Source organism: Trachypithecus francoisi, unplaced genomic scaffold (assembly GCF_009764315.1).
Source record: "Trachypithecus francoisi isolate TF-2019V2 unplaced genomic scaffold, Tfra_2.0 Lachesis_group11, whole genome shotgun sequence".
In the NCBI taxonomy this organism is placed as follows: Eukaryota; Metazoa; Chordata; class Mammalia; order Primates; family Cercopithecidae; genus Trachypithecus; species Trachypithecus francoisi.
Window position 1 is genome coordinate 116,604,719 of NW_022681456.1, and position 213,539 is coordinate 116,818,257.

At 39.4% G+C, this 213,539-nt stretch overlaps 7 protein-coding genes and 3 long non-coding RNA genes across 12 annotated transcripts; 6 read left to right on the plus strand and 4 right to left on the minus strand.

The window, feature by feature from the left end:
- The first annotated feature begins 27,206 nt into the window (after positions 1–27,206).
- MGP (matrix Gla protein) lies at positions 27,207–31,186 on the plus strand. Its single transcript, XM_033222783.1, has 4 exons — positions 27,207–27,396; positions 28,853–28,885; positions 30,039–30,114; positions 30,799–31,186. The coding sequence occupies exons 1-4, from the start codon at positions 27,336–27,338 to the stop codon at positions 30,938–30,940; spliced, it is 312 nt and encodes a 103-aa protein (XP_033078674.1). The 5' UTR covers positions 27,207–27,335; the 3' UTR covers positions 30,941–31,186.
- LOC117090461 lies at positions 30,971–39,340 on the minus strand. Its single transcript, XR_004440018.1, has 3 exons — positions 39,130–39,340; positions 38,336–38,388; positions 30,971–31,513 (listed from the first exon to the last, which is right to left on the minus strand). It is a non-coding gene; the product is annotated as an uncharacterized LOC117090461 (long non-coding RNA).
- A 21,859-nt stretch (positions 39,341–61,199) lies between these two features.
- LOC117090462 lies at positions 61,200–65,447 on the minus strand. The gene is made up of 3 exons (XR_004440019.1): positions 65,357–65,447; positions 62,573–62,694; positions 61,200–61,488 (listed from the first exon to the last, which is right to left on the minus strand). It is a non-coding gene; the product is annotated as an uncharacterized LOC117090462 (long non-coding RNA).
- A 1,293-nt stretch (positions 65,448–66,740) lies between these two features.
- ART4 (ADP-ribosyltransferase 4 (Dombrock blood group)) lies at positions 66,741–84,823 on the plus strand. The gene is made up of 3 exons (XM_033222787.1): positions 66,741–67,328; positions 69,142–69,853; positions 80,920–84,823. The coding sequence occupies exons 1-3, from the start codon at positions 67,140–67,142 to the stop codon at positions 81,009–81,011; spliced, it is 993 nt and encodes a 330-aa protein (XP_033078678.1). The 5' UTR covers positions 66,741–67,139; the 3' UTR covers positions 81,012–84,823.
- A 1,794-nt stretch (positions 84,824–86,617) lies between these two features.
- CUNH12orf60 (chromosome unknown C12orf60 homolog) lies at positions 86,618–112,461 on the minus strand. Its single transcript, XM_033222788.1, is given in 4 exon segments — positions 86,618–87,451; positions 87,454–87,558; positions 105,555–105,635; positions 112,027–112,461. Coding segments are annotated over 2 exon segments (732 nt in total). The 5' UTR covers positions 87,535–87,558; positions 105,555–105,635; positions 112,027–112,461; the 3' UTR covers positions 86,618–86,800.
- On the plus strand, positions 102,697–111,510 carry SMCO3 (single-pass membrane protein with coiled-coil domains 3). Its single transcript, XM_033222789.1, has 2 exons — positions 102,697–102,785; positions 109,624–111,510. Exon 2 carries the CDS (start codon positions 109,640–109,642, stop codon positions 110,315–110,317), a length of 678 nt encoding a protein of 225 aa, XP_033078680.1. The 5' UTR covers positions 102,697–102,785; positions 109,624–109,639; the 3' UTR covers positions 110,318–111,510.
- Positions 112,462–112,816: 355 nt separating the features above from the next.
- On the plus strand, positions 112,817–131,280 carry WBP11 (WW domain binding protein 11). 2 transcript variants are annotated; one of them, XM_033222785.1, is made up of 12 exons: positions 112,817–112,995; positions 114,875–114,983; positions 115,520–115,551; positions 116,595–116,688; positions 119,481–119,677; positions 121,327–121,460; positions 121,687–121,886; positions 122,488–122,679; positions 126,080–126,181; positions 126,603–126,896; positions 128,598–128,780; positions 130,196–131,280. In XM_033222785.1, the coding sequence occupies exons 2-12, from the start codon at positions 114,920–114,922 to the stop codon at positions 130,627–130,629; spliced, it is 1,926 nt and encodes a 641-aa protein (XP_033078676.1). In that variant the 5' UTR covers positions 112,817–112,995; positions 114,875–114,919; the 3' UTR covers positions 130,630–131,280. The 2 variants fall into 2 exon arrangements, with proteins under 2 accessions (XP_033078676.1, XP_033078677.1); XM_033222786.1 differs by lacking the exons at positions 112,817–112,995; positions 114,875–114,983 and having other exon boundaries at positions 115,547–115,617.
- An 8,554-nt stretch (positions 131,281–139,834) lies between these two features.
- LOC117090467 (histone H2A.J) lies at positions 139,835–143,593 on the minus strand. The gene is made up of 2 exons (XM_033222790.1): positions 143,088–143,593; positions 139,835–142,619 (listed from the first exon to the last, which is right to left on the minus strand). Exons 1-2 carry the CDS (start codon positions 143,452–143,454, stop codon positions 142,519–142,521), a joined length of 468 nt encoding a protein of 155 aa, XP_033078681.1. The 5' UTR covers positions 143,455–143,593; the 3' UTR covers positions 139,835–142,518.
- Positions 143,594–147,413: 3,820 nt separating this feature from the next.
- LOC117090469 (histone H4) lies at positions 147,414–149,190 on the plus strand. The gene has a single exon (XM_033222791.1). The coding sequence runs from the start codon at positions 147,492–147,494 to the stop codon at positions 147,801–147,803; it is 312 nt and encodes a 103-aa protein (XP_033078682.1). The 5' UTR covers positions 147,414–147,491; the 3' UTR covers positions 147,804–149,190.
- An 84-nt stretch (positions 149,191–149,274) lies between these two features.
- Positions 149,275–179,735, plus strand: LOC117090470. 2 transcript variants are annotated; one of them, XR_004440021.1, is made up of 3 exons: positions 149,275–149,648; positions 177,803–178,018; positions 178,988–179,735. It is a non-coding gene; the product is annotated as an uncharacterized LOC117090470 (long non-coding RNA). The 2 variants fall into 2 exon arrangements; XR_004440020.1 differs by having other exon boundaries at positions 177,803–179,735.
- The last annotated feature ends 33,804 nt before the right edge of the window (positions 179,736–213,539 follow it).

Here is a 213,539-nt window from a genome sequence, read left to right on the forward strand (position 1 = left end):
ATGGTTTATTATTCACAGTTCCCAAGAGGAGCAAGCATGCCATGCTGTGCAGGGTCACATGGGGAAGTAGAGGGTCAGTCAGAAGGCAGAAGGAGTAAGGGGGATATGACAAGGGCCTTTATTATGGTTTCCATTGGAAGAAATGGGAAAGGGTTAGGAGGGTAAGGGGGCTTAGGATTGGCTGGTTTTGATAATTTCAGCAGGCTCTGGGGCATAGGAGCTTCCCTTGTTGCCTGGAACCTGGCCCTGCGTTGAGGAGCTGGGTGGTAGCCCAGCATGTGAGAGCCCCGTGACAGTCCAGTAAGGAGATAGTTGGGGTATAGACTCTGGACTGGTTGGTTTGCATATAAAAGCTATACTAGCAGATGAGTTTATTACTATCTCTAGGAATTGGCTATCTCTAGGAGGGAGGGGCAATCTCTCCAAGGTAAGTAAAGCCCAAGATGTCAAAGCATTAGAAATACATAGACAGGGCCGGGCGCGGTGGCTCAAGCCTGTAATCCCAGCACTTTGGGAGGCCGAGACGGGCGGATCACGAGGTCAGGAGATCGAGACCATCCTGGCTAACACGGTGAAACCTCGTCTCTACTAAAAAAAATACAAAAAACTAGCCGGGCGAGGTGGCGGCGCCTGTAGTCCCAGCTACCTGGGAGGCTGAGGCAGGAGAATGGCGTGAACCCGGGAGGCGGAGCTTGCAGTGAGCTGAGATCCAGCCACTGCACTCCAGCCCGGGTGACAGAGCGAGACTCCGTCTCAAAAAAAAAAAAAAAAAAAAAAGAAATACATAGACAGTAAAATAGCTCCAACCTCCACTTGTCAGGGGGTTCCTCTCCTACTTCACCTATTGGGTCATGCCAGAGGGGAAGGCTGCCTTCATCAGGACCATCTTAATATACATATACCTTGAGCAGTCAGGGGTAGAATGAGGACTATGTAGCATATTGAGAGAGAGTAGTTTATTTATATACTCATTCATTCATTTAAATATTCATTAAACAACTATGAGTGTGCCAGGCAAAGCTGCCCTCTGAGAGAGAGAGAGAGCAGTTGGTGATGACTGGATGATGAGCTGTAGAACAGAGACATTTCAGTTGTAGTGACAACAGAAAACATGGAAGCCACCAGAATGGTTCTGGGTCATGGACAGAAAGCAGCCAAACAGGGAAAGCAGTACACAGGGAAAGAGGTATGTTGTGGAGAGAACTGGGCAGGAGGTTGGCCATGGGCTGAGGGGGCCCCAGAGCTGGGGGAGGAGGAGCCACAAAGGAAACAGTCCACAAGCTTCATGAGCAAACTTTATTTCACAATTGAATTTGGAACCAGTCCTATTTATTTCACCTTTCTGAAAATATCTGGTTTTCTAAACAGAGAAAAGTAAGACTGGAAGTGGTCTGGATCTGACCCATGGCTCCTAATTGCAGAAACCTTACATGGAGAGACCTAGAGAATAGGAAAAGGAGGAAGTTAAACACAAACACCTTTTGAGTGTTGAACCTTTGGAGAAAAGGTACTCTGGAAATCAAAGAAGCAAGTGAATTTTAAAATCATACCTATGTAAATTGGAAAGTGATTCACCCTCCTTCAAATCACTTCTAAGATAGGCCTCTCTTTTCTTTCTGTTCTGGAACAAGAAGTCATTGTTTTTGGGGGCTTGACAATGAAATATCTGAGTCATACTAGGGCTGGAAGGATATGGGTGAGTAAAGGATGAGAGTGTTAAGCCACTTCTATAGGTTATGAAAAGTTGTGTGGAATTCAGGCTTTAATGTTTAATTATCCAAACAATTGCAGTGCATCTTAATAGCAGGATTTAATTTCTACATTAGCCCACTGGTCTTAAAATGGTAATATGGGGTTAGCCTACACTTAAGGAAGTAAATATAGAGCATGTTTGACATAATTCAAGCTGTGGCGAAGTAACAATTTTTAAATTAACATTGTATTACAAGTCATGTTTTCCAAGAAGACTGCAACTAAACTCCATTGCAAGGAGTTTATTGGGGAGCGCATGGGGATCTGTGCAGAAGTAAAGAAAGTAAGGTTCCACAGAAATATGTTAGACTGTGATGCTGTCACAACAAAGGCTTAGATTGTCCCACATGGATATTTGGTGCTGAGGTTTCCTTGTAGTGTGCCCCGAATTGGAGAATGAGACCCAGGCCTCTATACCCCAACACTGAACATTTGATGAGGCCAGCTGCACATAGGAAAGGTGCATGCCAGTGGGCAAGATGGCTCATTTCAGCAGAGGGAGATTTCTGGGCTGGTTGGTGGGTGGGATTCAGCTAAGAGTTCTTAGCTGTCAGCATACTCAGAGCTGAGAGAAGCTAATGACTTTGGGGTGATCTGTGCAGCTCACCACAGCATGCCTAGAACAGTTATCTCCTTTTATACCATCATAGTTATTGCACCAATGCTATGCAAAAGAATAAGGAAGGCATGGGCCTGGTGCAGTGGCTCACACCTGTAATCCCAGCACTTTGGGAGGCCGAGACGGGTGGATCACAGGGTCAGGAGATCAAGACAATCCTGGCTAATGTGGTGAAACCCCCTCTCTACTAAAAGTACAAAAAATTAGCCGGGCATGGTGGCGGATGCCTGTAGTCCCAGCTACTCGGGAGGCTGAGGCAGGAGAATGGTGTGAACCCAGGAGGCAGAGGTTGCAATGAGCCAAGATTACGCCACTGCACTCCAGCCTGGGTGACAGAGCGAGACTCCGTCAAAAATAAATAAATAAATAAATAAAAATCAAGAATAAGGAAAAGATGGATTCATTTTTTCAAATAAAAAATGTAGCACCCTCATTAAGTTTGTGCTGGGGGAGAACATGTCTATGTTGTCTTCACTAAAAGGTAATCCTGCCAGGGGCAGTAAAAAGTATTCACTTTACAGTCATTCACTCATTCATTCCCTCACCAAGCATTTACTGAGTGCCTACTAAGAGATAAATATGTATCAGGAAATAGATCTGGCCAGGTGCAGTGGTTCACAACAGTAATCCTAACATTTTGGGAGGCTTAGGTGGAAGGATTACTTGAGGCCAAGAGTTCAAGTCTAGCCTGAGCAACGTAGTGAGACCCTGTCTCTACAAAAAATAAAAAATGACCAGGGTGTGGTGGCATGAACCTGTAGTCCCAGCTACTCAGGAGGCTAAGGTGGGAAGGTTCCTTGAGTCCAGGAGGTCAAGAAAATAGATCAGACTCACAAAGCATAACGTTGACTTCACATCTTCTCCTCTCCAGCCATCTGCTTCCTTAGTGTAAGATAACTATGAAGTTTACTGGGAACTTGAGGAATGGCCTGAATTTCTAATGTACTTAGTAGATAGTCAAATATTTTCATGATAATGATGATGATGATGTATACATAATATGTAACTTGGGAGTTATAGTAACTTGGGAGTAGCAACTTGTAAGTAATTTGGGAGTGAGCAAAAAATGATGTTAGATTTAACTCCAAATTCTGACCTTAATGCTTATTTATGCCAGCTAAATTTCATGGAGGTGATCTTGATCTTACTTGTTAAATATCCCTTGCCTTTATGTCCAGAGTTGATAGTGCCTTACCTTCCTGTCTTCATTTCCTGCTCCTCACTCCTACCACGTCCTCCTTTTTGCTAATAGTTTCCCACCCTGTGGTCCATCCTTTACTACTTTCCTACCAGTTAGTTCATGGCCTCTATCTCTACTTCTCCCTCCATCTCCATCTCTTCCAATAATGTTGCTGTAGGTCAGTACATGGGACAGAAGTTCAGCCAGGTTGAGTGATAACATGAGGGCTGAGCACAAAGGGGAATGATCAGGGAAGGAAGTCTCTGGAAGGAGGTGGATACATATTGAACAGTATGCTGAAAGTTCTGGCCCTGTCCTGCAGTCTCTACCCTGTATGCCATGACCATCAGAATCGTATTGGTTCCAAAGGGCACTCCTTTGCGACCTACATACCCTTTACTCCACCACACGTGTGACTACTTGTGATCTAACTCCTCAGACCTGCAGCCTCTCTTGGATTGACTCATTCTCTTCACTCTATACTCTTTTTTTCCCCATAACACCACCAATAATATACCAAGGCCGAAGAAGGGAAGAGGCTAAGTCAGCCAACAAGCGGTAATGTTAGGTGTTCATGGGAGGGCAGGGTGGTTTGTGGTAGGATATTTACATGATTGTGAAATACAAGAATGGTGGTGGGCGATAATATGATGTTGACTTGTAAGGTGAGTGCTGATCAGTCAGAGAATCACTGCTCTGTTGAAGCCAGCTGATGTGTAGGAAAGAATGGTAGCCAATATAGTTAAAGCTGCAGATAATTATGCAAGCCAGACAGTGTTAAAATGGCAATTTACTAAAGGCTATTTATAGTTTGAGAACTGTCTTATGACCCTCTAGTTCCTCCCCTTTCTCATTTTTCAATTTTCTAAGTTGCAAAATATTCAGGTTCCTCAGGGTTTCCTTAAGAAGATTCACCATTTCTGTCTGTGTGATTCTAATTACAACTTTGTATCTTAACTTAGCCGTTTCTGGAAAGCTCATGTCACAAAGCACAATTTCTACATGCCTCTCAAAATGTCTGATTTTAAGTTCAATGTTATCAAATTCTAAGCAGAGATGGAAATTTTAGGAAAGAACTTAAAAGGACTCTGTAACTTGATAACTAACAAATGAATGAGGAAAGCTGTGATAACCATCAAGCAGGCTCTTAAAAGAAATGTATTTGGAAGAGCCATTATTAGTTATGATTCTTAGTCATCAAAAACAGAATAGAACCCAAACCACAGCAAAGGCTATTTTGTTCATAGAGCTAATATTAATTTCTCATCCTCCTCTACAGATTTCTATGGTTCTGTAAAAGACACACCCCTTAAACAAAGATACTAAAAAATCCTTTGAGATAGTAGGTTTTATTTTATTTTATTTTTACTATAGAGAGATTGAGCCTCTAAGATCTGAACAAAGTGGTCACAGTTGTGTGAAAGGGAGGAAATTTCAAGGAAATGGAGAAATCTCCTAAGGATAGAGTCACTTTTCTAAGCAGCCGTTGTCTTCACCAATTACGGTGCTCAGCACTCAAAGGACTGTTAGTGTTTGGTTTAGTTGAAACATCCAGTCTTTTACCGTCTGCCATTGGAAAATGATTGTGCATTGGAAGAGTCAAGGAAGGAGTATCATTCATCATGAAGGGGCCCGTGAAAGAATCTGTCTCTTTAGGCATGAAGCGTTAAATTTTAAAACAATGAGTCTTAGAAATGAAGTGACTGTTCTGGTTTCAAATGTTATACAGCTCCAAAATTAGCCCAACATGTTGAAGTAAATGAACTAGAAGCACCCTTTGTGAAAATGAACATAGTATTAGTATTCATTTAGTGTACAACTTCACTACATTTCAGTATTCATTTACTGTACAACTTTCCATTGTACATTTCGGGATTCATTTACTGTTACAACTTCTCTAATTCCTATTAATGGAGGGGGTTGGTGGGAGATCATGGCCCACTCTAAAGAAAATTAGAGGAGGGATATTTGGGTTCTAATCCTGACTTCCCTGTGAAACTCAGTATGCCATTTTGGGAATATCACCATATTTCATTTTCTCCACAGGTCAAACAGAGTTCAAATTAATTTTCTTTTCTTTTTTTTTTACAATTTTTTTCACGAGATAGGGTCTCACTCTGTCACCCAAGGTGGGGTGCAGTGGTATGATCATAGCTGTAACCTTGAACTCCTGGGCTCAAGCAATCCTCCTGCTTCAACCTCCTGAGTAGCTGGGACAACAGGCACTTGCCACCACATCCAGCTCAAATTAATTTTTTGTCTCCTTAAAAGTATACTGTAGGGATTAAGTGAGATGAGGAATGGAAAGCATTCTGAAATGTAAAAATACACGTTGACTTTGGCTTGGACTCAGACATTCCTTAAACGCTGATTAAATACACACCTACCAGTCAGGCGCGGTGGCTCACACCTGTAATCCCAGCACTTTGGGAGGCTGAGGTGGGCGGATCACGAGGTCAGGAGATCGAGAGCATCCTGACTAACACGGTGAAACCCCGTCTCTACTAAAAATACAAAAAACAAATAGCCGGGTGTGGTGGCGGGCGCCTGTAGTCCCAGCTACTCAGGAGGCTGAGGCAGGAGAATGGTGTGAACCCAGGAGATGGAACTTGCAGTGAGCCGAGATGGCGCCACTGCACTCCAGCTTGGGTGACAGAGCGAGACTCCATCTCAAAAAAAAAAACAAAAAAACACACCTACCTGCATCTCAAAAAAAAAAAACAAAAAAACACACCTACCTGCATCTAAATGCTGAAGTGCTACCGAAGGCACCCTAAAATGGCTGAGAAGGAGAGGGGAGAAACTGGATCATCTCCAAACACAGAGTCTACCAATTACTAAAGAGTTGATTGTGGGCCGGGCACCATGGCTCATGCTTGTAATCCCAGCACTTTAGGAGGCCGAGGCAGGGGGATCACAAGGTCAGGAGTTCGAGACCAGCCTGGCCAATGTGGTGAAACCCTGTCTCTACTAAAAGTACAAAAATTAGCCAGGTGTGGTGGGAGGCACCTGTAGTCCCAGCTATTTGGGAGGCTGAGGCAGGAGAATCACTTGAACCCAGGAGGCGGAGGTTGCAGTAAGCCAAGATCATGACATTGCACTCCAGCCTGGGTGACAGAGACGACGTCTCAAAAAAAAAAAAAAAAAGAGATGATTGTGAATCTATGCTCAACTCTGTGCAAATTGAATTGTTGCCACATTTATGTTCCCAACACACAGGAGCCAAAACTAAATGTCCCCATTTGTAGGGACTGTCAGGTAATTTAGTGATACATTGCTTTAATCTATGGCTGTGAACGGGAAGGTGAAAACATGTAACTTCTCTGAGATTCAGTTTTCTCTACACAAAGTTATGGAGAAAATGCCATAAGGGTCCTTCCTAGCTCTAATCTCCTGAGTTTTGAAAACTGAAGGAAAAGAAGTTCAGAATTGATGGACTAACTAGTTCACGTCCCAGGCACCAGGCCAGACATTTTGCATCTCTATTGTCTCCTCATAATGAAAATAACTTCAGTTCAGTTAAGGCCAATGCAGCCTTAATCTACTGCTGGTTTGTAAATCCGTCACTCGCCCCAACTCAAGAGCAGCTGATTCTATTTCTGTCTGACTTTCTGTGCCAAAACTCAACCCCCAGTTTGTTTGGTTTTAATAAATTTATTCTGTTGTTACGGACATTGTGTAAAATGGAAAAAAACAAGTCTAGACTGGTTTTAGTTCAGGAAGTTAGGGCAGGGTCTCTTTATTAAAAATAAACATCCTCCTGCTTGCTTCCTTTTCACTTTTCTCACAAATCTGTTCCCAAAAGCCCTTGGAATCCGAGACTCCAACATACAATGATTGCCCCAGATCTCTGTACTACACCTGACCCCTTCCTGAAATATTTGAAGCCGAGAATACAGGAAGTTCTTAAAGGCAACAATACAGGTTGTATGTGACACAAAATTAATGACCTGATAACTACCCTGATAGGATCTTTTGGCTTCCTATAATAAAACTTGGCACAATCATCCCAGCAAATAAGACATATTTTCAGTCTGAATCTCCTTGTTTTTTGGCACTCTCTGCCTTTCTAATTAAACATGGCGGCCTGCAACACTTCCTGTCCCTTCGAAACAGGAAAAGTTTCCTTGTCCCGCTCGCAGGGTGTGCGATGGAAGTGCAGCTCGCTTCTTCATTGTCCCACTGCTCAAACCACTAGGGGAGCGTGAAGACAGGCAGGTTGTGGGGGTCTGGCCCCATGGCAGTGTCTGGGATGAATGTTTACAGCTCCTGAAGCCCCAGTGGGTGTGTGTTACAGGGTACTCTTTTAGTTTAGCCGTCCGTAGTCGGCTTGCGTTAGCTCAATTAGACCCTCTACCTTCTCGCAGACAGAGGGCTTTCTGCATCCTGGGTTCTTGCCTTGGTGTACCACAAGAATCAGATCACACTTAGGCTTGGAGAACGAATGCAAGGTCTTACTGAATGGGAGTAGCTCTCAGAAGATGGCGGAGCCAGAAGGGAGATGGTTTTCCCCTGGAGTCAGGCTGATCAGCGGCCTGGACTCTCCTCCAACTGTCCGAGCCAAATTTGTATCATTCTGCTTCTGCCAGTTGGTGGCCTGCAGGTGTGCCAGTGCCAGTCAGTGCATTCCTCTCGACGTCCAGCTGCCTCTGGTCTGCCTGCTAGGGTCTTGGGCATTTTTTATAGGCACAGGATGGGGGCGTGGCAGGCCAGGGTGATCTTGGGAAATGCAACAGTTGGGCAGGAAATGCCTGTCCTCACAAAGGTCTGTGGGCATGGAGCCCTAGGGAGGGACCACGCCCTCCTCTACCCAGCACTTGCATATCACCAATAGGGTGTAACTCAATTCAGAGTCGAGTTTGTTTTCAGCCCTTGTCTTTTCGCCTTTGGAGTTTTCCTTTTTTTGGTGGGCCTGCCTCTTTCTTTTCTCCTCAGGGGATTTTGTGAAGTGCCACTAAAATACAAAAGCTTTTGATTAGTGAAGGACACAAGTGGCCTGCAAGAAGAAATACATTAATAAATATTTATTGTTCTTCAGCAAACACTTGGAAGAGCATAACGTGGCAGTTTGGCACAAAGGCTCTGGGATAGAGAACCTGAGTATTTACCAACCGTGTGAACCTTCACAAGTCTCATTTCTCTGTGCTCCAGTTTCTGCAATGTAAAGTGCGAATAGTAACAGAACTAACCTTATAGGCTTATTGTGAAGATTTAAATAAACAATACAAGTTAAGCACTTGGAAGGTGACTTGGCACAGAGCAAGCCTCAGTTATTACACTTGAGGAACATCCCAAAGCGCTCAGAAGTCACATACATCTCAAGCTTTCTGTGTTTTTTCTGTTTCTGGTCTGTGCTAAGTCACTAGCTGTTCATTCTACCTAGAATACACTCCCCACCTTCCCTCGCTGGCAGCCTCTCATCAGTCATCAAATGGGTCTCTCTGGAAATTCTCCATGCTCCTGGGCTCCCCTAACACGTGGTGATACACCTGACTAATACAGAATTAATCACATCTTATTACTACCATTAATTTCTATATTTGTCTATTTTAAAAAAGCGTGTAACACATACTGGGAACTCAATATATAGTTTAAATATCTCTGGGGTACATCCAAACACTAGTTCCCCATAGCTTCTTTCTGCCACCCTGTTCATGCTGATGTGAAAATGTGTGAACACGTGACAGTGACCAGCCAGAAAGCACAGAGCTGTCTGGGGCATGAAGAAGGTCTTTGAGCACAGAGCTGGGGGACAGCAAGTGGGGACTTGAGCCTCAGGACCAGAACTGAGCAGTTCAAGAGATTCCACAGAGTTTATCTTTTCAGTTTCAAAACTTAGTTTACTTACTTTCATGAATGAATTTGTCATAACCTATTGGTTTTCTCCTCTAAGAAAGTGTGTGTGTGTATGTGTATGTGTGTGTGTGTGTGTGTGTGTTTGTGCATGTGTGTTTCCCTAGGAAGACCATACAAATTAGCCCCCTATGGGCCAAATAACGTTTTGGAATTTAGCTAGTTAACTAAAGAACCTTTGGGAATGGTAAGCTTAGGTTAGAACAAGGCATTTACTCACGTAAGTAAACAATATAAGAAAACAAAAGTTTTTTATAAATGAATGTTTTAATAGTGAATAAGAATATAATAATAAATAAGAAATGAATAAGGAACAGGACCAATAACTAAAAAGGCGAAAGAGAAGACAGATCAAAACAAAAGTAAACAAAGAAACTAAAGCTTTTTTCCCTTGTGAAATAACAAGGCACAAAATGTGGTTTCAATATCTCCCTCTCTCTCTATTTCTTTCCTCTCCTCTTACCGGCTCCTAGCTAGTGTGGCTCTGGGGACGGTCACAGAAGCCCTAGGAGGTAAAGGACATAAACTATGTAGCCAACAACTTAGATTAATCAAATCAACAAATATTTAAAGCAGTGTGGAGTCATGAAGAGAGCTCAGATCTGAGTTCTGATCATAACCCCAGCATGTATTGGTTCTACCTCTGAGCAGGTGAGACTTTCCAAGCCTAAAACGGAGGTAACACCCATACCTGGAAAGCTTTCTGTGAATACTAGAAATAGTATAGGTAAGGTAATTAGGCATTTAATAAATAATAGATATTCTCATTTTATTAGCCTAACCAAGTATATAAAGCAACGCAAATAAAACACGGTTCCTAACTTCAAGCAGGTTCACAGGTAATAAACATGTGATGCACTGTGTTTAAAAATAGGACTGAAACACCTCAGGTAACTGTTTCCTGAAAATCCATTAGAAATTTTTCAAAAGCAAAAGAAGAGAAAGATTCTTTAAACTTTCTCAGGGGAGGGGGCAAAATGCTTAAGACGTATAAAAGGTTGCAAAATTTGCCTCCTAAAACAAACATGCTATAATGACTTGGCATTTTGTTAGAAAATAGATTTTTACCCAAATATTTCTCAGGCTAATGAAATGCTGTGTCAGTGGTCACATGTCCACAGAAAACAGAATTGATACTGGCAGGCAAAGGCGGGAAAAGGCATTCCAAAAGAATGGAGTGGTGTACTGCAAAGGACCTGGGTGTCTGAAATGATCCTGAGCTTTTAATCACGTACCCCACAGCTACCCAGCCCCACTGGAAGAAACTCCTGACACTCTTGTTTATTCGGAGCTACCTTTCAGACTTTTTTCCATTTTCTTATAACCTTGCACTAGGCCTAGAAGCCTATTGCTGATCTCAGCTCTCGACTTCCTGCCCCATTTCCCATCTACAGTCTCACACTCTAAGATCCAACATATAACATAGTTTCCCTGGTTCTATTCCTTGGTCCTCTTCCTTGATAACAATTTTAACTTACCTCTTACATTGTATCTGTTTCTGGTCCCTCCAGAGGACTCAGCCTGATCCCTTGAGACTATTAGGACTAGAGTTCATGTTGAATCCTTAGTCCCTAAAGAGAGAATGGAAAAAGACATGGAAAATACAAGATATTTGTAAATTAATTTGCCCGAAGCAGAGTATTTGGGAAGTTGAGTGGTTAAAAACATTGGCAAAATTTTTTGCAAAATTACAGAGTTCTTTCCACATTGCCTCTCTCATAAAATGCTTCGTGTTTGCCAAATTATATTAGCTGAGAAGACCCATGGCCCACCAAAGGCACAGTGACAGCCTGAAGCTGTGGATCTGAGGTTATGCCAGGTCACTGAACTGCCTGTGTAGCCAAAGTCAGCCTCCAGGGTGAGAAGGATTTTCTGTTGTCTGCTTAAAGAGGAGTACAAAAGTATTTATGGCTACAGTCATGTTTCTGACAACAAACCCAATTATAAGCCAACATTAAGGAAGTGATTTAGCAATACTTTTAGTGTGTGTTGGTCAAACAACAAATATGTATTGATCGCCTACTCTGTACAAATCAACCCAATGGACTTACGTGGTTTAAACTCTCTCTATATAACTCAATTTTATTGATATTGTGCAATACATTGTTTGGTCTTATTACCGTTACTCGTGAAAGAGTCAAAAAAGAATAAGCAAAGGGAAATAATGGTCATTTGCTCCTAAAGGCTCATTTCTTTCATCTATCCCTGAGTACCAAATGGTTGGTTCTATGGTGGAAGATAGGTGGGACCCATTTAGGGAAAAGGGTATTGCCATTAATTTTGAAAAAATAAATCGAAGTGTTTTATTTGCATGGGATGATGACTCTCAAATTTGCATTTTCAACTAAGATTAAACACGGAACTCCTACTGCTTACTCTTTCTTTCTATCTAGATATCACAGAAATGTCTCAACTCTTTATACTGCTTATATGTCTCCCTGCAAACTGTGAACTGCTCTAGATTAGCATCAGTTGTGCAATCCAGAACAAAGGACCCGTGCTTGACGCCAGACCTTTACCCCTGCATTCGCTGGTTCACCACCACCTTCTAGAGAATTTCCATATCCCTCTTCTTCCTTCTTCCTCTTACACTTCATCTTGGTGTAAGTCATGATCACTTCTTACCTGAGCTGCTGCAATTCCCAACCCCTAGCTGATCTCCCTACATTAACTCTTACCACTCTCTAATCTATTCTCCGCAGTGCTTCCAGATTCATTTATAAAAAACACAATCTGTTTATGTCTCTCTTGTCCTTCTTAAAGTTCTTAATCATTTCCAATCACTTACAGATCTGTTTAAAAAATCAGTTCTTTTGCATTTTTACATGGACCTGCCTAAATCCCCTGCCTCATCATGTGTCTTTTAATACTTCGAGCCTTGTTCCACCTTACAGCTTACATGATTACTGTTCCTTCAGCCTGTAAGACTCTCTCTTTCTGGTCTTACTTCCCCCTTTATCCATTTAACTCTCATTTATACTTCAAATTGCAAATCAAACATACTTTTTAAGAGTTTTTTTTTCTAACCCCCTAAACTAAGTCTGGATCCTCTGTCATGTGCTTTCCTAACTCTCTATACTTTTCCTTCATTAACTTTATCAAATTTCATAATTGCACATTTTTATGATGATCTCATTCCACAAAACTGTGTGTCCCACCAGGGTAGTGATCTACTCATCTTGTTCATTAACACAGTACAGCACATAGATGAACATCTATTGGGGGTGGGTAGGGTAAGCTAATCCAGACACACATCCTAATAATAAGTGAACTGAAGATTATGTGAAATCGGTGCAGACCCTCAAAGTAATTCCTCTGATGCTTCTGTTTCCTTTTAGCATCTGCCACTACCTCATATAAAATTATTTACTTATTTTACTACTTTAGTGTTTGTCTCCTCTATCAAGCTGACCTCAGCTTTTTGAAACAGCATTAGAAGAAACCAGAAAATCGTGAAAAAGAATCTTCAAAGTATGAGGGAAACCAAGTTTCAAACTAAAATTGTATTTCTAACTAAACTATCATTGGAGAGGAAAGACAAAATAAGTCTATTTTTAGACAATTATCGTGATTGCTTACCACTCACAAACCCCTGTTGATAGAAGCTTTACTTCAGAAAATTGTACAATGATAGAAAAAATTGAATGCAAAGAGATTGTAAGCATGCATGTAAATCAAAGCACATGATGACTGTATAAAGTATTAAGGATAATTGTGAGTAATTACAGCAGTGCTTTAATTGTCATTAAAACATTTAAACTTTCTTGTATTGCTCAAGGGGTATATAGAAGTATTGATTAATTTTTATTGTGTTAAAAAATATAGATGTTAATAATTCAAAGAAACTGTCTTAAAAAATTGATAAGCTGGGAGTGGTGACATTCACCTGTGATCCCAGATACTCAGGAGGCTGAGGGGAGGATCCCTGGAGGCCAAGAGTGCAAAGCTGCAGTGAGCTATGATCACATCATTGTACTCCAGTCTAGACAGCTGGGCAAAACTTTGTCTCCAAAACAAACAAAGAAATAAAAATTTAGTGATTCCTCAAGGATCTAGAACCAGAAATACCATTTGACCCAGCCATCCCATTACTGGGGATATACCCAAAGGATTATAAGTCATGCTGCTATAAAGACACATGCACACGTATGTTTACTGCGGCACTATTCACAATAGCAAAGACCTGGAATCAACCCAAATGTCCATCAGTGACAGATTGGATTAAGAAAACGTGGCACATACACACCATGGAATACTACGCAGCCATAAAAAGGATGAGTTGGTGTCCTTTGTAGGAACATGGATGCAGCTGGAAACCATCATTCTCAGCAAACTATCACAAGAACAGAAAACCAAATACCGCATGTTCTCACTCATAGGTGGGAACTGAACAATGAGATCACTTGGACACAGGGAGGGGATCATCATACACCGGGTCCTATTGTGGGGAAGGGGGAAGGGATAGCGTTAGGAGATATACCCAATGTAAATGACGAGTTAATGGGTGCAGCACACCAACATGGCACATGTATACATATGTAACAAACCTGCACGTTGTGCACATGTAACCTAGAACTTAAAGTATAATAAAAAATAAATAAAAATTTAGATATTATATGTAAAATTTACAAATTAATAAAGGGATACAATTAAATAAAGAAGTCTCACATAAACCAATAGAAGTATGAAATTATTTTTTAAAAAATATGCATTAAAGGCTTAGCAAATAAAAGCACAAAATAATATCTTAGAAATAAACCAAAATATTATAATGACAATAAATGTAAATTACTTTGATTTTAAAATTCTATTGATAAGCATTAACAAGACAGATAAGATATAAGGATTTATAAAAATATAAACAAAAGCGTTAGAAAATAACAGCAACCAAATATTTAGCTAAGGAAAATTGTTAAAGTGAAATTTAATTAATATAAGTTACTATAAACTTTAGGGGAGAAAGCACTGTTACAGACAAGAGACACACTGAATGACAACTGAAGGAAAAATTAACAGGGAGTCCATAAAAATTCTCAACTTATATGTAGTACCTAAAAGCATATCCTCAAAATATATAAAGCAACATTGGAAAAATTGCAAGATTTGAAAAATCTATAATTAGAACTACAGATTTTAATCATTAATGAGCTAATCAAGCACACAAAAATAATTTAATAAACCAAGGAAGCTTTGAGTAACACAATTAATTAACAAGCTTGCCAAAAGCATTTATACAGTTTTGCATCCAATAACTAAAGAATAAACTTTTATGCAAATATGAAAACTTTATAAAAATTGACCATGTATTAGGCCATAAAAAGCCTTGAAAAATATCAAAGAATAAATTTAATAATCATCACATTCTCTAACTAATATGCAATAATTCTAGGAATCAATATCAAAATATTTTAAAACCTATGCATTTAGCAAGTTATAAACACTACTAAATAATTTGTAAGTCATAAAAGAAGCAATATTTAATATATTTTTTAAATTTAAAGATTTCTCTTTTATATAAACTGTACCAGAGAATAGAAAAAAGAAGAAAGTTTCTGCAACTGATATTATAAGGCTAGCATAATTTTTCTATCAAAATAGGCCAAGAATCGTATAATAAAAGAAATTTATTTCAAACCTTGCTGTAGCTTGTATCTTAAATGTTTCTCTTAGAGACCTCATATTAGGCCTCCCCACCTAAATGGTGAGTTTGGCCCATTTACATGAATTAGAATTGCCACTATATTAGGACTACTTTAGGACTACTTTCTGCAGTAAAATACTTTTTACATAATTGATGAAAGATTTTCCCATGTACTTATGATTATTTGTTTATAAGACTTTTTATCCCTCTATCAAGTGTAATTTTCTTGAGGAAAGATATCAACTCTAACAGTATTTGGCATACAATAGACAGTTTGTGTTTGTAGAATAGAGCAAATTACTGAAATATTATGATTATGCTCAGAAATTCCCATCATGGATACGTTAACTTGTTTATATAAATTCAGTTTAGCAAATAATTATTAAGTGCTTACTATTTGCCAGGCAACATAGCATGTGTTATATTGGAATACAATTATGAGTTGAACATAATCTTCACTCTTTAGATATCTATAATCTAATATAAACAATATATACACAAACACATAAATATGCACACAGAGAACTAGTCTAAGTCAAGTAAAGTCCAAGGCATGAAAGCCTCTAGTGTCCCTCTGGACAAAATCAGTTGACACCTCTAAGCCTCCATTTTCCCATAAGAACTTTATAAAAATAAATTATATTATTTATATCAAGGTAATACTTTAAACTATATTTTATAGTCATGTGCATGTGTGAATTTTTATTATAGATTTGCTCAGTTGTTTGCATACGTTTTATTCCTGGTCCTCTTCAAAGATGCCTATATGAGTAATAGAAATTGCCTTCTTTTATGCATGTATTTTATTTTTTAAATATCCGTGCATGCTGTTAGTAATAATTTTTTGCCTTAAAACATCTTTTAGGCCCTAGATAGTTTAAAATAATATGCTAAGGCCTATATAAATTTATTTAGAGAATCACTGAAGTGTTTTAATTTCCTTTTCTTTCTTGGTCTTTTCTTGCAGGACACTTGAAACACCTTAGGGTTCTTTAACTGCCATGTGTTTGAGCAATTAATTCTAATCTTACACCATATGGAAACCATTCCTACCAGTCAGCCTTGCCAAACCTATTCATGGCAGCTTATGCTGTTGCTATCTTTTTGTGCAACAGAAAGACACGCTGGCAAGATGAGCAGTGAGTCAGATATTTTACTTATCTTTAAACCTACACAGGAAAAATCCCAGCCAGATAAACTGTGTCTGGCCCTAGAAAGGGTGAGTCCAGCCACAAAGCATAATTTAGAGATCAAATGGAGGCACTGAGAAATCCAAACAAAATTGCCAGATTAGCTAAAGTCAAAACTGACCTCCAGTTGTTCCAGGAACATTTTTATTTTTGCACCATTGTCCATTTGATTTATTTCTGGCAACAAAATGCTAAGTGTTGAAACGCTGCTGTTCTCGAGAGTCCATGGTATAGAGATGAGCCAGTATTTGTATCGGAGTTCGTACTCCTTCCCAAGAATCCCTGGCTTTGAAACGCACATCCCCAGCAATCCTCTACCTCCCGCGCTGACCCTATGAGAAACATCATATGGCATCGTCATCTGAGGATCAGAAGAAAGTACTGAAATTTATTCCAACAAATACAGCACAACTTCTCGGAAAAGGAAAAGTGATACAAAATCCTCTTCCTTTCAGCTATTTGGTAAATGTTCTGCAAACACGCAAAATTTGCAGAGAGAAGTCTTGGGATAGCTATACTCTTTTTCACAAATCAACTTTTTGTTTATTACTTATAAATAATACATACATACTTTTCGTTTTCAAACTAAACATTGTGCTTTGTTTTAAGCAATCTGGCATAGATAAGAGGCTTGTTTTGATGGACCAGAACAAAAAGTGGAGAAAACAAAGAAATAAAACACTACTTAATAAGTATTAGCTATTCCTATTACTGTCATGAAAAAGTTATTAAATCAAGTAATTCTCTCCCTTGGCAGTCTTTCAAATATTCTTGTTTTCTTTTCATCGAACTTCTAATATTCATAGTGCTCTTCTCAGAATCGGCTTCTTTACACAATTTTATATGGCATACATACGTCCACTCCTGCTTAATATGTGAAAATACAGATGCAAAGAAAAACACGTAAGGGGAGACTTTATATCCACACACAGTAAGGGACTGTTTCTTATTTTACCCTTCCAGAGGAATTATTTCCATTCAAGTCGTTTCACTAAGATTTTTCTTTAAAAAGGGTGAATTTTTAGAGGTATTTTGTCATAATTTAATTTTATGACATTATCTGGAAGCTTCTCAGGAATATTGCTATTTCATAAAAAGGATAATCATTTAATTTAGTAGTTGGATTGCTGCAAAAGTCAAGGGTAAAAAATAATAGTGAAATAGCATTTTTCTTTTATTTGACATACAATGTAATGATTTAGCATTTCAAATTACAGCAATTTCCTATCTTCACAAAAGGCAGAGATGTTTCAGTTAAAGTTCTTAGACTGCTGTAGTGGGTTGTTAAGGGTAACTTCATTGAGCTTTTGTGGTGTTTAAACACTGCAGTGGGTTTGTAGGATCAGCTCAGTTCAAGAAACATAAATAAGCACTTACTGTGTGCCAGATGATGTGTAAGAAATAGAGAATACAAAGATGAAAAAGATACAATCCCTGACATCCCTTGTGGAGCTTAACATTCTGCATTGAAATCCAGTAAGATCAATGAAAAAGTATCATGACTAGGATGAGAAAACTGAGGCATCTAACTGAAAATGCAATTCAGCAAGAGAATTCTCTCTTCTTTCAGCAAGAAAGAAGTCTTTCTAGAGATGACAGTTTCCTAGATAATGAGTCAGAATCTTTTGGGTAAATGAGTATGGGGTGAGGAAGAAGAGGAGACAGGTGATTGTACCGTGAATAGCTGGGAGGAGTGTGTGCACAAGATGGGGCACAGAAATGCCTGTAATTCAAAAAAGAAAGTATGTGCCAGTAAAGAATAAAAAGTGCTAAGGGAGGCCGGGCATGGTGGCTCACGCCTGTAATCCCAGTACTTTGGGAGGCCGAAGCAGGTAGATCATGTGAGGTCAGGACCAGCCTGACCAATACGGTGAAACCCTGTCTCTACTAAAAACACAAAATTAGTCGGGCGTGGTGGCGCATGTCTGTAATCCCAGCTACTCAGGAGGCTGAGGCAGGAGAATTGCTTGAACCGGGGAGGTAGCGATTGCAATGAGCCGAGATCGCGCCATTGCACTCCAGCCTGGGCAACAGAGCAAAACTCCGTCAAATTAAAAAAAAAAAAAAAAAAAAAAGTGCTAAGGGATTTTTTGAAGGAAGGAGAAATAACACCTGGTTGAGAAGCTTATGTAAAACATCATGTAGCAGGTGATATTTGAGCTAAGCCTTAAAAGATATCCAACGTTCCTATAGACAGAGACAGGGAGGCAGAAAAAGAGGATACCAGAAAATGAGCAAACGTGTGATAGCAAACACTGAAGGGTGTGTCAGGAACAAGTTGCTCAGTTTGGCTAGAGGATGGGTGACATGAAGGGAAATCGTGAAAGAAATGAATGGGAAAGACAACTGGGAAGTAACAATTAATGAGCACCTACTACATCACAGACACCTGCTGGGTATTTTACAAAGACTTCCTCATTAAATCTTTACAACAATTTACAAAAGAATTATCGCTCACATGTTACAGTGGAAAAAATGACTTATTCAGGGTCATGTAATTAGTTATACACTGCATTAATAATAATAATAATAGCTACTTTCATGGAATGTTTACTATATGCCAACACTGGACTAGCCAGGCTCTCACATGAATTATCTCATTTAATCCTCATTACAACTCTGTGAGCTACTTTCCATTATCGCCCACATTTTATTAGATGAAGAAAATCAGGATTTGAGAGACAGCAGAGATCATTCAGTAACAAATGGAGTGGCATTCACATGTTCTTTTCCACTCTCTCATTATGGCACCAGAGAATTTAGGATGCATGTGAATTTGAGAAGGATGTCAGCTTAATTCTGTAAGCAATGAGAACTTGTTGTGTGTCTTCATAAAAGATGACTAGGAGCCAGAGGCTAAGCTCAAAGAACGTGCTGTCCAGTACAGGAGCAAGACAAACAAGCGTTCGTATCAGATTCTCATCCTTCCTAATCCCTCACCCCAGCCTGCATCCAGTCCCCTGCCCTCCTATTGCCATCCCAAAACAGGATAAGACCAAAAATTGCATCTTGTTCCCTTCAGCTTATTGTCTCTTCCTTTTGATTCTATTCTTTTTCCCACTGGTTTATGGCTGACCAAAAGACAAAGAACCCCAATGAAAACTCCCTTTATCCTCTCAACAAAATAAAAGTCTCTTTCAAAATTCCACAAATGGCATGAAAAAAATTAACATGGGATTATGAGAAAACAGGAAACACAGAGACTGATAGATTAGAAAAATTGGAGTCAGAGCAAGGCCCCCGAGATCCAGACGAACTCTGGTGACAGGACCGCTTAAACAAACGCCAGCAGGCGGAGCTGAAATAGATTTCCAGTCAGCCCAGCCAACATTTCACTGCATTTTTTTCCATCAGGGAGAAATCAGATGTGGAAACAGTCTCTTATTGCACAGCCTGTTCGCTTCTTAGCTTGGTCAGGAAAGGCATTCCCTGTGCTGTTCTCTCTCTCATGTTAACCTGGACATTTTTCCTTTGTGTCCTCTCTAAACTTCCTTTTGTGAATTTCATTTCCATGGTTTGCAATGACTAGGCGGGGAGACAAAGGAGAGGAGTTGCCGAGTTGCTGATCCCTTCCACGAGGGGGACAGTTTTCTCTCACTGACCAAATCCTGGCTGAAAAGATTGACTTTCTTCTCCTAAGTACTTCAAAGTATATCAGCATCCAACTCAAATGAATGAAGTTATTTGACTACAACTGGGAAACAACAGCAGACATGGCCTTTTGGCAGGTAGTTATTTGAATGCAGCTTTTAAAAGGCATCTTGCTAGTGGTTTGTTGGCTGAGGGCTGGACATCCAAACACCAATCAGCCCTAGAAACACTTGCAAAATTGCATTAAGAACAAAGTGTTCCTTCAAACGCCGAATTATATAATTTCTCTGTCGGGTTTATTCATTTCAAGGATGAAATAATTTAGAAACACAAAATTTACAGGTCTATTCCAGCTCTTCTGTTTAAAAAGGCAAATGCCAAAAAAAAAAAAAAAAAAAAAGAGGCAAATGGCTCGCTCAACAGGAACGCAGCCATTGGGTGGCCATATCAGAACTACGCTGAGCTTCAGCCAGTTCCACAGTTCCCACTGGACAAGGCCTTGCTGATTCAATCCCTCCCATGTTTTGCATTCTCTCCTCTGCTTTGGTTTTCAGCAATCTATTCCCTTGACACCGGGGGAAAGTGGAAGCAACACTAGACCAGTGGAGTTGAACCACACTATTGTGTGTGTGTACTCCATGGCATGACATGTATGTAGGCAATTAAGCTAGGAGCTCTGCAGGTATTGCCTTATTCAATTCATCTAACAGTCTTCTGAGTTAGAGTCCCCTAACATTTAGTGAGCACACCTACTATGTTGCAGACACTTATAATCCCTACCTGTGTCACCGAGGCTCAGGATCTTAAACAACATATCAAATGCCACACGCAGAATAAGCAGCAGAGGCCAGGCGCAGTGGCTCACGTCTGTAATCCCAGCACTTTGGGAGACCAAGGCAGGCGGATCACTTGAGGCCAGGAGTTTCAGACCAGCCTGGCCAACATGGTGAAACCCCGTCTCTACCAAAAAATACAAAAAATTAGCTGGGTGTGGTGGCACGTGCCTATAGTCCCAGCTACTAGGCAGGCTGAAGCAGGAGAATCACTTGAACCTGGGAGGTGGAGGTTGCAAGGAGCAGAGATTGTGCCACTGCACTCCAGCCTTGGCGACAGAGCAAGACTCCATCTCAAAAGAAAAAAAAGAAAAGAAAAGAAAAGAAAAGGCAACAGAGCTTGAAGTCAAATCCAGGCTTTCTTATCCTAAAAACTACATCCTTTGGCCAGCTTCTACAGAGCCTGTCTTTAGAGTCCTATCAAGATTATGTGATGATTATTTGTTAGAGTAGCTACCAAAAGTATGGAGAGAATACCCAGATGAAGGGAAGCTGGGGAATACTCACTCCCCTCCACCATCTGCTTTTTTGTTGTTGTTATTGTTTTTAGAGAGCAACAGAACAGATGAACTGGGTGCAGGCTGGAATATGGAAGGAACATGGCAGATTTGACTCATATGGCTACCAGATATTCTTCTAGTTAATTTATTACCTAAACTTAAAATCACCCTATGTAAGATTTAAATTTCCATTTCAAGGAAGTACCCTTAGGTTAGACATTCAGATACATACCTCTGACTAAAGGATTTCAAAGATAGCATATTTTCATTTCTCATGTCAGCGTTAAAAGTTATCATCGACTATTTTTAACTTCATTTGGTAACGAATGTTATGTTTACTTAACTTTTAAAAATTATTCTCTGTTGTTTAAAGCATTACTTCTATCTTCCCTAAAACTGCTTCTTATAACTCATACCAGTGGTATCAAGTTCTTGGGTACTGTGATTTGGTGAATTAAGCTATCATTCTCTGTATTCCCTTCATGTCTTCACATGTGGTAAACATAATCCCACTCTGCTTCCATCTCACTCCTAGAGACATCATGTCATTGTTCTCATATCCCCTCTCCTCACCAATCCTACCTTTAAGATCCTGTTTCTGCCAATAACCAATATCCCCTGCAATTCCTGCAAGTTACTTGATTCCATTTCTTGGGGTTGTAAATGTCCTGAATATAAAAAGGAGTATTTTTATTTTGGTGATTTGAAATAATGAAAGGAGATTATGAGGATATCCCAAAGTGTGGGATGATGGTAGAACAGATATAAAAGGGCGCCTTCCTTTCCAGCTGAGACCATGGTACTGCAGGAGAAATTCCTCGGACTTTGTCTTGATCGCACCTCATCCAGAAAAGGCAGCAAGAGTCTGATGAATAAATAGCCAGCCTTTAGTCAAGACATCTTCATCTTTAGTCAAGACAGGAGACATAGAACCTGCTCTCTATTTTGCTTTGAGTTGACAGAGCATTTTATAAATTAAGCCGAGATTTCCACTTTTCTGGGGTGGGGAGGGGAGAGTGGTCTAAGTAACTATAGAAATTGGCCTTGTGGGTACTGAAAGACGATATTCTTTATATGTCAAATACACCAAACCAGATGACAGCAAACATCGGCGTTCACAGACTGCGTGAGACTTGGTGATTCCTGAAGGAAGCTGAAAGGTTTTGGAAAGTACCATATTTGAGTTGCAGCTTGTTTGGGCAGATGTGTAGTGTGCAGTGTACTGGAGAGAGAAACAGGGGACTTAGGATCCAATACTAAACCTATCCCTGTCTCCGTTTTTATAAGTCACTTGACTTACTGGGCTTAAGTGTATGTAGATCTTTAATTCGTATTGCACTATTTTAAAGGATATTGACAAAAGTATCATTTTAAATGTGTATATCTTAATTTTGTGTAATTTTGTCTCTAGCTATGAAATTGGAAACTCAAGGGACCCTGTAAGATGCAATCACAAAATTATTTAAGCAGGTGTCAGAACCTGGAGGGATCTTGCATGGTTGTATTGTTATTAAAAACATATGATTTGACATCAAACAGTCCTGTGTTTTGATCCTGTCTTTGACATTTAGTTGTTGTGTGACCTTGGATAAACTATTTTACCTCTTTGAGCTTCTATTTTCTTATATATGAGATGTGGGTCATTATACTTAACTTATAGGATTATTATGAGAAGTAAATAACAAATAAAAAGTGATTATCAGAGCATCTAATATATAGCAAGCATTTGATATATGATAATAGCACTTGGATAGATGTATAATTTTTATTTAATATTTGCTACCTTATTTAAAAATTGAAGCTTTTCTTAAGAAGGAAAAGGTGGAGGAAATAATTGATAGGGGAGGGAAAAAAAAATCCCAGCCATTCCAAGCCAAAATCTCTCCACGTCTCAGACTTCTCCACCTTTATTTTGTTTAATAATCAGGCATCTCCAGCTTTCCCTGGAAGTTTCAGCCCGTAAGTCCCCAGATGCTCCTCCCATGCCTGAGTTTAACAAACATTTATTCTCACTTAGTTTAACTAAGACAAATTAAGGAAAGGAAAGAAGGATTCTGTCTGTGCCTAGGAAGTTACATCAGTTAAGGAATCTGACACACAGAATCCTCTCAAGGGGCTTCCCTTAAAAGAAAAGAACTAAGAGCATGGCACTGTCCCACGACATTGGCCGGGCTTCTGTCTCCCAGTTCATTGTCCTTTGATGTCCTAAAGAGTGATTTCTGTTTTTGTCTTCAGGGCTGCTTCTTCCTAACTCTTCTTTCATTTGTGTTTTTCCTTTAATGGCAAAGGCAAGGACTTTAGTGTCGCCAGTTCAAAAAAAAAAATTATAAAATCAAAATTCAGTAAATAAAGCTGAATTTCATGGAACAGCAAAAAAGAAAAAGAAATCTGACTGGAGCCAGGAAAATTCCTCAAAGAGACAAAATGCCTAGCCATCTGAAAAAGAGTTAGTTAAAGGATAAGCAAGGACAGAAAGAGAAGGAGGTAGAATTGATAGGGAAATATATTACACTTACTACCTCTGTGCCGTTATTTTAGTCACAGAAATACCATGTGACAGGGATAACTATTTTGGTATATTCTTGGGCAAATACACTTTTCTGAGAAGCTTCTCCCCACAGTAATTTTCAGCAGCTCTGCCAATGTTCCTCTCCTGCATTCCCTGCCTAAATTCAGAATTATCTGAGTTGGTCATTAGCACCTTTCTTGATGCTTTGGAAACAAAGATACTCCTGAGTGCCCATAAGAAAGGTCAACCCAGTGAGAAAGCTCATCACTAAGTGTCCTTTAAGGCCAGTTGGCTGCCTAACAATTTTTTAAATAAGAGGAGCCACTATTAAATTTGTGTTCAAAGAGCACACTTGATGCATGAGGACAGGGCCCATATCTGTATTTTTCTCTACTGTATTTCCAGCCTAGAGTTGACACGCAGTAGATGCTTAGTACACTTGTTGGCTAGACAGATAACTGGATGGATGGATGGATGGATGGATGGATGGATGGGAGAATTATGAAATCATGAAGCTCCTTCTGGCCCTGACAGGCATGGTCATTCTTCTCTTTTCTGCCTGAGAGTAGGTGGAATAGGAGATCTGTATTACTCCATGGCTTCTCTTGCTTCAGTTCCCACGTTGCCAACCCTCACATGAGGAGATTCCTATACATTTTTAAAAACTGGCAATCATATCACTGTCTCATATTTCTGTTATCACTTCTGGGAGTATCTTAAAATATTCTCTCCTCTGAATAACACTTCTTTTTGTTAAGGGAAAATGTCTATATAAGTGTTTTTCATAATTATCTAAACTCTAACTAGAATTTAGAGTTTCATGTGGTCTCATCTTGACAAGATATCCCAATTAAGAAAATGCAAACTAGCTGGCAAAATTAATTTGTTTAAATTTCAATATTTTCTGAAAATTTTCAGACAGTGTTCCGCAATCTCAAACGATGCTATTCCTAACCAAAGCAGCTTTTATGTCTCTGTTCCCATGTCTTGCTTTTAATATGTCTCACCTTCTCCAACTGCCTCCGTTTTTCTCTGTCACTCAGTCTCTACCTAAAACACACCCAGCAAACCAAATTGGTAAGGCTCTTCTCATTTCCCCTTCTCCGTTTTTTTTTTTTTCCTACCTCCATTCTTTTCTTCTGTCTTCTCTCAGATTAGTCTATCTTGGTCCTTTCTAATGCAAAGCTCCCATCCCTGCTTTATGAGTTAGTCCAAGTCCTCATCATAAAAACATATGACTGGAGTTGGCATTCACAAAGTTGTCTTTAAAATGGGGAGTAAGGTGACAGAAGAGAAAAAGAAGGGCTCTGGATTCTCACACATGTTAGTAATTTTTGCAGATCACATATAAATGGGATTTTGCAGAGAAGAACCCAGAAATAAATGGAGAGCAATGGACAGGAAAGGCAGATGAAGGACCGAAGAGACACAGCTCCCAAAAGAAAGTTAGCCTTACAAAAACCAAGACGATAAAGAGAAATGCTTAAGTTTAGGGAATCCAGTGGAAGCAGTGATTTCAGGTGAACAAAAAGTGAAGCTTAAGTTGAAATGAGAAGTGTACGATTTTCAAGTTTAGTTTCTGGGAGTGTAAAAATAACCTAACAATTGTGATGTCAGAGGCTGAAAGATTGTAGTTGCCATTTGACCTTGGGGATAGAGGAGTCATCTATACTTGGCTGGAAAAGACAGAGCTAATTTACATTGCAAAGCACATATTTATAGCAGGAAAATGGGAAGATTTCTCTTTAATTCTGGAGATGGAGTGGGGATGGGGAGAGTAGACTACTCACTTTAAGGGTGAAACATTGGAACTCAACTTGTTTGATGTTATATTAATTGGGGATTAATTACTAAGCTAAGTACATGCAAAACTTTTATCTATGGCTAGTTTGTTCCCCCAAAATCATGCAATGTAGTAAACTGGCTTTCGCACTTTAAATTATTCATTGATCATGTAATGATTCAGGTGATTCATCTTGCAAGACGGACACTGAAACTAACACTCAGGGTAGGTTGTGGTTTAAAGAGTGGAACAACTGCCAATCTCATTAGTGGAAATTGTGACGGTTGAATTTATCAAGGATGAACATATATGGTCTTCTTTCTGAGATTTTCTTTAAGATTTTCTCACAGAGAATCTATTTCTTAGGTTTTGGAGGGAAAACTTGAATTTTATTGATCCCTCAGAACTCAGTCTTTCAGATTTCAAAGGAGCTATTTCTTTTAATGCGGACTCTATTAATATTTATAAAAGCTCTTCACAGGACGGAGGGTGGGAGGGAAACTCCATCCCAATGAGACGAAAAGAATGAAGCATGAGGCTCCACCTAGTTCATCACTGCTCCTTGAAATACATCAGTATGGAAAGATACATCCACCCCACCCCCAACCCAGCCCTATTGCTGTTGCAGTCCAAGAGTCAGAGGTCCCGAAGCTGCAGCTCTTCTACTATCTGCTGCTCTGTGACTCAAGTCTGTTGTCTGCAAAGAAAACTGTTGGGTTCCCAAGCAACAGAGGCACATCTGGTAGGACAGATTTTGTGACTGCAAAAGAAGGGGAAAAAAAGGAAGAAAAAAAAAAGAGCTCTCTATACAAGATAACCAGCGGCATCAAACTGAAATCCTCCTGTGGGAAAATAAGCTAGTACTTCTGGGCCTGACAGTGTAGTGAAAACCTATGCTTGAGGATACATTATAGTGAACGAGCAAAGTGAATAGTAAGCAGCTATTACTTACCTCCTTAGGGAGGTGTCTTGTTTGTCTGTACATTCCCCACAACACCTAGCACATCTGCCACTCACTAAAAAGTCTATCAAGTTAGTTAATTATCAAGATAATGCCCTCAGGAATGAGAGAACAGTGCCCTCTTATCCTTGCTGCACTTTCCACCACTGATTCGCTGCCTAAGAGAGGACTAGGGTACAGGTTTGAACTAATGTCACAAAACTGGATGGGCAAGTTACCATGGTGTTGATTAAGGAAACAGAACTCATGGGTCATTGGCTATCTCCACCCTGCTGAACCCTTGGAAAAATGCCAGAGATGCATATCCCCAGTCGAATGCCTGATTAGTCTGGGATTGATAGACTGGTCTAGGATTCAGCCCTACTGGGAAGATGTCTAAATTATAATCAGCATAGAAAGTGAAGTCCTCCTAGAAGAAGAGGCAAAGGTTAAAAAGAAGAAAAGAAAAGAAAGTGAAGTCCTTTCTCCCCGCCAAAACCTCTCATCAATCAATCAGGGTAACAAACAGAACACTAGGGCTCTGTCTGTGGACCAAACCCAAAAGGCCTGGCCAGGAGGGTAGATCATGTGTTCGTGGTAACTCCCTCTGTGGGCTTTTGTCCAGGTCTGTCCCCAAGCATACGATGGCCACAACTTCTGCACCAGAGCAGCATCCTGCTGTAGCACAGTCAGGTCCAGGAGTGAGGGAAAACTGCCCACTCAGAGTAGATAATATCTGGAAGGAATGACTGTTTGGGAAAAGTTCCAATGCTAGTTCAGTGCCAACCCTTCCCCACCTTCTCCAGCCCTCTCCCACTGGTTCTTCCCCTCCCAACTGCTCTGGTTCTTATAAAAACCTCACAGCCTTCCACTAACATCCTGTAGGAGCCTCTCTCCCTACTGCTGCTACACAAGACCCTGAGACTGACCTGCAGGACGAGACCATGAAGAGCCTGGTCCTTCTCGCCATCCTGGCCACCTTAGCGGTGGTAACTTCGTGTTATGGTGAGAAACTTTTCTCTGTATTTACTTTTCTGTCTCTGACTTTGGCTTACTTCTATTTTTCCTCTCCCTCCTCCTCTTCTTCCCTCTTTCTCTGTTATAATCTTAAAGTACCATTACTTTCACATTTCCCAGTCTCCACGGAAACTGATCTGTTCTATTAAGTCTTTTTTTATATCCTAAATATCCAGAGTCTTGTGCAACTTAACAGGCAAACCCGTTCAGTGGTAAGTCTCTATATATCTAGAAACTCAGATATTTCAGAAAGAAGGTATCAAATTTCCCAGCGCCCTGCATCCTCGTTTTTAAGGATATTTATTTAGACTTTGGTATCAATGGGTTAAGGGTATTGTTTAAACCACTTGCCTTTGAGAAAATCAATTTTCATGTGAAGTATTAAGTACAACCCTTTCTAGGGACTGGACAAGATCATGAACTTACTATGTTGTTCAGTTGATTAATTTTTAAAATAAAGTTTTACATCAAAAGAATTTTAGAAAATAATCATTTTCATAACTTCTGTTATCAGAAAATAAATTTTGCCTGTTTTCTATATGTTGTTAAATATACCTGCATTTGTTCAAAGCTTATAAAAGGAAATCTGAAGCAAAGTTATTTACTTATTTCAGTCTTTTGCTTCAATTACGTGGATATTTTCACTGTTTTTAAATTTAAATCACATTAACAAACAAAGATTATGCTTCTCACTCTTGTATTCACAAATTTCCTATATCAGAGGATTTGATTTCTTCACCTCCTTTTTAACTTTTGAAGAAAATTCACTTGCTGGCAAATATTAATAGAAGCCTCTTATTCCAAAATTTACCTGCTGTGCTCAGGAGAGTGGCAGAAAGAAGAAAACTTCTGCTTTGATATCATTTCAGTTCTCCCTCTGAACTGGCATCATGTCCAGGGTGAGCTGTCAGCTGGAGCCAGTGGTTTCTGTGGCTGCCAATTTAACACAGGTTCTTAAGAGGCTTTCGGAACCCTCTTAGAAACCTGTCCTAGTAAGCCCAGCAGAGCAGCTGCCCTGTAGTTCTCTTGCCTGGAGAAACCTGGCTGTCTTCTGGATCCTTCTTAATCCTTTTTCACCCTGTTCTCAAACAGGCTCTGAATAATCCAGAGAAGAAGGTTCTCTGGAGACTTCTGTACAGCACTTAAAGTGTCTTATTTTGCTTGTCTGAAGACGTCATAGCCCTTGGGAAATTTTAGCTGAAAATGGCCAGTCCCTTCTTCAACATCAGAGAAACTAAAATATAGAGATATCCACAGCAAGGCCAGAGCTAGAGAAAAACCTCATAAATCCCAAATTCCTGAAATTTGTAATAACCACACTGCTAAATACATTCTTCACATTTTTACACTCTTTAATTTAAACTATTACAGTGTCTAAACTGATAAATAATGATATAAGGAATCATTGCTAAACGGTGATATATTGATTTTTTTTTAATTCCAGAATCGCATGAAAGCATGGAATCTTATGAACTTAGTAAGTGAATATTTAAATCTCTTACATTAAATAACCTCTCCCTAATTTTAAATAAACAAGATGGTAAGATATATAACAGGGAGGGAAAGGGGGGCCTCTTTTGAAAATCTAAAGTAAATTTTTAAATCTAATGACTATAAAAATTGCCAAAGGAGCAATTTTTTAAGCTTGAAGTAGTGCAATATGGGATTTAAGCTACAGGCAACATATTCAGAAGCCATAAAATCTCATTTGAAAATTTTAAATTGGCACCATGTCAACTGCACAGATGGAAAACGAGGAGTAATGACAAATGGTAAAGCACAGAGTTGGACGCCAAGTCAGCTGGGAGACCACAGGCGCCACGTTAAGCTGAGTGCTGTTTTGTTTTTTTGGGTTTTTGGCTTTTTTGTTTTTTTTTTTTTTGTTTTTGAGATGGCGTCTCACTCTGTCGCCCAGGCTGGAGTGCAGTGGCGTGATCTCGGCTCACTGCAAGCTCCACCTCCCAAGTTCAGGCAATTATCATGCCTTAGCCTCCCGAGTAGCTGGTGCATGACACCATGCCTGGCTAATTTTTGTATTTTTAGTAGAGACAGGGTTTCACCATGTTGTCCAGGCTGGTCTCGAACTCCTGACTTCAAGTGATCCACTCACCACAGCCTCCCAAAGTGCCGGGATTACAGGCGTGAGCCAGCATACTCAGCCAGCTGAATGTTATTGAATAGCTGGATTTATAACGACTGAACATGTGAGGAAATGGCACATCACTCTTGTTTTTAATTTATTCATTATTTTTATAGTGTTTAAACTGTTCATGTACCAGCAATCTAGAGTTATGCTTCATAAATCCTCAGGACAGAGAATTTCTCCTCAAAAGGAATTTAAAACCTACCAAGTAGAAATACGGAGATTAAGAAAAGCAAAGCGATCGTCCAAAGGCAAAACCAACAAAGTCCATATGACAAGTCTCTAAGACACATAGATTGATTACTGATTTCATTTGATCAGGAAGTTAATGAAATCTACTTTATATCCTCCTTTAATTTTTGCCAATCTCTGTTTATGAGTTGCAGAAGTTAAGGCACTTACAAATATATTTGGGTCGAGGAATATTCATGGAAATATTTTCAGCTATGTGTCACTAAAACTGCATTTATTTATTTTCTATTCCAAGATCCCTTCATTAACAGGAGAAATGCAAATACCTTCATATCCCCTCAGCAGAGATGGAGAGCTAAAGTCCAAGAGAGGTCAGTAAGAAACTTTATGAGGAGCGCTCATTTTTCCCAGTGTAGATCACAGATCTGAATTGGAGTGGAAAACAGGTTTTTCATCATATACATTATTCCTAATTGTACTTTAAAATAAAAAACTTAAAAATAATATTCAGAAAACAGCTAAATTATTAGAAAACTATTTGGGGAAAGATCTGGAAAGGAGAGGGAAGGAGGAGAGAAAGGAGGACAGAAAGAAAACTTCTATTGTCATTTAAAAAAAAAAAAAAATCCCCTGTTCTGCCTTCCCCCCTGGTTTTTTTGGTTGGTTGGTTTGTTTTTCTGAGACAGAGTCTCACTCTGTTGCCCAGGCTGGATTGTAGTGGCACTATCTCGTGCCTCAGCCTCCCAGGTAGCTGGGATTACAGGCACGTGCTACCATGTCCAGCTATTTTTGTATTTTTAGTAAAGACGGGGTTTTGTCATGTTGGCCGGGCTGGTCTTAAACTTCTGACCTCAAGCAATCCGCCTGCCTCAGCCTCCCAAAATGCTGGGATTACGGGCCTGAGCCACCACACTTGGCCTCTCCCTGTTCCTTAAATATCTCTTAATATAGGTGGGCATGGAGAGAAAGTCTCCCCAATATTTTCTTCTTCTTTTCCATTTTCTTATTTTTCCACTTTATGTTTCTCAATTTTGGCCTCTTTTTCCACTTTCTAGGATCCGAGAACGCTCTAAGCCTGTCCACGAGCTCAACAGGGAGGCCTGTGATGACTACAGACTTTGCGAACGCTATGCCATGGTTTATGGATACAATGCTGCCTATAATCGCTACTTCAGGGAGCGCCGAGGGGCCAAATGAGATTGGGGGAAGAAAAAATCTCCTTTTTTCTGGAGTCTGGCACCTGATTTTGTATCCCCTTGTAGCAGCATTACTGAAATACATAGACTCATATACAATGCTTGTTTCCTGTATATTCTCTTGTCTGGCTGCACCCCTTTTTCCCACCCCCACATTGATAAGTAATGAAAGTGCACTGCAGTGAGGGTCAAAGGAGAGTCAACATATGTGATTGTTCCATAATAAACTTCTGTTGTGATACTTTCACTTGCAAATCTGGTTTCTTTTGGGAAAATACTGAGATATTTAAATCATGGCCCACCTTACCCAAAACAGGAGATTCTATTCATCTCATATCTAGTATTGATTAGAAAAATAACTACATGAAAAGAAGGAAGTTTAGAAAGCACTCACTCAGCCATAAATTCTCTAAACCCTCTACTTTGGAATCCGTGAATGGAATCTGGTATGTTTTTTTCAGGACTTTCCTGTTTCCTATTTCACAATTTCAAATTGTGGCAAATACAGGGCTCACTTCATTTGTTTTTTCATCCTTATGCATCAAAGTCAAAAATGTTTCTGAATCAAGATAATCTAGAAGAAGAGAAAAAAGGAGGGAAAGGAAAAGAGAAAACAAAAGGGACAAATAAAAAACAATTGGCAAAAACTGTCAATAATAGTTTATAGACCTAACTATATCAATAATCACATTATATGTAAACAGTCTAAACAATCCAATTATTTTTTACTTCTACATATGTTATATTTTTACTTCTACGGTTTGTTATAGGTTCCACGCTACATGCTTATTATTCATGCTTTAAATAATTTTAATAATTTCTTTTAAAGTTTAGATAATAAGAAAATATCCCAGGCCAGGCACAGTGGCCCACACCTGTAATGTCAGTAGCCATGACCATACCAATGCACTCCAGCCTGGGAAACAGAGTGAGACTCTGTCTCTAGAGAAAAATAAAAAAGAAAAGAAAGAAAAGATCTCATATATTTACCCATGTAGTTTTCATTTCCTGGTTTCTTCATTCTTCTTTCCATGTGGTATCATTTCCTTTCTGCCTGAGAACTTCCTTTAACGTTTCTTACAGTTCAGGTCTGCAGGATTCTTTAAGTTTTGTATGCTTGTTTTTATTCTTGAAAGATATGTTCACTGTATATTGAATCCCAAGTTGCCACGTTTCTTTTAATTATTTTAAGACATTCCACTGAATTCTAGCTTGCACAGTTTTTTGATATAAAATTTGTTGTAATTCTTATCTTTGTTCCACTGTATATACTGCGTCTTTTATCTCTGGCAGCTTCTAACATTTTTCTCTTTGTTAGTGCTTTGGACCAAATTGATTCACACCTATCTTGATTTTTATTATTTTTCTTGTTCTTGAGGCTTATTGACCTTCTTGGATTGCATAAAATTAGAAAAATTTTCAGCCATTATTTTTTCAAATACTTCCATCCCTCACTCCTCCTCTCCTTTAGAGGCTCCAATGACATGCACATTTGACCACTTGAAGTAATCCAACTCTCTGATGTTATTTCAGTTTTTACAAAATGCTTTTCTCTGTGTGTTTTATTTTTGACACTTTCTATTAATGTGTCATCAGGTTCATTAACCTTTTCTTTGGCAATATCTAATCTACTATTAATTTCATCTAGTGTATTTTTCATCCCAGACATTGTGGTTTTAATCAGCAGAAGTTTGATCTGGATGTTTTCATATCTTCCATGCCTCTGCTTATCTTTTTAAATGTATTTGATACATTTAAATTGTTACAATAACTATTTTAACATAATGTCAGTTATGGGTTGATTTGACTGGTTGATTATTCTACTTATGAATCACAATTTTCTACTTTTCTGCATTCTTGCTTAATTTTATTTGATGCCAGACATTGTAAATTTTACCTTTTTGTGTACTGGATATTCTTCTATTTCTGTATGTGTTCCTGAGCTTTGTTTTGGGATTCAGTTAAATCATGTGGATAAAATTAATCAGTATTTAATCTAAGGCTAATTATTTCCCCACACTGAGGCAAGACCTTTCTGAGTACTGCGCCCAATGTCCCATGACAATAATCGTAGCCCTGAGTTAACAGCAGCCACTGTTTCCTCTATGTCTCTTAGATGGTAATCTCCCCACACACAAATGCCAATCAGTTCTCTATGTGTACACAAGAGTACCCTCCACTGACATCCAGGGATCCCTCTCACTCTCTCCTTTGCAGTATTTTGCCATGTGAAATATAGTCACTATGTTTTTCTAGAACTCTCAACTCCATCTCAACTCAAAATGTCCACTGGACTCCACCTTGGTTCCCTCTCCTTAAGCCATGGCCTAGAAACTCCCTTAAGGCAATAAGCTGGAGAAGTCATAGGACTTACTCTGTTTTCCATCTTATAGCAATCGCCATCTTTAATTGCCCCATGTCCAGGGTCTTGAAAGCCATTTTTTCATATGTATTGCCTGTGTCTTTAGTTGTTTCTGAAGAGAAGGTAAATCCCTCTTTCTTAGATGGAGCCTTAGTTCCTTAGACTCCATCTTAGCTAAAAGTCCATTAAAACAGGCAGGACTATTTAAATGGTGATCCCAGCCTCAGAGTTCACCAGTAAAATTGGCTCAGACATATACTGCAGTTACATCACAGTTCCAATGCTCACTCTGGCTAGTCCTACTTTCCTCACCCCTCTCATGTATTGTTCCCCAATAAACCACCCGCACACAAATCTCTAAATCTTAGAGTCTACTTCCTAGGGAACCAAATCTGTGACAGTCATTCAGGTGGTAAATAGTGAATAGTCAACCAGCATCTTCCAGCTCCAGAATCTTCTCGCTCCAGCTTGTTTTATTCATTATGTAACACCAGTTTTATAGTTTTTGAGTTGGCAAGAGGTTCAGCAATAATCTATTTAAATCCCCTAATTTTTCAACTGAAGAATTTGAGAGCTTAAAATCTAAGTGACTTAAGTGACTGTCCCAAGGGCAGGTAATTATATTTTCTTGAGCAATTTACTTGTACTGACCTCATAAAATCTAATTCTTTAAGCCAGTTTCTTAAAGAGTTGTGTACAAATAGCTCATATATTTTTACCAGCCTCCCATTGTATAGTTACACTTTCCAATCTGATGAAGATATTTTTAATGTAGTTTCTACCTTAGTCAAAATTTTATCTATCTACCATCTCAGCTCTATAATTTCTTTTTTTGATATATCCTTGTTTTTCAGAATTAAGACACACAAAATAACATGTTACAGGTCTTACTCTCTTCCCCTTTTCTCATCGTGGTAAGGTTTTTCCATAGATTAATTTAGCCTGAGAACCAAAGTGTTTAAACATAAGCAGATTACTCTGCCACCACCATAAAAGCAACTTGCATCTTAGAAGAGTGTCTAAGAATAAGTACTTTGTAGCTAGGTCTCCTAGTTTTTAATGCCAGCTCCACCACTGAGAATGTGTCAATCTTGGGCAAGTAAAGTAATCTCACTGGGCCTCAATTCCCTTACCTGTAAAATAAGATTATTCTAGTACCTATCTTAGAGTTGCTGTCAACATTAAACAAGTTTATATATGTAAAGTGCACAAAACACTGCCTGGCATGTAGTAAGTGCTCAATAGTTGTTAGCTATTTCTATTGTATTGTACTATTACTATGGTCTGGATATTAAAAACGGCAAGACAATGACTCTTTGGAGAGTCATACTTGTACCTCAAGTATCTATAATTGTCTGTGAAGAGCAATCTGCAGGATTCATAGCCAAACACTGTAAAGAGCACTGGCTAGTTTGTACTCATTTCACTCTTCCTGTCCTCCACAAGGCCATGGCTACCTACGTTGAGCAGTATGCAGTTTCAAAAAATACTAGAAAATTAATTATCTTCATTTTTGTACTCACCTGGGTTTGAAATTTTTGCAGCCAAAGTAATTCATACTAGAATGGAGCTAAACTTACATTCTTACATAGTAGTACTAGTAGTAGTAGTAGTAGTAGTAGCAGTAGTAGTAGTAGCAATAGTAGTAATAGTATATGCAAGCATCATGTACCCTTACCCTTTCAATGGAGGGACTCTGTAGGTAATCTGTTGCTATATGTACCTTAAGTTCTTGATGTCCTAATTATCCATCATTAGTAGCCTTCCCATCAGTTCTTCAATTTTAATGCTTCCTTGTCATAATACAGAACTCTAATGAGAGTGAATTCTATCCTAAATTCATGTTGATTTGGAACCCTGAAGCTTTGCCTCTATTGCCTCTGCTTTGCCTCTATTTGCCTCTATTTATGAACTAGGGTTCTATTTTATCCTAGATGGCCCTCCTCTGGAACCCAGACATTGCTACCTATCTGATTATTCCTAGATATACCTTCTGCCATGTCCCTTCCACCAGTAAGTATCCCTGGCCATTGATGTCAGTTCAGAACAAAACAGATTAATCTACTCTGCTTCACTTGCAAGAATGAGACACCATAATCCAGGATGTGTTACATACCCTAAACTACCAAGCATTGCATAGGGCTGTGTCCCCAATGGGTAGACTATATGTGTCCAACAATAATGTGTGGAGGCAGGAGTGACCTTACTTGTCACCATTTGTAAACCACATGAGGAATTTATATTTTAAATCCCTACAATTCTAACCTATAGGCCTGGAAATTGTGGTTTAGGAAGAGGAAATATTTTCACCATGGAACATAGGAAAAGTCTCATTTACGTTCTAAAGCTTCACAGTAACTTCAGGCTCTTCATGCCAGGTGGCAAATGAAGGAGTCATCTTCCTAACAGGGGTAATGGACTTTAGGAGAAGGTAGGGCTTCATAACAGGGGTAATTGATGTCGGGAGAAGGTCATTTCATCAGGAGAAGGTAGGGCTTCTGTTACACAATCTAAGGAGGGAAAGTGAATCTGATATCACTGAAACATCTCTTAATATGCCTGTGCCCCAGCAAAAGAAACTACCATCAGAGTGAACAGACAACCTACAGAATGGGAGAAAATTTTTGCAATCTACTCATCTGACAAAGGACTACTATCCAGAATCTACAAAGAACTCAAACAAATTTACAAGAAAAAAACAAACAACCCCATCAAAAAGTGGGCAAAGGATATGAACAGACATTTCTCAAAAGAAGACATGCATACAGCCAACAGACACATGAAAAAATGCTCATCATCACTGGCCATCAGAGAAATGCAAATCAAAACCACAACGAGATACCATCTCACACCAGTTAGAATGGCAATCATTAAAAAGTCAGGAAACAACAGGTGCTGGAGAGGATGTGGAGAAATAGGAACACTTTTACACTGTTGGTGGGATTGTAAACTAGTTCAACCATTATGGAAAACAGTATGGCGATTCCTCAAGGATCTAGAACTAGATGTACCATATGACCCAGCCATCCCACTACTGGGTATATACCCAAAGGATTATAAATCATGCTGCTATAAAGACACATGCACACGTATGTTTATTGTGGCACTATTCACAATAGCAAAGACTTGGAATCAACCCAAATGTCCATCTGTGACAGACTGGATTAAGAAAATGTGGCACATATACACCATGGAATACTATGCAGCCATAAAAAAGGATGAGTTTGCGTCCTTTGTAGGGACATGGATGCAGCTGGAAACCATCATTCTTAGCAAACTATCACAAGAACAGAAAACCAAACACCGCATGTTCTCACTCATAGGTGGGAACTGAACAATGACATCACTTGGACTCGGGAAGGGGAACATCACACATCGGGGCCCATCATGGGGAGGGGGGAGGGGAGAGGGATTGCACTGGGAGTTATACCTGATATAAATGACGAATTGATGGGTGCTGACGAGTTGATGGGTGCAGCACACCAACATGGCACAAGTATACATATGTAACAAACCTGCACGTTATGCACATGTACCCTAGAACTTAAAATATAATTTAAAAAAAGTGAAAAAAAAATATGCCTGTGCCCAATCATGATACTAAATGGACAGATGTATCAGCCATGGTCTAGAAGAGCATAGCGCAGGAGCTCCAACTCTCAAGAAAGGAGCTCTAACTCCCTTACCAGTTAGACATCAAGACCACCAGATATGCTATGAGTGAGTGAAATCTAGAATGGGTAGTTTTTAAGAGGGAAACAATGAGTATTAGCAGCGGCCTTGCAACTATCTGTACCAACACAGGCTGTAGTTAATCCCACTAACCTTCATACATGTTCTGGCTTGACCCTACAAGTGAATTAGACCTCAAACATGAGAATATACCAAAGGATCAATTATACAGCTGAGAAAGATGAGATAGTCAGCACACTAAAACTGGGAAATTCATTTGCATAAAACAACCACAGTATCCAGGAAAGTAGGACTAGAACCTCTCTATTAAACCAATCAGAATCTTGAAGAAGCTGTTCCTGGAACAGTTTGCATGAAGCAAGTTCAAGCATGATGGGTGGGTGTAATGAATGATGTGGTGCATTGCCCAGATCCCTTCAGGACTGAGGCACTCGTTTTCTCAGCTGCCTGAGTCTCTTTCCTAAAACTGCTCTTAGCTGAAGAAAGCCATCTTGCCCCAATTTGCATCTCTCTCCAGAAGCAGCCCATATCCAAAAACTGGTCAATGCAGGGATATAAACACCTAGCCCTCTTCCCCTGACACTGACATTTTTCAGTCTTATTATTGCATCTTTCTTATCTCCCCTTCCCCTGCCAGCTCCATGTTGAAAAGCCAGGATGTATCATGACTTAACTGCTCAGTTTATGACTTTACACATTCTGAGTAATGGGAAAGCAGAAGTAGGACATAGGAACCTGTCTTGGTGGTCTCTGAATTCATCCTAGGACTGAAATTGGCCCCAATATTTCTGAATTTAAAATGAAACCCCTGGTCCATCCTCAAGAATGTTAAAACCAGGGACTACATTATGAGATTCATCTGTTAATTCCTTTAAAGACATGAGCTGGGTGACCTGTTGAGGGATTTTTCCATCTCTAATTTTTCTGAATTCAGGCATTGAAAGCTAACCAACAATTAAGAAAGCCAGAAACGTAAGTCAGTTGGGGTTGTTCAAACATGAGGTTAAGCTTCGAAAAATACTGTTCAAGAAATGTGCTCTTTGCTCATTTGGTTAATACAGGAGACTTTTATGTTGTTTGCCTAGAAACCCTCTGACTCCTTCACTTTGGGTAGAGCAATACATGAAATTTGTCCCTACCCATTTCATCTAAGGATAATGACTACTCCTTGTGACCACAAACCTATAATAAATAAAGTAGGAAAATAATTTGCGTACATTGGTGTTTTTAAGCATTCTGAGAGAGAATTTTCCTCCTTATGAGGAGTCTTGGAAAAGCCTAAAAGATAATAATTTTGTATTATAAAAGTATTCCAAGAAAATCATAAATGTTGGTACTTACTCCTAGGAGTGAGACTTCAAACATGAGAGTATACCAAAGAAGAAATTATAGAGCTGAAAAAGAGGAGATAATTTTTTCATTATCCTGGTTAATACTTTTCTATAGAACAGCCACAGGATCCAGAAAGATGGGTCTAGAACTTACAAAGTTTACTAGAAGCATATGGGCAATCTGCACCCATCTCCTTGAAAACATAAAAGAGAATTGGCAAAAATATAAAGCAAATTTAGTTCAATGTTCCGCAAACAAGTATCCTAAGTGATAATACTCCAGTCAGTGTGCTGCCAAAATTGTTCTATGCCCAGACAAGTTCTATTGTCTTTATATATCTCCTCTTAGAAATACATATATAATATATGTTTAATATACTAAATGTAATATATGAAACCTCTGTGTGGTCCATCAGTAAAGGAATTTGTTTGAGTCTGTTGAGCACAGGGGTTTGCAAGACACTTTGACAATATAATGTTGTTTTCAGGGGGCATTGACCAAAATCTTGCAGAACACCATTTAGAACCATTAATCAAGCCCAGCCTCCCACTATTTCTTTCTACAGCATTCCTAGCATTCCACCTACATGTATGTAACATTTAACAAATATTTATCATATGCCTACTCTATGCCATATGATGTGGCCAATGTCGCAGATGGTCATTCAGTTTGTACTTGCAAACATGTGTTATGAAGCGCTCTAGGTCACATGATGTCCTAGTTTTTGCATACTGAATCAATTTAAACATTTTGGCCTTACTTCTTCTCTCTCAAAACAGAACGAGTCTATTCTACTCACTCACTTCTCTGTTCTTCTTTTCAGTCTTCCACATTGGATATGTTGCTCAGACACCTTCACACTCCCATGCATCTTTTTCTGATTATATCCTAATTTATCAGCGTCTGTCTTGCAGGACCCAATTGTGAAGCACAACACATTTCCTGATAGTCTCAGAGTGCAATTAATTGTGACTGTTCATGATCCAAATCTTGTTGCATCTAAGACTGTATTTGCTTTTCTCACAGTTGCTTCTCACCAATGGCTTTGTTAAAACCTTCAGGTGTTTTTAACATAAAGCGCTAGCAAGTCACATCTTTCCCCATGCTGTACTTGTGAGCACATTTTGTCATCTAAATGCACAGTGTATTTTATCACTATCTAACTGTCATCTTGTTAAATTCAATAGTTGAGATAATTTCATGATTCATTTTATTAGCTATCTGTTAGAGATATGAATCTCCTGAAAATCTGATGACAATACCTTTGTCTATGCGCCTTTGAATGAAATATGTTGACCAATAGGGATGAGAAACAGATACATCAACAAAAGAGCCAAAAGGGCAGGGTGAGGTAAGGCCTGGGAAGGTAGTGCCAGGGAGAAGTGCTTGGCACTAAAATTCACTTCAAAGTGAATTGTATTCACTGCTCTTTCACATGCATCCTCATTAGTCTGCTATATCAGAAATCTCAATGCAGATTTAGGAAGTCAATAAATTTGTCACATGCACTATGTATGGTCAGTCAATTGGCCCTACTAGCTCTGTTCCCTTATTCAAAATGCCTAACAACTTTCCAGGTGATGCAACATGATTAGTTAATATATTACCCAGTATAAAAGTATCTAACTGGACCAAAAGGACAGAAGGTAGAAGAAAGCTCATTAAAAGCTTACAGTGAATCAGATGCAGTGTCCTGTACGCAATGCCATTTATAGGACTTCCCAGGCCAGACTTCCTCACTCTTCCCCACCCCAGAGCTTTGAGTCCATGTTAGGCAGGTTCTATCATGAACTCTGGCATAGGGGGCCTGACATCAGGTCAGTCGGATATAGACTTATGACAACCAAAAATAAAAATAAAAAATCTTGTCTAATCATCCAGTCTTTCTCATTCTAGTAAAAACAACAACAACAACAACAAACCCAAAAACAAACAAACAAACAAAAACAACGTAGATACATTAAGTTTAGCAGAGTTTATTTGAGCAAAGAAACAGTTCATGAATTAGGCAGCATTCTGAAGCAGTAAAGGTTAAGAAAGCTCCACCCAGCAATATGAGCAAGCAGTATTTATAGACAGAAAAAGGAAGTGATGTGTAGAAATAGCCTGACTGGTGACAGCTCTGCATTTGCCTTATTTGGACATGTCTAAGCAGTTTACAGGCCCTGCTTGGCTGAAAGCTCAGCTGCTATGATTGGCCAAAACTCAATTAGTCATGCCAAGAATATACTAACTGCAAGTTACGTTGCAGTGTATTTACATATTAAGTTAGGTTACAGTTTGTTACATATGGAGGCAGCTTTAGGCCAAATTTCATTTAACACTAGTGTCTCTTTTTCTATCTACTCCCTCCCCACCTACAGACCAAAACAAGCTGCCTTGGTCTTCCCAAGGAAATGTCTGCTTTGTAAAAATGAAATTTGGAGAGAACCATGTTGACACAAAGAAATTGGTGTCAAATAGTGAACCTAAAGCTAGCCCAGCAAGCTCTGGAACAAGATTCTTTGGAGCATGGGCCTTCAAGTACCTTTCAAATCATATTATAAAGTAGCAACCTAGGCTACCAACTCATAAAGGGGTTCTATGCTGGCTGAACAGCAATCGAGGTTTCTCAAGCTATCAATCAAATGTAAGAGAAAAATAGACCCAGACCAACGTGGTTTCTGAGAGATTCCCCAAATGAAGAGAAGCTTGAAGTGTATGTGGACCCCTCAGAATTGCTAGTTCCTGGAGAACCTGCATTTGTCCAGGACTGGATTGAAGGAGAAGCACGCTAGGCCTAACCACTAGAATGTCAGCAGCAGACTTGGAACTAGAATAGAGACGAGGTGTACATGTGTGTTTGCAATGAGAGAAAGAGGAGACACAACGTCAGTGCAGTATAACCCTCCTCTGACCCAGCTCAGTAAACACCCAATTCTTCACACAGACTCTACTCTTAATTCTGCTCTAGCAGCCCCAGATATACACTGTTAATTTCTCATTTTTAAAAACGTATTTATTTTTAGTGCTGTCACATAGACACTTTATTTCCACAGGTTCTAACTGTATCTATGGGGAGTAGGAACAATATTGTCTGTAGTCAAGAGGTGTGGGAACAAAGTCAGGTAGGTTAAAGTCACTAAAAGCATAACAAGCACTGGAACTTAAATGTCAACACCTAAACACACCCTTTGCTACTTTTATAGGTAAGAAGCTTGGAAAGTCTTTTTGCAAAAGGAAGACCAGGGACACACAGTAATGTGTGCAAACTAACCAGACTTGAAATCATATAGAAAAGAGAAGATCCAACCCTAATGCTAGAAAATATGTTGAGAATGAAAGTCTCCTTTGCAGTCATCTTTCATTTTCTAATAAGACTTCTTTGGAAATTACAAAGTCAAAAGTCATAGAAGTAACATTAAGTTCTTTTTAGAATGAAATCGGTCTAAAAAGCATTTTTGAGTGGTAGAGAGTCAGCCTCTTGTCTAGAACAAATTAGTTCCCTTGGATAAAAGTAAATAATTCAATTTTAATTTTGCAAGAGGGAAAAATAAACCTGTGCTTCAAAAATATTTACAGGGTTTTTTTTATCCTTTGCACTCAGTGACCTGGAAGATGAAAAGAAGGTCCTGAGCCAAACCAAAATATGTCCATGGTTTTCCACAAGCTGGACTGGGTTTGTAAATGTTGCAGTGAGAAAACTTCAAAGTCATAATTTAGGTCTGTGCTGCTTGATATACACATACCTTGCAATTTTAAACAATGACATGATTTATTTCCTTCATGTTAAAAACATATTACTTGTAGAGGCTAAAAAAGATCTTGATATAATAAAGTGAGTTTTTAGGTATTCAAACTCTAGAATTGGCCCTACACAGTCTGCAGTGTTTTTCTAGTATCCATATTCATAAGCCTCTAGGTTTCCAGGATCTTTCATGAGAGGCCACCCCATAGCACCATTAGTGTATCTATCAAAGATGCTTTCCTGGCTTTGCTAATGCTGGTACACACAAACCTGGACTTTCAAAAAGAAGTGACAAACTGCCTTTCTTATGGCTTCAACTGCAAAAAGACCTGCAGAATAAGTTAGGAAAGGTGGATGCACTAAAATGAAGGCTTCTCAATGTTCCCCATTTGATGGTGACACTCTGCATTTTCTCCACAAATCATTGGCTGATGTTCCACTAAACATGCACTCTTTGAGAAGAATGTATTAGAAGGGTTACTCTTTCCTGAACGGGCATGAAATGTAAGTCACCTTCATCTCCACTTATACTTCTCTAAACCTAATCGGGACTGATTTTTAGTATCTCTTTTCTTGTCTTCTCCTTGTGCCCCAGTCACTGGAACCAAAGAGGGCCAAAATTGGAAGAGTAGAACCTTTCATTTGTTTAACACTTTCTCACACCATGATCTCATGTAACCCACTTCTCCCCTTTAGAAGCTTAGGTGCGTGTGTCTCTTAAGTTAGTATGGATATGTATATACATCCTGCTCATTTCATGGCTCCATTTTACAGAACGGAGACGGACTCTGGAGACCAGGGGCACTGACTGTATCTAGAGGAGAATAAATACAAAAATGAAAGGGGCTTAAAACTAAGCTCCATGACCAATGGTGAAAGAAATGAATACTATTTGATCTGGAGCAGAGAAGATATGTGTGCTGCAAGGTACAAACCTACAAAGGTCTAACATGTGGAAAGGAAAAAGATATACTACCCTAAGAGTAGAACTACGAACAAAGGATAAAAATTACAGAGAAGGATTTTGGTTCAACGAATGAAAAATCTAAGAGAGAAGTTCAATTTGAAAATGCCTACTGGAGTAAGCTTATCATCACAGGATGATGTTTAAATAAGGGGAAACACCACCTGACAGGGACAAAGAAAAGGGAATTCCTGGAGAGGATGGTCAGGCCAAATGAAACGTCAAACCTTAGAATCCTGTGATTCTTATCTATGCCTAAATAGGAGAAACACACAGAGCCGATACTTCTGTTCATAAAAACAGCTGTTAGTCCCTTCCACTCAGGACAGGGAGAGGGTTAGACAGTATGTTAAGATACAGAAATAGGCTGAAGGAATTTAGGCATTCCAGGAAAGATAGAATGAGCATGCGAGAGTAGGCAAATAAGATGATTATAATTATGTTAGATGGGTGAGTAGACATAGAAGTAACATTAAGTAAGTAGCAACTGTCTAGCATTTTAAGCCTCCATCCTGACTCTTCCTTAATTTGCACAGATAACATATATTTGAGGTAGGCATATTTAGGGCTTGGCTTTTTTTTGGATAACTGATTTAATTCTTTAGGTCTTATCGAAACCATAGCCCTGAGTTGTGAATTAACTGTGGTCAGAAGCAGATAGGTAACTAAGAGTTTGACAATAAAGGAAAGAAAGAAGGAGTTTCTATTATTTTCTAAGCGTCTCTGTGACTCATAATCTTAAGTGTAATTAAACTAATACAAGCACGTATTACAAATTTTATTTTGCTATGGTTTGTGTGACGTGCTAGAAATGAAACTGATGGGGACGGGGCAAAGATAGCCAATCAGAAGCAGCTGCAGTACCTGACTCTCACAGAGAGGAATGAAAGGAGCAAGTGAATACCACACCTTCAACTGAAATATCCAGGTACTCTCAATGAGGCTAATCAGGAAAACAGCTCGAACCATGGAGAACATAGAAAAGCAGGGTGGGGTGATAGCCCACCTGAGAGCAACACAGAGCCAACGGAACCTCCAACCCCAGCCACAGGAAGCGGTGAGTGAATGTGTGATCCCAGGAAATCAGACTTCTCCCACAGATCTTTGCAACTCTTGAATCAAGAGATTCCCTTGTGAGCCCACACCATAGGGCCTTGGGTCCGACACACAGAACTGTGTGGAGTCTCAGCAGAGCAGCTGCTCAGGCACATACAGCGACCCAGGAGCTTTACCTACTCTGGTTTTGGGATCCTCGTCAAGGCAGGAGACCCATATATACCTCTAGGAAGGGAGCTGAATCCAGAGGGCCAAACAGTGTCAGTCTGTGGACCCCATTTCCACGGCACCTCACAAGATAAGATCTACTGGCTTGGATTCCAGCCAGCTACTAGCAACAGGGTGGAGCCTGCCTGAGATGGGTCAGAGCCCCGGGGGACAGAGGCAGGCCACCATCTCTGCTATTTGGTCAGTTCAGCCATTCCAGCCTATGAGCTTTGGAGAATCCAAATGGTCCAGACAAAGAAAGATCCCCACAACACAGCATAGTTGCTTTGCCAGAATGTGGTCAGATTGCCTCTTTAAGCAGTGTCCCAAAACATTCCTCCTAACTGGGCAGGACCTCCCATCTGGAACCTTTGACCACTCCTGCCCATTTTCTATGGACAGAATTCTGATCTCTCCCTGGGGGAGAGGTATGGGCCACCATCTTGGTTGTTTGGACAACTAAGCCATTCCAGCCTGCTGGCTGTGGAGAGTACAAGTTGACCAGCACAGAGGTAGCCCCCAGCACAGCAGAGCTGTTTTGTCAAGGTGTAGCCAGACTACTTCTTCAAACAGGAACCCGATCCACTCCTCCTTGCAGGGCAGATCCTCCCAGTCAGGGTCTCTGGCTATCCTGCTCATATTCTGTGGACAGAGGTTGGATTTCTCCCTGGGATGGGTGCTCAGGGGGAGGAGCAGGTCACCATCTTTGCTGTTTGAGTGACTCAGCCATTCCAGCCTGCGGGCTTTGGTGAGTCCAAGCTGATAGGGCCAGAGATGGTTCCAAGGACTCCATGGCTTGTCTTAAGGTGTGGCCAGACTGCTTCTGTAAAAGGGAGCAGGATCCATTCCTCCTTGCTGGGCAGAGCCTCCCAGCTGGGGCCCCTGGCCATTCCTGCCCATGTTCTATGACTGACAGAGTTCTAATTTCTCCCCAGAATGGGAGTGCCCATGAGATGGGGCAGGCTGCCACCTTTGCTGTTTGGGCATCTCAGCTAGTCCACCCTGTAGGCCTTGGACTGGGGGCAGAAGGGATCCTCAGCACAGCACAGCTGCTCTACCAAAAAGCAGCCAGACTGATTCTTTAAGAAGGTCTCTGATCTTATTCCTAGTGACCCCAACCAGGGTCTCCAACCACCTTGTACAGGCACATTCAGGCCAGCAACAGATTAGTAGCCCCTAGGACAGAGCTCCCAGAAAGAGGGGCAGGCTGCCATCTTTGCTGTTTTGCAGTATTCACTGATGATACCTTCAGGTACTAGAAAAACCGAGGTGACTAGGGTCCGGAATGGACCCCAGCCAAACACAACAGCCCTACAGAACAGTGGCCAGGCTGTTAAAAGAAAAACAAACAAAGAAAAAACAACAATAACAACAACAACAGAAAACACAAAAGAACCCATCCAAAGGTGAGCAACCTTAAGGTCAAAAGTACATAAGCCCTCAAAGATGAGAAAGTATCAATGCAAAAACACTGAAAACTCAAAAAGCCAGAGTGCCCCCTTTCCTCCAAATGACCGCAACACCTCTCCAGCAAGCGTTCAGAACTGGGCTGAGGCTGAGATGGCTGAAATGACAAAAGTAGTCTTCAGAATGTGGATGAAAACAAGCAAACTTTGCTGAACTAAAGGAGCATGTTGTAACCCAATGCAAAGAAGCTAAGAAACATGATAAAACAATGCAGGAGTAGACAGCCAAAATAACCAGTACAGAGAGGAACATAATTGACATTATAGAGCTGAAAAACACACTACAAGAACTTCACAATGCAATTCCAAGTGTTAATAGCAGAATAAACCAAGCAGAGGAAAGAATCTCAGAGATTAAAGACTGTCTTTCTGAAATTACAGACAGACAAGAACAGAGAAAAAGGAATGAACAAAACTTCCAATATGGGATTATGTAAAGAGACTAAATCTATGACTGATTTGGGTACTGAAAAGAGATGGAGAGGCTGGAATCAATTAGGAAAACATATTTCAGGGTATCATCCCAGAGAACTTCTGCAATCTAGCTACACAGGCCAACATTCAAATTCAGGAAATGCAGATAACCCCAGTATGATACTTAACAAGAGAATCCCCAAGACACATAATCATCAGATTCTCCTAGGTCAAAATGAAAGAAAAAAATGTTAAGGGCAGCCAGATAGAAAGGCTAGGTCACCTAACGAAAGGAAGCCCATCAGACTAACAGCAGACCTCTCAGTAGAAACCCTACAAGCCAGAAGAGATTAGAGGCCAATATTGAACATTATTAAAGAAAAGAATTTCCGGATTCCATTTCAAAATGGCCGAATAGGAACAGCTCCAGTCTGCAGCTCCCAGCGTGATCAATGCAGAAGATGGGTGATTCCTGCATTTCCAACTGAGGTATCTGGTTCATCTCACTGGGACTGGTTGGACAGTGGGTGCAGCCCACAGAGGGTGAGATGAAGCAGGGTGGGTCATCACCTCACCTGGGAAGTGCAAGGGGTCAGGGAATTTCCCTTTCCCAGCCAAGGGAAACCATGACAGATGGTACGTGGAAAAACGGGACACTTCCGCCCAAATACTGTGCTTTTCTAATGGTCTTAGCAAATGGCATACCAGATTATATCCCATGCCTGGCTCAGAGGGTCCCACGCCCATGAAGCCTTGCTCACTGCTAGTGCAGCAGTCTGAGATTGACCTGCGAGGCAGGAGCCCGGCAGGGGGAGAGGTGTCCGCCATTGCTGAGGCTTGAGTAGATAAACAAAGTGGCCAGGGGAAGCTCGAACTGGGCGGAGCCCTCTGCAGCTCAGCAAGGTAGACTCCACCATGGGGGCAGGGCATAGCTGACCAAAAGGCAGCAGATACTTCTGCAGAATTAAACATCCCTGTCTGACAGCTCTGAAGAGAGCAGTGGTTCTCCCAGCACAGTGTTTGAGCTCAGAGAATGGACAGGCTGCCTCCTCAAGTGGGTCCCTGACCCCTGTGTAGCCTAACTGGGAGACACCTCCCAGTAGGGGCCGATTGACACCTCATACAGGCAGGTGCCCCTCTGGGACGAAGCTTCCAGAGGAAGGATCAGGCAGCAGTATTTGCTGTTCTGCAATATTTGCTGTTCTACAGCCTCCACTGGTGATTCCCAGGCAAACAGGGTCTGGAGTGGACCTCCAGCAAACTCCAACAGACCTGCAGCTGAGGGGCCTGACTGTTAGAAGGAAAATTAACAAATATAAAGGAACAGCATCAACATCAACAAAAAGGACATCCACACCAAAACCCCATCTGTAGGTCACGAACTTCAAAGACCAAAAGTGGATAAAATCACAAAGATGGGGAGAAACCAGAGCAGAAAAGCTGAAAATTCTAAAAACTGGAGTGCCTCTTCTCCTCCAAAGGATCGCAGCTCCTAACCACCAATGGAACAAAGCTGGATGGAGAATGAGTTTGATGAGCTGACAGATGTAGGCTTCAGAAGGTCAGTAATAAAAACTTCTTCAAGTTAAAGGAGGATCCCATCACAAGGAAGCTAAAAATCTTGAAAAAAGATTAGATGAATGGCTAGCTAGAATTAACAGTGCCGAGAAGACCTTAAATGATGAGATGGAGCTGAAAACCATGGCACAAGAACTACGCGACACATGCACAAGCTTCAATAGCCAATTCGATCAAGTGGAAGAAAGGGTATCAGTGACTGAAGATCAAATTAATGAAATAAAGCAAGAAGAGAAGTTTAGAGAAAAAAAAGTAAAAGGAAATAAACAAAGCCTCCAAGAAATATGGGACTATGTGAAAAGACCACATCTACGTTTGACTGGTGTACCTGAATGTGAGGGGCAGAATGGAACCAAGTTGGAAAACACTCTTCAGGGTATTATTCAGGAGAATTTCCTCAACCTAGCAAGGAAGGCCAACATTCAAATTCAGGAAACACAGAGAACACCACAAAGATACTCCACGAGAAGAGCAACCCCAACACACATAATTGTCAGATTCACCAAGGTTGAAATGAAGGAAAAAAATGTTAAGGGCAGTCAGAGAGAAAGATCGGGTTACCCACAAAGGGAAGCCCATCAGACTAATAGCAGATCTCTTGGCAGAATATCTACAAACCAGAAGAGAGTGGGGGCCAATATTCTACATTCTAAAAGAAAAGAATTTTCAACCCAGAATTTCATATCCAGCTAAAGTAAGCTTCATAAATGAAGGAGAAATAAAACCCCTTACAGACAAGCAAATGCTGAGAGATTTTGTCACCACCAGTCCTGCCCTACAAGAGCTCCTGAAGGAAGCACTAAACATGGAAAGGAACAACTGGTAGCAGCCACTGCAAAACCATGCCAAATTGTAAAGACCATCAATGATAGGAAGGAACTGCATCAACTAATGGGCAAAATAACCAGCTAATATCATAATGACAGGATCAAATTCACACATAACAATATTAACCTTAAATGTAAATGGGCTAAATGCCCCAATTAAAAGACACAGACTGGCAAATTGGATGAAGAGTCAAGGCCCATCAGTGTGCTGTATTCAGGAAACCCATCTCATGTACAGAGATACACATAGGCTCAAAATAAAGGGATGGAGGAAGATCTACCAAACAAATGGAAAGCAAAAAAAAGCAGAGGTTGCAATCCTAGTCTCTGATAAAACAGACTTTATATCAACAAAGATCAAAAGAGACAAGGTCATTATATAATGGTAAAGGGATCAACTCAACAAGAAGAACTAACTACCCTAAATGTATATGCACCCAATAGAGGAGCATCCAGATTCATAAAGCAAGTCTTTAGAGACCTACAAAGAGACTTAGACTCCCACACAATAATAATGGGAGTCTTTAACACCCCACTGTCAATATTAGACAGATCAATGAGACAGAAGGTTAACAAGGATATGCAGGTCCAGGACTTGAACTCAGCTCTGCACCAAGTATACCTAATAGACATCTACAGAACTCTACATTCTAAATCAACAGAATATGCATTCTTCTTAGCACCACATCTCACTTATTCCAAAATTGACCACATAGTTGGAAGTAAAGCCCTCTTCAGCAAATGTAAAAGAACAGAAATCACAACAAACTGTCTCTCAGACCACAGAGCAATGAAATTAGAACTCACGATTAAGAAACTCACTCAAAACTGCATAACTACATGGAAACTGAACAACCTGCTCCTGAATGACTACTGGGTAAATAACGAAATGAAGGCAGAAATAAAGATGTTCTTTGAAACCAATGAAAATAAAGACACAACGTACCAGAATCTCTGGGATACATTGAAAGCAGTGTGTAGAGGGAAATTTATAGCACTAAATGACCACAAGACAAAGCAGGAAAAATCTAAAATTGACACCCTAACATCACAATTAAAAGAACTAGAGAAGCAAGAGCAAAGAAATTCAAAAGCTAACAGAAGGCAAGAAATAACTAAGATCAGAGCAGAACTGAAGGACACAGAGACACAAAAAACCCTTCAAAAAAATCAGTGAATCCAGGAACTGTTTTTTTTGAAAAGATCAACAAAATTGATAGACCACTAGCAAGACTAATAAAGAAGAAAAGAAGAATCAAATAGATACAATAAAAAAGGATAAAGGGGATATCACCACTGATCCTACAGAAATACAAACTACCATCAGAGAACACTGTGAACACCTCTATGCAAATAAACTAGAAAATCTGGAAGAAACAGATAAATTCCTGGACACATACACCCTCCCAAGACCAAACCAGGAAGAAGTTGAATCTCTGAATAGACCAATAACAGGCTCTGAAATTGAGGCAATATTTAATAGCCTACCAACCAAAACAAGTCCAGGACCAGATGGATTTACAGCCGAATTCTACCAGAGGTACAAAGAGGAGCTGGTACCATTCCTTCTGAAAGTATTCCAATCAATAGAAAAAGAGGGAATCCTCCCCAACTCACTGTACGAGGCCGGCATCATCCTGACACCAAAGCCTCGCAGAGACACAACAAAAAAAGAGAATTTTAAACCAATATCCCTGATGAACATTGATGCGAAAGTCTTCAATAAAATACTGGCAAACTGAACACAGCAGCACATCAAAACTACCACGATCAAATCAGTTTCATCCCTGGGATGCAAGACTGGTTCAACATACGCAAATCAATAAACATAATCCATCACATAAACAGAACCAATGACAAAAACCACATGATGATCTCAATAGATGTAGAAAAGGCCTTTGACAAAATTTAACAGCCCTTCAAGCTAAAAACTCTCAATAAACTAGGAATTGATGGAACATCTCTCAAAACAATAAGAGGTATTTATGACAAACCCACAGCCAGTATCATTTACTGAATGGGCAAAAAGTGGAAGCATTCCCTTTGAAAACTAGCACAAGACAGGGATGCCCTCTCTCACCACTCCTATTCAACATAGTGTTGGAAGTTCCGGCCGGAACAATCAGGCAAGAGAAATAAATAAAATGTATTCAATTAGGAAAAGAGGAAGTCAAATTGTCCCTGTTTGCAGATGACATGATTGTATATTTAGAAAACCCCATCGTATCAGCCCCAAATCTCCTTAAGCTGATAAGCAACTTCAGCAGAGTCTCAGGATACAAAATCAATGTGCAAAAATTATAAACATTCCTATACACCAATAATAGACAAACAGAGAGCCAAATCATGAGTGAACTCCCATTCACAATTGCTTCAAAGAGAATAAAATACCTAGGAATCCAACTTACAAGGGATGTGAAGGACTTCTTCAAGGAGAACTACAAACCACTGCTCAACGAAATAAAACAGGACACAAACAAATGGAAGAACATTCTATGCTCATGAATAGGAAGAATCAACATCATGAAAATGGCCACACTTCCCAAGGTAATTGATAGATTCAATGCCATCTGCATCAAGCTACCAATGACTTTCTTCACAGAACTGGAAAAAACTACTTTAAAGTTCATATGGGACCAAAACAGAGCCAACATTGCCAAGACAATTCTAAGCAAAAAGAACAAAGCTGTAGGCATCATGCTACCTGACTTCAAACTACACTACAAGGCTACAGTAACCAAAACAGCATGGTACTTGTACCAAAACAGATATATAGACCAATGGAACAGAACAGAGGCCTCAGAAATAATACTCTACAACCATCTGATCTTTGACAAACCTGACAAAAACAAGAAACAGGGAAAGGATTCCCTATTTAATAAATGGTGCTGGGAAAACTGGCTAGCCATATGTAGAAAGCTGAAACTGAATCCCTTCCTTACAACTTACAGAAAAATTAATTCAAGATGGATTAAAGACTTAAATGTTAGGCCTAAAAGCATAAAAGCCCTAGAAGAAAACCTAGGCAATACCATTCAGGACATAGGCATGGGCAAAGACTTCATGACTAAAACACCAAAAGCAATGGTAACAAAATAGACCAATGGGATCTAATTAAACTAAAGAACTTCTGCACAGCAAAAGAAACTACCATCAGAGTGAACAGGCAACCTACAGAATGGAAGAAAACTTTTCCAATCTATTCATCTGACAAAGGGCTAATATCCAGAATCTACAAAGAACTTAAACAAATTTAGAAGAAAAAAACAAGCAACCCCATCAAAAAGTGGGAAATGGATATGAACAGATACTTCTCAAAAGAAGACATTTATGCAGCCAACAGACATATGAAAAAATGCTCATCATCACTGCTCATCAGAGAAATGCAAATCAAAACCACAATGAGATATCATCTCATGCCAGTTAGAACTGCGATCATTAAAAAGTCAGGGAACAACAGATGCTGGAGAGGATGTGGAGAAATAGGAATGCTTTTACACTGTTGGTGGGAGTGTAAACTAGTTCAACCATTGTGGAAGACAGTGTGGCAGTTCCTCAGGGATGTAGAACTAGAAATACCATTTGACCCAGCAATCCCATTACTAGGTATATACCCAAAGGATTATAAATCATGCTACTATAAAGACACATGCACACATATGTTTATTGTGGCACTATTCACAATAGCAAAGACTTGGAACCAACCCAAATGTCCATCAATGATAGACTGGATTAAGAAAATGTGGTACAGGCCGGGCGCAGTGGCTCAAGCCTGTAATCCCAGCACTTTGGGAGGCCGAGACGGGTGGATCACGAGGTCAGGAGATCGAGACCATCCTGGCTAACATGGTGAAACCCCGTCTCTACTAAAAAAATACAAAAAATTAGCCAGGCGATGTGGCGGGCGCCTGTAGTCCCAGCTACTCAGGAGGCTGAGGCGAGAGAATGGCATAAACCTGGGAGGCGGAGCTTGCAGTGAGCTGAGATCCGGCCACTGCACTCCAGCCTGGGCGACAGAGCGAGACTCCGTCTCAAAAAAAAAAAAAAAAAGAAAATGTGGTATATATACACCACAGAATACTATGCAGCCATAAAAAAGGATGAGTTCGGCCAGGCGTGATGCCTCACACCTGTAATCACAGCACTTTGGGAGGCCAAGGCGGGTGGATCATGAGGTCAGGAGATCGAGACCTTCCTGGCTAACATGGTGAAACCCCGTCTCTACTAAAGATACAAAAAATTAGCCAGTCATGGTGGGCAGGCGCCTGTAGTCCCAGCTACTCAGGAGGCTGAGGCAGGACAATGGCATGAACCAAGGAGGCAGAGCTTGCAGTGTGCCGAGATGGCACCGCTGCACTCCAGCCTGGGCAACAGAGCAAGACTCTGTCTTAAAAAAACAACAACAACAACAACAACAACAAAAAAAGGATGAATTCATGTCCTTTGCAGGGACATGGATGCAGCTGGAAACCATCATTCTGAGCAAACTATCACAAGAACAGAAAACCAAACACCGCATGTTCTCACTCATAGGTGGGAACTGAACAATGAGATCACCTGGACTCGGGAAGGGGAACATCACACACTGGGGCCTATCATGGTGAGGGGGGAGGGGGGAGGGATTGCATTGGGAGTTATACCTGATATAAATGACGAGTTGATGGGTGCAGCACACCAACATGGCACAAGTATACATATGTAACAAACCTGCACGTTATGCACATGTACCCTAGAACTTAAAGTATAATAAAAAAATTAAAAAAAGAAAAAAAAAGATAATGTGGTACGCATACACCATGGAATACTATGCAGCCATAAAAAGGAATGACATCGTGTCTTTTGGATGTCCTGGATGGAGTTAGAGGCCTTTATCCTTAGCAAACTAACATAGGAACAGAAAACCAAACACTGCATGTTCTCACTTATAAGTGGGAGCCAAATAATGAGAACATGTGGACACATGGAAGGAACAACACACAATAGAGCCTGTCAAAGGGCAGGGGATGGAAGAAGGGAGAGGATCAGGAAGAATAGCTAATAGATGCTGGACTTAATAGCTGGGTGTTAAACCCAGGTATTAAGATGGGATGATCTGTGCCACAGATCACCATGGCACATGTTTACCTATGTAATAAACCTGCACATCCTGCACAGATACCCCTGAACTTAAAATAAAAGTTGGAGATTAAAAAAAAAAAAGAAAGAAAGAAAGAAACTGGGCTTAAAGACACTAGACAGTAGATGTAAGTCTTACACATAGTCCTAACACATACTAGTCATGTGTTTCTTAACAAAGTCACTTAGCTGGCCAGGCACAGCTCACGCCTGTAATCCCAGGACTTTCGGAGGCCAAGGCAGGAGGATTGCTTGAGCCCAGGAGTTTGAGATCCGTCTGGGCAACCTGGTGAAATCCCAACTCTACAAAAAAATAAAAAATAGCTGGACATGGTGGCACACACCTGTAGTCCCAGCTACTCAGGAAGCTGAGGTGGAGGAATTGCTTGAGCCTGGGAGGAGGGTGCAGTGAGCTATGATCATGCCATTGCTCTCCATCCTAGGTGACGGAGAGAGACCCTGCCTCAAAACAAAAAAAAACAAAACAAGGTCACTTAGCCTATTTGCCCTCAATTTCCTTGCCTGGAAAATAGGGCAAATACTGTCTATTCTAATTACTTTTTAGGTTACTATGAAGATTAAATTGAAAAACGAGAATTTTTAAACTGCGAAGTGTATATTTAGTATATACAGAAATATATAGAAAAAAGAAAATATGTATAAAAAGGAGCTAGGTTAGATATTTTTATCTACACTATTACATACTTCTTGTTATAGAACTTATAAAAATATACACATCGACCACTTGTTAGCAGAATATAAATCATTTCCTTTTTTGTTGTTTTAACTTCTAACACCAGTCTTTAAAGTAGAAGTTTCTTATATGTAATACACAGAAATGTGAAAAATGTATTAATTTCTGTATCTCCATATTTTCTAAAAATTCAACACTTTTAAACTAAATGTGAGAATGGGAAACTTTTCATTATACAAATAAGTAATTTAAGGTAAAATACTAAAATAGGTTTGTTTTCCTAGTGTCTCTCATTTCCCTTTTCTTTGCTCTTCCTTTCACCACCATCCATTACTTGCAGGTATAAAGTAACCTTGTGTCAGCCCCTTTGACTTATACCCCAGTAAAAAGTCTCCTTCGGGAGTAATCTGCAGTCATGTGCACCCTGATAACAGGAAAGTCCATGTATGACTTTTTCCATAGATAATTGCTTTGTAAGATTCCTCTCTAGCTATACCCTGAAAGCCTAGCCCCTGTTTGGTTTAGGGGACGTCAGGCATGAGTGAGCAAGTAGAGAAGATCGTGTGCTTAGCTGCCCAGCTCTTCTGCCCCTACTGGCTCTGGAAACTTGCAATTCAAATTATTGACAGAACTATAGTAAACTGTTCCGCTAGGCCAATATGTAAACAATGCTGTTTTCCTGGCCATTAGTCACAAAATGTCAATGTTTATGTAACTATGGTCAAGATCCAGAAGCAGCAGCTTGACCAAAATTTTCCTTTCTCAATATTACAGTACAGTTCTGCTTTTGTACACAACTCACACGAATGTAGAACCGTGTGGTTATATTAAGTTGGCCAGCAAATTATGTTTTCCTTGACAGCAATTAAAGTTTTACCCAAAGATCTCCCAGTCTGAAACATCTAAAGGCATAATTTTTTAATTAAGGAAATAAAGATGTAAATGATGCAGTAAAACCCTACACCAAGTCCAGAAAATTTACATTATATTTCAGCTAAAATACCTTTCTAACTCTTCTCTACATTTGGACAATAACATGTTGCCTTTCAACTAACATTTTTATCATTAAATATGTTAAACATCCATTGAATTTACAAACCATCAACTTGAGAAACGTACAAAAGCTCTTATAGGTATTTTCTTCTATTAAAAAACTTAATTCTTAATATCCGTGCTTGCCTAAAACAGGAAAAATGAACATAAAAAATGGTAAGCAGCCCAGTACAGGGTTCATGCCTGTAATCACAGCACTTTGGGAGGCTGAGGCAACACAGCAAGACCCCATCTTTGCAAGACAATGGAAAAATTAGCTGGGCGTGGTGTGTGCCTGTTGTCCCAGCTACTTTGGCAGCTGAGGAGGGAAGACGTCTTGAGAATTCAGGGCTGCAGTTAGCTACAATCATGCTGCTACACTAAAGCCTGGGCAACAGAGACCCTGTCTCTAAAAATAAATAAACGAGACAAAAAAAAAAAAAATCCAAAACACGAGCTGTTGCAACTAAAAAGAATTACATAATTTAAATTTTTTTTAAAAAAAGGACCTTTATTTAAATTTGAAAAAAAAAAAATCCTAAAGGCTTCTCATCTGATACTTAAATCTTTCCCATCTACCCACTCCCCAAAGTCTTTGCTAGGCAGCCACTCAACTAATTAAATTCAACTGAAAACATGGATATGTGAAAAGTGAGGTATATTTGTCAAGAAACTGTTGTGCATTTAGATGATTGTGACTGATTTGATTAACTTACTGGACTATAAGGCTAAGAACACTGAATGTATCAATTTGGGTCTAGCCAACCTCCTTCTAAAGAATAATAATCATAGTATTAAAAACAATAATAATAACTGCCATATTTAGTGAGCACTCGCTAGGTAGTAATAGACACTGTCCTAAACACTTTACGAACTTTATTCATTCAGTTCTAATGACCATTTGAGACAGATAATGTTATCTCCATTTTCCAAAGTGTAAGCTGAGACTTAGAGATGTTAAATAATATGCTCAAAGTAGTTGGACTAGAAAAAGTAGAATCAGGATTGAAGCCTGAATCTGCCCATCTCCTAAACAACTGTGTCCTTTGATCATGCAGGGACTTGAAAAATATAATTTTATTGAGGATCAAGACTATAGGGCTCACCAAGAGATGCTAAAACCATGTCCGGAATTCATCTAGACTGGAGCAGAGAATCATAAACATGCACATGAGGGCCTATAACTTGAGCTATCGAATTCAGAAAAGTAAACTTAATCAGAAAAGAGCCACTAGGTCCAACAGTTTATGTGAAAAAGAACCAAACACAGAAAAGTCGGCCAGCTAGAAAAGAAACAAGCCTGTATCACCACTTCTGGAAAATAAATTTCAGAGCATGTGGGCTCATCAACGCAGGTCAGGGGAGTGAGGACAAAAGGGACAAATAGCTCCCCACTCACCTCACCCCAACAACGGATATGGAAAACAAGAGACAACAGAGACAGGGTAAGAAGGCTGAAAGTTATTTTAGTTGCTTTAATCCTCAGTTCATCAGCAGTTAGAGTATTGATTATACTATTTAAAAAAGGGTGGTTGGGGAATTGAATGAGATAAAACATGTGCAGTATTTAGCACAATATCTGACATAAATATCAATAGCAGTAAATATTAGCTGCAGTTAGTATTGTTCTAGAGAATCACCTACAGCTAACTATAGTGTAGTTTTATGCAAATAATCATTGACTGCAGTCAAAAGACCCGGTCTGGGCCCGATGCAGTGGCTCACCCCTGTAATCCCAGTAGTTTGGGGGGCTGAGGTGGGAGGATCACTTGAGCCCAGGAGCTCAAGACCAGGCTGGACAACAGAGTGAGACTCCACCTCTACAAAAAATTTAAAAATCAGCTGGGCATAGTGACATGTTCCTGTAGTCCTAGCTACTTGGGAGGCTGAGGTGAGGGGATTACTTGAGCCCCAGAGTTCGAGGCTGCAGTGAGCTGTGAGCACATCTTTGCACTCCAGCCTGGGTGACAAAACAAGACCCTATCTCAAAAAAAAGGAGGAGGAGGAGGAGAGGGAGTGGGGAGGGGGAAGGGGAGAAGGAGTGTGTGGGGGAAGGGGAGGGGGAGTGTGTGGGGGAGGGGGAGGGGGAGTGGGAGAAGGAGAAGGAAAAGGAGAAGGAGAATAAGAAGGGGAGAAGACCTGGTCTGAATCTTTTGTTTGCTTTGTGTTACCTGGAGAATTAAGCAAACATAATGGTTTAGCATGAAGAAATTTAAGTTAATAGATATTATAGACCAGTTTCTAATGAAGTAGACTCCAAGAAGTTAAAAAAAAATGGCCAGAACTACAGATACCGATTCTTAAAATGTCAACTGCTTTAGGAAAATTAGGATATGTTAAGTCTAGATTTTAGGAAAGCATTTGACAAACTTTCATGATGACTTTAACCCATCAATCATAGTCATTTTAAAGTCCCTGTCTAATGTCTCCAGTCTGGACGGTCTCTGAGTGTGGTTCTGTGGATTGCTTTATCTCTTGACAATGGATTGTTTCTCTTGTTTTTGTATGAGTGTCATCATTTTTTCTTTTTTTGAGATAGGGTCTTACTCTGTCACTCAGGTTGGAGTGCAGTGGTGTGATCATAGCTCACTGCAGCCTTGACTTCTTGAGCTCAAGGGATCCTCTTGCCTTGGCCTCTCAAGTAGCTGGGACCACAGGTGCATGCCACCAAGCCTGAATAATTTTTAATTTTATTGCAAAGATGGAATCTCACTATGTTATTCAAGCTGATCTCCAGCCATCCTCCTGTCTCAGCCTTCAAAAGTGCTGGGATTATAGGCATGAGCTATAACTCCCGGCCCATAATTCATTATTAAATGTTGCATGCTGTGGATAGAAAAACAATAAAGACTGAGGTAAGTTGCATCTATACCCTGAAACAGACACATATCTTCTTCTTTCAGGCAATTAGTATGGGAGTTGAGTCAATCTAGTCAGTAGTTGGGCTGGGTTTCGGTTTTGTTTGGCTCTAGTTGCTTTCAGTGCACCACAACTTCAAACTTCTCCAGCTGCGGGTTGCTTTTACCTTGTGTCTATTATGGAGTCTGAGACACCTGAGGGCTTTCCTCTGTTTCTGTTCTGTGTTCAGCTTGCAGCAGGCCCAGCATGCCTCTCCACAGGCATACACCTCCCTTTGCAGTAGTCTAGTGTTGCCTGCTTGTTACTTGCTGTCAGGCTCGTTGTAAGACAGGGCAAGGGGTTTCCCTGGTATAGCCTCAAACTAAGGAAGGACTCTTATGCCTGGGCCATGGCCTGGGGCTTTCTCAGTACTCCTCCCCCTCCTCCATCGTCCCTTCTCAACCCCACAACAAACTCCACCTTGTGTCTAAGAAAGGTCGTGCATGGAGAGTTTCTGCTCTGCCCTGGTGGCAGCTGACCTCTCTGCTTTGTTTGATTGCAGGTTGCTGAACCAGACAAGCGCCCTTGGCCCTCCCCCAGGGCACATGGCTTTTGCTTCAAATAACAGCAGAGACAGAGAATAGTGAAGGCTTTGTACCTGCTTTCATCTCAGAAAACGAATTTCTCAGGTCTCCTGCCTGTCTCCAATCTTTCTTGTGAATTCCCCATGGAGCCTTATGGAAAAGGATTTGAGAATGAGTGTCTATTCTTCTTGAGTCTAGATCTCTCTAGATCTCTAGAAGATTCTGAACTGTCTCACTAGCCTACACCGGACCTTTAAGAATTTGTTAAAATTTTAGCTGCTTATTTTTTACCCACTCTTAAGACAGCTACCTCTTTCTCAACTTCCACAAAGATGTAGCAATTCATGTGCCCCATCTCTCCTCAGAGTGCCTGTTGCCCTTTGAAATTCAGTTAACCTGGTTGTCTTGTGACCTCAGCTTTTTCAAAGATTCAAGAAAATTTGTGATTTTATAAGTTATATAGCTTTTCCTCTCATTTTTAGGCTAGGAGTGACATGCTTTAAAGGTTTCTATATTCTAAGTGGAATGATTCGGATAGGGCTGGCACACTCAAATGCCTACAAAGTCCAGGTGGAGAATACACGTGATCAAACTAGTCTAAGGGTGAAAGGTGTGAATTATGAGTAAATGAAGAATGCTTGACTATCTGAGGGCATACAAATATTTTTTAAATTATGCATGCTAAACCAAAAATGTCTTTAGAATTCAACTGACAAGTTGAATTTCCTAATTAAGATATTAGCAGAATTATGTGTTCAAACCTCGTTAAGCAGAACTGGTTGATCGATAACTAAAAAGAGCTTTAAAATGCATCATTTTTGACCTAAAAGGAAATTCTTATTGTCATGGCCAGAAATCTCTACTTAGTCCTGTGCTGATTTTAATATTTTAAGGTTTGGAATGAAGATATAAAAAGAAGAGTATTCTGGTTTTCTTTCATGAAATTAAACCAAGAGTTATTGCTAATATACTTCGTATTAAGATTCATGAGGTGCTTGACAGGTTAAAATAAAGAGACTTAATATGCATAAATGTAAGGTTCTAAAATTGGGTTTGACAAATCTACTTCAAATTTACAGGTGCATAGAATTGGTGAGAGCTGACTTACTAATAGAAGTTCATATGGTAATGACTGATGATTTCTATCAGGTGCAAATTCAGTGAGTCAAATGATGACATAATTGCCCCCAAATAAGCTGCTCTGCCTTAGGTTATAATAACATTAGTGGAAGCAAAGTGTTCAGAACAAAGGAAGCCTTTAGTCCCACAGATGAGACACATGTGGAGTGTCTTGTTGCTGTATTTTACAAGGGTCATTGGCTTACTGGAATTCAGAAAGAGAAAGATGGCCAGGATGATAGTCTGGAAACTGTGCCCTCTGAGGAAAAGTTGAGTCAGAATGTTGAGTCTGGAAAGGGAAAACTTGGAAGAACAGAATAGCATCTTCAAACGTCAGAAAAGAGCAACGAGAGAGACACGGACCCCGCAGACCAGAAACATTCTAAATAACAGTGAATGAATTTGGATTCAATGAAACTGATGTAGTAAGTGTTATTTGATATGTTATTACTTTTGGGGTAAGGTGGACTGAAACATTTGCCCCTCCAGTCAGTGCAAACAAAAAAGTAGTGATTAGAGAAATGTGATTTATGTTTGTACCATTAATTATTAGTGAATGCAAGAAGATTGTGACATGTCTCGGAACAAGGGAGGAGCAAAATCTCTGTTAGCAGGAAGCCAGGGTTATGAATTTTATAAGAATATGATCAATTTTATGTTTATGAATGTAATATTAATTTCTCAAGTAGACAAGAGCTTTTTAAAGAAAATCAATCTTTAAACTGGTAGAATGGATTTAACTTCAGATACTCATGGAACCTCAGAGGAAAACAGCTATAGTACAAATTTAGAACCCACTGTATCCATAAAAGGGTAGCTCACTCTTCCCACCTCCCCAGGAACAGTAACAGACATTGAAGCCACGCTGTGTCTTCCTTCCTTCACAAAGAAGCTATAGCTAGATAGAAAAACCATCAATTTCTAGTAGTGAACAGAAGCTACAAATTGTTCAAGATACAGTCAGGACAAAGATGCTAAAAGTTAACTTTATTTCTAGGGAGTAGCTTGTGATCCCAGGAAAATAGGGAATGGGGCAAGAGCTATTAAGTTTGGCAGGATAATAAGTTAGAAAACCTTCAAAAGGCAGACTTCTGAGCCACACGAAGCATTTACTTACCATAATCTATCCAGAGAAAAACGAGGTCCATCCTCCCCGAATTGTGCCCCTCTGTCCAGTATGGTAGAGACACATGGAAATAAAAGAAGGGGTTTGACTACACAGGGTGCAGATAAAAAACCTGGTAAAAAGACCTTCAGTTCATTGCCTCTTAGTGAACAAAATAGAAATGTATAAACAAAGGATTATTTAATATAAAGCCATTATACCCGAAGAGAGGTAGCTTAATTTCTAATTAAGTCTGGGCGCTAACATAAGTGTAGAAGTAAATTTACAACCACTAATCCATGGAACACAGAGAATTGCTGCTGCTGCTGCTGCTGCTGGTGGTGGTGGCGGGAAACCTTGGTCTGCTCAGCAAGCTCAACATACATGAGAAACAACCAAGGATTCCACCAAAACAAATGCCAAAGTGGAGGAGATGCTGAAAATAGAAAACACAATGTAATAGAAACTCCAGATTTTGAAGCAATACTTGCCCCCCAAAGACTATATTGTCACACATACATGTGCACGCACACACCCACACACACACAGATTTTTTTTTAAAAAATAGAAATGTAGGAAAATTAACTAGAAGGAGATTGCAGGGGTGCTCATGTCATCATGCTGCTCTTCCCTTGCTTAATCTCCCGTTTCTGCCATCTTGTTTCCCAAAGACGGACCCACTCATTCCACCTCTAAAAGCTCAGTCCTGCCCTGTGTGCAGACGGCCTCACATGCAGCCTCACATGCCCTCAAGCCTCAGCAGGAGCTGGGCCCAGTGCCTGGGCATTGGATGCTGGGTCCTCTCAGTCACTGCTCTTTTCATTGAGGAACGTGATCCCAGACTTATCTGGCATCACAGCTCCTCCCTAGAAATGTAAGTAATTTCCAGTTCTCTTAGTCCTGACTATGCCTCGAAAATTTTAGAGCTTCTACTCTCCACGAAAAATGGATGATTTGGAAATTAAGACCCCATTTCTAATCCCCATTCTCCAGCAAATTAATGTGACTAGTACTCTCTTTTTTTAAATTCCCTTTGGGAAATGGAATGTTTTGCCAGAATCTCCTCCTAACTGCTAGGCCCTGTTACCATGAGCTGACCTTCAAAATTGCACAGATCTAAGTTCCTAGAGAGCTGGGACCATATCTGGTTGGTTATGGCTGAATCCCCAGAGCTTCAGGCACAGCTCATGCTCAGCAAATATATTGTTTTCAAATGTGTGAAAGGATGGCTACTCCCTTGCCTTGTATTCCCAATCACTCTGTTCTACCCAAGTGCTGAGACGGTCCCTGAGTCAAGTAAGATCTTCTGCTGCCCATTGTGTCCCCAGGATTTGGACAGACTCAGGCATAGTCCTTGGGCAAATGTCTTTTCTGTGAGCCTGGGCCTCCGAACCTCTTATGCACCACTAGGAATTCTGCTCTATCTCTCCCAGAATAAATGGCCTTCTTGGCAATGGTACCCAAACTACTGAAATTTGGAAGCATTTATTCATTCACTCATTCATTCAACAAACACTTACAAAATGCTAGCTGTTGTGAGGGCACGTGCAGCAGAAGTTCCTCTGTCAATAAGGAGGAGATTCACAGAGGAGTGGTGGGGGGGAAGATAAGGAAAACAAAGCTCTTTCCTGATGCTAAGATCCTGTGTTTTTAAAGAAAAAAGTGAGGAAAAGGAAGGGTAAATAACATGATCTGATGATCAATATAAAACCAAGCAACCAGATACTATCATAAAGCAATTGCTTTCATAATTATTATTGCAAAATGTATGAAAACAATAGATGCAAATGTCTCCTGAGAATGGTAAAACATCTCCCTGTGATTTCCCTGCCAGAACTGAATAATCTGAATCTAATTACCAGGAAATAATGTGCAAGCCCCAATTAGCAGACATTCCACAAAACAACTGACCGATGCTTTTCAAATCTGCCAAGGTCAAAAGGCAAAATAAACACTGAGGAAGTATTGCCGCTTAAAGAGACTACAGAGACTTGACAACTAAGTGCAAATTGTGATCCTGGGAAGAGCCATAAAGGATGTTATAGGAACAGTTAATAAATTTGACTATGAACTATGGATTAGACAACAATATTATATAAATGATATTTGTAATTAACTGTGGTTATATAGGAGAATGTCCTTGTTTTATGAAATAAATGCTGAGGTATTTAAAGGTAAAAGAGCATGATGTCTGCAACTGATTCTCAAGTTGTTTAGATAAAAGAATGATAGAGCAATTGGGGTAAAATATTAACTGATTAATTTGGATGGTGTATCAGAATTCCTTCTAATCTTGCACCTTTTGTGTAGGCATGAAATGTTATCTAAATAAAAAGTTATAAAAGTGTGAAATCACTCAGGGAGCTTTGCTCACTTCTCTAAGAGTGTTAAGAGTTAAGGAAGGACTGATAAGCTAAAATGTAGATAACTCAAACCCATTCCGCCTACCAAATCATGGGGTCACTATCAAACAACTGTCCTGTGAATTACAAGTATTTCTGGCAATAAAACACTCCTATTAAATTTAGACACAGATCTGAAGGAGCTCAACAAGATCCAAACAGGAACTACTAAAGGTCATTGCCAAACCTTAAGGCTGGTAGCAGAAAGTAAGTTTCTTCCCCGGGCAAGGCCGTCTAGTGAGTACTGCAACCCATTCTCTGATAGAAGGTTTAGAAAACTAGGCTAGAATGTCTAGAATTTATTCCAGAAAACAGATCTGGAAAATTAGCAAAACCTCTTCTTAAACAGTTACTTTAAAAAAATTAAAATTAACTTTCACTGTGTTGGACACCCTATGAGTTGCTGGTCTTTCATATCATTGTCAACAGAGCCCTGCAAGACTGGTGTTACCCTCTCTACTTTTACATATGAAGAAAATGCAACTTGAGAATTAGTGTAATTCGTTCCAACTCACAAAGGTAGGAAGTGATGGAAGTAAAATTCCGACACAAGGTCTGTGCTACTTCAAAACCCAACCCATCAAAACAGCACAAATAGACTGCATTTTGAAGAATCGAGTATCATTAAATGATAACTGAATGCACCCCAAACTCTAAATTAACTAAAATTATTACATGAGGATCTTAATAAGACAGCCCTTAAGGCAAAAGATGACTTTTTTTTTTTTTTGAGACGGAGTCTCGCTCTGTCGCCCAAACTGGAGTGCAGTGGCCGGATCTCAGCTCACTTTGCAAGCTCCGCCTCCCGGGTTCACGCCATTCTCCCGCCTCAGCCTCCCAAGTAGCTGGGACTACAGGCGCCCGCCCCCTCGCCCGGCTAATATTTTTTTTTTTTTCTTTTTTGTATTTTTAGTAGAGACGGGGTTTCACCGTGTTAGCCAGGATGGTCTCCATCTCCTGACCTCGTGATCCACCCTTCTCCGCCTCCCAAAGTGCTGGGATTACAGGCGTGAGCCACCGCGCCCGGCCAAAAGATGACTTTTTATTGACTCCAAACATTGTCAGAAAACTTTTCTTTTCATTTTAATTCAAATATGTTCACATGTACACCAGACCTTGGGCTTTTCCCTACCCTAGTTGTTTTCACTGATGGTTCCCTCTCTCTCTCTGTCTCTCTCTCTCAATCTCTCTCTCCCGCTTCTCTCTCTCCCTCCCTCTGTCCCTCCCTCTCTCCCCCACCCCCATCTTTCTCCCTCTCTCTCTTTCTCTCTCTCTCTCTTTCTCGCCCCCTCCCTGCTCCCTGCCCCATTTCCTTTTCTTTTCTCCCTCTTTTAGACTGAGTGGTATAAAGAGTTACAAAGTTTTCTGCTGCCCTCCAGTGGTCTTATCCTGGAAGTGGCAGCCACGATAGGAAAAATAGCAAAACCTTTATAGAAGATAATAATAAAATGACACTCATACTCTTTTAGTGTTTTAAGATCGTGGGCTTCAGAGGACAGCACCTGTGATTACTGAAAAGTTATTTAACTTCACAGGGCCTCAACAACCACATTTATAAAGGAAAAGTTCAAATATCTCCTCATGGTTGTCCCATGGGTTGAGATAACATGCAAAAAGGTTTTGAAGTACAGTACTTGCTCAATAAAAGAAAAGTTTTACCTTATTTAAGCCTGACAACTTTATATAAGGTTAAGGAAACTGAGGCTAAGCATAAATTACTTGTTTTTTAAAGTCACTTCAGCCAACATTGTGGGTAGAACTAGACCTATAATTCAAATTTTCATATTCTAATTCTAGTTCTCTTCATGACATCTCAATATTCCAAAGTAACAGTTGCTAATAAGGAATCTTAAGAATTTTTAAAGTCTTAAAGGGATATTTTCACACACTGCTAGTGCTTACCATTAAATCTGAAAAACATGCATTCCATTGATCAGTAGTCACATCTCTAGAACTGCATCTTAAAAATTGTGAGAAACACAGAAAGATTTATGTAGTTGAAAACAAGCTAAATATAAGATATTTATTAAATAAACTTTGGTGCAAATAATAACAATTGGTTTTATTTATTGGAAAATTTCTAGGTGCCAGATTCTAAGGGTTATAAATATATCAACACTAAAATGAAGTTGGTACTATTATTATCTCCATTCAACACATGAGGAAACAGAGAGACAGCGAGGTTAAGTAGCTTGTCCAAGATCACACATTTAGGAAGAGGGAGTACCAGGAATTGAACTGAGATGTCTTATTCAAGAGTCCATGTTCTAGTCACTTATCAATCTTTTTCTGAGACTGTACAGTCCGTGGATCCACCCATGCTATTCTATTGTGTGGCAGCACCTATATAATGGAATATAGTGAACCTTTTTTTAAAAATATGTTTCAATAGGTATTAAATTATATAGGGACATGCTTACAATAAAATATTAAGGGGAATAAACAGTATGCAAAACTGCATACTATATTATTTCAGTTCTAGAAACGTGTGTGTGTGTATGTCTAAGGGTGTATAAATCAAACTCCAGACCTAATTAGTGGCTTTCTCTAAGTGATGGGTTATGTGTAATTTTTTCTCCTTTGTGCTTTCTAAATATTCTGAATATCTGTTAATGAGGCAGAACTGCTATGATCATCAGAAAATTTAGATTAAAAAATATTTAGGTTGCCAAAAAATACTAGAATACTTAAGAACAGCATTTAGTTTACCTTAAAAGTTAAAAATGGAATCCAGAAGTAAATATTTGCAAGAAAAACAATCATCAAGGATTGCTAACTTTTAGTTTCTTAAGTAATGAATCCAGAGTATAAATACAAAATATCTGCAAGAAAATATAATTTTATCAAGGGTTAGGAAGAGAGGAAGGATGTTCAGACTAGAAAGGGTAGTACCTAAAAGAGAATGCTTAATAGAACTCTGCTGGATTAAGTTTGCACAGTGGACCCTATTTTGACTTATGTCAGCTCTACATAAACAGTCTCCTGACAGTCATCATTAGGATTCGCTGGAGACTGGGATTGTGTGGACAGACGGCCTGGTATCTTCAGAAGTGAAAATGGGGGAAGAGCTTTGAACCCAGAGGTACAATCTCTGGATTGGAGAGTTTCAAAGGTGCCAGGGAAAAGCAGTTCAAAGAGCCTTCTTTTTGACAATAACCCTAAAACACACTTAGCTCTGTGACAGCCCGTCCTGGGCAGGGCCTATCAGCAGTGCCAGATGAGCCTATAGACACCCATCTTGAGGTGGCGCATTCCCAGCTGCCCTGCGCGTGCCAATCTTATCAGCTTTGATGGAAGCCTGGGGCTCCAGATAATGCTACTTGGCCCCAAACGCTGGACAGAGCATGCTTTTTCCTGTTTGGCTGGGAAAGGGAAGGCTGAACTGCTGAGTCTGACACTTAACAGGACTTCGGCATTCCCCTGAAAACAGACTAGATCAGAGATTTTTTTTTTTTTAATTGAAAAGTAACTTGGGTTCTCTTCAGAAACCCTTATTTGGTGCGCACATCTGGCTATTTCACAGAGATTTCAGTTTTGCAAAGAAGTTGGAGTTGATTTCTTCCCTCAGACAAGCTATTGGTTGTTGGTGGGCAACAGAAGTTGCTCAGCATAGACAGGAGCAAAAAAGGTTCCTGCTGAGACTGAACGAAAACCTCAAAAGAGAACGCTAAGAATTCGTCTCAGGATGAAGATGCAAGGGCAAAGGAGAAGTACTTGTGACACAAGCAAATGGGGTCCACTGATCAACAGATGCAAGAAGATTCTTCTCCCAACTACTGCAGCTCCTACAGTGATAAGAATCTGGCTCCTTGGAGGCCTGCTGCCATTCCTGCTGCTCCTCTCTGGCCTGCAGAGACCCACAGAGGGTTCTGAGGTAGGGGGACAATTGAGGAGGTGATCTCTTTATGATCAGTGCTCCAACAGAGCATTCACCTGGCCACAGCCTTTAAATGGCCCAGACCTTAGGCATTCAGTTTCTAGTTTCATTCTGATATTTTAACAAATCATGTTAGTAAAGAGTGTTGAAAACAATTATTAAAATTGTAGAATCCTTCATTGTTTGTACACTTGACATTATGGACGCTAGTGGCATAAAGTTATTTTCTTGATCCACTGTAAAAATTAAGTAAAATATTGCTTTCATAGTACAAACAATGCAAAATGAACCAAGTCTATTTGGCTTTAAACTCTATCATACAGATTGACTTAAGTTTTAAGTATTCTAATAAAGATCTGTGTAACAAAAAAACAACCTAATGTTAAGAGATGACAGAGTGCATATTTGAGATCTAGTAACATATTAACAAAGTTTCAGAGTTCCTCATGACAGCTGACAGAACATTATATTATTGGTTTGGTTTGGTTTGGCTCGGCTTGGTTTAAACAGATACCGTAAACCTATTTTAATGCCTGTTGTGAAGAGTTATTGGTTAAAATCGTTTAATCAGTCTTAAAAATGTGTTCTAGTTTACAAACTAGCTGATGCCTCATCATAAATAACACAGTAAAAATACCAAATGGGATGTTCTTTAAGTTCCAGTTCCAACATCCTTAATATTGACTGGATGGAATGTGATCCTTTAACATGTCCCTTAATGAGCACTGTTTATTAGGAAAACACCATTGCTTTGCCAAGAAAGAAATGTTTTAGAATTTATATAATTTATATATGGCTCTAAATGATAGACCGATGATATTCTGTGGACTTCTATTCAAATCTGTCACTTCAGTTTAACATGCACTAGATGTCAATAAATAACATTCTGTTGGCCACCCATTAGAAAGGAATGTCCTTTTCCAGAAGGGGAGGGACTTTCCTAGGCACATTCCTGGCCACTGTCCAACCCTTGACTCACTCTGCTGTCCCCGAGGTGGACAAATGTACTCCACTGGCAACATGGGAAAAAACAACTGGGTGTGCTGAGTTTGGCTCTGCTCGTCTTCCTCCTGGGAGTTAGCCTGATGGCAAAGGGCATCAGTTCTCTGTTTCCCCATGACAAGAATCTTACCTGGGCAGGTCCCAGTTCAGTACTGCCTGCAAATGAGTTGGTCCCATTCTGGAATTTGCTCTTAACAAGCCACTTGCCATCAGACCTAACGATGTGACTGCTGTAGCATGCCTTTATTCAGTAAGAAAACAGATATTTTGGCTTTCGTATTTTGCTATTTTTATTATCAATGTTTTCAGAACCTGGGTAGACAAGAAGGTTGTTATTTACGAGAGCCCCCCCAGTACTATTCACAGCTTAAGGATAAAGTTCAAGGATTTAATATAGGTTTTGGGCATTCACAAAAGTGATATTTTTGAAAACACTACTGAGGGAATAGAAAGGGGGGAAAGCAGAGGAAACAGAAAGTATAATTAAGCTATAAGATTATGAATTTTTTCTTCAAAGTACTTAATATGCAAACATGCTGTGATTTTATTGATGTTAAAAGAGTTACTCCCTCTCTGGGGAGATGAGTTTTTCAAGTTTTCAGTAATTTATTTATCAAACCAAATTCAATCTCTAGCACAGGTCATTGACACAGGAAGGATTGGAACAGTGTAATGATTTTCAGTGAAACTTACTTCAGCAAATATTGGTTTCCAGGAGAAGACTTGGCCTTATACAGTACAGCAAATCTGCAACCACATTCACCATCTGATTTGAAAAATTAAACTCAAGATTTTTCTTTTCTTATAGGTTGCGATGAAAATCGACTTTGACTTCACACCAGGTTCCTTTGATGATCAGTACCAAGGCTGTAGCAAAGAGGTTATGGAGAAACTAACTCAAGGGGATTATTTCACAAAAGACATAGAAGCCCAGAAGAATTACTTTGGGATGTGGCAAAAAGCCCACAAAACCTGGCTTAACCAAGGAAAAGTTCTACCCCAGAACATGACTACCACGCATGCTGTGGCTATTTTGTTTTATACATTGAACAGCAATGTTCGTTCTAACTTTACTAGAGCCATGGCCTATGTTGCCAGGGCTCCACAGCAGTATGAACGTTCATTCCAATTCAAATATTTACACTACTACCTCACCACAGCAATCCAGCTGCTGAGGAAAGACAGCGTCATGAAGCATGGCACTCCTCTGTGCCATGAGGTGCATTATAGGATGAAGGATGTCCACTTCAGTGCCTACACAGGTGCCACCATTCGATTTGGCCAATTCCTCTCCACATCCCTCCTAAAAGAAGAGGCACAGGAGTTTGGGAACCAGACACTATTTACTATATTCACCTGCCTGGGTGCACCTGTACAATACTTTTCCCTCAAGAAGGAAGTCTTGATCCCTCCCTATGAGTTCTTTAAAGTTATAAATATGAGCTCCCACCCAAGAGGAAACTGGTTGCAGTTGAGGTCAACTGGGAACCTGAGCACATATAACTGTCAGCTGCTAAAAGGTATTCTTTATCTAAATTGAGGCCATTCGGGGTCACAGACCACTGCTCTTTTATAAAAGTTATTTTTTCTCAGTGGGCTTGAGGGGCAAGACCAAAAACATGAAAAGTGGCCTTCAGTAATGATGGAACTGACAGATTAGAGATAAGCCACTTTATTGGCTTCTCTTTTCTTCCTGCTCCATTACCTCTAGGACAATAAGTTTTGCAATGAAATTATTGTGTAGAAAATTGCAGACAGACAGAGTAAAGCTTGACTGGAAGGTGGAGCATAAAGATAGCACTTTTAACTTCTCCCTCAAACTCACTGTTTTTGTCATCGTCATTACATGGATAGGAGTTCTAAAAGTAAAGCAAGACGCAAGATATTTATTCATTAATTTTCTGTTCATTAACCATCTTCTATTGTGATAAATACAGAATAAATAAAGCAAAATACAGAATAAATAAAGCAAAATAATAACCTAGGAGGATTTTTAGTCTAATAAGAAATGGAAGTATGAACAAATGTATACACTCAGAAGTACTAAGTGATATACCAAATATTTAAGCAATAGCTGTGGCTGCTCAGTGCAGGGAGTTACTCATTCTCCCCAGGAACAGTGAGGAAGGCTTCATAATAGAGAGCCACAGGGGACTTATCGTGAGAATGGCAGTTTTCAATGAAAGAAAAGTCATTTCAAGCAGAGAATAGCTTGCTGTGGTTTGAATGTGTCTCCCAGTAAGTTCCTGTGTTGGAAGCTTAATCTCCAATGCAACAGTGTTATGAAATGGGCTCTAACAAGAGATGATTGGATCTTTCCTAATAAGAGATGATTGGATAAATGGATTAATGTTGTTATCATGTGAGCAGGTTAGTTATTGTGAGAGTGTGTTATTGTAAAGACAGTCTGATCACTGGTGCCTCTCTCTGTCTTGTATGCCCCCTTCTCTTCCACTATGTTATGGTATAACACAAAGGCCCTCACCAGATGCTGGAGCCATGCTCTTGGACTTCCCATCCTCCAGAACTGTGTGAAGTATATTTATTTTCTTTACAGATTACCCAGTCTGTGATACTCTGTTATTGCAACAGAAAACAGACTAAGGCACAGCATGTGTTAATCACAAGGATTTCAAACAGCCTGGTGTCTTCTGAAATTCTGGGTGGCTGGTATGTAGGATGTGTAGGATATGGGAAAAGAATAGGAGTAGGAAGGGAGGAGGGGATTTATCCAGGTGGGAGAATTCTGACAGGGCCTTATTATAAAAGGTCTTGTATTTCATGCTAAAGACCTTTTAATTTTATGCTGTAGGTAATAAGAAGTCATTAGAAGTTTTAAAGAGTAGAAATCAATTTGATCAACATCTTAGAAAGGGCTCTGATGATATTGTGAAAAATGAACTGAAGCAGGAAAAATTAGAGATATCAAAATACAAAAAAAAAATGTTAAACTTTTTTTAAGATAAACATGGCTGATTGAATTTTATGTTGCCACCTAGCCATTTCGTAGAGGGGTAGTTGTGTAGCAAATCCTGTGCTCTGTTAGATTCAGAAAAAAAAAAAAGACTGTCTTTATTAATATATAAATTTGTTCACACTCACAGTTAGCTGGAACCCAGTTGCAGGGTCTACCTTCAATATATCCCCAAATTTGTCTTCGCTCTATCATTATTGCTATGATTTATAATTCAGGCTCTCAGCATTTCTCAACATTTCGGGGTGGTAGTGTTACAAAGGTGTTCAAACTGGCATCTAGACTGAGGTCTAGAATCTGCTCACTCTGTCCTAGCTATAAATACAGATCAGGGAGAGGAGACCTATTAATACTGTCATCTCCTCACATTTCTCCTTGGAAGCATGGCAGCAAAACGAGTGAAATGAGTATCTGCCCCACAGACACAGGAGATTCGTGTTTGTAGAGGATGAAAAACTATAGTAGAATATGAAGAAAACAGTGAGATTTTGATAATAAACCAAAACATTCATAGCCAGGTTCCAGGATTCTTTTTTTTTTTTTTTTTTTTTTTTTTTTTTTTTTTTTTTTTTTTTGAGACGGAGTCTCGCTCTGTCGCCCAGGCTGGAGTGCAGTGGCCGGATCTCAGCTCACTGCAAGCTCCGCCTCCCGGGTTTACGCCATTCTCCTGCCTCAGCCTCCCGAGTAGCTGGGACTACAGGCGCCCACCACCTCGCCCGGCTAGGTTTTGTATTTTTAGTAGAGACGGGGTTTCACAGTGTTCGCCAGGATGGTCTCGATCTCCTGACCTCGTGATCCGCCCGTCTCGGCCTCCCAAAGTGCTGGGATTACAGGCTTGAGCCACCGCGCCCGGCCTCCAGGATTCTTTAGAACTACACCTGACTAGGATATGATTACTTCATTCTCATCATGAATTTGGGGCATATAATTCTTCACTAGGATAGTAAGCACAGTAAAATATATTCAATGAAAAATTACAGAAGATGTATATCAAGCATTGAGTGGGAAACTGTGGGAAAGGAGTATATAATATAAACTATTACTCACATTCTGCCACTCTATAAACCTCAAAGAAAAATATTTCAGGACACCCCCACCCAAATCAATGATCTTTGCTTTCCTATGGCAAAACTACTCAAATGCAACTTTAACTTAGTTTTGAGTTAAGGTTTAGCTGGGATAGCCACATATATCACTAAATTCTGAAAGTTGGGTTGGTCTTAATGAAGTATTTGGAATCACAAATCACACTTAAGGGAATCAATAATCTTGTATTGCTCTGTAAGCTCCCTATGGTCAGGAATTTGACCGCGTAGTATTTGAGAGCTAGGCAGGCAGGCAATTTGAGCCCAGACCCACTCTGTTTGAATTTATATCCCACTGTACCACTTTATTAGCTATGTGCTCTTGGTCAAGTTGCTTAAACTCCAAGTTTTTTCATCTACCTAATAATCATCATAACAGAACCTCAGAAGACTTTTGTGAAAATGCAATAAAATGTAAAATTATTGGCCAAGTGTGGTGGCTCACACCCATAATCCCAGCATTTTGGGAGGCCAAGGCGGGTGGATCAATTGAGGCCAGGAGTTTGAGACAAGCCTGGCCAACATGGTGAAACCTCATCTCTACAAAAAGATGCAAAAAGTAGCTGGATATCATGGCGCACACCTGTAGTCCCAGCTACTAGGGAGGCTGAGGTAGGAGAATCACTTGACCCCAGGAGGCAGAGGTTTCAGTGAGCTGAGATCATGCCACTGCACTCCAGCCTGGGTGATAGAGCGAGACTCCATCTTAAAAGAAAAATAAATAAATAAAATTATTTATATATTATATAGCATATAATAATAGTAAACTAGTGTTAGCTATTACTAACTTCAGTCCTCTGGCACATAGAAGTGCCCAGCCTATTTTGTTGAATGAGTGAATGGATAACGGTGAATGAAAGAAGCATTCCCTTTTACACCTCTAAGCAATCTAAGCCTTAGACCAGATTACCATATAACACAATTAATTAAAAACAGTTCCAATATTTGAAGAAGGGAAAATATTCTAGAAGCTTCAACCGCTAGTCAAAAGTAAGCTGTTGTCACAATGTAAATGATCAACATGCTCACTTGCACTGTGAGTTACCACAACTAAATTTTTCTCAGAAATTTATCAATTAGAAGCTTGTGTGGCCATGCGGCAAAGCTTGTAAATGGCAGAATAAAAAATACCACTGGTCATGGAGGATAATATTTTCTTTATAAATTGAAGCTAAGAGGGAAGAGATAGGTCAGAGGCATCATATAATCAGCCAAGAGCTGGAATTGGAGCATCTTCTCACCCTCCACAGCTATGAAACTATGAGAAGGTAAAAGAGGGAGAGGAATAAGCTCACATTGCAGGGATGCCTTTCTTCCTTTGACCCCAGACTCTAAGGGTTGCAGAGAAGGCTGGTCCATCCTCTGGTTCCACCTGACCTACCTAAGCCTCATCTGCCGTTGGCTAGTTGGCATCACAGTCATTTAGTTGAGGGCAAAAAATTGCAGTAGTGCCTCCTTACCTATGGTTTTGCTTTCTCTGGTTTCAGTTACCCATAGAACATATTAAATGGACAATTCCAAAGATAAATAATTCCTAAGTTTTAAGTTGTATGCCATTCTGAGGGGTGTGATGAAATCTTGTGCCTTCCCTCTTGGGATGTGAATCATCCCTTTGTTTGGGGGATCCACAGTCTACACTGTGAGTCACTGAGTAGCCGTCTCGGTGATAAGACCTGCTGTTTCAGTATTGCAGTGTCTGTTTTCAAGTGAGCCTCGTTTTATTTCATAATGGCCCCAAAGTGCAAGAATAGTGATCTTGGCGATTCAGATACACCCAAGAGAAAGTGCCTCCTTTGAAGGAAAAGTTTAAAGTTCTCGACTTAATAGAAAGAAAGAAAACATTGTATGCTGAGGTTGCTAAGATCTACGGTAAAAATGAATCTTCTACCTGTGGAATTGTGAAGAAGGAAAAAGAAATTCATGCTAGTTTTGCTGCCGCACTTCAAACTTTATCATTGGTGGTATATATACAGGAAAATAACATAGGGTTCAGTACCACCTGTAGTTTCAGGCATCCACTGGATGTCTTGGAATGTATCCACTAAGGATAAGGGGGCACTACTGAATACGGTACACAATATCTACCTCTTCTGATTTAAAAAATGGTTGATTGCCGGCCAGGTGCAGTGGCTCAAGCCTATAATCTCAGCACTTTGGGAGGCCGAGGCAGGTGGATCACAAGGTTAGGAGATTGAGACCAGCCTGACCAACACAGTGAAACTCCATCTCTACTAAAAATACACAAATTAGCCAGGCGTGGTGGCATGCACCTGTAATCCCAGCTACTCGGGAGGCTGAGACAGGAGAATCGATTGAACCCGGGAGGCAGAGGTTGCAGTGAGCCGAGATTGCGCCACTGCACTCCAGCCTGGGCAACAGAGCGAGCCTCCGTCTCAAAAAAAAAAAAAAAAAAAAGTTTGATTGCCTTCAGAATGTTTTCAGTGATTCGCTACAGTGTTGGTTGTTGTTTGTTTGTTTTTTTGTTCTTCTCTCAATCCATAAGCTAAGGAACATCAGAAAGTCATTTCTTGATAAGCAGTACTTACCCCAGCATTCTGGAGCAGTATCGGACTGATCCGTACATGATCAGTAGTGTGTCTACTTAAGGAGGTAGTGTGTCTTTCTTATCTGGGGTCCTTAACAGGGAGGAAGTAAGATCAGCAGACTCGCCCCAAACCCGACTTTCTAGATAGCTGCTGTTTCCCACTTCACTGCTCCACTAATCCCAGCTTAGGGAATTAACAGATGATGCTCTGGAGCACTGATATCTAACTCCTCACGAAACCGAAATCTTCTCTGGACACTGTTTCTCATTCTTTCAGCCTTATTTTGTTTCATGAGCAGGAGCCACAAGTTATTCTGTGTCCCCAGAAGTCCCTATAAGCCAAGTGAATTATGTTTTCTCTCCTGTTCCCTCTCGATCTGACAGACATGATACTGGAAAGACCACGTGAAGACCTTTACAATTACCCCAGCCAGCATACCGTAATTCTCCCAAAGAAGAGACAGTATATTAAAGAGCATAGCTTCCCCAGTCCTTCAATTTATGCTAAAATTGGTCCTGTTAACTCGTGACTCAAGTTTAAAGAGTTTCCAGGAATCTGTTGCTTTTAGAGAGACAAGAGATCAAATTAATAGCATTATACTACTGAAGGAAGTAAATTTGCAAAAGAAAAAATTGTCATTCTAAACTAACAGCTTTCGCTTTCCCCTCTAATTATTCTATCACCCCTCACATGACCTATACTCGTTGCCATAGAAACAGGTGTTTTCATGTCCATTGGAAGACTCAAAATATGTTAACAGAATGTTAGTTATTTGCCCTTAATCTTGCTTCTTTCAGCAAAATAACCTACGCCAAAAATCTGTAGACACACAAATACATGCTCTGTTCTATATCATTGGATTCACAAAGAACAGGGATTTATTTGTTAAAATGTTTCACATAATCAAAATTCTTAACGTGTTTCTAGAAAAATATAGGCAATTGTTTGCAGTCAGCCTGGTTTTACATGTAAACTTCACTTTTTAAAAACCTGTACGATTCTGGTGGGGAGAAAATGAATGAATGCATGTAAAATCTGTTAGAACAGTATCTGACAAATGTAAGTACTCAAAACTTTTGAGATACTATTACTATTACCATTATTATTATTTATTTTATTAGACTTCCATTTCTTCCCGTTTTCTTTTACTCTGGGCTTCAATTATCTAAAATTAGTTTACCCTATTTGTGGCATCACAACGACCTTGAAGTAGAGTGCCTGTCTCAGATAAATGGATGAAAGAATGAGTCATTGAATGAATCTGGGAGACCACATGGCATGGTGGAAAGTGAATACACTTTGGAGCCAGAAAGATTTGGGCGTATGTTAGCAGCTAGGTGGCCTTGTGCAAATGACTTAACTTCTGAGCCTGTTTCTTCATTTATAAAATGGAAGTGACACTCACCTTGTGGGAATGCTGTGATAGCATTGGTGTCTCTACATCCTCTCAAACACAACTGAAAAACTCTGGGAAAGTACTTTGCACATGGAAGTGGGATAATGGCTTAACGGCACAAACATGTGCTTCAGTGAAATTGATAGTAAGAAGAGAAACAAAGGAAGAGGCAGAAAGAATAATGCTTTTCATTTTCGGGTGCTAAGTTTTTGCTAGGTAATATTCTAAAATATTAACAGTCTTGCTCCTTGCATTTTGACAGAAAGAGGCTATAGATAGCATTTGCCTCAAACACTAGATTAACTTGATATAGTGCACGTCAGTTTTGCCTTTTTCTGTTTTTTAAGAGACTATTTACTTCTGAACAGTCTGATAAAATTCAGATTCAAATTCCATGAAACAGAAGTTATAATCATTATGTATTTCTTCCCGACTTTATACCCTAAGGGTGAGATGACCAAAATCAGGTTATAATACATTGATAAAATATTGGTTTAGCAGTTTAGTTTACAAAATGCTTTGACACCCGTTATCTGTTTAGGTTTTACAACCACCCTGTAAGTCAGGTTATTGACTCTGCTGTACTGATGTGAATGCTGAGATTCACAGAGCTTAAGTGATTTGCGTAAAATTATTCACAGTTTACAAACGACAAAAATAGGATCCTTCCCCATGTTTTCTAATAAGAATTCCAGGACAGTATTCTCCACAGACTGGTTTCAGGGGATTCATTCATTCTTCAGCAAATATAACTGAGAAACTGCCATTAGTTTTAAGCTTCTTGACTATGATTGTTTACATTGTAAGTCAGTTCACACACACATAAATATGCAAATACACACATATTCATAAAATACAACAGTTATCCTTTTCACAGGCAGTGTAATGCTAGTGTTTTCCATTCTAACCTATTTTATTACATTATTAAACAATGATGACTATGACCTCCTAAGCTGATGTCACAACCCGTCAATGGATCACATTCTCCAATTTTAAAAAAATACTGTAAAAAGGTAAAGAGAAAATTAAAATCTTTGAAGAGATAGTCAAATAGAAAACTAAAGACAACTACAAAAGTAAAAAAAAAATGTGACGTATCCTCAAATAAAACACTTTTCAGTTTGTAATTAATTTAATGCACAGCTGTCTTTCATTTATTTTCCTAAATACATGGTCCATGTAACAACAATAATGATAATAATACCAGGTAGAAATGATAATGGCCATACAAGAGATAAAGAAAAAGTATCAACAGTTACTTTAACTTGACATAAAATTAAAAGGAAGCTATTTTTAACATCCTAATTATTATAAAGAGGGCTTATGAATTTTGTTGAAGAATGAATATGATTACAAGACCGTAGTGTCTCTATGTTTGTCTCTTATTTGGGCATCTTCATAATAGCAGCTATCATTCATTCATTCAACAAATCATTATTTATTGGGCAGTGGCTATGTTCTAGGCACGATTCTAGGTGCAGGGAAGGAAATAGGTGAAAATCCCTGCCCTTGGGGATTTACATTCTATTGATGTGAGGCAGAAATAAACAAAATAAAGAAGTAAATTATGTCGTAGCTGGCAGGCATTAGGTACTAAGGTGAAAAATAAAGCAGAGTAAGGAGATAGGGAACACCATGGGAGGGAGTGACAATATTAAACTGGGTGATCAGGGAACACTTCACTGAGAGGGTGACATTTGAGCCAAGGTTGAAAGGAGATGAGACAGCCAGTCCCATGAATATCTGAGGAAAGAGCATTCCAGGAAGAGATCACAGCAAGTGCAAATGCCCCAAGTTAGAAGCAACACCAAGGACGCCAGTGTATGGGAATGAATGAGAGAAAAGTAGTAAAAAGTGAAGACAGAAGATGATGTAGATTTGATCATATAGGACCTTGAAGGCAGTTGTAAGGACTTTGACTTTTCCTCTTAGACAGGATACTACTGAGAGGTTTTGAGCAGAGAACATAGAAGATTGTGTCAAAACTGATCTAGCAGCCCAGTAGAGAATAAACTGTAATGAGGTCAGCAGAGAAACCAAGTAGGGGGCTATTTCGATCATTCAGATGACAGATGAAGGTGGTAGAGTGGAGGTAGTAAGGTTTGACCAGATTCAGAGCCAAGAGGAGGTCCTGACACACTGGAAGTGAAGAGTGAGGGAAAAAGAAGAGTGAAGGATGACTCCAAGGTTTGACTAGAGTAACTGAAAGGATGCAGGTGGCACTCACTGAGACGGAGAAGCCTGGGGATGGAGTAGATTTAAGAGCTGGAGTTTGGTATTTGACACGTTATATCTGAGCTGCGCAATAGTAACCCAAGCAGAAGTGTTGAGTGTACAGTTGGATGCATGAGTGTAGAAGTCCCGAGGAGTGACCCAGGATGGAAAGATAAATTTGAGGTCAGTGGGTGATCGGTGCTATTTAAAGCCATGAGACTGGATGAGCTCCCCACAAAAGTGTGTAAATAAAGGAGAGAAAACGTCCAAGGACCAAACGTCAGGACACTCCCATTTTAAAAGGTCAAGTACAAAGAAGATGGAGAGGCTGGATGTGTTGGCTCACACCTGTAATCCCAGCACTCTGGGAGGCTGAGGTCGGTAGATTGCTTGAACTCAGGAGTTCAAGACCAGCCTGGGCAAGATGGTAAAACCCTGTCTCTACCAAAAATACCAAAAAAAATAGCCAGGCATGGTGGCGTGCGCCTGTAGTCCCAGCTACTTGGGAGCCTGAGGTGGAAGAATCACTTGAGCCAGGGAGGCTGATGTTGCAGTTAGCAGAGATCGCACTGCTATACTCTAGCCTGGGCGACAGAGCAAGACGCATCTCAAAAAAAAACATGGAGAAGGAATGGCCAGTGAGGGAGGACAAAACCGATAGAGTTGGTGTCCTAAGAGCAAAGTGAAGAGTAAGCATCAAGGAAGATGGAGTGATTCACTATCATAAATATGGTTGATAGGTCAAATACAGTGAGGACTGAGAATTGACATTTACATTCCAGGAAGTTCAACATATAATCTCTTGAATCAGACTCTCTAGGTTAAATACTGGCTCTGTCGCTTACTGTGTGGCCTAAGAGAGACCCTTAAGCTCTCTAAATACTGGGAAAGGGTGGGACTGGAAATCCTTCTGATCTTTAGCCTCAATGAAGAGGAAAGAAAATTGTTTGAGAACCATTCTAATGACTGACCTGCTAAAGCGGTATCAATGCTTCCTAGGTCTCTGTAGGGATTCACATAATTTGATTTTAACACAAACTTTGACAAAAGTTTAGAAATATGTATGCTCTTAATTTTCCTTGCCAACTCTTACTGGTGAAAATGGAGGTCTTGAAAATTACTGTATCTACTCCAGCCTGGGTGACAGAGTGAGACCTCCATCTCAAAAAAAAGACAGAAATTACTATATATATATATATATATATATATACACACACACACACACACACAGAGTACATTTCTGTCTTTTCTGTCTTGAATTTCTACTTGTGTGTGTGTATATATATACACACACACACACACACATTCCTGTATAGAAATTCCAAAAAACTCAAAAAATATATATATAGTGTGAAAATAGTAGAAATGCATTTCTCTCTGGTTATCCTATCAAACAATATGAGCAAATATTGAGGCAATTAGAGTTGAATCTCTTCCTCCCAGAAACATCTTTTCTACCTTAAACAATCAGTGAAGACTGGCTGAAAAGAGAATCTAGTCTTTATTTAGACTATTCTTTACAACGTTTCCATCTCCCATCTCATTTCAGCCCCCATCCCATTGTATGGTCAATTATTAGTTATACCTGACAATTTTTTTTTCCAGTTTTGCTTCCACACCGAACTGACTGCTAACCTGTCCCACATTTCCTGTGAAAGGTGTATATGTGTACTTAGTACACACACATACACACACACACACTCGAAACTGGACTGTGTTAATATTTCTTGCTCACCTTGTAATGAAAAATTCTATGGATGGACATGTAATACACAAACAGTTTAGTGGTGAAGAATGCAGAATTGAGACAAACTGGCCAAATTTGAATGGTGCCTACACTACTTACGAGATGTGAGACACTGGCAAGTTTTATCACATCTCTGTGTCACAATCTCATCAACTAAAAACCAAGGATAATGACAATAAAAATCTCATAGGTTTGTTGTAAGGCTTAAGTAAGTTAATATATAGCAAGGGCTCAAAATAGATACTAGCACAAAAATCAGCATTCAGTTTGTGTTAACTTTCATAATGGTGATGAAGATGATGATAATTAAGATGGAGATAATGATAACAGTGATTATGCTGCTGGTGATGATAAAGATGGAAAATCAAATCTCTACCACCAGCTGGCTGGGTTACCTGGAAGTACATCTTTTAACCTCTTGGTGTCTGTTTCATCATCTACAAAATAAGCAAATTATGTTCAAAAAATCTAAAAGAATGTGTTTTAAGTAGCTAACTTCAAATGTTTTTATTAGGAATTTTCTAAGTTAAGAAAGTGGATCAATAAAGAAATGAGGTGGTTTAAAAAAAACAAAAAAAACTCTGCTACCTAAAATATCTCTAACTTTTGTTTTTTTTTTTACAGCTTCCAGCAAGAAATGCATCCCTGATCCTATAGCTATTGCATCTCTCTCCTTTTTGGCCAGTGTCATCATCTTTTCCAAAAGCCAAGTATAAAGGAATCTTGTGACTCCTTTTATTTAAAAAAAATTTTAAATAAAATCTTTTTTATTGGCCTTTCGGCTAGAAATGTAAATTTGTTTTCCAGGAAGGATGATCCCATAATAATTCTGCTGAAACCAGTACATGGCCTCCTCTTTGTTAATTCTCTTATGCCTTTCCTTGCACCCCTTTCCCTTATTTCAATCTGAGCACCCTAAGTACTCTTGGGGAAATCACTCTGCCCATCTAGCAACTGACGCAGAGCTGGCTCAGCCCACTGACTGTGATTGGCCTGTAACTCAGGCCTTAGCCAATCAGTATATTTCTTCTTCATGGACACAAAGATTCATGCTGGAATAGAAAATGATCCAATCAGAGCCTGTGAGATGCAATCAGGGTACTTGTTTGGAAATGCAATTGGAAATAGAATGGGAGCTTCTTTTCTGAATGGATATTAATGAAAGCAGGGTAGGAACTTATAGCTGCCAGTAGAGATCCTGCTACCAGGAGAGGAGACCCTACCTCCTTGAGAAAGGACCTAACACAACAAAGGAAGAGCTGATAAATGAAAAGAAACTGAGACCTGATGAGAGTGTATAAGCCTCTGGATCCAACTTTGCCTAAACCTGAATACTCCAAGATTTTTCATTATATAAATCAATAATTTACGGTTTTGCCTGCATAATTTGAATTAGATTTCCTATGTCAAGCATCAAGCAGTTGAAGGAGTTCCAATGAATACAAGGACTCTTCCTTTTTTTTTTTTAAATTTAGTTATTCCAAATAGGAAGAAATCAAAGAAGATCAAGTTAGAAAGCAAAGGACAAATTCTTCACCAAACGGAAAAGCTTTGAACCCCAGAGATTAACCAAGGTGTGAATTTTCTTCAGATATTTTTATGAGCATTCAAGATCAAGCTAGTATGGCCTCAGATGAGAAGACACATGGAAACTTGAGAAATAAAAGGGAAAGTTAATGAAAGATGTTAGTGAAATCTCATTCACCAGCACTAATGGGTGTTCATGCATGTTCCTAAGACATTACAAAAGTTAAAATTTAAACTCATATGTTAATTTATAGAGAACTTAATGGCAAATTTAAGTCTTCATAGCAAATATAAATATTAGGAAAACATAAGGGTATGTGTGAAGGTTAACAGAGATTATGAGAAGAAAAAAACACTGATTACAAACAAATATCAGCGATATAGTGAGGTCTCATTACATGTAAACTAGCAGATGCAGAGAAGTATAAATTGTTGAATTGCATAGCTGGAAATGTTCTCTAACGCTTCCCTCAGGTAGTAATTTAGGTAGGGACCTAAGGGATTATTTAACCTGATCATGATCACTTAAAGACCCTGGTATCAGGCTAAATGGAGTAAAGATGTGGGCTAACTCTAAAATTTTGGATTTTGAAAGTCCATGCTCCTTATCCCTTCTGAGATTCGGATAAGAAGCAGCAAAACTGAAAATCAGTCCATCTATTTACTCTCCATAGGACTTCCTGAATGGCCTGTGTCATGATCAAAGAAACAGAATGGGGAATAAGCTACATAAAATTAGCTGGCAGGGAATTCAGGCATCTCTGTACTATCCTTCTTTACACTGGGATTTGAAACTAACAGGGCCAAATCACCTCTGTCACCTAGTTGCAGTAGCCTCTACAGTCAATAAAGGAAAGAATTTCTGCCAGGCATGGTGGCTCACCCCTGTAATCCCAGCAGTTTGGGAGGCCGAGGAGGATGGATCACGAGGTCAGGAGTTCAAGACCAGCCTGGCCAGCATGGCGAAACCCCGTCTCTACTAAAAATACAAAAATTAGCCAGGCATGGTGGTGTGCGCCTGCAATCCCAGCTACTTGGGAGGAAAATTGTCTGAACCCAGGAGGTGGAGGTAGTGCAGTGAGCCAAGTTCACACCACTGCACTCCAGCCTGGGCAACAGAGTGAGGCTCAATCTCAAAAAAAGAAAAAAAGAAAGAATTTCTACAAACAGACAATTTATGTGACTTGCATAGGAGAGCATCTTTGGCAGTTTGTTGGCTACCTAGTAGAGAGTACTGGGGGCATGGCTCTGGGAGCAAGCTTTTCCAGTGAGCATTGATGAGTCAGTGATGACATGCTATGTTGGGAAAAGCCAACCAACATCTTAAGTACATTTTTCCTGTGCCATAGAAATGCATGTATTGAGCCATACTATGTACAAAGCACTTTGGGGATTAAAAGTTGAGAACACTAGGCCAGATCTCTCATGAGTTTACAATCTCTTGGGAGAAATTAAGAACACAAGCAAGCCACAAGTGAAAGGCCAAAAAAAAAAAAAAAGGCGAAAATCAAGTTTTCTGTTCAAAACAATTCAAAAGAAAGATTTCTTCCAACCTAGGCAAGAAGAGACAGTTGGAAGGCTTTATGTAAGAGGCCACATTTGAACCAGCCCTTAGGGCTCTAGCCTGGGAGAAGGGGTGAGCGGAAGGAGAAAAAAAGAAAGAGTATGTGCCAAGTGTGTAGTGCTCAAAACAAGGCCAAATATTAAATGCTTGGAGCTGAGACAAAAATGTGATTCCTCTGGCCTATGGTTAGATAAAGCTTTCTATCAGAGATGAGGTTTTATTTAGAGGAAAGTAGAAAATAGAAGTAGATACAGAATGATCGATGTATGTACAGCATAAGGTCAGGGAGCAGACAGGTCTGGCAGAGAGTGAGGGGTAATGTGGGCTGGACAGGCAATTTGAAGCCACTCAGTGAAGCTAAAAAGTCAGCCAAAAGCATTTGATTTCCATGAGAAGCCATAATTTTCTGAGTAAGACAATTCTCCTACTAAAGCGTTGACTCTCCAGGCACAAGCAGCAACACCATCCTTTAAGAACTCGTTAGAAATGTGAATTTTAGAGCCCGATCCCAGACTACAGAATCAGAAATTGAACAGTCTGTTTTAATAAGTCTTCTAGATGATTCTGCTATACACCAACATTTGAGAACACTGTGACTTACATGATTATGATCCTTAGGGGAATAGCCAAGTTTCTAAAAATGATAACTTAGTTCTAACTCCTGCTGCTGTTTTACAGATCAAATCTCTGGAGACAGAAACTATTCTCTTAAAATTATATAGATTCATGAGTTTGGTTAAGAATAAATGTACATGGTTCACATCCCCTCAGTCTCTCCCTATAGTCCAAAGTTTTTGAGCAAGGAGTCTGTAGAGTATTGATTTAAATTGATTCAAAGTCTAAGTTACATGTTTATGAAACTCTAAGAGACTAGTTTTAGAAATTCCACTGTAATTTCTGCTGGGATAAATTTATTAGGCTGGGATATCTTTCAAAGATAAAGTGGATGCTCAAATATGTGTAAATTCATGCAATTGTTAACAGAGACTGTGCTATAAGGAATACTTATGTCCTATAGTAATTTTATTAAAGAAATACATGCATCTCTCCTTTTGATGTGTACAGAAACATACTGTTTAACCTGAGGAAGCTAATTGAAACAGGAAAAATTAAAAAAGTAAAAACACTCAACCCATGTAATACTTTACTTTTATAACAAAGTGTTGTCTTTAATACGCTTATTAGATTATCCTGAAGTTCTCTATTTACTCTTTTTTAAAATAATCCAATGAAAGAAAATTTCAGTAGAGTTTGTTTTGCTGGAAGAATCAGGATTCTTGTGCTGAGTTGTCTAATGATATTAATCAAATTGATTTACACTGAATGAACTAGCTCTTGATTTGGTAAAATTCAACAAGCATTTATTGAATTAGGTGCTTTCAGAAATACCAAGATGCAGCAAACATTGGCAACTGATAAAGAAAAAAAATACAAGTAGAATAGGATTTCCTTTTTTATAATAGTAAAGGATCATGTGTTGTGTTCTGTTGTGTGGCAGTTCACTTTTTCCTCCCTATTTATGCTTCATTCAAACAGCTAGGCCATGCCATGTTCACAGCCTAGAGGAGGAATGAGACCAGGCGTAGCATAGAAACACATGAGTCCCCCCCACTTTGTTCTTCAAAAATCGAAGGATATTAGAGAAAATGAGAGGAACCCACAACCAAAGTATTTGAGAGACATTAAATGTGAGTAATAGGTTTGAGAAAAAATACAGCCTTTCCTCAGTATTTCCATAAGCCAAGAGGCAGTAGCAGACATGATGTCATTAGAGTGGTCAGACTGGTGGTACCCAGTAGTGGGAAAATGTGAAACACTGTAAATGACCACCAGCCTAACAACAGCCACCAGCACTTGAAGACCACTCATCTTTATTGAAGTGGGCACTTCCCATCTCTAACACCCTGATTGTCATTCCCACTGGCATCTGGCAAGGACTTCCTGTGAACTGCCACCAGCCATTCTTCCAGTCACTTCACAGAAGGACTCTGCACCAAGACTTTTCTTGGTCCTTGTCTCATTCACTTCCATATGAATCCCCCTAGCTGTTGCATCCAACATTCTGAAACATAATTCTAAGACTAAAAAGAGATTGAAACCCTAGGCACATATCTGTCTAGAAAAAGTAGCAAAGTGAGAGTCTTGTCTCCCTTCTCCTCTCTCTCACCCTGTGTGTGTGTGTGTGTGTGTTTATGTGTATGTGTGTGGGTATGTGTGTGTGTGTGTATATATATGTGTATATATATGTTTCTTCTGAGGTGGTGGCAGCAAATGAATCAATTTAACATCCTGTTCAAAATAATAGAGTTCTTAACAGAAACCTATTACAAATAAGCAAGATTTCAGCTTTGCTGTGGAGAGAAAATGAGAGTTAATGTATTGAAACTCATCCTTTTTCCAGGACCTCCCAGCTCTGGTAATGGTCAAAATCCACTTGACCCTCCCTACCAAACATTCTGAAATGCTTACCATTTGTCTGAGGATGGAGAAGGGATTCCTTATTTTAAATGACAATAGTAATTACAATGATGACTTTGGCTTGGAGTTGTCATTGCTTTTCCTATTCTCAACAGAGTTTCTATCAAGGTATCATGTGAAATAGTTAACTTCAAGGCCAATCTTAGGAGTACACACTCATTTACAATGCATGAGAACCAAAGACTTATGGTAGACAAAGAGACTGTCCTATCTCATCTCTTTAAATACAAGCACATCTCAGATATCCTACTTCTGCAAGTGTTTTCTTTGTGAAAATCTTTTCTTTGTGAAAGGCTAGAGTACCTCCATTTTTCCACCTCTAATCTCCTAATCATAAGACCTCGGAAGGAGACAAATGAGAAGGAACTATCTGCTCTAGTCTTACTCACATAAGCAGGAAAAGTCTACTATTGCTCATTCACTGTTCTTATTTACTTATGAATGAATCGTATCTAAAATATTTAGTGATGGCTTCTGATCGTCAAAGTACTGAAGTATATAGAAATTGGTATATGAGTGACAAAAATTGAGTTTATTTTGTTTCCCAGGCCTAGGTTGTCTATCTAATGACAACATTTACAGTTTACCTGGACTTCTCACTGGAAATAGAATAGTTAAGAGTGGGAACTACTTTAGGGTTGTTTTAATTATGCTTTAAGATGAAACATAATATTTAGAAACATCCTCAAATGTAATACCACTTTGTTTTTTTCAACAATATATTCTTCTTAGTGACTGACATTTCAAACAGGCTTTCTGAATTATTTATTTTTATTTTAATAAAGCAAAACTACAGGTAAATGTTCTGCCAGATGACTTTCATGTACTTATGTTCTAATATACCATGTTTGGCACCAAAAGATCTTAGAAACCACTATGAAAAACCGTAAGATTTGAATTAGTTTTCTGACAGAAATGAACAGTTCTGTTGCATCCCTACTTGTCACTGGCTTTCTTAAACACAGAAATATTCATTTCCATAGTCTTTATGGCTTTTTGGAGAATCTCTAAGATTGGTCCCATAGCCTTGACAATTTGTTCCAACAAATCTGCTGCTGACTCTATGGAATTTTTGGAATCCTCAGTTTTTAGTGCATCCTGCAGTTTTTTCAAGGTGTCTGTCATAGTGGTTTTGGAAGAATCTGGACTCCTGGTTCTCTCAGATGTGGTGACATCTGATTGCTCTTTGGTGTCTTCTGTATAGAAGTCACTTAATTGAAGATTCATGATGGGGAATTTCATCAAGTGTGAAAGAGAAGATTCCAAACTCCCAAGGATGTTACTGCTGTTTAGTGCAGAGATGATGACTGGTGTATGGGCACTTTTGAACACTTCTTTAGCTGACTGATGCAACTCCTCTACACTGGTACCCTTCTGAACCATAGAGCACATGGCCATTGCAACCTTGGAACCTAAAGACTCCTTTTGAATTTTGTCAAGTTTTGCATCCACTACAGATTGCATCTCAAAACTTTTGAGCATTTGCTCAAAAAAATCCTTAATGTTACTATTGTTTTTCACAGCCATCAAAAGGATTTGAGTGTTCATACTGCGATTAAACAACTCAGTCAGTGTGTTTGTGACAGAGTGGCAAAATCTTGTACATGAAAGAAGAACATTCTGGCAGCTTGAATCAGTCTCTCTTTATCCTTTTCTGACTCTGAAGACATTTCTTCAACAAAGAAGTTTCAGCACTGCAAAGCAAAGCAGTAATCCAAATGAAAACTAAAAGTCGATTTGGCAACCATAAAAAACTGAAAGTATAGTCTAAATATGAGGATAACTCCTGCCAAGGGCAGAAAAGCTATACAAACATTAAAACAAAAATGATACTTTGCTTCAATAAATAAATAAATAAATAAATAATTAAAACAGAGTAGAATAGGGTTGTATCACTGAATTTATACCACATATCAAATACTGTACGCTGGATCCCAAATATATGGATAGATTCACATACTGAATTACACTCCACTCAAGGATATTACCCTTGATAACTATTCAGTGTAGTGAAAAATATTGGATAAAGCATTACAAATTACATAGAGGGTCTCCGGTTCCAGTTAAGGTAGACTAAGTACACTCCATCCAATCTTTCCTACTGATTACAACTAAAAATCTGAACTGAATATATAAAATCCCTATCAGATAATGCTGAAAGCTAGATGACAAAAGGCCAAGGAAGTAGGGAGTACGGCATTGAAAGGACAACAAAGCAATGAAGCTCTCTTTTTGTTTGAGGGTGGGTGTTTTGTTGTCGTTGTTGTTTGTCTTTTCCTCCTTCCTATATATCCCACCTTGGGCTCTAGGGCCGCCTGGAATTAGAACTGTGAACATGCCCAAACAGGGAGAGCTCCAAAAAAAACCTACTCTGCCTAGCAAATCAGGAGCAGGGGCCTCTGCCGGTAGATCCCTTTTGATCTAGTTGCCGGCAACAAAATGGTAGCCCCCCCGCCCCCCACCGACCTAGCCCTCTGTCTGCCCTCAACTAGTCATGAGCAGGAGGCAGCCCCAAACACTTCTGATTTCAAGCGCTAGGAAGTAACAGCAGTGCCACCCACCCCCATCCCCTACTCCCCACCCCACCCACACACACATCTCACAAGCACAGCAGAGGTCAGTCAGTGCTTTGCCCCTGCCCCTGCCAACTGGCAGTGAAAAGGCTGTCCTTATGGGGTGGACCCCTTTTCACTCTTCCCACTCTACCCTGGGCAGAAGCAACTGTCGTGCAGGGATGTTGGTAGTGACCTTGCAGACTCCTTTCTCTCACTGCTTTGCCCCAAGATGAGAACCAGTTGCAATGGGAAGAGCTGAAACTGTTTTCCAGCCAGAACACCAGGAAAGGGGACCCCTGGGAATCAAACAGTGGGTGGCAGACCACAGAAAGAAGCAAAAATTATAACCAAAAAATAGCACTGTTGGGATTTTCAATGCATGTAGACTCAATGTATATGACAATTACATCATAAAGGAGAGAGGGTAAGGAGACTTATGTAGCTGAAAGACTTCGTGATTTCACTTGAAGTGATAAAATATTAATTCTAAGCAGATTGCATGAAGTGTGGAAGTATATTATAATCTCTAGAGTAGCCACTAAAAACAGAGCAGGAAACAATGGGGCCATGGAAGCAGAGATGGGGGTGATGTGGCCCCACATTCAGGGCTGATGATGGCCACCAGAGCTGGAAGAGGCAAGGAATGGATTCTCCCTCAGAGCCCCCAGAGGGAGCGAGGGCCTGCTTGACTTCAGCCTTCCAGCCTTGAGAACTCTGAGAGGGTACATTTCTGTTGTTTAAAATCACTAAGTTTGTGGTAATTTGTGACAGCAGCCCTAGATACTAATACAGATTTTGGTCAATAGGCAAATTAAAATGAAACTTCACAATTATTTAAGTAACTACTTATACTACTCAAAAGATGGTTTGAAAAGGAAAACAGAGAAATTTTAAAAACAGAACAGAAAAACAGAAAACTAATAATAAATGTTACACTTAATCGAAGCATATCAATAGTTACATTAAATATGCATTTCTAGAACTAATAACTAAGTTTCACAAGGTTGAAAAATACAAGACCAAATGTACAAAATCAATTGTATTTCCATATATTAGCAATAAAATAAAAATCAGAAATTAAAACTAAAACAATGACCTTTACAATATCATTAAAAATATGAAATATTTATAGATAAATCTGACAAGAGAGATGAAATATCTCTACACTTAGAACTGTAAAATATTGCTGAGAAAAATTAAGGAAGACCTAAATAAATAGAAAGATATATATTGTTAATGGACCAAAACACTCAATATTGCTAAGATGTGAGTATTCCTCAAATTAATTTATAAAAACAACACAATTCCAATAAAAAATTCCAGCAGCTTTCCTGATATATATAAAAGACAATAAATGTTCTCTTTTTTTTTTTTTTTCTTTTTTTTTTTTTTATTATACTTTAAGTTCTAGGGTACATGTGCATGACGTTTATATCATGTATAACTCCCCAATGCAATCCCTCCCTCCTCCCCCCTCCCCATGATAGGCCCCAGTGTGTGATGTTCCCCTTCCCCAGTCCAAGTGATCTCATTGTTCAGTTCCCACCTATGAGTGAGAACATGCGGTGTTTGGTTTTCTCTTCTTGTGATAGTTTGCTAAGAATGATGGTTTCCAGCTGCATCCATGTCCCTACAAAGGATGCAAACTCATCCTTTTTGATGGCTGCATAGTATTCCATGGTGTATATGTGCCACATTTTCTTAATCCAGTCTGTCACAGATGGACATTTGGGTTGATTCCAAGTCTTTGCTATTGTGAATAGTGCCGCAATAAACATACGTGTGCATGTGTCTTTGTAGTAGAGTAATTTATAATCCTTGGGTATATACCCAGTAGTGGGATGGCTGGGTCATATGGTACATCTAGTTCTAGATCCTTGAGGAATCGCCATACTGTTTTCCATAATGGTTGAACTAGTTTACAATCCCACCAACAGTGTAAAAGTGTTCCTATTTCTCCACATCCTCTCCAACACCTGTTGTTTCCTGACTTCTTAATGATTGCCATTCTAACTGGTGTGAGATGGTATCTCATTGTGGTTTTGATTTGCATTTCTCTGATGGCGAGTGATGATGAGCATTTTTTCATGTGTCTGTTGGCTGTATGGATGTCTTCTTTTGAGAAATGTCTGTTCATATCCTTTGCCCACTTTTTGATGGGGTTGTTTGTTTTTTTCTTGTATATTTGTTTGAGTTCTTTGTAGATTCTGGATATTAGCCCTTTGTCACATGAGTAGGTTGCAAAAATTTTTTCCCATTCTGTAGGTTGCCTGTTCACTCTGATGGTAGTTTCTTTAGCTGTGCAAAAGCTCTTTAGTTTAATTAGATCCCATGTGTCAATTTTTGCTTTTGCTGCCGTTGCTTTTGGTGTTTTAGACATGAAGTCCTTGCCCATGCCTATGTCCTGAATGGTACTACCTAGATTTTCTTCTAGGGTTTTTATGGTATTAGGTCTAACATTTAAGTCTCTAATCCATCTTGAATTAATTTTCGTATAAGGGGTAAGGAAAGGATCCAGTTTCAGCTTTCTACTTATGGCTAGCCAATTTTCCCAGCACCATTTATTAAATAGGGAATCCTTTCCCCATTTCTTGTTTCTCTCAGGTTTGTCAAAGATCAGATGGCTGTAGATGTGTGGTATTATTTCTGAGGACTCTGTTCTGTTCCATTGGTCTATATCTCTGTTGTGGTACCAGTACCATGCTGTTTTGGTTACTGTAGCCTTGTAGTATAGTTTGAAGTCAGGTAGCGTGACGCCTCCAGCTTTGTCCTTTTGACTTAGGATTGTCTTGGCAATGCGGGCTCTTTTTTGGTTCCATATGAACTTTAAAGCAGTTTTTTCCAATTCTGTGAAGAAAGTCATTGGTAGCTTGATGGGGATGGCATTGAATCTATAAATCACCTTGGGCAGTATGGCCATTTTCACGATATTGATTCTTCCTATCCATGAGCATGGTATGTTCTTCCATTTGTTTGTGTCCTCTTTGATTTCACTGAGCAGTGGTTTGTAGTTCTCCTTGAAGAGGTCCTTTACATCCCTTGTAAGCTGGATTCCTAGGTATTTTATTCTCTTTGAAGCAATTGTGAATGGAAGTTCATTCCTGATTTGGCTCTCTGCTTGTCTGTTACTGGTGTATAAGAATGCTTGTGATTTTTGCACATTAATTTTGTATCCTGAGACTTTGCTGAAGTTGCTTATCAGCTTAAGGAGATTTTGGGCTGAGACCATGGGGTTTTCTAAATATACAATCATGTCATCTGCAAACAGGGACAATTTGAATTCTTCTTTTCCTAACTGGATACCCTTGATTTCTTTCTCTTGCCTGATTGCCCTAGCCAGAACTTCCAACACTATGTTGAATAGGAGTGGTGAGAGAGGGCATCCCTGTCTTGTGCCAGTTTTCAAAGGGAATTTTTCCAGTTTTTGCCCATTCAGTATGATATTAGCTGTGGGTTTGTCATAAATAGCTCTTATTATTTTGAGGTACGTTCCATCAATACCGAATTTATTGAGCATTTTTAGCATAAAGAGCTGTTGAATTTTGTCAAAAGCCTTTTCTGCATCTATTGAGATAATCATGTGGTTCTTGTCTTTGGTTCTGTTTATATGCTGGATTACGTTTATTGATTTGCGAATGTTGAACCAGCCTTGCATCCCAGGGATGAAGCCCACTTGATCATGGTGGATAAGCTTTTTGATGTGCTGCTGAATCCGGTTTGCCAGTATTTTATTGAGGATTTTTGCATCGATGTTCATCAGGGATATTGGTCTAAAATTCTCTTTTTTTGTTGTGTCTCTGCCAGGCTTTGGTATCAGGATGATGTTGGCCTCATAAAAAGAGTTAGGGAGGATTCCCTCTTTTTCTATTGATTGAAATAGTTTCAGAAGGAATGGTACCAGCTCCTCCTTGTACCTCTGGTAGAATTCAGCTGTGAATCCATCTGGTCCTGGACTTTTTTTGGTGGGTAGGCTATTAATTGTTGCCTCAATTTCAGAGCCTGCTATTGGTCTATTCAGGGATTCAACTTCTTCCTGGTTTAGTCTTGGGAGAGTGTAAGTGTCCAGGAAATTATCCATTTCTTCTAGATTTTCTAGTTGATTTGCGTAGAGGCATTTATAGTATTCTCTGATGGTTGTTTGTATTTCTGTGGGGTCGGTGGTGATATCCCCTTTATCATTTTTTATTGCGTCTATTTGATTCTTCTCTCTTTTCTTCTTTATTAGTCTAGCTAGCGGTCTGTCAATTTTGTTGATCTTTTCAAAAAACCAACTCCTGGATTCATTGATTTTTTGGAGGGTTTTTTGTGTCTCTATCTCCTTCAGTTCTGCTCTGATCTTAGTTATTTCTTGCCTTCTGCTAGCTTTTGAATGTGTTTGCTCTTGCCTCTCTAGTTCTTTTAATTGTGATGTTAGAGTGTCAATTTTAGATCTCTCCTGCTTTCTCTTGTGGGCATTTAGTGCTATAAATTTCCCTCTACACACTGCTTTAAATGTGTCCCAGAGATTCTGGTATGTTGTATCTTTGTTCTCATTGGTTTCAAAGAACATCTTTATTTCTGCTTTCATTTCGTTATGTACCCAGTAGTCATTCAGGAGCAGGTTGTTCAGTTTCCATGTAGTTGAGCGGTTTTGATTGAGTTTCTTAGTCCTGAGTTCTAGTTTGATTGCACTGTGGTCTGAGAGACAGTTTGTTATAATTTCAGTTCTTGTACATTTGCTGAGGAGTGCTTTACTTCCAATTATGTGGTCAATTTTGGAATAAGTGCGATGTGGTGCTGAGAAGAATGTATATTCTGTTGATTTGGGGTGGAGAGTTCTATAGATGTCTATTAGGTCCGCTTGGTGCAGAGATGAGTTCAATTCCTGGATATCCTTGTTAACTTTCTGTCTCGTTGATCTGTCTAATGTTGACAGTGGAGTGTTGAAGTCTCCCATTATTATTGTATGGGAGTCTAAGTCTCTTTGTAGGTCTCTAAGGACTTGCTTTATGAATCTGGGTGCTCCTGTATTGGGTGCATAGATATTTAGGAGAGTTAGCTCTTCCTGTTGAATTGATCCCTTTACCATGATGTAATGGCCTTCTTTGTCTCTTTTGATCTTTGATGGTTTAAAGTCTGTTTTATCAGAGACTAGGATTGCAACCCCTGCTTTTTTTTGTTCTCCATTTGCTTGGTAGATCTTCCTCCATCCCTTTATTTTGAGCCTATGTATGTCTCTGCATGTGAGATGGGTCTCCTGAATACAGCAGACTGATGGGTCTTGACTCTTGATCCAGTTTGCCAGTCTGTGTCTTTTAATTGGAGCATTTAGTCCATTGACATTTAAGGTTAATATTGTTATGTGTGAACTTGATCCTGTCATTATGATATTAACTGGTTATTTTGCTCGTTAGTTGATGCAGTTTCTTCCTAGCTTCGATGGTCTTTACATTTTGGCATGTTTTTGCAATGGCTGGTACCGGTTGTTCCTTTCCATGTTTAGGGCTTCCTTCAGGGTCTCTTGTAAGGCAGGCCTGGTGGTGACAAAATCTCTAAGCATTTGCTTATCTGTAAAGAATTTTATTTCTCCTTCACTGATGAAGCTTAGTTTGGCTGGATATGAAATTCTGGGTTGAAAATTCTTTTCTTTAAGAACGTTGAATATTGGCCCCCACTCTCTTCTGGCTTGTAGAGTTTCTGCCGAGAGGTCTGCTGTTATTCTGATGGGCTTCCCTTTGTGGGTAACCCGACCTTTCTCTCTGGCTGCCCTTAAGATTTTTTCTTTCATTTCAACTTTGGTGAATCTGGCAATTATGTGTCTTGGAGTTGCTCTTCTGGAGGAGTATCTTCGTGGCGTTCTCTGTATTTCCTGAATTTGAATGTTGGCCTGCCCTACTAGGTTGGGGAAGTTCTCCTGGATGATATCCTGAAGAGTGTTTTCCAACTTGGTTCCATTTTCCCCCTCACTTTCAGGCACCCCAATCAGACGTAGATTTGGTCTTTTTACATAATCCCATACTTCTTGCAGGCTTTGTTCATTTCTTTTTCTTCTTTTTTCTTTTGGTTTCTCTTCTCGCTTCATTTCATTCATTTGATCCTCAATCGCTGATACTCTTTCTTCCAGTTGATCGAGTCGGTTACCGAAGCTTGTGCATTTGTCACGTATTTCTCGTGTCATGGTTTTCATCTCTGTCATTTCGTTTATGATCTTCTCTGCATTAATTAGTCTAGCTGTCAATTCTTCCACTTTTTTTTCAAGATTTTTAGTTTCTTTGCGCTGGGTACGTAATTCCTCCTTTAGCTCTGAGAGGTTTGATGGACTGAAGCCTTCTTCTCTCATCTCGTCAAAGTCATTCTCTGACCAGCTTTGATCCGTTGCTGGCGATGGGCTGCGCTCCTTTGCAGGGGGAGATGCGCTCTTATTTTTTGAATTTCCAGCTTTTCTGCCCTGCTTCTTCCCCATCTTTGTGGTTTTATCTGTCTCTGGACTTTGATGATGGTGACGTACTGATGGGGTTTTGGTATAGGTGTCCTTCCTGTTTGATAGTTTTCCGTCTGACAGTCAGAAGGAGTGTCTGTTGGTCTGTTAGAGATTGCTTGAGGTCCACTCCAGACCCTGTTTGCCTGGGTATCAGCAGCAGAGGTTGCCGAAGATAGAATATTGCTGAACAGCGAGTGTACCTGTCTGATTCTTTCTTTGGAAGTTTCCTCTCAGGGGTGATGCCACCCTGTGAGGTGTGGGGTATCAGACTGCCCCTAGTGGGGGATGTCTCCCAGCTAGGCTACTCAGGGGTCAGGGACCCACCTGAGCAGGCAGTCTGTCCGTTCTCAGATCTCAACCTCCGCGTTAGGAGATCCACGGCTCTCCCCAAAGCTGTCAGACAGAGTCGTTCGGGTCTGCAGCGGCCCCGCTCTTTCCCCTAATGGACTGCAGCTGTGCGCTGTCCGCAGAGGTAGAGTCTACAGAGACAGGCAGGCTTCCTTGAGCTGCTGTGAGCTCCACCCAGTTCGAGCTTCCCAGCGGCTTTGTTTACCTACTTAAGCCTCAGCAATGGCGGGCGCCCCTCCCCCAGCCTCGCTGCTGCCTTGCGGATAGATCGCCGCAGACGGCTGTGTTAGCAGTGAGGGAGGCTCCGTGGGCGTGGGACCCTCCCGGCCAGGTGTGGGATATATTCTCCTGGTGTGCCTGTTTCCTTAAAGCGCAGTATTGGGGTGGGAGTTACCCGATTTTCCAGGTGTTGTGTGTCTCAGTTCCCCTGGCTAGGAAAGGGATTTCCTTCCCCCTTGCGCTTCCAGGTGAGGCGATGCCTCGCCCTGCTTCAGCTCACGCTGGTCAGGCTGCAGCAGCTGACCAGCACCGATTGTCCGGCACTCCCTAGCGAGATGACCCCAGTACCTCAGTTGAAAATGCAGAAATCACCGGTCTTCTGTGTCGCTCGCGCTGGGAGTTGGAGACTGGAGCTGTTCCTATTCGGCCATCTTGCTCCGCCCCCTAAATGTTCTCTTAATAGAATTAAAATAGAAATCAACAAAGATACACGAAAAACTACAAAATATTATAAATTAACACACCCTTAAATAATCAAAAACGTCACAAAAATATAGAAAATATTTTGAACTGAATGAAAATGAAAATATATCAAAATCTGTGGGATGAAACTAAAGAAGTGCTTAGAGAGAAATCTGTAGATTAAGTGTTTATATTAGAAACGAAGATATAAAATGAATAATTTTAACTTTTATCTTAAGTTAGAAAAGAAGGAGCAAACATTCAAAGTAAGCAAAAGGAAAAAAATAATAAAGAGTAGAAATCAGTGAAATTCAAAACAGAAAAAATAGACAAAATCCAATAAAACTAAAAGGTGTTTCTTTGAAAAGAAAAACCAATAAAATTGTTAAACTTTAAGCCAGATTGACCAAAAAAAAGGAGAACACAAATTACCAACAAAAAGAATGAGATGTCACTACTGACCCTACAGACACAAAAAGGATAAAGAGAGAACACTATAAATAACTCTGTGTGCACAAATTCAACAATCTAAATGAAACAGTCCCATTCCTTCAAAGACATAAGCTATGAAAACTCACCCAAGTAGAAACAGAAAACTTGAATAAACCTATTTTTCTTAAAGAAATTGCATCTGTAGTTAAACACCTTCTAGAAGAGAAAATTCAAGACACAGATGGTTTCAGTGGTAAATTCAAACCATCATTTACAAAAGAATAACAATTCTACACAATATCCTCCAGAAAACAGAAAGGGAGAATATTTCATTTTGGTTTTTTTTTGAGATGGAGTCTCGCTCTGTCCCCCAGGCTGGAGTGCAGTGGCCTGATCCCGGCTCACTGCAAGCTCCGCCTCCCAGGTTCATGCCATTCTCCTGCCTCAGCCTCCCAAGCAGCTGGGACTATAGGCGCCCGCCACCATGCCTGGCTAATTTATTTTTGTATTTTTAGTAGAGACGGGGTTTCACTGTGTTAGCCAGGATGGTCTCAATCTCCTGACCTCGTGATCCAGCCACCTCAGCCTCCCAAAGTGCACAGGAGAATATTTCTCAACTCATTTTATAAGGCTACCATTGTAGAAAAATAAGAAAACTCTAGACCAATATTCCTTAAGAACATACACATAAAAATCCTCAACAAAATATTATCAAATCCAATCCAAAAATGTATAAAAAGAATAATACATTGCACCCAATTTAAGGTGTATCCCAAAAATGTAAGGTTGGTTCAACATTAAAAAATCAAACTAAACAAGAAAAATGACATGATCACATCAGTAGATGCAGAAAAGGCATTTTAAAATATTCAATATCCATTAATAATTAAAATTCTTAGCAAACTAGGAATATAAGAAAACTTCCTTAATCATAGAGGACTCTTACAAAGAACCACAGCTAACATAATAAGAGACTAATTGTTACCCCTCAGGACCGGGAATTAGTCAGATATGTCCACTTTCACCAGTTCTATTTAATATCATACTGGAAATCTTAGAAAGTGATGTAGGACAAGAAAAAAAAATATTCAAATTGAGAAAGAAGAAATAAAACTACCTCTGCTTGTAGACAACATGATATCTACATATAAAATCCCAAGGAATCTACACAAAAGTTCTTAGAGCTATTAGTAATTTTAGCAGATGCAAAGTCAGCATTCAAATATTCATTGTTTTCTATTAACTAGGAATGAACAATAGGGAATCAATCATTTTTATAAGTATCATTTATAACACTCAATAAAATCTTAAATATAAATCTAAAAATATATGTGCATAATCTGTGCACTAAGATTTTTTTTTAAATTCTGAAGTAAAAAAAAAAAAAAAATCAAAGAAAATGTAAATAAATGGAGAGACAAACTCTGTCCATGAATTGAAAGACACTATAAAGCAAAGATGTCAACTCAAACTCTGTCCACGGATTGGAAGACTTACATAGTTAAGATGTCAATTTTTCCCAAATTGCTCCACAGAATTAATGCAATCACAATAAAAATGCCATCAAGATTCTTTAGAGATATAGAACAGTGAATTCTAGAATATATATGTAAATGTAAAGGAGCAAGAATAGACAAAGATTTTTCTAAAGGAACAGTTAGAAGACTCACACAATCTAATATTAACATATACTACAGTAATTGAGACAGTATGGTATTGGTGATACGTAGATGAACCTAACAGAATAGAAAGTCTAAAAAAGACCCACACATGTGGTCAATTGATTTTTTTTTTTTTTTTTTTTTGAGATGGAGTCTTGCTCTGTCACCAGGCTGGAGTGCAGTGGCACGATCTCAGCTCACTGCAACCTCCACCCCTGCTCTCCCGGATTCAAGCGATTCCCCTGCCTCAGCCTCCCAAGTATCTGGGACTACAGGTACGCACCACCACACCTGGCTAATTTTTTTGTATTTTAGTAGAGATGGGCTTTCACCATGTTGGCCTGAATGGTCTCGATCTCCTGACCTCGTGATCTGCCCGCCTTGGCCTCCCAAAGTGCTGGGATTACAGGCATGAGCCACCATGCCTGGCCAGTCAGTTGATTTTTAACGAAGATGCAAAGGCAATTTAATATAGAACGTTTAGGTGTTTTCACCCTAGAAGAAAACGTAGGCAGTACCATTTAGGACATAGGTATGGGCAAAGGCTTCACGACAAAAATGCCAAAAACAATTGAAACAAAAGCCAAAATTGACACACAGGATCTAATTAAACTAAAGAGCTTCTGCACAGCAACAGAAATTATCATCAGAGTGAACAAGCAACTTACAGAATGGGAGAAATTTTTTGCAATCTACCTACCTGATAAAGGTCTAATATCCATAATTTACAGGGAACTTAAACAAATTTACAACCCCATCAAAAAGTGAGCAAACGATATGAACAGACACTTCTCAAAAGAAGACCTCTACAAGACCAACAAATGTATGAAAAAAAAAAAAGCTCAACATCACTGATCATCAGAGAAATACCAGTGAGATACCATCTCACGCCAGTCAGAATGGAGATTATTAAACAGTCAACAATAGATGCTGGCAAGGGTGTGGAGAAATAGGAATGCTTTTACCCTGTTAGTGGGAATGTAAATTAGTTCAACCATTGTGGAAGACAGTATAGCAATTCCTCAAAGATACAGAACCAGAAATACTATTTGACCCATCCGTCCCATTATTGGGTATATACCCAAAGGATTATAAATCACGTTACTATCAAGACACATACACATGTATGTTTACTGCAGCACTATTTACAATAGCAAAGACTTGGAACCAACCCAAATGCCCATCAATGATAGACTGGATAAAGAAAATGTGGCACATATACACCATGGAATACTATGCAGCCATAAAAAGGAATGAGATCATGTCCTTTGCAGGGACATGGATGAAGCTGGAAGCCATCATCCTCAGCAAACTAACACAGGAACAGAAAACCAAACACCGCATGTTCTCACTCATAAGTGCAAGTTGAGCAATGAGAACACATGAACACAGGGAGGGGAACACCACACACCAGGGCCAGTTGGGGAGTAGGGGGCGAGGGGAGGGAACTTAAAGGATGGGTCAACAGGTACAGCAAACCACCATGGCACATGCATACCTATGTAACAAACCTGCACGTTCTGCACATGTATCCTTTTTTTTTTTTTAGAAGAAATAAAGAAAAGCAAAACAAAAAAAGAAATAACAAAAAAAGAAAGTTTAGGGTTTTTCAACGAATGGTGCTGGAAAAGCCTGATACCCATATGCAAAGACATAAACCTTGATTTTATGTCATACCATATACATACATAAATTAACTCAAAATGGGACATGAATATAAAAACATAAAACCATAAAACAGAAGAAAATCTTGTAATTTTTGGTTAGCTGATTAGTCCTTTGATATGTATGATACCAAAAGCATATCCATTAAAGAAAAAATGATAAACTGGCCGGGTATGGTGGCTCATATATTGTTAGATTTATATTTAAGTATTTATATTTAAGTATTTTATTTTAGTGTAATCCCAACAATTTGGGAGACCAAGGCAAGCAGATCACTTAAGGCCAGGAGTTGGAGACCAGCCTGCCCAACATGGCAAAACTCCGTCTCTACTAAAAAATACAAAAATCAGCACACGTCTGTAATCCCAGCTACTTGGGAGGCTGAGACACGAGAATCGCTTGAACCTGGAAGGTGGAGGATGCAGTGAGCCAAGATGGCACCACTGCACTAGAGCCTGGGCAACAGAGTGAGACTCTGTATCAAAAAAGAAAAAAAGAAAAAAGAAAAGAAAAAGAAAATGTAAAGACCTGATCAGCAATTTCAAATGCCGCAAGTATGATAAACATTGTAAATTACTATGTTTACTCATTACAATGTCATTGGCAATGCTAGAAAAGCAATTTTGCAAGAGGCAGAAATATGTGCAGAAGCTAGATTATAAATACTGGAAAATTGATGAAGAAAATGAAGCAGAGGCAATACATGTACACTACCCAATTGGGAAGTCTAACTGTGAAAAGAGAGATAAAGGAGGCTATTGGGTCAAAAAGGTGATTATTTTTAGGTTTGCTTGATTTTTTTTTAAGTGCAACATTCATAAGTGCTGGCAAATTGTTGAAACAATCAAAACTGAATCAGGCAGGTTATTCAGGGTCATGGAATATATGGTTTTTGAGCAGTTTTTTTAGGAAAAGAAGGGAATGAGCTTTAGGATAAAGGGAAAAATAAAGCATTCTAAATAAAAGAAACTATCAAGTGAGAGCTACATGCAGACAAGTTTGGAGATATTATTGCTTTCACTCTCATTTCCCACCACTGTCGATCCAGCAGTGAAACTTGTCAAATCAGCCTTCCTGATTCCCTAAAACCACCCTGACTCCAAGATCTACACTAAGAAAATTTGCCTCCTTCCTACAGTTCAGCTCTGACTATTGATTTGATGTCAATACTGGCTTTAGTAGTCAAGAAAGATTTAAGAAGTTCAAGTTTTCAACCTGAGAAACTGATTGCAGAAAAAAGAAGTTCAAGTTGATTAGGGGGCTCCGTATGAAGTCAATATTGCTTCTAGTTTTTCTCTGATAATTCTTTTGCGTTGTTACTGTTTATCCCTAACTTTGGCAACTCCACTTAGGCTACTAGGGGTAAGAGAGAAAGGAGTGGATGAGTAGGCAATAAATGTTAAGAAGGGTAGAAATAGGAGAGAAACAAACACCTTAGGAACAAGTGGGTTAAATGGTACTCTTCAACAATAGCCTCTTCAGAAACAAAATGTAACTGTTTTAAGATAGGGTAAGAGACAGACATATTTTTTCTAGATACTGTAGGTAATGGGATTGGTGACTCATGCTTTATTGTCCATACTTGCTAATCAAGTTGACACAACGTACCCTTGCTGAAATCCAAACCTCCAAATATTACCCCATAATAAAAAGAATTTTTTAATGGTTCACTATTACCTACAGAATGAAATACAATTTCCTAGCATGACATTTAAGGCTATCTACAAACTGTTTTTAATTTTCCATGACTTACGGTCCCTTAACTGCTCCCACTTACACCCTGTATCACCAGCATGGAGGATTTTGTTCCCTGAAAATGTTCTACAATTTTGCTCTCAGTGTTCCCTCCATCTGTGTTATCTCCTTTATACCACCATCCTCCCCAAACATCTGTTAAAATCCTACTTAACATCCATACCTAGTTCAGATACACTGGCCACAGGTGGGGCCCTGGATACATCAAGGCAAGATGATCCACTGGGACAAAAGTAGAAAAGTGACCCCACTTAGCCCTTCTTTAGGAACACTGGGCAGCATTTTTAGATTTTAAAGTCTCCTGTCTGCCTGTCTGGCATTTTGATTCTGTATCCTGTATCCACCCATTCTCCTCTCCCCTCCACCAGGAGATACTGTTGTTAATATATGAAGAGCTACCATTTCATAAGATTTTGCCACATATCAGCCACTATGGCAATTACTTTATAAACGTTATCCCATTTAAACCTTCTGAAAATCCATAAATTATTAACTAATACTCATATTACACCAATGGGAAAACTTAGAGAGGCTAAGTGACTTTCTTAGGGTTACATGACCAGTAAGTGGTACTTGGAGTACACAAAACCAGGACTGTCTGAGGGTAAAGCCTGCTGTCTTTCACTAAGTTACACTGGGACTGAGTGATTTCCCTGTGACTCAGGTATCTTTGCTGCGGAGGAATTAACGGGTCTGAAGACAGAAGCCGGAAGAAGCAGCAGGGAAGACTCTGATCTGAGCTTTCGGAGAAAAGACTAGAGTTAGACTTTAAGATTTTTATATTGTCAAGACAATTCACCAACATAGGAAGGGAAAGAGTGATAAAGAGGAGAACTCCTAGCTGGAAAGAAAATTTAAAAAAATTGGATGCAAGTAACTGCATTTATATCTCTTGAGAATTTAAATAACCAGCAACAGTTAGAGGTACAAATGCAACAGAAGCTAACAGAAACTTAATATCTGGAATAGCTGACAAGATAAAACCCCAAAATCTGAGAGCTGCAATCACAGCCACCTTCTCTACTGAATTGAATTAGCTCAGTTATATAGCGCTTCTCAAAAATAAAAAGTCCATTAAAGAACAGAAATTTAAAAATAAGTTTTACACACTATTAGTCTTTCAATTTATATAACTTAATACTATATATACTAAGTTTTCATCAATAGGAGATAAAAGAATCCTGAGGTCCAAGCCATGTAGAAATTGTCTACAAACCAGACAGGCAGAGGGACCCAGCAGAGACTAGCAAAGTCTGTAAGTCATCACATTCCACCAGAAATATCCAGATGAAACCAGATGAAAAAGCACTTTAACAATACTCCTAAACAACTGCTGGGACCACAGAACTCAGAAACACAGCAAGGTAAGCAACGTGGATATTTCTATTGATATAATACTCTGTTTCTCAATAGTAGGAGGAATTTGAAACAGCCCGTCAGTCTTGAATCCTAACCATAAATAAAATAAAGTAAAAAAAGCAGCTTTGTTATAAGAGGATCCCATGACACGTTCCTTATGATTTGGAAGGAACCTTCCCTGGCCTTCTCTGAAGACAGCAGAGAAGGAAGAAAATTAACAATTTCTAGGACTAAGTCAGAGTGGACGAGAAGCAGTAAAGACATGAGTTTTAAGAAGGATTAAGGATAAAATGATACCTGTGTGAACGTGTGAAGTTTATATGGATAGTACCATTTCCTTCTATGCCATTAATATTAATATAGGCACTCAGTACCTATCTGCAAAAGAATGAATGTGGAATCTAATACTGGTTAATGTGTAGTACTTATACTGTTTCATAAATTATGTTCTATCTAAATATCTCTGAGCATTTGCTGTGTGTCTCCAAACAGGCTGTTACCATCTTGAGGGCAAGGGACACTGTCTTTTTCAAATGCCTCAAGGCATACAGTAGAGGCTTCACCAGTGAACACTTGATAAATGCTGATGCATGACTTTCACATTCTTCTTTCTGGTCAGAAACATTTTTTAAAAGAATTTAGATCAGAAAGTATATCATCACATCATGAGCAATTTTTGTTTTAATTAAAGGCCACAGTTTTTATTTGAATTAAAGGAGACTCAGAACTAGTTAGAAGCTGTTATTTTCTCCTGAAAAGCTCCTGATTTTACCTATACCCTATTTCCACACTCCCAAATAAGGGAACTGTGCATGATGGCAAAACTCCATTTGGACAGTGAAGAAAAGTGACAGCAAGAAGAAACGTAAAACCTCAGAGAGCACTAATGACTAAACATCAGAGGTTTAGACGGGGTCATGTTTTTCTTTCTTTCTTTTTTAATTGTTAGTATAAGAAAAGTTCAAACATACACAGAAGTAGAGACAATAACATAATAAACTCCCATGTACCCATAACTCAGCTTTAAAAATTATCAAAACAAGGCCAATCTTTTTTCCTCTATAACCCTATCCCACTATTCTTTCCACATGATTTGCGAGCAAATCTCAAAGACCATTTCATTTCATCTTAAACGTTTTCAGTTTGTATTTCCAAACAGGCAATACTTGTTATTTTATTAAATAACAAGTATTTATTTTTTCTTTTCGAAAAAAAAATTTCAAATTACTTCTCTTTTTGAAATTTAACCTTACACTTCGCAAACTAACAATATTTAAGCAGGACTATCTTTGACTTGGAAAGATATCAGCACTATGCTTAGTGTCTGGATGATGGGATCATTCACACCCTAAACCTCAGCAACACACAGCATAGTCAGGCAACAAACTTGCATATGAACCTCCTGAATTTAAAATAAAAATTGTAAAAAATTTATAGCAGGATACCCAGTATCCTACTATAAAAATTTATTTGGGGTAGCACGGTAAAAGCTTTTGGAATGCAGTTTACGATACATATCAAAAGTAATAAAAATTTAATTCCCATTACTTATGCCACTAATTATGTAATTCTTCTAGGTATTTATGCTGAAATAATCCAGATAATGGAGGGAAAAAAATATGTGGGTATCAAAATGCTCATTAGAACATTATTTGTGATAGTGAAACAATTTTGGATTTATTAAACTATGGTGAAGATAGGGAATAGTATATGCAACCAATAAAATATTTTTAAAACTATTAATAGGGTAAAGTGTTAAGTGAATTAAGATGAATTTTACTTATACTATTATAACTTTGAAAAGATATGCATATAAACAAATTTTGAAAAGGAATAACAAAAATCAAAAATAAAATGGAGGTTTATGGGTGTTTTTTCTCCTCTATTTAAAAAAGTTTATATATTACTGGTAATAAGTATATATTAAAAAATTATTTGTTTTACCAAACCATTCACTTTTAATTTCTCCATAATATACCATCTATCAAAGCACAAATCATATATTGCATTATCCATGAAGCTTTCTCTAACCATCTTGATATTAATTTCTAAGTTCACTAGCACTTGACAGTCAACACACTACTGTTATTCACGAAAGTATCCTAAAAAGTTTTATTTGAACATATGACGATCAATACATTTTCATTTTGTAAGGTGGTTCCTTTTCTGAAAAACTAAAACAACTGTATGGTGTCATTAAATAAACCTTAACTTTTAGATACAATTATCAGTATATTTCTACCATATCTCATATGCTCTTTAATTTTAAATGTTGACTTCTCAATTCAAAAATATTGACAAGGTTAGAGGCAGTAAGCATCCATCTCAAGCTAACCTTTGTCTCCATTTTCATTTCTTAAGGTGTGCTGATCAATGGCATCAGCACTTTCAGATGTTTTTGTCATTTTTTAATAAAATAACAAGTCAAAGTTTCCAGGCTTTGTTTTAGCAACAGAACTCTCTCATCAAATAAAATTTTACCCACCCAGATCCCAAATGTGTAGAGCAAGAGAAAGCACAGCTGCTCCAGGCTAGCAAAGGCCCAGGTGAAAAATGGGAGTCCCAGAGACCAAGAGCTCCACCTGCTGGCTAGCAGTTCCCCAGCAGTTGCTCCAGGGCACTACAGAACCCATTTAACGGATAACTACAATAAAATACTCAAATAATAGCATAAACTCTGTACAAAAGTGGATGGTAATTCCCCAAGTGGAATTTTTCACTGACAGAAAGTACCATCATGTGATAATTCAAATTATGTAAAAGTTCAAACTTACCATACAATGGGTGTAACCAGAGCTGGATTAAATATACCACTTGCTGCTGGTGCCACAATCTTTGAAAGTGACAGGTCGTCACTGAAAATGGAGTAAGATGGAGAAAGTATATGGCACAGAACTCCTCTCTGGCACAATATTATGGGTTGTTTGTAAAATATCACCTGAAGCTTGCATGAGTAACAATTCTGACCTTTAAGAAGGGTGACTCCAAATAATTGCAAGGCTTTTGTTTTGCTGAGTGGAGTTATCGCTTTGGGAGTCAGAACTAAATTGTTAAAGGCAATAATGAAAATATTGCACCCTGCCAACTATAGTTCTCCATGTGGTGCCCAACCTCTCCTCAACTGTCAAGCACATATTTAAGAATATCTACTTGAAAGGTTACAAATTGTTAACCTTACTAGACGACTAAATGTCTCCATATGGCCACAGTGCCAATATATTATATATTAAAGTATGGGTTGTTTAAAACAAATTTGCACCAGTCAAATACCAACTATACCTTTAATTTTGTATGATATATTACTTTCAACTTGACATTATAGTTATAAATCTGTCTTAACTTCCTAATTAGATTAGAAATTCCAAAAAAGCAAGGACCATGTCTTTTTCATCTTTGTATGGTTTGCAGAGTGGTGTTGGCATATGACCTTACACGTGGTAAGCACTAACCTATTAGATGAATTGTTAATGAATTAATAATTGCCTTCTTCACTAAGCTCTTCAAACTTCACCTATCCAAAACACAATTCAATGGTTTCACCTTCAATCCCCACCTCTCCTCTTCCTAATTGCCCAGTGCTCCTTATCTCATTTGGGGTGTAGAAATAACCTGGAGCTGTATTCAGAGCTGGAGCTCAGACATACCTGAGCAGGTATGGTGGCAGGCCTGCTGAAGATATGTTAGCACAAGAAAACCCTCCCCACTTCCTACCCTTAGGAAAAAAGCTAGGAAGGTAAGTCTGACTCAGAATAAAAGTCCTTTTTCATTATAAGGGAAACATAATTCTTAGCACATCATAACATTTCTTAGCCAAACTCGTTATTGGAACAAAGTCATGAACTGATATCTAGATCCTACGAAGAAGAGTGTAAGAGTGCAAGTGCAAGAGCATGACTACTTAAAAGGAAGAAAAACAGTAGTTGAAAACATACAGTGTCTTACACTTTGATTTCTAGTAAGACTGAACTTTTCCCACCATTTTATTAGACACTATTTTTTGTACTCTGTTCAGGGTTGTTTGCTCATTTATATATTAGATTGTCACTGCTTTTTAAAAATAATAACAGTACTTTTTTTGCATTTTCCCCAGCTTCTTTTCGGTTCTTTTTACATTGGCCAGCTTTATTAGTCAAATTTTTGCATGTGATTTTTTTTTCATTGGTTTTAGGCTTATAAAGTCCTCCTCCATACAGATATTTGAAAATTATCCATTTTCTTCTAGCTATTATTTTTCTACATGTATGACACTAACAATTTTGTTATTAATTTTTAACCCCAAAGTCTAGCCCATGACTCAAGACCATTTATGGAGTAATAATTTTGATTATTATTGATTTGAGATTCTACAATTTACTATTATTAAATGGATAGAAGAGTCTGCTTTGGGGACTAATTTGTTCCATTAATTCACTGAGTCTTGTTCCTGTACCATACTGTTTACTATTTTGTTTTTATGGTGTTTTAATACTGGGGGGAGAAGAGTTCTATTTTTTTTTCCTGAAAAAAATAAGGCTCACCTGTTCAGTCTTTCAGAAACATTCTACGGTTAATTTGTGAAGTTGTGCTAAAACAATGAGTTAACTGAAAAGGAGCCGACCACTTGGAAGCATTCTGCCTCCCATCCAGGAGGAAGGTTCATTTCTCCATTTGTTTATCTTGAGGTAGATAGAATCACCACCTTTTCTGGAAACTATGCCTTCATATAATGGCATATGATAGCTGCTAGAGATATTTTCAACTTTTTCAGGATAAGAAAACTCCTCTTGCCTAAGTGTCTGAAGAGAAATATAGCTAATTTTCTTCTGTCAGTCAGAAACTAGAGTTTTCACTTCATAATAAGATCTGAAAACTGAGAGTCAAAAAAGACAAACATTTAATGGAAAATTACCAGAAGAAAAAATAAAATTCAAAGTCCAAATCTGTGCTTATCAAATTACAGTTTGCAACCCATTGTGTGTTTAGAGAGTATTTACTGGATCCTCAACAAGCAATTTCTTTAAAAGGAATTGGATTAGAGATTTTCTAAGTATTGTTTTGCGGAAATGTGTGTCTGTTACACGTATGCCTGCCTGTATATATGTGCATGTGTGCTGGATTTGAATCAAGGATAAAAATGAATTTCTGACCATGGTAGTTTATTTTGCCAGGAGGTTCCAGTGCATTTTTCTAAATCTAACAACATACATGGTTATTTATGTTTCTAAACAATTTCAGAAAATTTTTCCCTTTTCCGTTTCTAAATTATATCCATATGATTTGGAGGATAGGTTATTTTCAGGTTTACTTTCTTGAAAGAAAAACATCTTCATTCCTTCATTCCATGCTTCTGAGGTTCCCCTTAAGCAGAATAAGAACTGTGGTGCTAGAAGACATAGGGTCCAAGTTAATTACGATGTTGTTTACTTAAAAAGAGACTGTGCCAGATTCCACATGGATATGGATAGAGAACTCCATTTTTTCTCTCTTTTCTCTCGAGTTTAATTTTTTTAAAAAGTGCCAGCCACATAGAAAAGCTACTCAAAGTATGCATATTGAGTAGCATCGTGCTCTTACTGGCTCAAATTTAGATTTTTCACCCAAATAAACACAGAAGAACATGACTGTTTTCTCTAAATGGTATTGTAGGCCAAAACAATAAACACTGAAGTCTCTTGTCATGTTATTTTATTCATTCTATGATGTACTCTCACTACTTTTTTTTTTTTTTTGAGACAGTCTCGCTGTGTTGCCCAGGCTGGAGTGCAGTGGCACCACCTTGGCTCCCCGCAACCTCCACCTCTGGTTCAAGTGATTCTCCTGCCTCAGTCTGCAGAGTAGCTGGGATTACAGGCGTGCACCACCATGCCCAACTAATTTTTGTATTTATAGTTCCTACCTTCTCCTCACATGAAATTTTAATCCAAAGAGTCTTGAATATATACTCTTATCACAAGAAAAAAAATTTTTAAAGATTCTAGCATGATATATATGTTGCCGTTGGATATCCCTTAGGTTTAGAAAACAAATAACTTGCCTGTAGAGAAATATAAAGTAATTTGAATATTTTAAGCGAAAATAACCAAGTATTGAAACACAAAAAAAAACAGCCCTGTAAATTCAGAGAAATCAGTCGGTAGGTGTGGTCAATGTGATGACTAGGGGTTGGAGAAACTAAGGAGCACTAGTAATCAAGAGCTAAGCATTTCAAATTGGGGTCTGTTTCAAATAAAAGTTATTAAATATTACCTAGAAATAATCATGCTTATTAATAAACAGATACTTGATAAACATGAATATTTCCCACCACCACAAAATCTAATACCTTAATTTATCCATCAAAGGGTTGTATTCTGTTGCCTATATTTTCCATACACTGATTCCAAATTTCATAACAATAACTGTTTTAAAGAACCTGCTGAGGCTGGGCACAGTGACTCATGCCTGTAATCCTAGCACTTTGGGAGGCCAAGGGGGTAGACTGCCTGAGCTCAGGAGTTGGTGACCAGCCTGGGCAACACGGTGAAACCCCGTTTCTACTAAAATACAAAAAACTAGCTGGGACATGGTGTTGTGTGCCTGTAATCCCAGCTACTTGGGAGGCTGAGGCAGGAGAACTGCTAGAACCTGGGAGGCAGAGGTTGCAGTGAGCTGAAATCGTGCCACTGCACTCCAGCCTGGGTAACAGAGTGAGACTCCATCTCTACAAAAAAAAAAAAAAAACTTGTTGAGTGTTCTGAGGAATTCTCCTTACACAGCATCTTGCTTCTTTGCTATGCATGAAGAAAAAGATTTCCTAGTCCCTTCTGCGCAGTTAGCAGACATTTTTTAAGACTTTCAGTAAAAATTAACCATTTTATTTTTCAGCGATCATATTTGAAATATGGCCCAAAGTGACTTCCTCTACCCAGATAACCCAAAGAGGCGGCAAGAAGTAAATCGTCTTCACCAACAGCTCCTTGATTGCTTATCTGACAGCTTCGATGTCACCAATAAGCTGACTGAGGTTCTAAATACACACTTGGGGTGCAGGCTGGCCTCCATTGAGATGAAAAGAGATGGGACCATCAAAGAAAACTGTGATATCATCATCCAAGCCATTAGGAAAATCCAAAAGGAATTGCAAAAGGTTGATGAAGCACTAAAAGACAAGCTAGAGCCAACCCTCTATAGAAAACTTCAGGATGTTAAGGAAAGGGAAACAGAGAAAATTGCAATAGTGCAAAAGGTTATTTCGGTCATCCTGGGAGAAGCTACATCTGCAGCCAGTGCAGTCGCTGTTAAACTTGTGGGCTCAAATATCACAACTGGCATAATTAACAAGTTGGTCACTGTGTTAGCTCAAATTGGTGCTTCTCTCCTTGGTAGTATTGGAGTTGCTGTTCTTGGCCTTGGCATAGATATGATTGTCCGTGCCATCCTGGGAGCAGTGGAAAAAACACAGCTTCAAGCAGCCATCAAAAGTTATGAGGAGCATCTGGTGGAATTCAAGTCAGCCTCAGAAAAATATAATCATGCCATTACTGAGATCACCAATACAGTGAAACACCAAATGAAATGAACAGCCATCTTATTTGCCACTGAAGTGTTTTTCTGCTTCCTTTTCAGTAACAGTGTTTGCTTCCTTGAACCTAATCAGGTTCATTTTCTATAGGCTTCCAATATGGACTTAAATAGGATAAACAATTTGGAGAGGGAAAATGGGGATGCCAAGACTAGATGACTAGATGAGTTTAAAGCCAATGCCTGGATGAGTTGGTACTAGACGCTATGAGGTAAAAAAATTACCTCCCTGGATGTTTTCACACCCTGCTCTACCAGATCAACATTGGGGTACATGCTATCATAGAGTAGCAAGTATAGAGGTTACTTTTTCCTTTTCTGATTTCATTAAAATTCTTAAATTTTACATTGACTGCAGAGACTTTCATTTCTACCACCAGCTTCAAACCGGCTTCAAACATCATTTAGTTATAAGGGGACATACTTAGTAACTTCTGCCTAGACACAAACCCTAGGCCTTCGAATGAGACAGAAATACTATCATATTTTTGACCATCAGAGTAAATCTGTTTTTCGTAAACTACAAGAGACTGAAAAATTATTTGTAACAATTTGCTTCAATTAGGACAGGAAGCAGATCTGTAAAAGTCTACTAATTACAAAATGTAAACCGGATGGATTTGAAAATGGTAAAAATCAAAACTAAAAACATCAAGGTCCTGTTTCTGTAACTGCAACCAACCCTGAACAACTGTGATGATTAAATATCGCTCAAGCGAATGTTCAAACACTGAAACATTTAAAAGATAAGCAAGCAAAACACAGCTACATATGAATAAAATGCATTTAGGATGCAGAATAGAAGGTCACTACTCTTAAAGCATTTGTCATTTAAAGGAAAGTCATAATTTATTATGTTTTCAGAAAAATCAATATAATTTCATTTTCAACACTAGCAAAAAGGAGGCAGCTGCCTTTGCTACATGATGCATTAGGTGGGCCATTTCACTCATTACTTGATTTTAGAAAACGCCAAAGGCTATGGAGGCCTATTAATGGTTCAGCTGAATCTCTGCAAATGTGTTTGTTTTCTAAATCCTTTGCCAGTAAGTAATTCCCATGAGGACTCTTTTAGTCTATACTGACAAAATTATTAATATGCTGTTGATGCCAGACTGCGTTTGTTATAGTTGATTCTCCCATCCAAGTACAAGAAATGTATTGAAATAAAAACTGCTCAGCCTATCTTAATAATATTAGCTACAGGAAAAATTTTAGCTACATGAAAGACTTTAATATTTCCAACATACAGTTTGTTTTCTCTTTCTCTTCTCGCATTGTTTTTCAAAACGAGTTGCAAAACTATGACCACTAATATGGTGTTAGGAAAGAAAAAAAAAAAAAACAAGTTGCAAAACATTACAACTTAGTTCATCCTCAAAATTCAAGATTATTTTCTTTTTTATGTATTACCTGGTTTATCAGCTTTAACCTACCAGATCTTGTCATTGCTTTCCGACACTCAAATTCAGTCTAAATTCAAATCAAGAATTTCCTAACACAAAGGTAAGTTTAGGTATAGGACCGATCTTATTACCTTCAAGGGCAGTTTAAAGATTCTGCCAAAAATTAGTATGTATCTCCAACAATATTTTGAAATATTTATAACTGGTGGTAAGAATGGCCTTCCTACAAGGGATAGTCAGGTTAGGATTAGAAAGAACCAACCGTATCCTCTAAGATAGTTTTTTAAATGTTTAAACTTACCTTTAAGGGAAATAAGTGGGGGCTGACTCAGGGAAAGAGGGTATAGAAGTTAAGGAAAGGGCGAAGGCTAGAGTTAAGTGAATAATCCCGTACGTAGAGTGACATCATAGAGGACTTTTGGTTGGTGAATAGACCAGTCGGGAATACAGCCAATATGTATCAACCTTGCCACTCATAAACTTAAAACCGACTGCATATGTATCCCCGTATTTCTTCTTCAGAACACTAATAAATAATAAATCACCGCCCGTATAAGCAATTTGCGACTCTAATACGGGTGCTGATTTATTTGTTCAGGTGGTCTACAAATGTTCTGTTCTGCGCGTCTATAAAATTTCCACACGTACCAGGCGCCCACAGGGGATAATCTGATGCTTACAAAGCGGATTAAACTCAGTAGCAAATGTTATCTGAGTATTCGTTTACAAACGGAGACACCCCTAAAGGATTGCACCTGCTTGCGTCATAAGAAACATAAAAATCCAAAAACTAACGTAATTCCAAGAGAAACAAAACGCAGAACGTTTCTGCATCTGCAGACTGTACCGTTCTCGGACAGCTCAACGCATTACGCCCGCAGCAACTAGGTCGGAATGCCTCCAACTCGAGAGACAGGACTGTCAGCCAATCAGATAGCAGCTATCTTCTTTCAATTTCTATTGTGCTAGATGAGCGCAATGAGGCGGGCTCTTAGCCGACAACCAACCAATGGAGTATTGTATGGGACCGGAAGAGACTCTGGTCCTGGAATTCTTGAGTATTCTCTATGGTTCTAGGGCCGAGCTGCGCTAAGAGACAGCCGGCCAGAGGAATGGGAAATGACGTAAGGATTGCGGAGGGGCGCGAGGTTTCAAGATGGCGGTAGCTGAGGGGTAGACCGAGAGGCCGAGTTGAAGGCCCTTACGAAGTGAAAGAGGCCGGGAATCGCCCCCTGCCCGCTTCTCGTAGTCCTGGGAGCACAGCAGAAGTGTGAGTGTATGGAGTTGCTCTACTACTCTTCCTCATCTCTTTAGTCCCCTCCACGGCCCGCGCAGTGGCTTGGGGGACACCCAGCCCCTTTGCCCCGCTCCTCCTCTCCCCGGCTGGGGTCTCCCGGTTGCGGACTGGGGTATTCCAGGGCCTGGGGTGGCGCGGGGAACAGTGGTTACGCGGTTGGCATCGCCCGGGGCGGTTGGGGCCGCTTCCTATGCACGTTGATTGGTAGCCTTAGGTTTGACGTCTTGTACCTCGAGTCATGGTCGGTCAACCGTCACTATGGTTTCGGCAGTTGCTGGTGTTGCCTCCTTTGATGGACCTGGATCCTATCCCATTGAAGCTTCTTTGGCTATTTACAGTTCCCCAACGGTTATTTGGCTTGATTTTCCAGTCGCCCCAGCTTGTAGACAAAAAACTAATCTTTGCAGACTTAAGCTCCGGTATCTTCCGTAAAATTCTCTGTAATTCGTATCCGTTGTGTTTCATTTGTGGGGGAGGAGATTCAGAACATGAGCCTGAGGACACTTGAGAAAGGAAAGCACGAAAAACGCAGGCAATCAAAGATGGGAGAGCTTGTATTTGTACGGATTTTGCATGTTTTCCCCCTTCCCTACCTCCTACTCCCTGCTGCTCTCCGACACCCCCACCCCCCAGTTTTTCTGAGAAGGAAACCACTTGACAGGGTGTATGGTAGCTAGGGCAGGAATATGGATCCATTATAAAGATTATAGTTAAATAGTGAGTCAAACATCGTAAGATATTTTATTTGTAATCCCGTTGTATCATCAGAGCTTTGTTATAAAGTAATTGATGTCCCCATTTTTTAGATGAGGAAGCTAAAAATCAGAGCCTTTGACACCGCCCGTCTTAAAATAATTGCCACCAAAACAGCTATGAAACATCTGACTTTCGGGGCAATTGGACACTTGGCGAAAGATACATTAACTGTAACAAACTGGTCTGAAAATCTTCCTTCTTACCTTTAAAAAGTGTCTACTTGCAAAAGGAAGCAAATTTGTCCACCTTTATTACTGGAAAGAATGCTTCAAAAAATTAAGCCTCATTCTTTTGGAATAAGAGGAAGAAGTCATGTAATAGGATACTGTGTTCATTAAAGTTTTAGCTTACAAAATATTTTTTCCTCAAGCAAGAATAAGTATTTCCTTTAGTTACCTTAAGAAATACATATTGGGAGTCAGATGTTAGAAAAATATGTGTCTTAATATTTAAATTTTGGGGAGCTCTCAGTATAGCACTGATTTCAAATACTTGCATTTTTAGTTGTGTTTTGAACTCTTGAGAGTCAAGCATTATATCTGAATTAAATATGCTTAAATGAATGAGTTTGTAGTGTCTTAGAAGTGTTGAGAATGTACAGCATACATGCCAAGAAAAACCATGGAGCAAGGCAAGGGTGAGGTATTTGTTTTGAGCCTAGATCCATTACCCCCATTCTGTTCGTATTCTTCTTTTAGAATTACGTGTTAATAAAGAGAGGTTATAGAAGAAGGACTAATGAATTCTGATGTTCATGGTTTGTGCCATATCGTTGAAGCATTTTCTAGTTGTTTTTTATCAGTTGAGAAAGTCAGTGCTGTGATCCATAAGAAAAAAGATAAACTGATGACTTGAGGATATTCAAAGTGGTCTTCACACTCATCACATTTCTAAAGAATGATAGAGATCTAAATTTTCGTGGTCAAGAAAGTTGATGCCATCTTTCTTGGACATTAAAGTCAAAACTAAGGAAAGAACAGTCTCACAGAATTTCTAATTAAAGGAATTTTTTTTTTTTCAGAGATTGGTGGGGACTAGAAAAAGGAAGAAATAAATTTAGGAGATACAAGCTATTTCTTTGTCTTCACCTTCACAGGTTTTTCTTTTTTTAATGAACAAGTAAACCATACAAATTGTCAACATGGGACGGAGATCTACATCATCCACCAAGAGTGGAAAATTTATGAACCCCACAGACCAAGCCCGTAAGTGTCCATTAGTGTGGAATGATGAAGTAGGAGAGTGTTAAAAATGGCAAATACTAGGGAATTTATTTCTCTGTGGCTTAATTACAAGACCAGCAGTGATAGGAGGAATAAATTGTATATTCAGTGTTTGGATGGGAACATTAAGACTTTAAACATGCAAAGAAATTAGCACCCATATTTTAGTTTTCAAATTTGATTGACTTGCAAAGTAGAATTGGCTGAAAGTTTTCTTTTTATATTTGAAATTTTGAGCAAATTAGTTTTGCGAGCCCTTGTTTCGCATTTTATGTTATCTTTTTCCTTCAGATTCATAGTTGTTTTTTATGAAACATTAAACAAAAATGTCTTGACATTTTTGGTTGTCATAATTAGAGGGATGCTCTTGGCATGTAGTGGATAGAGGCCAAAGATGCTGCTGTTTTACAGTGCATACTATAACTTCCCACAATAAAGAATTACCTGTATTAAATTGGAGGAAATGCTAATGTTCAAGATTCAAAAATTGTATTATATCTCCCTCTCTCCTTTTAAAGGAAAGGAAGCCCGGAAGAGAGAATTAAAGAAGGTATGATTTCAGAGGCATCTTACAAAACTTCAAGTACTGTTTGGCACATCTTGTGGTTTGGGATTGGTGGGTTTCAGAATAATATTTCTAATATTTTCTAGAAAAGATGCTTTATGCTTTTTATAAAAACTGTAAGATATACTAAGCCAAACTTTACTATATTTAGGAACTGAAGTAACTTTGCAGAGAAGCTCACTACAAGTTATAATGCTATTTTTGATTACTTTTCCAGTGAGTTAAAAAATACTTTCGAAAATAATTCTTTTTTGTTATTTATTAAAACATAACTTTTAAAGTCTACCAATGAGGGTGGAAATAAACATGATGCTGGATCCCTTTATCCATTTTCCTGATTAACTATTATGTATATTACATTAGCTTAAATATATATATTGGTTTATAATATTTATAAATATATTACCTTTCTTTTCCTGATTAGCATTTTCCTCTTAGCTGTTGAATTTGTGGCAAAGTACTTCAACAGAATAAGAAAGTTTTTGCTTTATAGTATTTTGCTTTAATACATTGAAGCAACAGAGATTTTAAATAATGTTCAGTTGTGTTTTCATGTTTAGCATTAACTCCTGCAAAATTTTTAAATATTCTTTATATAATTTTAGAATTTAGCTTCAACCTTTGCTTTTTTTTTTTTTTTTTTGAAAAAAAGCAAACAAACAAACAAACTTTGGACTTCAGGTAGCAGAGGTTTTAGAACAAGGGGCAGGAACAATCACCCAAGGTCTTCAAGAACGTAAGGGGTTTAAAAAAAGAAATTTAAAGTGTGTGTGTTTAAGTAACTGCTAAAGACCTCACAGAGCTCAAAGAAATACTTTACTAAGAAAACACATCTTAAAAATAGCATTTCTTTATCTTTTTGACAAGTGTAAACGTTTTTAAGGCAAAAAATTACATAGCTGTTTCTGGTGGTCGAAACAAGTGATCAGAAGCCAAGGAGTTGTTCTGTTCAGATTCTTAAAGCGAGTTGAAGTAAAACTCATGAGTGCCTGACTTCTTGACATCTGGCCGCCTTTTGTTTTTCTAAGAACAAAAAACAGCGCATGATGGTTCGAGCTGCAGTTTTAAAGATGAAGGATCCAAAACAGATAATCCGAGACATGGAGAAACTGGATGAAATGGGTAAGAATTTACAAACAGGCAGCTGTAACAGTCTGACACATACAGAGGCAGGCAGGTAATCAGTGAAGCAGCATAGGCATAAGTAAAACAGAACAGCGTGAAGGCATTTGATGCTTGGATTTAATGTTAGTTTCAGGGAGACAAAATGGAGTGCTAGAGGGCTGTTGCAAACTGGAGACCCCATATACCAGAATAAGAGGGAAGTGATTATTTGGCTTTCGGCTAATTGTTATTATGAGATAACAGAAGCAGTTTGGCCAGCTTGCTTTTCAGGAGAAGACTTAAATCTGGTTTATGGAATAACCTTGGGTTTTTTGTTTGTTGTCTTTTATTTAATGTTGGCAACTACCATGTAAATCTAAGTATTAGACCCCTGTAATTAAGGCAGTTTCCAATTTTTCCAGTCAGAAGATCCAAAAAGATACTTAACTGTTTAGTAAGGATATAGAAAAAAAATCATCAAATACCTAAAACCAAATATATAAAATACTATACCAGGATTCTCTGCCTTTTTCACATTTTATAGAATAAGTTTATTCACTCTTCATATGCATTTTAAGTATCGCTGCTTTGTTATAACTGGAATCACATGAAATAGCTGCATGTTATCTTTTTTTGCATCTAAGTTTGAAAATCATTGATGTTGCCACTGGAAATTTTATCCTAACCCACAAATATCCTTTCTGTTTAATACTAGAACATGTAGAATATTTTGGTTTTTTGATAGATGTTTTCAAACATGCAGCAAATAAAACAGTCTAGTTAACTTCCATGTGCTGTTCACCTGTCAAGTTTTTGCCACTTTGTCTTCTACCCTTTGCCACTTTTTTAAAATAGCATTTTAAAGTGATTGTTACAAGTTCCATGGTTTGCCCAAAAACAGAGTAGTAAGTAAAAGAGATGCAATGAAACTCCTCAGTGATACATTAAATGCAGTACAAGAAAAAATTCAGTCATGGCATTATGCTATTACAAGGTTTCTGAAATAATGTGGAAGAATCTGTGCAGCTAGCCTGAGTAAGAGTTCTGGGTCAGGCTTCAAGATCCCAGATCTTTCCCAGTTCAGCTGTAACTGATTTCACTTCTTGAATCTGGTCTAAATATCAGCAGGGATAATTACTTTCCTTGGGGAACCAGGGAACCCTTCATTAAATGACCCCAAATGTTATGTGTTGTTTTAAAAGGAGCTAATAGTAATAACTGAGGTTTCTTGAGTCGTTATCTTGCTATACACCTGTGCACCAGTTTTTTCCCACTAGTTTTCTAATCCTCACAATCTTTTATAGGTGCACTGTCCCTATTTTACAGGTAAGGAAACTCAGGCACAGAAAGATTACATAGCTTTCTCAAGATCACACTGCTATGTAGTGGCAAAGCTGAGATTAAAACTCAGGCATTCAGTGCTTTTACTAATCACACGAGGAATAGTATAGTGTAAGAATACACCCTTTAGATTTGAATAAATTACCAAGATTAATAATAGTTAATAGGATTTAAGGAAGAAGATAAACTTGTTATTCTTTTAAAAAAAAGGAAAGGGATGAAGAGAATACTATTCATCAGGAGTCTAGTTACAATTTATAAAACTCAATACAGACTAGTTAAGGCAGAAAAAAGCATGCATTGGCTCTCTTAATTAAGAAGTCTGAACATAAAAAAAGAGAAATCCCTGAAACTAACCTCAAAGTCCAATCTCATCATTAGTACTGTCCATCTGACTAGTCTGATCTCTGTTAGCCTCATTCAGCTTACTACTGATGAACTTCTTGGGATGGAAGGTGGAATCTATGTGTGTAATTACTGATGATTGGGAGACAAGGCCACAGGCAGCTCTAGATTTGTTTTATCTGTACATAACATGTCCAGAAAGAAAATCTGAGAGTTTCTGTCTCTCACATCTACATTTAAAATCTTAGGGAAGGTTCTGGCCCTAGTTTGGATCATGTGCTCATTGATCTCCGAGTCATTCACTAAAAAGGAAGATGGGGGATATGATTGACCAGACAGGCCTGGAGGTCTTATTCTTGGGATAGAGGACCTGCAGTTGAGCCCCATGTTGACACATGATTAGTTGGGGAGAAAAAGGATCGTATGGTAGCTAGGCCAGGAATACAGATCTGTTATAAAGATTATAGTTAAGTGGTGAGTCAAACACCACTGGATATTTTATTTGTAATCCCATTGTATCATCATAGCTTTGTTACAAAGTAGTTAATGTCTCCATTTTTTAGATGAGGAAGCAAAAAATCAGAGAGTTCAAGTAAAATGCCTAAGATCTCAAAAAAAATTTTTTTTTTTTGAGACGAGGTTTTGCTCTTGTTGCCCAGGCTGGAGTGCAGTGGTGCGATCTCGGCTCACTGCAACCTCTGCCTCCCAGATTCAAGCGATTCTTCTGCCTCAGCCTCCCAAATAGCTGGGACTACAGGCATGCGCCCCCACGCCCAGCTAATAGATCTCACAATTTGACAGGACTAATATAGTATGTAAACACAAATCTGACAGAATCTTCACCAGGTTTTCAGCACAGAGCAGTGAAAATTGATTTTTATTACAATGAAGATGAAAATCAATTAGGTGGCATTTCTGAGAAAGGTAAAATTAGTGGCCATCTAAAAAGCGTGGGGATTTTAGTAAATATTGTAGTTCTTCGAATAAAATTGAAAAGAGTATGTCTGAGTGTCTAGATCTCTTAAAAAAATTTTAGCATATATGGAGGTTTTTATTATGTAACCTATTGATACCTAATTGAAGTGGCCTCTTACATTTAATTTCATAATCTACTTTTCTCTTAGAGTTTAACCCAGTGCAACAGCCACAATTAAATGAGAAAGTACTGAAAGACAAGCGTAAAAAGCTGCGTGAAACCTTCGAACGTATTCTACGACTCTATGAAAAAGAGAATCCAGATATTTACAAAGAATTGAGAAAGCTAGAAGTAGAATATGAACAGAAGAGGGCTCAACTTAGCCAATATTTTGATGCTGTCAAGGTAATCAAGGTTTTCTTTTTAGAGATAAACTAAAATATTACACAGATTGAGTATCCCTTATGCAAAGTGCTTGGGACCAGAAGTGTTTCGGATTTTAGTGTTGTTTTTTATTTTGTTTTGTTTTTGCATATATTTGCATATATTTGGGGGATGGCACCCTAGTCTAAGCATGAAATTAACATAGCCTGAAGATAATTTTATAAATTCTGTGCATGAAACAAAACTACGCCCCATCACATTAGGTCAGGTGTGGATTTTTCCACCATGGCATCATGTGGGAGTCAGAAAAGTTTAGGATCTTGGAGCATTTCAGATTTTCAGATTAGGGATGCTCAACCTGTACTTAGATTTAAAAAGTTAATGGAAGAATTAGTCATGTTGAACCTCTTCCTCATAGCAGTTTCTTCTAAAACTAAGCATATACCTACCATGTGAACCAGCAAATCTAATCCTTTTTATTTAAACAGAAGAAATTAATTCAAAAACCAAGATCAGCCTAGGTGTTCACTAATAGGATAATGGATAATTAAACTGTAGCATATTTATACAATCAGATACTATTCAGCAATAAAAGGAATAATCTAATACTCAAAACAGCATGGAATAAAAAAAGAAAAATTATGAATAAATCTCAAAAACATGCTAAGTTTATTTCATTGTTATGATTTCATTTTTATGAAATTCTAGAATAGTCACAGCTAATCTGTGCAGGAAAAAAAGATACAGCCGTGGTTGCCTTTGGGGGATGATATTAGAGATGGATTGGGAAGGAGTATGAGGTATATGCATTTGTCAAAACTTACTGAATTTGTACATTTTGTTTACCTCAAAGATGGGAAAAAATCAAATGCTATAATTTCTGTAAAGGAGGTAATATGTCTCCCATTTTACAGATGAAGGCACAAGTTAACTTGCTTAGTTAAGCTAATACACAACAGAAATTCAACATAGGCAAGCTAATGAGCCCAACCTCCACCACTAGATATATACTATTTGTTAGTTGACATGTATTATTTTTCTTTTTGTTTGTTTTTTGTTTTTGAGACTGAGTCTCACTGTGTTGCCCAGGCTCACTGCAACTTCTGCCTCCCAGGTTCAAACAATTCTCCTCCCTCAGCCTCCTGAGTAGCTGGGACCACAGGCGCACGCCACCACAACCGGCTAATTTTTGTATTTTTATTAGAGATGGGCTTTCACCATATTGGCCAGGCTGGTCTCAAACTCCTGACCTCGTGATCCACCCGCCTCAGCCTCCCAAAGTGCTGGGATTACAGGCGTGAGCCACCGTGCCCGGCCTGACATGTATTTTTCTGTCACCCTGCATATTAAATAGGGTAGATCTGGTGCTAGATACTTGTAACAGTTGGGTTTCTCTAAACAACAGCTATTTCAAATCATATCCAAAAAGAATTACCTGATAAGAGGAGAAAAAAGCAGCTGGGTTTTAGCATTTTTAAAAGTAAAGATTTCTTTCAGTTCTTTGACAATCTGTAAGTATTGACGTGAGATGATTTTTGTGGGGGTTTTTGGTGATATTTATGTTAGTTGGAAAGCGTGTCCAAGTTACAAAACAGCTGACTTGTCAGTTTTAGTGTTGAGTTAGTGGGTGACTTTTTTATCGTACTGTTGAATGGTTCTCTCTCTTTCAGAATGCTCAGCATGTGGAAGTGGAGAGTATTCCTTTGCCGGATATGCCACATGCTCCTTCCAACATTTTGATCCAGGACATTCCACTTCCTGGTGCTCAGCCACCCTCTATACTAAAGAAAACCTCAGCCTATGGGTAAGGAAGCAGTGTCACAATCAGAGAGCATTTAGGAAAGGCACAAATTGAGTGTCCCGTGCCAAAATTAATGCAGGGGGAAATAAAGACAGTGTGGATGTAAACAGTGTGACATTTGATTAAATGTAAAATAAATCCCTTGAAAATTGTTTAGAAGAGAAAATAATCTCATTACTGTTAAGTGATTACTGTGGGAGTTTTTTTGTTTTTGTTTTTTTGTTAACAGACCTCCAACTCGGGCAGTTTCTATCCTTCCTCTTCTTGGACATGGTGTTCCACGTTTGCCCCCTGGTAGAAAACCTCCTGGCCCTCCCCCTGGTCCACCTCCTCCTCAAGTCGTGCAGATGTATGGCCGTAAAGTGGGTTTTGCCCTAGATCTTCCCCCTCGTAGGCGAGATGAAGACATGTTATATAGTCCTGAACTTGGTGAGAAGTGACTGTTCCTTTGCTCTTATAACTATCATTTTTTGTGTTAGGCCTGTTTAACATATTGTTCACCACCCTCAGAACTTAAGAAATAAATGAGAGGATATCATGTACATACTAATATACATACAGTTGGATAAATCATAGGATCTACTCAAGTAAAAGCATCATACATAAGTATAGAAATGTTTATTGTGTTTTAAGTTAGGCTTTCCTTGGAGATGTCACTCTTGCTACTAATCCCTTAAGACTTGTATATCTGGTTCCCTTTTAGCTTTATTGTCATCAGACTAGAGCATCGTTGTATACATTCACTGACTGTGTATGTGTATACAAACATGATTGCTGCTAAAGGAGGAAATGGGTTTTCAAATTAGAACCTCTTTTAAAAAAAATCTTAAATTACCAAAAAGAAGTGTTTAAAATTATTGGCAAATGAAAATATTGTTAGACTGTATGAATAGCTATATACAGGAATTTTTTTTGTAAGCATTAAATTGTTACAGTCTGAGTTAAATAGGATAATTTTCTGTATTTCTGGGTACCATGTCGTGGAGGGTCCAATCATACTACTTTTCCATGTTCCTTTCCCACTTTTCAGCCCAACGAGGTCATGATGATGATGTTTCTAGCACCAGTGAAGATGATGGCTATCCTGAGGACATGGATCAGGATAAGCATGATGACAGTACTGATGACAGTGACACTGACAAATCAGATGGAGAAAGTGACGGGGATGAATTTGTGCACCGTGATGATGGTGAGAGAGACAATAATGAAGAAAAGAAGTCAGGTATGTGCAGATGAAGGATTCATGGTATTGATCAATAAAGAGAAAACAAGCTGAAGGTCCTAATTTATTAGTGAATCTGTGAGAGTACTCTGAAATCTTTGGAAGTAGGAATCATAGCTGTATTCATCTTTATATATTAAAATTTTGAAAGTTTTTGACACAGTAAGTACTCAGTGGATGTTTATGAGGAAAAACAAACTGTGTAATAAAAATGTCTATGCAATAAAGTTCACTTTGGTGTAAAAGGTATAACTATTCAACAGCATAAACATGTATTATTATGGGTATGTTATAGGAAAGGAGAATAGCCATATTAAGAAAAACATTGATGTTGTATTTTATAAATCTGTTTAAATATCTACTTTTGAAGCCCTTTTATGGTATCTTACATGAACCAGGGTCATATTTATAACCCAGGTACACTCAAGAGTGGAATCATGAAACATATTGTATCTATAATGTATATGTTTATTTGATTATTAAAAAATTCAGGCCGGGCGTGGTGGCTCAAGTCTGTAATCCCAGCACTTTGGGAGGCCGAGATGGGCTAATCACAGAGTCAGGAGATCGAGACCATCCTGGCTAACCCAGTGAAACCCCGTCTCTACTAAAATACAAAAAAAAAACTAGCCGGGCGAGGTGGCAGGCGCCTGTAGTCCCAGCTACTCAGGAGGCTGAGGCAGGAGAATGGCGTAAACCCAGGAGGCGGAGCTTGCAGTGAGCCAAGATCACGCCACTGCACTACAGCCTGGACGACAGAGTGAGACTCTGTCTCAAAAAAAAAAAAAAAAAAAATTCAGGCCGGGCGCGGTGGCTCACGCCTGTAATCCCAGCACTTTGGGAGGCCGAAGCAGGCAGATCACGAGGTCAGGAGATCAAGATCATCTTGGCTAACAGGGTGAAACCCTGTCTCTACTAAAAATGCAAAAACTTAGCCAGGCATAGTGGCGGGCGCCTGTAATCCCAGCTGGGAGGCTGAGGCAGGAGAATGGCTTGAACCCAGGAGGCGGAGCTTGCAGTAAGCTGAGATCGTGCCACTGCACTCCAACCTGGGCAACAAGCGAGACTCCGTCTCAAAAAAAAAATTCGAATAGGACATTTGTCAAGAAAATTTTAAGCATCGTTAATAGGTTCTGACAGTGCAAAATGCACACCAATTCTGTCAAACCTCAGCAGTTTTGGAGCTTCTTAGAGATTGTTTTTGTAGCCTACAACAGAATATTTATATAATACTATGTAATACTAATGTTAATATTGATAATAACAAATTTTTCTTCTGCTGTGTCTTAAGAATCATGGTTGCAAAAACAAAAAAGCTAGTTAAAAATAATAAGAGCTGGTAATGAAAGATTATTATAGAGGACTGTTAGGTAGGAACTAGTACTGGAAAGTAGAAAGCCATTAGAGCCACGGCAGCTCCATTTTTTTTCTGGGACTGTGTGGTCTCTTGCCTTCTTTTCCTTTTATTCTGCTGACCGATTTTTTTTTCTTTTTTCTTTTATCTTTTTTTTTTTTTTTTGAGACAGTCTCACGCTTGTCGCCCAGGTTGGAGTGCAGTGGCACAATATCAGCTCACTGCAACCTTCATCTCTCGGGGTCAAGCGATTCTCCTGCCTCAGTCTCCCAAGTAGCTGGGATTAAAGGCACCCACCACCACGCCCGGCTAATTTTTGTATTTTTAGTAGAGACGGAGTTTGACCATGTTGACAAGGCTGGTTTCGAACTCCTGACCACAGGTGATCTGCCCACCTTGGCCTCCCAAAGTGCTGGGAATAGAGGCATGAGCCACAGCACCCAGCCACATATTTCTTGTATATTCTCATCAATACACATGTTCTGAAAATGGCCGTCCCAACTCTGAGTTGGTATTCACTCAGTTAATATTTATTGAGTTTTTACTATACACATGGCATTTTTTCTAGACACTAAGGATACAGGGTAAACAAAACTAAAGTCCTGTTCACATGGAACTATTCTCCTCCTAAAATGTTTACCAGCTAAAAATACTCCTCTCCAGCGTCTAATGGATAGCCTTTGTCAGTTAAGAAGTTCTTTTTAGGCCGGGCATGGTGGCTCATGCCTGTAATCCCAGCACTTTGGGAGGCCGAGGCGGGTGGATCACCTGAGGTCAGGAGTTCGAGACAGCCTGACCAACATGGAAAAACCCCGTCTCTACTAAAAATACAAAATTATCCGGGGGTGGTTGCACATGCCTGTAATCCCAGCTATTCCAGAGGCTGAGGCAGGAGAATCGCTTGAACCTGGGAGGCAGAGTTTGTGATGAGCTGAGATCGCACCAGCCTGGGCAACAAGAGCAAAAACTCCATCTCAAAAACAAAAAAGAACTTTTTATTCTTAGCTTGCTAAGATTTTTTTTTTTTTATTATAAGTATTTTTTATATATCTGTTGGGATGTAACTTTTTTTTGTTCTTTGTAAGTTCTTTATTGTAGTGAACTACATTGCTGGCTTTTAGAACACTTGGATTCAACTTGCTTATATATTTTTTTCCTTTTTGTAAATTTTAGTTTTGATAGTTTTTGGGGAACAGGTTGTGTTTGGTTACATGGGTAAGTTCTTTAATGGTGATTTCTGAGATTTTGATGCATCCCTCACCCAAGTAGTGTATACACTTTACGTAGTTCGTAGTCTCCTTTCCCTCACTCCCCTCCCACCCTTCCCCACTGAGTTCCCAAAGTCCATGGTATCACTCTTATGCTTTTGCATCATCATATCTTAGCTCCCACTTATAAGTGAGAGCATACAATATTTGCTTTTTCATTCCTGAATTACGTCACTTAGAATAATGGCCTCCAACTCCATTCAAGTTGCTATAAAGGCCGTTATTTTGTTCCATTTTATGGCTGAGTAGTATTCCATGGTGGATATATACCACATTTTCTTTAACCATTGGTTGGTTGATGACATTTAGATTGGTTTCATATTTTTGCAATTGCAAATTGTGCTGCTGTAAACATGTATAACTTGCTTATATTTTATGTTGGCCAGTAGATGAGTTTTGGTATCAAGTTTAAGCTAGTTTAATGAGTTGGGTAACATTTCATCTTTTCCTATGCTCTTTATCAGAAGATTTCTGTAACTTAATGTTTGGCTGAATTTCCTCCTAAAATTATTTGTAGCCTTTAAGGAGTAGATCTTCAACTACCATTTAAGTTTTGTATATTCTGGGCTTATCACCTCTTTGGCCAACTTTAATAATTTATGTTTTCTAGAACATTGTTTTTATCTGGATGTTCATATCATTAATATAGCTGTCTCATCCTACACCTCTGCCAAGTAGTGGGTAGCAGTCATATCTAGTACTTCATAGTGTTGCATAGTAAACATTTACTGAATTTTGTTGATCCCAATGTACTCCGCTCCCTCCTTTGTCCCCTTAGGTCTGAGTGTACGGTTTGCAGATATGCCTGGAAAATCAAGGAAGAAAAAGAAGAACATGAAGGAACTGACTCCTCTTCAAGCCATGATGCTTCGTATGGCAGGTAAAGCAGGGAAAAAATAGTGAATCACCTTGTGGTGTATCCTCACGCTAATTGCTTTACATACATTTTTCCATTTAGTATCTCAGCAACCTTCAAGTAAGTAATAAATCCTTGTTTTACAAAAATAAGATTTGGAACCATTATATAGGCTGCCTAAAGTTACATAGCAAGTAAATGGTTGGGCTGGCATTTAAATATTGGTCTGTCTTGTTTTAAAGCCTAAGTTCATTCCACTGTGCTACACTAATACAGATGAGTATAGAATAGTATTTCTTTCACATGTAAGTGTTTTATTGAAGAAGACTATTTGGTTTTTAATTTTAAGAACACATTTATTAACCATGTGTATTCAATCATTGCTGTTCTCCAAACTGTAAAAAAATGAATCAACTCCATTTACTGAGTTTAAAATTTCTTCCAGGTCAAGAAATCCCTGAGGAGGGACGGGAAGTAGAGGAATTTTCAGAGGACGATGATGAAGATGATTCCGATGACTCTGAAGCAGAAAAGCAGTCACAAAAACAGCATAAAGAGGAATCCCATTCTGATGGCGCATCCACTGCGTCTTCACAGCAGCAGGCTCCGCCGCAGTCTGTTCCTCCTTCTCAGATACAAGCACCTCCCATGCCAGGACCACCACCTCTTGGACCACCACCTGCTCCACCATTACGGCCTCCTGGGCCACCGACAGGCCTTCCTCCTGGTCCACCTCCAGGTAAACACTTATATCATGTGACTAAAGTTTAAATGAGGTTAGAATGAAGTCATTCCAAAAAATAGTATGTGTTATTAGCGTTCATGTTTTCTTGTTTCCTCCTAATGGGATTCTCTAAGATGTGAAAGATTCTCAAAGGACAAGTAAAGCTTGTTTATTCCTAAACCATTGTTTGCAACTTATAGTTCTACTGACAGCCACCTATTTTTCTCCAAAGCACTCTTATTTTCAAAGTTTTTCTGATTACAGCAGACAGAAACTTGAACACGTAATGGAGGCTTTCTTTAGTATTGCTTTTTAATATAATAGGTTGACCTAGCTCTAAATTGGCAGCAGGTGGGAGTAAGACACCGTTAATACTGTCTTGTGTTCTTAGGTTAAGAATGTTGAATGTCAGTGTAATCTGCATAGTTTTTTAGTTGTAGTTCTTTTTTAGAGGCAAAGGTGATTAGTCTGTTTATTAAGTGTTCAGCTCGAAAGTATAAAAAGATTATAAAATGAAGCAACAGAGAACTTTTCAGCTATTTGTGATTTTAGTTCTTCATCCTATTGTCAGCCAACTAAGTTTTCTTCAGTTAAGCTAATCATTTTCCGATTGGTGCAAAGGGAAGTTACATATTTTATGTCATTCTTAGTGGTCTTTATCTATATATTCATGAGTTTCGAGGGGTCTTTAAAGCATTGTTTTTTTTTTTGTTTTTTTTGTGGGGTTTTTTTGCTTGCCTTTTTTTTAATCATTATATTTTAAGTTCTAGAGTACAGGTGCATAACATGTTTGTTACATATGTATACATGTATACATGTGCCATGTTGGTGTGCTGCACCCATTAACTCGTGATTTATATTAGGTATTTCTCCTAATGCTGTCCCTCCTCCCTAAATCATGCTGCTATAAAGACACATGCACACGTATGTTTATTGTGGCACTATTCACAATAGCAAAGACTTGGAACCAACCCAAATGTCCATCAGGGATAGACTGGATTAAGAAAATGTGGCACATAAACACCATGGAATACTATGCAGCCATAAAAAGGGATGAGTTCATGTCCTTTGTAGGGACAAAGCATTGTGTTTTATATTCCATTTTCAGCTTATACTGGAACCATTTAAGAATTCTTATCACCTTTTTATATTTCCAGCATTGCAGAGCTGTGATTGAGTATGCTTTTTGTCAGTGTTGGGAAATAAAGTAAAAAGATCCACAACAAATCCAGTACCATTTTTCTGGTGCTCAGATATTTTTTTTTTAGACGAAGTGTCACTCTGTCGCCCATGCTGGAGTGCGGTAGTGTGATCTCGGCTCACTGCAACCTCCGCCTCCCAGGTTCAAGCAATCCTCCTGCCTCAGCCTCCCGAGTAGCAGGGATTATAGGCGCCTGCCACCATGCCCAGCTAATTTTTTTGTATTTTTAGTAGAGACAGGGTTTCACCATCTTGGCCAGGCTGGTCTTAAACTCGTGACCTCGTGATCCACCCGCCTCAGCCTCCCAAAATGCTGGGATTACAGGCGTGAGCCACCATGCCCGGCTGTACTGAGATATTTATCGAATGAATTCTGTTTCCATGTATGTTTCATTAAGTTTTTGAAGTTAATCTGATTTCAGGTTAAAGTCAAACCATATTTGAGTTACTTTTAAGCCATAGTTATTACTTAATGTACATTTGTGTGACATTAATTTATCATTTTTCCTTTTTCAGGAGCTCCTCCATTCCTGAGACCACCTGGAATGCCAGGACTCCGAGGGCCCTTACCCCGACTTTTACCTCCAGGACCACCACCAGGCCGACCCCCTGGCCCTCCCCCAGGTCCACCTCCAGGTCTGCCTCCTGGTCCCCCTCCTCGGGGACCCCCACCAAGGCTACCTCCCCCTGCACCTCCAGGTGACGCTTTCAATTTCTATAATAAAAACTTTGCCTACTGTTTATTTAATTTGCTGTAAGACATATGGTCACATTTCAGTATTCTGAAATCTGAGGTAATCTTACAGTTGGTGGTGTTTTTAAGTTGTTGTTGACCTGGTTTGAAGTAGAGTTCTTCCAGTGGGTATTTGCCCTTGGTTCGCTTGTGGGACTTCTAGCCAGAGAACATGGGATTAAATTCTGTATTTGATAATTTTTTGGTTTTAGTTGTAGTTATGAAGCCGTTTCATGCATCCACATGAGTACCAACTTAAAGTTTAAAATTACGGAGAGTGTTTTTTTTCCTTTCCTCTACCTAGTGTCAAGGTTAGACATGCAGATTTTCTTGTGGGCTTGTTTTATGTGGCAGATATATTTCTAGTTTACAACACTGAAATGTCCCACTTTCATATGAAGATCTGCTTTTAAGTACCCTGTCTGGGGCTTTTTTTTCTCTCTCTGTCTTAGTGGTACACAGAATAATGATGAGTTTATGCAATCAATAGGATCTTAGATTTGATAAAATATGGTACTTTAATTTAAAAGTGGCATTTGAAGAACTGAAATCTGCAGTTCTTGGTATATGAATATTGTGTATGTCTGACCATAGGACATGAGTTATTTTCCAGTAATGATGACAGATTGTGATTAGTTGCATTCTCTTACTCCATGTGCGCTTTTTTTTCTTCGAGACGGAGTTTCGCTCTTGTTGCCCAGGCTGGAGTGCAATGGTGCGATCTCAGCTCACTGCAGCCTCCGCCTTCTGGGTTCAAGCAGTTCTCCTGCCTCAGCCTCCCAAGTAGCTGGGATTCTTATTTTTAGTAGAGACACGGTTTCATCATGTTGGTCAGGCTGGTCTTGAATTCCTGACCTTAAATGATCCACACGCCTTGGCCTCCCAAAGTGCTGGGATTACAAGTGTGAGCCACCGTACTTGGCCTCCATGTGCATTTAATGACCAGGGTTAAAATTTTATTTCTTGCACATTGTTACTTTTTTGTGCAGGGGAAATGGTAATGGAAATATAATGCATGGGGATTGGTCTCCTGACCTTGTCCTTACTAATATCTGCTCTATGCAGCTGGAATAGAATCTTGGGATATGAGATTTGAGAGAGTAATTTGAAACCAGTTGATGTCACTTTATATTTTAAAGTCGAACATTATTTAGAGAAGAGAACATATTACTGTAAGTACAGGAATATAGGCTGAAGGTAAATACTGTTTTATAATAAAATATTCCTGAGTTTCACATTGCAACCAGTATGAGTTCAGCTTATTTTCTGTAAGTTATTATCCATTTTTTTAAAAGTTGGTAACCAATATTTAAATGTCCTTAATAGTAGTTAAATTGTATTAGTTCTTACAGTATTCATCCTGCCTATTTTATTCATTTAGGTATTCCTCCACCTCGTCCTGGCATGATGCGCCCACCTTTGGTGCCTCCCCTTGGACCTGCCCCCCCTGGGCTTTTCCCACCAGCTCCCTTGCCGAACCCTGGGGTTTTAAGTGCCCCACCCAACTTGATTCAGCGACCCAAGGCAGATGATACGAGTGCAGCCACCATTGAGAAGAAAGCCACAGCAACCATCAGTGCCAAGCCACAGATCACTAATCCCAAGGCAGAGATTACTCGATTTGTGCCCACTGCACTGAGAGTACGTCGCGAGAATAAAGGGTCTACTGCTGCTCCCCAAAGAAAGTCAGAGGATGATTCTGCTGTGCCTCTTGCCAAAGCAGCACCCAAATCTGGTCCTTCTGTTCCTGTCTCAGTACAAACTAAGGATGATGTCTATGAGGCTTTCATGAAAGAGATGGAAGGGCTACTGTGACAGCTTTTGATGCCAGAACAGGCTTCTGTTCACAACAGTGGCCCATGGAGAAAGAAGCTCTTATTAAACTTAGATGAAAGAGCTGCTTCCATTGTCAGGGTATTTTCTAATTTCAGTTCAAGGAATATCCTAAAATTTAGCCTTGTTCAGAATTTACTGCACATAAAAGAGGGTATTTCATCCAGAATAGATCAGTTATTGAAGCAGTGCTGCTAACATCCATTCCCTTTCACACCACCATTTTCATCCTGTTTCTTCCCCTCCTCCAGTTCTTTGGAAATTTGTGATCAGGGGATCTTAGTTGATTATTTGTTTTGACTCTCTTGTGTGCTGTGGGTACTGGAGTAGAGATTTTTGAAAAGAACAGTTTATTTCATCTTGCCTTTTGTGTTTGAGTTATTTTTAATATTTTCCTGTAAATATTTTGTAATATTTTACTTGTAATGAAATGGATCAGAATGTCATTTCCTAATACAAGGCAGGATATGTGGGAAGAAAATGTACAATTATTTGATTAAAATTATTTCCCACTGACCTAAACTTTCAGTGATTCGTGGGAAAAATAAATAAATGTTCTACACCAAGATACTGACTCTGTGTTACTGATAATGTATAAACATAATACCTAGTTTATGAACAGAAAAAAAAAAAGGTTAAGTATTTAAAACTTGGGTTTTTAAGGAACTGCCTTTCTGGTACAGAATGAGAATCTTACTGAAAACATGGTAGAAACTACATTTTAAATTTTCAGGGATAAAAAAGAGGAGTAATTATTTTCCTGTAAGGTTGTCATACTGGCTTTAGAGAAACTGAGAGGTGTTAGGAATAGTATGGTTTGGCTTTTGTTGTTTAAAAGATGTCTTACCTTCAGTGTTTACTTATTCTAGAGCTTCATGAACTGATACAAGTTGAATGGCAAAAGTCATTTTAAACCATTTTTAAGTTATTAAAGAATCAGAAAAGTTTAGCTTTTTTTCCTTTCTGAATTGGTGGGTTTTGTGAGCTTTTATATTATTCATTCATATTTTAATATATATAACATTAATTTGCATTTATACCATTTTCTTTACAAAATGCTTTAATGTAAACTCATGTACCAATGTAGACTAACTCTCAGTCTACTAAGTTTAATGTTAATTTCAGTTAATGTTAACTAACTGATCTACCAAGTAACCCTAATGACTTTTCTGGGTATTTTCCCCATTTTACACTAGAGAGTATTGAAACTTAAAAAGGACTTGTGATTTATTCAGTGATCCAAAGTGTGTATTTCATAAACACGTACACACAGTGTATGCATTGTTTAGTCATACGTCACTTTCCACAGTATCTCAAATGCCTTTCATGTAAATCCCATACTATCAAAAATTGGTGATAACCTAAAATGTAGTGCAATAATACAATAAGGCATTTATTTTCTTAGAGTTGATTTATTTGATGGATTTTTAGATTTTTATTCAAGATCTTTTGTTTGTTTTGACTTTGCTTGGAAGATACTGATTTATTCTTTCATATTAAAGCAAATCCTGCCAAAGCACTAAATAGACCGTTTTAGGTTGGTTTTTTAGTGTAATATTAATATAGGTCAGCAGGTGAATTGAGTCTGATTGTTTAGATGTAAGGATTGAACCTTATGTTATCAATCCTTGACACCATCCTTGATAGCCTTATGGATATCAAAGATCAAACCATATGGTATCAATATTGTAGTTACAGTTTCAGCATAAACAGAATTACTCCCCAATACTTGATCTGAAATATTTTTAATGATCTTACTTGAAACATACATTCTTTCTGGGAGCGATTTTTTTTTTATTATTTTTCCTTAGAGACAGGTGCTTGCTCTGTTGCCCAGGCTGCAGTGCAGTGATGTGATCATAGCTCACTGCAGCCTCAAACTCCTGGGTTCAAGTGATTCTCTGGCCTCAGCCTCCCAAGTAGTTGGAACTACAGATATGTGCCACCACAACCAGCTCATTTATTTTTTAGAGATGAGGTCTTGCTATGTTGCCCAGTCTGGTCTCCTAACCTCAAGTGATCTTCCCATATCAGCCTTGAGTTGGAGATTTCTGATTCATGTTAATATAAGAAAGCTGTTGATAATTTATCATAAAGGCATTTCCTAATAATGCTAGTATAATTTTCTGAAAATCAGTGGTAAGATGTGACACAATACATCAGCTGCATCCACAGGAAAGGGGAATTAATTAGCAGTTCTGATTCTGGGTACACTTGTTATGATCGTAATTTACATAATATTTTCACGAAAATGGTTAGACCACAGCTCTGAAATGTAAATGATAAAAATCTTTAATCAAGTATGTGGATAGACTTGTTACTATTTCCTTAGCAAAGTGTCACTTTAGGGACAGCAATTGCCCCTTTAACTTAAGGATCACCACAATAATACTCTGCCATGTCATGGAATCAGCATGCAGCCCAGATGCTATCCAAAAGTCTGTTTCAATTATCATTTTCTATATTCTCGTTTGTGCTCTTTATTAAAATACCTCCTTATGTATAGCTGGGGAGGGTTATAAGTATTTTAAAAATCATTTTTATTGCATTCAAGTAATTGTTCAGGCCGAGAAGATGGGACAATCACTATCCCTATAGAACTGAACAGTTTTATCCCTAACTCAAACTACAGCAGGTCTAACATCTGAAAATGTTCCTCAGCCAGTTGGGAAGACTGGCGTTATTTCAGGACTCCTGGGGCTCAAAGCTGTCACCAAGCAGAGCTACACATACTTTCTTCATATACAGATCCTAGAATCAGGAAGGTATTAATGAGTTGCTGGAAAACATTTTTACATTCTTAGAAATAAGAGCTTTTGGCAAAAGTCGGAACTAGAACTTCTGTGAAGCCAAAAGAACTGTCTCCCAACTTTTTTCTCTTAAGAAAGCCTTGTAGTTTAGGAAGGAAAGAGGACAGAAGGCAGGTGGCTATACTCTGGGTGAACGGAGGGATTTTAATTGGCAGACGTTTTGCTGAGGGGCGATAGCCAATAGGGAGAGGGTGGAGAATGATGGGGTAATTGATGGAATGACAGACTTGAGGATTTGGGGACATGAGAGTATGAAGTTTACTTATTCTATAGACAGTTACTGTCCAACAACTGAGCTAGGTGCTGGGAATACGGTGGTGAGCTAAATCAAGTAAGGTCCCTACCCTCATGGACCTTAGGGAAATTCAGGGAATAAACTTCATTGTCTTTATCTGTCTCAAACCTTGAGTACAATACTTACTAATGCTAAATTTTTAAAGCATCTTTTTTTAACAACAATTTGGGGGGGAAATCAGCTATACATGCCATGTACCAGTGAAGACATTCATTTTACATTTATAATTTTATATGTTAACTTTTTAAAAGTTTTTTTTTTTAAATTGAATATTTTCTCTGTAAGTTTAGAAATAGTAAATATACACTGTGGGTCTAATGGTGCTGCAACCAAATAGAGAAAGTATGTTTTTTAAAATAAATCAGAAGTCTGCAAGAGAAGACCATGGATCCCCAAACACATTTTTCCTTGACATGTTATTCCAGTCACAGAGTATTTCCCCTCCAGGCATATTAAGCTTAAAAATAAGCTGTGTTTTTTAAAATTGTAAAATACCACGATAAGTCCATTTTTAGTAAGAGTTACACCACTTTTGCAGGAGATAAATATATGCAGAATTAACACTCTAAAAATGCTGTAAGAAATGTAAAATAATGGCTTTTGTAACAGTATTTTGTGAAGAAAGAATAGCGTTTCTAGCCATAGAATCTCTAGAAAAATTTATAGTCCAAGGAAGAACAGAATGAACTGCACTGTTCATTATTACTGTCTATACCCAGCAATCTTGATCCCAATAAAATGGGGAGTGAGGCAAAGAAAAAAGGAAGATGATAGCCAAAGTTTAGGCAGGAAGAGGGGGAAACATACATCTCTGAAATCCTGTCTGATTTTATAAAACATACCACCCACAAATGAAAAAGCCATATTATTTTTATGAAGGCTGAACTTCTTTGTAAAAGCGAAAAAGGGCTTCAGCAACTTGTTGCAAAGAAAACCTTACCTTCAAAGAATGTTTGATGGCTTTCTTGATTGAAAAGGGAAGTAAAACCCAGGCCAAGTACAAATTCAACATCTCCCCCTAAGACTGTTCATACTGCATAATAACCCAGACCAAAGGAGGAGGTATTTTTAAATCCACACTTGTACCTCAAAGTTCATTTATAAAATACGTATTCATGGAAAAAAAACCAAAAAAACAAAAAAACCCTTGTATTTGACGAAATAATTTTAAGACAGATCGTTTTAAAATTTAAGGGTTAACCTTAAAAAGTATCTATTTGAAATAACTGATGTTGTTCTGCTAGTTTTTCTCCATAAAAATCTAGCAGAACAACATCAGTTATTTCAATAGATGCTTTGTGGTTTGGGGAGCTTCGTAGTTTTCATTTTTGTTTCCACAGATAGACTGGAACAGGGATCAGCAAACTTTGTCTAAAGGGCCAGATGGTGAGTATTTTGGGCTTTGTGAGCTACACAGTTTCTGTCACTACTCTGGTTTCCTAAGATGAAACCTGCACTGAAGGCAGGTAGCCTACCTTACTTAGTGTCCAAATGGAAATACGCCCTTTCTTACTGCAATGTTTCTCTACAGGGCCCTCTACTGAGAAAACTCAGAGCCGAATTTGAAGTTTGAATTTGGAGCTCAGAACCGATAAATTCATAACTGGCACACATGAATCCAAAGAAAACTCAGTGCTCTTTACTTCTACTATCACAACGTTTTAAAACAATTCTTAGCACAGGTTCCTTTGGCAAAAACAAATGGAATATTTCTCAAGCCCTTTTTGGCAGGGGCTACTAGCTAGTTCTGTTAGCTTATGTGTGCTAGCTAATATAACTGTGTGTGTCACTTTTCTTGAAAACTCTCAAAGGAACTTTAATTAACTGGCAAGCTCCACAACAGAACTATGTTAAATAGAACAAAGCTAAGAACTAGCAAGTAAGCAAAAATGCTCCAAGAAACTGGCAGAGACAATGGTACTCACCAAAATATTTCATCTTCTCTTCTATATTTCCTGAGCTTCTTTGCAGTTAGATTAAGCCTGAGCTAGTTCTAGTGGATAGGCTGAAGCAAAGAAGAGGGTGTGAGTTCTCTGTGCCCTTGTTCTCTGCTGGAAGAGACAAGAGATAGTTTTGTATGGCTGGTGAGTGGTATAAAGAATGGCAGAAGAACAGGCTAGAATCTGTAAAGCTATACATTTTATAGACTTCATTTAAGGACTACTCTTATGGAAGTTTTACAACAGAGATTTCATCTGGACTGTTTGCTCTTGCTAGAACACTCTGTATATCAAGGGTTTTGTGAGGAAATAACCTTTCTCATGTTGTAAAAGGTCCAGTGACACTCTTTACCCTGGCAATGGATGCATGCTCGTATTATATTTGGACAACAAAGAGGTCTGCCCTCCTAATGCTGTCTTTATACTTTTCCACCCTGTTGTATGCCTCCAGAAGGCTAAACTGTAGACAAGGCATCAATGGGCTTTCTTGTCTTTTGTCTTCCATTTGGGTTGGGCAATGGGAAACAGGATACTGGAAGAAGGGAGGAAAGTGAGGTCATGGTATTTACCTAATATATATGTTTAAATAAATATAAGTAATATACATATATAGATATAAAAAATTTAAAGCATGATTTATTATTAGGAACACCTGGAATACCATGTTCAAGAAACAAGGACATTCTTATCCTGTGTGAAGACATGGACAAAAAGATAAATTCAAGATAGAAAGTTACTTGATGAACATGAAAACGAGGATTTTGTTAGCAGATATGGATGCTTGAAATGTATAAATGTGTGACTGAACTACTTGAAGACAGTAGCTCCCTCTTTTGCATGACGCTTGGACACTGCCAACATTTGCCTTGAGATGTATTTGTCTACTTCCACCGCTGAGCAGCTATTCTTTCGTGTGTCACATTTTTTTAGCTAATGAGCAAGGGAAAAGCAGTCCATGACAGACAGCAACTGACCTGGACTATCAGCTAGGCTGTGCTGTTGCCAGGAGTTGGCCTGATCTGTTGAACATACACAATTCACAGAACACTAACACGAGACAAGGCCACTGAGTGGCTGTAAAAAGATCAAATAAAAAACAAGACCTTTCTGTAATCATGTCTGAACAGAAAGAAAAACACAAACATTGTCCAAACAACAAAAATGAACAAAAAACCCCTATCCTGGCTAATATGCATTAGCATATTTACCAATTACAGCTTTAGTTTCACTTCATTCTGCACTTTACAACATTCCTTGCACCCTACTTCCTGACGGCATGCAATTCTGAGCAAAGCCCCCAAATCAACTAACACAAACCCAAATCCTATAATACGCCCTAACAGCCTCTTACTGAGACACCCCACATTTCCCCATGGAATGTGTTCCCCCTTGCTGCAAAGAGGAATAATCCCAACTCGTTCAACTACAAATATGTTCCTGATGGTCTTCGGCTAGAGGGCATAGACAAAACTACAGGTTTAGCCAAAGCTCTCATTGCTTGCACCAGGACTCTCAACGCAGTGTGCACATCTGAGACCTCTTGTGACTTGATCTGTGTGAGGTGCCACTTGCTCATGGCTGGGAAATAAGTTCACATTGAACTGAGTTCCTGTATTTTGTTGAAGCACTTCAGTGTTGACTTTATGTGTTTCCCTAGGAAGACGATCTCTTGGAATTTTTTAAATTATCTAATCAGATTTATATTCTTTCAGCAAACCATGTTTAGTCTTCTATTCCTTGCTTCTACTGCTTGCTGAATATTTAGTGTTGTCCACAGGGAAAGTTATAAACATAGTTCTGATAAATCTGTTTGCAAGTGACTTCCAGGTGCTAATGAGTTCAGAAGGTCTCCAGACCAGAGATCTTAGGATAAATTTTGCTTGGGGTTACCATTTCCAGGTCTGATTAAGACGTCTTCCTCAGTCTTGTCTATGTGCCCCTGAGACCTGGACTATTTTGTTTTGTCTGCCTAGACTAATAGCTGGCCCATGGCCAAACTCTGGGGGTTAGAGGTTACACATCTTTACATACGACTGCATTTCTCCTAGTCTTCACAATTTAAAACTGCACTTCTTTCAGGCCAAACACACATTTTCTTCACGATGTCTTACTACAAAGCTAATCTGTACACTTCCGTCTCTAATGCAACAATTTCATCAGGGATATTTCGGAATTGTAGTGATCACTTGGGCTTTTGACATGAAAAAGACAGTTCATTTGAGAAGTGCTTGTTTTCTCCACAAGTGGAGGAAGGAAAGCTTACGTGTTGAAAATTGGATTTTAACATATACATACTTGAAGGAGAATGGTGACTTGTTTGGGCAATAACTTGGATCCATGTTATTTCATGGAGAAGTGCATGAAAAAGACAGTTCATTTGAAACAGAAAGCAAACTCTCATGCGCAGATTGCTTGTTTGTCTAAAAGAAAGATAATTTTGTTGAATATAGGGTTCGTCTCTCCTATGATTCCATACTTTGGGGTTAAGCAATGCTGGCTTTTTTATTTCATGGCTCGATAAAATGATCAAGGGTCTATGAGTGTGGTAACTCATGCCTATAATCCCAACACTTTGGGAGGCAGAGGCGGAAAGATCAGTGGAACTCGGGGGTTAGAGACAGCCTGGGCAACATGGTGAAACTCCATCTCTACAAAAATTATTAATAAAAAAATTACCCAGGTGTGATGGCACACAACTGTAGTCCCAACTACTCGGGAGGCTGAGGTAGGAGGATGGCTTGAGCCTAGAGGTGGAGGCTGCAGTGAGCTGTGATCACAACACTGCACTCCAACCTGGGCAACTGGGGGAGATCCTGTCTCAAAAAAAAGAAAAAAAAAAAAAAATCATGGATCCAAGTTATTGCCCAAACAAGTCACCATTCTCCTTCAAGTATGTATATGTTAAAATCCAATTTTCAACACGTAAGCTTTCCTTCCTCCACTTGTGGAGAAAATAAAATAAAGCTTTACAGTGATAATTTCATATCTGCCTGAAACCAGTTTCATTATTTCTTCCTCTGCTTCTTCTCTGTTCCTCTTACTCTCCATTTCTCTCTCAGAAAGCTAAACATTTATTGATTTTTTAAAAAGTTGCCTCGTCAGAGCCCAATTTCTCATGTTTTAATCATTCTAAAATGCCTACATTGGCTTTATGAGTAAGTTACCTCTTTTTAAAACTTCTTAAAAATTTATATGTAAAAAATTATATTCAACTAAAAAGAATGATGATAAAGGATATCGTTAAGGGATCTTTGCCAATATTCTTCTAGGTTTTTTTTTAGAAAAATGTTTTTGCTGTCGTGTATACCTTGAATTTCCATATGCGCAGTTTAAAAATGTAAAGGGTAAAAATGCATTTTGATTCCAATTCCATTAGTAACATGAGCCAGCTTGTCACCATTTCTTATGTGTGGAAAAAAGAAATAACTTTTAAAGACCATTTCTTTAAGTATAAGCAAGCAGGGAGTATGAACAAGCAAAACGATCCAATTGTGGAAAAATCTCTATTGACACTTTCTCTCTCCTCGTGTCCTTCCGGCCGCATCCGTTTCTCTCTTTAGTGATGCCTCTTCCTCTGCCAATTGATTAAATCTCACAGATCTTCTGTTCCTTGTGGCAATTTCTGATATCGGTCTATACTCTATACATGTATATGTTCTTTCTGGATGATTTGATCTACTCTGGCTATTTTTAGTCATGACTCCCAAATTCTTATCTCCAATCCAGACTTTTTTCCCCTAGATTCAGATCCAAATCCAGTTGCAGGAGTTACCTTTGACCCCCATGTCTTCATGCATGCTGCCTCTCAGCCCAGCTTACACCTCCCACCAGCCAGTGTGCCCACCTGGCTGAGTGACACAGGTACCCATATTCCTTGTTCCTGTTAACACCCTGAGCATCTCCTTCCCTCTACATGTACTCTGTTATTATCTTTCTTTTGAGTGTGTGTACCATGATAGTAAGTTTCTTGGCAGCTGGTTACCAATCACAGGTGTAAACACATAATATTGCTCAATAACTTATTGAACAAACGGGGTCCATTTTTAATGTGTGTGGGTGGACTTAACAAGCCATAAATTCTAAACTAGGTTGTCTTCAGGGGCAAAAACAAAAAACAAACACACAAAAAACAAAAATGCAAATTCAGGTTCACAAGTTTTAATCATTTATTACTTTCTTTTTTGTTATACATTGAATTGTGGATGTGCTTTAATAAAACAGTCACTAAAATTGTTTTTATGGTTGCTATCACAAAAGTCATAGGATTGCTAGAATGCTGTATGTTTACCTGTTTCAACAGCTCCCATCAACTACCGCTACTCACTTTACATAGAAATAAGAACAGCTACTATTCATTGAGCCTATTTCTATACGGGAATCTTAGTGTCCTCACTCACATTAATTCATTGAATCCTCCCCAAACTCTCTGAGGTAAACTATTACGCCCATTTTAGAGATGAAACAGGTTTAAAGAGATTAAGTTTCCAAAAATCAGATAACTAATGAGTAGAGTGAATCTGAATTTAAGTCTCATTGCAGAGAGCTTAAGTTCTTACACAGCATGGTATGCAACCTTTCAACCACTGGAAGGGGCATTGTGAAGTTTGCATGTAGTGCGCCAGTCATCACCAATTATGGAGCCTGACTAAACCTTTTGATTCCAGGCAGGCACAACTGAACAGACCAGTCCTCAGGGACACAAAGACAAGACTGGCCCCGCAGGAAAAACAAAGATCAAACAAATCCTGGCCAAGCCACAGCCACACTGAACGGCTTATCACTGCAGGAAACAGTGTGTGTGTGTGTAAATAAAACTATGGATTATAACTCTATTAAAAACTGGAATTCAATTCCCACCAGATTTTGTCTTAGGTCTTTTACCATATGGTCTTATGCTTAAAGAAATATTGGCCTTTTAAATTAACAATCACACATCAGCAAGAACTACTGTTTGTCCATCGTGGATCATGGACTGAGCTGATTTTGTAGGAGTATGCATTTTAAACTGCCAATAAACAATTCAGGTTTTAAAAAAACTCTCAAAAACAAAAATGGTGAGGAGATGATTGAATTTTGAGGCAGGCAAAGTATTTGAGGGGATGCTAAGAATCCTTAGGGTAGTGGTGGGAGAGGCAGGTGGAGATAGGGCAGTTACCATGCCTTTATCTTGTCTATGTTGCTCATCATGTAACAAGAGCTGGACAGACTCCTGTGAATCTTCCCAGGGAAAGGCAAAGGTGCTTTTTCTTATGAATGTCTTGATGTCCCTTGTCCTTATTTCTTCATCATTTTGGCAACAATCCCTCAGATGCCTCATCTCTTCAAGAAATTAGACTCAAATGTCAAAACCATATATGCATTTTGTTCCACTGACCCCAAGTGGTAACTGCAAGTATTAATTCTAACAATTAGGCATTTTTTAAAAGTCCTATTGATGTTTACCTATAATTGAACCTATAAGGATAAACCCATATCCCCATAGAACATCGTACATTTTTCCATTTGTTGTCTAATGTGGCACACAGTAAATGAACAAGCTCAATCCTTAAAACAGGTGTTATGACTTTTACATATGACAAAACCACAGGGAGTGAATAGCAGGACATCTGGAACCTGCCCAATAATTTGCCTGCTAACAGAGGTGTGTACGTCCTGACCTTTGTACACCTCAAAAGTGGCAACATGGGAGAAGTAATTCCATCATTCATCCACACACAGCAGAGAGGTACAAGTGCTAACAGAAGCTGATCTCTCATATTAACGTATGTATTTGTTCCTTGTCCCGTCTTCAGGAACCAATAAAAATAAAATGAGCTCCAAGAGAATGGAAATCTGGTTGGCCTCATTCACAGCTCTACTCCTATCACTTTGTACAGAGCCTGGCATAGACAGCTGTTCAATAAATACTGGGGACAAAATAAAGTCCAAGTGGGAAAATGGGCCAGCTGCTACTAAGGATGAAGACATAATATATATATATATATATATATATATATATATAAAAAATATATTATATAATTAATATATATTATATAATATGTACTATATAATAGATGATATATATTATATAATATATATTATTTTATATATATATATTTTTTGGGGGAAGACTTCAATTCCGACTCACAGGAAAGAGTCCAAAGATGTGAAATCTGTACTGGGATCTTTTTTGCGGGGTCTGTGGGCCAGGATGAAATTTGCTGAGAAGGATGAAATAAATGGGAGTGTCAACTAAGGGCAGAAGATGATTACTAGTGTTAACTCTTTAATGTGGATTCCTGGTCTGAAATGTGTTTCTCCCTGCACTTAAGTATTTGGCCCTATCTTTCCTCACATGTTTATTAAAGCAATATCGTGCCATTAGGCAATGCAACTCCCAAAGACATTACTGGAATAAGGTCATTGCTTCAGGCTAGTGGGAGAATATAAGAGATTTCAAACAGGTTATTTGTTGGGTTAAGAACCCCTAAAAGCAAGAGGTTTTTGCTTTGTTTTAAAGCAAAGTCAAACTGAGTCTCAAAGAGAATATAATATGAAGACAGGATCATTATGAAGCTAGAAACCTGAAAACATCACTTTAAAAGCTCAAGCATATGTAACTCACGACTAAAGGCGCTGCAATGCTATGCAATATGACTGTCCGGGGAACGAATTTCCAACCTCATGACTCAAATTGAACGTTTCCTTCATTTAAAAAAAATATGAACATAAGGTGCTATATAAAGATATCTGATATCCAAAGCATGAAAGCACAGCAGCTACTAGGCTAAGAAGAATCTCTTAAGTTAATATCGTGCCATCAGAACTACCCTTCCAAGATGGAAAGTTACTCCACTTTTTGAAAAATATGGCCGGAGACACTTCCTGCCTCGAGCCCAGCTCGATCCGACGGTCTCTTCCCAGAACTTGGTCCTGAGTGCCCCCAAACTGGAAGGAGAGCGAAGCCTCTGGGAAGTAAAAATAATTCCGGAAGAGGCCTCGCCGCACCGACTCTGCCTCCCCTTTGCCCTACTGAGAGCGAGGTGCGCTCCTACCCTGCCCACCTCCAAGCCACCCTCCCTTAACGCCTCGAGGGTGACCTGCGGACTAAAGCAGTCCAGAGTGGCTCAAGCCCACCCACCAGTAGCTGCTCCAGAGGTTTCCCAATTGTCCCCCTCCCCTGGGGTCATCCGGCAGGTCCCCACGACTATACAGCTCTCTCGACCAAATGATTTTCACCAACTTTATTGGCTCCCGCCGGGCCCCTCGCCGCCCACCTCCCCGCTAGATGTCACCGGCCCTCCATGACATCCAGCACATTCAAAAGCATTGCGGGACGACCATGAAAAGGGCCCTTGCGGGGGGAGCCAGCTCCCTGAGGGTGGCGTCAGGGTCACTTGCTCTTCGCCTTCTGACTCTCCGTCTTCTTGGGCAGCAGCACGGCCTGGATGTTGGGCAGGACGCCGCCCTGAGCGATGGTCACTTTGCCCAGCAGCTTGTTTAACTCCTCGTCGTTGCGGATGGCGAGCTGCAGGTGGCGGGGAATTATCCTGGTCTTCTTGTTGTCACGCGCGGCGTTGCCAGCCAGCTCCAGGATCTCCGCCGTCAGGTACTCCAGCACCGCTGCCAGATACACAGGCGCCCCGGCGCCCACTCGCTCCGCGTAGTTCCCTTTGCGCAGCAGTCTGTGCACTCGGCCCACCGGGAACTGCAGGCCCGCGCGGGAGGAGCGGGATTTGGCCTTTGCTCTTACTTTGCCGCCCTGTTTTCCGCGACCGGACATGATCACCTCTCGCCTACAACTCCAGAGACGGAGACAAACGGCGCTCGGCGTCCGGTACCGGAATGCAACGTACAGCCCCCGACTGCCTCTACAAACTCTTTGCGGCCGCGCGGCAGCCCCTTCCCATTGGCTCTGGTGACCAATGACAGGCAGGCTCCGCTCCCAACTAGCGCTCTGGAAGAGAGACCGCCTCCTCCAGCTCTGTCCAATCAATAGAGCAAGCTCCGAATCCTCATTTATATAGCCGCTCACATAAATACCGAGGCCAGCCCGCTCCGCATTTGGGGACCCAGATGAATTTAGCAGTTACGGGTTTTCCACGACCACGCTCGCTCCCAAGCAAATAAACTAGTAGGAAATAAGAAAACATGGTTGGAAACAGACAGCAATCCAGAAGAAGAGCTACAGGGGTTATCCGTAGACGTTGCTATGCTAAGTGGATGTTCTCATATAATACACCATACTAGTCAGGTAGGTTTCTGTCTCGGCAGCCCGTGCTGCTTAGGCAAAACAACAGCGTCTCTGCGGAATTCTGCCTGCCCAGGACAGGGTCTGTGGGCTGTTTCTTATACAAGAGCCTTGCCTGCAGCTACCCAACAGTGTAGAGACCACACTGGTCTCCCTGCTGGGTCCTGCGGCTCACAGCCAGCCAATCGTTCACTTCTAAGTCTGAAGCTAGTGATGACCAGACGTGAATGCTTCCTACGCTGACAGGAGGAACAAGCTCGCCTAGCCAAAATATCTTTTGTCTTTGAGGCTATGGGCCTGCAAAGAGCCACTAGGTTTTATTGGAGAGGCCTAAGTCTTGGCCTTGGCTTGCTCCGCGCAAGCAAGGGCGCCGCAGATCAGCGGATCGGGTCCTCTAGGAGAACGTGGAGGTCCCCCGGCTCTCTGTAAATGAGCCCAGAGACTAAAGTCAGAATGGCAGTTTATTCTTACATACCTGAATTGTGGACCCACGCTTTTTGAAACAAAAAAAGTGTTTTGTTTATTTTGTTTTATTTTAATTAGAAATTACTTTCTACTAATTCATCGAGGTCAATTCATTTTTACCTGAACATTTTCAGTAACACAGTTAACATCGATACGTGCTGTAATGTTGAACATTTGCTTTTTAAAATAAACATTTTATGTGGATTCATTTAAATTTAAAGTAAAACAAATTTACCTTCTCACTATCCGAATAAAGATTTGACTTCATTGAAATAACATTTTCAAGTGTTTATGTATATGTCATCACTGCCTAGAACAATGATTAATCCGTACTGGGGACTCAACAAATGTCTTCAGAGCTATTGTCATGCTTTATAAAGGCAGTCTTTCTGGAGCCAGACTGCCTCAGCCTAAATCCTGGCTTCACCACTAAGCAGTGATCTTGGATAAGTTACTTGACTCCTGTATCTGTATCAAAGTGTGTTGAAAATTAAATACGTTAGTAAGCATCCAATAACTCTTGGATATACCAAATAAATGGACATACAAATCTCTGATACAGTTTTTAAAGAGATGTTCCTGGAATGAGTTCTGTAAACTAGGTTAAATTTTCGCCTGGGGCCGGACGCGGTGGCTCAAGCCTGTCATCCCAGCACTTTGGGAGGCCGAGACGGGCGGATCACGAGGTCAGGAGATCGAGACCAACCTGGCTAACCCGGTGAAACCCCGTCTCTACTAAAAAATACAAAAAACTAGCCGGGCGAGGTGGCGGGCGCCTGTAGTCCCAGCTACTCGGGAGGCTGAGGCAGGAGAATGGTGTAAACCCAGGAGGCGGAGCTTGCAGTGAGCTGAGATGGGGCCACTGCACTCCAACCTGGGCGACAGAGCGAGACTCTGTCTCCAAAAAAAAAATTTTTTTCGCCTGTATCATGGATGGAATTTTCAAGAGGTTTTGAAACTATTATTATTTTGGACACGATTTTTTTCTTTTATTCTAATAAGCAAGAGATTTCTAATTTGAAAATATTCTAGCCTTGATTTCTTAGAAAGTGAGTATAAGTAAGTCAATCTATTTTACCATTTATATATATATATATATATATATATTTTTTTTTTTTTTTTTTTTTGAGACAGAGTCTCGCTCTGTCGCCCAGGCTGGAGTGCAGTGGCGAGATCTCGGCTCAGTGCAAGCTCCGCCACCCGAGTTCACGCCATTCTAGTGCCTTAGCCTCTCTAGCAGCTGGGACTACAGGCGCCCGCCACCACGCTCGGCTAATTTTTATGTATTTTTAGTAGACACGGGGTTTCACCATGTTAGCCAGGATGGTCTCGATCTCCTGACCTCGTGATCCGACCTCCCAAAGAGCTGGGATTACAGGTGTGAGCCACCGCGCCCAGCCCCATTACAATAATTCTTATCCCTTCAAGATCTGATAGACTTTTCCTCTTCCCTCTGAGTAAAGTATTAAAATAATGGAGTGAAGTTCGACCATGCAGGACTTTTTCCAGCCATTCAAGAAAGTGTTCCAACTCTTTTATCTTTAACAAAAAGTAAAAGAAAAAGAAATACCTTTTGGGTTATGAAGATGGGCAAGGATTGAAACAAATGTTAACTATAAGCATTTAGAAATATAATAAAAATTTACCATAAAGCCTTCCTGCTGTAAAGGCATATCTTCAAGACCAGGTACAAAGAGCCCCACTTACTAAAATACATTGCTCAGAATCTTAATTAAGTACCTGGGGAAAGACTTATGAATCATCCTCTAAATAACAGCTGCTTTTTAACACAGTCAAACCTTTAGAGAAGACAGGGTCCTGAGACCTTCGAAGACCGGTGACATCTCACAGAAACTTTCGTTTTTGTTCAGGGATTCTCTTCAGAAAGGAAGGGATTCAGAACCTCCTGAGGTGATTTGCAGTAGAAATCATTATTCCAAGTCATGATTGTGGCATCCATTATTTTACAAGAACTTTGAATTTTTAAGCGGAAAATGTGAGATGAGAACCTGAGATTTGAATGACATAAGACATTTACAATGTTTCAACTAAATAACCATAGGAAGTTACTTGGTTGAAAAGCACACAGGCTCTTGCAGGGCAGGAAAACCTGCAAATTGCGCAGAAGCAGCTGAAAGGGGAATGGCGGGGGTTGGGGGAGGTGGGGGTAGAGTGTAGGTGGGGGCCGGGAAGCTGGGCTTTTTTTTTTTTCAATTGAAACTATCTTATTCTCTGCAGGGCCGCAAAAGAGAGAACAAAAGTCCTCTCCCCCTACTATGGCTTTAAAAGACCCACATGTGAAAATTTTTAAGTAATTGCTTTGCAATCTCAGATGTAAAGCTTTTCGGGTTTTTTTTTTTTTTTTTTTTTTTTTTTTTTTTTTGAGACGGAGTCTTGCTCTGCCACCCAGGCTGGAGTACAGTGGCCGGATCTCAGCTCACTGCAAGCTCCGCCTCCCGGGTTTACGCCATTCTCCTGTCTCAGCCTCCGGAGTAGCTGGGACTACAGGCGCCCGCCACCTCGCCCGGCTAGTTTTTTGTATTTTTAGTAGAGACGGGGTTTCACTGTGTTAGCCAGGATGGTCTCGATCTCCTGACCTCGTGATCCGCCCGTCTCGGCCTCCCAAAGTGCTGGGATGACAGGCTTGAGCCACCGCGCCCGGCCTGCTTTTCAGGTTTTTATTGAGTTTCACAGTAAGTCAGGAATTCCGTTTGGAAAAACATGATTAGAAGGAGGGAGGGAGGGAGAGACAGAACAAGGAACGTGCGTAGGATCTGGCCTACTTTTATTTAAGGGTTGAAAAAAGGCAAAATAAATTCTATTAGCTCATACTGTTTTAACTTTAAAATGTATCACCATGAACCTTTCTCCAAATATCAGAAAAAGTTTTCCCAAAAGAACAAACAACAAAAAAATCAGGCTGGTTTCGCTAACTGCTTCCTGGATTTAACAATTATAGCGTGTCTCTAGAGGTGGGGCCTAGAGCTCCGCCCACTTTTTCATGTTTTCAAACAGGTCCGCATCGAGAGAATATAAGCCCTGGTCTGCACCAGACAATCAGTGGGCTGCCCGATTTTCTGCTAATCAGGAGCTGTGACTTCAGAATGTCTGGGCGCGGTAAAGGCGGCAAGGGGCTGGGTAAGGGAGGCGCCAAGCGCCACCGGAAGGTGTTGCGGGACAATATCCAAGGCATTACAAAGCCCGCGATTCGCCGTCTCGCCCGACGTGGGGGTGTCAAGCGCATCTCTGGTCTCATCTACGAGGAGACCCGCGGAGTTCTCAAAGTCTTCCTGGAGAACGTGATCCGCGACGCGGTGACTTACACAGAGCACGCCAAGCGCAAGACCGTCACGGCCATGGATGTGGTGTACGCGCTGAAACGCCAGGGTCGCACCCTCTATGGTTTCGGCGGCTGAGCTGTCCCCACAGCTTCTCTCCAGACTCCAAAAGGCCCTTTTCAGGGCCCCCAAACTGTCACAGAAAGAGCTGTTAATACTTCCTAGATAACCGGGTAAATATCAGCCCTTTGCCGCCTTTCGGATACCGGGAGTGGGACGTTCGCGACCCGATCATCTGCTCCGGATTAGGTTTGGCTGGAGCGGGGAGGACTAGACCTCATGGAGGGAACTCCGCCTGTGCTTAGGAACGACCCTGGGAGGTGCCGTGCAACGCAGTAGTGACCTCCCACTTCTGTGCACCTAAAATCCAGACTGCGGATTTTGTTTAGAATAGAGTTTCTACAAAGCCCCAGTGTTAGAACTGGTCATGGGCGTCTAAGCGGCCGAGTCGTTGGCCCTTAAGCACGTTACGGATGGCTTCCATGTAAATCAGGGCTTAGGTGACTTCCCGCCGACCTTTAGGGGTGAGCGTCAAGCGTCAGAGGGCGGTTCGTGCGTATGCAGGGCCTGCTGGATCGCAGGAAATGGGAGGACGCCGCTACCTGCAAACCTGAAAGCGCTAAATGCAGCCCTAGTGTGGCGCGTTGTAGTCTTACTGGGTACTATTTTAATTCATTGCTGACATTCTGAGTGAGAGGTGACCAAGCTCAGATGCTGAGAGTAAGACGGCCGGGAGAAACTCGCGGCACCCAGCCCTTCCGGTATCCAGCAGCGTAAAGTTGCCTAAGCCGAGCGGGTGGCGTCCTGCTCGGCCACCTGGCGGCGGGCGTGGAGTTGGCAGGCAGGCAGTAGGGGTCATGCCGGCATGAAAAGCCAGATCTCCACCTGCGGGTCGCCAAGTTGCCAGGAGTCCTCCGCTCCGGCCAGTGTCATTCCCATCAAAAATGACCCTGTCGCAGCCGAAAGATAAGCCCTGGCTTCCGAGTAAAGGCCCTGTTCAGAGCAGCCTGGGGGTCTAGAGGGGAAACGGGCGGCGGGTTAGGTTCTAGTCAGTTCAATGAGAAAGAGACAGCTGTGGGATTAGCAAGCCGCGTGGTCCCACCCAGTACTCCCGGGGTGTAGTGAGGGTACTGGAGAGAGGTGGGGCGCAGGGGCGACCAGTTAAGCACACTTTCCAGTAGGCAAGGGTAGAGGCTGAAGACCTGGTGATCAGCCTGCGTGCAGGCCGTAGGGACTGTCCCGGCCTCCGGTAAAGCTCCGCGTAACAGCCTCGCTCTATTAGCTCTGTCCTTCCTAACTTCTCATTAGCTTTAGCACCCCAGGATGCGGTGTGATCCATGCCGCGTTAAGCAATCTCCCCCTTCTCTAGCTTTTCTTTTTTCCTTTCTTTTTAAGACCAAGTCTCGCTCTGCCACCCAGGCTGGAGTGCAGTGGCATGATCTCGGCTCACTGCAGCCTCCGCCTCGCGGGTTCAAGTGATTCACCTGCCTCACCCTCCCTAGTAGCTGGGATTACAGGCCTGCGCCACCACGCCCGGCTAGTTTTTGTATTGTTTTAGTAGAGACGGGGTTTCACCATGTTGGCCAGGCTGGTCTTGAACTGCTGGCCCCAAGTGAGCCACCCGCCTCCGCCTCCCAAAGTGCTGGGATTACAGGCGTGAGCCACCACGCTTGTTCTCGCTCTAGCTTTTCTAAACATGGAGAAGTCATTTAGCTTCCGTGGTGTGGTGGACTGAAGTCACTCTAAGGGAGTTTCCCAGCCCCAGGGATTAAAGAACTGGAGCCAAGATTCGAACCCAGCTGGCGAAGGATTCTGCACCGCTAGATCTTGACATTGCCGCCTCTTCTGCCAGGAAGGCTCCCGGGTTCCTTTCTGCTGACACATCACTTCTAAGTACTTTCTCCTACTCCATAAAGACTTAAAGTGAGTACACAATACTGGTGTTAGTTTAATTTCTAGGACAGTGAGACACTCGCAGAAGCTCAGTGTTCTTTAATGCAAGTGAAAAATTGAGTTACTTAAAAGAAATAGAGTCTGGCATACTTCCGTACCCTTAATATTTGTTGCATGACCAAATGTGTGATTTTGGGTTTCACATAAATTAAGGATGAAGGTTAGGGCTCCGATGGAGGATAGAAATACTGTAGATATTTGTATGACAATTAAAACTCTTCCTTAAGTATTTAATTTATATGGAACTGTTTAAATATTTTATGGTTTTGGGTTTTGGTTTTTTGGGTTTTTTTTTTTTTAATTTTTGTAGTGGTCTCAATTCTTTGATTAAATAGAACTTATATTTTCCCTTGTAGCATAGTTATTTGTGTGTGTGTGTTCTGTTCTTTATAAAATATAATTATCTAAACCCAAGAAATATTTATTTTTGTCTGTGACTATGGGTTCTGTGGTATAGTAAGTACCCAGTCCTGACAATAACCATATCTTCCAAACCAAAACTGGGTCACATGGTTCAATAACTGGAACAGAATATCTCAAACTGAAAATGACCAAGATTTTCTGAAGTTTAATATTAATAATAAAATTGCTTACTAAAAATGTTAAAGAACTTGATTTAAAACGTTTTGTAATGCCTCACTTAAAATGTGAATGAGGGGGTCAGGGTGGGAGTGGCTGTAATCCCAGCACTTTGGGAAGGCTGAGGCAGTAGGATTGCTGGAGGCCAGGAGTTTGAGACAAGTATGGCCAACATAGTGAGACCCCATCTCTCCATAAAATAAGAATAATAAAATGTTTAAAGTGAATGGAATGCATTGAAATTTGATCCTGTAGCAAAGTCATCCCTTTTAAATTTTGAACATTTATTTCATGCCTCTTTTCCAAGCATATTTTGAATATTCAGAGATAAAATGAGCAAGTTACTGCCATCAAGAAGCTCCTATTTTTCTAGGAGAGAAAGGGGAAAGACATGTAGTTGTACACATGTGCTTTGCTCTAATAGAGTGGTATAAATCAAATGCTATTGGTATACAGAAGGACAAATTTTGTCAGCCAAGTGTATGGGGATCTTCAAAGAGCACAGGTGCCATCTGTTCTGAGCTAATGACCCACTGAAGAAGGCCACACCAAATTTGGGGAACAAACAGCATAAACAAATGCCAGAGTATTTTCCAGGCAGGGTGTATTTAGAGAATCTAATGTTGAATATTTAACTTGTCCTTTGCCCAAGAATAATGCAATGAACTAGGCAACTAGTTGAATAAAAATTGAAACCAAGTTCAAACAAGCCCATTGAAAAATGGGCAAAAGACTGGAAAAACATGGCCAATAAGCATAAGAAGAGATGTTCAGCTTGATTAGTCATCAAGAAACTACAAATCAAGACACTGAGGCTGGGCGTGGTGGCTCATGCCTGTAATCCCAGCACTTTGGGAGGCCGAAGTTGGCAAATAACTTAGACAGGAGTTCGAGACCTGCCTGGGCAACGTAGTGAAACCCTGTCTCTACTAAAAATACAAAAAGTTAGCTGGGCATGGTGGTGCATACCTGCAATCCCTGTTACTCGGGGGCTGAGGCATTAGAATCACTTGAACCCTGGAGAGAGAGGTTGCAGTGAGCAGAAATCAGCCACTGCACTCAAGACTCTCTCAAAGACCACAATGAAATACAACTTTGGACTCAGTAGATTGACAACAATTAACAAATGTTACACAGAAACTCTTATATTGCTGGTAGGAGTATAAATTGTTTCAACTATTTTTGAAACTAAGGGTTTGCATTATCTTGTGAAGTTTAAGATAGATTCACATTATATGCTCAAGCAGCAATTCCACTTCTGGATATTTACCTAAGGAAATGATAGCATGAATGCCCCAGGAGCCATCATTAAAGTTCTTAGTAGAACTGCTCACAATAGCAACAACAAAGAAACCAAATGTCCATTGACAAGAGAGTGGATGAATAAATTATGGTGAAATATTTTGCAGTCAAAATTAACAGATAAATCCAATATGACTTAACAGTGGTTTACAGCGAATGTTTTGTTTCTTTGCTGACACATATTAAGACTTGTGTCTTCCTGTTTGGCTGTTTTATTCTGAACTTATATGTGGTTGAAGGTCATCTGTGGGAGTCTGAGAAACTAAATTGAGCATGCTGCCTCATAATTAGCATTTGCTTGTCTTTTGGGTCACATACTGCTATGGACTGGGGCCACTTTAGTCCTGTTTGAGTATCCTAGGCTATTAGAAGAGTCAAGTTTTATTTCTTACAGCTTATTCCCAAGGCTTATTCTCCAGTGTAACCCTAGATTTATATATATATATATATATATTTAAGATTCAAGGGATACACATGCAGGTTTGTTACATGAGTATTTGCATAATGCAGAGGTTCAGGCTTCTGATGACCCCATCACCCAAGTAGCAAACATAGTACCCAATAGGTAATTTTTCAGTTTTTCAACCCTTGCCACACTCCCTCCCTTCGCATGAATCCCCAGTGTTAGAAATACTTGTTCCCCAGTGCTGTAAAGAAATAGTACTTGAACATAAATTTAATTTTTTCAGCAAGGCCATTTTCACTTTCTGCAGAAAGAGTACACTCGCTAGCAGTTTTGTCATGAGAGTGCACAGAACAAAGGAGACAGGGTCATTTATAACCTGATGCATCCACCCTACTGCTGTGTCTGGTTTCCATTGGCTGGAACGGGACCTCACGTTCTGTATTTGTCCCGATTGGCTAGCAACTTAGAACTTTTTAAAAGAGGCAAAGGCAGAGGAGAACAAAGGAAGAAGAAAGTAACTTGTGGATTGCTGCGAAAGGTAAAAACACCTTCAAATAAGGAAGAGGAACAGGCTATGACCTAATGCTTGCTTGGACCAGTATAAGCATGCCAGGGCAAATATTTAGGCTAAATTGTGGGAGCTAAGAACATAAAGTACATTGATTCCTTTATTACAGCTAGCAGATATTTAAGAATGTTAGCACAGGTCTTTGAATAAATTTTGCTTCTAAGGGAAGTTACTATTAATTCCTAATTAGATGGGGAAGAAAGTCTTTGAAGAGGAACCTCTACTTTTTACGTCAGTGTCTATTGTTTCCATCTTTGTGTCCATCTGTACACAATGTTGAGTTCCAACTTATGAGGACATGTAGTATTTGTTTTTGTTTCTGCATTAATTTGATTAGGCTAATGGCCTCCAGCTGCATCCATGTTGGTGCAAAGGATGTGATTTCATTCTTTTTAATGGCTGTGTAGTATTCCATGGTATGTATGTACCACATTTTCTTTATCCAGTCCACCACTGATGGGCACCTCGGTTGATTCCATGCCTTTGCTATCATGATTGGTGTTGTGCTAAACATACAAGTGCAGGTGTCTTTTTGGTAGAACGATTTATTTTCCTCTGAATATATACCCAGTATGGATTCATGGACCTCAAGAAAACTTGGTTGGTGTGCAGTTTAGTGTATTATGAGTAAGACTGGACCTGGTGTTAGAAAATCTGCATTTGAGGCTTTGTTCTGACAGTGTCTAGTGTAAATATGGGCAGACCACTTAAACCTCTCTTTAGTCTTCTCCTCTGTAGAGTGATAATATCATCTAATTAGCAGGATTGTTGTTTTATTCAATGAGACAGCATATGTAAAGAACTTAGTAAAATAAAAAGCAACGTGTTTATAATGGCCTAAGTTATCTTCTTCATGCTTTATTTATTATTAGTGAAAAGATTAAGTTCAAATCTCTTTTATGTGTCATTACTTTTTGCAACTCATACAGATACAGCTTTTCCACTTCCTTGTATTAAGATTTACTAGTGAAACTGACATTTTTTCCTTTGGTATAATCAGATTGAGTATTAAGTTTATCTTTCATGTCTATCATTATTCTAAGTTAGTTGAACATTGACTACTATATTCTATTTTTCAAGGTCTGTGAATAGTTAGAGCCACATTACAAAGTCAGTACAAGATGTAACTTACTCATGCAACCAAAGGTCAAACCAGGACTATTAAGGGTATTGCTGGAATTACAGTGACTTGATACAATTGTGGCAAATGGAAAACCAAGAGTTTGCAATCTGGTTTGGAGGTTCTTGGTAAAATTTCCAAGTGTGACAGATGTGTCCTTGACATTTCTCTCTTTCTGTACCTATTCTCTTCCATCCTTCAAGCACCCAACACTTTCACACTTGGTATTGGTCTGTTCTCATGCTGTTAATAAAGATATACCCAAGATTGGGTAATTTATAAAGAAAAGATGTTTAATAGACTCACAGTTCCACATGGCTGGGGAGACCTCACAATCATGGTGGAAGGTGAAAAAAGAGCAAAGTCACATCTTACACGGCAGCAGGCAAAGACAGCTTGTGTAGGGGAACTCCCATTTATAAAACCATCAAATCTCCTGAGACTTACTCACTACCATGACAACAGTAAGGGAGGAAACCGCTCCTGTGATTAAATAATCTCCCCCTGGCCTCAACCTTAACATGTGGAAATTATTACAATTCAGGGTGAGATTTGGGTGGGGACACAGCCAAACCATATCATTCCACCCCAGCCCTTCCCAAATCTCGTGTCCTCACATTTCAAAGGCAATCATGCCTTCCCAACAGTCCCCCAAAGTCTTAACTGATTTCACCATTAACTCAAAAGTCCACAGTCCAAAGTCTCATCTGAGACAAGGCAATTTCCTTCCACCTATAAGCCTGTAAAATCAAAAGCAAGTTAGTTATTTCCTAGATACAATGAGGGTACAGGCATTGGGTAAATATACCCATTCCAATGGGAGAAATTGTCCAAAACAAAAGGGCTACAGGCCCCATGCAAGTCCAAAACCCAGTGGGTGGTCAAATCTTAAAACTCCAAAATGATCTCCTTTGACTCCATGTCTCACATCCAGGTCATGTCGACGGAAAGGTGGTTTCCCATGGTCTTGGGCAGCTCTGCCCCTGTGGCTTTGCAGGGTACAGACCCCTTCCTGGCTGCTTTCCCATCTAGCATTTTCAAGTGTCTGCAGCTTTTCCAGGTGCATGGTGCAAGCTGTTGGCAGATCTACCATTCTGGGGTCTGGAGGATGGTGGCCCTCTTCTCATAGGTCCTCTAGGCAGTCCCCCAGTGGGGAGTCTGTGGGGGCTCCCACTCCACATTTCCCTTCTATACTCCCCTAGCAGAGGTTCTCCATGAGGGCTCTGCTGCTGCAGCTTGCCTCTCCCTGGACATTCAGGCATTTCCATACATCCTGTGAAAACTAGGCAGAGGTTCCCAAACCTCAATTCTTCTGTGCACCCTAGGCCCAACACCACATGTAAGCCTCCAAGACTTGGGACTTGCACCCTCTGAAGCAATGACCTGAGCAGTATGTTGGCCCCTTTTAGCCATGGCTGGGACACAGGGCACTACATCCTGAGAAAGGACAAAGCAGCAAGGCTCAGGGTCCAGCCCACAAAACCACTTTTTCCTCCTAGGCCTCCAGGCCTGTGATGGGAGAGGCTGCCTGAAGGCCTCTGACATGCCCTGGAAACATTTTCCCCATTGTCTTGGTGGTTAACATGTGGCTCCTCATTGCTTATGAAAATTTCTGCAGCTGGCTTGAATTTCTTCTTAGAAAATAGGTTTTTCTTTTCCATCACATTGTCAGGCTGCAAATTTTCTACTTTTATGCTCTGCTTCCTTTTGAAACATAAGTTCCTGTTACAAACCATATCTTTGTGAACACATAAAACTGAATGCTTTTAACAGGATTCAAATATACTCTTGAATGCTTCGCTGCTTAGAAATTTCTTCACTAGAAACCCTAAATCATCTCTCTCAAGTTCAGAGTTCCAGAGATCTCTAGGGCAGGGGCAAAATGCCACCAGTATCTTTGCTAAAGAATAACAAGAGTCACCTTTGCTCCAGTTCCCAAGTTCCTCATCTCCATCTGAGACCACCTCAGCCTGGACTTTATTGTCAATATCACTATCAGCATTTTGACCAAAGCTATTCTTCTGAGCCCTCCAAACTGTTCCAGCCTCTGCCTATTACCTAATTCCACATTTTCGGGTATCTTTATGCAGCACCCCTCTCCCAGTACAAATCTACTGTATTAATCTGTTCTCACACTGCTAATAAAGACATGTTCAACACTGGGTAATTTGCAAAGGAAAGAGGTTTAATTGACTCACTGTTCCACCTGACTGGGGAGGGCTTACAATTATCGCGGAAGGTGAAGGAGGAGCAAAGTCACGTCTTACATGGCAGCAGGCAAACAGAGTTTGTGCAGGGAAACTCCTATTTTTACAACCATTAAATCTCATGAGACTTATTCACTACCATGAGAACAGTATTGGGGAAACTGCCCCCATGATTCAATTATCTCCACCTGGCCCTGCCCTTGATACATGGGGATTATTACAAATCAAGGTGAGATTTGGGTAGGGACACAGACAAACCATATCACACTTCCTTCTGACAACTCAAAGCCTCTCATTACACACTTTATTTTAAATGTAGATTCAATGGTTTTCCTATCATTCCTTTGCAGCATTTACAAGCTGATGTTTTAATTACCCATAAGTAGTTTTTGTTTGTTTTTTTGAGACGGAATCTCGCTCTGTCACCCAGGCTGGAGTGCAGTGGCACAATCTCAGCTCACTGCAACCTCCACCTCCCAGGTTCAAGCAATTCTCTGCCTCAGCCTCCCAAGTAGCTGGGACTACAGGCACCCATCACCATGCCCAGCTAATTTTTGTATTTTTAATAGAGTCAGGGTTTCACCATCTTGGCCAGGCTGGTCTTGAACTCCTGACCTCATGATCCACCTGCCTCAGCCTCCCAAAGTGCTGGGATTTCTGGTGTGAACCACCACACCCAGTCCACCCAATAAGTATTTTTTTAATAACTGGCATTGAATTCATCATGATTATGATCATCGTCTGATAATACATTTGTTCATTATGAAATCTAAAATCCTTTGTACATATTTTTGTAATTATAAAATAATCTACCACTAAATTCCTCCCTACAAACTCAATCAAATCATAATACCCCAAAATACAAACAGCACCCTTGCAATCTTAAAAGTTATAATAGTGTGCTATGGTTTTAATGTTTGTCTCTTCCAAAACTCTTGTTGAAATTTAATAACTCCATAACTGTAAGAAATAAATTCCTAGGCCAGGTGCAGCGGCTCATGTCTGTAATTCCAGCACTTTGGGAGGCCTAGACAGGAGGATCACTTGAGGTCAGGAGTTCAAGGCCAGCCTGGCCAACATGGTGAAACCCCATCTCTACTAAAAATATAAAAATTAGCCAGGTGTGGTGGCAGGTGCCTGTAATCCTAGCCACTCGGGAGGCTGAGGCAGGAGAATTGCTTGAATCCGGGAGGCAGAGGTTGCAGTGAGCTGAGACTGCACCACTGCACTCCAGCCTGGGCGACAGAGTGAGACTTTGTCTCACAAAATTAAAAAGAAAAGAGATTTTTTTCTTTTCTTTTTTTTCACCCAGTTTCAGTTATTTGGTTATAATCAGCAGAGAACAGACTAAGACATAATGCATATCAGCATGTCATATTTTTCAGATAGATTTTCCCAGTTTCTCCTGACACTTTATTTTGGTTTTTGAACTAAACAGAAACTTGAAAATACTTATTAAATGACTTGAAGTTTTCCTAGTAAATAAAAGGAGCATTTAAAAATTTACATAGGTTTTAACTAAAAAGTTATAAAATCTGAAACATGATATTGAGTTATGTGAACATAGTAAAGCAAATATTGGTAAATGTTTTGAATTTATACTTCAGTAATATTTACTCCTCCAAATAGCAGGGTATGCGTCTTTGATTAGTGTGGGGGTAAGTAAGGTTTTTGAACATTTAATCTTCAGAAAAAAATAAAGCGAAAGGGAGAACATTTTCATGGGGGGTCACAACCAACTCTCACTTTTTCATTTGGCCACGTAATCCTGAAGAAAGATAGAGTATATGTGACTGAGAGGCAGGGAATGGAATGTTTCTATTTGCCTCGCCCATAGCATGTTGCACAGGTAACAATTTTTTGTAAACACCATGTTTGGATGCTCTTAGCTCTGTTTGTAAGCACTCTTCTTTGCTCTGTTTGCTTGCTCACCCCTTAAAATTGCCAGTGCTTATTTGTGGGGGATTCCATTCATCTCTACATCTGGATTTATCTGGTTTCACTGGATAATAAAATTCACAAATGCACCTTCTTTTTTCAAAGTGTTTTTGTTTTGTTTTGTTTTGTTTTTTGTTTTTCTTTGAGACAGGGTCTTACTCTGTTGCTCAGGCTGGAGTGCAGTGGCACGATCTCCACTCACTGCAACCTCTGCCTCCCAGGTTCAATCAATTTTCGTGTCTCAGCCTCCTGAGTAGCTGGGACTACAGGCACCCGCCACCACACTCGGCTTATTTTTGTATTTTTTGTAGAGGCAGAGTTTCACCATGTTGGTCAGGCTGGTCTCGAACTCCTGATCTCAAGTAATTCGCCCGCCTTGGCCTCCCAAAATGCTGAGATTACAGGCATGAGCCACCATGCCCAGCCTCCAAGTTTTTTTATTGATACACAATTGTACACACTTTATGTGGTACATGTGATCTGTTGGTATATGCATAGAATGTGTAATGATCACATCAAGGTATTTAGCATATCTATCACCTCAAACATTTATTATTTCTTTGTGTTGGGAACATTTCTTCAAAATCTTCACTACTAGCTATTTTGAAATATACAATACACTGTTGTTAACTATAGTCATCCTATTGTGCTAATCAAACATTAGAACTTATTCCTTCTATCTAAATGTATGCTTCTATATCATTCTACTCTCTCTCTACCTCCATGAGAACAACTTTCTTTTTTTTTTTTTTTCTTTGGATGGAGTCTCACTCTGTTGCCCAGGATGGAGTGCAGTAGCACAATCTCAGTTCACTGCAAACTCCGCCTCTTGGGTTCAAGTGATTTTCCTGCCTCAGTCTCCCAGGTAACTGGGATTACAGCCGGGTAGCTGGGGTGCATGTCACCACATCTGGCTAATTTTTTTTTTTTTTTCATAGAGACGGGAGTTCACCATGTTGGTCAGGCTGGTCTCGAACTCCTGACCTCAGGTGATCCACCCACCTCAGCGTCCCAAAGTGCTGGGATTACAGGCGTGAGCCACCATGCCCAGCTGAGACCAACTTTTTTTTGTTAACTCCCATATGTCCTTATGAAATGCACCTTCTTTCTAAATTAATTTATTTTCTTTTTCCTCCAAACTGCTCCTTATAACTGTAAATAATGTTTCTATTACAAAAATTTATAGAGATTTATAGATGCTGAACAAATCCCAAACTTTCAGAGGCATACTGCAATACAAGTTAATTTCTCACTAAAATAACAGTTCAATGAAGTTGGGTATTTGTAGTGAGAAAATAGTGTTCCTTCTGGATTTGATTCAAGTGTGCCTAACTGTTTTAATCAAGTGAAGCTATAAGAATATCATGAGTGTTCTTTAACACCGATCTTCTGTCTTCTACCTGGAACCACAGGTATGCCACCATGCCCAGCTATTTACAGGAAATCTTAAAAGATGTCACCCATGCTGGAGTCAGTGGAGGTGTGGTGTGTGGCCATACAATTGTGTTCAGGTGACTACACTAATGCCATAAAAGCTTCACACAGTCTGGGATAAGGGTGCTCAATACATCATAGTTTTTTGGGTTTTTTTTGTTTTTTTTGAGACGGAGTCTTGCTCTGCCACCCAGGCTGGAGTGCAGTGGCCCGATCTCAGCTCACTGCAAGCTCCGCCTCCCGGGTTTACACCATTCTCCTGCCTCAGCCTCCCGAGTAGCTGGGACTACAGGCGCCCGCCTCGTCGCCCGGCTAGTTTTTTGTATTTTTAAGTAGAGACAGGGTTTCACCGTATTAGCCAGGATGGTCTCGATCACCTGACCTCGTGATCCGCCCGTCTCAGCCTCCCAAAGTGCTGGGATTACAGGCTTGAGCCACCGCGCCCGGCCATCATAGTTTTGTTCTTTAAAGAAGATACATTCTCATGAAATAAAATCAAGATTTGCTTACCATTAGAGGCTTACAGAAAAAAAGGAAACCAGCAGGCATGATAAGAGTTCTATGACTGCTCTCCAATTTATTAAATTTGTATTCCACTAGGGAATTCGACACATCCAAGTATGTATGCTAAGTACAAATCTCAAGTGCTGCCTTAGAGGATACGGAAAAGAAGATGGGGCAAGAATTTCTTCAACGCATTATTATTTACCATAATCATACATGTTATATATGACAAGCATTTTCTTACACCCTAGTGAAACAAATCGTAGGCCTCAGGGTCTGTACAATTACATATAGTAAAAACAAGTATTTGCAAAACTGTTTTATAAGCGTAACACTAGAAATAAGGAAAAGAATGCGGGTATAAAAAGAACCAGTAAGAGTACTCTTTAAAGAGGAGTCAGGAAATTTATACCAGAATTTATGCACTACACCTCTGACCTAGTCTCTAATAGAGGAAAGGGAGAAATGGTGCCAGGGGCATAGGAAGTGACTATACCACTGTTAAGGAATTTAGATTTTCATCTGAATGAATGTGAAGTTATTTAAGAATAATCAGAGGAGTTGTATAAACCAAATTTCTGCTTTAGAAAGACCACTCTGCCTGAGCGCAGTGGCTCATGCCTATAATCTGAGCATTTGGGGAGGCCAAGACTGGCAGATCACTTGAGGTCGGGAGTTCAAGATCAGCCTGGCCAACATGGTGAAACCCCATGTCCACTAAAAAAATACAAAAATTACCTGGACGTGGTGGTGCACACCTGTAGTCCCAGCTACTCAGGAGGCTGAGGCAGGAGAATTGTTTGAACCCGGAGGGGGAGGTTGCAGTGAGCTGGGCTCGTGGCACTGTACTTCCACCTGGGCGACACAGCAACACTCAGTCTCAAAAAAAAAAAAAGAAAGAAAACAGCTAGGAATGGCAGCATGCATCTATAGTCCCAGCTACTCAGGAAACTGAGGACAGAGGGTCACTTGAGCCCCGGAGTCCAAGTCTAGCCTGAGCAACAAAGTGAGATCCCATTTCAAAAATAAGGAAAACAGAAAAATGAATTAATTTATAGAAAGAATAATGAAAGATAAAAATAAAAGAGATCAGTAAAATAAAAACATTAAGAAAACAAGCCAAAAAAAAGTTTTAAAAAAAGGAGAACCAAAGCTAAAAGCAAACTTTTTGTAAACAATAATAAATTAGAAAAAATGTCTGCTACGAGTAATTTTATTTTATTTTATATTTTAATTTATTTATTTAATTTTTGAGATGGAGTCTCTCTATTGCCCAGGCTGTAGTGCAGTGGCACCATCTCAGCCCACTGCAACCTCCGTCTCCCGGGTTCAAACTATTCTCGTGCCTCAGCCACCCGTGCAGCTGGGATTACAGGTATGTGCCACCACGCCCAGCTAATTGGTTTTCTTTCTTTTCTTTTTTTTTTTTTTTTTTTGTATTTTTAGTAGAGACAGAGTTTCACCGTGTTGGCCAGGCTGGTCTCAAACTCCTGACCTCAAATGATCCGCTCACCCTCCTAAAATGCTGGGATTACAGGCGTGACCACCATGCCCGGCCTGCTAAGAATAATTTTAAATAGCACACATATATAAAGAATATAAAAACAATTTAAGAAAACATTATGAGTAACTACAAGCTAAGTTTTTTTATAATCAATAGCTAGTTGCATTTACCAGTATTTTTTACTGACACCTGATTCACAGTTTCTTGCATCCTATTCCCTCTCCTGGACTCACTTGACATCTTTCTGAACCAGGTCCCTTTAGTATTTCTTTTAGCAAGAATGTGTAGGTTGCAAACTTTCTTTGTCTTTGTATGTTTGAAAATGGCTATATTTGGTCTTTATTTTTTAGTGATAGGTTAGCTATTTATGAAATTCTAGATCAAGAGAAATTTTCTCTCAGCACTTTAGAACTATTTAATTCTGGCAGCTGCTACTATAGCATGAAAAAGTAGCATGCTTTCCATTAGATTCTCAGTCTTTAAGGTGTTTTGCCTCGAGTACACTTAAAGATATGTGGGTTTGGCCAGGCACAGTAACTCACGGCTGTAATCCCAGCTCTTTGGGAGGCCAAGGCAGGTGGATCATGAGGTCAGGAGTTCAAAACCAGCCTGGCCAACATGGTGAAACCCTGTCTCTACTAAAAATACAAAAAAATTAGCCGGGCGTGGTGGCGGGCACCTGTAATCCCAGCTACTTGGGAGGCTGAGGCAGAGAATTGCTTGAACCCAGGAGGCAGAGGTTGCAGTGAGCCAAGATTGCACCACTGCACTCCAGCCTGGGCTACAGAGCGAGATTCCGTCTCAAAAAAAAAAAAAAAAAAAAAGATATGTGGATTTCAATTTGGGAAAATTCTCAGCCACTTTCTTTTTCAATATTGCTTGTTTTTAATTTTCTTCATTTTTTACTTGTGGAACTCATAAAATACTAATATAACAAAACAAGAATTATTAATAGTATAAATAGTATATATAAGTATACTTAGAGTTAATATTTTCTGAGTGCTTACTCTTTTTAAAGGGTGATTCACAAAAATTCTATGGAACAGGTGCTGTCTTTCCACCTGTTTTACGGATGAGAAAGCTAAGAACACTGGCTGATAAGTAAAACTGGCTAGCATCACACCGTCAGTAAACAATGGATTCAAGATTTAAATCATTATAACGTAGCTCCAGGGTCCGCACTATTAACCCCTTACCAAAGTACGTGGGTCAGTCACCCATGACCCAGCCACTTGGTTTTGCATCTTCTCTCTCTATGGTATTCTGGGTTGGGGCTCCATATACTCTTTAATTTTACTGTGTCTCTGATTATTTTAAGATTGTGCCCACATGACTGACTGGGCTTCTCAGCTCCATTCCAGGCTTAAATTGATAGCTTGTATTTAATGCTCTGTTGGCTATTGTGCACCTAGCAAAGGTTGGCATGGCCCTGGTCCTGGTATGCAGGCTGCCAGTCTTCTCTCTTCCCACTCTAAGCAGCAGCTTGACACAGGCCACCTCTCCCGCAGGGACTATAATTCGTTTTAAGCCATTCCTTCGGAGGTGAGAGGGCCCCCATGTAAGTTCCTAGTTTCTCCCCAGATGATAGGCATTTGGATCATGTTACCTGCCCATCCACCACACCGCGCCCTAAAATTTGAGTTTCTGGATCTTCAGTCTGTTTCTAGCAGAAAGGCTCATTCTCTCCTCATTCATTATTTGTCCTAAAATGAGTTCATTCAAATTAATGGATTAATTTACCACCTCGCTAAAGATGATGCTCGAATTTATGTTTCTTACCTAAACCTCCTTTGAAAGCATCAGACCCTTGTTTTCAATTACCGACATTTTCTGGCTATTTGGTTTTTAGTTCTTTGTAAATTGTTATTTATCTTTACTTTTATTTTTTGTTAGGAGTCTTGGAGATTAGTGGGAACATGTGAACTCAACATACTTTCACAAGAAATTCTCCATTTAATCTTAGCGTTTCTTTTTGTTTTTTTAATCAAAATAAAACACAGAAATCTTTTGCTGCACCTATCCCAACACCCAGTTTCTGCTCTCCAGATGTCAACTAGCTTTTTCTTCTGCTAATTATCTCTGTACTTCTAAAGAACATATAACAACTGCTACATCTAAACTTTTTAGTTTTGGGTTTCATCTATAAACTTCCTATCACGAAGGAGGAAAAATTACTCTTACATATCCCTCCCTTCTACCTACTCATGAACTTTTCCAACCCCCATCTGTCAAGTCTATTTCAAAGTTTTTGGTTAGATCAGTATTCAAGTATTTATATTATTATAACTACATGAATATTATTCATAACTGAGCCATATATTTTATGATTAAATTTCTTGTAAAAATTTTTGCTTTCCCTGGAGTTAAAAATTATCGATCATGGTTGATCCTTTAATTCCCCCTATAGAGAAGTGAAAAATGTTTAATTTTTTTTCTGAAGCCTTCTGATTCAGTCTGTATGGGTTGGTCTCTAGGTCTTTGAGAACTTGCATGTCTGAAATAATTTTTATTCTCCTCTTACAATTAACTGATACTTTGAGTATAAAACATCATTTTTCCTTTGAATTTGAAAACATTTTTCTATTGTCTGCTAGTGTGTTAGTCCATCTGCATCACTATAAAGCAATACTTGAGACTGGGTAATGTATAAAGAAAAGAGGTTTCATTGCCTCACGGTTTTACAGACTGTACAGGAAGCATAGCGTTGGTATCTGCTTCTGGTGAGGCCCTCAAGAAACTTTCAATCATGGCAGAAGGCAAAGGGAAGAAGGGACATCACAGGGGGAGAGAGAGCAAGAGAGACTGGGGACGTGCCACACCCTTTTAAACAACCAGATCTTACCTGAATTCATTACTGCAGGGAGGGCACCAAGCTCTTCATGAGGGATCCACCCACATGACCCAAACATCTCCCACCAGGCCCCACCTCCAACATGGGGATTACAATTCAACATGAGAATTGGAGGGGATAAAGGTCCAAACCATATCAGCTAGTTTCCATCAAGCTACTGAGAAATTTAAAGACATTCTGATTTCTAATCTTGTGTATTTGACTTTTTACGTCTTAAAAGCTTTTAGAATTGTATCTTTCTAGCTGTGTTTTGAAATTTCTTCATTGTGTTTGGTGTAGGTCTTCATTTACTGTGCAGGGTACTTGGTAGGCCTGTTATTTCTTATTATTTATTGATAATTTTCTCTTCTCTGTTTTCTTTCTTCCCTCTTAATAGAAATCTATTATTTATTATTATATTTTTATTCATTCTCTCTTTGCATTTTTTGCTGTACTATTGGAAGTTTCTTAAGCTTTATCTTTCATCCTAATGGAATTTTTTAATAGCTTTTTATTTCTTTGTGAGATGTTGCTTTGGTCTTTGAATGTTGCTTTTTACATAAACATATAGTTTTACTTGTTTCAGGGTTGTAATATTATCTCATATCTTTGGGGCTGCTTAGATTTTTTTTTTTTTTAATGCTTCATTGTTCTCCTTACACTTTTAATTTTTTGGAGTACTTTTTCGGGTTTTTTTTTTTTTTCTTGTCTATTTTATAATGGAGGCTTCCCTCTAAATGCCAGATAATATTTAAGCTTCCCATTCATATTTAATCGTGAGGCACTGGAAAGCTGATTGCAAGCTTTGTACTTAAATTCTACCGGTTGACCAATGACTTTCTCTGTTTGGTAACAGGTAGGGACTTATTTTTAAGTGAATCATTAGCTGCCAGTATCTTTGGATTTTTTTTTTTTTTTTTTTTTTTTTTTTTGCTGTATCAGTTTTCCATGAGGAGAATCTTCTGCCTGTAGAATAATAAGGCGACATGTAAACAAACCCAGAGCTGTGGAATGGAGCTTGGGGTCTCATTTTTCAGTGTGTAGGCTTCTAGTCCCTATCCTTTTCAGTTCAGCCTCCTCACCTTTCTGCTGTCCTGAGTGTGAAGGACAGCAGATGTCTATCCTTCACATTGAATCCTCTGATTCAGTGTCTCCAGAGAATAAACTTCCCGTCTCTGCTGAAGTAAGGGTGGGCCTCACAGGCTCTAACTGCTTCTCAAACCAACTTTAAACCAAACCTTCTCTTTTCAGCCCTATCTGCGCAACTACCTTCAGAGGCACCTTGCATTTTTAATTTGTGACACTTTTGGAGTTCCTCAATGCAAACGGAGGTTGCTTTTTTTTTGGCTCGCCCCTGAACTTGCGGAGTACATAGTTTTCATCTTTATTCAGTCTTCTAAGTGAATTTTCTCATGTCCATATTCTTTCCAATTTTTCCCAATTTTCTTGCTATCTCTGGTCTGCCATTATCTTCTCTTTTTTTCTCTTTTACAGTTTGTATTTTTTTTTAATCTATGCATTATCATTTTAGAGAAATAAAGAGAAGCAAAGGTAAGCATATACATTTAATTCACTGCACTTAACTAGGAGTTTGTATTTAATAATCCACTTTAATCAGATGTCTACCTGACATTTTATTGAATCTTTTCCGCCTCCTTGCTTTTCAGGTTTGTTTGTTTGTTTGTTTTTCTATTCTTGTATCTACCATGTAGGCTTGCCTATTATCTTAATTTAGCATCCTCAGGCAAAGCTATTTTTTATCATTGCCCTTTCATTGCACTGTGTACGACTCTGCTATCGCTGCCTTGATTACATATTGATGTAGTACAAATATGTGGATGGATGGCTCTCTTCTGTTTCTCTGGGTAGGGAATTTTTCTACACCCAGGGTCCAACATAGGACCCGCTACTGATTCATGTTCCTTAAACTTTATTGAATGAAAAAAAAATGCCTCAGGGAATTTAATGGGGAACTCAATGCGAAGACCTGCATGTCCATGGGCCAGTCAAGCTATATTCAGAATCAGGATTTAGAAGCTTCGGAGATCATCTATTTAAACTACTTTGTTTTACAAATGAGAAAACTAAAGCCTAAATGAGGAAAATAAAACTCATTATATGGTATATAGCAGGGACTTTAATTCACATTTTCTAAGATCCTCACCCACAGATCTTTCTTCCATACTCTATTTCTTTAAGCAATGACATTTTGATAAGCAGAAGTCAGCAAATTTATGGCCATACTGTAAACAATACATTTTGTTTTTGTTACTGAATCTAATTAACATTTGTGAAACATGATACAGATAGCTGTGTACAAAACAAACTGAGGTTAGGAAACTTTAGCAAACCAGATAAAAGGCTTATGTTTGAAACCATGTGAAGTGATACAGACCTGAACTAAGATGGCATATGGAGAAAAATATTGATGGGATGTATCAAAAAGCAGAAGAGAGAGATGCATTAAATAATAAGCAGGATAAGGAGGATGTTTGTACCATTTTCAACAATAGGGTGAGTGACAGAGCAGGAGTACCGTCATCTCAGACAAACACCGCCACTTTAAGTTCCAGCTCCCTTTCTAGCCTCATGCATTTCAAGGAAATCACTTCCCTTCTAACAAGAAGGAGCCAGAAAGAGCAGACAGTGAAACAAAGATAAGACAGCTCCAGTATAGGGGGAAGTGCGGGGGAAGTCTCTGCCAAACTTCACCTTCATACATTGGGCCCCAGTAAAACGGTGGGCCTTAAAAAGCACATTCCTTTCCCTTCAGGTGCACTAAGATAGGGAAGCTAAAAGCAGACTAGGGGGTATTCCTGCAGCTGCAGGAAGATGTATGGGAACAGACACAAAACTCTCCCTCCCAGATAAACACAACAAAGACACAGAAGCAGTCCAAGCCTCTGATAAACTCTCCCACCCTGAATCCTTAAAAACTCTTAGTCTGTAAGAGAGCGGGTTCTGACCTAACTTAGCCAGAAGCCCCTCTTAGGTTTGTTTTCTCTAAAACAAACCTGTCCTTGGCTGTCGAGCCACCTTTCATGTTTCTTTCCTCTTTCTTTAATTCTTATAGAGAGATTTTATATAAGATTATTGCAAAATAATTGGTCTTTTCTCCATGGAACCACATATACTGATTCGGAATTCATTCTATAACAAAAATAAAACAGTGCATAATAATGAAACTTCAGCACCATACTTAGTTAAAATGTTTCTCTAGAAGAAACAGCCTTGTTAGAAAGTATAAGCCCTGATTCCTCAGTGTGGACTCTTTGTGATACCACATTTTAACCTCTAACTAGTAATCTGGTTTCAAATCAGATGTGCTGCGGTCCCCACCTTGGGCTCATAAGACCACAGACTTTTCCATAAAAAGAGATGAAAGGGAGATATGTGGCCTTCACCACTTCCAGGTGTACAAAATGTTTAACTGTCTGCAAAGGTCAGTCTTCGGTAAAATGTTACCAGGTGGGGCACTTGTAGAGGTTCCTGATTCCTCTGCTTCCAGATTTTGGCAGGGACTTTAATTCAGGTTTTCTAAGATCTCACCCACAGATCTTTCTCCCACACCGTATTTCTTTATTTTAAGCAATGACATTTCGATAAGCAGAATTCAGCAAATTCATGGCCATATTGTAAACAATACATTTTGTTTCTGTTATTGAATCTAATTACATTTGTGAAAAGTGATACAGATATCTGTGTACAAAACAAACTGGGGTTAGGAGACTTTAGCAAACCAGATAAAAGGCTGCTAGGCTCATGAAACCATAGACTTTTCCATATCAAGGGATGAAAAGGAGATATGTGGCCATCACCACTTCCAGGTGTACAAAATGTTTAACTCTCTGCAGAGGTGAGTCTTCAATAAAATGTTACCAGGTAGTGAAAATTTTGGTGAGTGTATCTCTTAGATTTTTTCTTTTTTTTTTTTTTTTTTTTTTTGAGGCGGAGTCTTGCTCTGTCGCCCAGGCTGGAGTGCAGTGGCCGGATCTCAGCTCACTGCAAGCTCCGTCTCCCGGGTTCCCGCCATTCTCCTGCCTCAGCCTCCCGAGTAGCTGGGACTACAGGCGCCGCCACCTCGCCCGGCTAGTTTTTTGTATATTTAGTAGAGACGGGGTTTCACTGTGTTCGCCAGGATGGTCTCGATCTCCTGACCTTGTGATCCGCCCGTCTCGGCCTCCCAAAGTGCTGGGATTACAGGCTTGAGCCACCGCGCCCAGCCGAGATTTTTTCTTTTACATATTTGAGGGCACACTGAGAAATTCATCCTTTCTTGGTTTTCGTTATGTATCTTTTTTCTATTTTTCCTCCTACCTCCCAGGCTATTCCTCTTCAGTCTCTTCTCCAAGATCCTTGTCCTCTGCCCTCCTTTAATTTAATTTAATTGTTTTGTTTTGAGGTGGAGTCTCTCTCTGTCACCCAGGCTGGAGTTCAGTGCCGCAATCTTCGCTCACTGCAATGTCCGCCTCTCTGGCTCAAGCAATTCTCCTGCCTCGGCCTCCCAAGTAGCTGGGACTACAAGTACCTGCTGCCACACCTGGCTAATATTTTTGTATTTTTGATAGATATGGGCTTTCACCATGTTTGCAAGGCTGATCATGAACTCCTGACCCCAGGTGATCTGCCCACCTTGGCCTCCCAAAGTGGTAGTATTACAGTCTCTGCCTTCCTTTTACATGCCAGGGTGTCCTGATTATCTTTCTCAGTGAGTTGTCTCTTTATTATATTGTGTCTCAACACATTCCCTGGGTAATCTCACACCTTTCCATGGCTCCACCTTCTACCTCTTACCTATGGACTCCAAGTCTCTGTTGAGAATTCAGACCAATCTCCTTAGCTCCAAACCTGGATATCCTACCTAATATTATCTCCTCTAAAATTTCCACAGTCACCTCCTCCTCAACATATTTAAAACTGAATTAATAATTTCTCTCATAGATTTAATCTTCCTTTTTTGTTGCCTGAAAGGCAGAAACTTGGGAGTTTTCCTACTCTTATCCTGCCCTCTGTTACCCTCTGTTGTCCACCCTGACATCTAGCCTCCATTTGAACATTCTAAAAATCCATTCCTTCTTTTTATGATCACTTTTTAGTTTAGTTCCTCAATGATTTACAGTTTTATTCTTATTTTAAATTTATTTAGATTTGGAGTCTCATTCTGTCACCCAAGCTGGAATGCAATGGCATGATCATAGCTCACTGCACCCTTGAACTCCTGGGCTCAAGCGATCCTCCTGCCCTGGCCTCCAAAAGCACTATGATTACAGGCATGAGTAACCATGTCCAGCACTGATTTCCAGGTTTAGTCATTAACCACAGATGTGGGGCTAACTATGTACCCAGCACTGTGCTAAGTACATTATCTGCTTTACTTAGTTTGATCCTCATAACATTCCTATGAAATAAACTGATTGCCCTTATTTATACTGAAGATGTTAATAAACTTGACAAAAGACATAATGCTAATAAATAAAGGAGCCTCAGTTTGAAATTTATTATTTAGTTAGTTAGTTCCTCTTTGTAAAAAGAGAAAATTGGGCTTTCAAAAGAATCAACTATTAAATTGGACAACTGTCTTTTCAAAAGAGTTCATGTTTTGTGTGGAGCCAGCCATGAACTAATCTAGAACAGAGCTGCTCAATTGAAATGTAGTGCTATTATGTGAATCACATGTGTAATTTAAAACTTTCTAGTACCCATTTTAAAAAAAGAAATTGGTAAAATTAATTAATTTTAATTAATTAAATATGACAAAACCCCATCTCTACTAAAAACACAAAAATTAGCTGAGCATGGTGGCACTTGCCTGTAATTCTAGCTACTTGGGAGGCTGAGGCACGAGACTTGAACCCTGGAGGCAAAGGTTGCAGTGAGCTATGATTGCATCACTGCAGTCCAGCCTGGGTGACAGAGTGAGATGGTCACAAAAACAAAAACAGAAACAAATCTTTGAGGCATTATACATTATTTTATCGCACTAAGCTTTTGAAATCTAGTGTGTATTTTACACATACATCTCAATCAGGAGACTAGTTTTTCAATTTACTGTATTTCATAAAGTTTACAGTTGAAAATGTTTCACATATCCAAGTTTTTCAAACATACTTTAGAATGTTTCAATAGTTGAATCAAGTACCAAAAAGAGAAAAAATAAAACCATTTTATATTGACAAAACTTGTTTGTCATTTTAAAGAATTGATCTGGGGGGGCGGAGCAAGATGGCCGAATAGGAACAGCTCCAGTCTCCAACTCCCAGCGCGAGCGACACAGAAGACCGGTGATTTCTGCATTTTCAACTGAGGTACTGGGGTCATCTCTCTAGGGAGTGCTGGACAATCGGTGCTGGTCAGCTGCTGCAGCCTGACCAGCGTGAGCTGAAGCAGGGTGAGGCATCGCCTCACCTGGAAGCGCAAGGGGGAAGGGAATCCCTTTTCCTAGCCAGGGGAACTGAGACACACAACACCTGGAAAATCGGGTAACTCCCACCCCAATACTGCGCTTTAAGGAAACAGGCACACCAGGAGAATATATCCCACACCTGGCCGGGAGGGTCCCACGCCCACGGAGCCTCCCTCACTGCTAACACAGCCGTCTGCGGCGATCTATCCGCAAGGCAGCAGCGAGGCTGGGGGAGGGGCGCCCGCCATTGCTGAGGCTTAAGTAGGTAAACAAAGCCGCTGGGAAGCTCGAACTGGGTGGAGCTCACAGCAGCTCAAGGAAGCCTGCCTGTCTCTGTAGACTCTACCTCTGCGGACAGCGCACAGCTGCAGTCCAATAGGGGAAAGAGCGGGGGCCGGTGCAGACGCGAACGACTCTGTCTGACAGCTTTGGGGAGAGCCGTGGATCTCCTAACGCGGAGGTTGAGATCTGAGAACAGACAGACTGCCTGCTCAGGTGGGTCCCTGACCCCTGAGTAGCCTAGCTGGGAGACATCCCGCACTAGGGGCAGTCTGACACCCTACACCTCACAGGGTGGAGTCACCCCTGAGAGGAAACTTCCAAAGAAAGAATCAGACAGGTACACTCGCTGTTCAGCAATATTCTATCTTCGGCAACCTCTGCTGCTGATACCCAGGCAAACAGGGTCTGGAGTGGACCTCAAGCAATCTCCAACAGACCAACAGACAGTCCTTCTGACTGTCAGATGGAAAACTATCAAATAGGAAGGACACCTATACCAAAACCCCATCAGTTCGTCACCATCATCAAAGACCAGAGACAGATAAAACCACAAAGATGGGGAAGAAGCAGGGCAGAAAAGCTGGAAATTCAAAAAATAAGAGCGCATCTCCCCCTGCAAAGGAGCGCAGCCCATCGCCAGCAACGGATCAAAGCTGGTCAGAGAATGACTTTGACGAGATGAGAGAAGAAGGCTTCAGTCCATCAAACCTCTCAGAGCTAAAGGAGGAATTATGTACCCAGCGCAAAGAAACTAAAAATCTTGAAAAAAAAGTGGAAGAATTGACAGCTAGACTAATTAATGCAGAGAAGATCATAAACGAAATGACAGAGATGAAAACCATGACACGAGAAATACGTGACAAATGCACAAGCTTCAGTAACCAACTCGATCAACTGGAAGAAAGAGTATCAGCGATTGAGGATCAAATGAATGAAATGAAGCGAGAAGAGAAACCAAAAGAAAAAAGAAGAAAAAGAAATGAACAAAGCCTGCAAGAAGTATGGGATTATGTAAAAAGACCAAATCTACGTCTGATTGGGGTGCCTGAAAGTGAGGGGGAAAATGGAACCAAGTTGGAAAACACTCTTCAGGATATCATCCAGGAGAACTTCCCCAACCTAGTAGGGCAGGCCAACATTCAAATTCAGGAAATACAGAGAACACCACAAAGGTACTCCTCGAGAAGAGCAACTCCAAGACACATAATTGCCAGATTCACAAAAGTTGAAATGAAGGAAAAATCTTAAGGGCAGCCAGAGAGAAAGGTCGGTTACCCACAAAGGGAAGCCCATCAGAATAACAGCAGACCTCTCGGCAGAAACTCTACAAGCCAGAAGAGAGTGGGGGCCAATATTCAACGTTCTTAAAGAAAAGAATTTTCAACCCAGAATTTCATATCCAGCCAAACTAAGCTTCATCAGTGAAGGAGAAATAAAATCCTTTACAGATAAGCAAATGCTTAGAGATTTTGTCACCACCAGGCCTGCCTTACAAGAGACCCTGAAGGAAGCCCTAAACATGGAAAGGAACAACCGGTACCAGCCATTGCAAAACCATGCCAAAATGTAAAGACCATCGAGGCTAGGAAGAAACTGCATCAACTAATGAGCAAAATAACCAGTTAATATCATAATGACAGGATCAAGTTCACACATAACAATATTAACCTTAAATGTAAATGGACTAAATGCTCCAATAAAAGACACAGACTGGCAAACTGGATCAAGAGTCAAGACCCATCAGTCTGCTGTATTCAGGAGACCCATCTCACATTGCAGAGACATACATAGGCTCAAAATAAAGGGATGGAGGAAGATCTACAAGCAAACGGAGAACAAAAAAAAGCAGGGGTTGCAATCCTAGTCTCTGATAAAACAGACTTTAAACCATCAAAGATCAAAAGAGACAAAGAAGGCCATTACATAATGGTAAAGGGATCAATTCAACAGGAAGAGCTAACTCTCCTAAATATATATGCACCCAATACAGGAGCACCCAGATTCATAAAGCAAGTCCTTAGAGACCTACAAAGAGACTTAGACTCCCATACAATAATAATGGGAGACTTCAACACTCCACTGTCAACATTAGACAGATCAACGAGACAGAAAGTTAACAAGGATATCCAGGAATTGAACTCATCTCTGCACCAAGCGGACCTAATAGACATCTATAGAACTCTCCCCCAAATCAACAGAATATACATTCTTCTCAGCACCACATCGCACTTATTCCAAAATTGACCACATAATTGGAAGTAAAGCACTCCTCAGCAAATGTACAAGAACAGAAATTATAACAAACTGTCTCTCAGACCACAGTGCAATCAAACTAGAACTCAGGACTAAGAAACTCAATCAAAACCGCTCAACTACATGGAAACTGAACAACCTGCTCCTGAATGACTACTGGGTACATAATGAAATGAAAGCAGAAATAAAGATGTTCTTTGAAACCAATGAGAACAAAGATACAACATACCAGAATCTCTGGGACACATTTAAAGCAGTGTGTAGAGGGAAATTTATAGCACTAAATGCCCACAAGAGAAAGCAGGAAAGATCTAAAACTGACACTCTAACATCACAATTAAAAGAACTAGAGAGGCAAGAGCAAACACATTCAAAAGCTAGCAGAAGGCAAGAAATAACTAAGATCAGAGCAGAACTGAAGGAGATAGAGACACAAAAAACCCTCCAAAAAGTCAATGAATCCAGGAGTTGGTTTTTTGAAAAGATCAACAAAATTGACAGACCGCTAGCTAGACTAATAAAGAAGAAAAGAGAGAGGAATCAAATAGACGCAATAAAAAAGGATAAAGGGGATATCACCACCGACCCCACAGAAATACCAACAACCATCAGAGAATACTATAAATGCCTCTACGCAAATCAACTAGAAAATCTAGAAGAAATGGATAATTTCCTGGACACTTACACTCTCCCAAGACTAAACCAGGAAGAAGTTGAATCCCTGAATAGACCAATAACAGGCTCTGAAATTGAGGCAACAATTAATAGCCTACCCACCAAAAAAAGTCCAGGACCAGATGGATTCACAGCTGAATTCTACCAGAGGTACAAGGAGGAGCTGGTACCATTCCTTCTGAAACTATTCCAATCAATAGAAAAAGAGGGAATCCTCCCTAACTCATTTTATGAGGCCAACATCATCCTGATACCAAAGCCTGGCAGAGACACAACAAAAAAAGAGAATTTTAGACCAATATCCCTGATGAACATCGATGCAAAAATCCTCGATAAAATACTGGCAAACCGGATCCAGCAGCACATCAAAAAGCTTATCCACCATGATCAAGTGGGCTTCATCCCTGGGATGCAAGGCTGGTTCAACATTCGCAAATCAATAAACGTAATCCAGCATATAAACAGAACCAAAGACAAGAACCACATGATTATCTCAATAGATGCAGAAAAGGCTTTTGACAAAATTCAACAGCTCTTTATGCTAAAAATGCTCAATAAATTCGGTATTGATGGAACGTACCTCAAAATAATAAGAGCTATTTATGACAAACCCACAGCTAATATCATACTGAATGGGCAAAAACTGGAAAAATTCCCTTTGAAAACTGGCACAAGACAGGGATGCCCTCTCTCACCACTCCTATTCAACATAGTGTTGGAAGTTCTGGCTAGGGCAATCAGGCAAGAGAAAGAAATCAAGGGTATCCAGTTAGGAAAAGAAGAATTCAAATTGTCCCTGTTTGCAGATGACATGATTGTATATTTAGAAAACCCCATGGTCTCAGCCCAAAATCTCCTTAAGCTGATAAGCAACTTCAGCAAAGTCTCAGGATACAAAATTAATGTGCAAAAATCACAAGCATTCTTATACACCAGTAACAGACAAGCAGAGAGCCAAATCAGGAATGAACTTCCATTCACAATTGCTTCAAAGAGAATCAAATACCTAGGAATCCAGCTTACAAGGGATGTAAAGGACCTCTTCAAGGAGAACTACAAACCACTGCTCAGTGAAATCAAAGAGGACACAAACAAATGGAAGAACATACCATGCTCATGGATAGGAAGAATCAATATCGTGAAAATGGCCATACTGCCCAAGGTGATTTATAGATTCAATGCCATCCCCATCAAGCTACCAATGACTTTCTTCACAGAATTGGAAAAAACGGCTTTAAAGTTCATATGGAACCAAAAAAGAGCCCGCATTGCCAAGACAATCCTAAGTCAAAAGGACAAAGCTGGAGGCGTCACGCTACCTGACTTCAAACTATACTACAAGGCTACAGTAACCAAAACAGCATGGTACTGGTACCACAACAGAGATATAGACCAATGGAACAGAACAGAGTCCTCAGAAATAATACCACACATCTACAGCCATCTGATCTTTGACAAACCTGAGAGAAACAAGAAATGGGGAAAGGATTCCCTATTTAATAAATGGTGCTGGGAAAATTGGCTAGCCATAAGTAGAAAGCTGAAACCGGATCCTTTCCTTACCCCTTATATGAAAATAATTCAAGATGGATTAGAGACTTAAATGTTAGACCTAATACCATAAAAACCCTAGAAGAAAATCTAGGTAGTACCATTCAGGACATAGGCATGGGCAAGGACTTCATGTCTAAAACACCAAAAGCAACGGCAGCAAAAGCAAAAATTGACACATGGGATCTAATTAAACTAAAGAGCTTTTGCACAGCTAAAGAAACTACCATCAGAGTGAAGAGGCAACCTACAGAATGGGAGAAAATTTTTGCAACCTACTCATGTGACAAAGGGCTAATATCCAGAATCTACAAAGAACTCAAACAAATATACAAGAAAAAAACAAACAACCCCATCAAAAAGTGGGCAAAGGATATGAACAGACATTTCTCAAAAGAAGACATCCATACAGCCAACAGACACATGAAAAAATGCTCATCATCACTCGCCATCAGAGAAATGCAAATCAAAACCACAATGAGATACCATCTCACACCAGTTAGAATGGCAATCATTAAGAAGTCAGGAAACAACAGGTGTTGGAGAGGATGTGGAGAAATAGGAACACTTTTACACTGTTGGTGGGATTGTAAACTAGTTCAACCATTATGGAAAACAGTATGGCGATTCCTCAAGGATCTAGAACTAGATGTACCATATGACCCAGCCATCCCACTACTGGGTATATACCCAAAGGATTATAAATTACTCTACTACAAAGACACATGCACACGTATGTTTATTGCGGCACTATTCACAATAGCAAAGACTTGGAATCAACCCAAATGTCTATCTGTGACAGACTGGATTAAGAAAATGTGGCACATATACACCATGGAATACTATGCAGCCACAAAAAAGGATGAGTTTGCGTCCTTTGTAGGGACATGGATGCAGCTGGAAACCATCATTCTTAGCAAACTATCACAAGAACAGAAAACCAAACACCGCATGTTCTCACTCATAGGTGGGAACTGAACAATGAGATCACTTGGACTCGGGAAGGGGAACATCACACACTGGGGCCTATCATGGGGAGGGGGGAGGAGGGAGGGATTGCATTGGGGAGTTATACATGATATAAACGTCATGCACATGTACCCTAGAACTTAAAGTATAAAAAAAAAAAAAAAAAAAAAAAACAGCAACAACCATTGGAGCACTAAAGAAGCTAGATAAAATAAAACTTGATAATAGGATACACAAAATAAAATAAATAATTACATTTCCCTGAAAAAAAAAAAAAAAGAATTGATCTAACTTTAAAGTAAAAACATGTAAGATTCAAAATTAGGTCCATCCACATTAAGTAAATTCACTAACTGTTGTGTTAAATTAGTATTATTAACATTGAATTCAAAGGAGTATTGCATAAATTGAAAATCAACTTGAAATTTACCAGTATGAAAACAGGATTCTTCAAATTTTTCTTGCAGCTTTTATGGCCAATTTGCATAATGCTGTGACTGATTCACAAGCTTTATTTGATAAAAGCTTCTTTATACTTGTTTCGCAAGGTGTCAGAGCCCCGGCAATGGAAGGTGGTAGGCTTGGGGCAAAAAGAAGAATTTACCCACAGCAGTATAGGTTTGAAAGGGAAAGTTTTATTAGATAGAAATAACACTGCAGCAGAGTGCAGCGGGGCACTTCCGCAAGAGAGGACTGAGCATGCCACGGTGAATTTTTCCTTAGGGGCATTTATGGACCTTGAAGAGGGAGCTTAAGGGTACTTTGGGCCATATTACCTACCTAGGTCATAATAAATAATTGCATTTGTAGACATTTTGGTGTCTTGATGTCAGCAAGGGTTGCACAATGAGTTTCGATGTGTGCATTCCAGAGATGTATAGAAATTTTTGTTACCCTATAAATTTTGGGGAAAGAAGTCAGGTACTCGAAGCCAGCTTTAGATAAGAGGGACATCTAATTACTTCTAAATCTCTCAGAGAAGGAGTTTTGCCTCTGGATGGTCTGCTTAATGGCCACCACCAGGTGGTCCTTGCTCTCTTCATTTTTACCTAATAAATATCTTGGTCAAATCTTTGACCCTTTGTATACCCCCATGCTCATGTCTACCTGCTGCCTATTAGGGTCTCCAGAAAGGGAAAACAGCACAGTGAAGGGCAGCATCAAATCTGTCTGGCTACTTCTGTCGTGAAGGAAATGAAGGGTCATGAAAAATGTGTCCACGGGCCAGGGCAGAGGGAATGGCAGAGGACCAGATTCCATCAAGAGGCCCCATGTAAATGGAATTTGCTGTTGCAGGCTGGTATTGGGCTTGCAAGGTCATCTACAATCTGAAGATGTAAACTTGATGAGAGTGGTAGAAAGGCAGGGACCAAATAGTAAAAGGAGAATGATGAGGAATAAAGGTCCAAGGAATGGGAGAAGCCAAGTGATTTTTGGAAACCAACCAGTAAAGGTTTTGGCCCAGTTTTGGTTACTTTGAGAAAGTATATGCTAACTCACTTTGGCTATCACTTATTTTGGCATGTCATGTCCAATATAATCTCATGGGAAAACATCCACCCGGTCCAGTCTCTGTGATCCTTTGATATCTTCTTACAGAGCAAGTGATGGCTCTCTAGTGAGTGACTTTGATAAAGTCCTGTCTATTCAAACCCCAGAAGAAACTGAACATTGGTGGATGATGGATTTGGGTTCCAAATGGACTATGAATATTGTATCAGTCACCAACTGAAGAGATAATTTTCATGGACAAATAAAGACAGTTGCGATTTTAATTGGGAACTCACTTGCTCAGAGTGGCAAGACAAATTCCAGGTAAGGATTGAAATTTTAAGCATTAAAAATATCAAGTGAACAACTCATTAAGCTTTCATATCATTTTATGCTCGTGCAGCAGTAGTTCTTATTTCCACTTATAGTTTGGAGAATTAACTGCAGACAGGATACATCTAGCTATATGGAAATACCCTATTCTCAGTGAACATTTAATATATTCATCAAGTTGGTCTTTCAGCTTGCTAAAATGAAACTCATTTCTTGCAGGTAAAATGGGCATTTAATAACATTTACCAGTAATTTGCTTACAACAATTCATTCAGTCAAAATCGCCCAAGCAGTTGATACATGTTATTATATACTACATATTTTTCTAGAATTAAAAAATAAATGTGTAGTGCCAGCCCTAGATGTAAGTTACATATTTGATATATTCAACTCTATCCAATTTTATAACCATAAAATTTACCTTTTTTACATGCTTCTAACTCTAACAATGTGAGAAATGTAGATCATTGCAATTATCCCCACAAGGCAGATGGCTTCACACAGAATGGATAGTAGAATCTAGCTTCTTAGGCTAGTCACATGGTAGACATTTTTTCCTTTGTTTTTGCAAAATTGCAATATAAGTTGTATATTGTTGGAGTGAAAGATGTGAAGAACCCATAGAAGTGGTGATGAAGGCAATTTATATTTTCAACTTACGAAAGACCTAAAATTGCCTATATGGAGCAGAACTGAGGTAGGGAAACACTGTAAAAATTTTCTTCTATTTGATTTGGCACATATACTCACAGTCCTTTGTTAACTTCCTAAAAATATCTATTTGGAAAAACAATTTATAAATATGAGAGTAATGTAATAATTACCCAGAAGCATACAAAATTTCTTTTTTATTATTATCTGTAAACTGTTTGCAAGGTATTTTAACTTCCTGTTGGTCATTAATTATCTCTACAACTGCATAGTTAATATTTCAGTATTATCTCTAATGTTGTCTCACAGGAAACATACAACTCAGTCTATCACCTTCAATCAATCCAGATGACTTGAGAAAGCCATTGTGTTTGAAAACATTACATATATTCAAAAACCAATGAGAGGCAGATCCCTGGTATATGGTAGATTTGGGCTTTTTGGAAAAATTTGCCTCAGTCACCAACCAAAGAAATTGTTGCCAGGAATAAACAAATGAAGCTATAATTCTAGTTGGAGATTTATGTGAAAATGATACCATATTAAATCCCAGGCATGAATCCAAGTTTTGAGTTCTAGAAGGATCATGGTATGTTTATCCTTTTTGTTTTCACCAACCCTGACAGATGGTCTACATTCCAAGGTTAGAACATGAAGTTAGAGGGCTGCATTCTATGAGGCAGGGAGAATTAGACATGGAATTACAGAGCTTTTCTTTGCAATTTCCATGACTATTATTTATGTGAACTTACACAAGTCTAAGGATCACTCTGAGCCACAGTTTCTCCATCTCATTCTGAAATCTCTTTAAAGGACTTGAGTCCAAGCTCTCTCCCACACTGCAAGATCCCATTGCAGTGGTTCCTATACCTGCTGCCATGGCCTCCTCCAATCGAGTCAGCCTTACTGTCTTAAAAAAAGTAAATAAGTGCAGCTAACCACCATGACAAATGTATACCTATGTAACAAACCTGCATGTTCTGCACATGTATCCCAGAACTTGAAGGAAAATTAAAAAAAAAAAAGAAAAAAGAAATAAATAACATCTTTTTAAAAATAACTGTCTTTCCATTTTTGTACCACCACCAATTTAGTTACTGGGACTATACCAGCAGACACAATAGGTAAAAATCTCTGCTGTCATGGACATAACATTCAACTGGGAACAAACAGAAAAAAATTAGATATATATACACATATATGTATATTTATCTATATATATATATATGGGTGTGTGTGTGTGTGTGTGTGTGTGTGTGTGTATGCCAAATAGCTCTAAATACAGTGCAGTCAGGGCAGGGGAAAGGGTTGCAATTTTTTTTTTTTTTTTTTGAGATGGAGTTTCACTCTTGTTGCCCAGGCTAGAGTGCAATGGCGCAATCTCAGCTCACTGCAACCTCCGCCTTCTGGGTTCAAGTGATTCTCCTGCCTCAGCCTCCCGAGTAGCTGGGATTACAGGCATGCACCACCATGCCCGGCTAATTTTGTATTTTTAGTAGAGACAGGGTTTCACCATGTTGGTCAGGCTGGTCTCGAACTTCTGACCTCAGGGGATCCACCTGCCTCAGCGTCCCAAAGTGCTAGGATTACAGATGAGAGCCACCACGCCTGGCAGGGGTTGCAGTTTTTAATGGAGTGGTCAGAGAAGACTTTACTAAAGCAACATTGAGTAGAGCCTGAAGGAGGTGAGAAAATGAGCAATGAAGCATATGGGAGAATAGTATTCAAGGTAGGAGAGTGGCAAGTGCAAAAGCTATGAAATGGGACCATTCTGTATTACTTATTTCAGGCAGCCATAACAGGACACCATCAACTGGGTGGCTTAAACAACAGAAATTTATTTCTCACAGTTCTGAAAACTTGGAAGTCCAAGATCAAGGTGCTGGCATGATAGGTTTTATTCTGAGGCCTGGTCCCTTGGCTTATAGGTGGCTGTCATCTCAATGTGCTCACATAACCTTCTTAGTGCATGCATGCGGAGGACAGAAAGAGAAAGCAAGCTCTCTGGTATCTCCTCTTATAAAGGCACTAATCCCTTTATGAAAGTCACTCTTATGACCTCATCTAACCTTAGTTACCTCCCAAAGGCCTCATCTTTACCTATCATCACATTGGAGAAAGGGGCTTCAACATATTAATTTGGGGAGACACAAACATTCAGTTCATAACACATCCCTAGTATGTTGAAGAAATATCCAGAAGGCCAGTGAAGCTAAAGCAGACTTGGTGAAGGAAACAATGGTGGGACATGGGATCAGAGGGTCTGTTAGCTTAAGATATTGGGAACTACTGGAAGAGCATTGCCCTTATTGTAAATGAGATGGGAGCCACTGAAGGGTTTTGAACTAAGAGGTAATATAATCTGAATTATGATTTTAAAGGGCCATTTTATCTATTGTGAGGAGCGTAGCCTATAGGGGGCAAGAGATGATGGTCATTTGAACCAGAGTGGTAGCAACAGCAATGGTGAGAAGCAGTTGGATTCTGGATGTATTTTGAAGGTAAAGTCAACCTGTTGGAAATTAGAGAGGGATTAGATGTAGAGTATAAAAGGAAAAGAAGAGTTAACTGTAGCCTGAGAAACTAGAGTTGTGAAGGGATGTACTTGTCATTATTGATGTGAGGAAGACTAGGGGAGGAGCAGAATTAAGGAGGGGGCAGAGAAAAACAGGAGTGTGGTTTTGGACATGTTAAACTGAAAATTTGTATTAGACATCCAGGTGGAAATGTCAAGTAGGCAGTTGTATATAAAATTCTTGAGGTTAGGGGAAAGGTCAAAACTGGAAAAATATGTATGTCAGTGTCACCAGCATATAGATCGTATTTAAGGCTTTGAGCTCTATGAGATCATCAAGGAAGTAAGCATATCTAAAACATAGAAGAGGGCTAGGTATGAGCTGACCAGTGAAGGAAAAAAAAGAAAAAATAAAAATAAATAAATAGATGATCCCTGAGCCACTTCAACATCTAGAGAACATAAATGTAAAGAAAACATTTATAAGAAAAAATATTTCCACTGTGAACTGAGTATCAGTATGGGTGTTCATACACGTCATTGGCCACATTAGCAAGAGTAATTTTCAAGAAGTAGAGGGTCTGAAAGACTGGTCAGTGTGAGTTTAAAGAGAGTGCAAGTTGAGAAAAGGAAGGCAATAAATATAGGCAATGATTTAAAGAGTTCATAAAGCATAGAGAGGCATCTGGAGAGTATTTTGTTTATAATACGAAGCCATGGCAGCATGTCTATGCTGGTGGAATCATCAAGTACAGAGAGAAGAATTGATGCAGCAGAGAGAAGGAGCAATTGCAGGAGCAATGTGTTGAGTGGGAGCGAAGGGATGCCATTCAGATGCAGATGCAGGCATTAACCTTAAACAAGCAGGGATGGATCAACCACTGAAGCAAGAGGAAAGGAGAAGACAGAAGTATAGATCCACAAAGTAAGTAACTGGAATGTCTCAATAAAATGATTCTTGGACTGGGTGTAAAATCATCTGAAAATTTTGCTAACAACACAGATGCTTAGGCTCACTTTAAACTTACTAACAAGAATTCATGGGGATAGAGAGAACATGTCTCAAAAAGGGAAGGCCCAGGGGAAAGAAAGAGAAAAATCTCAGTGTGACTGAAGCAGAGAATTTGAGAATAGCGATCAGAGGTGCATTAAAGCAGGTAAGACTTTTATAACTTGGATATGGGGGAAGAAAGAACGTCTCTGGCTTGGCTAACACAGTGGATGGCAGAGCTATATATCCAAGAAAAAAAATGCTGAAGAAATAGCCGAATAAGGGATGAAAGTTGTTAAATTATGGACATGTTGAGTTTAGGCATCTGTGTGACCTCCATGAGCTGCTCATTTAGTTTTTTATAACATCGCTTTTGTACTTGGAGGATTACAATTCTCATTATTGGGTGGACTAGTCTAATAACAAATGGGCTAAATATCCTTTACTAGAACTTACCATCTACCCCGACACACATACACACACACACACACACACACACACACACACACGACAGTCATTGGACAGATCTACTGATTCTCAGCCAATCTACTGACTGGTTGATCTGACTGACTTGTTTCTTCTGACAAATGTTGTCTATGGACATCATCATTCTCTTTTCTACACATTTCTAGGGAATATTTTCTAAGATATGTCATGACCTACCTTTTCCATTTGTCCTTACACATTAAACTTAATTTCTTCTTCAGTATACTTTGTTTAGCACATTTAGATATTAAACTTTTATAAAATTCAAGATGGTAACATTATGAGACATTAAAAATTCTAAAAAACCTAAATGCCTGTACCGTGAGCAAATGAATATGATTAAAAGACTATGCTGGGGCTGGGTGTAATCCCAGCACTTTGGGAAGCCAAGGAGGGAGGATCACTTGAGGTCAGGAGTTTGAGACCAGCCTGGCCAACATGTGAAACCCCATCTCTACTAAAAATACAAAACTTGCTAGGTGTGGTGGTGCACGCCTGCAGTCCCAGCTACTTAGGAGGCTGAAGCAGGAGAATTGCTTGAAACCTGGAGGTGGAGGTTGCAGTGAACAGAGATCATGCCACTGCACTGCAGCCTGGGCAACAGAACAAGACTCCATCTGAAAAAAAAAAGAATATTCTGGGACCCTAGAATAAATATATTAACCATGGTATAAACTTCTTTCTTCCTATGTATGCATCTACTGGTAGTGTGAGAGCAGAGTGTTTAATTGAATTATTATGGGAATATAGAAAATCAAGATAAAATATATTAAGTTACATGGTTTAAACTTGATTCTACCGAGTATCACATGCCTAATGAATCCTCTTTGATTTGATTTGCAATGTCTTTCAAAATTATTTAAATAACTTCACACAAGATACTGTGCTATAAAATCAAAGCTTCCGTTACTTATCTTAATTTAATACTGGAAACACAGAATCTTAGGTACCTAAGTCTGAAATTGTCATATTTTTCTTTTTACCTTCTAGTTGTCACACCATTAATACAAAACTCATTTTGTATGTCAAATAAATTTTGTGTTATATATAAACTAGACTAAATAATATATTGACAAACTAAGAGTCTTACTTGCATTATTTACACTTTAAGTAATCTTCCATTGTTGTAGATAAGTCATACAGGTACATAATCTTTGCCCACTTTCCTTGTTACCTCCTTTCTTCTCTTTAACTCTCATATCCACAGATCAGCTTTGCACTTAGCCAGCAATGCCACTCACAGCTAACCTCCGTTCTTCCATCCTCCCAAAACTGGAAAACAGCTCCTGCAATCTCTGATCTTTAACTGTTTATTTATCAGTTAATTGAATGCCATAGAAAAATTGCTTGACCTCCCCACCTAAGCTATCTGCAAGCTAAGGATCTAGAAATGAAGTCATGGTGTAAAAGAAGAAAATTATAGCAAAATTCAATGATAGACTTCCACTTCCAGAAAAATAGAGTTTATGTATTTTTTCTTATTCCTCATGCTAAGTACACCAGAAACCTTGGATATTATGTATAAAACAAACATAAGAAGACTCTGAAAGATGGAGAGAAAAACACAGACCAATGAGGAGAATTAGAATGCAGTGAATTACATGGTGGTGAGTTTCCTGGGTCCTCCTCTGGCCTCATATATCCCAGACATGGAACTGCAGAAAGTGGCAGTCAGGAAACACTACAGGTGCAGACAAAACAATCCCCAACAAAAGCCTGCTATCTCTATCCAGAGGACTAGGACAGGGCAGCGTAGTAAGAAAAGTTTTAGATAAGAACTGCTGTATTCCAGCCAAATATCACAGAAAAAAATTTAGCTCTACCACCACCAGCAGCAGCAAAAGCTGAGTGAAATCCCAGATTTTCATCCTTGCCAGGATGTAAGAAGGTCCTCCAAAGGCCCATACCCCAGGATGGTATCAGAGAGGATCAAGTAGAGAGCCAGAAATTGTATCTTCACTGGGTGATAAGCACCCGCCCCCCCTGCCACAACACACACCCTCATCCATGTTGTTAGTGGAGACTACATGGGAACCTGAACTTTTACTCCCACATGACAGTAACTAGGCACCCCTACCACTACCCGCTCGGGTGGTGACAACAGAGCCCTACTGGAGAATAAGGACTTCCACAACCACCCAGTCAATAATAATAAAGCCATGTACATATACTCTCACCACGGTGTCAGGGGAGGTCACCCAGGGTGCAGGTACTCCAATTCCTCCCAGTTAAGGAGTTATCAGTGAAGACCTCATGGGCAGCTAGAATTTCCACTCTTATACAGCAGGAATGAGGAGCATCTACACTGGATGTCAGCAGAGGCTGAGTGGGAGACCACGATTTCTTCTTCTACCTGGTAGCAATGAAGCAGTGCTCCTCCCTTTCTGTGCCAGAGTGATGTTCAAGGACTAAAGAGAAGGTTAAAATAAAATCCACAGTCTCATTGCATAATACTCAAATGTTCAGATTTCAATAGAAAATCACAGTATGTCAAGAAGCATAAAGAACTCAAACTGAATGAAAAAGACAATCAATAGATGCCAACATTGAGTTGATGGAGATGTTAGAATGATCTTTTTCAAGCAGCTATCATAAAAATATTTCAATGAGAAATTATAAACACATTTGAAACAAAAAATTAAAAGTCTCTGCAAAACAATAGAAGATACAAAAAGCTTTATAGGGGATTTTTAGGGCAGTGAAATTATTCTATATGATATTATAATGGTAGATATATATCATGACACATTTTTCAAAACCCATGGAATGTACATCAAGAATGAGCCCTAATGTAAACTGTAGACATTGGTTGATAAAGATATGTTGATGTAGATTCATCAGTTGTAACAAATGTATGACTCTGGTGTGGAATATTGATAGTAGGGGAGGCTGTGCGTGTGTGGGAGAAAGAGATGTATGGGAATTCTCTGTATTTTCTGCTTAATTTTGCTGTGAACCCAAACAACTCTAAAAATAGTATCTATTTGAAAATAGAAAATTTACAACTAGAAAATAATTTTACTTAAAACTTTAAAAAATTGTGTATAGGTATAATGCAAAATGTAGAAGACAAAAGAAAAAAAATAGTGAACTTAAAAATAGAAAAATTACTCAATCTGAACAATAGACCACAAAAAGAAAATAGACCACAAAAAGTAAACAGTCTCAGGAACTCATGAGAATATAACAGAACATCTAACATTTTTGTCATTTGAATCCTGAAAGTAGAAAGAGAGTTGAAAAAGTACTCAAAGAAATAATACCCTGAAACTTCGCAAATTTGCCAAAATACATAAACCTATAGATTCAATAGGCTAAATGAACTCCAAAGAGGAAAACTCCACAAAAATTTACATCAAGACACATCAGAGTCAAACTTCTGAAAACTAAAGAGAAAGGAAAAGTCTTCATAGCAATGAGAGGTAAACACCTTATATAGAGGAGAAAACAATTCCAGGAAGAGTATATTTCTCATCAGAGACCATGAAAGCCAGAAAAATATGGCACAACAATTTTCTAGTGCTGAAAGAAAATAACTGACATCCCAGAATTCTATATACAGCAAAAATATTCTTTATGAATCAAGGGGAAATTGAGATATTCTCAAATCATGGAAAATGAGTATAATTTTTCCCAGTAGACCCCTCTAAGATAATGGCTCTAACCAGAAGGCAGAAACATTCTCTAACCAGAAAGACAGAAAAAAAAAAAAAAAGAGAAGTCATGAAACATTACAAAGGAAGAAAGAATGTGGTAAGCAAAAACATCAGTAATTACAATGCATTTTTCTTTTCCTGTTGAGTTTCCATAATTCTATTTGATGATTAAAACAAAAATTACAACACTATCTGATGTGGTTCTAAGTGTACACAGAGACAATTACTGGGAATGATAGTAACAGGAAAACAAATAATTTTTTGAAAAGACAATTATAAATTGGGGAGGATAAAGAAATATAAAAGGAAGTAAGATTTCTGTACTTTGCTTGAATTGGTAAAATGATGACTCCAGTAGACCATAATAACTTATGTATATATAATACCTAGAGCAATAATTTTAAAAACTATTACATAGGGATACACTACAAATACAATAGATAAACCGAAACAGAATTCTACAAAACTTTCAAGTAATCCACAGGAAGGCAAAACATAAAAATAAAAAACAAAACACAAAAATGAAAAACAGAACAAACAGAAAACAAAATAAAACAAGAAGGCAAACTTAAGCTCTAACATATTATTGATTACATTAAATGTAAATGGGCCAAATAAAATAATTAAAAGAAATCTTGGCAGAGTAGACTTGAAAACATGACCCAAATATATGATGTCTATAAGAAATTCATTTCAAGTATAAAGATAATAGGCAGGTAGAAAGTAAAAGGATGCAGAAATTTACATAATGCAAACATTAATCAAAGACAAATGCTGCATGATCTCACTTATATGTGGAATCTAAAAAAGTCAAACTCATAAAAACAGAGAGCAGAATAGTGACTGATGGGAGATGTCCATCAAAGGGTATGAAATTTCAGTTAGACAGGAGGATTTACATTCTGGATATCTATTGTACAGCATGGTGACTATAAAATTTATAATATAATGTATACTTGAAAATTTCTAAGAGAGTAGATCTTAAATTATTCTCATCATAAAAAGTGATAAGCATATGAAGTGATGGATATGTTAATTAGTTTGATTTAATTATTGCACAATGTATACATACAGTAAAACATTATGTTTCATGCCACAAATATATACTATCAATCCATAAATGTATACTATTAAGGTTTAGTTTGTTATTATAGGCTTTTAATTTGTCAATTAAACCTTAATACAGCTGAAAAAATAAAATAAAAATAATCGAAAAAAACTCTATCACATGCTTTTCCAACCATTCTCCCTTTCAATTCTAATTTCCAGTGCCTTGATATGGGTTTACATAAATCCCTGTTCTTCCTTTAAAACATACTGTGGGTCAGGCGTGGTGGCTCATGCCTGTAATGCTGGGACTTTGGGAGGCTGCAGTGGGCGGATCACAAGGTTAGGAGTTAAAGACCAGCCTGACCAACATGGTGAACTCTATCTCTACTAAAAATACAAAAATTAGCCAGGCATGGTGGCAGTTGCCTGTAATCACAGCTACTCGGGAGGCTGAGGCAGGAGAATCACTTTAACCCTGGATGCAGAGATTGCAGTGAGCTGAGATCGCACCACTGCACTCCAGCCTGGGTGACAGAACAAGATTCCGTTTCAAAAATAATATTAATAATTTAAAAATAAAGCATCTGTCTTTTCCAGTAAAACCTCTACATCTAGTAAAAGTATTATTTGCCAGTCACTAACATAGCAACTTAAACCCTATAGGCTTTTAACATATACTGTATTTGATAATTAATGAACAATTTTACTGGTTGATATAAGTGTATCTGTGTTCTTTCTCACATGCATATTTATTTTAAATGCTTGAGAATAAGTAAGGCAACTAAATGTAAAATTATTTCAGCACAATTTTGGAAACCATACAATAGCAAGCCATCAGGAAGGGCATTCCTTAATACCACACACCATACACCCCCTTGACATATTTCCCATTTATGTCATATGCTAAAGAATGAAAATGACAGACGAGCATAATCTGGCTTAGAAATGATAGATTCTAGGACATTTGAAGGTATTCGTTTATATCTTCGCACAAATATTCCAAGTTAATTAAATGTATTATAATAGTTTCTGTCCTCACACGAAAATTTCAATAAAGAGCCACCATGTTTCACTTTAAAAAAGAAGCGTCAGTGACTGTATTAATATCAGACAAAGTGGACTTCAGAGCATTAAAAAAAACAAAACCCAGAAACAGAGAGAGAGATAGAGAGGGACACTATGTAATGCTAAAGGTCAATCAACCAAGGAGACATATCTATCCTAAATGCGTATGTACCAAATAGCAAAGTTGAAAGATATGTGCAGCAAAGACAAATAGAAATAAAAGAAAAAATTGACAAATCCTCAACTGTAGTTGGAAATGTCAATTCCCCTCCTTCAATAATTGATAGAACTAGACAGAAAATCGGCAAGGTGATAGATGAATTCAACACCATCAACCAACAGAATTTTATCAATGTTTATAAAACACTCCATCCAACAACAGCAGAAAACACATTCTTTGCAAGTGCTCAAGAAATATGTAATAAGATAAATCACATCCCAGGCCATAAAACAAACCTCAAATTTTTTTTTTTAATTTAAATCATACAGAATGTGTTCTCTAACCACCAAGGAATTAAACTAACAATCAATAACAGAAAGATAACAGGAAAATCTCCAAACACTTGGAAACCAAACAACACATTTTACATTGTTCTCTTTCAAAGAAAAAGTTTCAAGGGCAATAAAAAATGCATTTAATTGGATGAAAACACAACATATCAAAATTTGTGGGCTAAAACCAAAGCATTGCTAAAAAGGAACTTTATACCATTAAATTACGTACATTAGAAAAGAGGAGTCTCAAAGTATTAATCTAAACTCTCTTCTCAGAAACACAGAAGAGAAAGAGCAAAGTAAACCCAAAGCTAGCAGATGGAAGAAAATAGTAAGGATGGGCTGGGAGCAGCGGCCCACATCTGTAATCTCAGTTGTTGCGGGGGCCAACGTGGGAAGATCACTTGAGACCAGAAGATCAAGACCAGTCCAGGTAACATAGCAAGACCCCACCTCTACAAAAAAGGTACCAAAAATTAGTTGGGAAGAGTGGTACAGGCTTGTAGTCCCAGCTACTTGGGAGGCTGAGGCAGGAGGATTGCTTGAGCCTAAGGGTTCAAGGTTGCAATGAGCCATGATTGTGCCACTATACTCCAGCCTGGGCAACACAGCAAGACCCTGTCTCAAAAAATAACAATAAATAAATAAAATGTATAATTTTTTCAAAAGAATAAGAATATGAGCAGAAATAAATGAAAACAGAAAGGCAATACAGAAAAATCAGTGTGACAATCATTCTTTGAAAAGGTCAATAAAATTGACAAACCTCTTGAAAAGTTGTTCTAAAAAAGAGAAAAGACACAAATTACCAATATCAAGAATAAAATAGGGGATAGTGCTTCAGACCTACACGCATTAAAAGCATAATAAGGAAACCAATCTATACACATAAATTTGGCAACTTAGATAAAATAGATAAATTTCTATTTTATTCTATTATATCTAAGATATAATTATCTTAGATATTAAAATTATCTCAGATATCTAAGATAAATTTATCTTAGATAAAATAGAACACAAACTACCACAACTCACCAAAATGAAATATGTGCTGATAGACAGATAAGTATTAAGCAAATTGACTTCAAATTTTTTAAAACTCTCCAAGAAGAAATCTCTTCAGGCTTAGATGGTTTCATTCAAGAATTCTACCAAACATTAAAGAAGAATTAATGCCAACTCTACACAATCTCTTCCAGAAAACAGAAAAGGAGAAAATATTTTCTCAATTAATTTTATAAATCTAGAATTATCTTGATATCCGTACCAGACAAAAACAGCACAAGAAAGCGAGAAATAAAAAAAGAAAGAATGAGGAAAAGATATTAATAACTACAGACCAATATTTCATGAACATAGATAAAAGATCTTTAACAAAATACTAGCAAGTAGAATTTAGCAACGTATAAAAAGAATTATAAACAACTGTCAAGTGGAGTTTATTTCAGGATACAAGGATGGTTCAATATTGAAAAATCAATATCATTTATCACATCAACAGAAAATTACACAATTTTTATCAATTGATGCAGAAAAACCATTTGTTAATATTCAACATTCATTAATGATAAAAATTCTCATAAAATGAGAAAGATGGGGGAAATGCTTTAACTTGACAATTATCATCTACAAAGAAACTACAGCTAACATGATATTTAATGGTGAAAGACTGAATCTTGTGAACCCCAAGATTGAAAATAATGTCTGCTCTGTTACGTGTATAACAGAGACAAGTCAGCAAAATGGTGTAATAGGAAGTCACCCACTCACATACTCTCACTATGTTAGTCAACATAGTCCTGGACATTACAGCCACTGAATAAGAAGAAAACTGAAAGGCATGTATTTCAGTGAACACAATATTAAACTGTCCTTACTTACAGATTAGATGATCATTTGTGTAGAAAATTTTAAAGCAGCCGGGCGCGGTGGCTCAAGCCTGTAATCCCAGCACTTTGGGAGGCTGAGACGGCGGATCACGAGGTCAGGAGATCGAGACCATCCTGGCTAACACGGTGAAACCCCGTCTCTACTAAAAAAAATACAAAAACGGGCGAGGTGGCGGGCGCCTGTAGTCCCAGCTCCTCGGGAGGCTGAGGCAGGAGAATGGCGTGAACCCGGGAGGCGGAGCTTGCAGTGAGCTGAGATCCGGCCACTGCACTCCAGTCCGGGCGACAGAGCGAGACTCCGCCTCAAAAAAAAAAAAAAAAAAAAAAAAAGAAAATTTTAAAGCATCTATAAAAAGGGTCTTGGAACTAATAAGTGAGTTCAGCATGGTCACTGACCCAAGATCCACCTATAACAATTAATTCTATTTCTGTATACCAGCAATAAATATGTGAACATCAAAATTTAAAATATCATTTATAATCACTCAAAAAATGAAATACTTAGGTATACATCTAAGAAAATATGTATATTATTTTAATGCTAAAAATTACAAAACAGTGATGAATAAAATCAAATAAAATCTAGAGACTGTCAGCCCTCTGAGCCCAAGCTAAGCCATCATAACCCCTGTGACCTGCACATATACATCCAGATGACCTGAAACAACTGAAGAACCACAAAAGAAGTGAAAATAGTCAGTTCCTGCCTTAACTGATGACATTCCACCATTGTGATTTGCTCCTGCACCACTCTAACTGATCAAATGACCTTGTGACATTCCTTCTCCTGGACAATGAATTTCAAGAGCTCCCCACTGAGCACCTTGTAACCCCCACCCCTGCCCGCAAGAGAAAACCCCCCGTTAACTGGAATTTTCCACTACCTATCCAAATCCTATAAAACTGCCCCACCCCTATCTCCCTTTGCTGACTCCTTTTTCAGACTCAGTCCGCCTGCACCAGAAGATTAAAAAGCTTTATTGCTCACACAAAGTCTGTTTGGTGGTCTCTTCACATGGACGTGTGTAACAGAGACAAGTCAGCAAAATGGTGTAATAGGAAGTCACCCACTCACATCCTCTCAAAACAAGAATTCTGCATTCATCCACAGACAAGTCTCTGCAGGATTCAGGTAGGAAGCTATGAATCCCTGGGGAGCCCAAGAGCTAGAAAGACTATTTTGAGAGTGCATACCAACAGCCAGGTGGCAGACCTGCTGATCGTGCCCCTGGGATTTAAATCTAGAAACAGCCTTGTTTCCCAAAAGGCTTAGGTACAGTCCTGTTTATCCTTGAACCAGAACAAGTTGCCAAGGGGTCCAGGAGGAATCATGCACATTAGTGCCTTGGCAGAAAGGCTTGTCTGTCCACTGACAATGGTCTTCGAAGTGAATTTGAAAGTTACCTTGTAACTGGGCCCTAGTCCTCCTCATCTGGGATCCCAGCTCATTACTGTTTGTGCAAGACTCAAGAGAAAGACTCACCAATATCTCACAGTCTAGGGATTACACATGTCAGTCATGTAAGCCTACATGATGGGAACATCAGCCTCCATCCCAAAGCAGTTCCTGAGGGGACCCAGTCAGCTCCAGCTCCTCAGTCTGGGAACTGTCCCATTTGTGCAGGAAATGACTGTGGGATGTGCACCCACCTGACCTACTGGGGTAGACTCACTGGCCTTCATGTTACAGTGAATTCTGAGGGGAACTAGTCTCAACTTCAGCATCTCCTGAGAACTGTTGGGATGCATGCATATATGGGCCACCAACCCCCATCCCACAGCAGGTACCGAGGTGGTCCAGGCTGAGCTCCATCCCCTCTTGTTGCAGTTGGGGAATTGGCCTGGAAACCTCGCCTGTCTGGGCCTATGGGACAGGCTTCCAGACTTGGATCCCTGGCCAATATTCTCACTCTACTTGGGTACATTCGTTGGATCTTCATCAGGTCCATCTCTGCCAGAGTGCATGCTAACCTTGGAACTTTTGTGAAACTCACAGCAAATATGGGCTTAGGGCACCCTCTAGTGTTGGAACAGCTGCAATGTTCACAGTCTTTCATAACAGTTGACTTGGATAACTGAACAGGTCCACTGAAGAAGGATGGGCACATGTAAAGCCAGACTGAAGATTAAAATAAATACCTAATTTTTCGATGTGCAGACATCAACATGCAGCCACAATCACCAAGTACAATCAGAATTATGACCTAACTAAACAGACAAAATAAGGGGCCAGTGACCATTCCCAAAGAGAAGATGTGTGACCTATTAGACAAGGAATTCAAAATAGCCGTGTTAAGAAAAAAAATTGAATGGAACCAAAAAAGACCATGAATAGCCAAAGCAGTCTCGAGCAAAAAAAAAAAAAAGAAAGAAAGAAAGAAAGCTGGAAACATCACAGTAGCTGACTTCAAAATATACTGCAAAACTATCACAACCAAAACAGCATGTCACCGGCATAAAAAAAAAAAAATCACAATGACCAGTGGAATAGAATAGAGAACATATAAATAAATGCACATGTTTACAGCCAACTAATTTTCAATAAAAGTGCCAAGAACACACATTGGGAAAAGGACAGTCTAATAAATGGTGCTTGAAAAACTGGATATATATGAAGAAGAATGAAACTAGATCCTTATCTCACCAAATGCAAAATCAACTCAAAATAGACTAAAGACTTAAATGTAGCCAGGTGGTGGTGCACATCCATAGACCCAGTTACTCAGGAGGCTGAGGCAGGAGGATCACTTGAGCCCAGGAGTTCAAGGCCAGCCTGGGCAATGTAGTGGACACAGTGAGTTCCTGTCTCTTAAAAAAAAAAAAAAAATTCCAAAACTACAAGAATAAAATATAGGGTAAATGGGCTGGGTGCAGTGACTCATGCCTGTAATCCCAGCACTCTGGGAGGCCGAGGTGGGTGGATCACTTGAGGTCAGGAGTTTGAGACCAGCCTGACCAACATGGCAAAACCCCATCTCTACTAAAAATACAAACATTAGCCAGGTGTGATGGCGTCTGCCTGTAATCCCAGATACATCCCAGAGGATGAGGCAGGAGAATCACTTGAACCCAGGAGGTGGAGGTTGCAGTGAGCCAAGATCATGCCACTGTACTCCAGCCTGGCAGACTCTGTCTCAAAACATTTATCTATCTATCTATCTGTCTATTTATCTATGGTAAATGGTTCATGGCATTTGTCTGGAGCAAGAATTTTTTTGATAAGACCTCAAAAACACAGGCAACAAAAGCAAAAACAGGTGAATGCAATTACATCAAGCAATTACATCTGCACAGCAAAGGAAATAGACCAAAGAGAAAGGCTATAGAACCAGAGAAAATACCTGAAACTATGCATCTGACAAGGAGTTAATATCTGGATTATACGAGGAACTCAAACAGCTCTACAGCATCCCAAAAAATCCAAAACCCAACTTAAAAATGGGCAAGAAGCCTGAGTAGACATTTCTCCAAAGAAGACATACAGATGGCCAAAGGGATATGGAAAATGCTCAGCATCACTAATTAGGGAAATGCAAATTAAAACCACAATGAGATATATTACCTCATCTCAGTTAAAATGGCTTTCATCAAAGAGACAAAAATAATAATAATAATAACAAATGCTGATGCTGATGAGGATGTGGAAAAAGGGGAACTTTAATACACTGTTGGTGGGAATGTAAATTAGTACCAGACATTAGGGAAAGCAGTATGGAGGTTTCTCAAAAAATGAAAAACAGAGCTGCGGGGCACAGTGGCTCACGCCTGTAATCCCAGGACTTTGGGAGGCCAAGGCGGGCAGATCACAAGGTCAGGAGATCGAGACCATCCTGGCTAACACAGTGAAACCCCATCTCAATTAAAAATACAAAAAATTAGCCGGGCATGGTGTCGGGCGCCTGTAGTCCCAGCTACTCGGGAGGCTGAGGCAGGAGAATGGCGTGAACCCAGGAGGCGAAGCTTGCAGTGAGCCGAGATCGTGCCACTGCACTCCAGCCTGGACGACAGAGCGAGATTCTGCCTCAAAAATAAATAAATAAATAAATACAGAGCTACCATATGATCTAACAGTACTACTACGGGGTATATATCCAAAAATTTAAAAAATAGAATTAGTATGAATTAGTGTGTCAAGGAGATACCTGCACCCCATGTTTACTGCAGCACTATTCACAGTAGTCAAGATATGGAATCAACCATCAACCTGAGTGTACATCAACAGATAAGTAAATTTTTTTTTTTTTTTTTTTTTTTGAGATGAATTCTTGCTCTGTAGCCCAGACTGGAGTGCAGTGTGCAATCTTGGCTCACTGCAGTCTCCGGCTATTTTTTTTATTTTTTATTTTTAGTAGAGACAGGGTTTCACCATGTTAGCCAGACTGGTCTTGAACTTCTAACCTCAAATGATCTGCCCACCTTGGCTTCCCAAAGTGTTGGGATTACAGGCATGAGCCACCACACCTAGCCTGATATATAGATTTTTTTAAATGTGATATATTTTTTATATATATATATAATATATACACACACACACACACACAGTGGTATACTACTTAACCATAAAAACAGTGAAATCCTATCATCTGTGGCAACATCATGAACCTAGAGGACATTATGTTAAGTGAAATAAACCAGGTACAGTAAAACAAATTCTCACTCATATGTGGAATATAAAAGAGATGAAATAGAGAGTAGAATAGTGGTTACCAGAGACTGGATAGGGTAGAGGACAGGAAAGAATGGGGAGAAGTTGATCAATGGGTAAAAAGGTACAGTTAGACAGGAGGAATCAGTTCTGGTGTTCTATTGCACAGTAGGGTAAAATTAGTTAACAGTAATGTATTGTACATTTCAAAATTGCTAGAAGAGAGAATTTTGAATGTTTTAACAACAATAAATAATAAATGTTTGAGGTGATATATATACTAATTACTAGATTTGGTCATTATAAATGTATACACAGATCAAAACATCACATGTACCCCATAAATATGAACAATTACTATTTGTCAATTTAAAAAAAAATTTAAAGATCTAAATAAATGGAGAGACATACCATGTTCATGAATTGGGAGATGAACTATAGTAATGATGTTAATTGTCCCCAAATTGTATAGGTTTAATGTAATGTCAGTCAAAATACCAGTGAGATTTTAAAAGGCATAGGCAATATTATTCTAGAATTAATGTGGAATGCCAAAAGACCTAGATTAGCTAAAACAATTGTGAAATATTGCATGTTCTCACTTATAAGTGGGAGCTAAACATTGAGTACATATGGACATAAAGATGGGAATAAGAGACACTGAGTACTACTAGAGTGGAAAGGATTGGAGGGGAAAGGGTTGAAAAACTGCCTATTGGGTACTATACTCACTACCTGTATGACAAGAGAGGTCACTTATACACCCAACCTCAGTGACATGCAATTTACCCATGTATCAAACCTGCACATGTATGCCCTGAACCTAAAATAAAAGTTGAGAATAAATATAGAGAATAAAGTGAGAAGGCATACCTCTGTCTAATAGAAGTTTCAAAAGGAAAGAATGGAGAGCATGAGAATGAGGCAATATTTGAAGAGCTAGTAGTTGAGAATATTCAGAAATGGTGAAAGAAACCAATCCTCATAATCAAAATTATCAGTGAATCACAAGTAGAATAAATAAAAATAAATATCCACCTAGAAACTCTGTGGTGGAACTGCAGAACCCAAGAGACAAAAATAAGTCTTTAAAAGCAGCTACAGAAAAAAGATAAAGTAATTATATAAGACAGATAACTTCTTAACAGGAATGATGGACGCCAGAGGACAGCAGAATATGTCTTTAAAGTGCAGTCACCCTAAAGTTGTATAGTTATTGAGAATTATTTAAACTTATAACAATTTTTTATTTTATTTTTAATTATTTTCTTTTAACCAACCAAACAAGCAGCATTAAGAAAAGATTCTTGATCTGTTAATAAGATAAATGTAATAGGAACACCACTGAAATATCATTTCTCACCTATTAAATAACTAAAAGTCAAAAATTTTAACAACAGATTCTGCATCAGAGGCTGTGAAGTTAATCCCAGCATTTTGGGAGGACAAAGTGGAAGGACTGTTTGAGCCCAGGAGTTCAACACCAGCCTGGGCAACATAGCAAGACCTCGTCTGTATGAATAATAATTTAAAAATGGCTGGGTGTGGTGGTGCATGCCCGTGGTCCCAGCTACTTGGGAAGCTGAGATGGAAGAATTGCTTGAGCTCAGGCAGTTGAGGCTGTGTGAGCAATGACTGCACCACTGCACTCCAGTCTGGGTGACAAAGTAAGACCCTGTCTCAAAAAAAAAAAAAAGAAAAAAAAAGAGGCTGTGAAGAGCCAGGTATTGTCACACACTACAGATTGGAATGTTAACATGAAAGGGCAAAATGAGTAATCTAGCAATATCTACTAAAACCAAAGCCTGCATTTACTCTTTGACCCAACTATCTCCCTTCTGAAAGTATTTCTGGGATACACTTATACAGCTATAAAATGACATGTGTATAAGGTAACTCATTGTAGCATATTGTAATAGCCAAAAATTGGGGAAAGTTCACATTCACAAAACAGGAGATTTCTTTAAAAACAGTAAGAAACCCACAAGATAAAAATACTATGCAGCTATTTAAAAAATAAGAATGAAGATCTGTATGTACCGATATGGAAATATCTCCAGGATTTTTGCCGTTAAGTCATGTCACTAGATATAAAAGGAGGTGAACCGTGAATACATATTGCTCTAAGCATTAAAAAAAACTATAATGATTAAAGTAAAAGTAATAAAAATTATTACCTACATTAGGTGGGTGAAACAGGAGAATGATTCAAATAAGATTATACAGATAACTTTTATATTCAATTGTTTTTTTATTAATTTGTAAACGTTTTATTATACACAATTATGCACATGGCAATTATTTCTTAGTTGTATTTTCATTCACTTTATAGTGCATTTGATGAATTTTTTTACCTCTTAATTCTAATGTAGGAAGAAAAAAATTAGCATTTCCTCTATGATTTGTACTTTTTTGTGTTTAAAAAATCATATCCTCCATACACATTCAAGAAAAGATGATTCCAACCTTACATAAACTCTTCCAAAGAACAGAAAAAGAAATAATGCTCATCAACTAATAGTATGAGGTTAGAACAACTTTGACACCAAAACCTGAAAAAGGCAGTTCTTTCGCATATGAGAAAGGCAAATTGTAGACCAATATCACTCAAGATACAGATGCAAAAATCCAAATAACATACTAGCAAACCAAACCTAGCAATATATAAATAAGAAAATAAATATATTTTGATCAAGTTGCATTTGTTTCAGGAATGCAACTATTCCATGAATAGTTCAACATGACAAAATATGCTCATATAATTTTCTTATTAAAAAATAAGTTGACTGGGTGCTGTGGCTCATGCCCATAATCCCAGCACTGTGGAAGGCCGAGAGCAGAAGGATCACTTGAGGCCAGGAGTTCAAGACCAGCCTGGCTAACATAGCAAAACCCCGTTTCTACTAAAAATACAAAAATAATCTGGGCGTGGTGATGCATACCTGTAGTCCCAGCTACTCAGGAGGCTGAGGCACAAGAATTACTTGAACCTGGGAGTCAGAGGTTTCGGTGAGCCAAGATCATGCCACTGCACTCCAGCCTGAGCAACAGAGCAAGATTCTTTCTCAAAAAAAAAAGTTTGAAAAAGCATTTTGATAATCTCAATAGATGCAGAAAAGTCAATATGAAGTTTAAATAATAAAGTTTTTATGATTAAAAACTTTAAAAACTAGGGATAGAAAAAAATCTCTCTATCCTGATAAAAAAAATCTAAAACTATAAAATAAAATAAAAGCTAAATGCCTACAGTAAATATCTTACTTGGTAGTAAAATGTTAAAAGCATTATCTTTAAAATCAGAAACATAACAAGATATAAACTGTTAGGTAAAACAGTAGATAAAATAAGAGGGGAAATAAGAATATAAAAACTGTCTTACCTCCCCACCTAGGCAAGCTAAGATGCAGAATCTCCCCACTCCTATTTGAAAGAGTATAATAAAGAGAGAAGAAAGGGAAAAGAATATTTAGCAGATGATATGTTTGCATATATAGAAAACTTCTTTTATCTAGAAATTACTAGAATGTAATGAAAGAGTTTAGCAAGGTTATCAGATACAAGATCAATATTTTGAAATTTAAGTTTCTACCCAGGAACTTATTTTTAAAATATACAACATATGATTTATAGTAAAACAAACATATATATACTAGTTATGAATACTTCTAATAAATAATACATAAAATAGTTGGGAAGATAAGTATAAAACTTCATTTAGATACATTAAGAAAGGTGTAAATAAAGGGGCAGATATACCATGTTCCTGAATAAGAAGATTCAATATACTAAAGATGTCAGTTTTCCCCAAATTGATCGTGTCCATAGTTTTTAACCTTTACGCTATCCTCTAAAGACACTAATGGAAGAAATCTTTTTTTTTTACATATAAGGAGGATTACATTGCTTTTTTTTTTTTTTTTTTTTTTTTTTTTTTTTTTTGAGACGGAGTCTCGCTGTTTCGCCCAGGCTGGAGTGCAGTGGCGCGATCTCGGCTCACTGCAAGCTCCGCCTCCCGGGTTCCCGCCAATCTCCCGCCTCAGCCTCCAAGTAGCTGGGACTACAGGCGCCCACCACCGCGCCCGGCTAGTTTTTTGTATTTTTAGTAGAGACGGGGTTTCACCGTGTTAGCCAGGAGGGTCTCGATCTCCTGACCTCGTGATCCACCCGCCTCGGCCTCCCAAAGTGCTGGGATTACAGGCTGGAGCCACCGCGCCCGGCCTCTCATTGCTATACCTTAAATATTTTGCACTTCACCTAAGTGTAATAATAGGAAGGAAAAATAAAAGAATACAAGTCCATATTGCTATATAGAGAATATTAAAATCTGACTATAATAACATTTAAAAAATGGAAAATAATCAGATCATAGTCATCAGGAGATTAATATTGAAAACTATAGCAAACAACTTTGTAAGGCTTTATATGCTTCAAATCACTGTCATATTCACCTTTTCTTTTTCATTCCTCAATGTCCTTTGAAAACCTATTTATTTAGTAAGTATTTATTGAATTTTGACTATACTGTTCTAAAAGATAGGGATACAGAAATGAACAAGATAGTTCAATTCCTTGAATTCAAAAAGTAAACTAATATCAAATGATAAAATTTTTTCTAGAAAATGAATAGGATAATGTAATAGGGAATGACTATGGGTAAGGGGTGTCTTTAAACTGGGTGATGTGTCTTTGCAAGGTGTCTTTGCAAAGTGTCTTTGCAAGGTGACATTTGAGCTGAGATCTGATAACAATAAGGACACCAGGGGGCAGAGTTTTCCGGGAACAGCTGATATAAATGTCCTTTAGTGGGTGGAACTTGGAGAGCAAAGCAGAGAGTGATAGGACATGAGACCTGCAAGGTGAGCAAGATAGTTATCATGCAGAGGAGTGGTTCTCAAAGTGTGGTTCATAGACACCTTGGGCGAGGGTCCCCAAGACACTTAAAGGGGTCAATGAGATCAATATCATAAGAACACTAAAATGTTATTTGCCTTTTTTCTATATTGACATTCATGTTAATAGTGTGAAAGGAAAATATCTTGAGCCCCAAAAATCACTAAGGAAAACGCAAGCTGGAAACTGTTTAGGGCAAACCTACCTCCCATTCTATTCAAAGTCACTCCACTGCTCAGGAGATAGATGAATATCTGATTGCCTTCTTTGGAAAGACTAATCAGAAACTCAAAAGAATGCAACTGTTTTTGTCTCACCTATCTGTGACTCGGAAGCTCCCTTCCCACTTTGAGTCTTCCTGCCTTTGCTTCAAGTTGTCCCACCTTTCCAGACCAAACCAATCTACTTCTTACATATATTGATTGATGTTTCATGTCTCCTTAAAATGTACAAAACCAAGCTGTGCCCTGACCACCTTGGGCACATGTGGTCAGAACTTCCTGAGGCTGTGTCATGGGTACATCCTCAACCTTGGCAAAATAAACTTTTTAAATTAACTGAGACCTGTCTCAGATTTCCGGGTTCACATAGTATTATACAAAAGCAATAATGGTAAAACCACTGTAACCTTGAGAGGAGGTGCCAGCTGGGCTTCCTGGGTTGAGTAGGGGCTCAGAAAACTGTGAAACTCACTCATTTCCTGCATCAGGACTTACTTGAGTCCTGGGTGAATAATATTGAAGATATATGCTTAAAATATTCCTAACACCAGGATTTGTGCATGTGTTTTCTTCCCCAAGAAAGCTATAAACAGCAAAAATTTTCCTGTAAGTTTCCCTGCGTCCTCTCTCCCTGTCTCCCTTCCTTCTCCCCCAAAACTAAAGTAAAAGAAATGTTAACTGCCCGTTTTTCTGTGATCAGCGGACCTTATGTATACTCCCAATTCCAATTCCTTGTAAACATATTTTGTAAAGTCCTGTAAGATCCTGTCTCCTTTGCCATGCCGCTGCAAAGTCATAAAGTAGATAAAACCTAAGTTGCAATTCCAGTTTTCCTCAAAATCTAAGACATGTCATAAAATAATTTACTGCCTTTGTTTCCCCCTCTGGTAACATCTTCCCGCCGCACATATCTCCCGCCTTAAAGAGTTCAAAAGGCAATCTCCCAAAACCAGCAGTGGCTACCTGTTCGGGACCCCTTCCACGCTGTGGAAGCTTTGTACTTTCACTCTGCTCAATAAAGCCTACAGCTTTTTCTCTCTCTCGGTCGGTGTCTCTACCACTCCCTGCAGTTAGCCGCCACACCAATTCTTTGACGTGGCTAGGCAAGAACCTTAGGCGTTACAACCTCAGCGCAGATCAAAGCAGTGGCACCAAACTCCACCAATGGTCATTATATTCTTCATCCACTACAACTTATTTGTATGACTGCTTGAGTCATAAGCTGAAATAGACACTGTTTTATGGAAATGATTTTTACTTGAAAGGCAAATTATGGTTATTCAGACTTGGGTGTTTGACAGATAATCTGAGTGGCAAGTTCCCAGTAGGTGCCCAATAAATGGCAGATGTTAATTCACAGCATTTGAGCTTTCTCCCACTTTCATTTCAGTGGCCTTTTTATGATTCCCTAAATTCTTATTAACAGGATTTATTAAGAAATTATTTTTAGGCAGCCAGAAAGGGTACAAGTTTTTGGTGAAATTTTCTTTTAATGAAAAGCAGCCCCAAATCATTTCTTCCCTAAAAGAAAGCAGCCTGAAAAGTCAGGCATAGACACGCAAACTAGGAGATTTTATATGTAAATGCCGGCAGCTGTACCTGGAAGCCAGGTACATTCAATATGGCAGCTCCCGCCCTCTTTCCCTTGTCACCACGTGTGCCACTGTTTTGGCAGCCTCTAGGTAAAACCATGTGTACAGGTATCATGGCAACCAGCCAGGTAGAAGCCATATTTGCATAATGAAAGACTAGGGTGGGAGGGCCAGTCTTTTGGGGCTGTGTAAATGGCACACCTGGTCGAATCAATCCCCTGGGCCGTATGTAAATCAATCACGGCTTCCTCAAGCCTCTGTACAAAATCGATTTCATTCCGCCACAAACCGGAGACCCTCTCTTTGGCAACCCACTTTCTCTGAATGAAGAAACCTTTTCTGTCTCTCTTCCTTTTTGGCTATTCAACTTTCCGCTCTTAAACCCACTCCTCATGTGTGCCGGTGTCGTGAATTCTTTCTCGACCGTGACAAAGAACCAGGGTATATACCTCAGACAACGGAGCCATTTCATTATCTTACAGCCCAATCATTTCTATTTTAAGTATAGATTTTTGTATGTTGTCTGCCTCACATGCAGACATTTAGCAAGCAAACACAAGCAGAGTCAGATGAAGTCAAACCCTCTGTTCGCTGGCAGGGCCTCATACTTTCCTGCATACTTTTCATACTTTCCTGCGTCGAACTTTCCTGAAGGTCCATTTTAGGTCCTCAGCCCTCTCCTCCTTCTCAGCAATCTTCTTCACCACGCTGTTTACATGTTTTGATTTGGGAATGACTTTTTCTTTATCTGAGCATACCATTTCCAGGAACCCTTCAACTTGAAGAGAGGGAATTTGAAATCTGCATCTCAACTGCTGTCATCGCTTCTTCCCTTTTTAGAGTTATGTTCGAAAGTTTTGAGCTGTAAAACTATTATGTGATTCTTAACAATCCTCCTTTTAAGAGCAAATGCCCAACTATTTTTTTGTCTCCAATTTTTCTGTGGGGATCATGTAAAAAGTCCACATGCCTTCTGCATGTCAGTTACACAACAAGAAGACGCAAGAAAAATTGCACCAGAAACTTCATGATCCAACTTCCTCCATGTTCTCGTGCTAAAAACCAGACCTCCTGTATCAGTTATCATTCTTGCTAACTTCATGTTTATGTTGCAACCTGCTCTTGCAAATTTCTAGATTTTTTCCAAGAATTCTCACTAGCCTCCACATTCACATTTTCTATATAATAGTATTTTCTTTCCCCACAAATTTACAGCTTTGTATTTGTTGACCCTTAGCTTCTGCTTCTCTTGCAAATGCCTTAATTTAAATACTCTCCCCTTTTATTTCACAAGGATGTTGTGGGCGCCGGCTGTAAATGGCCTTGGCTTCCCTCTGTTTATTTTCCATCCTTACTCATCAAGGTCACTTTATCACTGTCTTGGTCTCTGAGAGTTTTAAAAGCCTACAATGATGTTTGAGAGCTGGAGGAAAAAGTATTGGGTCCAAAGTACACAAATATAACTGTCACCGGTGGAGGGTGTCCAAGTTCCTGGCCTCTTGAACAAAGAATTGGACAAAATGCACAAACAAAGCAAGGAAGGAATGAAGGAATTTATAGAAAATGAAAATACACTCCACAGTGTGGGAGCCAGCCTGAGCATAGGGGCTCAAAGATCCCGTTACAGAGTTTTTGTGAGTTTAAATACCCTCTACTTGGGGTACGCCCTATGTAAATGAAGAGGATGAAGTAAAGTTACGAAGTCATTTACTCAGTGTATGCCCTATGGAAAGGATATTTCCTGTCATAGCTGAAGTGTGAATTGGCCTTATGTTCTCTGCCTCCAGACCCTATTTTCCTGCCACGTAACTACAAAATCAAAACTAATTTATTATCCCAACAGCAAAACTATACAACTCCTTTCTGTTTTTAACAGAAAAATAGTGTGTGTGGAATGTGACTGCATTTAATACATTTGATTTAATGAGTCTTTGGGCAGCTGGTTTTGCAATCTTGAAGGATTAAGAAGTATTTTCTCCTCCTTGATCTTCTTATCACTTTAAATCTGATTCTTTCCATCAGACATTTGGTCATCCTTTGAATAATTCTGCCAAGTTTTAAGCATTAGAGAAATTTTTTTTCCTAATCTCATGCATAACATGAAAAGGAGTATGTACCATTTTATATTTCTTAAATTCTGTTTTTTGTTTGAAATATGTTCTGCTGGTTTGCTGTAAACATATTTCATACAACAAATAGATAGATCTAAATAAATATAGTTTAAACCTCTGTTCCTGTGGTAGATTCTAAATATTTGTTTTAGAAATAATTTTTAAATCACATCTAGCCTATCATTTCTTGAATATCACTAAAATTTCTTCCCACTACCATTCTTTTCTAATATAATAAAATTGGCATATATTTTAAAATTCCAATTAAATTAGTTTCAATTAAATAAATTTTTAATTAATGTTAGAGAAGAAATATCTATAATGCACAATGATGATTATCAAAAAGAAAGGAGTAATCTATTCTGCTGTGTAGAGAAAGAATCGAAGAATAACAATAATTAACATTTGTTGAGCACCTATTCAGCTAGGTGCCAGGAACTTTATGAAACCATTTTCTGATGTAGTGAGCCCAAATTTCCCCACACTGGGATCTGCAAAGTTTATAGCAAGAGTAGTAACTGTCACACACGTCCCTGTGAAGAGACCACCAAACAGGCTTTGTGTGAGCAATAAAGCTGTTTATTTTACCTGGGTGCAGGCAGGCTGAGTCTGAAAAGAGAGTCAGTGAAGGGAAATGAGGTGAGGCCTTTTTATAGGATTTGGGTAGGTAGTGAAAAATTACAGTCAAAGGAGGTTGTTCTCTGGTGGGCCAGGGCAGGGGTCATAAGGTGCTCAGTGGGAGAGTTTCTGAGCCAGGAGAAGGAATTTCACAAGGTAATGTCATCACTTAAGGCAGGAATAGGCCATTTTCACTTCTTTTGTGATTCTTCACTTGCTTCAGGCCATCTGGATGTATACGTGAAGGCTTGGGCTCAGAGGCCTGACAGTAACTTATTTTCACTTGTTATTGCCCCTGTATTTCTAGAAGTTGCTGGGCATGTTTGAACATTGTCCAGTGTGCCTATGTGTGCTAGGTACTGCCAAGGACCTACTGAGCATGAGCATTCATCAGGTGGTGCTCAGGCCTAATGAACAGGGCCCAGGCCAGGAACAATAGCCTCCCCTTTATGTGATGGAGCCTTATAGAGGGGCCCTAAGCAATGATATCTATGTCTTAATATTCAACCAGTGTGCCATTGGATTGTTCTTCCAGTTTTTTATTCCAGGCCTTTTTCTCCCTTAAACTAAGGTATGAATTTATGGACTGAACTGCAGACAGATTTGAGTAATATGACAGCTAATCTCTACACGCCAATGCTTGCCTGCTTTTCTTAGAATGGATTACTTACTCTTCAGCCACAGGTATCTGGATTTTGTTTGAGCAGATCCCATCAATCGCCTGATGCACTTACCCATTTCCAAAATCCAACAAGGGTCATAGCTTAGGCTTAAGTTGGAAAATTGGTTAGGATAGAGAGTAAATTTCTTTTAGAAATGAGAAAACTGAGGATCAGCACATATAGGTAACCTGCCCAAAGTTCATATGCTTCGCAAAGAGTCAAAACAAGGCTCAAACCCAGCTCCAAGTTGTGTGTGTGTGTGTGTGTAAAACTATCTCCTAGAATTCAAAGAAGCTCCTCTTTATCTCAAGATATGCCATTCTGTATTTAAATGCTTTCCCTGCCTTTTTAACCACCAAGTAAGGATATGTCAATAAACAAAACTGACCATTTCTCTGTACACTTCAGAGAAATAATCAGTCTTTCTTTCTTCTTTTCCAAGCTATTTTAAACTTCATAAGGAAGTAATCTTTCAACTGCCCTAAAGGGCAAAAACAAGAGTGTTAGCTGGCTTTCCTATGGAAAATACAGTTTCTTTATAACTATTGAAATATCAGCCCAACTAACCATGCTTTGGCACCCTAGGGAGTGAACTGTGTCTGTTCCTTCTGTTGTGTTTGATTTAAGAGAAAACAGGAAGTGTTTCCAGCACACAGACAAGTTTATTATAGCTGAGACATATTGCTACTGTCTGCAAACACACTTTCCTTAGTATGTAAACACAACCACCTGGACAGAAGAGCCAATCCAAGAGGCAGAAGAAAATTTAACAGATTTTTCATCTATCCCTGACAAGTATAACAATCACCTGCCCCAGCCTTTCTGGAGCACAGAGAATACTGTACTTAAAAGGTTTGGGAAGGACGGAGAGGAAGACACCGCTCAAGCATTGAATAGAGTTGGAATGGGGGAGGGGAGAATCCAGGACACAGGTACACCAGGGAAAAGAAACAAGTCTGTCATCTTGAAGCATCCCAGACACTAGCACTAGGTTTAGATGCAAAGCACTAGTAATGATTTTGTGTCATTGGGTTCATCCCACCTTGTCATCTAGCTTTGAATCTCTTTTCATACTTGTAGAAGATCCAATAACCCTCCCCAGCTGATATAGTTTGGATGGTTTTCCCTTCCAAATATCACGTTGAAATGTCACCCCTCATATTGGAGGTGGGCCTAGTGGGAGGTGTTTGGGCCCTGGGGGAAGATCCTTCACGAATGGTCTCCCTATAGTAATGAGTGAGCTCTTGCTCTGTTAGTTCATGCGGAATCTGCTTGTTTAAAGGAACCTGGCACCTCCTACTACCCTCTCTTGCTTCCTGTCTTGCCATGTGACACACCTGCTTCCCTTTCACCTTCTGCCGTGAGTAAAAGCTTCCTGAGGCCTCCCCAGAAGCTGAGCAGATGCTGATGCCATGCTCGTACAGCCTGCAGAACTATGAGCCAAATGAACCTTTTTCCTTATAAATTACCCAGTCTCAGGTATTCCTTTACACCTGCAATGCAAAATGGACGAATACACCAATGTTTGATCAAGTCTCTGAAGTCTTGAATTACCCTGATCACCTTTCTTACTTTAAACTTCTGCTTCTGTGAATCATCTGGACATCCTGTTCCTGTTCTTATTGCAGCAGTCTAGACAAGGATCTGATCACCTTTCCATCATTCCCATAAATTAGGCAAGCTGCATATGGCACAGACTTGAAGGTTTGGGAAAAGTTAACTATATTGTCATGTTTTATCAGTTTTAAATTCCCACTAGAATACAATGATCACGAAGGCAGAAATTTGTTTGTGCCATAACTTTGATGCTGAGAACAATTAGAAGGCTCTCAATAAACATCTGCTGTGTGAATGAAGTAGGCATTATTCCTCTTGGAAAATAAAAGCAACTTTATGTGTATTTTAGACATCCTTGTTCTTTTTTTTTTTTGTTACTTGAGACAGAGTCTCCCTCTGTCGCCCAGGCTGGAGTGTGGTGGCACAATCTCGGCTCACTGCAAGCTCCGCCTCACATGTTCACACCATTCTCCTGCTTCAGCCTCCCAAGTAGCTGGGACTACAGGCGCCCGCTACCACACCCGGCTAATTCTTATGTATTTTTAATAGAGACGGGGTTTCATGTGTTAGCCAGGATGGTCTCCATCTCCTGACCTCGTGATCCACCCTCCTCGGCCTCCCAAAGTGCTGGGATTACAGGCGTAAGCCCCCACGCCTGGCCAACATCCTTGTTCTTAAAAATGTTCAACCCATATCCCATTATGTCTTTTTCACTGGCCATTTATTTCTTTGTAGCTCTTCACCTCTTGCCATTTTGTTGTTTTACCTCTTCCTTTTTCTTTGTCTTTCCTCTTCACCTCTTTCTTCTTGGATTGTTCCTGGAAACTTCAACTTTTTCTCATTTTATTATATTAAAAAATATTTATTTATGCCTAACTCAGAAAGTTTGCATACCTAAATCCATTTAGTCGCAAACTCCTTCCCTCAAGTGAACCTCCTGCCTTGGTCTGTGAAAATGCTGGTATTATAGGCATGAGCCACCGTATACCTATCCAAATCCATGTGGGGCCTCAGCAAAATCATGTATCCTTTTTGCTGCCTGACTTATCTGACATTATGTTACTTTAGGTGAAGAGGACCAGCCAAGTATTCCTTTCACAGGAAAACAATCTGTTAAAACAGGAATCATTAAAAATTATAAATTTATTCCTGAAAAGTTTTGTCTCAAAACATATTCATGTTCATTTATTCATCTATTGAAGTCAGGCCAACGAATTTTCTTTGAGCACGGATGCCCTGATTGGAGCTCTGAATCGGCTTTTGTAAGTAAACCACACATAGTACATCGTCTATTTCAGTGTTTGATGTTTTCTGTTGTTGTTTTTGTTTTTGTTTTTGAGACAGAGTTTGACTCTTGTTGCCCAGGCTGGAGTGCAATGGTGCAATCTTGGCTCACTGCAACCTCTGCCTCCTGGGTTCAAGTGATTCTCCTGCCTCAGCCTCCCAAGTAGCTGGAATTACAGGCACCCGCCACCATGCCCAGTTAATTTTTTGTATTTTTTTTTTTAGTAGAGATGGGGTTTCACAGTGTTGGCCAGGCTGGTCTCAAACTCCTAACCTCAGGTGATCCACCCACCTCAGCCTCCCAAATGCTGGGATTACAGGTGTGAGCCACCACCCCCGGCCTCAGTGTTTGATGTTTTAAAACAATTGACAAGCGCTCTAAGGACAGAACCTTTTTAGATTTTATATAGTATTTTCCAGCATTTTAGAAAGTCTTGTCACAGTAATTTTCTTAGTAATTTGACTTTGTTTAAGATTTCCAACAATTTATGTATGCATTTTATTAGATCACCATTTAATTATATTCATTAAGGACATGATGAAATAATAAATAAAATTGGCAAATTTGGGTGCAAACAGAAGGCAGTTTTAGTAAGCATACAACTTAACTGGACTAAGCAAAAGTGCATGTGTCCACTGACTGCAAGCATACCATGCCTATTTCTGTTAATCTGGTGAGTCTATTAAATCATCTGTTAAGAAATACTTTACCGCAGTCATTGTGATTTAATACATTTCGATCAGAATTTCTACCATTGTGTTTAGCACAGAATTTTCATGTTTTACTTCAATTAGTTTCTTGGTAAAATTCCTTTTGAAAAATCATCTTTGTTTCTCCAGTGAGATGAGGCAACAAGGGAGAACTAGGATTGCTATAGGCAGAGGAGATGCATGTGTTCCCACAGGCCAAAGGGAGGGAAGGGCACTGTAATGGAAAGGATACAAAAGAGACCCAAACTGTTTTTAGAAACTAAAGAGTGGCAAACACAGGTGACTTGCTTAGCTGCCCCTTCCCATCTGGAGTAATTTCCTTTCTTTTCCTTTTTTTTTTTTTTAGACCAGAGTCTTGCTCTGTCGCCCAGGCTGGAGTGCAGGGGCATGATCTCCGCTCACTGCAACCTCTGCCTCTTGGGTTCATGTGATTCTTGTGCCTCAGCCTCCCAAGTAGCTGGGATCACAGGCGCCTGCCACCATGCCTAGATAATTTTTGTACATGTAGTAGAGATGGGGTTTCACCATGTTGGCCAGGCTGGTCTCAAACTCCTGACCTTAAGTGATCTGTCTGCCTCGGCCTCTCAAAATGCTAGAATTACAGATGTGAGCCACCACTCCCAGCCTCTTTCTTTTCCCTAATCTTTAAAGGATCTTGTTCTGTATTGAAGAGTGTCTTACTCTGTTTGGGCTGCTATAACAAAATACCATAAACTGAGTGACTTATAAACTTCAGAAATTGTTTTATGTTTTAAAGTCAAAATTGTGAAAAATAAGTGTGTTAACTAGCACTACGACTCCTTCCCAGAAGCAGCTGTATTTGCAGTTACCTCACCAAACGAAAGATACAAATTGTTGGTAAGTTCAACGAATCCAAATGGAGGTAACCCATTAAAAAAAAATCCATAAAAATTAGACTACAGCTACTCATCAGTTCACTTGAGTGGCCTTTCGGGGACCTTCTTTTTCTCAGCTGATAACACTTTGGCATTGGGAGCCGCATCCCCCATTGCAGGGTCTACAAGGAGGAAGTCCACGATCAAGGCACTGGCAGATTCAGTCTCTGGCGAGGGCCTGCTTTCAGGCCCAGAGCAGCTGCCTTTTTTATGTGTCCTCACATGGTGGGGGAGGAGAGGTCTCTCTGGGGCCTCTTTTATAAGACCTCTGGGAGCCTTATAAAAGAGGCCCCACATTTTATAATCCCATTCATGACGGCTCTCCTCTAATGATTTAATCACTTCCCAAAGCCCCTGCCTTCTAATAGCATCACTTTGGGGATTTCAACATATGGATTTGAGGGAGACCTAAACATTCAGACCATAGCCAAGAATATGTCTCCTAAAGCTGCCAACTCAAATGTTCTATTATTTGGTTTTGATTCTTGAAAGTCTCCAGCAGAACCTGCCTACATTTAATTATGATCTGCAGTTTATAGTTTTATGACATGAAGAAGACACACTATTTGTCTTAAGGGATTCAGGAAGGACTGCTATTTTGATCTTTCACATTTGGAATTATGTTCCTGGTCACATGCTATAATCAGAGGATTCCCAGAATTGCACCTCTCAACTGTCTTGATAGCTGAATCAAAGTACCTGGCAGTTTTATCTATCTCATCAACTCCCTCCACATGGCTTTCTTTCATACTTGTAATTTCTGGACCACATTTTTTAAAAGTAAAAACAGTGTCTTACTTCTATTCCTTCTCCTGCCACAGGAAGTGGAAAGAGCAACAAATTAATAGTTAGAAAACCGTGTTTGAGTTCAAACTTGGCCACCAATGTGCCACACAGAAAATCATTACCTATAGCAAAGGCTGAGCCTCCTTGTGATGGCCGTGTGCCTCTCTGCAGCCTGGTGTTCCATTCTTAATGACATCCATTACAAATCCCCATGCAGCACCCAGTCCGACCACTGTCAATCACCTACCACAACCTATCCTGTCCCATAAAATAATCACAGCACTTTTCTTCTGTATCAAAGCTGAATCCTGTGAAGGTCCCATCCTCTCTCTAGGAGATCCAGGACTGAACCCATCCTGTTCCACATCAACCATCTCCAAAACAACAGCCCTTGGCATCATGTCTCCTCCAGTATTCTTTTACCCTCATACTACTTCCTCTCTGCCTGATCTTTCTTCCTTCCCATTCTTTATGTCAAACATTTAACAGTGCCTTCTGAAACACCCATGCTATGGTCAACAAATGCCTCAATACTCTTTATCTCTTGGTTAACTGTTCCCTACACCTCTTAGCTACACTGGGAGGGGAAAAGGATGATTTTTGGGGATAGAGTACATAGGAGTGCGAAGGTCCTAGGTTGTAACTTGGATATATGAGTGTTCATTTTCTTATTCTTTTAATCTGTACATATTCATTACATATAGCCTTTATATGCATGATCTGCTTCCTCATTTTAAAATATTTTATAAAAACACAATCTCTGTTCTTTTGAGGCACATGTCATTTAACCATAACACTCAGTCCCTTTTCATCAGTCTCTGTCAATTATTTAAGTCCTGATTGTTCTCCCTCATCTATTGCTGCATTGATAGATCGTCTTCTCCAGCAAGCACCTACTATCAATCTGGTTGATTTCAATACTTAACATGTGACCTGTCCAACAAACTGGATTCTGAGTTCCTTGAGCTCCTTGGTTCAAAGTCATTTTCTTCTTCCCTCTCTCAGCTGCCCTGAACTGTTCAAATCAGTAATGTAGAAAATCTACCCTCTAATTCCAACACTACCTTCCAGGTGTTCGCTTCAGTAATCCCCTTTTTACCTGGGCTGCACTGTGAGACCAGCTAAGCTGAGTTAAGGGAACCAGTGTTATATCAAGCAATCCCTGTCCTGCCCTAGGAGACAGAATCCCCACAATACTCACTTATACAGTCAGTTCCAGGCTGAGGCCTGAGGATTCCATCCTCCTGCAATAGGAGACGCAGCTCCCAGTGCCAAGGTGCTATCAGCTGAGAAACAGAAGGTCCCTGAAAGGCCACTCAAGTGACCTCATGAGTGGCTGCAATCTAAATGTTAAAGATTTTTTTTTTTTTTTTTTTGGTGGGTTACTTCTATTTGGATTGGTTGAACTTATCAACAATTCATATATTTTGATTGGTGAGGTAACTGCAAATACAGCTGCCTCCAGGGAAGAGTTATAGCACTAGTTGACACACTTATTTTTCGCAATTTTAACTTTAAAACATAAATTTTGCCATAAGTGGTCAAGTCAATGTTGTCAACAATGACGTTATCTGATAAATCACGCATTCCTGATTTTAATTCCCAATTCCCATTTAAGTTCAGATTCTCTTCTCAAAATTCCATGAGGACTGTTCTTACAACTGCACAGATACCTTAAAATTCATATGTCCCAAGACAGAAGTCATTATCTTCTCCCTCAAACCTGCTCCCCTTCCAGAATTCTAGAGCTCAGTAACCAGTTGAGCATATCAGGGGTCATCTTTGATTCCTCCTTCTTCCTAATGTCCTGAATTCAGTCAAATACCAAGTCCCATCCATTTTACCTTTTTTTTAATTTTATTTTATTCATTTATTTAGAGACAGGTTCTTGCCCTGTCACCTAGGCTAGGGTGCAGTGGCATGATCACAGCTCATTGCAGCCTTGAACTCCTGGCCTCAAGCAATCCTCCTCCTGCCTCAGCCTCCTGAGTATCTGGGTATACAGGCCTGGGCCACCACACCTGGTTAACTTTTTACAAAATTTTTCTTTATAGAGACGGGGTCTCTCTATGTTGTCCAGGTTGGTCTTGAAATCCCGATCTCAAATCCTGATCTCCTGCCTTGGCCTCCCAAAGTGCTAGGATGACAGGCATGAGCCACCACGCCCAGCTAATTTTTTTTTTTTTTTTTTTTAGTATAGATGGGATCTAACTATATTGCCCAGGCTGGTCCCACATTTTACCTTTTAGATATTTTTTGAACCCATCTCCACTGCCACCATCCTTATCCAGGCATTCTTTAGCTCTGTCTGTAGCAACAGCTTCCCCATCCGTTCCCTGTTTCTGTGCCTGCCTCTCTCCAGGACATTTCTTCCATGGAAGTCTAAGCAGTCTGTTCAAAATTCATGTCTTTTTCTTGACTCTTAGGAACCCGGGAGGTGGAGTTTGCAGTGAGCCAAGATTGTGCCACTGCACTCCAGCCTGGGCAACAGAGCAAGACTCTGTCTCAAAAAAAAAAAAAAAAATTAAAGAAAAACTTTAAAAAATTAAAATTAAAAAATAAAAATAGAATATAGACATAATTATTTAATGTTTGCCTTCTCCCATTAGAATGCATGTTCAGTGAGGACATTAATGTATCTATGTTGTTCATGGCCATATCTTCAGTGCCTTGCCAATGCTCAACACATAGTCAAATCTTAATAAGTAGTTGCTGCTTAACCTACAGAATGGGAGAAAATT

Bases quoted from the DNA above. Each gene is read 5' to 3' on its own strand.
- LOC117090469 (XM_033222791.1), top strand. From the start codon at position 147,492: ATGTCTGGGCGCGGTAAAGGCGGCAAGGGGCTGGGTAAGGGAGGCGCC.
- MGP (XM_033222783.1), top strand. From the start codon at position 27,336: ATGAAGAGCCTGGTCCTTCTCGCCATCCTGGCCACCTTAGCGGTGGTA. The intron at 28,886-30,038 runs GTAAGTGAATAT...TTCTATTCCAAG, and splicing joins CATGGAATCTTATGAACTTA to ATCCCTTCATTAACAGGAGA. The intron at 30,115-30,798 runs GTCAGTAAGAAA...TCCACTTTCTAG, and splicing joins AGAGCTAAAGTCCAAGAGAG to GATCCGAGAACGCTCTAAGC.
- LOC117090467 (XM_033222790.1), bottom strand. From the start codon at position 143,454: ATGTCCGGTCGCGGAAAACAGGGCGGCAAAGTAAGAGCAAAGGCCAAA. The intron at 142,620-143,087 runs GTCAGAAGGCGA...CTCTCCTTCCAG, and splicing joins GCTGCCCAAGAAGACGGAGA to TTTGGGGGCACTCAGGACCA.
- ART4 (XM_033222787.1), top strand. From the start codon at position 67,140: ATGAAGATGCAAGGGCAAAGGAGAAGTACTTGTGACACAAGCAAATGG. The intron at 67,329-69,141 runs GTAGGGGGACAA...CTTTTCTTATAG, and splicing joins GACCCACAGAGGGTTCTGAG to GTTGCGATGAAAATCGACTT. The intron at 69,854-80,919 runs GTATTCTTTATC...TTTTTTTTACAG, and splicing joins TAACTGTCAGCTGCTAAAAG to CTTCCAGCAAGAAATGCATC.
- WBP11 (XM_033222785.1), top strand. From the start codon at position 114,920: ATGGGACGGAGATCTACATCATCCACCAAGAGTGGAAAATTTATGAAC. The intron at 114,984-115,519 runs GTAAGTGTCCAT...CTCCTTTTAAAG, and splicing joins GAACCCCACAGACCAAGCCC to GAAAGGAAGCCCGGAAGAGA. The intron at 119,678-121,326 runs GTAATCAAGGTT...TCTCTCTTTCAG, and splicing joins AATATTTTGATGCTGTCAAG to AATGCTCAGCATGTGGAAGT.
- SMCO3 (XM_033222789.1), top strand. From the start codon at position 109,640: ATGGCCCAAAGTGACTTCCTCTACCCAGATAACCCAAAGAGGCGGCAA.